The sequence below is a fragment of the Channa argus genome, chromosome 6 (genome assembly GCF_033026475.1).
Source record: "Channa argus isolate prfri chromosome 6, Channa argus male v1.0, whole genome shotgun sequence".
NCBI classification, from domain to species: Eukaryota; Metazoa; Chordata; class Actinopteri; order Anabantiformes; family Channidae; genus Channa; species Channa argus.
In genome coordinates this window covers 14,700,072-14,988,429 of record NC_090202.1, presented here as the reverse complement: position 1 = coordinate 14,988,429, position 288,358 = coordinate 14,700,072, and the positions used below count along the sequence as shown (strand labels likewise).

Below are 288,358 nucleotides of genomic sequence, written 5' to 3'. Positions count from 1 at the left end.
AGACTTGGGACTGGCACAAGAAGACACTGGCTTGTGCCCCCTTGCGGTTGCATTCGACTTTCACATTTCTGCTATGACCACATATTACATAACATTTTTTTTCTTTTATACTGTATTCCTGGGTACTTTTATGCCCCTTGACTCTAAATATGTTGTCTGACCTTTTAGCTGTATTGACATGTCTAGTAAGAGCGTTTCCCTAAAGCCACCATATTTATCATAAAATCTCCCCAGCTACAACCTTGTCCATCGGTTAAATATTCTGGGACATGTTGCCGCACAATTTTCAACTGAACAAATTTTGAGTCATCTGTTTTGGTTTGGCTTCTGTTTATATTATACATAAACATTTTATACAAAGCTTCCTATCTACCAGTGCTGCTCCTCCCTAGGGCCTTCCTCTATTCATTCAAATACAGACTTTGCTTCAGAATGATCATGGCCACTATAGCATCTGGTATGACCTGCATCTTTAACACTCCTTCTTTCATTAATATTATGAACCCATATCTTCCTTCTTAATTTAAAATGCACCAAATTTACAGTGTTCCTCTTCCAAATATTGGTGCTTCCTTTACACTAGCACCAATATTTGAGTAAGACCTCTCATTTTAATATACTTCCAATGACATGCCTTAAACTGCACTTTTCTCTCAGGAAAATATGTTCATTTGGTCCTCCAAATTTGGACAATATGCCTAAAAATTGACTGTGTACATGTGTATGTTTGTGCATATGCCTCTGAAAATAAACTGAACTGACTGACTAAATAAAGCCTTGTTGAAACCAAGGAAACATGACTAATCGGTCGTTCTGAGTTTAATCTTCCAGAGAGCTCAAGACCACATAAAATTACGAACAAAATCATCATGGTGGATTGATCATGGACTCTTTTCTTTGAACAATCTGCCATGACCCCTATACACAGACTTACAAAGCAAAAAGACATACACACACACACACACACACACACACACACACACACACACACACACATATATATAGTAGGAAAAATCTCATTAGGTTTGTCTCTAGAATTTTATTTCTTCTCATTTTTTTTACTTTCCATCATGGTTATCTTAATGAACTATGAAAGGCTCAAGTCATAAGCTGAATATAACTCTAGGAAATGATTTAAATCATGTTGTTGAATGGAAAAAAGACGTATAAACTCTCTAAACAAGGTGAATTATGTCTACTTATCTCATTCAGAAATGACAACTGACAACTCACTATTAGCTAATAAGTGTGTAAGGTTTATATATGTGGTGTGATGTATTGATATTGTGTATCAGAATACAGTTCTCCTCTGCTGGAATCATTAAACTTAAATGTATTACATAGCGTCTTCTTTGTGCTTGGAACCAGTTGAAAAGCTTTGGAAAAGCATTTCAGATGATTCTCTGTGAGTACCAGTCCCGTCATGCTTCCCAGCTTTTTGGAGATTGATCGGAATCAGTCACCTGCCTGACAGCTTGACGATTAAATCTGATTTAGCTAACCTGTCAGTCGTAGAATGAGGGAAATGCAACTCAGACAGGCAGAAGGAAAGAAAGGGACACAATAGATTGGATGGTAGAGGAGGTTAAAGACAGAGAAATATAAAATAGAGCGATGAGGCAATTGTGGAAAAACTTTTTTGAGTGACTGACAATGTAAAGCTTCACTCAAGGCATTTAAAAGCCTGACATCACTGTGACATCAAAAGTTATGAATAAGTAAGGTATCGAAGTAAATTGAATCAAAATCGATGTGATACAGGAATAATGACTACAGGGATCCAACTTGCAAATTTTGCAGTGCATGCACAATAACGCATCAAACTGGGGGTAAAAATGTAAATACAACAAGGTAAAGGCAGGTTATACAAAGTGATAGAAGGTGAGTCAAACCATGACTCAGCAGTTCTAATAAGGATGGAGCGAATAATTGGAGTCATGAGAACCTGTGTAGGAGCTGTACAATACAGGGTTTAATGAGTCCTGAAAGGCAGTGTCATTGCAAGCAGAGCTTCAGTACTTTGAAACGGGCTCTGATCTGTGGGCCAGAACAAGAACAAAACAAGAACAGTGCCGTTGTGGTTATGTTGGAGACAGTAATAAAGTCTGATTAAAAGATTTAAATATTACATAACCACATCTGACTTAGACTTAGACCTAAGACTGCTTAGCATTGATATGATGCAAGCTTTGTACTATTTTAAATGTTGTGTGTACACTGTGTGCTAAAAGGTGTGATTTACTTCAGACCTAGGTCATTCAGACCTAAACCACATCACATCAGGAAGTTACAGCTGGAATTTTGCATTTCTTTTCAATTTGTTTTGTTCATACTTTAACAACAAAGTTGCTGATCCAATATTATCTTCTTTTTGTGGAATATTACTTGTTTCATTTTTCTCCTGTCTGCTTCTGTATACCCACATTTCTACATTTCAAGAATAGGCTGGTACTGCTGGATGTGCCCAATAGGCCTCTGTGTAGAGTACTAGCCAGATGGGAGCTTAGTGGCTGTGTGTGTGCACGCTGGCTTTCCTGATGAGTTAATTCATTTACAGCAGCAAAACAACATCCTTGCAAAAAGACCCCTTTGTGAGAATTCAACAAGCTTTCCAAGCTAGTCCCAAGCTGTGGCACTGTACACGGTTGTGTGTGTGTGTGTGCCTTTGCGCCTGTGTGTGTGTGTGTGTGTGTGCCTGTGTGTGTGTGTCATTGCCCTACATCAGCTCAGGTCCCTCTGAATTCTTCATTAGCCTTGTCTGTGTGGTTTAATTTTGTCCTGGCACTCATGACTCACTCAACACACTTGTGCCATCACACAAGCACAAATAGACACTTCTTGCACTTTCAAAGTCGCTGGGCAACAGGCAGCTTGCTGGCCACCTCTCTCAGCAAAGTGGAGGACCCCCACTGGGCCACTAGAGCATGCTGGGAGATTAAGCTGGCTCTACAAGAGTCAGAGCAGAAAATGGCCACCACCCACTTATTGCTATAAGAGGGCAGGTCTACTTTAACTTTCAAAGACTCCAATAACACCAAATATTGTCAGAATTAGTGAACTCAATCACAGCATGCTCTGATTTAACAAGTCTGTTAAAAATGTTGAGGTTGTGTTACAGCATGTTTTTGTGTATGTATGCTTTATTGAGCTGCTTTCCTTTGGGGACTACTACTCTTAAAGTGGTGAGCTCTTACAATTGTTCAATTCAGTTGTGTGTCTTACTCCTAAATGATGGTTTTAATTAAGGGAAGCAACAAAGCATCTAAATATGTTTTTATGTGAATACTAAATGCTTCCAACACAAATACAAACCTAACCCTCCTAATGACAACAGGCTCCAGTATATCAGATAATTAGATTTTTTGTTTTTTTATATACTGAACGCTTGAGTAAATTCTTGTGTACTAGTCAGTTTTACACTCCTGGCTTCATAACAAGGACCACCACATCCACCTAATCTTCCAACCACACACTCGCTCTATCACTTATACACTCACACACACACACGATAATATAGACTTAATCTACCGTTTTACTGCATTTGATACGTGAGAAACTCATTTTGAGGGTGTTTTTATTCACTTTCACAGTTCATTTAAATAACCAAATTAAAACAAATTGGTGAAGTAAATAACAGCTGTATCATTCATTCTGTTACTGCAGTACAGTCTTTCCTGTAATTTCCTGTTCAATGCATAAGCAAAGACCAACCACAACCAAAACTCACTTTTTTCACAAAGAAACTAAACTATTTGTGATCATTTGGTGAGGCCTTGACTTGAATGATTCACTTGTATGAAGCAGTGGAGTTCACTGGTCCATTTCCTAGCCAATAAAACAGGTGTAGCAGAGCAGCAAGCACATCTGCTCTCTTTACAGACACAGTTTGTTACTATAGGAAACTACATTTTATGGTCCCAATAAAATAAAAATTATAAGCAATAAATTGGCTCAACATCCTGTGAAATCCACTGAAAAGGCAGGGATCATTGTTGCACAAGGGCTTGCAAACACAAAAACATATTTTTTATGTTCACATGGGTTCACGAGCATAGCAAGAACCCATGTGTAGTGTTGTACAGTTTTTTTTTTTTCATTTTAGCTTTTTTACAAGTACTCAAACTACATTTCTCATTGTCTCTTCCTTCCAACTCGTTCCCCTGCTTGGACTCACTCCCAGCTTTTCAACTCCTAATGCACAACTTCTACACTTCTGCTAAGCCCTTATATATGTATTATCATGCATCACTAGCCTTTCTTCTGTTATTCAGCCTCTCTGGTTCACCGGATGGCTAATCCTTTCTTTAGCTTTCCACCCTTTCCTCCCTCTTCCCACACCTCATACTACTGTATCTCTGCATCCTCCAACTCCACTTAACTTCACCTCTGTTTCCCTGTAATTCAACTCTTTGGTTGCTGATCATTCTGCTTCACCCACACACTTTTATTTTCTTTTTTATCACCCTAGGCTGTGCCTCTAGGCTTATTGTTTTCTCCGTCTTTTTCTTTTTTAAGTGAGGCTGTGTGCATGTCTGCGTTTAGGTCGGTTCACGTGCACTTGTGTGTACTTTGTCTGCATGTATATTTTCTAATGTTGTACAAGCTGCCCTCTAATTATATGGTGATATTATCCCAAAGGGTAAGATGAGTTATTGAAGTTTTACTATACATCCCAATCTGTTACAGCAATTGATATTATTTTCTTCTCTTTTAGTAAGCCTAAAATAAAGGTTTAATGGGTTCATTTGAGGCAAACTGACAATAATTGTTTAGCAGTGTTTCAATGTTTATTTTATTTTGTTCCATCAGTGGTAGATATCAAATGCTCTTTTGTCAAATTCCGTGAGCCCATTTTTGCATCCATCTGTATTTCTTCTTATGGTGATATCTGCAGGTTAGCTGATACACTGGTGCAGAGACTTAGCTTATATTAATGACAGCTTTCCCTTCCGCTGTGCCACTGCCATCTGGTATTTCTTGAGAGGGAAGGATGACACACATGCACACACTCGTAAACACATGTGTCTGCGGCACTAAAAAATGCACACCTTGCAACATTGGTCTCTGCAGGTTCAAGGCAAGCATGCTGTTCATCAGTGTTCACAATCTGTTTACTGGTTCAGGCCTCCCACCCAACTGTTAGCCAACATTTACCGAACACCCCACTTCACCAAGGTTCACAAAAATGAGTAAATATTCAACCAAATGACATTCATCAAACCATGATATCTGGATATGTGTCAAGACAGAGGGCATACTGTATGATAAGCTCCTTCACATAAAAATATTGTTTTAATTTCTTGTCACAATAAAATAAAGATAAGACCCCCCCACCCCGCCACACACACACACACACACACACACACACACACACACACACACACACACACACGCACACACACGGACAGACAGACAATTTCTCTCTCTCTTTCTCTCTCTCTCTCACTCTCTCTCTCTCTCTCTTTCACTCTCTGATAGATACAATGATGGCTGAAAGTGGCACAGTTTCATAATTGCATGCATACACACATTTATTATAAAGTGACCTTTATAAGAATACAGCCCCATAAATGTCAAGTGAAAGAGTTTTAACATTGGCCACAAGAGGGTGCATATAAGCTCAATGCAGTGGAGCACAGAAGTTAGGGGCCCTCCTCTGGCTGTGAAAAGGCTGCGCTCTACAGGAAGGAAAAAAGATCCAAGATGGATGGTCCAATCTTGATGAGGTTACTTTGGATAGTAATAGTGGGCAATAGCGACACACAGCCCATGCTAGAAAAGCTGTAGGCAGAACATAAACACAAACACCAGCTTTGTAAACTGGCTCAGACATGCAGCAGAGTTTGCGTTTCAGGATAAATATCTAGGCTATGTAGACACCAATATATGTGCACATCAATTACCTAAATGAAACACTAAGCTTTCTGACCTCATACTACCTGCCAACTATATTATGGCCTGAGAACACATTGCTCTGCTACTAAAGAAAGGGATTAGCTGAACTTGTGTGGATGTCAGGCGACAATGAAGATCATAACAACACGTTCTGATCCCACAGCATCTGATATTGTCGCTTTGTACGTCCTTTGGCTTATCATATTGGTGCTACAGTTACCCTTTGGTGTTACTATTGGACGCCTCTTTCGCTCAATGGGAACAACTGCATCTTCTATTTACGCTGCAAGTACACTTTGGTGTCCATATTGGACGCTCCAGGTGCATCACCTTTGGATGGGACAGGAATGACTTTATATGCACAAAAAATTAGTCTCACGGAAAACAACTTCAAGGTAACATGATGCTGAGAAACAACAACAGTGAGGGTGAGGAACAAAAACTTCAGGGTAAGGTTAAGTTAGAAGACAAATTACACATAAACAAAATGCTACAAAATGACATACACATGCTTCCTTAATATAGTAATTATGTGCACCAGGTTGTGAAACAATAATTGCATCAATAAAGTGAACAGCATCTTGCATTAGAATTGAACCCTGGTCTCCTGTGGAAAAGTATTGTATCTTGGTGTACCATCCACCACACCATCCACCTCCCTATGAGACTTTTTCTCTTCTTATTTTATGTCATCAATTATGGTGTCAAATTTTGAAGTGCCTGGGTTTCTGATTAAAGTGAAGTGTCAATCACCGACACAAATGGGCACCTTCAGCGTCAGCATGTTATGCAGAAGGTTTTGACAAAGCTACGCTTTTTAATGCCTTGGAAATGAGAACAGGCTGATAATCAACATAGTTCCAAAGTTGAATTTTTTCATAGGTGGTCAAGTGCTAACTTTCCAGATGTTAAGCCCCTGTTTCTACCCCAATAGGAGGTAGTAGTGAAGGAGACTCAGAAATGTGCCTGTGTTGCATAAGCGTAAATAAATAAATACAGGGATACACTTAAGTCCTTAAGACAAGCTCAGGTGTGTTTGCAATTCAATCCCTGTTACCTCATGGGCTTTTTTAATGAAATAAGCAAGAACATTTATTTATGAGAGGACATGGTGTACATTAACATGGTTGTTCATGGAGTTCTGTCAGCCTTAGTTCATATAATCTAAGTTGAGATCTAATCTCAAGTACCCACATGGGATATTTTTGCATCTTTCCTTAGACAGAGGAGCTCAGTCCTGACTTTTGCTTTAGGCAGGCTAAAGTATAGAAATGTTTTATATAAAGCATTCCTACAATTTGTGTATCTGCAACCAAGGCTGGCCAGTTGGATCAGTGTGTTTCAGGCTTGGATGCAGAATTCTCCAAGATCAAATCCCAGCCCATGCACCAGATGTGTCCTTGAGCAAAACACTTAGCACTAGCTGCACACCTTGGTGCCTGTTTGGAGCCCAAATAAAATGGGAGGAAGAGCATCCAGCGTAACAACACTTGCCAAATCAACGTGCGGAACACGTTTCACTGTGGCGACCCCATAAAAGGGACAAGCTGAAAGGCGTTGATATGGATATTAATGTAGATACAGCTAGTGGGAAACAAGAAAAATGTACCAGATGGTAGAGCTGGGTCTAAATCTAATGATTTACACTCACGGGCTAATTTATTACGTACACCTGTTCAAAAGCAGCAGAAGACCACACCGGGTCTCAGCTAAGAACAGGAAGCTGAGGCTACGAATCACCAGGGTTCATTAAAATTGGACAGTGGAAGACAGGAAAACGTTGCTTGGTCCATTGAGCCTTGATTTCTGCTGCAACATTCATTCACATTAAAGCATGGATCCAAGTATAGTATAGTATAAACAATTAAAGCTGGTGATGGTTCTGGAGTTCTGAAGGGAAAAAGGGATCCTGCAGCCTGGTGATGTACACCCTCACCCTCTCTACCAAGACTAGACTTGATAGAGCTTATAGTTAGTTATAGCTATGCTGCTATAGCCTTAAACTACTGGGGGTCCCACCCCGCTATGCACTAAACTCCTTTCCTCCTCTCTTCCCTCTCTCCTCTCCTCTCACCCTGCATTGTTATGCCACCACTGCATGTCATAAACTTTGTGTGTGTCTCTCCTGTAGTTGTGCTTCTCCCCCTCTGTCTCCCTCTCTCCGTCCCTTTCTGCAGGTGTCCCCGGCTTTGGAGCTGTGCGTTTCCAGTGTGCAGCTACAAACATGCCCGGTGTTTGTTGTTGCTTCTTGTCACTCTTTTCTTTTCTCTCTCCACTTTCCACTCACCCCAACCGGTCAAGACAGATGGCCGCCCTGATCCTGGTTCTGCCGGAGGTTTTTTCTATTCAAGGGAGTTTTTCCTTTCCAATGTTACCTAGGGCTTGCTCAAGGGGGATTTGTTGGGTTTTCTCAACATATCTGTATAGTCTTGACTTTATTATATAAAGTGGCTTGAGATGACTTTCTTGTGAATTGGCGCTAAATAGATAAAGTTGAATTGAATATAATTGGATGTACTGAAAGTAAATACAGTGTTGCTTGCTTATTTGTTGAATATATAAAATACTTGAAATAGATAAATACATTAGTCTATCCATACTAAGTCTGGTTTGTTTTACCATCTTTGTATTGCGAGATAATGTCCTACAGAAAGTGTTGTACAGTGTGCTACTGATATACTGTACATGTAACCTTTTCTTCTCAGCTCAAAACTTGCTTGATAATTCGAAAGCCTATTTTAATTTTTAATGCGTGCTTATAGAACCTTCTCTTGGACACAACTACAGTACCATTGGATGAGTTCACTTAGTGCCTGATCAAACCTTTATGTTGAACATTACAAATCGTGCCCCACTCTGCAAGTACCAACACTAGAGTTACAAAGTGAAAGCATTTTAAGATGAAATTGAAGGAGTGAATATGTAAATGAAGTTGTGAACACCTTTCATGTATGTAAAAATAATTTTAGTCCTCGGACATAAAACCATTTGTGCTCCTCATTAACTACTTCAACAAGGGTCAACAAGCTAGGAAAAAAATTCATATGGCACTGATACTGTAATTACTGTGTTCTTATCATCGTAGAACAGGATGAAGTAGACTTTGCTCCTGTGACATATGACATTAGAAATCTTTTATACAAGCAAGCAAAATCAACAGTAAGGGACATAATATCACTGAATGATGCAGTTGCTTTGTTGTAACATGAGTCCATGAATCAGTGAACTAAAACTACTGTGAACTAAAGCTAACCATGTTATCTTGTACCTAACCTTAACCTCACTGATTTCTTAATATGATGCTTAACCCCAACCAAACTGCTATGTTGGCAAAGCTTTAAATCAGCCTTTTTGACTGTTCAGAACAAAAAAAATGTGTGATAATAGCTGCAATTTTGGGGCCATTGTTTGAGGTGACATCTCCCATTGTGATGTGTGAGGCACGAAAAAGTGATCAGAAAACAGTTTTGTGGGTTGTATAAGGTTGGAAAACTCATAGAGATATGGATTTGCATCGTGTCCTTTATGTATTTCTCTTCAGCATGTGGCTAATCAACAGTGGATTTCCACATTTTTGTGCTGATAATTTTTTCTAAGGTTAAAATATTTTTCAATAGCACTTTTATTAGATGTGGTTTGAAAACAAGGTGGTGTCAGCCTATCAGCAGCATAAAAGAAGCTACAAACCAAATGAAACACAATGTGCTTTTTAATATTATTTGGTCAAATTCAATTTTTATCAAGTTAGAAATGTAGTATCTTTTTGGCCACCTTCAGTAAAATATATCTGTGCACTGGATTCACTATTCAAAATAGCTGTCAGACAAAAACATGGAGGAATGTTCAGGATGATTGGACATAAACATATCACAAAATAAAAATGTGTAAATCAGAATGTTTGACATAATAGTAAGACTTTTGAATCACTGTACAGCTCTTAAGTCAAAATCCACAGAAGCCTCTATAGAAGGACATTAATCACACAAGTGAAACACAGTTTATGGGTAAATACTATAAACTTTATATATATACACAAGCTTTTTCGTGTTGATGTATGCCCCACGTCCTAAGACATGTCCTAAAACAGCAATGAAGTCTCTGCTGTATTTATCACTGTTAAATGCAGAGCTGTGGCTGGTATGACTGTAATGAATAAATGTAAATAAATGTGCCCCTGCTCTGTGTCTCTCTGTGTCCTCATATATATGTGCCTCTTTATTTTAGGCATCATAACAAAAACATTTTTATGCATATGTGTGTCATAGTGTACTGGCTCATGGTATAAGGTGGGTTTATAGCTGTTTGTTTAGTATAATATTTAACGTGCACAATAAGAGGCTGAGTATAATTATGTTGATTTGAGAGTAAGACAATGTTGATGTGAAAACTTGAAATACTTGATACACCATTTATGATAGCAAAGGCATTTAATATCAATGTTGACATAGAAGATGACACTGTTTGTGCTTTGCATTCTGATCAGATGATACACTGAAGGTGAAGTGAGGCATGTTGGCTTTAACTGCATGAAGAATTATTAGGCTTCAGACCTGTTCTAGTCATGTAACACAGTGTAGTGACACTCAGAATAATGGTTATATATTACGTCAAGAAGTCAAGGTGCTGAATGCAAGAACACATGTAGTCACTCGATTTATTTACTACAGTGAATTAAAAGGTTAAAATGATGCCTCTATGTAAAACAATACAAAATTGGTAAACTGTGAATATACAGTTAATATTATTCAAACTTTTGCTAAGTAAATATTTCAAAGTTACATTAAACAGTCTGAATGAACATGGATTTTGAATCACAGTAATTGTTGCTACTTACATAAAGACGAATACAAAATCTCAGAATCTTGTCCTATAGCCATGACCTTAAAAACAAATAGGAAGAAAAAATGAATACATCAACCCGTCATGGTCTTGGCCTTGTTGAGAAAGTGAGACATTCAAACTTACTTTAGTCTGTTGTAGATTTTCTTTCTTACTTTTTTATTACTTATACTCATGATGATTTATTGATATTCAGTACACAAATTGATGTAACTTTAAAATACAAGAATACAGTACTGCAGAGATGTACAACACCCACAAGAACACACTGGTGAGAGTTCTCCCACTGGCATTAACCCTTTGCTGCGTATTGATTAAGTGAATTAACTGACTGAGGTAGTGTAAAATGTAAACACAAATCAGTAGAGCAAAGATTGGAGCATGGAGAGACAAGTAAAGAAAAAAAGGTAGAGGAGCTAGAGGACATGGCAAATTAAGACTTTAATGTCAGGAAAGGGACTACAAAGAATTGACCGATGCTACTTTTTGGCTTACCCCTACAAACACATGTTTTATTTAAGTACATTTAGAGATCACTTGAAGCTCATTTACAGATCCTCTTGTAACTTCACAAACAGAACTATAGTCTTATAAACCAGTTTCTCTGTGAATCAATTATAAATATATAGATATTAGAGCCCTGTGTTTCTCCATGTGTATGCCAATAAACATGTATGCACCATCTGTGTAGTTTTTTCACTTTTTATTTTTTTAGTCTTGCTTTGTGTGTGTGTTTGTGTATGTTTGTACTGCATGAAACATAAAGCAATTTCCAGTCCCACTCATTTGTCCTCTGACCTCAATAGAAAACCACTACAGTCTCCAAGAGTAAAATCAATAAGGTTGATACATTTGTTCATCACATGTTTGCCCTTTGGTCACCATGTTATTATCTCTTCCGGTTATTTATTTTCCCTTTCGTTTTATTTATTTACACACTCTTTGTCCTGCACCTCCTCATCTTCATCCTTATTCAACTACCACCTTCTCCCTTTTCTCTCTCTCTATCGTTCATTGTTTAGTCTCTCCCATCCTTTCATCTTCCTCTGCTTCTTATTTCTGCACAGTTATAGAAATAATTGTGCCTATTGCTGTTGTGATTCTGTAAACAATTTTATTTATTTATTTTGTCTAGTTCTCCTCCACCTTTATCTATAAAAACAGCAGGCTTGTCAATTGGATGTTATTTTCTTGGATATTAAGAAAACAGATAGTAATAGCCCTCAGTTGTGATGGGAAACATCAAACTGAGACTGCACCTATGTAATCTATGCCTTGTGCTGTCTTTACATTTTGACATTGAGTCATCAAGATGACATTCCAGTTTATCAAAATTATTTGAATGCCTAGTAAGTCTGACAAAGGACTTCAAAATGTAAAATTATATCTTCTAAATTATGACAACAGTACTACTTTATTAATGAAATGGCCATATTGTTTATCTACTTTATGTTTTCCTCTTCTTCGTCTTACAATTCTTACTCATACCTGTTTCCTTTCTCATAATCTACACAGTGAAATCAATCCACAGTGGAGGAATTAGACAGTTCTTTTATGTAATGTACCTTGAGTGAGACCACCCATTACCTTTTGAGTATATAAAAGATAGGTTATAAGATTGTTGGTTTACAGTAGAAAAATATGTTTAATTGCCACGTTTTTCAAGTCCTAATCTGTGTACGCCCACAATCTACTCTAACCACCTCCTGACAACTTGCTTTCCATAAGAAGGAAAAATATGTTAATTTGGAACAAAGTGATTCACCTATTACTTTCATTTCAAACGTAATCACACTTGCAATTTAGTTGCATAGTAAAGCCTGGTCTCATGAAATTGTCTCATGAAAATAGCAGAAACACAGTATATAGTATGTTTAATCAATTAACCTACTGCCACTATTATTACTGACCATCTATGAGATGATTGTTGATGACTATTGCTGTGGTAGAATCCAAACAGTATAAGTAATTTAATGATACCAGAAATGTAAAGGCACATCTGAGGAATAATACTCAACACTACTACTTTAGTACAAATGCAAAGGTGCTTCAAAACAGGAGGTGGATAGATCATGTGAATGAGACACATTGGAAATAGCAAGAGAATTACTTTGTACTTCTTCAACATCTGACAGGCTTAAAGACTGAGGTACTGAATAACATGTGGATGAGTTGAAAGACAAAGTCACCAGAAATAAGATAGATAGGCAGACAGATGCAATGATCCACAATCAGACAACTAAAAATGTCAGCCAGACAGGCAAGTAGAAACTCATCATAGAGATGGAGCAAACCGGCCAAACCGAGCACATCATAGTCAGGAAAGCAGCATTTGTTGTCAGTCCATAACTCAGGGTCCCATAAGTTTTCCTCTGAAATGAAAATCGGACATTGTAGTTCCTCCGCTGGGGTGTCAGAGGAGAAAAAAACCCATCCTTCTTCCCGCCTCTGCTCAGATCCCTCTCTAAATCTCATCTGGTTTCATCATAAAAAAACGACAGGCTGTCTTGGTAAAGCACAAGGATTATATCAGCATGAGGTCTGGATGGGACAAAAACAGAGGAAGGACAAACAGAGCCAGCGTGGATCTTTTCCACTGTTACATTTTCTACTGCAGTAAACAGAAACCTCTTACACAGTTGGTTCCTTATAAAGTTACAGGTAAATAGTTGAAGTAGTTCCTTGCCCACGTTTGGATTTGGATGAAAAAACAGGTTATAGAGGTTTCCAACATATTACTAAAGCACATATAATGAAGTCCAAATTCTTGTAATGGATAATGTGTTTATAAGACAACAATATGGGTGTTGACAGTGGATACACAGTAGCTAATCAGAGAGAGCTCCCCTGGCAGTACATGTTTATTCAGTTGACCCAGAGATTGTTTTATGTTTGCTTAGAGTTTTTGTTGTCCTGCCAGGAAATCAGTTTGTTCTTTTGTTCGGACAAGTCAGCTGTTTACTGTTGTTTGAGGTCAACTTTTTTCATGCTGCTCCCCTGTCTTCTCTGCCCCCTGTTCTGTTTACTCATTCATCCCATCGGGCAACTTTAAAAGTTATTATATATTCTTTTTTTTTAAAGATATCTATATGTTATTATTTATAGGTATTTGGTCCCTGATGGAGCAGGCACAGAATACTCAGTGTCACTACTTTCCTGTGTGATTTGCAGGCATCTGGTACAACAATGGATTCCTTACACTGACACCCTTTTTCAAATGTCCAGTTGAATCTGTCAGTAAAGAAATGTGGTTGCATTTTCTAAAAATCACCTACGTACCTAAGAAGCCATAAAGCTAATTGTTTTCATGGTGTAGTCAGCAGTTCTTAGAACCATTTAAGGGTTGTTCATAATTGCACAGCAAACAAGTGCATGATTATTGAGTTTCAAGATAATGTATGTTGTATTAGCAAAGCGGTTTTGTGTATTAGTTTCCCATTTCCCCATCAGTGTTGTGATTTAATACTGTCCACTGAGAAAGATACCCAACTATAATGAGCTTTCATTTATCATGACACATCTCCCACTAATGACGTACCACGATAATCAGGTTTCTACCTTTACTTTTGGCAGACATGAAATATTTGAATCTCTACAGCACTTCCTGCAACACACACACACACACACGCACAAAGTGAAGGTTGAAACAATATGCTGTTGACTCTGTATCACCATCAGGAGTTATTATTACCAGCAGCCTTTAGAGCAGAAGCTATGTTTAAAGCAGTATTTTACAACAAGTGCTTGAGTCTTGATGCCATTTCCAGGCTAATTGTTGTTCCACTATCTTCTGTTACTCAGTTCAATATTTCAGGCATTGTTTCACAGTTATTTTTTGCAAAATGTTCCTTGGGTGCGAGGTCCACATTCTTAGAGAAATCCCTATCTACTTTGTACCACAACAGCTATTATTATTCAGTCCTGCACAATTAAAAAATTATAAAAAGAACAACACCAATACTGGTCATTTGTTCCAGTTGTTAAAACATTCAGTTTAACTGGCAGGAACCCGTGTAAACTGTCAAAGTCATATTTATTCAGCCACGATCAGATAGATAAAAGGGCATACGTTAACATAATGTCACTTTACTTCATTGTAGTAGACATACAGTAACTGGTTGGTTGAAAATGTTTAGGTAATATAATCCAGTGCTTTTTGTGTTTGTTTGCTTTATTTCTACACTACGTATGTTTTACCATCCAATTTCAACTTAAAAAAAACATCACTAATGAAATGTCAAGTGGGCATTGAGTATTGATACAAATAATTAATATCCCATAACCACAAGAAAACATGTAGTGTAAAGAAATGCAGTTTTTTTTTATTTTGTCATTGGCACCTTATTTAATCCAATTAAACATAGTGGATGGTCGCTCATAACTCATTGTCAAGGTCTGGAAACATCTGGAGCGTCGGACAAATAAGCGCATATTGTTTTATTGTCTTTGATGTAGCAGATTAAATTTCAAGCTTTTTTTTGTTTGTTTGTTTATTTTTTGCGGTATGACCATAGTTGCTGGAACTTTAATTATGTACTTCGATAGCAGAAAAGATAAACTATATACTGCGAAACAATTCTATTTTTACTGTACTGTGAAAATTAGCTAAACATTTGCTGGATTACCTTTTACCCTATTGTAAATGCAGTTCACATGCACTGAAGTTCAAACAACAGTAATTCTAAGCACTGTATGAACATATTCAATACGAACAGTCCAAAAGTATTGGGCCTTCAAAACTTGGAACATGGACTAATTCAAATCAGTTCTTGTTACCCAACCAGCTTTTCATTTCCATTTATTTCCTCGGAGATAGGAGGGTCGGGGGGGGGGGGGGAGATGGAGATAGATGGCTCAAAACAGGACAGAGATAGAGCATAAGTGGCTAGTTTGGTGAAGCTCTGCAGTGACCTCTCTACCATCTTTCTTTCACAATTCTCCTAGTGTGCTATTCTCTGCCTTCTCTCTCTCCTTTTTTCCTTCTCTTTCTGCCTTATCTCCCCGGCAACCTTATTGACTTCAGACCGACTGCACATAATGCGTTTTCAAACAGTGGTGATGGCAGTTTGAGACGGACAGCCAGGACTATGGCTTTTAATCTCCTGCTGCTTTGCATTTTAAACCAAGTGCACATAGGGCAAGTGACGGAAAAAAGGCTGAATGTCTGTGGCTATTTGAATGTGTCAGAGAGGGAGAGTGACAGAAAGCTTTCCTTAACCTCTAAGACCAGACATAGAGTACTTACTTGACTTGTTGCCTAGGAAACATGGACAGAGACAGTCCAAATAAGATCCGAACAAATGACAGCTTCAATCAGTGGTTATTTGCTCTCAGTAGTTGCCACACAGATGCTGTACACACACACACACATATGCAGACAAACACAATCATACAAACATTTTGAATCTCAAATAAAAAAAATAAAAATGGAGTGTTTACTCAGCTTGACATATTATGATGTTTAATTGTTTATCATGATGCAGAATATCACTAGAATGTGCTCGAAACAAAACCACAGGCTCAATAACAACACATACACACACACACACACATGCAAACATATATATTATATATATATATATATATATTCATCCTACAAGCTTCTTCTCTCTTATTTGATCTTTGAAGCTCATTTGATCACAGCATTACAAAGGGCAGGAGGTTTCCGTTACAGCGACAGATCCACTGTCCTGATCCATTCCACCATTAAGGTGTACGATCCACAATTTCCTCCTGTCACGTTGATGCTGGTGAAAGGCCATTATTAAATCATCCTTTCTTAGATGGTTTCTGCAGTTAGTGGAGCTGATATTTTACCAATCTATCCCACAGTGGGAGTCTTTTGTGTTTCTATCGGTATTCTGCTGTGAGCCCACTGAAGAGAGTTCACTTACTGTAAGTAAAGCTGGGGACACACCTGAAGAATAGCTAAGATGTTCAAAGGCTGGCCACCTCACATTTAAAGTCAGTTTCTACTAAATGTCAGACATTTCCAATCTTTGACAGTCTGGCTGGGGCAGACACTTTACAGCTGACTACACTATGGAAAATGCACGTAATGGCTGGTAACAAATAGATGCACTGGAGGTCACCAAACCCGCACATCTCACAAGAAAAAAAATTGTTTGTGTGTACTTTTTATAAACAGTGCAATTGCTGCTGAAAAGAAAAAAAAAACAACTAAAGTGAGGAATAAAGGCGACATGAAGAGACACAGACAGCACAGACGGTTAAGGCTGCAGAGGGAAATGAAGTTCAAATCTTTTATTTTTTTTTTGTCCTTTCGTCTTATCCCATGAGTTCAGGGTCGCCACAGTGGACCATTGTCTGCATGTTGATTTGGCACAGTTTTTACGCCCTTCCTGAGGCAACCCTCCCCAATTTCTGCCGGGCTTGGACCGGCACTGCACAGCTGGGGAATTGGCTGTTAGGGGTTCAGTGTCCTGCCCAGAGACACTTTGACATATAGCCAGGACCAAACCACTGACACTGTGGTCCGTGGACGACTGCCTTTACCAACTGAGCTACAGCCGTCACCTTTGGGAAATGGAGTTCGAATAATTTTGTGAAATTAAGCTAACTTCAGCTAAAGTCATAACCTCCCGCATTTGTCATATCATTGTCAATTGCCGTCAATGTCTAGCAAAGACTCAATCCAACTAGGTCGGACCATAGATCCCATTCATTGCTTTGCTATAGATTAAAAGGTCACGGTGACATTTGCAATTCACCATTTAGACAGTTTGACTTTTACCAAGTAACAATCAGATGACACATAAACACATAATATTAAACTAAACCACATATCTATAGGTCAATTAAAGAATAACAATTTATAAAAAGTCATATGCAGTTATACTGCACGCATCCCTATATGTACAAAAAAAAAAATTTCATTTCATTTTTATTTTCATTATTCTTTTTTTTAACAATTTCTTTCAAAAGTGTAAAATGAGTGACGAGTCACAAAATAAAGATTGAAGCAGTGTTATCTATATGGAGAAGTTTTTTTCGCAAACTTTTTTTGAACGGGGCCAAGGATAGATTATGAATGGCGTGGTGAGTTATCTGCCTCTTGTGAAATGGCAAACTGACATTAAAGTTCAGTGCTTTGGACAAGTGTTCATCTTTGACTGGCTTGGGAGACTCAGCACAAACATACACAGGAGAATGTGTTTGTGTGTAAGTGTCTTTGCCTGAATGACACCAGCTCCTGTGGGTCCACACCTGTGTATTTGCAAACTCTTGCTCTGTAAAAAGCTTGTTACACTCACAGATAGAAAAACAGAACACCCCTACGTACATTTACAGGTAATCCAAAACGGTCTGATTGACTATTATTTGACTCTAAATGATACCAAAGCTTTCAATGCACAGTAAATTTACACACACACATACAGCAGACCTCTGTTCATCCTCGCAGTCTCATCCATCTTCCTAGTATTTCTTATTATTTGGTCTGTGGGTCACAGACCCTGCAGATTTCACAGGTCTCTGCTCCTTATCAAGATCAATTCCATTCAACTTCATAGGAGCTGAGGCCTCTTATTACATAATTGAATTTGGGTGGATAATGAGAGCAGAGCAGAGTTTCAGCACCTGTGATCTGTTGAGACAAAGCTTGGACCTCCTGCTGCAGCTGCTAACATTTGACAAACCAGAGGAGAGAGGTGCTCTCAGCAGATGAACTTCAGTCATGCTGAGAAGTGTAAAGTCAGAGCTTTTACATTTAAACTTTAAAACAACTTGTGTTTACAGGTAGTGTGTAGAGAGTTATCTCATTGTATTTTAGTAGAATTACTAATAACTCAATTTTCCTATATTTCCCTGGATATGAAGTTAAAACATGACCCACTGAATGAGTATTTCCCCTTACTGGGACATTTTTTTTTTAGTTGGCGTATTCAAAAGAGGCAAGCTGTGTGCATGCGTGTGTGCACGATAAATAAATGCATTCAAATAGCTATGATACTGTGGATATAATTTGTTCCCAGGGCTGTCTGCAGAAGTAGCATGCAATATTTTATGTGCTTAATATTGCTTAAGAACCATCAGTAGGAGTTCAAGATGACACTGATAGAATTGATGTCATATCAAAACTAACAGTGACTTTATACACTGTACTGCGTGTTTTTTCTTCACCATGTTCTGCCTCCAGATGACACTACCATCGTGCTGCTAATACAGATTAGCGTATTTGCCTGTGTAGTGGAACTCTGTGAACTAATGTGTATTAAAAAAGTAATGAATGAAACTCTGGTAAAATATTTAACTCACACCATTCAACATATAAATTGCACTAGAATTTTAATGCTACAATGCACATGCATTTAAACAAATATTGTATTTTATCATGGTTTTTTTTTCACATTATTTAAGACTCAACCACAAGACAGTAGTGCAGTCATTCCACATGTTCAAAGGAAACTTGAGTAGAATTAGATTTATCTTAAACCTTGGAGGTGATAAAACCACCTCCATGCATTATGAGCCCAAGCCCCTACAAACAGCTCTCAAGATCCTTTGAAATAATTCTGGCCATGCTGTTAAGATGGAATTCTCATGCTTTTGTTTGGTGAACCTCATTTCATCTTAATAACCTTTTAGCTATTTCATCTTGTCATTTTTCTCTTTCACTTATTTACTGGACCTTGACTGTGCACCACCTGTTTGACATTTTGGTGCTTGTACGACAGGTGGCCTGGCTTTCTTCTACCTGAAGTGGGTCAAGATGTTGCTTTGGGCTTATGCGCTTTCAAGAGGAGTGTAACACATCAGAGGTTAGAAAAAGTTCATCCTGCCAGTGACTCCCATGTGGGTGTTTCAAGAACATTTAACGCATGAAAATGCATTTCTCGCTTTTCGTCTTTCTCTGCACTTCTTTTGTTCACATAGTTATCTGCCACCCCCCACCCCACCAACTACACACACATACACATACACACAAACACACATATATATATGTATTCATACCAAATGGATAAAAAACATTCACACAAGTAGACATGCACACTTTGTACTTGTGAGTGAATTGTCCTCAGGAACACACTAAATATTATAAACAATGGCATGACAACAGAGACCTCTATCCATGTAAATTATGCATTTTTTGGCATCTGAGCACTGCATTTGACTTTTCAGTGCATTATTTATTGTATGTGAGAAAGAAGGGTGTATGCATGATTACACTTAGATTTTGTAGTTACATTTTGGAATAGGTCGATCAGTAAGGAGTCACAGGAATGGGAACTAGAGAGAAAAAAACATGGTTGAACCCTGACTCCTCAGATATTTGTCTGCAAATAAACTCCAAATTTAAGTAGTAATTTGTTTGACATTATTAACCACTAAGAAGCAGTGCTGTTCACTGATGGTGAACAGTAAAATGAATTATAAAAAACCTCTCTTCGGGAACTCTATTTTGGCCTAACCATCCCTTACATTCAGCTCCCCAAAATATTTTAGTCAAACATAAGTGCCTTTTCACAGCCATTGAATAACATTCCTCAATAATAATGTGGGACTCCATTATTTCTAACCAGGACAGTGTCAGGTCATGTCAGAGTGCAGGGCCAGAGCTGATCAGTGAATATAAAAGATGGGATGGATGTAATATCTTGCTCAAGAACTTTTCAGGAAAAGTTTTTTTAGTTAAGTTAGTTGTCTTTTAGTTAATCTCTAGTTGCATATTGTTATGGAGCTTTTTTGTATTATAATAACAAAATTTTTTATTTTTGCCAGGAGAAGAGACAGATAACAAAGTGGTGACTTACTGTTCAGTAAAGGTCTATTAAGCGAGCATTGATCTGGGGTAGTTGTAAAGGCACAGATCCTGGATCCTGGTAAGGATAAAAATTTCCTCAGTAGCTCTAACATGATTAGCTTTGATTGCATTATCTAGTTGTGTATATTGTTCGTGTATGAATTATTTGCACTCACTGTGCAACAGTGCAATGCACATTAAAGAGAAATTAGTAACGGCTGGATAAAGAAAGAATAGGACAAACTTACAATATCATCGGGGAATACACGGAAAGAATGAAATGAAGAAAGACATAGAGGAAAGTCTAAAGAGAGAACACATGTCTAAGTAATGTCTACTGCCTTGTGAAGAAACCAAGACATGCTGTTCGGTATGGAAAAAAGTGTGGATACATAATGCAGACCTTCACATTTTCAGTGGTACAACATTGTGAAAATGTCTGCGCCTGTGCCTGTGCAAAAGCGTGTGAGAGTATCTCCAGAAGCAGCTCTCCACGTCTTGGCATATATAAAGCAGTCGAAATCACAGCTTAAGTATGTATGATTCCTCCTGTGGGAGCCCCTGTTTAATTTTGCATGCCTGCAGAGAGTGTCATAACACATTCACATCACACAGCTCAACAAGCTCTCAGGGTCAGGCTAGAGAAGAGATCTGCTTCTGTGTGTCCGTCTGTGTATTTGTGAATCCATGCACAGTAGCTCCATACATATGCATGAGTATGTGGACAGTATATATTTCCATGCATATAACACACAGCTCGTCCATATAACATGGAGGCCTTTTCTATGTTATTCATGTATCAACATGTGTATTTCCTTGTAACATCATTTTTACTGTAGCACTGGGCTAAGGAGACCATCTATCCATTAACTGTTACGGTTTATGCAGTTTAGAGTCTCGGGGGGGGGGGGGGGGGGGGCTGGAGCCTACCCCAGCTGTCATAGGGCAACAAGTCACCAATCTATCTCAGGGCCAACACAGACAGACAGCCATTCACACATGAAGGCAATTAAGAGTCACAAATTAACCTAACATGCATGTTTTTGGACTGCAGGAGGACACTGGGGTTCCCAGAGGAAGCCCATGCAAGCATGGGGAGAACATTCAAACTGCACACAGAGAAGCCCAGGGACACAAACCCACAACCTTCTAGCTTTGAGGTGGCAGTGCTAACCCCTCCACCACTGTGCTGCCCCTGAGGAGACCACTTAACCTTAATTAACAGTTCATCTATACACTGTCTATGACAATAACAAGACCCACAACATTTAAAGGTCCAATCCATAGTTCTAAAGGCCAACCAAAGGCCAAACCTACCAATAGAAGACCAAACATGGAATAGACAAGCCTTTTCTCCCTTTCAATTCTTACAGATCCATTGATATTAGAACATATTAAGCTCCTAAATGTGAAGGTTAATTGATTCATTGTGAAGCTGCTAAAAGTTTGCATAAATTGTAGCATGTGAGTAATTATTGGAGCAAATCAGGTCTTTAGTTTCTTCTTTGTCCCTACAAGCGCTGTGCTCTTTGTGTCATTTAGACATTATGGCAATGTATGAGAAAAATAACTTTTTTTCTCCAATCCACCCCTCTGATTGTCTTGTGTTGGGAATATTGTGTCACATTTTGTTGTCTAGCTTGCTGTAAAGGGTCCACAGGACCCTTCTTGCAGTCTTGTTTGGATTTTCTGCTTCCAGCTCTATTGCCTACTGCTGTTCCCCACTCACACAGAGACAGGGTCAAGACTTGTGTTTGCCTGGCCTCAAAGCCACAGCAATATGCACACATGCAGAAGTGCACTTGGAGCACATGAGGAGAAGTACATGCAAGATACGCATTCACAAAAAGCACACACTTTTAAACGCAGTATGACTGGAGGTTCTTTTCTGGAGGTTCACCCTTAAGGAAAGGACTAATATACTCTTGCAGAGGGTTTAGATGTGACACAGTGCATTTATTTGTGTGTGTGGAGACAGAAAACTATTTAAATAGTATACAAGGTGCTGAGATTATTGACCTTGACATGTCAAAGGTTGTTTGGCGAAGGGCAGTTTACGTTCTCATTTTTCTCTATCTAGTATTTTTACTCTCACTCTTTATTTCCTCATTTGTTTTCCTGTCATCTCTGTTATGCACTTTTTCTTCTTTAGTGATGAGAAAAAAATGCATTTTATAGCACAACGAAAGGGTGATTAGTTTGAACATGGCGATGAACACATAATGACATAATGTGCATACAATGAAGAACCAAAAGTGAATGAAATTAAATAAAATAAATCCACAGTTATTGACCTCTTGATTCCAGACCAGGGAATACAGAAAGAGTATGTTATTCACTTGTCAATAAGATTTAGAGTGAGGGCAACTGGTCTGTTGGAAAGAGCAGCAAGAGTACTACATTTAGGGGCTTGGTTTAAGGTTCTATTGATTTCTTGTGCTGTATGGAAAGGTTGTATGGGAACAGTGCAAAATTAATCTTGAAGTATGACACAGAAACACAGACCAAGCCCCCCTATCTCTGTGATAACTTCTTGAAGATCAAGAGATCTCGAATGCTCAATTGTAAGTTATTTGCAGCTTGACACAGGGTCAATAGCCATTTCGATTAGCCGCTAAATTGATTGTCAAATCATTTCTAAACCCCTCCCCTTTCAGAAAAGTGTGCTTTTCCCATTTTCCAAAGGACTGTGTTTTAATTACAGCTATCTTGTTGTATCAGGTTAGAGGCAACTTTATCGTTGAAAACATGGGTCTGTGTAGACAAAGGGTTTAAATGTAACACCAGAAACAGCTATGGCAGACATTCTTTCAGGAGCCAAATCCATCAAGCAAAGTTCCTATATATAGTAGTTAACAAAAATATTTAAACACTCCAACATTTTAGCACACAGGCAGTAAATGCTCTGCCATTACATATATAGCATCTTTCTACCTTAATGGTACCTAAAATGCTTTACAGTTGCTTCTTAATAAGTTATTCACACACAAACTTACACTTACACACACACGCACGCACACACAGACACACAGACACACACACACCACTGCCAGCACCTTCCATGCTGACCTAGGCACTAGCAGCATCTTGGGTCCTGTGTCACATTCATAGAGTATGACGTGTAACTGTGTTGTGTAGGGCAGGAGAATCAGTGAACGTGGCAACATGGCAGTGCCATGGCAAAGCTGAATTCACTTATTGAAATATCGTGACAAACGTGTTTGTTAAATGAAGGATATGATAATTTTGTTAAAAATGCTGTAGATTTGGTGAAAATTTCAGTAAAATCTGAAAGTTAATTTTTGTATGTTACATTATTAATGTAACATACAAATCTGTACAAACATGGTGTAACGTAGTGCATTATGTGTTAAAAATTGTTAGTGGCTAATGAAAGTGTTGTAGAAGTGATCTTTTGAAAATGTACAAATACTTGCCGAGATTTGTAGAAATAAAGTGTTGCATATTGATATTTATCTGTTTCCTACCTTGTTAAATCATTGTTGATAATTATTGTGAGAAATCATGAACATGATCAGTGTCTTCACATAGCTGAATATCATTAATTTAATTAAATATTAATAAAAAATATATAATTAAAAGTAAATTGAGCAAATTTGTTATTTCAAAAGTGTTTATCAAACTGGTAGCCCTTCGCATTAATCGGTACCCAAGAAGTAACAGGTTTACTTCTAACTTTGCCCTGTATTTGGCTCCATCCATCTTCCCATCAACTCTGACCAGCTTCCCTGTCCCTGCTGAAGAAAAGATGATGCTACCACAACCATATTTCACAGTGGGGATGGTGTGTTCAGTGTAACGTGCAGCGTGAGGTTTTAGCATTTTGCATTTAGGCTAAAAAGTTAAATTTTGGTAAGTGCTTCCTCTTCCTTCCACATGTTTGCTTTGTATGTCCTGCTTTCAACAATGGCTTTCTTCTTGCCACTCTTCAATAAAGCCCAGATTTGTGGAGTGCACGACTAATAGTTGTCCTGTGGACAGATTCCCCCACATGAGCTGTGGATCTCTGCAGCTCCTCCAGAGTTACCATGGGCCTCTTTGCTGCTTCTCTGATTAATGCTCTTCTTGCCCGGCCTGTCAATTGAGCTGGACGGCCATGTCTTGGTAGGGTTGCAGTTGTGTCACACTCTTTCCATTTTTGGAGGATAGATTGTACAGTGCTCCTGCTTTAAACTGCTCCACAACTTTATCCCTGACCTGTCTGGTGTTTTCCTTGGGCTTTATGATGCTGTTTGTTCACTAATGTTCTCTAACAAACCTCTGAGGGTCTCACAGAACAGCTGTATTTATGAGATTAAATTACACACAGGTGGACTCTACTTACTAATTAGGTGATTTCAGTAGGCAATGGTTTAGGGTTAGGGTTAGATGGATTTAGTTAGTTTAGTTTGGTTAGTTGGATTTAAGTTGGTGGTATCACAGTAAAGGGGGTTGAAAACAAATGCACGACACACCTTTTAGAAATTTATTTGTAAAAAACTTTGAAAACCATTTATCATTTTCCTTTCACTTCACAATTATGTGCCACTTTCTGTTGTTCTATCACATAAAATGCCAGTTAAATACATTTATGTTTGGGGTGTAATTTGACAAAATGTGGAATAGTTAAAGGAGTATGAATACTTTTTAAAGGCAGACAAATACATGAAAGCAACACCCCTGTCATTAACAAAAATTTAAAATTAAATAATCCAGTTAAACCACACGTACCAAATTGCTGCAGTTTGTAGTCATCACAGCCTTCGTTATCACACACAGACAGCCATGCATGAAGCAACACATAGATGCTTGTGAAAACATGTGTATTCTAAGCTTTTGCTGCCATTTCACAGGTAAGAGTGGATTATTTAGAATTGCCTGTCGTCATGCATTAAGGTAATAATGTCTTAGCATTAGCTTATTTTCATAAGCACATAAGGTTTGTTCCTTAAAAAACAAACACACGCACAATCAAAAAAAAAAAATGTAAAAAAGGAAACACACAAGATATCTCACAGGCACAAAGGCGTATTATTAAATTAGATGGGGAAACACGCGACCAGTGCCTCAAAGACAAGATTCTTTCTCTTTTCACCTAATTCCAACAAAGGGATGCTTACTCCTTTGTTCTACTCTCCCCCATGTCTCAGTTCGGACAAGGAATGAGGGATCCAGGGAAAGTAGCAGTACTTGCCAAGTCCAGGCGGAGAAGAAAAATATCTCCCTTTCTTTCTTCCTTTGTTTGTTTTTTTGTGGAGTTAATCTCAGCACTGCTGATTAGCAAGTAGTTCAGTGTACAGTTATCTTCTCTGAGAGGAAGGGAACGAAAGGAAAGAAGGGAGAAAAAACCAAAAAACTACTTGCATCTCCAACCACCTCAGGGGAAACAGGTATCCATCATTTCAAACAACAAAGCTTTAATGTTTCTGATCTGTCTTTATGTTTATGGACTTCCATAAGACTTAATCAGCAAAAGCTAGGTTTAAGTTAGAGCACTGCCCCCAAAAGGAGATGCTTTTGAATGTATCACTGGGCTGTAAGTTAATAAAGACTTTAGTTGGATGAGATTTATGACAAAGAGCAACCCAATTAGGGCAAAAGCAGGACAAGAGTGGAAATAGTTAAAGTGAGAGAAGAAATGAGTTGGGAATTTTGAAGAATTAATGAGGACTGGTAATAAACATTGCCAAATACATTGGGGAAAGCAAACTGCCAGAATTAGAGTAAAGAATCCCAGTACTTATGAATATTCATACAGTCACAGAAATGAAGAATTTACTGTAAATAAGACAAGCGGTGGGCCTATCTTTATTTATCTTGTTTACCCTGGCTGTGACCTTGTCATTCAAAGCACTTAGTCAACCAATGATGTTATGCAATGGTTCATGATATTTTTGAGACTTGTGCCCCATTTGTAGCTGAATTTGTGACCAAATTGTATAAAACAAAAGAGGCACATGTCACTACTTTTTAAATAATATTAGCCTGAGCAACAGGAAGTGTTTGTAAGCTGTGTGTTAATTTAGATCATGTAGCTTGTCTGATGTCTTTATCACCCGCCGCTCCTTGATGTCAAGTGTCATAAAATGTTTAATACATGTGAATCATTTAAGCATCATTAGTCACGTTATTCCTGCCAATAGGGCAGTGTTTTAATTTCAAAAGATCAATGACATGATTGAAACGTGTTTCTACCAAAGACCTACATTTTACTATAGGCCTAAGCGATAGTTTAAACACAAGTATATGTAAACGCAGATGCTTCGACTTTATGCAAGGTCGATTTCACACATTATGTTCTTTAGCGTGTCACACAAAAACATTTCCATGGTAGTCACGGTTCAGAGTATTGAGTAGCCCATATCTCCAAATTATGGACAAAGTTCATGACCTCCTCTGAGAGGCTGACTGTGTTTACCAGGGACATGCAGGGTGTTGCTTTTTACATCTTTAAATGCATGAATCATATATGGGGCCATAATGCTTAAAATCTTTTCCAGAACTATTTCAGTAATCCAAAAGGGAACATCCACAGTCCTAGAATCTTTGTGTGGATAGAACAAGCAAAACATAACAATTAACTATGATAGCAGTTAGCAGTTTTTCTAAGTTAAGCTCAAACACTGGCCCTTGGCCATTGTCACTGCAAATACAAGAAAATTATCCAATTAAATGTTTTGAGACTCAGGTCTGACTCAGGTCTAACCTAAGGTTAGGTGCTGTTCAGCTATAAATTACTTCTGCCCATTTGTTTCTGTAACTGGGACTTACTAGATTTTGTCTTTCCCCTTCGTAATAAAACCCAACATAGCAACATGTACAGGACTGGAGATCATGGGAATTGCAGAATTGTAGCCTTAAATAAAAGAAGATAAAGTTACTCAAGTGGCAAAATACAATTTTTATCCATTTCCTATCTCCCTGTTAGGAGCATGTGTGTGTGTGTGTGTGTGTGTGTGTGTGTGTGTGTGTGTGTGTGTGTGTGTGTGTGTGTGTGTGTTGGTGGGAGGGTGTTGAATGTGACCAATTACAGTACAGTCCAACATTCCACCAGGGGTTACAGCAACACAGTCCTCTTTACTCTCTGATAGGATCGAGCCCCTCAGGGAGCCAACATGTCTTTTTCTGATTGGTTACTGGCTCTAGAGGGCCCTGCTCAGGAGAAAACTACCTCATCCCATCCCTGGCAAGAGGGTATCTAGAGGATCAAGAGTTTCAAGTGAGCTCTCTTCTAGTCCGCACTTGTCCTTTCTTTATCTGTCAAGCAGACATCTGACTAGGGAGGTGACGTCAGAGTGGTAAAATAAAAGCCTTGGGAGCTACAAACTCAGGGAATGTCTAAACAGATCAAGGGCAATTCACAGCCGTAATAGTTTCTCTCACCTTTGATTTGTGCTCTTCACTCAAAGGCTTTGGCTTAAATATTGCAGGTTATACCTGTCTTCTTTTAAAATGGTAAAGGTGTTTAATTTTGTTTTGTATAGAATAAAAATAAACGAGGTTCTCTGAGTGGTGAGACTCTCCACCCTTCAAATATTCTATTCGTATGGCAGCTGAAAATGAGTTCAGTTTATGACACTTACTTTATTTTATGACAGCAGCCACTCACTGAATGGATACACAGTGTCTATAGTGGCACCATGTGCATGTGATGCTTTTCCCTTTTAAAAAGTCAGACATGTGTATCCATTTATGTGTGGGGGTTAAAAAATGTAGGTTTAACTTTAATGCACTCTGTGTCAGTCAAGATGCTTTGCTCAGTAATGTCTGATTTAAGGTTATTACACTATGTCCTTTCATGGGCTGGGGTTAAATCTGCATCACAATATCAAGGCTGTGTGGCATGTCGCAGTGCTACTAGGTAGGTCACCGCATCAATGGCTCCAGGTGAATGGTATTTGTAAAATAGGCACCAATCAGCTGCAACATTAAAACAACTAGTTTAATATTGTCTACATTAACATCTTCAACACTGTGTCATGTCCCCTAAATGATTCCAGAAAAGATTTGCTCTGTGACAGAGCACATAATTCCCCTGCTGAGACCAATTCAATCAGGGACTGCTAGGTGTACTTGTTATCATTGAAATTGCCCAGAGTGTCATACTGACTCCACTGGCTTGTCTTCTTTCCAAACTGAATCCTTGTGCCATGCCATGATGTAAAGGAAAATGTGATTCATTAGACTAAGCCACACCTCTATTGCTCCGTGGTCCAGTCTTGACACTTGTGTTTATTTTAGATGCTTTTGATGGAGGACAGGGACGGTGACTGCATTTACATGCACTTAAGTAATTCGGATACTCTGAGAAATAATTATATTTTCTGTCTGACTTTAGGCGGATCTTAAAAATTATCTCTCCTTTCATTGAGTCTTTCACTCACTTTGTGTTCCCATCTGCAGCATTTAGTAACACGCAGTTGTACAGTTTAGTTTCACCTTTGCCCATTAGAAACCTGGCTACGTGTATACATGGCAAAGAAACCGCTTTCCACTTAAGGCCAGTCCATGGCCTTAAGTCCATGTGAATTCAGTGTGGATATCGTGAGCAGCAAGTTGTGTCCTGACTATAATAACTATAATGTTTAGTAATGTGTGCTACAGTAGCTCTGTCTGGAACCATTTGATCCCCACATGCTTAGTGAGCCTTGTGCTTCCATGTCCTCGCTGTTTCAGGGAATTTCCTTCCTTGGGCCACTGTATACCATAAACACCTCTCAAGACCTGCTAAATTTGGAGCTTTTAATGATTTTATTCACCTCCTGTCAGCAGGTTCAATGTTGTGGCAGATTGATGTAAGTTACACTTGTAACATATTCAAGCGTCTGCTAAATGACTAAATGTTATATCTCAATATATGACAATTTTCTAATTCAAATATCCAATGGCAATGTTATGACTACTTTGTCAGTGACTCAGATAAAATTATTGCATAAATAGAAAATGCAGATAGCATTGTTACAACCAAGAATCAACTCCTGGTGTTTATTATAAATTTTTTTATTTATTTTTTTGTCCTTTCAGCTTATCCTGTAAGTTCAGGGTCGCCACAGCAGATCATTGTTCGCATGTTGATTTTTACGCTGGATGCCCTTCCTGACACAACACTCCCCATTTTCTACCGGGCTTGGATCAGCACTGCTGGGAATGGGATGCCCAGGGACACTTTGACATGTAGATGGGACCGGGGACCGATCTACTGACCCTGTGGTCCGTGGACGACTGCCTTTACCAACTGAGCTACAGCCGCCCCCTTAGTATTTACTATTAATCAAGAACAAATTCAAGCTGTGCTTTTCTGCCAGGTAGAATGGAATCAGCTGACACATCTTTTGATCTCCTTTGTTTTTCACCCATAGGTGAAAAACACCACCACACACACAGACGCACACACCTACACACTATTAGACGCATTTGGAGATGAAGACACTGGTTCCGACAAAAGCTATTCACACACAAACACACACACAGAGCAGAGTGTGAAGGCCTGCAGTCAGTTACACTTCAAAGGCCCAGTGCTTGATTGGGCCACCTGAGGTTTGGGGGTAAAGACAGGACAAAGTTGTTCCACTGAGAGATCTGCTCACTTTCCTGTTTCACTCATTACATGCACCATGTTAACTAGATTTTAGAGCTTTAGCGAATAAAGTCACAAAAATCACAATTATTTAAAAAGGGCATTAGTTTAAACACGATAGAGTCATTAAAGTGAACTCAGTCTGCACTTCCAACGGATTGCATCAACTGAGTATGTTAATTTTTCATTCATGATAAAATATGCATCGTGTAGTTATGAAATCTTTGCAAACAGTGAACAACAGAGTAAATCTCCTTCTAAGCCACTGGCAGCACCTGAACATTCATTAAAGCACCGGTAATGGAGGTTACAATCTTGTTCAGAAGTAATTTTGCCAGTTTTTATCACAGCAATCCTAGCTCTGTTTCTGTACAGCTAAACTGCAAAGGCAAGTAAGTGGTTGTCTGCAAAAGAGGCAGATCAGATTAGATTTTCAATTCACCAATTGATGATATGTTAATAATTGTGTCCCTAATACATTTTTTCGTTCGCTATTTTGACTCACTCTACCACTGAGCAGTGTAATTCACCATTGTCCTAAACAACAGTTAAAGCTGTTACTGAACTGAAAAAAGGGTTGAACTTCAACTGACATGGCAGAGTAATATCACAAATATTTTTTTTACAAAGAAATGCCTTTAAAATTTGCATATTAACGCTTGTGCCCAGTGTACCTCTAGAAAATTGTGTGTGCATGTCCTGAATATGTGTGTGAAGACATCTTTGTACATATCCTTTATAACTCTGCCCCTGGACTTGACTATTTTACTTTATGTCCTTTGAGGTGAACATTCGGCCAAAGAAATGTGAATGAGCAAAACATAACTTGAGTCACTTTTATCTTGGACCTCATTAAAAGAGTGACTAATTGGTGACAACAGCCTGGCCCCTCAAGTCATCCGAACTTTGTGTCATGCTCTACAAATGTCAGCCACATTTAATGAAATGTTTTTGTTTTGGTTTTGGTTTTTTGCTTGTGTGTATGCTTATGTATGCATGGTTACACAAGTCTGCTTGCTTTACTTTGTATTTTGTTGCACACTGTACCACCATTTTTTTATCTTTCAGTCGTCATACTGATTTTGCAATATTGAGTTTTACCTTTTTTTCATTTTAGGCAGTAAGAATTGGAACACTGCCAATATTTTGGGTTCCTACAAATTATCTTAATGTGTTATTGATTTGCTTTCAGTGACAGATTTAGGTACCAAATGTGGATTACAAAGAGGAATCCAATCAAAAACACTTTTGTGGCACCTTTAATATGAATGTTCAGTTAGAAAATCCACAAAGTCATGAATACCCTCAGAAATCAGCCATTCAGTCTCTTTGTGCTTTGTTCATCTTGGTCCCAAATTTAGAATTTTACTTTTTTTCTAAAATATTCTTTGATTTTCATGGTTTCAGTCTTGTTTTGTTGTATAAAAACAAATATTTTTACCTGGAGATTCAACTCAAATGTGGAGATTTTGAGAGAAAAAGCTCTCTGGATAATAACAACCACAAGATCAGAGATAATGGGAGCACAGACCAGAATTATTCCCTGTAAAAAACAGTGTTTTCAAAATAGGATGCTTTTAATATATACTTTCAAAGCCACAATATTTTACCCTAACAGAGGGGCTTTTCTTGCCTGAATCTAACCACAAATGGAACAGCCCTGTACCCACCCACACCATCTTTTGACAAGTCGCTAACTGTTAGTAAATGTAGCACTTTGTTTGTTCAAAGAATATGTTGAATTGGAATGTAACTGTTAACTCATTTTGTTACCTCCAAAAATGTGATCCTGTTTGTCTTTGCATTTCTTTTAGAAGACAGGCTTTCCAAACAGAAGAGACCCAACCAAACTTTGAAGGGGCTTTGTGGTATCCAATACGTTACCACATTGGTATCTGATTCCCCACCGTGCTGCCATATAAATGCAGAGGTTGTTACTGTAACTTTTGTTTTTGTTTTCGGTGGTGTTTCATAGGTGTCATGCATTTAAACTCAGAGATTTATTCATTTTTTTATTTGTCCTTTCAGCTTATCCCGTGAGTTCAGGGTCGCCACCGGGGATCATTGTCCGCATGTTGATTTGGCACAGTTTTTACGAGGATGCCCTTCGTGACACAACCCTCCCCAATCATAGATATTTATCTCAGATTGAGTTAAGGAAACTGGGGGCTTGAACTGAATTGCCAGTATTTTCTAATTTAATTTTTGCAAACAAAATTGTTTGGTGGATGGAGAGTTTAAATCTTCCTAATTCACTGGTATTGGTTTTGTATATCATCATTTGATGATGAAGTAATTAATTAACAAAACTCTCAACTAGTACTAAACAGTTTGACAGTATTTTTATTTCAGCACTTTAGGTGGGCAATATAATTTAGACAAGATAAAAGATACAGTAAGACAGCGGGTTGTCCAAGAACCATAAATATAGGTGATTAGGTGAGTGGCCAGTTCTGTGCATTAGAGAGCGCCAAGGGTATTAGGGGCAAAATTAAGTTGTAAATAAAGAAACGAAAGAGCTACAAGGGAGATTAAAGTTGTCTTTTAAGTGCTGAAACATTCTGAGTCTGTGATAGATAACGTCAGCAAGATGGGGGAATTAGACAGGCTGTTCTGATAACATAAAGGGAAGACTGGCAATGAGCAGTAAATTAATGGTACTGAATTTTCTGGGAAACGTTCGGTGGACATTATTTTTACTGTAAGGCTGTAACAATAAAACACAACATTGGGCTGTATTTAGTTAAGATATGTGTGGTTTTATTACTACATTAAGAAAGAAAGCTCCTGGTTTAATTAATGGGTTACATTTTGGTTTATCTTACTTCAAAAGTCATGACAACAGAAGTTTGAGTAGTTTGAGTGTCTAGTGTCTAGTCTGCATCATTGATATAAACTGAAAGTAAAGCTTCAGCAGAAACAACTATACATTTTCTTCAAAAAAATTATTAATTTACTTATTTTCAGACTTCAGTTACGTAATGTTAATTTGAAAAACGAAAGGTTCTGCAAAGGCCAATCATTTGTAAATAGTTCTCAAAAACAGGCAAAAGTGAAATAATAAACTAAAATAAAAAGGTGCCTCTAATGGTTTTCTAAAAAACTCAAAAATAGAATACTGTAAATAAATATGTGTATTGTAAAAGTCATATAAGTTCCAGTGTGCTTTTATTGCAGCTGTATTGACTGTTATGGGTCATAGGTCACGATGCAGCTCACCTGATAATGATGATCAAAGCAGCTGTACATCGAGTTAACTTTAGATTAATGCAATTTGTCATCTTAATAGAACACTTTGATTTACTAATTCGTTCACTCCTCCTATTGTTCCACCCCTTCACCTTTTCCCTAATCTTTTTCTGGCACTTTGTTTCATATGTCTCAGTTAAAATAAAGAAACAAATACATACTATTCTGGACTTTATGTGTGCATACACTGTAGGAACATGAAAAACTCTCAAACACAATTTCTTAAAGAAAGCTTGAAGCACAAACACATTCCTGTGTTAGGGAACAAATAATTCAATGGGAAATTACAGAAAATTACAGTGAGTGTTCGATAATCAATTTATGTTTGAGGCCAAATGGTAAGAAATGTATACAGAATCAACACAATCTAAACAAAAGTGGAGATACAATGAGAAGCTGCTGGAGAAAACATATTTTAGACAGAAAAATAATTAGAGTTGGAGGAATATAATGGCTGGTGAAATGTTGTTCATCAAACACCCTGCTGCACACCAAGAGCTCCTCTATTGTGTGCTTACAGCAGAGTCATCCAAGCTTACTCATACTGAGCCCATACACACACACACACACACATACACACACACAGTTTTTTTGTTCTTGTGGAACAAGATTATTCATTAATTAACTGATTCATTTATTCCATTCAACATAAAAAATATCTGGCACAGGGTTGCTTGTGCTATATATGTAAATCTCATACAAAACCCGATCTAATAATCATCATAGAGCATCATTGTGCTACACAATATATGTTTTTTCATTGTTTTGCCTGAGACATTTTTTCTGTCTATGTACAATTGCTTCCAAAACTGATAATAAAGTGTCCACCTTACCACTCAACACTGCTGCTGGTCTACTTCCAGTTTATTAATACAATTTTCTATGTATTGTGTGCTCATGGAGTTTATCCTCTGAGACAAATGACTGCATGAAATATTAAATCATTACAGCCATTTTTTTTTTCAATTACAACCCCAATTAAAAAAGGTTGGGACAATGTGTAAAATATAAATAAAAAACTGAATGCAATAATTTCCAAATCTCATCAACCCATATTGTATTCACAATAGATCATATACAACATATCAGATGTTTAAACTGAGACATTTTACCATTTCATGGAAAATATTAGTTCCTTTTGAATTTGATGGCAGCAACACATCTCAAACAAGTTGAAACAGGGCCATTGTGTAGCATCCCCTCTTCTTTTAACAACTGTCTGTAAACGTCTTGGAAGTGAGGAGACCAGTTGCTGGAGTTTTAGGAGAGGAATATTGTCCCATTCTTGTAATATGCAAGATTCTAGCTGCTCACCAGTCCTGGGCCTTTGTTGCCGTATTTTTTGTTTTATAATGTGCCGAATGTTTTCTGTTCATGAAAGGTCTGGACAGCAGGCAGGACAGTTCAGCACCCGGACTATTCTCCTGCGAAGCCATGCTGGTGTGAGGGATGCAGTATGTGGTTGATGAACTTTTTAAAATTGTTCCACAGTTTTTAGATGCACATTTTTAGACATTGTTAGATGTCGCAAATTGGTGAACCTCTGACCATCTTTACATTTAAGATGTTCTGCTTTTGTATCTAGTCATGTTACTGACCTGTTATCTCCTCCCTTCATTTTTGATTTGTGGTTATTACTATTCCTGCCTTTTTTGCCCCTTTTCCAACTTTTTGGAGATGTTTGGAAATATAGGTTAATGATTTGCAAATCATTGTATTCTGTTATCATTTACATTTTACACATCTTCCAAATTTATTTTGAATTGGGGTTCTATGTAAAAGCTGATATATCGTAAATGACTGCATTTTAATCAGTTTTCAGTTTTAGATGCATACATTTAGTATATGTGCAAGTGTGTCTTTGTGGGACTGTGTCTGCCTGTCTATGTGGTTGTCAAGTAGGCCTATTTAATGTGTCCAAAATCTCATTGCATGTTTAGAAAAGTTGGTAAATTTAAAGTGCAATATAAACTGGATTCTGGGATTCATATACTTTTATTTCTCTGCCGAAAGAACAAAGAAGAGATTTTACTTTGTTTTCACAGTCCATGTTTCAGCTTGTTTTCGGCAAAAATAGACATCAAGTTCTCTATGCCAAAGCAAAAAGACCATCCAGATTTTTCAATAGTGTGAACGAAGCTTTATACTGGGATTTTAGGGAAACATATGCTGCCATTATGACAACATCTTTTCCTGAGAAGTCAGTGAATATTACAGCAGGACAATGCCAGGCCTCATTCTGCATGTGCTGCAACAGCATGGCATTTTAGACACAGACTGTGTGTGTTGTCATAATGACAAGAATCACACAATAACAGAATTGAGCTGCTGAAGTGTTGTGTCCAGCAAATAGTCTACCTGTAAAATTGTTGCAATTAATTTCATCAATTCCCAAACAAAATGTCATTAAAAGGAAAGGTGAAGACACACAGTGGTAAACGTGCCTCTGGTGCAGGCATCAAACTCTACATTTGCTTATATTTAAAACACACGTTTAAGTAGGTCATTGGAAATACTGTAAAATATGTTATGTGTTTCATAAGATAAAAGTTCAAGAGATTTAACAAATAACATATTTTCAGTTTTCACTGCATTTTAGAAAAATTTCCAACTTTTCTGGAAATAGGTTTTGTATAAGCAATGGTAAGAAAATAATTTATGCAAAGCCACTCCTACGCTTTCAGTTTTGGCCATGTTTGTTTTACTCTTTATTTCTGGTTTCAATTTTTAAGTAAAAAAACAAATGCTGAGACAAAAGCAAACAATTGCAATTCAGTTAAAGCAGATGCAAACTATTTCTCACTTTTTCTTTCTTTTTTTATAGTAGTTGCTTCTCTTCTCTCTTCTACAATCAGTCAGTTCAATTTACACTGCGATAGTCTGCAGCATTGAAGCAGCCAAGCTGTCACAATAAATTTGTGTTCCCCTAAACAAGATTAACTACTGCTATTTGTATCCCCATATCTCTGAAAGGGTAATCAACGCAGGTAGTTTGGCTTGCTAATTTCCACCATGGTAACCACTTACAAAAGACCATCACAGCAAATAGCTTGGCTTCAACAGCATGTTTTCTGTATGAATGTTGTGTGTTTTTCCCTTACCTCTGACACCAATTTGAGGTTATTTTGAGTGATTTACCTCTGATTTCTCAGAACCCTCAGAGTTTAGCATTGAATTTATTCAGTTTTGAGGCACAGTAATGTTTAACCCTCTAAATTCCTACCAGACATTATTAGAGCTATAGGTGTAGCCCTGGTTAGCTTCACAGTGTGACCACTGTAAAATCGATGTTGAGCATGGCTTCAGCTGCACAGAAACAGAAGAGTTGTAACATCTCTGTGTGCTGTGTGTGAGAGAATACTAGATGGTGTGTAGCTCCCTCTACAAGACTTAATATCATATAGTGTTATTCTCTAGATGCAACCTAATTTTGGTTCACTGAGAATATTTAAATCCTGCTATATGGGTCTAACTTTACTAAAGGTATATCTCTGAGGAATTCAAATTATGCCTAAATACTTGCAGACTGCACTTTTTAGCCATATACAACACTAGACAGTTTGACCTCAGGTGCAGTAACAGGTTGGTGTTTTATGCATCACCTTATGTCAGGCCCCATACCTGACAAGCAGAAGAAAAAGGCATCCAACATCTAAATGTATGGAGAAATAATTAAAATTATAGATAGCTATTTCTCAACTGTAATACTTACGTATAGTAAGAAGAAGCATATAAGAGCATAAAGTCCCAGCACGTACATGGCTTAACCTGCTGATCCCAACCACTGAAGCTGTGGCATCAAAATTTCAGGATACAACTGAAATGAGCTTGAGGCAATGTTGAGTCTTAACAAAAAAACTCTCTCCCAGGTAAAAATACATGTGCTCACAATAATCTTTCAGCTTACCTTAAAGTAAGTATTTGCAACAGTGTTTCTCTTGATGCTTTCAAGGTACAACCAAGTAGCAAGGTACTCTACATATTCAAAGCAGAGCTTCTGAAAGTGCTAGAAGTACCATGCTGGCAGGCTTAATCTTAGCTGACAAGAGCGAAAGTTCTTTCTCGGAGAGACGGGCTTGTTTAACATGCATTGAGCAGTCAACTGACCATATCTAGAGTTGAGCAGGAATTTACAGCAAGGAGAGGAAACAACTCATGAAAGGCCAGGCTGAGATGGAGTCCAAAGACAAGCATACGGGCAAGCAACAGTTCATAAATGTTCACAACAGTTCCTGCAGATTTGCTAACTGCACATCCATTATATGGTTACTGTGGATGCCATTTATATATAGTGAAGTCATTGTCAAACCAGTTTGAGATGATTTACCTCTGTGACATGGTCTGCAACAAATTTCTTGACTGTGGTATTTAAACAATGTCCATTTGGTACTAAGGGGATCCAACTTCGCCAAGAAAATATCCCCTACGCCATTACAAGACCAGCAGCACCCTAAACCATTCATCTAAGGCACATCAGAACCATGCTTTCATTTTCTTTATGATCATTTCTGCCCCTGCCAAATTGAAACTCATTAGGCCAAGCAATATTTCTCCAATCTCCAATCAGCATCAGTCTGGGATACAGCAGTCTTCAGGTTCAAATCCCATCCCACACACCAGGTGTGTCCTTGAGTCCATTCCCAGTAGAAAATCCCAGTAGATTCACAGTTTCTCAGTACTCAGAGCAGGCTGTCTGGAACCAACATCCGTGACTTGTTCAAAGTCACTTAAAGCAAATTTCTTCTGCTCGGATGCTCAGTTTGAACTTCAGCAGATCTCGTTGACCATGTCTATTAGAATAAATGTATTGAAGTGCTGGCATGTGATTAGTTGAGTATATGGGTCAATGTCAAAGTTAACCAAAGGACGCTATAGCTCCAAAAATATAGCTTAAAACTAATAGAGGCATCAGTGTGAGAACTCTGACTCCTCGCACTTAGGAGCTTTTTTGTTATGTTTTTCTCTTTTGGATGTCTCTTTCCTGTTTAGCGTCTTCCACTGAGACATTTAACCGTGTCTATTTAATTCTACAGTATGCCAATGCAGGATTTGTGTGTCTTTTGTTTACCTATTTTGTGTCTATTCTTTACCAACGCCACAAGTGTTCAAGCTACTTGCCCCAGTTTTGTATTTGTTCTTAGCAAACATTAGTGCAAAATAATAATAATAAAAATAAAATACAATTGTTTCATTAACAATTGTGAATATTTTCATGAATAGTGGTTGTAACCTGTTATAAAGGGTAGAAGGAGGATGATTCATTCACATATACAAACCATGACAGCTTTGAGGTTTACTTTGCTTGGTAGCAGCTACTTGTTTTGGCTTGTAACTAAGCTGAGGAACAAGACAATATAAGTTGTTGCTACACAGCTAATGTGAACCCTGTCCTGGTTTTGCCCTGTCACACTCCAAATCACAAAGAGTCATCAGGATATGTACAATTGGTGCTTTCTAATCCATTAGACTGCTGCCATTGTGTTTTGATAACACACTTAATTTACATCAAATATCAAATGAAGAATTTAATTTTCCTTGCACATCAGCCAAATCTGGGCTAAAGAAAGGTCATTTCGGAAGAGTTAGTGAGCAGTGAGTCATCACAAGTATTTTGGCATCATTTTTCAGTCACAAGGACAGAGTAGAAGTTGCTTTGACTTGTGCTTACCAGAAGCCTTTGTATTTTTAGCTCTTTCTCTCCAACTGTGATTTTCCATCTGCATCTCTTCTTACATATCTGGTTTTATTTTCATTCAGCAGGATGTTGGATATATGACAATGCAGAAAATAGAGCAAATCAAAACAGAAGCAAAGAAATGTCAGGGGCGTACACAGCAGCGAAGGTAAAAAAAGCTATACAGTACCTTTGTTTTCCTCTTCTTCTTTGAGACTGTCACTCTGTTGAACTGCTCACTGCCACAGCTTTGATAAGAGTGAGAGATACAGAGGTAGAGAGAGTGAGATAGAAAGATGAGGCAAAGTGAGGCTCCCTTAAGCATTACACTTTTTAAGGCTTGTTACAGAAATCCACCCATTGACATCCAGCCATTTTTTTCTTTCTGTAGACTGATTACCTGATGAGAGACCGAGAACGAGGAAAAAGCGATCCAATTACAAAGACCGAAGTGCTGCTAAAAAGTCGACTCAGTTCCACACCCAGTCGACTTTCAGAAGTCGCATGGCTTTCATGCTGGTGCTTGTTTTTTTATGAAATGTTCAGACTGAATTAAGACACAGATTTTGTGTGATTAAAAATACCCTTTATAACAGGTATTAGTTCAGGTAATTATACTGCAACTCACACCCCTGTCTAATGCTTGGTCTCTGTACTATTGTGCTATGTATAGAAAAATACCACAGATTTCCAACTTGGCTCTTTTCTTTAAAGTTTGGAAAGACATTAAAAAGAATTGGTACAGAATTATATAATATAATATAACCTCAGTGTATTTTTATGTATTTATTAAATATTACTTAAATTAACATAATGGTGCTGTGAAGAAAAAAAACTCCACTGTGTCTCTGGTCATTCATTAATAACACCCACATTTGTGCACTATACAGTAGGTTATATCTTCCTGCATTTTGGTGTGACTAAGTATAGTTCATTTTGACTTACAATTCGTAGCCAAAGTACAGTTTAGACCTGTTCATGTTCACTTTGGAAAAGATCAGGACATAAGGTTAATGAGAATAAGTGTCCTTATTTCAACAGTTTAGTTGACCAAGATCTCTAACCTTGACTAAATTCTACCAACCAACTACCAACCATTTAATTCTGTATTCGTGTTGATTTGCTTTTTTATTCCCCACTCTGGTTAAACCTTGTCACGAGTGGCCACAACATAAATGCAGTCCTTCATTTGTTACTTCTTTTATTGTTGAGGACCTTAGTGAGGGTATAGTGGATAAGGAAAGGACTTGAGTAACAGCAGGGGACTGGAGAAGTGTAACAAGCTAACTGAGTAAAACATAGAGATACCCAAACTCCAATCCCAGCAGGACATACAAAAAAGAAGATACGTGAGGAACGTGAGCATGAGGAACAGGGAAAGACAATAAGAGACCCAAGGGTAAGAACAATGGTGCAAAAGAGCTTCGGGGAGGGGGATGCTAAGCAAACTTAATACCCACTTGATCTGCATCAGTATTTTGATTAGTACCTATTAGATATCTGCAACTGCCCCAGTTGCATTTCTGCATTTCTGAAACATAATTTTGATTTGTATCAACCATATAACATAAGTACTATTCACATTTTTCTCAGTTGTCTTGGCCCATTTGGTAAAAGTTTTAATTTAAAAACTTTTTTTTAGAACAAAACAAACAAACAAACCAAAAAAAAAAAAGAAAAACTGCATGCCTTTTTGATATTTGCATTTACATATACATTTAGTCATTTAGGAGACGCTTTTATCTAAAGTGACTTACAAGTCAGTTAAAAGGCAAACAAAAATCTAAATCAAGGAGAAAACATCAAGCAAAGTCCTATCAGAAAAGTGTTTACATTTCATGAGATGCAAGTGCAAGAAAGAGCAGAAAGGAAGTTTTATATATATATAGGAAACACTGTGGTTATGTTTAGGGAAGCAACAACACCTTGGTTAAAGTAAGAGAGAGATTGTGTTTTTTTAAAAAGTAAAAAAAAATTTAAAACAATCTCAAAATTGTAAGTATTTTATACAAATGAAGATCTCTTGCTTTTCCCGGAATTTCAACAGTGTGTCAATCTTCATGAGTTTGGGACTCTGCATAGGTTCATTTAGCAAGTGGTCACATGAATACATTTAAGTACTTGCTTGTACTTTAACAGTAGCTTCCTCTGCATCCTATGTTCTGTACACCATTTACAAATCTAGTATTGCAGAAGGGAGGAAGGTCCAGCACTCGGGGGTACACAGATAAGTAGCACTCAGTCTCAATTTTCAGGGAGGAATAGGGAGGGAGTGGGCCACATGTGACAGACAGGATAATGTGATTACCCAACTCAAGGGCCATGACAAAAACGGGAAAAGGACACAAAGATTATCCTCAACAATAATGTTTATTACAATACACGTAAATCAAATGATGGGATGTGTTAGTCTGTCATGTCAGTGGCGTACGTGTGGATGTCTGTAAACATGGTGTGGCTGCAAGGGTTGAAATGTAAAAGCCAGAACCAAACAATGGTAACCAGTAGAGAGAGAGAGAAAGTATAGTGATGACCAGCTCCTTTATGGTCTTCAGAGCTCTAATTCTAGGTGATGTAAATCTGGCAGGCCTCCAATCAGCAGTCACCCTACAAGGAGAGAACACCCACTCCCCAGCCACACCACACCAGACAGGGGCCGTCACAATAAAAACAAACTAAATCAAACAGTGGTGAAGCAGCAGTGCCTGAAGTTACAGATCATGATTAACCACTATTTCTTTAGAAAATAAATCTCATCCATGAAGCCATCCAAGAATGGCCCCTTAACAAGATGTCAAAATAAACCTGTGTCAGCACTGAAATAATTTCAACTTCTGGAAACTTTACAAAGAGTCCCACATTTAAGTAATATATCTGCCATTGAGACAAAAGGGATATTTCAGGTCCAAAACTGAGAAGTCAATAGTCCCTTACACACTGCCCATTTAAGGCTGATTTTATGCTGTATCAAATGTACCAAGAGGGTCTCAGACTGCCATTGTGTACATGACCTAAGCTGTCGTCAGAGGTTGGGAAAGAGGGATGTTAAGATCTGATGACTTATTTTTGTGAGTCTAGCTACTGGGTTTTTTTCCTGTGACACTCTCCCCCCACACTAGAAGGCAAACAGCATTTGTCACGTGATTTAGACTCAAACGACACTGCAGTAGATTGTGTACAGTATATTAATGAGTACAGTTAGATTCTGATTTTTTTGAGTAACGTGCTTGAGCAATGAGACTGTTTCCTGCAGTTTCTCATCACATGCACATGCAAAACTACCTAAAGTGCATCATAATTTAACCACCATTACTGTTTTAAAGGCAATGTACTCAAACTGGTCACTTCATTAGGTACACCTGTACAATATCATACAAAACAATGGTGATATTTCTTCTAGCGGTTTATTATTGGGGTCATAGCAGTTGGTGGAGCACATTATCTTAAGAGAACGTTGTAATGTTTTGGCCACCCTATTTAAAATGGATCATGGGGCCAATGGGACATTGTTTTTTGAATCAGTGTAAGTTGACACAAGCATCTTTTTAAAAAAAAAAGCAGCAGAACACAAATACAGCGGGGTACTCTGCATGAGAAGGGCTACCGATTTTTATGGTGTGTTCCCTAGTTGGTGAAAAAAACAAGGATGAAAGTGAGGTTGGATAGCACAAGCACCGCTATCTGAATCTTTCCCTCTTTGCTTCTGTCTCTTTTCTACTTTCCTATGATCCAAGGACATCCTGGAGTTGAGAAGCGAGTGGTAAATAAAGCTGAGATAGTTATGTGATTAGTCTTCAATGCCAGAGAGAGTTTAAGTTTGACTAAAGCCACTCTTCTTCCTTTCTGTTCTGCTCTCCATCTCTCTCTCGCCATATTTCCTAACAACTTGGCTGTCCCCTAGCTGAACCACTTCTGTTTAATATGAGCGCATGTGTGTGTGTGTGTGTGTGTGCGTGTGCGTGTGAGAGAGTAGTGTGTGCGTACATGGTAAGCCATCAATCAATTCTCCAAGTGCAGCTGAGGCTACTGCTTTAACTCAGCAGCCTTACAAAGTTGCCTTACTTCAAACACCATGCAGTGTGCTGACTGGGAAATACCAGGAACTACACTTTTGTTTATTTTCTGTGGAAGGAGAAGAGACAGTTTATTGCAAGGTGTCTAAAAAGATCATGACATCAGTGTAGATTGCCAAAAACTACATAATTCATATACTCCCTATTGTATTTATAGTTAAATGTGCAAATGTACAGTATATTTTGTAGAAGTATAGAAGAACACAAACAAATTAGCAAACACACACACACACATTCCAAGTGAACAGAGTGGACATTTCTAAAGAAATTAGAACAACTGTAAAAACACGTCAATCATTGCTCTACTTTACAGATTACAGATCATTCTACTAAAATCACTGGTCATCATTCATTAACCACATTAAATGTCAGTGCATATTCCCTAGTGTGTTTTTCCCCATGATAGGGTTCACACTTTATTTCATGTTACCTTCACACTGACATAACCCTAACAAAAAAATGACCAAATACAAAAACATTCATCAATTCAAATGTCCTCTAAATGGCAAAAACCAAACATTCTTCTTGAAAAATGTGTCGTGTGTCACTAATGCTAAACGGGTTTTGTATATTAGATCTAACTAAAGCTTTGTTTTTACCAGATCTCCACTACAGTTTGAGCACCACAGGGCCTGCATTTGTGAGTAAAAATTACAGCGCACAAATGTAAAAATTATAATTTGGGCACACTGGTGAAGGTGATTCCTGAATTACAGAGGTCTGTTCTGATGTAGGATTTTTTTTTTATACTTCAGAGAATGAGATTAGTGATTCGGAAAATAGAGTTTTGCACTTAATGGTGCAGATCTCTGTGGTAACCTCTCTGGAATTTTAAAGATTTTGGAAGTTATCACAGATGTTACAGATGCCCTGCTGACTATCATTGGGCAAATGGCAGAGTTTACCTTTGACATGTCACCAGTGCATCTCAGGGCTTATACAGAGAGACATAAGGAGGGTGACAACCATTTAAACTCACATTCACGCCTATTTTAGATTCACTAATTAATGTAAAATACCTCCATATCTTTGGACTCTGAGGAAAAACCCATGCAAGCACAGGGAGAACATGCAAACTCCACACAGTAAGGCCTGTGGGGGACCCACTAGACCCTCCACCACTGTGCTGCCCTAGACCAAATATACTAAAGCATTACTGCATATGCAACTGTATATGTAATTAGTTTTACTCATTTTTCTCAACTTGTATTGTATATGTATTGTTTGAAGCATTTTAAAGGTTCTCTGGCTAAATAAATGTCACCATGATCAGTAAACTCATCTTGATTTAAGGCTGAATATTTAAGATGTGTGAAATAAAAAATATGAAATGAGTCAGGTGTCTAACTAAGGAGGTCACATACAGCATAAACAGTGAGTTATGAAATATTAGGTATTGCATCTGAGGACAGGCTGTATTGTTAGGAGACACATGTTTGAGGATCATCATCACATTAAAGAGTTAACAGCAAAAACTGAAATGATTTGTTCAGTAGGAAATATCTTCATTTAGATGTGATTAAGTTTAATCATATTTACATCCTGGGTCTACTGTTGCCAAGTGCAACATTTCTTTTTGTAAATATTGTAGTTAAGTCACTGTACCCACTTATCTATAAATTATTTAAAAAAAATCTATAAATAAATAAAATAAGACTGTTTTAATAATCTTCTTTTTCTTATTAAAATGAGATTAAAGTTAAGATTAGAACAGCCAGTTACTTATAAGGGCTTTATAATTAATGCTTATCATAAACAACCCTAATCTCCGTATAAATAAATGAAATGAAACAAAAACTCTCAGCTGAAACTAATACTGGTAAACCTATTTTTATTTAATTTTTAATGTGTTTTTTCTCCTGCTTTCAATGAGTCTTGATCTCTTTCTTTGTTGTTCACCAACTGTAAACAGTTCTCTGATCTGTGAACAATCAAAATCCCAGTCATCCAAAAAAGCACACACTTAACTTTTCTTCACACACTTTACGTCACACTTGATTCTGGTGAAGCAATGCTCATAATGATCATCACAGATGATTGGTCCACTAGTCCTACACTGTCTTACAGCTACACTGTCTTTTAGCAAACATTTTCAGTGTGATGTAATCAAAATCAATGCTTCCACACACTGCAAGATCAATTTATTTTTATTAGGGATAAAAGACTTTGCTATGTGCTATATGGTTTGTGCCAAAACCATATAGTGCAATACAGAATGCAAGGTACTGTAGCATCCTGTCAATACGCAAATATGTGTTGTTCCATTCCATTGAATACAATTTATTACATTTTTAGAAACATGAAATATTGATAACCCCATGCCCCCAGGGGGTTTCCATACGTTTAGTGGACCAATTTGTCATTATTTCAGGCAAAATTATGTTTTCTTTGCAGTCATGTATCTTTTTTATAAATTTACTATATGTTTTAATATTTCAGTACTCAATGCTATATTTCTTATGCCCCAAAGAATATAAAAAACAGTTTCCCCAGGTTCATCATAGGTTGCATCCAGAAACAGCAGCAACATATGATACATATGCACATATGATACATTTTTATAATAAAAGTAAGATGAGTTCTTCCTTAACTACCATATGTCCAAAACAATAAAACAATGGAGCTAGACTGTGCATTTGTGTGAAATGTTAAGTAAGACAAGGCCCACTAGAAGAATATTTACTGCCAATCATCAAACAGACAATCCTTAAGCAGAACACATAGTTTTAAATAATATAGACATGCTAAAAAAAATTAGTGGTTTCTCTATCCTGAGAAAACAAGGGATCATCTTCATTGCTTCATATTGATATTTTATGTGTGAAGACTGGATCTTGCGTGTGTTATTGTGGTGGTAGCCATAGCAACCTTTGTGGTTGGATACCTCACAAGGTACACTTTTTAAACACAGTCCATCACGATTAACTTTTACTTTGATTAAACGTCTCTCTTTAGGATAGAATTAAAACCAGTTTATCAAGTCTGATGTTGTCATTGTGTCCATTCTTTATTAACTTCCTGTAAGAGCAACAGCAGGAATTCTGGCCTCTGCTAGGGATTGGGAGCTGATGGTGGGCTTTGAAAGGCAACTCAACGTCCTGCAACACATTGTGACATTATCTTAAGACCTCAAATGGTGCTGGTGTCCAATTCTACAAAGCATGTTGGCCTCCTGGAGTTGACAATAGTGTGGGAGGAACCTCACCAAGTATGGTGTTCTGGTCAGAGAACAAGTAATCTACAATAGTCCTTGTGTGGCAAGGAGAACATCATGGTGGACTAAGAGAACCAAGGGGGTAGAATAGAGTATTTGTCATCTGGACGCAGCCATGCGTCCAATCAAGATCCGCTGGGTCACCTTCAGGTGGTGATGTGATGTATTGTGAAACTCAATGACTCAATGGCATACCTGAAAAATGTGTCCAGATGTGTCAGCAACTAGATGCAGCTAAGAATTCCTATGAGAAAAATTCTTTTCACAGTCTTTAGCAGTACATTTTTATTATTCTATTTGTTTTAGCATTGAATTGAAATGAAATGGTTTGCATCTCAGATCTTGTGCGTTCAGCTACACCCGTAACCTGTTAAACTGCAGGCACTGGCTGAATTGTTGAAGGTTTTTAAAGTTCTTTAACTTTAACACCTAATGTGATAAGAAACCATGTTTGTATTCAACTCTGTCATCTCTGGGTCTATCAAACACATCTGGTGACAGTGATGGATTGTGTTTGTTTCAGAATCTGACTTCCATATTCACAAAGATAGCGTTGTTTGTTTAGAACTAAAATCAGTCTTTCTTTGAACCCAGTGGAGTTGATTCGATAAAATAACCCTACTAGAGTTTTCCTGTTTGTAGGTTTATTGTAAACACTGGCACATTTGAAATCTCAAACCAACACAGAAAATGTTTTAGTCAAATTATTGTAAGTACAATTTTTTCTGACAGAGGAATTATAGCATTCCTCTGTAGTTACAGTGTTTAGAAGTATATAATTATGAAATGATTTGTTTACAGGTCTACAACATCTGACATACATAATCTGATATTTAATCTTTTAAAGTTTTACCAACATGACATCACAGTCTCATTTGTCATTTCATTTTATAAAAATATAAATAGAAAATGGCAAGTAAAAAATAACTTCCCAAGTAAAATAGAATGTCTTGGCTTCTGCCCAAGAATGGCAAGAGAATTAAGAACCATGTTGTGCAGAAATACAGCATTGTGTGTTATGAATGGAACGTTTAAGTGAAATGTATCAGACTGTAACCAATTAAACTGTGTATCTACCTGCAAACAGATATGCACACATACACTCATCTAAACGCACACACATGCACTTAGGAAGGAAGTGTTTCCTCTTAAATTATCTCTGGTTAAATAACTTTTGTGCACACTGCCAGATGGGTTTTTAGGTCATTGCTGGGCCTGGAGCAGAGCAAAGACAATGACGTAATCTTAACCTGTTGCGATGTTGTCTCCCGGCATTCCTGAAAACCTGTTGACTGACCTTTACCAAGAATGTCCACTGAACAGTGAAATTCACTCTGCTTATTCATTTGAAGGAGAGCTGAGGCTTCGCACAACATGTTTATTTTATTCTTATTTGACTGACATCAGCACCAGCAGGGCAAAAAGTAAAGAGCTGTGCTAGTGAAGGATTATTTAACTGTAATGTTTCAAATCATTGGTTCAAATTGATAGAAAGGTCAGTGTGAACAGTAGGTGTCTACATTCGCTGTTCACTTTATTTGGTTCACCTGGAATGTCCAATACTGTCCAATGCAGCAGCTCTGCCATACTGCTGCACATAATAAATTGGTCAGTGAGTGTTTGTCAAGGCTGGTCCAGAATTTTATCAGAAGTCAATAAGCTATAATAGCACAACCTCTAGACCTATATAAAAGGTTAAGTGAAAAATACTTTGCTGCCAGTTCGTCAAGTCTCACTTGAAGATAAACTCATCTGCCACCTTATGAGATACAGCACACCTGTTAAACTGCTGGCTCAAGCAAATTCCTAATCAGCCTATCACATGGCAGCAACTCATTTGGGGTTGTAGACATAATTAAGAAGATCTGCTGAAGTTCAAACCTTGATGCAGATGGGCTATAGCAGCAGATGAGGCTGCAATTCACAAGGGCTCACCACAATTGGACAATAGAACATTGGAACATATTGCCTGATCTGATGAGTCTTGTTTTCCACTTTCTGACATCTGTGGAGTTGAGTCGGACTTTGGTGTGAGCAACATGAAAACATGGCTCTATTCTGCCTTGTGCTAACAGATCAGGCTGCTGCTGGTGGTGTAAAGGTGTGGAGAATGTTTAAGCCCCATACTACCTACATTGGCATTGTTTAAATGCCATGTCCATCCTGTCAAATGAGATCACTGGCCTCAAATGGCCTCCACAGTCACCAGGTGTCAAACACCTCTGGGGTGTAGTGGAATGGGAGATTTACATCATGGATGTGTATCAACTGTGTGATGCTCTCATGTCAATGCAGATCAAAACAAAATGTCTTGGAATGTTTCCAGTACATTGTTTAATTTATGTCACAAAAAAAATAAGGCAGACAAAAGGGGGTCGTTTGTGTTAAAATAAGTTAATACATTTAATGGATGTTTTTAAAAATTAATGCCAATTTTTGCAAAAAGACCAACCTTGGCACTGAGCTTTCCATTGAATTTTCTGAAGCAGAAGCTCCACCTCTGGGGTCCAGAGGTAATGCAGCTCCAGTAACAGCTTTCCTGAGAATACGAACTGTTTAAACTGTTAACTTTGTCTTCCTGGCTGACATGTATTACCTCTTAAGTTACCATCTCAAGTTGGCATGGTTACAGAACAGAGATTCTTTGGTAAAGCCTTGTACGTTTCTAATTTGTTTTTTCAAGGATCCATCATTAATTGTGTTTGAAAAACTTAGAGCAAACGCAGCATTTGTAAGTGTGTGATTAAAGCAGACTTCAAACACATACAATATTAATTGAGGAAAAGCAGCTTCTCTTCCTTTTTTGGTGCATTTGAATTCTGCACCTCTTTCTATGATTTAATACCACAAATAAATTACGTTTATTAATACCTGTCCTACAGTTGACGAGGGACTATTAGAGCTGAGTTGTTACCCTAATCTTAACAGGCTAATCTGGGTGTGAACTAACCTGATTCACATTATTGAGGGAGTTGCACCTTCTGAGAGATTGCGAGGAAGCGTTCAGATACTGACCTTTGCCCTTTTATTGATTTCATCATATGTCACCTGCAGTTGATTAAAAAAATGCTAACTGTTAGAAACTAGAAATCAAGGATAAGTGTTTGGTAAACACAATGTGGCAAGAGGATAATCATTGTTTCTCAGTATCTGAGAAAAGACAAAGCTTCTGAAAGTAAATAAAGAAATGAAACACACAATTCAAGTAGGGATAGCATTTTAAAAACCTAGTCTCAGTTTATACCTCCCTAAAAATTCATGTTACATTAAAGAATACTCAGCAACAAATCTTTGATAATCGGTGCATCAAACTTTCTACTTTTTCCAAAATTAAACAAAATTCTATAGTTGTTAAAATTATTTAAGATTTCAGCACATAGCAATCTATTCTCCAGCACACAGCCTGACTGCAGGCAAGTGCTCGCTCTCACAAAGAGATCCAAGGACGCATACACTATAAATCATGTGCTGAAATAGAAACATGAACGCCCCACAAGCACCTACATTCACACACACACTGACATACATCACATACACAAACCACCCACACAAGTTTCCCCAGAGTTTAATTTTGGTGGGAGGCTTTGTGGACGTTTGTGAAGGGATGTGTGTTGTAGGTGGCACTGAATACAGAAGAAAGAGAGAAGAAAGAGATGGATTCAGATGGAAAGACGGAGGTGCAAAAAATAAAGGTGGCTGTATAAAGGAAAAGGGAGAATGAGAGAATGAATAAGGCCTGAATGGGGCAGCAGCACAGGAGTGAGGAAGATGTGAGGAGAGATGGAGCAAGTAAGAGAGTAGGGAAAGATCTGGAGATGGAAAAGAGGTTGAGGTGATTTTTGCAGCCTCTGCATTGCAGGGCCAAGGTTGGAAATAAATAATGAAGTAAGCGAACAAAAGGGAAAAAGAGAATGAATGAACTGATAAATGGTGGGATACAGGAAGGTTAAGCTGAACTGCAGAATCTGTCTTATTCTCTTATAATAATTCCCACTCACACTGTATGTAAATGAGCAGTGCTGCAGGATTTTTTTCATAAACCCAATCTGCATCACATTTTTGTGCCTCTGATGGGACTGACCACATGTTTAGTCATTTCTGTTCTATGAGATTTCTTTTGTATAATGTCGTTAACATGTCATCCAAGCTATGCCGTGATGGCCCTTATGCCTTGCTTTGGTGCTATGTGTGTATGTCCATTCTCTCTGGTTGCAGGATTCTGTAGGGTGGATCTGAGAGGTGGCTGAGCTGTAACTGGAAGCACCTGGCCACTGTTCTCTAGTCCACTGAGCTCCACAAGCTCATGGGTTCAGTCATGTTTCTGTCCCACCATTCACCAAACTATGTTCATTTGATTACAAAAACTTGTTATTTTTGTGCTATTTTACCAACACACACCTCTAACATAAACATAAACTGACAGTGACTTTGTCATCGTATGCCTTTTTTAAATTATATTAATAAAAAAATTCCATTCATTATTGTAAAAGTACAGAAATTTGCAGAAAGATCATTTTTCCTATTATTTTAATTTTAAAAAATCTATTAGAAATAATTTATTAGTTATTAACTTTCCATGTTTTCTATCATTTTCTACAGTTGTTCTCACACACACGCACACACAAACACACAAACATTATCATATAACATATTTATTTAGTGTAGTGCACTTTGAAAGCAATTTACATTTCATTGTAATTTGTGCACTATGATGACCAAGTGATGATAATACTATTAATATTAGCCAACTTCTATGCATCATATTCTATATTCTTTTTAGGTGAATGAAAGTGCTGCTGAAAAATATTTAAACCCGAATGAAGCAGCACAAACTTTGGAAGCAAAGCACGGTAAGATAAATTGGAAGGATAACTGAAGGCAAAAAGCACTCTACAGCAGACCCCGACTTCAGAATACATGTATGAATGCAGAAAACAAGGTTCTTGGCAAAGCCTTTTATAGTGTTTACTACATTCTCAAAAACAAAGAAATGTGTCAAGATCCCAAACAACTCTGCAGGAGGAATTCAATCAGCCTATTGTAATGTCACCACCAATATATTATTTTGCAAATGCACAATCTGTTTGTATATTACTGTTTATTCTGTGTAATTAGCAAATCTGAGCTGCTTGTGTTTATTCTGAAATGGATGCATGCAGGGCAGCAAGTTGGTGGAGTCGTCACAGCTAGAAGGTCCTCAGTTTGTATTTGTACGTTGAAGCCTTTTATATGTGGAGTTTGCATGTTCACCCAGGTACTGTGGTTACCTTCTACATTCCGAAGACATGCATGTTGGTAGGTGTGAGTGTGAATGGCTGTTTTTCTGTGCACGTCTTTCTATTTAGGCCCTGAGATAGATTGGAGATCTGTCAAGAATGTAACCTGCCTCTTGCCCTATGACAGCGGGGATAGGATCCAGCCCCCCATCAACCAAGGACAGGATAAGCGGTTACAGATGTTTGTGTGTTGTATTGTTATGTAGTTAGGGCTAAAAAAGTAATTTTCTAACCAAAAAATGCCAACCATTCCATCAAGTCTAACAAGCAAACACAGACAGCTGGAAACTTACCTTTCAACAGTTTTTAAAACGTGGATTGCATTTCAGTTTGAAAACCTGTCTACTCAGGAAAGACGCAATCTAGACGAAGATTGTAACCTAAAGTATAACAAATTGAACTGGCCATCTTTAAAACCTTTATTCAGTCATTTATTAAGTCATTGGTATTATGGTGGCAGTTATCTGTATATACATTTTTCCTGGGTAGAGCAAGCAAACATTCTTCCTAATTCTGCATCCCCCACATATTTAAGATCACTTTTTTAATAGCATAGCACCAGTGCCACCTTCTGTTTCCCTTCTACATTCCCTTTTTGGCATTTGTTTCATACTGTCTGAAAGAGACTTCATGCACACATGTGCAGATAAAAATGTATCACCCATTTTTTCTCTCTGTGTTTTCTCCAAGCTGAGTATAAAGACAAACTTCATGCCTCCCCATCGAGCCCTTTTCTACAGATGTGACAATAATGGGTTTGAGTGGAAAATACGTTTTTTGTTTAATAAACCTTATTTAGAATGTCTGGCACAATACTACATTATATTGTATGGATTATCAATTTCTGTCTTTTCTTAAACTCCTTTCAATGCAATGTGATTTTTTTCACATAGATACAAACACAATGAGGAAGAAAAATATACAAAATGAATACTGAATGCCCAAATTGCTGTGTTAATATATATCACATCTGCTTTTTTTTAATTTTTTTTTAATTTTCCACATAAAAACTAAAGAAAGCAAGTTGCAAAAGTAATAATAGGTAATGGTTTGTAACAAAAAGAATGGGTTGACAGAAAAACACAGAAAATAGGCATGGGAGGTATGGAGAGGTCAAATCTTTAGACAGTAGCAGTATATTTAATGAAGAAAATTATAAAATAAAATCAAAAAGACAGGAGAAAGAATAGAGTTATGTTGAGCCTCTGGGGTGTAGGGGGTATCTTCATTGTATAATGAATGTGTCCATGTGAGAACAAACACACATACAGTACACACACACACGCACACACAGAAGACTCTGCAGATAGAAAACTCTATTAAAAAGCTTTATTAAACCTTCAAAAGTCAGATCCCGCTTACAATCATCTGCCACTTAATGGAGTAAATTAATTCATCATATTTAAAGCTAGAAAGAAACGTATGTGGTCAGGTGGCTTTATCTGGCTTAGATAGGTAGGGGTGTGAAGGTGTAGCAAAATGGGAAGAGAAGGGATAGGGGAGGGTGGAAAAGAAAGGGAGGGAGAGAAAGAATTGGATTTTTAGAGAGATGGCAGCTAAATGAAGCCATAGAGTGTGGTACAGATGGAGAATGGCTTCAGACACAAGGTAATTATTTCCTGGCTGGTGGAATGGAAGGAGCAAGGGCGCCTTCATTAACTGGCTGTTCATTACTGATGGATCGAGGGATGGACACATACACATAGGCACATGCAAGCATGCACACTTACAAGTGCACACACATACTTAGGCAGATGTGTATGCATCCACAACTATTAAATAAGCCTCATTTATTTTTTTTCTAAACTGACCAGTAAGTCTGGAATGCTGACTAAGTGCCACAGACATGAGAAAAATTAAGAATATGAAATTTCTTCCTCTTACTGATGAAGATGGATATCTTTTTTTAGAAGGGTGTTATTAAAACCAATTTCATTTGGGTCAAGGTTCACGATACACACTGTTAAGGCAACATGTTTCGAGTTTGTAACGATAAATGTGAAGAAACGTTACAGCACAGACATTGGCAGCTCTGGCAGCTCTAGCCTGGCACAAAGGCTGGATACAGTGTGAACGTACTACAATGACTCTTTCAAACGGTATTCAACTAATGGCACATCTAATGCAGATTTATTATTAAAAATGAAAAATAAAAACTAATGGTTTTACAAGGAGTTTTGAGCTGTTTCTTGATGGAGACCAGTTTTCAAAAAAAATAATAGTTATAAAATAACTCTCTATACAACACTGATGTGCTAACTTTGCCCTCGGTTTCTCTATGAATTAAAGAAACAAGATACAACATGCTGATGGGAGGATATTTTTAAAAGGCTGTTGCCCACATTAGTGGGACTGTCTTCATGCTGCTAAGTGAAGTTAACAAACTGCTGGTAAAAGTTTCATAATTTGGTGGAGACGTGAATGGTTTCAATCTTCTTTTACAATCCTCAAAAAGGTAAATAAGTGTGTGTCCTCCAAGAAAGTTAAACCTTTTTGCCACCTTCTGACTTTAAGTGAAGCCAGGCAATTATTAATGTGTACTGTAGAACCACAAACTCGGTTACCCCCTACTTTTAGCTCTGACAGCCCACAGTTGTAATGCAGTGGTATCAGAATTCAAGATCATCAAGTACTCAGCCACAACATTGTTTAAACGTCCACATAGAATCACTTTGACTTTAGTTTTCAGAACGATAACGCCTACACACAAGGTGAAAGTGTAATCGGAGGGATCTGAAGTATGAGTCGCACAGATAAGTGGGCACTCAGAGCATAGTAGCATTAGGTTCATCAGTTTAAAAGGAGATTTGAAGCTTTAAATTGAAAGGATGGCGAGAGAGTTGGGAACGGGCTAAAGCAGCCTTGTTTATGCCTCTCATAAAGGACTTGTCAACTCTGTCAGCCCAGAGGAGAGAAACCAATTTACCAGCTGACACCTTGTGACGTTTGTGTGTGTGCGCGTATGTGCATAACAAACCCACAACCCACAACTTTTCACCTGTTATCACATCCCAAACCATATACCACAGGTACATGCTCATACATGTATACCTCACAACCACACAAACACGGGTTACATACTTATATATAGGTAGTATATAGTTAAACATGAACAGTGCTGGCAGGACTATAGGTTACACACACACTCACATGCACAGGCGAGCACACACTTGGACAAACAAGTTATGAATTTGAATGCAGATGAGCATCTGGATGAAGGTTGCCGCAGGCTGTCCATTTAGGAGAGTCATCACCTCGTTTCCATCTATGACACCTAGAGACACCACAGTCACTTTTCATCTATCTCAGACACCTGAAGACAAAAAAAAGAGACACAGAAAGAGAGAGACACAGACAGCGAAAATGAAAAGAGAATGGAATGAAAATAACCAGCTCCATGCTGTAATGCTCAAAACATTTGCACATGCAAGTACAGTTTGTGGCTGCATGTGTGTGTTTCATTCTGCTGCTGCTTTACAACAGCACTGCCTGTTTTATTGTATATACATGCCAAGAGGAAAAGCTTTTCTCATTATCAGCATATTTAATGCCAGTAGTGAAATATCTTTTTCCATGTGCCAGAGAAGGAACAAGCGAGACAACAGAAATGAGAACAATTAATTGTTTTGAGCTTTAAATTTCGAAACATTGCTCATTTTTGGCACCGGTTACATACTATGTTTGACACAGAAGTATTTTGGTCTCTGATATCTGTGCGTATTGAATATACATTTATACACACAGAAACAGCAGTCACTTAATATCCATTGGCTATCACAGCTACAACTTTCTAAGAAAGAAAGTTTTAATGGGATTTATTACAGTGTGACGACGGGTACAGAATCAAACTGTATGGCGTAGACTGTAGGCTGTGATTCATGGTTCCAAGATACATTACAACTGCACCATTATGACTTTTTTAGGTTCATAAAGCTTAAGAACTGGATGGACACAGCCACTGAGAGCCTGATGAGAGCAGAATTTTGAGAGTTTAAAGGTAAACTGTGTAAACTATATTATTTACATGGGAGTTTTTAGAGTAGATGCAGGAAGGCTAGCGACAGCGAAGCTGTAGCAGTCAAGTATTGAAAAGAAAACATCCTGGAATAAGAACTGTGTGAAGACTGTTTGTTAAAGAAGGATGTTTTTTTCTGATGACGTTAGAGGCAATTAGGCATTGTCGTGTTATGGTCACAGAGTCAATCAGAGACTGCTGTGTGAGCATCACAAGATGAATGATGTTAAACTTTAAAACAAGGATTTTGGCAGATTGGATAGGTGTTACATTGTTTCCATGTAGAGGCAGCTGTGCCTTGTCCAGACTGAAGGTCAGGTAGGAAAGACACCCATGTGGAAATGTCATCTAAGCATGCTGAGATCCATTATTTCTGATATTGTGTGCACTGAAGGAGAGCACAGTCAGGTACAGCTGAGTTGGTCAAAGAATTTTGAGTCATAATGAATAAGGCATTGGCCACTGTGAGACAGAACAGAGAAATGATCACTGAGTGAGCATTGACGTGAAACCTGCTGCATACACCTTGTGTCAGCTACATTTGTATTTAAGTCCAAAACATGATACTGTGAGCTCTGAAGACAACTGCAGCTTACTGTAGGTCTAAGATCATGGTTCTCAGTCTAGATGAGGGAGAAACACAATTTAAATATCGTGACGTCTCCCCCGGTGACAAGCAGCACTGTGAAACTGAACACATGCTTCAGCCATTGCTGAAGTAATGCTGGCTTTATATCAGACTGGAGAGATGTAAGGAGAGAGTGGTCCCATGATGCAGCCAGAATTTTCATTCCGCTCTTCAATCTCTCATGGTCACAAATTCCCGTGGGCGTGGCTAGTGAGTGAGCTAGTGAGGGAGGATAGCTTCTTCTTCTTCACTTTAACCCTCTTAGAATTTTCTTATATGACCAAGACAAGTGATGTCAAAAGATCCCTTCAGAGGTCGCCTCAGTGGAGCGGGTTCCACACGTTGATTTGGCACGAGTTTTTATGCTGGATGCTATTCCTGCCACAAACCCTCCTATTTTATCTGGGATGGGACGGGCACCAAGGTGGCCCTTAGTGGCTGGGCGGTGCCACCAAGGCAAGTGACATGAATCCATTAAAAGCTTTCTTCATCTATTATACTATTTCCACTTATTGCCCATTTAGTAGTCCCCATCTGTTCTGATACGAGTAGCTAATTTTTTTATTGCCTCAGCTTGTTGGTGTGATATTGTCTTTTATCAAGACTCAATGAAGCTAATACACCACGTAGAAAAATGGGAATTTTAAAATGAATGCCCACAGTCATGGAAAGGGCACGTTCAGATCAAAGCTCTCTATGAACTGTTATTGTCTCTGTGGATCAAGTAGATTGACAGATAATGCATATCTACAAACAGCCCTTAAGGCATAGCTACACAGATATCATTCTCTTTCTCTCTGCCTCTGTTTCTCTATGTCTCTCAAAGACAAGTGTAGACACATAACTTGCATTTAATTTCCCCTTCCAGCTTCAAAGAGTGTCCTGGAGTGATGATGAGGAATGGTATTAATCTGAGGAAGCATCAGAAAGCTGAAATATCCACCCAGATTACCACTCCTGCATCTCCAGTGCCAAAGGGTTGTGTCTGTGTTCATGTACGAGAGGGTGCACACAGGTTTGCATGTATACTGGTATGTGGATGTTCAATTTCTTTGTTTAAAGCTAAGAAGTACGCTGAATGTTCTAGGATAAAGCTGGGACAGAAACTTAAGATAAACAGGGCAACATAGATGGTGTAAAGTCATAATAAACTTTTTTCAAAATATATATATTTATTGGCAAAGAAAGTTTGTGGCTGTTGGACTTGTTTTAAAAAGCTCATACAGCAAACTTTCAAATCAAGGTGCAGGGAGTTTCAACTGCAGTGACTGAGCATCTGTTTGCTGTGTGAAAGACTGAGAGGAGTGTTATTTAAAAGGAGCCAGTACGAAATATTCAGAATTTCTGAAATCTGGCAAAGATAAAAACAATGCACACGAAAACTAGCACCAGTGAAAAGTTTTTATCAAATACGCGTACAATTTGGTTAAGGTACATTTGGCAGACATTGGAAATTACGTAACAGACGTAATATTTAAACAGTGCAATTTCTGTCAGAATGGCCACTCTGGACAATCAGCCAAATACGATGCTGTACAGAGTGTGCAGAGGTGGTAGAAGTACCCAAACTCAATACTCAAGTGCACGGCCTAAAAAAATCTTTACTACAAGTGCAAAATTATTTTAGTGATACTTACTAATAGTGATGAAAAAATGTACAGCGATTAATAAAAGAAAAGTCACAGGTTTAAAAGAAGCTTCTTTCAGCTTCCTTGGTATTTCTCAAACTTCTCAGTTCCTTCTTCCTTATGCGGTCATCACTTGGGGTTGCTACATCTACCACTACAGCCCTCATTTTCTGTTTTTCAATCACTGCTATGTCCTGTAGGTTACTCATTGCCAGTTTGTTGCTTTGTATCTGGAAGTCCCAAAGGATTTCAGATTTTTGGTGCTGAACCAACTTCAGAGGTGTGTCCCATTTTGACTTTGAGACTGTATGTTGTGTTTCGGTACACTATGCCAGCCACTTGGCTATGGCGTTCCATGGATGCCCTGCCTGCTAACATCTTGAACCCCACTGTTATGCACAGCACCTGGAGTCCCACCTGGTATGGTAGACCCCGGCCTGTATTGATCTTGTACATAAAGTCTGTCCTGTGCTGCCAGGGTTTGTACCTCTGTGCTGCCTTTCAGTTCAGGATTTTTCGACATTTGCCACTTCTTCTATCTTCTGATGGTACATACCGTGCAGAGGTTTCTCTTTCTATGATAGTTTCTGATCTTCTTTCTCTGGCTCCTCTGGTTTCTGCTGCCTGATATATTCACTAAGCGCGTCATCACTTGGGACCATCTGTCTGATCTATTAATAGGACTTAGTTGTTTCATTCTGGATACTGGCTCTGACGCTTACTAGTCCTTTGCCTCCTTCCTTTAGCTTAGTATACAGTCTTCTTCTTCTGCTTCTTTCGGCTGCTCCCTTTTAGGGGTCACCACAGCAGATCATCTGTTTCCATCTTACTCTGTTCTTTGCACCTTCCTCTGGATTTGGGTTAAAACCCTCCATGTATTGTAAGGAGCTTCCATGTGGCCATTTAGCTGCACTTAGCTTGTCAGAATAATTAGGTGTGTGAATCAGTGATATTGTCTTATTCACTCCTGGCATCCAGCTTGATGTCATCCATGTAGAGGAGGTGGCTGATGGTTGCTAAATTGGTATCCACAACCACATTTGATGATGATCTAGCCCAGGGAGTTCAGCCATGTGATGAACAGCAATGGTGACCTTAGGAAAGGGCCTTCATTTTACCTCATCACCGATGAGAGTTGGAAACACAAGAGTCGTAGTGGCTCAAACATCAGGTGCTGGTAAACCAGGGCAACCTGATGAAAAATGGGCTACTAGAACAAGCACAATACTTAGAATATGATTATATTGTCTTTACTCAGTAATTCAGGCACTGTGATTCCACCTCTGCATACACATGCAACCTATCTATGTTGTCTTTGTCCTTTTTGTTTGAGATGATATAATGCACTATGCATTTTTAGATTACAATGATTACATTACATTGACATTTATACAGAAACCTTGTCGTACCATGGTGTCAATTCTGCCCACCAAGGAATGTATAATGAGCAATAAATGTACTGCATGTGTATTCATTTAATCCTAATAATGGATGGAGACAATTAAAAATCCTTGAATGATACAGAGAGAGATCAATGATAGACATGTGAAAGATGATGAGAAAAATGACACAGAACCTAATTAATATGATGAATGATGGGATGGATGGTTTTGACAAATAATGGTAGATAAAGAATGAGGTGAGGGGGAATAGAGAAAAACAGGGTTATGAAAGCATAGGTGCTGGCAGAACGGATGGATGAATGAATATGGTGGTCAAAGATGGATCGAGAGATGGATGGGTTATGTGAATGTTAAAGCTGGCTGGAGGTAAAGAAGGAGAGAAAACATAACATAGATTCAGATACTGTAAACCAAACCAAACAACAAGTTACTGTGATGAACATTTCATTTCCTTGAGCACTAATTGTCGATGTATACACGATGTGTGCGGACAACATTGCTTATCTGTAAAAAAGAAAAAAAAAAAGCATGTATCTCCAAATCTTCCATTTTTGATTATTTCACATGAAGTTTAAAAAAATGAACCACTGTATGTGGCTCAGCAAAACATCTATTTTTTAAGAAAAATAAAGCATTTATAACACCACTTGGCTAATTGAAAATGCACTTTCAAAAGGAGATACATAATATTCTTACAAAACGAACATAAGCAGCTTTATTATGTCCCATAGATGTCTACTTGTTCAGGGACGTCTAGTGGACAACACTAGTGGTTTCAGCAAATGTCAATAAATGACATGTTGGCCTTCAAGGTAGAAATGAAACTGAGAGGTGGTTTAATGACAAGTCCACAAAGGTAAGAGATTGGAGTGAATAGATGAGTCAACAAAACAATTAAGAACTGAAATAGGTTTATAGATATGTGTAAATAATATACATATAACGATACATAACAAGCTAAAATTGCAATATAAACATTTAGGGGTGTCCATATAGTATAATATAAAAACATACAAAAAAAACATAAAACAAATTAAACTTTTTTTTCTTTTCTTCGCATACCAGAGCTCCTATGCACTGTAAGTTAATATTTCATTGTCATGACACTACAGAATGCTACAATAAGTGTGTGTGTGTATGTGTGTGTGTATAGGTTTTGAAAACAGACTATATTTATGTTCTAGCTGAAACTGCAAAAACACTGGAAGACATTTTATTGAACCAATGTGGTCTTCCTTTAAGAACAGAAAGAAGAAAGCCAAGTGGTTCTCAGGGGGTGATCTATTACTAAAGGCAGTTTACTCATCTTTTTTTAAATGTGTAATATTTTATCGATCCATATGAGGTTTTCTTCTCATATAATATACACACTTAACTTGCAATCTGATGACACATGTATACAGCACTATGGTTGTATTACGTTCCAAAATATGGGATTTAATGCATATAATACATGTTGCTTAGGAAAGCACCGGTGGTTGACTGAACCTCATATGTCTGTGTAACGATAAAAAACGCCACCACTGACATGAAAACAGAAACTGGAGTTAAAGCAGCAAGGCCAGCAAAGAGTTGTCTCATATCTCAGCTTCCTGTCCCAAGATGCCTCGTGTCTACTTCGTTCCATTATTTTATTTTTCAGAGGAAGTCATCTTTCTTGGCCTTGTCCATACTTTTTTCTGCTGAACTCATTTTGTGATGAGCACAAAAGCCCTTCACTGTGAATAACAGTGTGTGTATGAGCTGCCTGTATATTCTGTATATCCTGCGTATATTCTGAGTGAACACATGTCTACGCTCCCTCACTGAGGCATGAACAATTCTTCATATTACTGCACCATACGCAAAAGCTCCTCGATCTGTGAACAATCACAGCCGCAAAGCAATCAGTCAGAATAAAGCAGAGTTAGTGAATGCTCCTGTCAACAACTTATCTTTATCCACTTCTTGCTTTAATATTCACAAAAGAAACGTTTCATCCACGTCTCCTTGTTGAATGAATAAGATATGTCTTTGTCTAGTTAGTGCGTAGTTCAGTGATCCATCTATTCAGAATCAAAACAGAATGTGCCATAAAGCTATAGTATGGATATTTCAGTGTTGTGTTCTGTTTTTTTGCCTGTGTTCCCCTAGGTTTTCATAAGGCAACGTTGTCTCGTATCTAGGGAAAAATAATGTAATAATAAGTCGACAGGATGTTTTGACACCAAAAAATAACATAAATGGATTAATGGAAAAAGTCAATGTAGATGATGGCTTTTACTCTCGAGGTTCATCCTGGTTTGACTTTGTATAAACACTTCAGCTTTTTTCTTTCCTCTGCACATTCTCCCTTCTGCTGCTTTCTCTCACTCCCCTCTCTCTTCTATTGCAGTTCTCTCCCTATCTCCCTCCCTAGCCCAAAAGTGTGTCTCTTCCCCTCTGGATAGTGTTCATTAGTATGATAAATCTCTCGGGCTCTCCTAAATATTCCTCTCAGTTTCTAATGAGATACACACACATACAGACACACACACACAGAGACTCCAAAACAAATCTTGCGGCAGTGGTGTAACGATCAAACCTAGTTTAGAACTGGGTAGATAATGCATTCTCTCAAAGTTACCACAAGGCAGGCCTCTCAGATTTTGTACACAAAACTAATAATAATGTCAAAACTGTATGAAAACAAGAACAGCAGAAATCACAACCACACAAATGAAGGTGAAACGCTCACACTACTGTGGAGAACTAAATCAACTACAAAGACTTGCAACATATAGCATTCCCAACTCATCAAGACTTTTCTGTTCTTGAGTTGCACTCCTCCCATCACTGTGAATGGCCGTGGAATCCCTGCAAGCGGCAGAGATGCTTTTCACACAGACTACAGTAACATCTCCCCTGTGTTTCCCTTTAACAGATTAACCAATGTCAGACCATATGTCTCCACAGAAATATTCCCACAGCACCTACATTGCTAAAAGCATAGGCCCAGAGAGTCCTGTAGGTTTTGTCATCCTGTCATAACCAACTGCCCTTGTGATGTACAACATCTACCTTGCCCCCACCGCATTAATGTGAATCCAGCTGTCATGTAAACCATGTGGCACCTAAGGGCCAGGATTGTAGAAGCGCAAAGAAAGCTGCAGATGCAAATAATGGGTAGGGTGGTCAGCGGAGTAGCAAGACAGATGAAGACATACCTACTGTCTTTATGTCAGCTGTCCATTTAAATGACTGCACTACAAATACTTTTAGTTTCTGTTCAGGGTCACCTCCCAATAAAGGACTAAGACAGAATATCTGTTTCTTGCTCTACCCTCCACTTTCCTCCCTCTTGCCACCCACCGTTACTCGGACTGCACAAGGAGTGTGACCCTTACCGGCCACACATGTTCACACAAAATAGTGTACTTTCTCAAACACAGAGAGACAGAGACACACAAACGTGCATATGCACTGCTGTTTCTCCTGACTAACCCAGGGCTGTCCAGGGACAGATTAGCTGTGACACAGTGTTGCCCTGCCACCTCTGACCTTCCAGAAAGTTCTAAGAGAGCAGACCCCTTGCTCACCACAGAAATCCAATTACCCATCCAAGCAGGGAGGCAAAAGAGCAGAGAAGGAGAAGGTGGTAGCAAAGAAAAAAAAATAAGCTCAAATCTTGCTCCATATCAATCCACATTTCTCTTGTCCTTAACTCCTCTTTGTTGCACCGCTGTGTTTCCCTTGCAATCATTTAAATCCCCTACAACACCATGGAGCTATTTTTGTTACAGTATTGGTTACATGATGCCAGCAGTAAAGGACAAGAGACACGAGAGACAAAGATGAAGCGTGGCCGGATGCAATGAGGCAGAAGAGCAAGTTACTCGGCTTTGTATTATTAAATACAAACCACTGAAAGTTTAAAGATAATCTGTGATTGTAAATGCTTTGCAGCAAACATTAAGGTAGAAAACACAATCTTTCCAAGTTTCTATAGGCTTTAAAAACTTTCTGTTAGCATTGCATATTCATGGGTGTTTACTGCTTCCGCAATCTCTAAAATCAGCCTTCTGAAGGTTATACAAATCTTTTATTTATCTTATCTGTGCACATCTGTATCAATCACTGATTCAGAGTTTAGGTAGGTTTTATCAAAGGTGTACGGCAAAACTTTGATATAAGCCTTGATGCTAGAGCCTGTACTTCCCCAAAAGGCTCCAGAAAAGACTGATAATCAGCATTATCAGCAGTAAGATCAGTTCGCATGGGACACAATATCACGTCCTATCTTGTTAATACTAATGAAGGATATACAGGTTCAACTTTTAAAATGCAGCAGCTTAGCAAGAAGAAACTCTGGCAAATGTATGTACCACAGGTTGAATGCACACAAACTTGGAGGTTACAAGAGACACAAACGGAGGGAGGACAAAATCCTTTTTATTAAATTATTAAGCAATCCAACATGAAAATTAATGATTTATCTTCCCAGTGTAGTTAAAGAAAATGGGAACATGTGTCATACACCATCATATGCTATTAACTACTTCCATCTGTGTGTATTTGAAGGTGTGAGATACATATTATTCTAACAATATTTAGACATTTCTTGTTTTGTGAAAAAGAAAAAAAAGAGAGTAGAATTTAACACGATAAAAAAGTCTAATTTCAATAGAAAGTTCACTGAACCTAACGTTTTCTGATGTACTATCCAAGAATAAATGTTAGCTGATAAACAAACCCAGCCTGCATAATGTTTAACAACATTGACAATATCTTTCAACAAAATCATCAATCAAATCAATCAACAATAAACATTGATTATTAGCATACAAATCCACACTACATCTTAACTCGTACAGTATTTATTCAATCATCTGGTTCGAATTCCACTTATTATGTGTTTGATACATAAATCTGTGCGAAACATACATTTAATGCAGTTTTAAGTTCCTGCGACACATTGATTTAATCCATTTTTACCATTTCAGCCAAAGTTTTCAATAAACATTTCATCTGGACATTTTTGTTTTCTAAACAAAATTCTTTTTTTAAACTAATCCATTGTTTGCTACCTGCTTGTCAAGGCTGTCAGTGTTTGCATGTGTGTGCATGGACATGAGCAGATTCAGGTCAGAAAACCCAGACAGCTTTAGTATCCTGAGGATGTAATCTGACTTTAATTCCAATCACATGCACGACTAGCCACGTTGACGTGTTTTCCTTCAGGACACACACACAAGTGCACATTCAATACCCACACATTCATACGTCCTAAAGATCAATTAATACCATTAAGGGCGTGTGTCCCTTTTTCTATTTCCTTTTGTGGGTATGTGTTACATATTACAATCTTCTTTTTTCTGCCTTTTTATATTCCCTATAGCGATTTGCTAATCAATATGAATATTGGAGCCTAAATGTCTCCTAACTGCTTTTGGGCGTTAGCAGAGGTGATAAACAGATAAAGTGGGAATTAATTGGAGAAACCTAGGTTAGGTATAATACAATGCCTTTTGAATATGACTATAGCTCATTCCAAACACCCCAGTTAAACATCAGATACAATCTAAAGGTAAATAATTTAGGCTTTTTTCAGAGACAATGGAAAGGATGAAAGGAGATCAAAAGCAAAATAACGAAGTGTCTCTCTCATAATGTAATCCTGGGAATAAACTATATGGACTAAAACTATTAAGCAGATGAAAAGTATTTGGATTCTGTTTGGCTGTGAAGTTGATTAAGGTATAGAATAACTCCTGAGAATTGGCAAGCCAGTATTAAGAATATTTACAAAAATATCAGCATATACCACAAATTTGAACAGCTTGCATCCAGGACAGTGTTACAAATGAAACTTCTATCATGATCTAAATCATATATTAAAAGGGAAACAAAGTGAGTTGCATTAGCTCGTATGCATAATTAGGGACTTGGGAGACATTCAGGGGAAAAGATCATTCCCTCTCTTTCTCTGTAGAAGTTGAGTGATGCGATTGAGATGTGAGATATGGGATTGCTTGTGACACCTCCTTGAAACAACACCTGCTACCTCGCTAACACGTTTAGCATAAAGTAATCAAACTTTTCTCATTATCTCAGCAATGGCAGCCAATTAGACATGATACATCAACAACTCTGCAATTATCTACAATTACAACTCATTAAGCTCTGATTTACTTATGTTTTAATTAGCTGGCGCTGCACTTTGCGTTCCAGACAACGTCGTCTTGCTTTTGTTGTCGTCACTAATGCAGCTGATGTTGTTTGTTGGATTGTTGCACTTGGTTGAGCCTGGTGTACTCAAGAGGCCATCAGGCTCCTGTTCACTGCCTTGCTGTTGACTCTCAACCTGCAATATTCTCACTCATACATCCACTTGACATTTGAAAGACTGGACAAGTGAACTATCTATTGACCATACTTTGTCTACAGTGTCCAAAATGTATAGAAAATAGTTCTGATAACTGAGGTGACTGATCTCATAGAGTTAAAACATTTGGACTCGAAGAGGCCTATTTTATAATGATCATCTATTTCATATTCTTTGTCATTTATTTCCGAAAATGTTAAATTTTATAAAAGAGAACAATAGCTTATTCTAGTATAAGTGATGTGCCTAATGCAGTAAATGGCGTATGCCGACTTTGGTGGTCAATGTGTCTTTGAAGCATAGCCATTATGTGGTGCCTTTCCCTTTTTGGGGCTTTTAGCATCTTTGCATGAATAAGGAGGTGACAGAAAGAGTTGAAGGCAGAGAGGAAGGGGAAGCAATGGATTTTGAAAAGCTCTGTAATTGTTGGAGTGAGGGAATGGACTGGAGGAAGAGGCAAGAAAAGAGAATAGGATTGACGCCACAGATTACCCATTCGCTGTTCCCCCATCCTGGTCTGTGAACGAGTAATTTAGCTATTTCACTACAGGCTCCTTTCATTTCTCGCCGGCAACGTTTTAACCATTTTTAGTATCAATTGTCTCTTGCCTTCATGTCAGAAACAAACCAAAGCAATTTTCTCCCTCTTGTTTTTAAAGGGGCAATCAACAAAGTGTCCTTGCTTTGATTAGATTCTAAGCTGCTGTCTTCTGTCCCTATTTTTACACACATTATTTCTTATGTTGTTTCTTTCTCCTATAGTGCAATAAGGCTTTTTCTGAAGAGAACATGAAGCCAAGAACAAAAGCTTGACCCACATAAACTAGTCATTCTCTGATACACTGCATTGTCTATTCTCCATCCTGTGTCTCTTTCAGAAATCAAATTAATATCAAGTGACCATCTCTGCTTATGTGTGCATTGCTGGTGGCTCTACTAGTCCTTTGATCGTACAACTTTCTGATGTTGCCCAGTGTGCAACTCACCCATTACCACAAATGCTTTGGCATAAATATTGGGTTAAAAGGAGGATTTTTTTAAGCAGGGTGCTTTGTTAATTACCTTCTATGTATAGATCTGTCTTATGTCTTATGTTGTTTTTTTCATTTTGCTTATTGTTTGCCTTTAAGGCTAACCAGGCAGGAGATGGCGCTATATTCCATCTCAGGTGGTGGCAACATGCTAAAATGCGGGTTCACATACAGTAGATGTGCATGGTATAGGATTTAAAGTTTTATCTGTATCAGTAAGGTTTATTGAGGACTGCACAGTCTTAGCATCAGCTCCTATAATCTGTCTTAAAGGATGCAGCGTGGATAAGAACATTTGCTTTTGCTTTACACACACACACACACACACACACACACACACACATATATATATATATATATATATATAATGTTCAAGCCTCAAGGCTCAACAACTAAAATAAAAATACAAAATGCACTAATGTCTTTTAAAATTGCCTATATTGTTTGGATTACTAGCAAACTCTTATGTTTGTCTGGTCAAACTGTGATTCACCAAAATATCTTCTAGTACAACAACCTGTTTGTCTGACGATAGCAATTTAGGCGCTCACAACACTAATTTTTAAAAAATGGATGACTTCAAATACAGCTTGTTTATTTGCTATAAGACAATACAAAGTTTTTTCTAATACTTTAACCCAAGTGTTTATATGGCCTAAATGTAACCACTCACAAGACATTGGAGTCAAACACAGGTCTGTAGCACACAGATGAATGCCTCTTTCCTCAACCACCTCTTTACATCTTGCTTTATGTTATGCAATATACTGCATAGCACTGAATTATTTCAAAATATATTTGCATTGCATATACTCATCCATTGATTCTGTATGAACAACCTTAGATCATTTTTCAAAAAGCAGTTATATTTTTTTTTACAAAAATGCAAATGATTCAATAATTTATCCTTGTTGTAGGGTACCACATAAGTTATAAGTAATTATCACTTTTTAAGTAATAGTTAATAATGAATTACCAGAGCAATTTAATAATTCAGTCACACATCAAACCTAATGAAGTCTGACATAATTTATCTGTCTTGCATTGCCAAAAGTAAAAAGAACACATGCTGAATATATATGAAAATATTAAGTATTTATTGATCTAATACATAATAACTAATTGAATTGAGGTGGATAGTGGTTCAAATAATAAACAGTTCAAATAGACAATTATGAAATACATAAAAGGTCAACACCTTTTGGCTTGTCCCTTCAGGGGTTGCCACGACGGAACATGTTCCCTACGAACGATTTGGCATGAGTTTTTAACATCAGATGCCCTTTTGTCCGGGCTCAGGAGCAGCACCAACTCTATAAGAATGAAGAGATCTGTCTTACTATTTGGTGACACCTTGCAGTAGTGTTGAATGTGATAACACAATATGCTATTTAGGCCTTTAAAGTGTGTCACTACCACACAGGACTTTCACACAGGATACCGAATGTAAACATTTCCCTTTTGGGTTCAATAATGTATCTATGTGTCTATCTATTGAATATTGTTACCTTTTAGTGGTGCTGTTTGTCCAGCACGTTTACCAAACTTCTAAGATAAAATAATGTCTGGGATTTTTCAGTAGCTTGTGACCAGACCAATATAAAAAATAGTGAAATCATGCAAACATATTATTTTGATTTTATGAAACCTATTACTTTATTGATACAGATATTAAATATATTCAGATGTAGGCATTAAGAGTGTTGTATGTTTGCAGTATGCATAGTTGTGGCATTTCATGAGGAAATCCGACCTGCAGTTCTTCTTTCAGCCACACACACACACACACACACACATATGTGTGTGTGTGTGTGTGTGTGTGTGTGTGTGTGTGTCTAAAGAAAACAGCTTTCTTTTATCTGGATAAGGTTGAAGTGTTCAAGAGCCATGGCCCTGGAAAAGGAGGGCATCCTTTTATCAATCTTGTTGGAGAAAGGTCAAAGGTTAGTTTGTTACCTTGGGATATTCAGGAATCTTTCTTTGCAACATTGTGTGTGCTACAAACTATTGAAAAGGTTTTCCTCAAAGTCATTTCTTTAGTTATCAGTCACAAGTGTCAATAGGATTTTGTCTATTCAGGACCTGGAATTCCCAGTTTCACTTAGACTCTGTATAGTGAATAAGTGAATGCACATATGTATGTGTGCTGGAGAAGAACAGCGTTTTCTGTATCTCTGTGCGTCTCAAAGTTAATCTCATTAACTGTCATGGGATCAGGGCAGAGATTGCAGAGAATCATTAAGCAAAACTATGAAGAGAACTTGATTGGAGAGAATGTGAGTGTCTGTGTGTGTGTGTGTGTGTGTGTGTGTGTGTGTGTGTGTGCGCGTGCATGAATGCGTGTGTGTGTGTGCGTGTGTGTGTGCAAGAGAGAGAGAGAGAGAGAGAGAGAGAGAGAGAGAGAGCATGACTGTTTAATTACCGCATCAACATTATTGTATTATTGTCCTACTCTTATCTGCCTCACCTTGGTCCTTTTTTCTGTTCTCCTCCTCCTTTTATTTCCTCTTCTTTCCTTCATCTCTACAAATGAGACAGAACTGAGTTAGAATGATGAGAGGGACAGGGGAAAAAGGATGAACCAAGGCTAAATGTAAACTACAAAGCTAGAGTTGACAGGGAGATGCACAGCAACTTCCAATGAAGGATACCAACAGAAAGAGAATACAAAAGAAGCTTGCAATAGTTAATGAGGCACCAAAGACAGTAACATGGAGGCCAAGAGAGTTGATTATCTAAATTAATTGGCAGCTGTACCCCTGAGGAAATACTAAAATGCATTCTTACACAGGCTAGAGTGTTAAAGTGTTAACCACCTCATATATGCAGTGGGGGAGCGGTGAAGGACACAATTAAAGAAAATCTTATTGATACTTAATATAGCAGAGTGGATCTGAAAATGGCAGTAAAGGACCCTGGACTTTCCTTGTTTCAATAATTAGTCAAACACTCTCACACTAGAGAGATATACTCACAGGTACACTCTGTGAAAGCTCTTGAGTGAGTCTGTGCAGTATTTTCAGTTTAATAATAATCTAATAATTTCTTTACATGCATGAGGCAAAATGTCTGACAGCTGGGTGTAGCTTCACTACATGTGCAGTCTGGGTTTATCCATGTGTTTAAAGCAGATGTGTTTGGTCTGTTTTCATTTTTTGTGCATGTGTCTTTGTGTGTGCCACCACAAAACAAATCTGAAATTGGCAGCAGAATATGCTGTACAAATTAATTAGGCGTGGAAGCGCAAGCATCCTAAAGTGAATAATCAGTAGGGAGGATGAATGAAGGAGACAAACAGGCCTGACGAGCGGGTACAGACAACGATCCACAGCAGTGAGAGCGAAGACTCGTTGGACCTACGTTTGATGGATTTAATTCCCACTGATGAACTCTTCAGAAAATTGTTCAATTTAGAAATCTGCATAATGCCGTCAAACTGCCTATGCTAGACTTACTGTGTCTGTTTGTGTTTAAAAGTGTGTTATTTTTTTGAGGGGATATGTTCGCTTCAATGTCAGACTTGTTTGGATTTCTTTTGCCCCTTATGAATAAGTAATTGTCTCTCTTTTTCCTTCTGTAGATGTTTTTTTATTCCAGCATGAAAGAAAAACTCTAACAGGTGAGTACTCCAAGGTGCTATACTTTCCAGAGGCATGTAGTGTGTAAGTGGAGTCCCCAGATATTGTGGATATATTTTGTTCTCTAATGGTCATATATATGGCCAACATCACAGTTCTTGAGCTGAAACAGAATTACTAACAGCAGTGCAGCATTAAAGGCTGTGGCTAATGATGAATGTCCTGTCAGGTTGAATTAGAGCCATAGACAGCACCACATACAGTCTCCCTGGAAGACTGCCCAGTGTGCGAGTGAGGCGATGGAGAAGGAGAGAAATGGTGGAGACACTGAGGAAGATAAGATGATGGGGGACAACATAGTGAGCAAAACATTACAAATCAGGGATGGTTAAAAAACAGAACAAGAAATTAGGTGAGAAGGGATATGGTATGACAAAACAACCAGGAACGTGGCAGGATGGGCATCCAAGTTAAAAAATTAAATATCAATAAAACAGTGCATGATTCCCCAATTCACTGGGTGTAATAAAATAATGAATAGGTACAGATCTTTAAAAAAAAGCTGAACCAGAACTAATTATGTCTAAAAATCAGATGATTAAAACAATAAAGTAATGGATCATCCTAAAATTACACAGTAGACAGCAGGGATGTAGATGCATAAAAAATCTTTTGTTTTTTAATACTAGGTAGCACTTTGTTTTAAACCAATATAATGTGGATTTAAGTCGATATACTTACTGCATTTTTATTGCAATGCTGTATGTGACTTATAGAATTTAAACTAATTTGGCTATTTGACAGTCACTCCAAAGGAGTTTGAGGGGAAGGGCTAAAGATGACAGAAGAAGTGTAAACAAACAACCAGAAAGACAAAGAACCAAAGTGAGAAATATGGAAATATGAGAAGGAAAAAACAGAATACACAATCTGTTGTTTTATCCTGTTTCTATTCTCCTCACTACAAACTGTACTGTCACTCAAACAGTTACTATGACAACGGGGATGAGTTTCCCAGATTGTGACACATTTATAACTCCATCTGTGACTGCGTGGCTGTTAACATCTCAGCAGGTCATACAAATACACAAAACTTTTATAGGGCTGTCAAATTTGAAAAGATAGGCGAGCGTTTACGCAAATTCCTTTTAACTCAGGTTCTGTGAAAATGACCAATTTCTTACCAGTACAATTCTTAGCAGTGTAAGGCATGCCCTCATGAATGTAACCTAAATTTAGAGCATGTGAATATTCAGGAATGATTCTCAGCATTTTAATTGCACGGGAAGGATGTACTAAGTGAGATTCACGGAAGTGAAGTTATAGTTGTGGTGTTTCTGATGCAGTTTTTCTGCTGTCTGCCTAAGTTTGCTGTGTCTAACCCCGGACAAGGCTCAACTCCTCCACGCAACCTGTAAAGCAGGAGGGAGAAAAAGGAAGACACTCTGAAAACGTCTATGTTAGTTGTATAAGCAATAAAACAACGGTCAAGGAAGCATTAACAAACAGAAAAGTGTGAGCTCCACCCACGATCTCCGATTCCACATCTGTACCAGTGCTAACCATAATGATTTTCTGGGCTATTTGTTATGAATGCAACCAGCTGTACCTGCCAGCAGTGAATCAAAGTAGGAATATAGAGAGGAGGACAGGGGAGTAATAGTGACTGATTTCTACACTCTTTATTCTTTTTTAAAATTCAGCACTAGAGAAATATGAGGACTGTTATTTACTTTGTGTAGAGGTCACATTTATTGAGGGGAGTCTATATGACTTTTCTGTTGTAGAAATTAGTTTGTTAGGTTTACAAAGTCAGTTCTATCGATATCACATGTCTACTTCCATGTTGATGAGAGTGCATGTGGTTGTGTGTGTCACTAGAACTTTACCACTTAGAATCAATCCCATATATTTGATTGCAGTTTGGAAGCCACAAAGTTGCAAAGCCTATAAATGTCCAGAGCGGTGACAAAACAGCAGAAAAGATGTAGGACACAGACAAGACTCCAAAACAGAACATAAACCCATGCCCATTGTGCGGCTGTTTGTGTATTGGAGTGTGTGCATGTAAGACAGAGTCAAAGTGATTTAACACTGACTCTAATAAAGAAGAAAAAAGGACAAGCGGATATACAATGTTTATGACTTTTTAAGCTACGGTATTTAAATTTTAGAAATTTAATAGTGATATTTGTATGCTTCCATCATTTTTCAGGTTATCCTTGTAAACATGAGAGCCAAACTTTGACAGCCCTAATGATGGTTGATTTAAAAATACTACAGCAGTACTTTATACAGATTGATTCTAAGGATTTATTTAAATATAAAAAGACTTTCATGATAGCTTTACTACGTTTATAGTACATTCATTATTCATCCTGCAGCTTTGCTCTAATAACACACTTTGTCTGTTTCCTATTGTGAAACATCAAAACTAATTCTCTACATTAACTTGATTGACTCTGAAAGTACCACTTTGGGGAATTATAAGAAGTATTATAGCTTAGTTCAACGGCGTGTGCAATTTAAAATAGCAGGTCAGTCTTTACACTTTATTCTTCAAGCTCATTATCCATAACTGCATTGAACACTGAATTATTGTGCAGCACAAAATAAGCTGTTCAGAGAATGTCTGAGAGAGAGAGAGACAATAATCAGAAATTCAATACATCAAATTTGACTGATTGCTGTTTCACCTGCATGTTGACTGTCAGCCCAGATTTGTGCATCATTTTCAAACTTTCCAAGTGTGGTTGGTCTCGGAGCTCTTCAAAATGCTGCCAGCATGAAACAGGCGAGTTCCGGAAGTTGAGAGATTATAGCAGCACTGAATTATTTTCTGCCTTTTTAAGGAACAATGGACAGAAAATGTGTAAGCTCAAAATGCATGAATACACACTTTTTAGCACTACTTTCAAAAACCTAAAAGCTTTTTTTCATAAGCTCTTTTTGGCACAGACAAACTTTCTGGATTTAGGAATCAAGACATGGAAGATAGTTTGGTGTGTGTGTGTGTGTGTGTGTGTGTGTGTGTGTGAGTGTGCGTGATGAGCTCAGCAGTTGTTGATGCAGCTAAATGTTTGATCTGAAGAGGTCTTTCTTCAGTTTCAGTCATTAATGAGGCATATACACACACACACACACACACACACACACATATGCAGCATACTCACAGGCCCATGTGATGTGTACAAAAGCTGTGGAATCAAAAGCCAAATTACATCCTGCTTCCTTGCCTGTCAATCAAACCACAGAAATGGTAACACCGTCTTTTATAACACAATCTGACGAGATGACCCTGTTCAGTCATGTACATGCACACAACACACACAACCATCTCCCTGCACTCCCATGAAAGCCTCTTACAGTATAAAACAAAAGGTCAGGACCATCAGAGTTCAACAGGCAGCCCTCTTGTTTCTAACAGGACCTTGTTAGCCTTCTGCCACTTGCCTCACCTTACAGCCAGTGCTTCAGGATAAGTGGTCCACTGTCAGTCACTTTCCAACTTTCTAAGCCTACTCAGCACAATACATAGCAGCAGAAGTAGAAAGCATGAAGCTGAAGCTTCATGATAATGTTTAATACTCTCTGACTAATATGTCTGTCTAGAGTTGTAGTGATCTCAGTACTTTGTAGATATGGTTAATTTTAGAAATACTGCCATTTTTTCATCAATCTAGTTTAGAACTTTTTTGCGTTTTTCTGTTTAAAATTTGATCTTTCCATTCAAATTCATCCAGAAAATTAAATTCTTATTGTGGCAAAGTTGTGGCAGACTGTGCAGACGCCGATACCAGTCATAAATACTAAACATCTTTAAAATAATCTTTGTGAGAATGTCTGGCAGTGATTGGGTCTTGAGAGTAAAGATGAGAATCTTTACACAACACACACTTCATTGTCTCTGCTGACTGTCAGCACTGACTGAGCCCGACTGGCAGTGCCCAGACTCAACTAGGGCCAACCAGTCATCATCAAAAAATGGTCAGCGGCACGAAATAATCAGCTGCACAGTCACCAGGTGCGTGCTCGCATTAATTGATCACTCTAAATTTAACACTTGCCACATGGCAAGTGAGATGTAAAGACAAGACAGGTTTGACATGATTATAGATGTAGGTAATTAGACCTCTTTTTCTTTAAAAAGCCCCAGGTTCTCATCAAGCCCCAATTCATCAGTTTTCCCTACATCCAGGCTGGCCTGCTATGATCCACAGAAGCAACGTACAGGACACGAGACACAATCTATAAAATCATGTAATCTGTAAAATACAATTTTGTAAAGCACACATGTACAAGTGCACAAATACACACTTACATGTTCTGACAAGAATATAATTTTTTATCTAGAAAGAGGCTACACTAATGGCTAACACTAATGTTTCTTACAGCAACATGGGTGGTGTTACATGTTTCAATGTTTCATAGTTGAGAGAAATGAAACTTATTGTCAGAAACTAATTTTCATTGTTTCACACAATTGGACTAGTCACGGATGGGATCAATTACATTTTCAATTTAGTTAGTTTAAAACAGGAACACATTAGGTAGTAATATATTGTGGTGCACGACATCATAAATTTGATTAATAACCTGCTGCTAACAATGGTTTAGATTTCCTTTAGAAAGTAGAAAGAGGGCAAATTGTGAGTTAATAAGAAGATGAAAAGAAGTGCAGCAATTAGTACAAAAAAAGTGTGTCAGCTTGAAAAAGTATGTAATTGAAGATTTTCATTCCACTAAAGATAACCACCATTTATAAAGTGTGACACCTGTTCTAACAATATGATTGCTAAACATAAAAAGTAAAACAAATCACCCATTGTTGGAGGTTATTATCCATAACTACTAAGCATGGATATAATTAGCTATGTGGAGCCTTTTTCTCTTTGAAGAATTTAACTAATCTGTTCTTGACTTGTTGGGCATCATAGAACATTTTATTAATTTGATTTATTTTGAGGTGTAGGTTCCAAAATATTGAGTAAATATTTTGTTTTGTTTTTTTCAGTGATGATGTTAGAGTCTATTAACAATATTAGAGCTTCCAGCAACTGACTGGAATCTACTTGTCCCTACTTATCCCTAACCTGCAAGCAAAAGCACAGGACAACATGCGGATCTATTTACTACAGCTGATTTACAATGTGGATAGTTTTTGTTAATTTGTGGTCTCACAACACAAGTAAACATCTTCATTTCATATTATTGGTAAACAAAAAATCCTAGTTCAAGTGACAAACTAAGTGGGAAACATAAGATCTCAGTCTATCAAAAAGTTGCCTGTGTAGCCTTTATGAAAAGTTGGCTGCACAGTGACCTGCAAACTTGCACAAATTAGCTTCCTCTCACACACATGCACACGTATAAAGGAAATGTATTTGTCACGTGATTTGATTATATTTCATGTCTAATCCACCTTGACTTTGATCTCACCTCACTTGTGCATGTCTGCATTCACATACACTTTTGTCTGGATATCCCTACATAAAATATAATACACAAAAGTAAAAAAGCGAATAAACATAAGAAAAAAACCAACAAACAAAAAGCAAGTAAAGCACCATCTGAGAGATGTGGTCAAATTCAAATGAACCTATCAATAGAGATTTTGCAGGGGACAGGAGACTATTCCAGCATGCAATGTGCGAAAGATAGGTTAAGTGATAGAGCTGTCTGGACAGACAATTCACTCTCGCCTAGATGTAATTTTGAGCTTCATTTTCATCATAACTTTATGTCAAACACAGAAAAAAAAGAACCCTGTCAGTTTTATGGGGTTCAAGCATAAAACTTCCTGCTGTGATGCAATCCACCATGCTATCCAGATTTAAGAACAATGCCACTAGCTATGCCCCATCTTACATACTATGAGGCTGTGCATGAGCTATACTAACTTTTCCAGCCTCTTATTCCTCTACAGAGAGCAGTGTGTGGGTTCCCTTTGTCCTCTGATATGAATATCAGCTCATAAAATTCTGTCAAAGTCATCTCTCCACACACTGCTGTTCATATTCACTCTATAGTCTATATCAAAGAACTAATGGAATTACATAAAGACAGTGGAAAGCCAACACTCCATTTGAGAGTGATTGAAAAGGCAGTGTCTACACAAAGATTATTCATTATTTCTTGTGTGCCATTCATTCCCCCAATCTACCAGAAAAGAATGCTTTCCACTTAAAAAGACAATCCTAGGTCAGAGAACACATAAGTAAATGAGAAACAAGGAGGGATTTGCTGTGCCGTTTTTTGTGACTCTGATGAAACTCGGGGGTGAATAAATGCTATTGTGATTCATATGCTATGATTTTCAAAAAGGATATTTTGCTTACTTCACAACGTCTGTCACCTTAAATGTTATTCTTCTTTATAGTCATACCTCTACATCTTAATTGCTTTTAATTGTTTTATTTCCCACTAATGTTTCTTTCACTCTATGCATACAGACTAGATTTATTATGACATGACAGTGCATAGCTAATCTGACTATACACAAGGCTTGAGTACGGTATGTATATGCATTTGTATTCACCAACATGCTAAAATAAAATGTAATCCAGCCAAGCCTGAGAAAATGTAATCATGCAAACACCTGTTGGGCTGAGATTTGTTTTTTTTTTTTATTGTTTGTTACATGTTATGTATAATATAAAGGTTATTTTGTGCTTATCATTTGTATTTATGGAGCTGCTGTTCTTTGTGTCAGAAGGCATCGTCCATAAATTCTAAAATGTCCTTGTATACTGCAATGAATAATGTGAAAAAAAATTAATAGATATTAATAATAATTAATTAGAAGTCCCTAAAATTCCCCTTGGAGATAGTATATTATCTTATCTTAACCATGTGTTTTGCATGTAACCCTCTACACTAAACTTGCTGGAGGAAGGCTCAGTAAAAGGGTAGGGATCAATGAAGTATATCACATACACAGTAATTATCATCAACATTAGGGAGACATTATCTCGATGTCTTTGCCATCTCCATCCTTTCGATTTTCATTCTCATCAACATAATCAGCTGATATCATCATTATCACCATTGCCAACTGTGTCACCATAGTAACTACTAGTTGCAAAGATGGAAGGATGCAGGGTGTCATGTTTTTTCAATCACCTCATGATGTCTCTTTCACACTTCGTGTACTGCTTCCTCTACCTAACCTCAAAACTCCTTACAGCTCATAAACAGTGTAATGCAGCTAAGTGCTAAGAATAATTCTTAGAATTTGTAAAACATTTGATACTATAGTATCAAGAACATAGTAGTAGTCCTATTGATCATATTGAGGTCATAGTGCGTGGTGGAATCACACTGGTGTGCATTATAAGAAGAGATGGTTTTAATGTTTTGCATCTTTACAAAAAAATAAAGTTTAGAACCACCTCTTCTCAATGCAAGTTAAATTCCTATGATCCTCCAATTTTTGTAAGTAAGATGGAGGAGTGAAATCAAGCATAGTGTCAAAGGCAGGAGCGTTAAGGCGGCCAAACACCAAAACCGGTTCATCTTCAACTTCTGTGGTTACTCAGTTGCCATAGAAATAATGCAATCCAAGAGTATGGAAAGAAGAGGCCAGTGTCTCCATGCTTTATTGTTACAGTGGTATTAATCAGGCTATTTTTTCATGACGGCTAATATTAAATGAATAAAGCAATTAGGTTCATGGAGTAGAGTATAGTTTTTTCCAATGTTCTCTGTGATTGAGGTCAGAATTGAGATCTTATTCATGTGCAGACGTTTAATATTTAATGCGCATGTGTGCTTGTATGTGTTGTAATCTGTATTAGGTGTATTTTCACCTTTGCCTTGAGAATCAAGCAGTAAACTGCTGTTTTGATTGTCAGGGGTGGAAGCAATGAGCTCAAAACTCCTAACAGGAGTTTCAATAGCAGAACAATCAATATGGCTGGTTCCAACAGAGAAAGCAGAAGTATGACAGATATATGTTTGTGTGTACGTGCATGCACACACTGAGACACAGCCGGACTCTGGATTTGTCATAGTTATTGACTCAGTTCACTGCAAGAGAAACAAGAAACCGAGTAGAGAAATCATTATTTTGACAAACACTCACAAATCTGCTTACACAACCACACATAGCACACATAAGCACAAGAAGCACAGAAAAAAAATAATATAAAAAAGTCTTCGCAATAATGTCCCTTATGCATGCTTCACATTCATGGTGATATCACATAAGTTCTTTTTTGTAGCATATCTATACACTCTTAACAATTACAAAGAACAATAGTGCACTCACACAATCAACAGTGTGTGCTGACACACACTCAAGAGGCAAGGGATCCTAACGTGGTCACAGTCTGTTAGAGCAGCACATCGATCAGTGTGCCCCATTAAGACAATGAGGATCGAGAAGAGAATAGAGCAGAGGTGAAAAGGGAGAATAGCAGAGGTTCACAAACAACTATAGAAATGTACTGTATGTCTGACCCACATCACCGACATTGACTGTGGATGTCCTGCAAAGTTTTATCACATCCCATGATACAGTAACTATAAAAAAACAATAAAGAAAATACTAGCTGCAACAGCTAAATTAATGCTTTGAACATCCCAGTTCTGTCTAAGAATAACTTTTGTAATTTAATAACTTTTGTAATTTTGTATGAAGTACTGTAGCACTGGCCTACATTTCACAATAATCCTCTGCCTTCAGGTTATCATTATTTTATGGAGTATTTGATCAAAACTACACAGTGGGTGTCAATGAGAGCATGTGGGTGTGGTGGCAGTGACAAAACAAAGAAGGATGAATAGTGGGGAAAAACATAACTATGTTAGCATGACAAAAGGCTGGTGAGGAAAAAAGGCAGAGCAGAAGATGAAATGGGAAAACTTTAGTGGAAATAGAGCTGTAGTATATAAGAAGAGGGCAAAAGGGAAAATAAACAGAGCGTGAAGGGGAGAACATATGGCCTTTCAAAGTGTAGGTGTAACCAAACCTAAAATTTGGGGACAACTGAGCTGACACCCGATTAAATGGTGTTAAAACACCTGCCAGCTTTCAGAAGGTTGCCAGTTTTCAGACACATAGGGTTCTAAAAGAGCTATTTGTTAAAGTTTTTTGACACAGAAATTGGACCTTAACGTGGCCAGTGGGTATTGAGAAAATGGGAGACAGCACTGAGTTTGTCAAGAAAGGAGCGTTATAAGTAGAGTGAAAATAAAGGAAATGAGAAAGTGAAGTAAGGAAAAGAAATGAAGTGAGTTCACATGGTTCATTTGGCAATGTGTGGCAAAAAGTAAACAGGTGCATGTGGAAAGAGGAGAATGAATCAAGCGTTGAAAGAGAACAGATTGGTCATAAATGCAGAGAAGTAAACCGGATGAAAAAAAGTCAAGATGGGTGCTTTAAAGGAGAATAAGTTATGATAGCACGGAAAACAGGAAATAGAGGCAAATGTGGGGGAAAGCGGTTGAAAATGCTGCATCATAGTTGAGAAAAGGTGAGTGAACGATAGATGAAAAGCAAAGACAAAAGCATGTCCCTGCAGTCACAAATGAATGCATTGTCAAATTAGATTATCATTATCGCACTCATTAAACTGTCATTATTGGCATCACAAGCACAGATGCCACTTTATTTGTCTCCATCCTCTCTTTCTACCACATTGTCTCTCAATCATGTTATTTCTGTGAGCAACCCAATTAAATGACCTCGTAGAAACTAAAACCCTTGAAGCGTTGAAACTATTACTGGTAAATTGTCTATTTGTAGACTTCTCATCAATAACTACAACAACAACTTGTGACAATGTGACAATGACTTTCAGAAGATGAACCCAAAACCTGAAAACAAAGCAAGGGAAGCACGACAAAAAAACGAGTGAAGTAAGAAAGAGACAGATGGGAGGAGTTCAGGAGAATTCTAAGGCAACAGAGGAGATCTGACTAATGTCAGGGCAACACACTATGAAGCCACATCCCCATTAACACATAGCAACCTAGAAACTATTAGAGGTCTGGATAAACCAGACACCCTGGGCAAAGACATGAAGGAACGTGATGCTGGAGATCTATGATCAGGGGAAGAAATATAGAGCTCAGCACAGTAAAATACTCCTCAAGTAGACAACTGAGAGAAATACACTTGGGTGGAAAACTTCACAGTCACAGTCTTGGGTAGAGGTACAGGAAAAAGAGAAGGATTGCGGGATCAAGGGAAGTACTGTAGCTCACTGACAAGAAAATTACCTGACCGAGAGACCATCTGACTTAAGAGGATCCCCAAGGCTGGAGAAATGCCTTGTTGGGATCCCTGATTTTTGCTATGACTAAATGGAATTGGGTGGCTTGGAAGTCAGTTTCCTCACGGAAATTCACAACTGGGTGAATCCGAGCAAGATAGACTAGATCCAGGGTTGCTAGGTTGTATTGTGATTCCATCTTGAAATCTGGAAAAAACTTATATACAAACAAACTCTTATGTGCTTATGTAGACTTACTGTCTACATAATTATAGGGGATAATACAAAATGTAACAAATGCCACTGCTACTGTGTAATTATATAGCTATTTGGTGACTAAAAAGATTTGTGAGGTTGTATTTTGGACTGGATAATATAATATCATAATAATATATTAGATAATAAAGGGGATTTTCACTTCCCTAGATTTGCATAGTGTTGGTATTCAAGGAGTGTTGCAGTATAACCAATACGTTAATTAAGAAGACACGGGAAAGAACAAACCAATCAGGGACCCCATATGCCAGAACAAGCATCTTGCCTACCTTGGTCTCCCACGTCCACTAACTGTCCCCCAACAGTAACAAACATACTAAGTGATTGTCACAGCACTTGTGCCCAGTAGTAATGTTCTATGTTGCTTCGCTGCTTTAACTTTATTGTAGGTGAGCAGTTTGATTTTGTACAAATAAGTCCAGAGGGAGCAGCATAGTAAAATGATGCCTCTCTCCATACCGGCAGCGGTTGATTAGTGCCAACCCCCCGCCTGAGCACTGGGCCCAGGTTTAGCTCAGTCTGCTATTCTGAATCCATTATACTACCTGCTTAATCAGGATCTTATGCAACAACACATAGGTTTCTGTCGCACAATCTTTCTTGCTTTATTCCTTCTCAGTTTACTTTCTCTCAGTGCCTTCAATGTGTCAGTTTCTACATCATTTTGTGTCCCCTCTTCCAGCTCTTCCTCTCCCCCGCCACCTCCCTGACTGTTAAACAGAGGGCCAAGGTGTAGAGGTGTGGTGCTAGTGCCATCTCTTGACTAAACTGGGATTGTGACAGTGCCAGAGTAAGACGAGAGTTTTCTCCATATTTCAAGAGGAGACATAAAGGGTCATCAATCAAATGCTGTATGCGACCTTGTCGTTGTCTTCTTAGAGTTACTAATCTTGAGTAAAACAGTTTAGGCAAACTTTTCACCCTGGTTTCACAAAGATCCACAGTGAATAAATGACTTAAGAAGATGGCTGTCAATCATCTTCTACATTTTTTCTTTTCTCTCTTTTTCTTTTCTTTTCTTCTCTTTTCTCTGCTTCTTTCTTTTTTTCTCCTGGGTTCCTGTTTACGCTGACGTAAAAATCTTGTTTGTTATGACATTGAATTTCTCCTCAGAAGATTCAGTGGTCTGCTCAGCTGCACATCAAGGGAGACAAGATGCGTTTCAAACCATTTCTCCTCACAGCAAATCTCATTGTAATTCAACCTTGATGAAGAAAAGAAACTTTTTAACTATAAGCGCCCACACATAAATGCATGCAAACACATACACAATTGATATATAAACATGCAGAGGAGTAGCAACAGTGGCGATAGTAATAGTAATAATGCATATTCATTCATATTATGCTCACTAGTGCGGGTAATTGAGGTTGTGTTGCAACGTATGAGTTGGAATACAACCACTGTTGTCCCTGTTTAGATCAGTGATCTATATTCACAGAAAATGCTGACATTACACTCATTTGCTTTAATGAATGCATGCTAGCAACCTCAGACGCACACAAACAAACAGACTTAACACTAATTTGTTTAATTTTCCTTGCAAGGCTTTTCCATCCAATTCCAAAACTTAGAGCTAAAGGCTAATTACCATTTTGAAACTGAACCTCTGTAAGTATATGATAACATGTAACATAGTCAAATACAATGTATATTCAACATGTACTGCAGTTTTCTCATATTTAAAATCAAATTGATAAGGAAAAACATATTATATATAGCATATTAATGTAAATCTATTTATTTTGGTCAAGGGTTGATGGGTACCTCTTTAAGCGACCGTTTTATAGCTTGCATATCAATATTGCTGTAATATAGCAATGTTTTGCTGATGTGAATGGGACAAACGTGGACAAAGTTTCTTGTGCAACATTTTCTCCCTTATTTATATTTGCCATTTGTTTCCAGTCTGTTAAAAAACACCTGAAACGGTGACACCAGCTTATTATAATCACAAGAAAACTAGGATTCAAGGATACTTTTTCAGGTACTAAATGAGGATTGGTACACACAAACACACACACACACACACACACACACACACACACAATAGCTGTACACATTCATACCTGCATGGTTTCTCACAGACACTCCTGCAGACCCACACTATGCAGTCTTTTGTAGTCTGTTTTATTGGTGCTCCATAACTCAGATTCATCTTATTGAAAAAAAAAAGGAAGACAGCATCACTACACGGGAAAAGAAAACACTCCGGCGAACTAGCAACTGAATGTGAATTCATTCATATATAGGCATTCAACATCCAGTTATAAACGTCAGATTCTGAAACTGCTTCACCACTGATGTGCTGCTTTAACTTTGCAACCTGTACAGAGATTAAAGCAATGTTAGTGGCTCCGTGAGACTGTAACTTAGCAGGGTAGCGCTTGAGCTAAATGGAAATTTCAGTTTGCTAATAGCCATGGTAATTTCCCTGTGTTCATCAATTTTGGCAGATAAGTCTAGCCAGCTACTTTGAGACCTCTTTACTGACTTGTCAATTGACAGTCATTGTGTGCACATTTGTGCACAGTCCACACGTAGTTTAGGAACTTGATCACTGTTGCTCATGCATTTGGCATTTTTGACTTTTGACTCATATGTGCCTTATAGGATATTAGCAAGAGGGATTATTCATACAAGTCCTGTATCATATGAACACTCATCGCCCAGTGTTGCCTTGAACACTGCGTGCTGCACATGTGCAGAATAAAACAAATGGAATGAATCCACACCACCTTGAGGCAGAGCTGATGCTACATCAATCTAAGAACCATCCATGCCATCGCCCTTTGTCTCCTCCGTGTGATAAAGCCAGCTCTGTAGCCAGTCAGTCAACATGGGGAACAGTTCACTGTCCAGGATATGCCGCATTAATTTACCATGGTCCATTCAATCGAAAGCCTTGGAGCCAGCCAAAAACAGTCACTGCTTCGATTCAGTTTCACCAAGCCAGGTATGGATTGTCCTGTGGTGTCCTGCGGTAAATAAATCTCATGAATGGACATACAGATTTTTACTCTGAGTGAGGACACTGGGAATGACCCTTGTCACTATAAATCTCTTCTGAACTTTTCCAAAACGAGATTATGGTGAAATCAAATGCTATTCACTAACTGAACCAGGATTCACAACTTTTTTTGACTTTTTCCAGTTTCCAGATCTGAGGAGGAGCAAGACATTTATTAGCAGTAATACAAGGACAGCAATGTCCTCTGCATACGCTGCTTGTTCTCTGGTCTATTTGTTTATTGAGCATTCATACTAATCAAACCCTGGTTCACTCACTGTTAAGTCTCATTTTTCCCAAAAGGTGACTTTCGATAATCAAGGCAGCTATTAATAAAGTTTTTTGTGCAGGCAGGGTGTCAATCCAACTAAACTAAGGACACCCTTCAAACGGTTGTTAAATATTTTTACTGTCAGTCCAGCAAGGCAGTAGTCAAACACACACACACACACACACACACACACACACACACACACACACATATATATATATATATATATATATATATATATATATATATATATATATATATATATATATATATATATATGGAGGAGTATATATATATATATATATATATATATATATATATATATATATACTCCTGGTGACAATTGGCTTGATGTAATCAATTATAGCTCAGTAAGATGTCAGAGCTGTAACTGATTAAACTGTTTTCACTTTTGTCGATTGAACGAGAATAGAGAGGTTGAAAAGTTGCATCTCCTGCTATAAACACCAAGGCTAAAATCGTTAGTACATTAGTTCTCCTTCACATGAGTTCTACTATACTATTATCCTTTTGTTTGTGTGTGTGTGTGTGTGTGTGTGTGTGTGTGTGTGTGTGTGTGTGTGTGTGTGTGTGTTGCATCAGTGATAGTCATCATAACTCTATCTGCCTTCACATTGTTATCGTTACCAGTTTTGTTGTCATTACATCACATTTGTTATGTTTTACATAACCACAGTGACTAAGTTTGTGGGTGTGTGTGTGTGGGTCTTCAAACCCTTTTTAAAACTTCTGCCTGCCTTTGCCAGTATTTCATACAGATACAAGTCTGTGATTTACACACGTTCGTGACACGAGGCACAATTCAGACTGAGACTAAATCTGGCAAATGAGAATAAAGGCTGAACTTACATTCTTTTGTCAATCCCTCGTTTTTAAATGAAAGAACTATTTTCAAACCATTGCAGGGAAAAAGAAAAATGTACAAGAATTTGTGTTGTCAAATAGCAACAAGCTAGTTTATGCTGGTTTCACTCAAATTGGAAATTCTGTAGCAACGAACATGAAGTAACACACTGTAGGTGTCTTAGTATCATAGACATATATAAGTCTTTTCATAGCTTTTAAGGTTTTAAATCTAGGCAAAACATGCATTACCAGTGGTCACAGATCACACACGCACATACACACACAATCACACAAGCACAGCCTAGACAAGCAGAGCTGACATAAAAACAGCACTCCAACAACAAAAAGGATTTATTTCATCTGTTTCACCCAGTCATCAGGACAAGCTGGCAAAAAAAAACAGACAACACAGAGGATGTAGACAGTGAGAAGTAACCATAGATTAAGTGTGCCACTTAATTAAGAACAAGAAGAATGCCTCCTCTTTTGGCCTCTTTCTGTTTCTTTGCAGAAACAGATGCTCTGCCATGCTCATTCTCTGCATCTACTTTGTCTTTTTGTATTTACCCCTATTTGTCTGTTTGTCGTTTGCCTCTTTTGACATTTCTTTCCCTCTCTCTCCCTGTTCTGAACACCAAAGCAGAGGCAACGCATTCACGGGCAAGGTCTTCCCAAAACACATCTTTCCTTTCCTAATGCTTTCCTCTCTCAGAGTCATGAACCTTTGGAATGTTTTCTTTGGTGTGATGTGCTTGTGAGAGGCTGCATGCTATATTTCCTACTGGGCTGTCATTTTTCGCCTTTTAGCATAGGTGAAACTGACACAGGTCCAACTCACCATAACTCATATCCCATCTGAGGGGGTTGAGAATGAGCAGTGAAAAGAACAGGAGAGAGGGGATGTTTGAGTCACTAGGATATAAAAAAAAGGTGCATTTATCTCTTTGATTGTTTTGTTTATTAACTTGAATTTTCCAGAGTCTTCTTCATCTAGTGTCTGTCCTGGGGCTCGACAATGAATGATGTGTCCTTCCCACTCTCTCTATCACACACACACACTCACACACTACTGACTGCTCCTGATTCCATTAGTGCTCTTGGACCCCAGTCATTGTCCCTTCACTGTCCACTGAGGCAGCAGCCAAATCCACTGGAGGAAAGCGGCCGCTGCACAACACATTTCAGACAGATTGTTAATCAGGCTGTGGTGCATGATATTCTGCAGCCGTTCCCTCTGTGAATAATCGCCTAACAGTGTTATGCTGCTGTTGCACAGGGTCAGAAAGAAAGAAAGCTGTTTCTGTCTCTGTAAAAGACAGAATGAAACAGAAAGTGACATCGACAGGACACAGTAAATGAGAGGAAAGGAAATGGAGAGACAAATGTGAAAGTAGAAAAATATGTATTTTTTTCCACAAGGTAATGACCATTCCTTATTTAGCCTTATTGTCATTAAATCATATTGCCTTTACTTTACACAGATTTACTCATGTCTGCTTCTTACAAACACACGCACACACACACACACACACACACACACACACACACACACACGCACACACACATCAAAAATTGACATGCTCTGGTGCTTTTAGCGCATCAGAGCTTTAGAGACGAGGCGGCAGCAATTAACACCTCGCTGACATTTGCTTCTCCAGCTGTGGTGGAGGAAATAAGGGAAACGGGAGAAAAAGAAATGAATGAAAGTCATCAGTCAATTCTGTGTATTTATCTCCCTTTTTTGAGTGTATGCGTCTTAATTTCTCTCTGAGCTTTAAATGACCTTTCATATTTTGTCTATGTTACAAAAGTACTTTGCATAGCAGAGGTGATTTAAAGTTCACTGTTTCAAAGCAGATGATAACAATCCATTTTCTCTCGTGCACACACACGTGCATGTTTGTGATTCTAACTTTGCTAGGACACTCAGTGAGATACTCCCAAACCACTTACCCTCACTCTAATCATCACAATCCTTAACCCTACCCCTGAGCTAAATGTAATTCTGTCATAAAACCTAGTGGTTCTCAAAATGTATAACCATACACACACGCACACATGCACGTAAAACTGTGTTAGTTTGGTAAAGTGCAGCTGATAAACCAATCTTCCTGACTACTGTGGCACTGTATTTGGACAGTCAATATGGTGCCTGTTAGTGGGCGAGCTGAGAGGCCAAGCCAGGCTGCCCAGGCATCTGCTACTCTGTCTGTGCTGGAGCCGTGTCTGGAAATGTGTGTCTCAATAACACTTGAGACACACGTTTCCTCAATAAGTCGAACGTAGGTAGATCAGTTACTGTATGTGACAGCTACGTCCACTGTAATTGTCCACTGTCTGTTTTGTACTTCAGTGAGATTCACAGTGTTTTATTGCAAATTCTTGTCATCTTCTTTGGTGTTGCAAAAAGACAAATTAGATTCTATTTATACTGATTTATTTCCAGCAATTGTCTCCAAGGACAAACTGGAGTGCAGCAGTGTCAGCACATTTACATGAAAAACGGTGTTCTTAAAGTACATCTCTTTCAGATGCAAAGTAATATTGGATTTATAATCAGTCACAAGTCAAATATATGTATTAAAAAGATTCATTATTCGATCATTTCCAGCAACAAATTAACTGATGTACTAAGATGATGATGGAAAAGCTGTATGTGAGGAACACTGGGAAAAATAACCCTTCACTGGCACATTTAAAATGGGTCCAGTCAATATGCAAGGTTACATACTTACACAAACATTAATGCAGATATGACCCAAATACAGTCTGAGTTTAAGCAAAAGGAGGAGAAACTTGGGATTAGTTTTTGCAGTCTGCATTGAGAATAATATTGCATTTATAAGAAGATGCTGCTCTGGGCTAATGGACTGATACTTATTCCTCTGAGAGAGAGAAATAAAATATAAGGATAACAGAGAGAAAAAATAGCTACAGCATAAGAATGATATGAGGGGTCTCAGAGAGAGAAATACTGACAGACCATATGAGAGCGATAGAAGGGGAAAGAGAGGTAAGAAGAAGCGATGGTGGTTTACTTTGCTACTACACATCTCACCATGTCACCTCCACTCAATGTCACGGCCTTCTCCCTCTGACGAGATGCTAATGCCCATATCGTGAGGAAGACATTCCCACCTCGATTGTCCACTCTCAGTGCTCCTCTCTGTCATTTCCGTCTGTCTGTTACCATGTCTCCACTCATTCCCTTGCCTTCTTTAGCTGTTTCCAATGCACTTATCTGTCCCTTGTTCTAGTCTAACTCTATCCCTCTGTCACTCACCGTACTTCTAAAGTCTCTTCTTCTCTCTCCCTGTCTACATTCAAGGTGATTAAGTTGAACTCGGATTCAGGCCAACAGGAGTTGTACAGTACATTTCTCCATTTATAAGTCTCACAGATACATAGAGTTTGTAATCTCGTCTACAGTTAAAAAACCAAACAGAAAGGTTAGTATAATTTATGCACCTGTTCAAAACCCTGCGCAGAGGGTCACACAGAGCATTCTCCCACACAAACACAGAATCAGCTCTGCCAATTAGTGTGTGTGTGTGTGTGTGTGTGTGTGTGTGTGTGTGTGTGTGTGTGTGTGTGTGTGTGTCTGGGTGTGTGTGTCTGTGTGCGTGTGTCTGTGTGTGTGTGAGTTACGGGAAGGGAAAACAATGATGATCCACCACAAATTTACATACCAATATCACCAAGGCCAAAGTCAACACTGATTTTTTTTATTATTGGAAGGAGCAAATGTAATAGCATGTAGGGGAAAGCAAGTTCAAATACACAGTTTCTTTAGCAATAAAAGAAAAATTACGTTTGAATTCTGCATCGGCTGCAGAAAAACAGGGACAAGGACAAACCACATGTTTATACTCGAAAAAGACAGACTGGATGGGCATGTAGCATATCAGAATATGTGGACACTGGGTCTTAGAGAAATAAATGTGAAAATGAAACCTGTAAGCTTGCTAAGACGGTCTGTCTGTTACACTCAGAGGAAAAAAGCCATGTTACCACTAGCAGTTGTCCTTAATCTGCCAATGCTAAGCCCATTCTTTTACTGCATGACTGTTACCACAACACTCACCTGAAAGATGACGTTTGTTGCTGCTATTCATTCTTTGGCACCTACTTTCCTTTGAGCACAGTCAGTGGAGAGTAATATAATCACTCTCTACTCTCTGCTGTCCTGCTTGATGCTTCTATCTGGGGAGCAATGAAATCAGAGTCAGGATGGTCAACCTCCAGGCTGTAGATAGTCTCAATTCACATAACAATCCACAAGTTGGGTGACACAACCATGAACAAATATTGTCAAATGAATATATGTAGAGCGTGTTCAAAAATTGAGAAATAAAAAACATGTAGCCTGTAAAAACAGAAGCCATTGGCACACACACACACACACACACACACACAAATGATTAAATTCAAAACTGCACTTAAACACTCTTTTACCAACAAACATTACACTTTCTGTCTTCTCTCTTCGTCTTATTTATATACAGTGCACTTCTCTTTACTCTCTAAGTAGTGACTCAGTTTTCTGAGTAAAGTTACTCCAATATAATAAGGTTTACCTTCTCAATTTTTCATCATGTGGAATATGACCTTCAGTCAGAGAAGCTAGAAGTCTGTGACTGTTGTAGCATTGAGCACTGCACCCGCTGCTTTACACAACTGACCACTGTCATAGTACAACAGGGACCTCTACGGGCCACAGATGGAACAGATTCCCTCAACCAACATGGACATTAGATTAAAAGCTGAATCCTTAAAGGCGTTCCACTCTGTTATTGTGACACTTTCTCACCGTTTGTCAGGCAGCGTCTCACTGTCTTACAGCCTCCTGCAAACATCCATCTAAAGGAACCCATATACACTCTCTGCAATTAGATACAATGGAAACAATTCTCCAAATCTGGATGCATCTTGGCATGTTGAGCCAGACAACAGTGGGCACATTAAATATCAAAGGTCTAACTTTACAGAGCAGGGCAATTATTCGATGACTGTTGTGTTCAGACCTTGTGGTGAGGTTTATTTGTTGCACGCAAGATCAATCAATGACCTGTTAATTTGAAACAGAGCAGACCTACTTCCACAGCAAAGTCAAAATACTTTAAAACCTCCTGCGGTTCACATCACGATCAATAGCACTTATGTCAATAATAGGACACTTATTTTCTCTCACAGCAATGAAATAAGAGAAAAAGAAACATTTGTTTTTGTTTTTTCCTGTCACAAGCTGACGTCTGCATGTGCATTCTGTTCTATAAAGCAGTTGTTTTCAACCTGGGGGTTAGGACACTCCCTGAGGTTACAAGATAAAAATAATAGGTGCTAAAATGATTAATGGGATAGAGAGAAAAAAAGCATTTTTCACCAAATTATTTTTATTTTCCACGCTTTTTACTAGGCAAATTGTCTCTTCAGGCCTTTAAATATTATTCAAATGAAGCAATCTTAGAAGAAAAATTGTTGTTTGGTTGAGCTGTTCACAACCAGCCCGTAACAAGGTGATGCAAGTGACTTTTTCTAAGGTGTCACAAGCAAGAAAGATTAGAAATCCACTGGCATAATGGATGCCGTTAGTATATACTTAAATTCACCTAGCTTTGACAAATTATGGTGAAGATAAAGAGACTATATTTATAGCTTCACGTCAGAGAAAAAAGCCTAAAAGATGGTGCAGTGTCTCCAGACTTTAAACTCAAAAACTGTGATAATCCTTTTTTTTTCTAGTGTCATCAATGTGAATTCTTTCAAGGCACAAACATATTAGTAGTTTGTGGATGTTTGCAGCATTCGCTCTGTATTGTGGAGTGTACTGAATGCCTAATGGTCCACAACAAGAGCTTTCACCATTCTTGCCCCAACTTTAAAGAGGAACAACTTATGAGAGGTGTTTGATTAGACTGTGCTTGAATAAGAGACAGGAAAAAGGGCACGGTTTTGATTATTCCTTTTTTTTATGAAAAGCTCACTTTGATGTTAGAGGCATATGTTGATAACATAATTAGAGCATGATATTTGGATATCTTTGTAGAGTTTATTACACCACATCTCTAGATTGAGTAGATTTTCCTAGACTGCGTGTGACATTTGCCTTCATGGTTGCTTCAGCTGCATTTTGATCCCTTCACCTCATGAAGAGGTATCTTAATTGGAGCTTTTTGTAAACAGACAACACCCACAGTCTGACTTTTACCCTTGGGTTTGTGTTGTGCTTCGGAACATTAGAATATATGAATTACCCGCACAACTCTTTTCCATGTATATACTAGAAGCATGTTCATGTATTTCACTTTTTAGAAAATGTGTTGTTGATGACTTAGACTGTTTTTCAGCACAACCTTATAGTTTTTCAAAATATTAAAGGTCTTAAAGGTCATGTTAAGCTTTGTGTTACTAGCTACACATATGTTCTACTTTTGTAAAATTGTCAGGGGTGAATGTTTATTCACAGTATCACTGACAGCTGCATGTTGTAGTCTGGCAATAGGCCTGCTTCTGAGAATTTATTTTTCTACATGTCATATCACTATGACATAAGGTGATCGTGGAAGTCCATAAATGATCTCTGGTCCACAGCTCTAGGTCCAGCTGGCACAGTGCACGCCCACCTGGTGCAAGCTACAGAGAGAGCAGGCAAGTAAATGCCACAGCTGGCAGACAGTTTTTTCTGTTGTTTCCTACAGTGGAGGGAAGGCAACAGTAGACAGCACTGGCTATTATTTACATTTTTGGGTTGTTTTCCCATCACTTGTATTCTGGATTTTCATCTGGACTTTGCATTTGATGGAGGCGACATAGTCAGTAAAGTAAGATACTTACCTTTAACAAATAACAGGGCCCAGAAGCTGATGTGGATGTGGTTTACTGGCACAGAGGCCAGATAACTTGCTAACATGCTGTTCATCAATTATTACAGGCATCTGTGTAGACAAAGAAGAGGAGTGAATGTTGAGCTCTTCAGGTAACATGATGTGTTTACACACATTGAACTGACAAGGACCACGCAAAGCTGAGTTTTTAGGCATTTCCTTCTGTGATCTTTAAGCTTGATATTTTACTGCAGATTTGGATTTAAATAAATAATTAAAGAGCGTAGGTTTGTGCGTATGTATATATGAGTGTGTGTGTGTGTGTGTGCACATATTACAGGGCCTTGCATCAGTTTTATGCCTTTGCAGTACAACCAAACAGACGACTTAAATATGACTCTCTTATATTTTTTCTGCCTTCATTGTTTTTTTGTTTTGTTTTTTGGCTTTTTAAGTTCCACTGTTCTCTGTCTAAAGCTCTTTCCTTTCTCCTTATCTCCCCCAGTCCCACATCTCTGCTTCAAAACTTGCTTGTTATACTGTTCTTGCCTCACTAGCATCATAAACTGGCTTGAAGCATTACGATGCCTTAGCACAACTGTTAAAACAGGCACAAATATTAAAGAATTTCACTCACAGACATTTTGTTTAAATGGTTATAAAGTTACGTGCACAGCAATGCAGTTCTCTTATTTGACACATTAATAGTAAGGTTAAAAAAAGGTCAAGTCAAAATCCACTTCTCTTTTTCCCTCTCTTTTTGGTCACTGTGTGATTGGAGCTCTTTTCACAAACTATCACAGTTGACTGAATTGCATTTATACTGTCTTAAATATAAAATGCTGATTTATTTTGAATTCTGTTGCACATGTACTAAACCAAGATAACAAGGGAATGATGAAAGACCATTTAGAGTGTTGATCTGAATGTTGCCGAGACAACACGGTGTCTGTGACTGTATGGAGTGTACATGTGTGCATTTGCAAAAATGTGAATTATATGCACGAGCAAAGCTATAACCTCGGCTCTCTATCATCTGTGGTCCAATCACAGCAGCCTATCAATTATTATTACCTATCAATATTTCAAGGAATCAAGTAAAACAGGTAAAGCAACCTTTGCTGCACTATGCAGTACTTTGTAAGTGTTCGGATTTAACTCCATTTAACATGATCAGGTGTCTTCGCAATCAGTGACTGAGGTTGTATATGCAAAACAGGAGGATCAAGGATGGAGCTATCATCATCACTCATTCTGGGGAATACAGTTATGCTCTCATTCTTTCAGTAGCATGCATTATACAGTAGATCAATATGCCATACAGCATAGCCCAATACCCAGTTAGGAAGTGGTGTGCTGCCATTGCTATCATCTGTCAATAGAGTGGCTGTCTGTTGACACAGTATCTATAGTGACAAAATGGTCACATTTGTTCTGATTAGTTCATAGTTGAGTCAAAAAAAAAAACAGCATAAATAATAAATTTGTGTTAAACATTGTTTACAGTGGGGTTTTTTTTTTCAAATAATGCAGACATAATATTTTTTTTAAAGAAATGCAATCTTCAACTGTTTTTTTCATTTGAAATGGTTTACACATCCCAGACACATCATATACATATGACCCTGTTTACCTTGTGACCAGGCATGTGCCTGTATTTATAGAGAGTGGGAAGACACCACCTGTCATGATCTACAAGCTCTTACCGTCTTCCTTGATTGCTATCATGTTGTTTTCAGATGCAGCTCTGATCTTGTTGCTGCCTTCTTTCTTTTTTCAGGCTGCAACAAGCACAGTCATTTATCTTCTTCTGAGCAAAAAGAGTTTCCCATAGGGAGGAGATATTCTTTTATTTATCTTGATTTATCTCCTCCTTCTACCTATGTTTGATGTCAAATTAGTCTTATTTGCATTCTTTGTTCACCAAAGCCTTCTTCAAGTTTGTGACATTTTTTCATCCAATATTCTTGAAACGACTTAATTTCGTTCCCTAGTTTCTTTCGTTGATCGTCAATTTGTTGCTGGGATTCCATTTGTACACTAGGATTGCACTCGTGGTGCTGCTGCGTGGTTGCACCTCTCATTCAAACACAAACTTTTTATAATTTGTATATTTAGCCTACTATACTTACACTTTTAAATCTAAGGTAGCTTTTGACAAAAACACTGACTGGGGTGTTATTACAGTGATTAACTCTACATAATATCTGGTATACAAACCACAAACTGTCACACCATAACAACCCGAAAGCTATAAATTTGTTATAAAAATGATCCCATTAGTGTTTCCTAATAACAGCTGCTGTCTTTCAGCTGTCTGGTGTTTAGAGCTGCTGCCTTCAAAGTAATCTAGTCATGTTCATAGCCAGAAATAAAAGACTAATACTTGTCACTAATTGTAATTGACTCCTATCATTGTTTCTTTTCCAGTGGATTTCTCAGCCAGAGATATATATTAAAATAACTTTTTGAGGCCAGGCTGGAAAGTGAGAAATGCAGAAAGTAAGACAGAGAAATGAGAGCAATCAATACTTTAACCAGAGGCTGAACAGAAGGCTGGCCTGTTCTTCCTCTAAGTGAACAGCACAGCTCATGATGTTACACAAACATCAAACTGTCATGAACATTTTTTAGCTTGTGTGTGTGTGTGCGTGTGTGTCTGCATGTGTGTATTGCACTCTGATGCTTTTGCTGAATGGACCAGGTGGCCATCCAGGTGTGTGGGAGGAAGTAAATCCTGGCAGATACAATATGAAGTTTTCAAAGTTGACATACCAGCACATTAGACCATATCATGAAGGTTACAGAGACTGTCATGCTGTAAAATATAACAGAAAAGGTCATCTGAACTGGTTGTACTACTGCTTGACGACATCTAGCATATCTGGAGGAAGGTTGGGGTGATGGATGGGTTACAAAACACAGGACTTTCACTAAGGAGAAAGGAGAGTGTGACTCCAAAGTTAAACTACTTTTTCTTTTGTTGCAACCAGTCATGTGATGCAAACCATGTAACCTGTGAGAAGTCCTGATTTTTAAGTCATTTCTTTACTAACCCCAACATTTGTATTTTATGTCTATACCCTTGAAATTTCTGTGCCAAAGCTTAAGCAAATTGCTGTTTGCAATGTTTAAATACAAAAAAGTATTGTGAGACTGGCTGACAATTTGGCTCCACTCTAAACAACCATGTCGACCATTTCATTCTGTAACGCCAAAAGGGGTGTACGTAATGTCAACAGACGCCTGCCTCCCAACATGGCAGCACTACTTCTACAAAGGGTTCACTGGGTCATTTGAAAAGGGTAGGCCAACACGTTCAATTCATACTGACACGTTTAAATGTGTATCTATAAAGTGATGTGCCTGCGTGAGAGCGGCTTAACATGACAGAAATACATGATGGAACAGACTTTCAGCATATTTTCACATGTATGTTTCTGTTAAAAAGCAACACCTTTATTATTCAGTGAACAGGCATGATTTGGAGAGTAAAAATAAAGATTTGGCCATTGTCGGTAACACTCACAAACAAATGTATGCATTTTAAGACACTTGTAAACATGTACACACAAACAGTACAGTAGGATCAAACAAATTTCTTAAAGCAAAGAAAGCATACAAAACATTTTCCTGTTTATCTCCAACATGCTTAACGGAAAATATCTGCAGGGCTTCCCTTTCCACTATCAAACAATTGTTTGTTCTCATTATCATAACTCATTAATCCTGAAACCCAATCTTACTATCTTTTCAGATGTCTGTGTTTCTTCTCTCTCTCTCTCTCTCTCTCACACACACACACACACACACACACATACATTTGTTTGTTTCTCTATTCATAATTCATAGGTTTTGATCAGACAGAATGTTTGATAAGGTTTACAGTCTGGGCTTGCTCAGGCAGTGAGGGAGACAACAAAAATAAACAGTCATAAATATATACATGGAAATATCAAGTGGATAATGTAGGAGGCAAAATATTGTAATGGTGCAGTTCAACAGTGAGAATTGAGAATATGTGAGACAACTGGGTCATGGATTGTTCTGTTCAAGGCCTTCAGTGTTGAAGTTTCCCAGTGAGATGGGTTTCCAAAACTTCACAGGGTTTCTAACAAAAAAAAATAAAAACCATATGGATCTGACCCAGTGACACAGACACACACACAAAGACAAACACACTGACGCGCAAATACTGTACAGTGACAAAAAAAAAAGACAAGTAAGGGGTGAGAGGTTTCAATTTAAAGAAAGCCTTCATTGCTAATTATTATTATTATTATTTCTCCAAATAAAATGTGAGAGGAAGAGAGAGAAATGTGCATGAGTGTGACGCAGAGTAATTTGGGGACTGATTGGAAAAGTAAATCCATCCCAAAAATAAGGACTAATATGAACTGAGTCTGATGGATAAGTTGGTAAATTGAGTAAACAAACTCATCCCTCTCTTCATTATGAGGAGCTGGGAAATAACTCGTCATACGAAATGGAATCCAAAACATGTTGGTGTGGTTCAGATGGGGATAATATTGGATAAATATAAGGAGGACAGAAGGGAAAAAAATACAGAATGACAAGAAATGTGCCCATAAAGTATGATCCCAACACAATTTGACAGATCTGTAAACGTGGTGACAAAAGAGCTAGAATATGATATATAGAGAGATGTGAGAAGAAGAAGCCTGAAAGAGGAAAGAACAATACGATGGCCAGTAAGCGAAAAGCGATGGCAGTTTGACTGAAGGCAATTAAACAGAATTCAGTCACCATTTAACTTTTTATTTACACCTGTAGCATTTTAAATGTCTTCTGTGAAACAGACCCATAGTGGATGTTCAGTGGTGCCAAACTAACAAACTACTGTGCTACTGATCTAAAATGAATAACAAAAGATTTTTGACCGGCACTTCTAAGGTTCTGAAATGAAACTAATTTGTCAGGAACTTTGTACAGGAAATAGTTATATAGTTAAATAGTACTTTTCATACAGGTCCTGCCATATTGTAGCTGTGTGCACATGATGCTTAGACTGGTCAGCATTCCAATCCCAGCTTGTATTGGCTGCTGACACTGACGCAAATTTAAGTATAAACTTATTGCTTTAGACCTTACTGTAACTTTACATTTGGGAGGATAATGATGCTAAACATATTTGTCTTTAGGTCCGTCTTCAGCCAAAAGTTGTATAACATGCAGTACTCAAACACTTGGAAAAATATACAGGTGAATGAGGTAAAAAAAAAATAAAAATATGTTACATTCTTTATTACATGTAAAAGAAAGAAACAAAAGACGAAAACAGGGAAGGGGATTGGAATGTGTGATTGTTTTGCCCTTTTCCACTTTTCATAATCTCTTATTAATTTCACTGTTCCAGTTTACAAACACTCCAGCAGAAAAAGTTTAATGTCAAGTAAGGATCGTAATATATGCCATGGATCATCTGGCATATGAAAATCCATTCTTGAAAGCACCCTGTTCTTAGTTTGAAGATGTAAAAATGGTAAAAAAGAATGTTCATTTTTCCTATATATATATTTCTTTATAGACAGATTTTTTTTTCCCAACTCTGCTGGCTTTTGAATAAAGAAACACACAAGCAACAGAAAGTGGAGCAAAAATCTGTTGACTTTTCCCTCATTTACTCTGGGTCCCTTTAAGGCAAAGTTGAAAGTGAAGGGGACATGTGGCTGTTGCAGAAAAGAACAAATGGCATCTGCTCTAGTGGAAAACCTTAATATTGGGTAGAGTATTGGCACACGTCGCCTCACCAGCATTAACATGCTGTCAGAGTTGTTCTGGCAAAACACTAAGTGGAGCACAGTTGCCCACTGTTCCCAAGTGTGTTGCACTGTCTCCCTTTCCACTTGTTATTCATCCTGGACCATGTTATCAGTGTTGTTATAGAAAGGCGAGAATAAAAATACACTGGAGAAGCTGTTTTATCAGATCTCCAGCCAAAGATCCAGTCACAAACACTGGTCTTGTTAACTTGGTGAGATAAAAAAAAGATAAAAAGAAAGCTGAAGAAAATGAAAGGACCAACAGGGATGTACAAGAGAAGTCACAGCAACAGAAGCTGTCACAATATTATGAACATTTTCACAATGTAATATGTCAAGGTAAAACCATTGTATAGATACAGTAGTACTCTATACTGTCTATTTTAATTAGTTACAACAAATAATGTAATTCAATTACTTTCATATTAAAAGTTATGCCTCACATTTAACAGCGGCACGAGAAAACGAGGAGGCTCGGCTTTGTTTGTCACCCACAAAAGAGACTCCGGTCATTTAATTCCAAAACCTTCATGGTGCTCTAATGGCATTTTAATCATATGACCGTTCGTGCCACATCTCACACGTTTATTTATTTTGTGAACGGTAAAACAAGGCAGGAAAAGACATAAGACCAACTATTTGCAGATATTAAAGATGCTTACAGCTCTAAACTTAAAAAAATGATTTGGAAAAAAAGGAGATGGAGAGGAAGCTGAGGAGGGGGCTAATACTAAGACAGTTGAAGTCTCAGAACTGGTTGTTCTAACTGAAACTCTCCAGTCATCTGCAGTAGCAAGCTGTGTTATGCAGCAGAGTGTTGGGGCAGCAGCCTGCGAATAGATGATACCAATAGGATTGCAAATAAATCACTAAGCACACCAGCTCCCTCCAGGGTGTGCAAGTGGACAGTGCTCAAACTCCTGAGCAATGTGGTTAATGATGTTCATTTTGTTTATTGTCTGTCTAAAATCGTTCCTATGTGTACCAAGCAATTGGTAGCACGTTGCAAAACTATCTTAAAATACATAAATAAAATGTATTTTAAATATTGAACTTTTGTGCACATATCTGCAAGTGTGGACACAGCAGAAAGTGGACAAGTAACATGAGCTTATCTGGGACAGACCATGAAAAGCCTAATTTGGTCATGACAAAGACAACACTAAAACTATATAAAAGTCCTTTCATAACAATTATGAGGATATGTTTTATATTATTTTGTGAAAAAATAAACAAACGAAGACCATGCATTAATACAAGGTCACACATTTGCTTTCACAGTCTCACGTGTTTTATTATTGTCATCGGGATTATGCTTCTACCTTTGAAGCTTGTGGTTAAGTGAGAGCAAAACAGTATATTTCATAGCTAAGAATCTAAATATTAAGAGAAAAGTTTGGCCTTTTTAAATAATGTCACTGTATTGCACTTTCTTCTAGCTTGTTGGTATGAAAACTCAGTTCATTAAAATATCTGATATGACACCAAATCTAGTTCTTTTAGCCACTTGGCCTGTTGCACCATCCGTAACTATGGTAACTTTACACAAGATCTCAACAGCTGTTGCTGAAAATTTTCTATTTAATAAAAACATTAAAAGCACAAAATTAAACTGAAACTAAACAGTCAGAGAAAACAAAAACGACTAAACCAGACCATTCTAAAAGTTTTAATAAATATTGAATTAAACTATACTACAACAAACATTTCATGATCACAGCACGTCCGCTTGTTGGTGGTTCCACTCAGCAGTGGTTACTGTACCTCAGCGAGGATGCTCCAAGAGGGGACAAATTTACAAATTGTCCACAGTAAATCTGATCCAAGACAATCCACTTCAGTACTTCTTATTGTCTGTTTTTGTGGAAATTATGATGAATTATTAAGTATGATGAAGGATGATAAGGTGTTCAGAGTCTTAAAAAAGACAAGCTAAGTTTACTCTGCTACTTGTTGACTATGTTTGATTGGCATGTTGCACTTCTCAGGATTGCAGAAAACATCAATCTTGTGACTCAGAGAACAGAGAAATATTTTTGATTTGATCCATGTTAGTTTGTGTGTGTGTGTGTATACATTTTTTGGAAATACTTGTGTGGTTGTGATTATTGCTCTGAGTATCCGTAAACGTGTTTTCTCCCGTGTCCACTTTTGAACATCTGAAAACCTTACCTGTATCTCCAAACAACTTATACTTGACTTCATATTGTATGTAATGCAGTTGCCCAGCCAAAGTAAAATTCATCATTATCCAGATGATTAAACCCCCCAGGTTCATGTTAGGGGAGGGAAGTAACAGAAGAACATCAGAAGAGAAAGCTCATTCCAAGAAGTGGAAAATTGTAACAAATGTAACAAATAATTCTTTGATCATCCTTTGGTGACATAACAATTTATTTTCCAAACCTCCTTTCAAGCCATTAGGTAGTAATTCATACTCAAAGGACACTACATTTTATTTATGGCTCTTTAAGGAAAATAGGATCAATTACAGACTCAATGATAGACAGGTCAAAATGGAGAAGTTAGCAGATAGACTGACATCCAAAAAAGACATAATTCATATTGTCAGAGTATAAAATCCATGGTGATGTCAATATTATTGGCTTCAACTATAAAATGCTTTACCAATTGCTGATGTTGCTTTCCTGTGGACCTTTTAACCCCCTGCAGTGGCTGAATGACACGGGTTCCTGGGAAACAAATTGCATCTCTACTTGTCATTATCATATTAACTCTGCATCAGCTGTCAACAGAAGGCCACAGTATATGCATATTTGCTCACATGCACACACACATCATCTCTAATTTTCTTGCGTGATTTCCAAACTACGCTGGAAACGTTAGCCTCTAAAATCCCTTCGCTTTGAATTTTAAAAAATCGAAGGACGATGCAGGCAAATAAAGAGACGAGAAGACGAGCAGTGGTCAAATCCTGCTGCAACATTTATGATGAAAAGAGAGTTTGGTTCATTTGCAGATCTTTATGCATAGGGTGCAGCTGTTTGTGCAAAAGCTCATTTTTTTGTATATTGTGTATAATGCATCCACACAATAAACATACACACATCAGGCAGGCTGTGCAGAACTGGAGCATACACTGCACACATCTTTGTCAGAGCTAGCTTTTGTTTTTTTCCATTTTTTGCGAGGTCCTCATTATCTTAATGCTGGAGTTCTCATTGTGTAATCTGTCTTGCATCCCTTAAAGAGCCATTAGATCACCTTGATGCTTTACAGAACCACAAATTAGGCTTACTGGAATCCCAACACTAATAAGATTAAATCTCCCTTTCCATTTTTAAAAGTGTAGAAAATGTAAAATTGTACAGTTCTTCTGCTAAACTGACAAGGCTGGGAAGTCCTGTTACTTCTCTCCCTGCATGAGAGAGAAGTAATTAAATCCATGTAATTTGGGGCCAGATTTAAAAGGGCGGAGAAAAAACAGGGTGAGCTGCATATTTGATTATAATCCCTATCCTCGGTTTTGCCCAGCATCAGAGAAGAGAAGAGATTTGATTTTTAAGGTCCCATTATTGGACATTACAACACAACAGCTAATCCATTCAAATCATCACTTTAAAACAAAAATACAGAGAAAAAAAACACCAACACAGTCAACACAACTATTCAGAAGTTTACTATCAACTCGTCATTTTCTCCCACTACAGTACAAAGGACATCCCTTACTGCCCATCTGTAACATAAAGCCGACATTTCGGCTATCATTTGGTGGTAGCTATATTCTACCCTAAGTCTGGCCTTGAGCAGCCCTTTTAGAACTGGCACCAGCTGCACACTACCAGTATCCTGAGTCTGGTTTCTGCATGTCAGCCAGATGGCCAGTTTAGCAGAACCAGACAACCAGTTCAGAAGGATGCGTACAGTCCTTATCCTCACACAATATTTTGGCCCAAATATAAACATGCTCAGAGAGAAGACCTCCCCAAAACACTGAAACCACATCTTTAAAAGGTCAAACATTGCTAAGAGTCTAGGACACACGATAAATATGTGTTCTAGTGTCTCCGTCTTGGAACAGAAGACATACTGATCCGTTCAGCTAGGGTCCAGCCGCGCTCTGTGTTTGTGGCTATTGCCCCATGTACAACCCTCCACTGGAGGTCTGCTGTTTGCTTTTCAATAGGCAGCTTGTACAGGCACCGCCAGGTGCCTTTCAGGGAATCATCTTGGCCCAAAAACCCAGTCCGCCTTGACTCTTTCAGTCCTGTCCAGGAGCGCAAGTTCAAGACTTTTATGCAGATCTGATAGATCACCTTCTTTCCTGCATTCTGGATAGTACTCAGTTGAGGGATCTTGAATGACAGAAGCTGGACCTCTCCTTCCTGCCACTCCCCCACAGCTGGCACGATCAGTAGAGAAGGAAAACTGTACTTGCAGTCATCGTTCCACCGGTCAGGCAAAGCACTGTGTTCCACGAACACTCCCAAGGATTGTGGCAGAGCTGCCAAAACTTCCTCCACCGCCTCCCTCAGAGTGTCCACAGAAGGTCTTAACATCTTGAGAAGGTGTCCCACCTTGGTACAGCCAGCCTCCCGGAAACTGGTTCGAAGGCTAGTGGATTGCAGCGTTTGAGTCCTTACAAAGTTGTTAAAAAATAAGGGTTCCTCAAACACCCACATACCCGGGGTGTCACGCTCAATGTTAAAAACCTCCCTGTAGTACAAAGCAGTAAAAGGATGTCAAGCCAGTACAGTCCACTTCCTCAGCCTGCAGGAAGAAAAAGTGTTTATCATACCCAAATCGCCCCACTCTCCTCAGTAGTAGGCGAGAGGTATCGAGCCAGTGTGATCCACAGCCATAAAAGTAGTTTCTGTGCACTATAAAGTCTGAAAGAGGTGATCTTGGTGTGAATGTCAATTAGGTCTTGACCCCCTTCAACCACAGGCAGGTAGAGACCTGCCGCCCGGACCCAGTTTTTGCCAGACCAGAAAAAGTCCACAATGATTCTCTGGATGATTCTCAGTCCTACCCCCTTTTTTTACCATGCATTCAGCACCATTTTACAACAAATGTAACCATTCTAGGAATCCATCACCAATGCCAAATGCCTTAAGTGCAGAAAACAAATAGAAGTGGTCAACCCTATCGAAAGCTTTCTCCTGATCTGAATAAATTATTCCCACATTAACATTTAAAGTGTTACATAAATCAATCAATTCACGCAGGAAAACATTGTCCATAATGGTCCTATCTGGTACACAATATTTTTGGTCTGGGTTAACAAGTATTCCTAGATAGGGTTTGAGCCTGTTAGAAAAGGCTCTAGACAGCACATTAAAGTCTGTGCAAAGTACAGCAACTGGTCTCCAGTTCTTAAGCAGGGCCAGGTCTCCCTTCTTGGGCAGCAGGGAGAGTACTGCTCACTGACAAGATACAGGAAGAGAACCCTTATCTAGACATAAATACCGTGTGCAAGTCTGGACCAATTGTGTTCCAAAACTGCTTAAAAAAGTAACTGGAGAGACTTTTAATCCCAGGTGCCCGTCCTGTTGCCATTTGTTTAACAGCATCTGTTAACTCTTCAAAAGTCAGTTGGCTGTCTAGGGTGGCGCTCTCTTCCTGGGTAAGCTGAGGAAACCCATCCACAAGCTCGTATGTAATGTAATCATCTGCGGAAAAGAGGTCAGAATAAAAATCCACTGCATGACGTAGCATTTCGCTCAGACTGGAAGTCACCCTGCCTTCTGGAAGTTTGAGACAGGTCATTTGCTTCCTTTGGGCTACCGATTTCTCCAGGTTGAAGAAAAAGGAACTTGGGGCATCCATAGGTTCCAGTTGAGACGAGACCTCACGAGGGCCCCCTTTATTCTCTCGTACAGAAAGGTCAGCTCTAGCCTCTTTTCCTGCAACACACAAACTGTGTCTGGATCCGAGCCTCCATGTAGTTCTTTCTCAATGTTTATTATTTCTGCCTCAAGCTACCTGACTGCTGTCTTAATCTTAGTGGTGGAGTGAGATCTGTACTGCTTTCAATGCACACGTGTTTGGACCTTTCTAACCTCCCACCACTGCCTCAGAGAGCTAAAGTTTGATTTCTGAAGCCTCCAGTGTTACCAGAATCTCCTGAAGAGAAAGTGTTGTCTTGTAGTAGCTTATTATTAAAGTGCCAGTATGACTTAACTTTTTTGGCTTGGGAAATGACTGCGCCCACCCTGCTACTGTTGCCTCTCACCCATGTGTATTGTCTAGTTTGTGGATGTTTAACCCTCCATGCATCTAACAGGTCTAGGTGGTTAATGGTGCAAAGGAGACTCTGGGATGATTGAGGATGAGGTTCCTCACTCATCGCGTCCATAGTAAAGCCTTTGGTAAAGTTGTAATCCCCACCAATGATAAGAGCATCGTGCTGGTAGTTGCTCAGTTCATTTTTTAATTAAAAAAAAAAGAAAAACCTTCTCGCTCTGTGACTTGGTTTGGGGCATATAAATTGACAAGACATAGCACAGAGTTTTATATTTCTACTCTAATAATGAGGAGGCAGCCTTTCACCACCTCCGTGGTGGATAGAACAGCTACATTTGCACATTTCTTAAATAAGACAACTACCTCTAAACTTAAATTGCTACCATGACTTAAAAAACATGAACCCTCCCACCATAAACCCCATTCTGCCTCGTCCACTGGAACAGTGTCTGTCTCTTGCAAGAGAACATCTAGTCTCTTCTGTGAAAAAACCTCAGCCATTAAAGCTCTTTTGTGTCTGTCCCTCCCACCGTTAAAATTTTTTTTAAAAAGTGCCTATTTTCAGGTCCTACATTGCAAAGATGGGAAAGAAGAGACAGACAAGTCAAGGTGACCATTAGACAGAAGAGAGAGGTAAAACACCATGTGATGCACGATCATGCTATCTGGAAAACCTCATCTTTTTGATAATTTTATTTAAAGTTGTTATATGTTTCTTAAGTCAAAACCGCTTCCTCTCATCCAGAACCAGTTTCAGGAGTCTTCCTGCAGACCTAATAAACTTGTCGGTGTCACTGAAATAGTCTTTCACTTTGACCGACTTTCTGTAAGTTTTATCAAGAAAACTATTAATTTCAAAGGGAGTAGAGATCTGCATTTTTAGTAGAACATTCACCGAGAGTCGGTGTCATAATCTATGTCTTCTTCACCAGTCATTTGACTATTGGTTCTGGCGGCTTCAAGGACACTTTCTGTAGTACGCAGCTTTAGAGCCACGTCAGTTGCTCCAAGCTGGCTGCCGCCCTGAGCATTTGTTACCACAGATGTCTCCTGTTGTACTACAGACATGCTCTGTGCATCCCGTTCTACATCACCATTATCACCATAATAATTGAGTACACTCCGCTTTGCCACTGTGTTCCTGGTGATCCGTGTAGAAGGGGCTGAGAGGGGGGATACCTGTACAAACAAGTCCCGGATAACCACGCCACTCTCTATTAGGTCATTAACATTAAGCTCCACTTTCAGGAACACGACCACCGCTTTGTTCATTCTTGATGCAACAAGTAGATTAACATGTCCTACCTGTTCACCGACAGCTTGCAGAACCTCTTCCACTGTGATACTACCATCTGGTGGGGCAATCCTAATTCCCTGCCGGAGGGTTGAGAGTGGCGTCTCGGAGGACGACATCGCTTCCAATACCCGGGCAAAACTAAAAGAAACTATAAAAAAAAATAGCAACAAGGCTTACCTAATAATGCAAGAGAAAACCGATGGAAAGAAAATAGAGAAAACCCCAAATAGAGCTAAGAAAAAGTTCAAAAACCTTGCGCTTCTCCGACTCCCCCCACCCTCAGTCACATTCACACGGAAACCCCCAGCATGCAACGGAGAGAAGTGGAGAGAACAGTCACCGATTTGTTACTGAATCACAAAACTAAATGTGAGTCAGACCATCATATCTTAGCAAGGAAAAATAATTGTATTACAAATAAAATAATGAATGGTTTCAAAATTAAAAAGTGAGGGTATTATGACTGATTATATGATGATTATAAAAGGAGCATTTGCCAAAGGTTCACATGGGTCGTGGCAAATTACTCCACAAACTGACATGTCAATTACTTGATTTTTTTTTTTTTGTCAAATCAGACTCCAAACAAATTAGATCTTTATTATTTATTATTTATTTATTTATTTATTTTTGTCCTTGTAGGTTATCCTCTGTGTTCAGGGTCAAACTTCAGATCATTGTCTGCCTTACCAAATGAGCTACCGGAGCATAACATTCTGGAAAGACTCAGGTACTTTAGAGAAACCTCGTTGCACAAGGGCAGACCCCTCTATGCTGAATGTGACCATTGGCAGCATTGCGTGAGAAACTGTACTGTGATGAATCAAGTGCTCAGAAGTACAGTGAAAAAATCATTGTCACTGAATTGCAACTTGAAGCTCTGTTATTTAAGGAGAAGGTCACAATTTAAAACACCACAGTGTTCTTTGAATTTTGAGTCATATTAAAGTTACAGTACGTAAGTATTTCAAAAAGTGAAAAAAACACACCTATATGCAGAGAGGTGCTGTTGTCGCCTCCTGACCCCAACTCATTGACTATCAATTCCCCAAGGCTGAGATATTTAGTTCTAATTGTTCTTGAGGAGGCCCGCCCTTGAGCTCGGGCAGTTTGTGGGAGAGCGTAGCAGAGCAGGGAGAGGGAGGGCTGGGTGGAGCACACCACAGATTGATTTTCAAACCTCTTGCCAACCCTGCTTAGGTTGTACAGTATATTATAACTTTAACGCCTTTTGAAATAAATTTCTGTGAATGCTGCCATATTAAGTGAGTTCAGATCATCCACTTCTCTGTGAAGTTGAAGTACATACAATTGGCTTAAATCCGGCAGTTGGCCCTCTAGCTTCGGGACCGTTCCATCTTAGATTTCTAATGGGGGAGTAGTAGATCAGAAATTTCAGATTTCCAATATGCATTAAAATGCAGCATTAAGCCAAGGTCACAATAGCCACAGCTATAAAAATAAAAATCCAAATAGGAATGACTGGAACTTTAATTCGATTCAATGGATAGCAGCAACAGCTTCAGATGATATAGCCACCAGGGACTCTTCTTAGATTTGCATCTAGAAAATGAAATGCAAGGCAGAGGGAACTGGATTTCAAACCGGGTTTACAGAGATACATACTGTGTAATGTGTGGGGTCCTATGTGAACAAAGATGTAAGAAACTGCATCCCCAACCCCTATCTGTTTAGTAGGACACCACAGGTGTGTGTGCTCATCACTAGGTTATAGTAATTCAGCTGTATTGCATATTCGTATTGTGCTTGTTTGTCTTGGATTTATAGCTGTGAGTTATGTTATGGTCAGGGGTATGAAGTAGCTGTGTCACTGCAGGCTCTGCACGGGCCGAATAAGTGGCATAAACAGTTCCTTCAAGAGCTATGAATACATTTCTGGTGATGTTTAACTTCACCTAAATGGCCTCTACAACCTCACCAACACAGCGGTGACGGTGTCACTCCAAGCTCAGCAGTTAACCGCAGTTTGAACTCAGCAAGAGACAAAGTCAGTAAATCAACAGCACCATTTTCTGTGAAGGAGACTGGCAGCTGTACTTCTCGTCACCTTGACAAATGAATGACACGTCTCCTTGTTATCCCATTGAACATCTCTACTTTCATTATTTCTCTTCGTCTGTCTTATCCCCTTTACCTCAGTTCTCATTTGTCTTTATTTCTGCTTCGCACTGTGTCTCACTTGTACTCTTTAGCTAGCTCTAATGAATTCTTTCTTTTTGTACTTTCTGTAACTTCTTTCTTCCCAACTGTTGTTTCTTTCGCTAACCCCCCGCCCCCCCCAGCCCCTTCCCATTTCGCTTTCTTCATTGCATCTCTGCTCTGTGGTCTTATTCTAACATCCTTTTGATTTTTAAGGATGTGATATAGAATCATGTCTCAGACCATTGGAGGACTTTTAGAAGTCAACAAGACTGTCATAGCCTCCCGGGTTTCTACAGACACACACGAACACACATTCATTCACAAACACACACCAGTGGTTAAGTTCTTAAATTCCCCTCAAAGAGCTTCACTCCCACAAGGCAAGATGCCACAGAGAGAAAAACAAAGAGCTGGAATGTTCTCTCTCGATCCTCCCCTTTCCTTCTCTTTCTCTCCTCCTCTGACTGTAGTCTTCAGTAGTTCTCTGCAGTGCAGTACAAACATACAGAGTGATCAAAGAGGCGGGGGTGTCAGAAGAGAGGGACAAGACGAACGTGTGTGGAAGACGCGATGAGAACAGAGCTGTAAGTCAAACATTTTAGCACATTCGGTGGAGCTTGTGTCCAAGGGAACAAGCCAGTTGACTTCTGAGCTTACCTGGAAGATTATCAGTGTACTATCATGCCCCCTATTGTTTCTCACTACTGGGCTTATGGTTATGGTTAATTCAGTAATAAAACATTCCAAGAAATAATCAGTAGAAGTATGTAATGTCTGCCAAGCTTTTCTACTAAGAATAAAAATAAAAATGAAATTTAAAGATGAAAATCTGCCTGGAATAAAAAATGTTGGTAATAACTAAATTATGTGATATTTATTAATAATCAGTCATATTTCAATGAATTTCAGCGGCATGTTAAGATGTTATGAATAACATTTGTCATTTTTTCTTTTGAATAAAGGATGATGGGTACAAATATTTCAAAGTAATAATCAACCATGCAGTGTATGCTGAAAGTATATGGAAATCATCAAACAAAAATGTTTTTCCTCTTCTCTAATTTGATAACTTTACAGTGAAGTGAAAAGTACATTCATTAGGCAAAACTACCCCAGACCAAATTTAATTCCACCATTAACTAACTTACTCTGTGAAAACACTTTTAAAGAGCAGTTTATCTTTGGCTTGAATTTCTGATACGAGTGCTTATTAAGCTCAAGAAATCATGCAGAGTAAGTTTGCTCTGAAAGAAGTCGAATGAATAAAGTTCAAATTATGTCAGTTTTCAAAACAGATTCACCACTATCTGTTTGCATGAAGAATGGAGTCAGAGCACCCTCTTCTGGATCCAGAGAAAAAACATTTACAACTGTGCTGTAATGCTATTACTGGATGTGTGGCCTCAACATTCGATTGGACTATTGTTGCACTTTTGGATTGGACTGCGGTGAAAAAGTCTCACTACGGGAAACCTTTATTGCTGACCATGATCGACAGGTGTCGGAACACACCGTGCATCGCTGCTTGCTGACTATTTGTGTCTGCGCAGCCACAGAACAGTCGGAGTTCCCCCGCTGACCCCTGACAGTTAGAAATGGAGTTTGTTGTGAAGTCATAGATGAAAATGCTGCTCTCACCCTGTCTATTTTTAAGACTAGGCTTAAAAGTTAGAACTGGCTCAGGTGACTCTGAACAAGCTCTTAGTTATGCTGCTAAAGACTTGTAGAGTGCTGGGGGATCCCCAGAGCAGATGTTATATGAGTGTGAGTTTTTTTAGTAGTCTAGCAATTAATGACAACATCTTATGCTTTTTAAATTGTATCCTGCAACTATAGATAAAATGTTTTGAGATGATAACTTTAATGGACCTCTTTCTTACTGATTGCATATGATTAACTATAAAATTAACAACAGTGAGTACAGTGTGATCTCTTGTACAACATTCCTGCTGCCTAGCAACAAAGGATCACACTTTGGAGTTACATTTCTTCTCTCTGGAGAAAAATAATGGGGTGGGGGGCATTGTATATTTTTTGTATTGTATTGATCTTCTTTACTAATTGTTGGTTGTAGTTTTATTTCAGGTGTGCTTGTTAGCATTTGCAGCACTGTTAAAAATGTGGGGTTTCACATTTAGCACCAGGGCTACTTGCTCATAACTGGACATGCTTGTGGTGCTTGAAGATATTTCATGCCAGAGGTTCCTTCATATCAAAACTGAGAATATCCACTGACAATTTTGCGTCATCAGGTTGATGTTGTGCAGCACTCAAAAGCAAGGCTTTACAGATTTAGTAGTGAAGTTTAAAGCCACGAAGAGCGATACAGCACTGAGAGACATTCAGCACTATTTTCCAGCCAAAGTAAAAAAAAAAAAAAAAAAGAATAAATAAATACAACAAAACAAAATCGAATATATACATACTGTGAAAACATAGAGTGGCATCAACACATTGAAATTACAACATCCCTGAAATTACGAGATCAGTATGCAGTTTACTGTACAGCTGATTGGAAATCATCTCGTGTATGTTGTTATATTTCTATCTTCATGCATATGAAGGCGCTGCATTGTTTACATTAGTGTGTAACGTACATTGCAGACGTGTTTAAGTTGGACTACAGTTATGACTACCTAATCAAAAGTAGCAACTTCGACTTTGAATGCAGACTTTTCATTGTAGCCAGCAGTGTTATTATGCTATCCACAGGCTGGCAACTAGCCTGCCCTCTCCCTTCACCTCTTGTCCTCCTCTAATGGCTTAATGTCTTCGAACCACTCTCCCAAGCCTTATTACTTTCCATCTCTTCCTGTATTAGCATAATGTCATCACTTTTTCCCATATCCTAGCATTTCCAAGTTTTTGAAAGCTGAGATCATTGCTCTGCTCGGATGAATTAAGTCTGTTCTGTTGCCTCTGTACTGCCCTTTGTCTTCCTGTTTACCCCATATTTTCACTAAGCATGCATTGAGTTGTTAGCACCCACCCAGCTTTCTGTAGGAGATGTAAAGATGTGAAATGTGAAGATGAATGGACAGATGACACCTGTAGCCAACAGTTAGAGTTTACCTGTTTTACCTCCCAGTTTGCTCTTTTCCTGCTCCCACCCAGGAAAAATGGATGCTGTAGAGGAAGGGATTAAAAGAGGCAGGGTGCGATGGACCCTACTTAATTTTTTGTTTGACTGCACGGCAGCCTGGTTGTTCGCAACACAGTTTTTTCTGAACTGGAACTTATCTTGTAGGTGTCCACTTCGTTTAAGGTTTGTTGGCTTTGATAACTACAACACGTTGTCGATACAATTTTTTTCATAGTATCAGCAATATTGAGGAAGTTTGTTTACACATACAAGGAAATTGCCTCTGGTCACTGGTAGCTCTCAAAGCTCTCTCCCACTGACCATTTCATTAGGTATAGCTGTACAAACCCAAGCAATGCAACACAGCAGCTCTGCCATAAATTCTACTTTTAAAAAGTAATCATCCTAACTCTTGATGAATAATGTGTAACCTTGCTCAGTAGCAATATTACAGCTTGGCACAAAAGTTTGCTACCTTATTTAAAGAGTATAACATATATATATATATATATATATATATATATATATATATATATATATATATATATATATATATATATATATGTGTGTGTGTGTGTGTGTGTGTGTGTGTGTGTGTGTGTGTGTGTGTGTGTGTGTGTGTGTATTATATGTATATTTTATATGTATATTTAATCATAATTAATTGTTCATTAAAGGGATTTTTATATTTTTACACTCCTTGACCATTTTGTTGCTGGAAAAACATTTGCACCAGCTAATTGTGCATTGTTAAATATAAGGTTTAGGGTTAAGTTTGTGGTAGTTTAAGGTAGTTTAACTGTGTCTTCCATTTTAGTGCCTCCTCCCACAGCGTACGTACCGACAACCATGAGATCAACCGTAATAAGGCTACAGACACTGCCAGCCATGTTCTGCCTCTAAAACAAAAATACAATTTTTACCATTTTTAACGCACATGCCAAGAGCAGACCTCCTGCTCATTTTCTATGACTTTTTTTTCCCTAGAATTAAAAACGTCTTTTTTGTAAACCAGGGAAGAGGAGACCATGTCTTCCCCCGCGCAGGAGAGGAGATGTGTCGGTCGGATGGTGAGCGCGCTGCTGCTGCTGCTGCTGTCGGGTGAGAAACAAAAACAGCCAAAGCGATCGATGCTGCGATACATTGATACGCGAATCAAGAGTCTAATATAAGGATAAGCCCCCGCACACTGTCCCATTTGTAGGCCTTGTTTTCCCTCTTATATGTGTGTGTGTGTGTGTGTGTGTGTGTGTGTGTGACAGAGAGAGAAAGAGAGAGACAGTGACTAATGGCGCTTAATTTCTATGACAGCATATTCCCAGTTTGACAAGACTGCCTTTTAAAACAAAATCGTCCACCATCAGCTAATATTTTTTCCGATCAGTTTTGTTTGTTTTGATATGGTCTCAACTCCCCTACTTCTCCACCCCCCGCGTCTCTATTTAGCCTCTGGTGACAGCTAAATTAGTGCACTGGTGTACCATCACTATTGGCAAGATTATGATGCCCTAAGTAAAAATAAATATTTGTTTTTCTGCAAACAGAATGATGATGTACAGTAGGTCTGTGTGACCTAGGGGCAGAGATAGAACAACAATACAGTGCTAACAACATGCTATTGACATTAATAGGCCCACTATGCAGTAACAGACTCACAAACCAAGATATGTGTTCATCTGTGGTAGCTGGGTGAACTTATGAATGCGTAAAACTGTGGAGCAGGGCTGAACAATCAATCTAAAGACTGGTTCATAATAATTCGAGGATCAAAGAATGAAAACACACCTCGGCACCACGTGACCTACGTCTTCCCAAAACCACAGCGTCAATACACATATCATCTACTAGGCATAGGCTCTCTAGCAGGGAAGACCGAAGATGAAATTTATGGATGTAGTGAGAGAGGACATGAAGTTATTTGGGGTGAGAAAAGAGGATGCAGAGGTCAGGGTTAGATGGAGACACATGATTCCTTGAAAGGGAAGAGATGAAAAGAAAAGGAGAAGACAAAACTGTTTACTAAGAAAAATCAAAAAACGTTCTAATCTGGTGAGACTAACACCACCGGTAACTCAGCTTAATGAAGAAACAAAAACTATGGTATGAATTTTAAATGTAAGCTTGCTAAACATTAATATGTGCTGTGCCACTCTTTTGGGGACAGTGTGTAGATTTGGGGTCTTGCTTTTCTGCAATGGGCTTTGATATCCAAGCAGAGATGGTTTATATCCTGAGCAAGAAACATCATATTTGGGCGTCATATTGGAGACATGGTTCACTGGTTAAATCATAGTGGATGTTTCCTTTCACCATACAAAATCTGAGATAAATCTGTTAAGCACGTTAAGAAATTTCACTTCCTAACCATAATGGAGGACACTGAAGGACATTTTTTCTTTGAGTGAGACAGTGAAGGGAATGTCAGGCCAGTCCGAAAATATAAGAGCCAAACAATAGTATTAAATGTTGTCTCCAGATTTTTCTTTTTGTTTTCTTGCCTTAGAAATGTTGCAGCTCAGCGGTTTGGAAATGAAACAGGAGAAACGATGCCAATGTATTTTTAAATGGTACCAGCACCCTCTGCTTATTTACCTGTGCCAACTGAAAATAGATACCCAGAAGTTTACTGTTGCTGGGAGGCTTGTTGCATGGCAATGCTCCCAAGCTACAGTTTGTCCCTTCTTTCTCTTTTCACCAGGAAAAGCACACTTTGGTTCCCCCAAGTGAGGGGGGCTAAAGGGCAAAATCAAAGATTGCAGCATTTGTTTTTCCTTCTTTCCTTTACAGAAGTTGCTGAATTGTCCAAATTTCAAAATATTACATAAAACACAGCTGATGTAAGTCTACCACTTGAAAATGCACCTCAGATCAAATCAGATGGCAAACTCATTATATTCTCATTTATCTGAACTTATCACCCAACTGAAACTTATTCGAAGAGAGGAACATATTTGTGTTTGTCTACACTTCAGACATATTAAGATGACTAGAAAATAACAATTAAAAAATTACTAAGTAATAGTCTTCCTTTCTGATATTAATTTCAGATGATAAACACTAGTCTTACTATTACTGCTTTTTGTTGGTTGCGACCTTTCTTTTAAACACTAACTGTAGTCTAGTATACATATCTAGTAGTACAAGTCTAATATTCAAGGAACTTACACTTTTTCTACTGCTATTTCTGTATGATCAATAATATACTAATATTTAGTCTCCAAATAGGTGCCTTAAATTTTTTCATGTCCCCGGCCATCTGCAGCCTTTCTGTGTGGAGTTTCCATGTCCCTCCCGTGCTCGGCTTTCCTCCCACAGTCCAAAGACATGCACGTTAGGTTATTGGTGATTCTAAGTTGCCTGTAGCTGTAAATGTGAGTGTGAATGCTTGTTTGTCTGTGCATGTCTCTCTGTGTTGTCCCTGAGATAGACTGGAGACCTGTCCAGGGTTTACCCCACGTCCTGCCCAATGACAGCTGGGATAGGCTCTGACCCTGAACAAGATAAGTGTTTACAGATGAGGAATGGACTAGTGCACTAGTACAATTACAACACACAAGAGGGCTGCAGCACATTGATTCTAAATGCACTGGCTTGAACTTCAAGCAGGCCATAGTAGACATTTCTGTATATATGAAGACGTGCTAATAGTGCGGTCAGTGTTGGGAAGGTAACTTTTAAATTGCAATATGTTACACATTAGTTACCCTGTTAAAAATGTAAAAAGCAGTGTAAGTCGTTTAAAAACGTAATCAAAGCAATGTTTTCTTCGTAATGCTTTATTCACTTTGGGAATATATCTGAAAGTCCTAAAACATCCATTTAAACCAGTCCTGAACACAGTTTACTGTCAGACCAACTGTAAATGTGTCCCCAGTTTTGAAATTGAGCATTTCAATGTCTACCACTATTTTTACTGCTGGTAGAAAAACAACTTCACATTGTGCAGTAAAGTTAGACCTTTTCTGATTTCATGAGAAAAGTATTGTTCTTATTCATCATCATGGCTACACATGCTCTTGCGTGACGGGGTGGCAGACTTAGGTTGCTTGGATTTGATTTGAGAGGCGTTGAAAAGTCAAATAAGAGAACCAATCAAAAACAATGCTCAGTATCCGTCAGCTGCTGTTTCAGCTGGAACTGATACTTAATTGATCTGTTTTCGATTGATACCGATACTACCATTAGGTTAACTCGGCTGATAATGTTTAAAACCAAAACCATCTGGAGGACTCTGTTCAATGTTCTTTTATGCCATCTGTAGAGATGTCCATCTGTCCTTCTGTCCATCTGCTGTTGCCCAATCAACCCTTTGAAGTAACCTTTGAAAGGTTAAAATGCACTTTATCTTAAAGTAGCTAGACTTTGAGACTCTATTAGCAGAAACATCAATAATGCATAGGAGTACAGACATAAATGCAGAGGAAGACCAAGAACAGAAAGTACCTTTTAGCTCTCAGTCCAGTCAATATTTTCTTTGTTGTCTGGTATTTAGAAGAGATTAAAATCTCTTGTGGATTTATTACACCTACAAGATTGCAGTGAAATAACATCAGTGTACAGGTTGAACATATCACACAGATGGATCCCTACAGTCTAATAAGAGAATTGATTTATTTTATTTTTTTACTCCACATGTTTCCTGCAACTCATTCAACAATGCCTGCCACATTTCGTGTTTTTGTAGTGACCTTTGTCGGTATCTGGTTGCCCTCACTTCTCGCCCCTGAGGGTAGAGTGCTGCAATGTGCAGAACCTAGTGTTACTTTATCCACAGCAGAGGGTGCTAGAGTTAAGCATAGCAATACCGAGCACAAATACATCATATTAAACTGTGAAACTTACTTTAAAGGCAGCATGCTGCAACTAATGAGGGAAGTTTAAAAGCATTAATGTACATTTACACTCCAAACTAAAGCCATAGTCACCCTTTAACTATATTAATAATCTTGTCTAACAAGTCAACCACCAAGTCTCTTTAACAGTCTGTTTTTGTTTTTTTTTTGCTCATTGCAGGGTAGACAAACTCTGTCCCACTGAATGAAAAGCAGAAAATGAATGACTTTTCCACACAAAAAACAAAAAAACAAATGCAAATACAGAGGTTAAACCATATCAGGTGTGGCCTAATTCCTTGATCCATCTTCATTAAAGCTACAATATGCAACTTAAGCTGACTGAAAATCAATCTGTGCTCTACTGTGCTCCTCTACACTCTGCCATGTCTCTACTCAGCTCTTCAGGCAGTTGTTGTCGCTCCAAAATGTACTAATCAGGCAAAAATAATTTACATTCTCGGATTGGTTAGAAAGGCAAGCTCAAAAATGTACAGTGTGTTAGTGGTGACAGTAAGACTCAGAGCACGAGGGATATGAAGAAGACTGGATATCTTGTTTCTCTGCAATTTGTCCATAAATCACAATTATGATTATGCATCATTGTAATTAATGTTAGAAAATTAGAATTTTGCAACTGCTCCGACTAAAATAACACAACTTATCAAGATTTGAATCAGATTAGATTAGCTTATTTGAACCCTACCACTAGCCAGTACTTTCCTTCCTTTCCCTATCATTGCAGCAGGCAGCAAGCTTTACATCTTTAGGTTTGATCAATTCAAACCTTTCCCAATGAGATGAGAAAGTTTGTTAAATCTTGACTAGCAAAAACTAGCAATATTTTTATCAATGTCACCACTGTGAAAAGCAATATGTGCATAAATAAAGCCTCCTGAAAAGATACTAGTCACATACATTTGGATAAGAGGAATGGGGAGGGCACTGGGCTTGTGATGTAACATACCTACCTACGTTTTACCTTTTTCTGCATTGACCTTGTGAGAGAACAGTGGAGGAGAACAGAAGGGAGAGAAAAGCATGGAGTGCAGAAAAGTGAAAATGGGGAGAAACACTGTCATTCTTAGGCAAACTGTGTGGTCAGACAGAACGGGCACCAGGAAAGATGTGTGAGAGGGGGCAGAGGGGGGCCAGGGAGGTGGACATGGAAGAGGACAGAAGGAGGGGCAGAGAGAGTGAGGAGTCACATGAGGCTGGTTTACTGCAGTATTTCATCTGTTAGCAAATCTGTCTCTCTCCATCTCTGCATCTGCCTTTTTCTCACCATTTACAGGACTGCTGAGTCAGCAGGACCCGGTATCGAACTGTTTCTCACACTGTACTGTATATCTATCTGGGCATACATGCAATGTTTAGGTGTGTGTATGTGTGTGTATGTGAATGTGTGGCTGGGACAGTGGCGTCCTAAATGTGTCACTGAAAGCTGTGTGTACAGATAGGTCAGTATGCAAGAATGCTTAGCTCACTGCTGACAGTACATACCTTATAGGAGGTGTGTTAGTGTGTGTGTGTGTGTGTGGTGCAGAGAAGCAAGCCTGTGGAGTGGTGCAGCAGCAGTGGGAAGAAAGCCAGAAACACCCGACTGCAGAGGAGGGATTGGTGCAGAGTCCCATCACACACACACATACACAGACACTCACATACACTGAGAGAGAGGCACAGATTCTGTCTGGGGAGTATAAGACCATGCTGAGAAATATTGGTAGAGGGGAGGAGGAAACTTGAGGAAACTAAATGAAACTTTGATGTAATTTTAGGGGGGGTGTTGCGGGTGGTAATGCTGGGGTATGGGGTGCCGGAGCCGTTGTTACGAGCCATCTGGTCCTTTTACAACCTTAGTGCGAGTTGTGTTTATCTTCTTGGTAAAAAGTCAAACACGTTCTCAGTTGGTGTTGGCCTCAGGGTTGCCCTTTGTCACAGATCCTTTTTGTGATTTTCGTGGACAGGATTTCTAGCAGCAGCCGGGGAAGGGGGAGAGTGTTCAGTTTGGGGACCTCAGTAATCTTCTCTCTGCTTTTTGCAGATGATGTGGTTCTGTTGGCTTCCTCAGGCCATGACCTTCAACGTGCATTGAGATACTTTGCAGCTGAGTTTGAGGTGCCTGGGATCAGCACCTATAAGTCGGAGGCTATGTTTTTTTCCCAAAAAACGATGGATTGCTCCCTTCAGGTTGGGTTATTCACTCCCCCAAGCAAAGGAGTTTAAGTATCTTGGGGTCTTGTTTACGCATGAGGGTAAAATGGATCGTGAGATTGACAGGCGGATTGTGGTTTGGTTCTGGTATCTGGAGTAGAGTCTCTGCTCCTTCGTGTTGAAAGAAGTCAGTTGAGGTAGTTCGGGCTTTTAATAAGAATGCCTCCTGGGTGACTCCCGCTTTCTGGAAAGCCTTGCTAAACCTGCTGCCACCGCAGCCCGAGTCAGGATAAGTAGAAGATAACGAATGAATAAATAAAAATCGCACACACTGTCATTTTGAAATGCAGTACATTTCAGATGTAGCGGAGAACACAACTCATCGAGTTACATAACCCCACTACGTTTTTGCAGAGGAATTATAGTTTTTGACTTCTTTTTGTTTTGTTTTTTGGTTTTGCAGTAAGTTTGATTATCCTATCTTAACCATATCTTGCCTAACCTGTACCTTTAATACAGGTTTGAGAATACATACAGATAATACAAACTGTATGTAATACCAAACCTAAAAACTGAGCTAAAACGTTAAATTTGTTTTAATCCTTAAAGCTCAAACTTTTTTGGGGGGACTATGATAATTACCACTATTGTTTTTTTGTTTATAGGTTGCTCATGCATGGATGTAATTGTGCCCAATAGCATTAATGCAGTGAATGGATCAACTGTCAAAATCCCGTGCACATTTACATCCTGCTATAAGATGGATGTTACCAAGTTTTCCATGAACTGGACATACAAAGAAACAAGCAACGATACAGAGGAGACGGTAAAATGCCTAGTTTTTGTATATGCTTAACAGCCCTAATGCTTTGGATACCGTATTTTTATACTGTATATATATATATATACTGTATTTTTAATTTTTTTTATATTGAGTTTTAAATGCTCTCTCTCTCTCTATATCACTCTCTGCCCACAGTTTATGTCATTCAACAAGAAAAGAGGAATGGTGCCTGCGCGTTTCACCCGGTTCGGAGACAGGGTCACATTTGCTGGGAACTTAGATAAGAATGACGTGTCAATCATCCTATCAGATGTTCAGTTGGATGATGTGGGAATTTACAACTGCAATGTGATAAACCCTCCAGACCGCATCCATGGATATGGTGCTATACAACTCAATGTTGTCACAGAACGTAAGATACTTAGTCTAACTTCTGACAATACAGCGTAGTAATTTTCTGTGGATCCTCACCCTTACCTAAATACAGTGCAGTGACACATTTTGTGATTTTTTTTTTTAAGAGAGCATGGTGCTGTGAAAATCATAATACTGGCTATTTCCATGACTCTAAATCAGGCATCAGGCAGCCATTTTCTTTTTAAGTTTCATTGATCTATCAAATATGGCTAAACACTGTGATTTATGTTGGTACAGTTAATAGTCTATGTAGAGAAAAGCCAGAGTATTTGACTCTAACTTATCAAAATATATGTCAATTTGATAAACAGCAACCACAGAACCCAGAATAGTATCTTAATATCAGTGACTCCAAAATTGTTGCACAAATTCAACCAATCCCTGTGAAATCTGCACAACCTCATAATTTTGTCCAACCACTGCATAATTTCCGCAAATTTGAAAACACTCTGGACTGTACCTGAACACCCCACTTGTTAGGTGTAGGAGCAGGACTAACTGTGTTCCTATTTGTGAAATCCAGGAGGGACTGTATTACAGACTATTCTTCTAAATAGTTTTGTTTTGTTGTAGATTGTCAGTAATCATGTATACCATATTGTGTGTATGTTTCCTTAAGCACGAAGCCCTACAGGTGATGATTCAGCTCTTTACTTATTAATGACCAGCAAGATGTTGAACTTAGTCTCTCAGCATCTCTCTCACACTCATGCACACACAGACACTCGTATTTGACATCGGCTAACTCAGCAGCACCTTCTATCTTTCCACTCAGTTTAATCAGCTCAGTAGAGCTTTTAGGCTGCATTGCACTTGTCTCCATCCTTGTCTACAACATATTTAACCCTCTCCTCTCCTCAGTTCCCCCAATCAGGGATTCCACCATTGCAGTTGTGATTGGGGCATCAGTGGGAGGAGCATTAGCTCTGCTGATCCTCTCAATGGTGGTAGTGAAATGTCTTCGTCGACACCGGACACAGGAACTGATTTCAGAGGAGAAGATGGAGGAGGAAGGGAAACTGGAGGCTGAAGGTGTGGCTGAAGAGGAAACCAAGTAAGATATCTCACCACAACATGATCAGAAACCAGCAGCAGAGCCAAGATCAAAAAGTGGTGCGTCACTCTTGTCTATGCTGATTCTTACCAGCTCGCCTATCAGTATGCCGGTGCTGTTGTAAAATGCCATTTACAGTATATATGTCTTTCCAATTCTGGCAGCTGTCACAAGCATATACTGCCAAATTCTACTGATGATTGAAAATGCCAACAGTGTATGCCAGTTAGAAACAAAGTAATATTAAAAGACTCCAGCTTTTTTATATATGCTTCATTGATCCCCACTTGGAAAGCTGCTGCATTCAAGCCTACTTCTTTGAGCTTCAGTGTCTTGTCCAACCACTCTTTGACATGTCTCACCATGAATCGGACCACCGACCCTGCAGTTCCTGGATGACAGCTCTGCCAACTGAGCCATAGCCCCAGGCCCCCATTTGTAGGTTAAATACATGCCACTCAAACAAGGCATCACTGAGCTCACAGATATCACCTCTTGCAGTAAATAATTAAAAGAAAGAAAGTTGAAATAATTTCGGCAAATATTATTGAAATTACTGTAACATGATGACTGTAAACCTTGTAAACATTTTTGAATGGCTTTATTATTGTAAATAAGTTTACTGGGCCACTAAGCCAGCTGAGTTCTATAGAGCTTGCTAGCTTTGCTGCCATAAAAGTAAGAGTAAGTGTGGCTGAAGTGTCTTTTTTTCTCCAGTGTGTTCTGACAAAAACACTGGCATATGACAGTATAAAATGACACTCTACTGTAAGTACTGGATAAGCAAGTGGACCAGCAACAGCATACTGTACAAGCAGCCATGAGCATAGGAAACAACATATGCCACAAATATAAGAGGTCTACACCAGCAGGAGTAGGAGACAACATTTTTAATGCACCTCTTCTCTTAAATTTATAGACAACCATAGCAGGGTCAACGAATTAAACCAGCAGCATGTCGAGTTCTCACCACCTCAGGTAAATATGTGCTTATTTTATGTCAGTAAATCCAGGCGATTGTTGTCGCATGTAGTTAACACATTGGTCGGTATAGTGTTTAACTTGACGTAAAGTATGAAGAAAAATATGACTATTACAATGTGGCTCGTAGTATGCATTTAGTCACAGTAATTACTAGCTTAGGTCATACTACTGTTCATAATTTTAGCTTTCTGTCTTCTCTTTCAGATGTCAGAGTTCCCTCCTCTTGAAGGTCTATAGTAACCACTGCTTGGCCCATTGTTCACTGATAAACTTCCATCCCTTCTGCATGTGTGTCTGTATGTGTGTGTATGCCAGTGATCTCAAGTGTGTGTGTGTGTGTGTATGTGTGTGTGCGTGTGTGTGTTTTGAATATCTCTATGTATGCATGTGTATTTCTACATGTCTGGGTGAGATTTTTCCTTGAAACAAGCCAGGGAACACTTTACTCCATTTTCACCACTGAACACACTTTACTTTAATCATAGTTACATGGTAATGGGCCCTATTTTCCTGAAGCAAGGCACAGTCCAAACACAAATCTAAATTTCCTCAGTTGAAGGGATTATGGGCATGTTCAGCAATCTTTTTTTTACTTTTGTTACCATCAGAGTTGTTGTATACAGGACAACAACAGGCACATCATATATAGAATATATACGATATCAGAATATATACAGTATGCTGTTTGGAACAAAAACAGGACATTATCCTTTGTCAGATTCTGAAGAATCCTGTGGCTGTGTCAGGAGATATAAATAAGTAATTTATGCGGTTGTGCCAAAATACTGCACAGCCACTCTGTCAAATCAGAGACTGTAGATGAAACACACGTCAGTTCTGTTGCTCTGGGATTAAACAACTAAACAGAACAGGTCCAAGGTTCTACAAGTCGCTGAGAGCAGCTCAGTGTTCACAGAGAACAGCAGTACTGACATTTCTGCAGGATCACAGGATTACAACCAAAACTGTGATATAATTGATGACTTTCTTAGTGTAATTAAAACATGTGTTTTGATGCACATAGTAATTTGCAGTTCATAAAAAAAATAGAGTAACTCAAAAGAGTTTTCACATGAGATAACCGAAAGGTGTTTTCTTACTTTTGGGAGATTTCCGTGTGTGTGCATGCCTCTACCAAGTAATGCCACAAGAATTTCACTACATTTAGATTTCCATAGTGAGGGAGTCAAGTAGGTTTCTTAACAATATTTTGGTTCTAAACATCATCACCTTATCAGAAAATCTGGTCTAAACTAAATCTCTTCTGCCACACTTGTCCAAAGCTGTGTTTGGACTAATGCCAGCGATGTGCCTACAGGAGAATAGAACCCAGGATTAACAGCAATAGAAAAGACAACCATCATAGTTGTTCTATTATCAACTTATAGCAGGTGAGGACTGGGTGGTATGACCTAAAACTGATACCACAATATATTTTGAATATGGAATGGTACCTGTATCACAGTACAAATTATCTAACTTTTGCCCTTACATCTTTTTGAAATGGCACTAAAACTGATGCATTATGGATTGCATTAAATCTGATTAAATTTACATCAGGACTTTGAGAGAAATCCTTTTATAGCATGAAGTTCATTATCAGTTTACTATTAATGCACATAATTGTTGTGGAGACAGAGCTTCATACTTAACAATAGTTAAAAGCCTATCACATTGCAGAGCAGCCATTTGCTCCACTGTCAAACCAAATGCAGTCCAACTTTGGTGACATGTTTAACTTACTGTGAACTCATTGTCTTAAACCCAGTCTCTCAACTGCATTTATACACATCATGTTTTAGCACAGATTCAGAGTTAGTGCACGTGTAATGTCTTTTTCACAGCTGGCTTAGCCCAAATGCTGTTTACATGTCCTAATGTTGTCTACTAGTATCTGAGCTGGAAAGCATTGTCAAACATTCCTTACACCGGAGGAGGTTATTCTCATCTGCATATTGAAAACACTAATTTATATCTTTAAAGTACTATAAACAAATGGGTGTAAAAGGAAAATATCACTACTATTTTATAAACCAAAAAAAAAACAACTAATGGAATATAGTTACAATGTATTTAAACTAACAAATGTGGTTATCCAGCAGTTCTTAAAGCAAGCAAGAATTTTGGTTCCGTACCATGGAGCTGATTTTGAACAGAGGGAATAACAAGTTGACTTTACTAACTATGAAGGTTGTTGCTGTCTCTCTATGGACTAGTGCTTTCTCAATTTATTTTTGATAATTTTTTATTTGCCATTGCGTGTCCCGACAGCATCCAGCAACCTGAGATTTGTCTTTCACTGTTCAGCAACAGCTCCCATGTTTAATATGGGTCAGATATTCTGTTAATGGGTCAAGTCGGATTGATTTCAAAATTATTGTGGGTACCAGGTTGATTCGTGTTGAGCTTTACTGTTCAGCACAGGTAGTTTTTTTTAATATCTTCACTAACCACAGCTAAAAGTGTTTTTAAACATGATAGGAAGGACCAAAGTGAAAAGTAACTTAATCATTTTTGCCTTTAATAAAACTCGTTAAATATTATTGTGAGAAAAGCATTTTACAGTTGAACCTGGAATGAGTTAAACTTTTCCGCTTACTGATATTTAGAAAAACGCAAACCCAGTAATACCAAGAATATTGCTCTACATAAGGATTTGTGATAGTGTGGGTTCTATTGAAAGTGCTGTTTTGGTCTAAAATGTAAACAATTCTGCTTGGTCTCAGGAAAATTACAGAACAGGCTAAAAAAATAGATGTGTGCTAAAATGTGTGGAAAATGGCTATTAATAAAACAGCTTTTGGAACTAACATGTCCTGTGTGTGTAAGCTGATGCAATAGGCTGGCAAAAACTCTCTAATGCTAAAACACAAAAAGTTGTGCCGATAGCATGTCAAGTATATACTGCCAACAATCTAACAATATAATTCTGTTGCACACAATACGTTACAGTCCCACATTTCATCCATCAGTGGTATCGCTAAATGACTGTGGCTTATACGTATCTGAAGTTTGTAAGCACGTGATTCTTTTGTGTGTGTTTCTCTGTCTCTGTGTGTAAAACAGATGTGGTATGCACATGTTTTTACATGACATTAATGGACAACTGGACATTTAAAATGTATTCTATATTAATATAAATGGCATATGCAAATATTTATATTTCTACTGTATTTCATTATCGGTTACACCATCCATCCCTATGATGGACTTTTGTCCATCCTGCTTGAAATTGTATGAAGAAATGACATGTTAGAGTGCCTGAATAGGGAGGCAGAGATTTCACGTCACTCTTGTAGGATTAAATTGAGTCTTAGAATAGTGTTAGACTAGAGAAACGTACAATAATTGTTGCTTCAATACATTGTACAATCATGTGACTAAACTATAAAGGAAAACCTGTGACAGTGTTGAGCTTTCCTCTCAGAATGTTCCCCCATAAACCAAAAGGTGAACCCAGGGGGAGGAGTGCGTGGTTGGACACAAAGTGTAGTCATCTATAGCTGACAAGACTAGTCAAACAATATGACAGTTTAAAGTGGCTATTAAATTACAAGAACCCTACTTGTGGCAACTTTTATTTATTTTCAGGAAATGTTGCTTAATCAGAAATCTACACTCAGACTTACGAGCTAGGTCTGACTAAAGATTGTAATTTAGAAAATAATACCGAATAATCCAAAATAAAAATAAGTTAATGACTGCCATAGAATAACTACCTACAAATGTTTGGTTTTAGTAAATAAATTCAAAGTTTGTTACTAATTACGCTAATTAATCATGAACAATCCACACGTGCCATAAATTTATCGGGGGAAAAATGTTTTTCACACAACCACAGTGTGAATAAGAGAGTTTGATAGGATCCATCTGCCTTCTTTTATCAATAATCAACGTAGCCTGAAATATGTCAATATATCTTAGCAAGATGGTACATATTGTGTTAGTGTGGCTGTTGGAAAAGAAACATGACATTGTTAAATGGGATGTTAGTGTACTTATTTAGTTTGAGAACCTTGAATGTGAAATTATGTGCCGTTTATTCAATTTAAAGATACTTGTTACAGCATGCGAGCTGTGAATGTCCTATGATGTTTTAATTATATTGTGAAAACAGGCCTTCTTTGTTTCAAATGATAAGGTCTCTGATTCATGTAGTGTCTCATGCCGGTTACTTGTGTTCCACTTACTGAAATGTGGTTAGTGCTTCCAAATTGGATGGCTGGGTTCTGGGTTCTGACACTGTACCACTCTGTTTAGACCTACTACTCAATTTCTTTTTTTAGATGGTTTCTATTAGTTGCATTTTTATAATTTAAGTTTCCAACATGATTGATAATGTATTGTGTGATTTCCTAAAATATATATTAAAAAATGCATGTTTCGCTTAAAAACAATATTCATAATTATGTCTTGCTCTGTGATGATCAGTAATGCTAAAGTAAAAAGATACTGATAAATGACCACTTCATTGTTCCTGCTGTTAAGTGGTGATTTAGCAGATATTTAAACTGCCTATAACAGCAAATGTTTAGCATATCATTTATTGGGTGGGAAAGCCCTAATGCTGTCACATTTCCTGGGACAATGCTGTATGTAATCACGCATGTAAAGTGTGTGTGGGTTTGTGCGCTTGATCCATTAGGTGATGACAGGTTAACATTTGGGGCAAATTTAGTGCAGCTTTTACCAAGAAGGGTTTGTAGGCATGTTGTATATAATATATTTCTCAATCATGCACAAACAAATAAAAACGTGAATATCACATACTAGACAGATACACAGTGTCATTGTGCACCACTGTTTCCTATGAATTTGCCCTGAATAGTTGCTCTTGCATCACTATAAATTAGTCAATGCCAAATTAATGCTTTCACTGTGCTGCCTCTCAATAAGCAGCTGTCATTACATTAGTATTTTAAATAAAGATGGTTAGGAAAATATTAGTTTGTGTACTTTGTCTTTGTACTTTTGTATGTTATAAACCCATCTGATGGCTAGACCTGATGATACTGCTCAAAGTTGCCTGGAGCTGGAGCCTCTTCCAGCTTAGACTGGTTGAGAATAAGCAGAACTACTGCAGGCCACCAAGTATTAACTACTGAAAGAGAACCAATTAAAGTCCAGAGAAGACCATTAGAGCCCAGCAGGTAGATGAAAATACTTCTTGACATGAGGTGGCAATGCTAACTACGTCACTGTGCTTAACCTAATACTCAGTATCTACGTTGCTTGAAGCATTTGCTACTTTTTTTAAATAAGACAGCTCAGGTATGTATGTCTGTGAGCAATAACCATATCCAGGTCTATTAAGACTCATTAGGGAGAGTGACCTGGAGCTGCTTTTTTAGCTTTTGTAAGCAAAATTAATTATGGATTCCTTACACCGGACAACTATAGCTCAGACCAAAAACAGCCCTGCCCGACAACAATGCAACAACTGAGCTGGCAGTGGCTTATTTTCTTAATACCGATCAGGCAAGAAAATACAACCCAGAAAGGCCAGTTTCAGCAGTGCAAGGCAATGTTTAAACAGCAATTTATAACGTTAAAAGTTATAGAGGTAACAGGGTTGGTCATTAGGTATTTTAATAGTTGAAACTTTCCAAAGCAACCTGCATGCTTGCACCCATTCAGTTTGCAGTCACGAATTGCAATAACAGCTGAGCATCCCCACTGCGTCAGGCAAGAAGTGACCTCACTGAACTGAATGATGTGCTCTGCTTTTTTTTTTCAAGGAGTGCTGTCTGCACAGCCTAAAAAGTATATGGCACAGTTTTCATCCTACTAAAAACCATAATCAAGAAAAATAGAGGTCATAGTTAAATACTGGTTTGAAATAAAACAATACAAAAGTTACCAATTTTGTTGAAAAGTGTGATTGAATTTTAAGTACTAAAACACAATTTAAAATTTACTGAAACTTTCTTGTTGGTATATGAAGCCAATAAAATAGCAAGTAGTAATTTGATAGACGCAGCAGACATCAAAGAATATGAATATGTGCGCACGCATGCAAACACATACACTTTAATCTTATCAGTTCAACTTTCTTCACACCAACCACACGCCTTGCCAAACTTTTGCCAACATAAAAAAAAAAACAGTTTCAAAGCACTCTCCAATTACAATGTCCATTTACAAATTCAGAGATGATACAGCGTACAGTCAGTCAGCAAAACAACACAGCGAGAAGCAGCACACGTCCAACACCTAATCTTTCACAAGACATGTTAGCACTCAAGTCTGGCACTTAGAACTCTAACTTCCAAAGAAATTGTGACTGTGTGTCTGCAAACCTGCTCTTAACTTGGACAGGACTCACCTTTTGATTGTGCCTGTTCCCTGGACCCCACTGACAGAGGATAGATGTTTTGCCCTTAAAGACCATGAGGACTAAATAGAATAGATTTAAAAAACTGAAAAAATATGAAGGGGGACGTGAAGATAAAAACTAATGACAGAACAGAGTTACAAGCATGCAACAATATTTTTAAAAATCAACAAAAGCAAGGCAAAAGAAAATGGTTATGATAGAAATGAGATTGACCTGCACAGATGATAAAAAGGGAGTACAGATGAAAAGGAGAGCCAGAGAGAGGCCGACCCCACTTGTCCTCCTCCACTCAGGATGCTTTCAGAAATCTGCTCACTCACAAACTGGTGCAAAGAGTGAGAGAGAGAAAGGCAAGAGGAGGGGGTAGAGCAGGTCGAAGTGTAGGGTGAGAAGAAGGTTAATCAGAGTGGAGGTTGGGAGAATATGGAGGTGAGAGAAGAGAGAAGAAAAAGGCTGAGAGCTCAGTGTCTCTAGCTGAGTCCGGACCGGCTCAGCTGTGTGGTCTCACTGCAGCATTTCACTGCCTTGGCCGTCCCAGAAACAGATCCTCCACCCTCCACCCCCCACCCCCATCTCACCTCCCTCCTTTGCCTCCTGTCATCTCTCCTCCCCTAGCTCCTGTTGTCCCTCACCTTCTCTTCCTCTCCCCTGTCCACTCTTCCTTACTTCCCTCCTATACCTATCTCTCATCTTCTTAAACTCTCACCCCCTCTGATCTCTAACATTCTCTTCTCTTGTCCTCCGCTCAGTGCAGTGACTGCTTTTGTTCTACGTTCCTTCTATATACAGCATCCAAGGTCACTCTGTCCAGAGGCAGGTGTGTGTGCATGTGCGCACATGTCACTTCGTACTGCTGTAAATGTGCATGTGCTCCTATCATGTCCTTCTCCTTCTGTTCATACATGTGTGTACGCATGCATTTACCTCTACTATCAATCTTTCACTATAGCTTGCTGCATTAGGATACTCCCTCTATCCCACTATCTCTATCACCGAATTACAAAAGAGGCAAAGAAATGGATCATATGTCAAATGTGGATATGTATCTGTGTGCATATGCAACTGGATAATGGTGAGGAGGAACATAAGTGAGAAATACACCTACTTGTCACTACCATTTACATGTATTTTTTAAAATATTAGATTAGTTAGAAATGTATCATACAGCCAATGTATTTGCATTTTCTTCCAAAAACACACTAAATCTATTAAATGCACAATAAATCAAAAAGGCTAAAAAAATATATATATTACCCTGCTTATTAAGTCCAAAAACTCTGTGCTGTAGATTATGTACTGACACAGAACACAGATCACAGAATAATCTACAACCCACAGTGTTGCAAAACTCGAGAAAGCATGACGTGCTGCCAGCACATGTTGTGGGTCAAGTTGTTTAATTACTCCCAGAAATGTGTTGCATGCTTTTTCACATTAATGTGTCAATTTAAAAAGAAGTGTATGAGTAAATGGTCTGCACTTATATAGGGCTTTTCTACCTATTGGCACTCAAAGTGCTTTACACTGCTTCTTAATCACCCATTTACACTTACAGTGAACTCCAACTAAGCTGGGGTTCAGTGTCTTGCTCAAGGACACTTCAACATGTGACCACAGGAGCTGGGTATTGAACCTACAAATGCAAGATTGGTGGACAACTGCTTGACCTTCCTGCGCCACAGTCACCTCTCAAAAATGCCCCTAATGTGTTTCAAAGACATTTACACTAACACTTCCAGTATGGGCAAATAAGAAACACTCTATAGTCGCTTAGAAAAAGATTCTAGGCTCTAACTACCTGAGTGCCCCTGTGGCCGTTACTATATAGGCCAACCTAAAAGAAGACTGGGGACAGGGTAGCTGAGCACCGCAATGCTAGTCACACAGGGAATACTGCTTACTCTATGGCCAGGCATTATCTAGCAGCTCAACAGAGTAGTGACTCATTTTTATAGAGGCTGAAACTCTGAACATCACAGCTCCCACCTGTGATGTCCAAACAGGGTCATATTGGTTTTGCAGCCTCGAAGCCACAAGTTAAAGTGTCACGCCTAAAGCAAAATGTTTAGCATTCATGATGTCATATGGTTGGCATTTTGTCCATAGTGGCTAAAATATCCAATATTTGAGTACATTATGTTTCACGCTACAGACACATTCATGACCTAATGAACTCTGGACGTGGCCCTGAGCATGTGGCCTGGGATAGTGGTGGCACTTTTACCGTGTTGGTCCATGATGAAGAAGTCATGAATCCCGTAAATGAGGTCAGGTTGCAAATTCACGTTGTGAACTTTTGTGATTGTTCACTGCTAGTGTGCTTTGTTGAAGGCTGTGTTGAGATTGATGATAGGTGTGTTGTGAAGGTGTGAAGGACACCATACTGCCCCTGTGTGCCTTGCAGGCAGTTTGTGCAGCGTGTAAACTGTAGGAGCAGTTTGTGACAACCAGAATAAAAGTCCCAGGTCAATGCCATGGCCTGTGCTTGCTATATCAATACTGTGTAGGATGACGTAGGACAAGCCAATCTTGAGCCGTCTAGCTCACAAACACCGCGCTTCAGAAACAGTAAGACTGTGTGAAAGAGTCTATAATAAAAGTAGAGCATCAGATTGTGCGACATTTTTATTTTAACAACGTTGGTTAAAGCTACAGTTGTTGAGTTTCAGACAATTATCCAATACAAATCCTGTCAACATTTTAAACAATTTAAACAATTTAAAACAGTGCAATATCATTTAAAGATTGAACATTTGCCCACACTGCTGTCTACAATGGACTTACTAAACAACATGAATTACGATTAAATAATCCTAGTTTAAAGATGACACAAGAATTTGTACTACAGACACATTTCAAACTTGACAGTGTATTCTTTAATGAAAAAAGCTCCTCCATAACACACAGAAGCAAAGGGAAAGAGGCAGATAAAACATGACTTAATTGATAGAAAACTTGCCAGTGGACCACATCAAGCACAGTTTCATCAGACATCAGTAGACACGACAAAGGCATTATCCTGAAAACATAGAGGTAACGTACTAGTATCAATGTGGGGCAGGATTAATAGATACAGTGAAGTCAGGAGTAAAGAGCCTGTGTCTGACTTGGAAACCCTCTAGAGTAAGGCTGACTCAGCTGTGCTGGGTGCATATGTGTGTGTGTGGCAGCAGTTATCACCCTCCCTCCCTAGTTCACATTATTCCCTCCTTCACTCCTTCTCCCTCTCTCTTCACCTCTTCCTCTGCAGTACCTCTCTTGCTCATTCCTCCCTGTGCCGGCTGGGGAGACACGCACTTTCTGCTTTTGCTGCCTGGCTGCTGGCTGTAGTCCAGCATCTCTGTGCGCCTCTCGTGTGCTTCCCCCCCCTTTCAGCCTATGTCTCCCCCTCTGGGGTTTGCTGGCCAGCCTGCCTCCCTGGCTGTTGCTGCTGGAGCAGTGGAGCTATTTGACACTACGGAGCAACGCCTCTACAGCTCTGCCTCCCGTCTTCTCTCTGCCTTTTGCCTCACACTCAGCTTTGCTGGATAATTACCACTGGGTCCGCCAGAGACAGCGACAGAGGACAGAAAGGGAGCAAGGCAAGAAGAAAGAAGACTGCTGCATACTTCAGTCTGTCTTGTCCTCTGCTTCCTCTGAAACATCTGGACTGAAGTGAGGGCTGTGAAGAAATCTATCCTCTTTTCTTTGCACTGCCTCCCCCTGTTCATTCTTGGGACAGAGTGCAGAGGAGGAGAGAAGAGGGAGGGACTGAGAGCAGGACTTCAGACTCTGCCTTCAGCTGCACAGCTCAGAGTCCCAGCTTGCTCCAGAGACATATAAGACAAAAAAACACACACATATTTGCATAGATCAGATTTGGCTCAGATTGAGCAGGCTGCCAGAGAAGAGAACAGACTGAAGAAGAAGCAGCTTCTCTACCTAGAGATAGACAGACAAAAACACAGACTGACAGACCAGGGGTGTCATGGCGTCACTGGACAGCACCGGTTCAAGCGTCTCTGGCCGACAGAGATCAGGGGATTTATTTCATGCTGGTCTGGTAGTTGCGCTGCTGCTTGGTGAGTTATACTTCTATACCATCTTACTACCTTTAGCTGCCCTGTCATTCCACACTTTTCCACTAGATCTTTACATTACACCAGAACATTGCCCTCTGCAAAGCACCTTCCCAAACATTTCCTGTCCTTAGTCTCATTTACATGTTCCATACCAGCTTGTGTTTGGGAAAATCTCTCCATCTAGATATCTCTAAACTAGTTTCTATGGCCTCTGCACCCTTCTCTTTTGCTCCTTTTGGTTCTGTGTTTTTTATGCCCGTCTGGGTGGGTGGTTCACTGCTGTCACAATAAATCTATACCTGTTTTATTACTCCATACCAGCATCTGCTGCACTGTGCTTCAGCTCTCATGATTCCGTTTCCACATGTGAAGGCTGAAGCACATGGTGGTGTCACAGGTGATGTTTACTTGTTGCTGAGGGCATCAAGGTCAATAACATCCAACCTTAGGATGATCAGATCTTAAAAATGGTTGATATTAGTTGCTCAGCTAGATGGGTTTTTGAGACTTTGTGCATGTAGTTCCATAGGAACTGAGGTATCATTTCCATAGGGCAAATGAATAGAAATGGATGAATAAACAGTGGAATAAAACATCTGTGTTACTACAGTTGTATACGTTGTAAGTAAGGTACTACTACTGCAACTGGTGTACTGGTGCAGTGATGATCTATGCTTTTGCTCATAGACTTCCTGATTTTGTTGTAATGCCCAATAGTGTCCCCACATCACAATATTTCCTCCTAGCAAATATGAAGTGTAGTTATAGAGATTTTAGAGGCTAGGTATTAACACTGAGAGAAGAAGAACCAAGTTATATCATGAAGTCTTTTTTTCCCACTGCAAAGCATGGAGAATAAGGTATGATAGACGGTGTGGAGATGAGGCACTTTGCTGGTGACACTCAAGTTCAAGAAAACCATGAATGAAAAAATGCTGGGATATTCAATTTTATGCAGCATGTTTATCAGAATATGCATGCCCTTTTCTCTCCTAACAAACCCCTTGGAAAAAGAAAATGAAGCCAAGATAATAACAATAATAATAATAATATAATAATAATAAATTAATATTTTTTTATACTGTCACTCTTCCACCTTGGAGAGGACAACCACCCCACCCCAATTAGAGAAATGGTGTTCTCTGTCAGTTCTCCATGGGTTTACCTGGAAATACATTAACCCGTCAATCTCTGGCTTCCCTGAAAATAAAATAAACACACATCACCTTGAAAGTCTAACAAGGACACACACACTTAGCCACTCTTTATCTAGCATCCTCACATCCATGATTTAGCTATTGATATTCCCCAAATGGGACAAAGGGATATTTGATAGTGGAGCTAAAAATAATAATACATTCACCACTACTTATGCACGCACATACACGCACATTCCCAAATATGTAACCAGACACTTCCAAGCAAGCACGCATAACTAGCATATGTTTTAATACAATGTAGGCATTTGCAAGTGCTGTCAAGACAAACTGTAAAAATACTTTATAAGGGGATTACAGGAGGGTAGAGAGTAAATAAACAGGAAAGTAGAAAACAGAGGGATGTCCAATATCTATTTCAGGGCACAGGGGACAATCCTCCCAGATATGAAAAAGACCCTTCTGCTTCCAGCATGGATAAAGCCACACTGCATACACCGGTTAGATTGGTGAAGCTTTTTTATATTTTGCTTCATCATTGCCTCTGGACCTCGTGGTTACAGCCATGCTCACTATCACAGTGCAATTAAGTATACAGGTTAAAAAAGGCTCTAATTATTGTACATACAGTATAGCACACGTTTAAAGGAAACTGAGCGAGTCAGAAAGTTGTTTCTTTAAGCTGTCATTGAGTCCACCTCTGTGCCACACCCAACACACATGAATATACACAAATCAGCTCCCCAGTCCCCTTGTTGACCCTCTTCTTTTTTAGTTCCAGTGTCACTGAAGAACAAGTTCTAAGAGCAAGTAAGACAGAACCATTAGAGAGAGAATATGCCCAGAGTTGGGAAAAAAATATTAAAGGAGTAGTCAAGAAATTCAAGAAAACCCAACAAGAAATTCAATTCAAACATACTGAGATATCCTTAGAATACAGTATTATGATGTACTTAATGCAATATGCTATGCTTTAAATTGATGTATTTATAGTTGCTAAATGTTTTGGTGAGTATTCTGGCATATTGTATATATTGAAGCCTCATGAAGATCATTAAAAATTAAAGTTACTACTGTAGAAACTATTTTCTAAGGCTGGAGGCAGACTTATATTTGTCTCATACTTCCTACTGTATACCTGAAACACTAATCAGTGATTTAAAAAGTAAAGAGAATTCATGCATAGCACAGCTCCTGGGCTGCATTTGGTCCTCTGCTGACCACCTGTGACCTTTTCCCCATTGATCACCAGTATTCCATACTGAAATACTGAAACATACTGAAATTACAGTAAATTTTGACCAAGTGAGGTTTGACTGTATTGACCTTTGTGTGCAGAATTACTGTCTAACCTGAGATAATAAAGAAAACTCAAAATTATGTTATATTCAGTTCTGCACCACATGGCCTTTTAGGTTCTTTATTATCTGTTTATGGTCATTCCATTTTCCACATCTTTACCCCCTGACTCATCATGACATTTATGTTTATAGTGACATACCAGGCATGAGACATGACCCTGCCTGATTAAACTGTGCCCAGAGCACTTTACACCAAAGAATGTCCAAAATTACATGTGGGGTTCTTGTGTTTTCATAATACTACACAGAACTGCAGAGCAGGTGATGTTAAATTGTCATATATATGTACGTTTTTCACAAACACATACACATAAGCATACATGTGCTCTAACACTATTTGTGCCATGTCCAAGTGCAATGTGATACTGAGCAGATCAGTGAGAAAGAGTGTTTATAAATAGACGCTAAGTGTGTGAGAAACACCAGGGGGCATTTCAGGGAGCAGGTTTAACAAACTGAGGTTAAACCTGAACTGTGGGTTGACAAACCCTCAGAGGGGAAACTTAGAAATAACAGTTTCCATAAAGCTGAGTCAGTTTAGACAACTCTGTGTTTGTTCACTCCGAGCTGAGCATGTGCACAATCACTATAAACCATCATCAATAGAGCTCAGAAACTAGGATTCACCATGGAAACAGTAAATAAGAGCAAAGTCACCATTTCTACTCAGTGTGTGATGCTGGTAAGGACATATGTCCAAATCTGTTTGACAAATTTTCAAATGTGAAAATGGACACAATTTCATTTAATTCTGAGTAAATCTGTCATTTCTGTCTGACTTTTATCTCATATATAAATGAGAAAGGGCTTAAATTTAAAGGTCTAATTATTTAACTTTAATCTGACAAGGACAAAGTCTCTATGACAGCAGACACTTTAATTAATCATGTAATGCACAGACCTGTGACTGTGATATCAGTCTGAATGCATTGGGGTTAAAAGTGAGTGTAAATTTCATATATTTAAAACTCCTGCTAATGTCATTTAATAAATGTCAATAGGCTCAGTAAATTTAAACTGAAATGATCTTAAAACAAGTTCAGTGTTTGTTTAAAACATTACCTTTAAACTATTTTAAATTCTTTAAGCAGTATTTATACCTAAAAACAATCAGCCTCCTAAAATATTCCTATAATCTCCAATATGACATATGTATGATAGTTTCATATTCAACAACTATATTGAAGCAATTGGTGCAAATAATTACAAGAAAATGCTCTTCATAAACATGTCTCATTTATGGACTTTATGGACACTGACAGGTGAACTGAAAGCACATTATCTAGTTACAGCGACATCTGTCATCGGGGAAGATATTTTAGGCGGCAAATATTAGTCGGTTTTGAAGATTGGACAGCATAAGGATCTGAGCGACCTTGACCAAACTGTGATACCTGGACAACTGGTTCTTCAGAACAACTGTTCTTTTGGGGTTCTTGTGGCAGACAAAAGAGGACACCTTTAGGGGTCTTGTGTGAAGCATGGACTTGCATGGCTCATTAGGTTTTAAAGCACATTTAGAGCACAAAACCTGCAACGCATCTGCAGGAATAGATGGAACAGGGCCATGTTTACAACTTCTTCAACTTTCCTGTAAATTACACGCTTTCATATTTTTTTTAAAACATGATCACACTAATTGTTACCGTTTTCAGCTGGAATGTCTGCCCATACTTGTCGTCCGAGTGTTCTCTTTATGATGAGCTGCACATTTTCAATAGGGGACATATCTGGACTCCGGGCAGACCAGTCAAACACATGCACGCTTTGTCTATAAAGCCACGCTGCTGTAGCACATGCAGAATAACGACTGGCATTGTCCTTTTGAAACATCTACTGACTTCCCAGGAAAAGTGCACTTTTGGATTTGGATTCGGATGGATTATTTCTTCTGGTCTGCCAGATCTGTGCCATCATGGGCCTGGACAATTTGGTTCTGGGATGTGACTATACTCATCATGGAAGTTTGACAGTCTCTTGTACAATGCTGCATGAGGGCTTGATACACATTCAGCAAGTTGCTGTCCTTGCATTTATGTGATTTCCCTGGAGTCCCTGAAACTTCTCAAAATACTATGACGTGTAGATAGCGAAAGACAAAGAATTCTTTGCGATCCTGCTCTCAAAAGTATTCTTTTTGAACAGATGACTGACTTCACCTCTTCAATTATGGTTAGCAATCATTTAGAATGATTTTACTGGAATATTTTACAGTATCTTTTGTAATAAACATTTAAACAAATTAACAAATCAATTATTTTACTCTTTTTTTGTAGAAATAAAAACCCAACTGTTCTGGAAATGGTGTTCTTAAAAAACGTTTATAAGCGTGAAAACAAGTCATAATGTACTTGTGATGACTTCAGGTTTGCAGCACCCTGCCAGTGACATCTCACTTGCATTGATTGAAAAATGCGTACAAAATCAGGGTCTATATTCAGGTTTTTGAGGTTACAGAAAAGGCAGGTATTCATGTTTCAGGTATTGAGTGTATATAATTTATAGTTTGTGACTTATGCGTCATGCAATGTAGTTAATATTTCCAAATCACATATTGTATCATGTTTAAAAAGGATTGTCATAAAATTCAGTGGCATTCTATCTCCAGCTACATATTTTTCACATTTCGTCCTTGCTTCACATGTGCTCTACAATCACTGATGGTGTGTAATTACAGAGACTGTGCAAAAAGCTGTGAATAAGTAGGGTGGCAGGAAGTCAGCTCATCTGATGGAACTGTTGTTGGCTCTGAATAAGAACATGGGTTTCCTAGAATAAAACAGTAGGTCATTGTATTTTGAAAGTTATGGCTGTCCAACTAGAAAAAAAAATGATGACATGATCTCTCTAAGTCTAAAGTAAAAAAAAGAACAGACATTTGATTAACTAGTGATGTGAATGGTGCAAAATCATTTGGAAAATTAAATGACATCATGTCTGTATTTACAGTAAGCAAGCCAACACTGCCATACCATTACTCATAACTTGCACTGATGTTTTCCAGCAACCTTAGCTGAACAAAACCCTAAAGTCCCACTTTAAAACCGTTACGTTATGCTTTGTCACTTTCAGACCTACAAATGGTATAAAAGTAAAATAACCCGAACTATAACTGACCCTATGACTTCTGTTTAGAGTGCTGCTTTTGATCTGTCATAATATGTGCTTTTCTATTTAGATTTCATCATCATTTACTTTCTCTTGTGGCTTAGGCATATGGAGTGTTGGTGGACTGGAGGTCTCAACAGGTAAAGTGTCGTCAGTTGAAGCAATGAATGGATCTACAGTTCTGCTCCCATGCACCTACTCCTCATGTATTGGCATCAAAAACCTCTATTTTAACTGGCACTATAATGACAATGGAACCATGCGCAAGGTACAATGTGCACATGAACACACAAATATGCAAGCATTTGGTGTGTCACATTTACAAGATAAACGTTACCATGGAAACTAACTACCTTTCTATGTAGCTACTGTATGTGAATACTGTATGTGTTTGCATAGTTGTGTGATGCAGAGATCCCAATGGAAGGTGTGGAGCCAAAGGTCAATGTGGACCATGAACGTGTGGAGTTTGTTGGCTCCTCGAAGAGCAACAACATCTCCATCCTGCTGTGGAACATCACCTTTGAAGATCAAGGAGAGTACATCTGTTTTGCCAAAAACCCAAAAGAGAAGAATCGCAACCACAGTGCCATCTTTACTCTTATAGTAGTGGACCAAAGTAGGTCACACATGCACACACCTAACAAAAAAATACAGCTTCAAACCTTTTTTCTATTTTTTTCCTCTCCCTCACAACCTTTTTCCCTTTCTCTCCACTTTTGCAGTGAAGGAGGTTGACAATACGTTGACAGTCATCATTGTCTCTGTGCTCGGTGGAGTCATTGGTTTAGTTATCATTGTCATGGTGATAAAGGCCTTGGTTGTTCACTTCCTGCTGAAGGGAGATGAGAAGAAGTAGGTAGATCACTGACTATGGTGAAAAGCACACCTAGGACAAATTAAGAACATAATTAAAGATAGTGATAAGCTTGTTATACATTATTTCCTGCGCTTGCCACTTGGATGTGCTAGTATATTGTACTATGACTTCTTTAATTTTTTTTTTCTGCCCTTTCGGCTTATCCTGTGAGTTCAGAGTCTCCACAGCAGATCATTAGTCTCCATGTTAATTGAGCACACTTTTTACGCTGGATGTCCTTCCTGACACAACCCTCCCTAATGCTCGCAATGGGGATGGGCTGTTGGCAGTTTAGTGTCTTGCACATGTGGTCATGAAGGAGGGGATGTAAACCTTTGGCCCTAATTCAGGGCCCCTTTTATTTCGTGGACTGACATACAGTAATTGAATGTTCTTGTCTGTGTTCCAATGTAAACTGATTTTTAAAAAACTGATGATTTTTGGCTACTTGTAGTTAACAAAATAATCATTTATTGGCACATACATAGGTTGCTCACATGATTCACTCATATTGCCCATTATTTGCTAAGAGCTTGGCCCAATGACTCAAATAGTGCCTTTCAAATTTTGTTACACCACTGATTTCCCATTGAGGTATTCAACCTCTGACTCTTCTTTCACATTGTGACTTGCATATACTTTTTGGCTAATACACATTTGAGTTTTGAGATGTTATTTTATGATAGTGTGAGCCCAAACTCAAGTAATGCAGCATAGTCAAGCTGTGTAATTGCCATAGGCTTTGCAGAGTGCTTTGAAATTTCACAGAACAGAGGCAGAAAATGGCCTTCAATACTGGAGTTTAATAATGTAAATCTAAAAAAGCTGAATTGAATGCCTATGTGTAATTTTTATGTCTATCTGGAGAGAGATAGAGATAGATACATAGTATGGGATTATTATTATTATTTGTATGTTATAAAATGTTGGGGTGGTATCAATTTTCAGGTTTTATGTGAGTTCTCAACCATGTGCTTTAAATTAAAAAAATATTTTTTTTTCTGTCCCCTGCAGTAAAGAGTGCCTGGTGAGCTCCTCAGGGAATGACAATACAGAAAATGGACTTTCAGGAGCCAAAACTGACAACAAAGGGACACCAAAGGCATGAGCCAAATGCAAAGTATGTCTGTATGTTTGTATATATGTTAGACAAATGTACATGCTCAGAGAAAATGCTGTTAGCAGCGGACTGTTTTATCTTACTAGTGGCTAATTAATACAACATGTATATGTCTATTTTAAATCATGCTTGAGTTTTTGGAAAGTGTGAAAACTGCATATGCCTGGATCATTCTCTCACCAACATGGCAGCCCATTTGTTACACAGGTATGCTATACGATCACGTTACTGAATTCTGCTGACATTGTGTTTCACATCTAACTGAACTGAATCTGATCTCTTCAGTTCTGACTCTGTCATCAAATTTTTTCTTTTCATATTCAAGGTATGACTTTTTTTTTAACCCTTTAAATTACTATATCCTACAAATAATACTAACTATTCTGTCACTTTGAAGGAAGTGTTTGCACAAAGCAGATGCTAAATTGTTATTATATCCACAAAATAGTTAAAGTTGGACCCAAAGAACATGACTGAGGGGCGCACACACAAACACACACACAGATGCCACAATCTATTAGCAAAATGTAACTGCAATGGGACCATCTTAAAAACAGCTCAAAACTGCTGAAATTCATCCTGACACAAATGCATTTGAGATGTATTTATATATTTAAGTGAACATACATTAGTCATACTTACTATATGTGTTTGTAGCTTTTGTTCCTTACCTTTTTGTCCTGATCTAACCTTTGACCTTAACGTCAGCTTTCACAATTACAGATTGTCCCAGGTTTGACACATTGTGGTGATTGGTGCACCAATGCTGACAGCAGATCCTGTACTTACAGTACTTACATACTGACATACTAAGACAGACAAGTGGGCTTCCCTGGGTGACTGAAGGATCCAGATCTGCACTGGTTTTATTGTTTTGCTTTAGATGAAACACAGGTGCCTGTTCTGCTTCTGCTCCCTCTGCTGGTGGGAGAATAAAAACACAGAAAATGTATAAAAAACTACAAACCCTAACCCTCATCAAAGACAATCCCCAGACTACCCAGCTCCCTATAGAAAGGAATGAACTTAATCATGCTGCTTATGACTAATTACCAATGCATTTTTAGCATGTGCGCCTTTTATATAACTTCATATAAGTATATGGTGTCTAGCATCACAGTAGAGGAACATTTCTGTGTGTCTCTGTATGGTCCCATTTAACCCTACACATCAACCTCAACTGACTCTGTCAGGCTCTGTCAGTGCTCAATAAGCACCTCTAGACACTGCTACACCTTTTCTTAACCCTTTACCAAGGGCAGGGCGATGAAAAGTGACTTGTAATGGTTTGCAGGTAATTGGAGCAAAGGAAAGGTGAAGGACAGTTTACAGTTTATCCAACTTTAAAGAACTTTTAGAAACTCTAAATTTTAATTGTGGAATAGAAAAACTCTGATAGAGGCAAAAGAGAAATTTGCATTTTGCTTAAGAGGACATCAGCAGAATAGCTTTGAAGAGCAATGTACTGCATGTACAGCATGCAATGCTCTGGATACCAATTCACTTGTACATTTGCACACTTTTATGCTTACTCTGTCTATCTTCCAATACAAATCTCCAATCATAAGAAAACTCTTGAACAATACAGTACACATATTTTCCTTTATAATTGTGCTTAGGCAGTCCAAATAAGTGCATATAGACAGCACAGCACTGAGGCAGATTACTGCTAAAGACTGTAAAGACTGTCAAGGAATGTATGTTAGATATTGCCCAAAGGCATATTTGAAAGATTTACAAAAAATATATTTCATATAAGTGAATATCCCAATAGGTCAATGATTAATTTCTTTCCAAATAATCTTTTTCTGTGTAACAATCAATGCTGTACTTTCAGTGTTTTATTGAGTTCAGACTTTAGATGAACTAGCAAGAACTTGCTGTGACTGTAACTAACAACTTTTGGGAAAAGTTTTAGTTTTTAGTGTCTTAGCACTAGAAAATCTCGTTTAAAGGGTCCTGAGAGTTTTTTGGGAGAAAATTTGTAAAGGGAAAGCAAATACTCAAATAATACAAATTTAAATGGTGGGACATGTTCAATTTAAACAATGTAACATTTAAGTACTAAACACATTTTCCTTAAGAATAAAAAGACCTAGGAATTGTCAACAAAGCCTTTATAGTATCAGTTTTCTATTACATCCCATTAAAGGCAACATGGATGGTAGATGCCCACTGGACACAACAGCTTGCTCTCTCTCCAACTATAAGGTAATTTCTGTGTAGCTTGCAGATGTGCCCTGCCACACCCGCATACATAGCTTAAATAGTTACAACAGCTGAAAGCAGCTCACAAACATAGGCACACACATATATGCATACATATACGCCTAAACATGTGCTCACATACTTACAGCCACTTTGATACTGTACCAGAGTGCAGTACAATACACTGGCATTGCATACAAACAAAACAGCACTTTGACACTGTTCAGGCTGGCTGCATGGTGGGAAAAGATTTTACAGTCACCATTCTATTATAATGTGTTACCAGAAAAAAATCATGTTTGTCATGTTTGACTGAGCATCTCACATTGTGTCAAAACTGGTTTTAGCGTTGTCCAACTACATGTTGTCACTGGAAAAGAGCTTTTTGAGAAGATTGCCTTTTATTTTTCTAATTGTCCACTTCTGTCAGCCTGTTGCTCTCTAATACTGGAGTGCACTTCCCTTCTTGCTTTCAGTGGAAGCAATAAGACAGACATCAGATTATGCAATAACCTGTTTTAAGGCACTTTAAAGATGTGTCTGGACTAGCTGTGATGGCAACTCTGTCTGTCCAAGACACTGTTCATTGTACTGATGTATGTATGTACACTGTACTAATGTATCTCAGTTGGACTAATGTATCTGCATTAGGTTCATATAGTATCTACATTAGACAGATTTATCTGTTCAGATCAATCTGTTTTAGGTCCCATTTACACTTGGCATAAAATTCCCTAAGCAGATGTTAGACGCATAAGAAGAGCAAGAGTTCTGAGGTATATTGTAAAACACCTCTGATCCCTCCATTTTATTGACCAAGAATAAAAATACAAAAGAATTCTAATTATTCCTGTAAACAAGTAAGTTGTTACCCAGACACAAAAATCTGGCAAACTGAAAACATATTAGAGCTGTTCATGAGATATTAATAAAAATAACAGTCCTAATTTTCTTGTGGCTATCTGCATCTAGTTGTTTCATGTAATTTTAATTATGATGCAGTATAATTTGACAATATATTATTTGCATTTAATAGTGTAACATGGGGCCTTTTGGGGAAAAGACCACATGAAAAATCCTGACTAAAATTTGACTTCTATCTGGCATCTACAAAATGCCAGTGCAAACAACCAGGCTCTTGTATTGTTTTAAACCAAGTTGGCTTGGCTTGGCTAAACAAATGCATTACATTTTCTGTGTTTGATGGTTGCAACAAGGGTTGTGGTTAAACACACAGCGGGCATTATTAGTACTTTGAGTATGTCCTGAACACTTGTGATTTGCCATTTTGGTTTTGGAGTAGGTTCTAGCTGGCAACAATATGCAGAATGATGTTATGCAAAGACATGACAGTGGGCTGTAATGAATGACTGAGAGAGATATATGGATTTCCTGGAATATCATCTAGATAAATGTGTCTCAGTCTGCCTCCTAAATTGAGTCATGCAATTAGATTTCATTCAATATACAGACAATGCGGATGCCTCATAAGCATAAAACACCACACTGAGCCATATGCTGGTTTGAAATGTTGCTCTTCAAGCAAGTGTCTTACAGTATTTCAAATGGAATTTTAGCGCTAGGCATAAATGGGACCCAGACTGCTCATGTTCATACTAACGAGGCAGTGACTGATATGTGTCATGTACTATTGTTAGTATTTAGTGAACAATGTCTTAACTGCTGAAATTGTAACTATTCAGTGTTTGAAGTGATACAGTATTTATGTTGTGTTGTAAAACTGTGAGTGTTCTGGATATAAGGAAGCACTACTCATCATCACACACACACACCCTCCTCCAACTAGTCATGCACAGACCCTTCAAAGATCCATATGCACATCCAAAGTCTTCCTGCAGCGAAAAGCAATATTGTGGAAACTGTTGATCAGTCAGTTTGTGTACATTTCTTCTCCCATACCTTTAACCCAGACATAGCATAACAACTAGGTGATCTCATATAGGGATTGCGATGCCACTTTGTGCCCAAAGTGACCATTGTTTAGTCTACTTTTTCTGTAATTCTTAACCTAATTTTAATTGTTTTCTTTAGTCAGCCACATTAATCTTTTTCCCAATTTTTGGAGAGTTTCTTACTTGTGACATGCCCCGCCAGTATAAATGTATTTCCTAGAACTAAACCTACTGACCAAGTGAAATAGCGTCATATCAAAATTCTTCCAGCAAACCAGACACAGACATGTGAGAATGTTTTAAGTGTTCAAAAAAATGCTTCATGAAAGTAGTCTACATCTTGTTGTGAAACACCTGCCTTTTAAACCCTGTGAAATTCTACTTGGCTATGAAATCATCACAAGCAATGGCAGCTGTAAATTTTTCAAAATATGATTTTCTCCATGCTACATTGTGATTTGTCCAACTTTCTCTAAGAAATATTTGAGTCCTGAGGTCATTCAGCTGCACGCAGTGATTGCTGCCCTGTACAGTACAGAATGGTTCGCTATGATGGCACAATACAGCACAGTAAATACAGTATGGAGACTCTACTGGATACTGATGATACACATAACATGCACTTAAAAAAACACTAATGAATTATGAAACAAATTACTTAATTTATGCTCTCAATTTAGTAATTTGAGCTCTATTGGCGAAAATTAGTTAAGTAGGATATTTATACTTTGTCATTTACCATTAAATCCAGACCCATTCCACGATGTGATAAGTAATCACATTAATTATCACATAATCATAAAAATAGTGAAGTTATAGCAGTTGTGTAGCACATGCCTTCCTTTGGAGAATCATTCCCACTGCTGTCTGATGGCTGAAGTGATTTCCCATTAACACTAAATGGACTGTTTATTAACCCTATTAACTTATCATCACCATTGGGAAATATGCTACATACATGGTTTGTAATTTGGGTGAGATTTTTGTCTCTGTATGTGTGTGTGTTTGTGTCTGTGTGTGTGTGTTGTGTCTGTGTGTTGTGTCTGTGTTTGTCTATGTATGTGTGTGCCTCAATGAACTGAAAGCAAATAATGTCAACTTTTACGCACATAACAAATATTTATGGACCAATGTCAAAATGGATTTGGGAAAAAAGCCTGACAGATATCATCCTGTGTGTTAAAGCACCAGTTAACTTACAGTCCACAGCTATGCTCCTGATCAAGTTGTGGCTTTGACCTGCAAAAGACAAAAAGACGGAGCTTGAAAGCAGCTGTCCAATGACAAATAGAGAAGAATATAAATCAATAGCAAGAATTACTAAATTAAGACCATGAATTAAGTAACTTGTTTGCACAGTTACTAATTTCTTTATATTGTGCTACTAATTTAACTACATTGCAGTTGTGCTTATAATTTTAATCTCAATGCTGATTTTATACACATTTAATATGGAAGTTTACACAATTTCGAGATGATATATAAGAGTTTATAAAATAAAAACAAGGATTCTTCAATTCACTCCCACATACAGCTATAGTTAGCTGTAGTTACATATAGTGTCAGTGTTACCATGACATTCACTAGAAAGAAATGTGTCGGGAGCTCTGATTGACCACTATGATTCTTTAAAGTTAGTATTGCTCTTACTGCCAGAGCAGCTGAAACTCATACTGCCAATCCAAGAGTCTCGTGTCTGCGTTTGTTACAATACTACGTATTACTATATATGACATACAACACACCTAAAACATGTCTACCACTGTATTAATGGCATTTTAGTACTAAATAGTATTTGATATTGCTCTATAGGTACTACTTCTGTATTTCTACTGGCTGAAAACTCACACTGCCAAGCCAAGATTTGACGTCTGCGCTCTGCTTCCCACATTCCACACAGATCAAAAGATCAAACCACTTTAATTCTGCAAAAAAAAGTAAACTTTACATTGTAGGGGGGAAGAAGTAAAATGACATCAAATGTGAGCATATGTTCTTATTTTGGCAGAGACAGATGTTTCCATTGTGAACTTTGATAAAATTATTATTGGTGATGGCAAAGTTATGCATATTGTGACATATTGTGTGTCAACTTTACAAACTGCTTCGTGTAGCTCTTGAAACAAATGATCTTATAGTCTATGGCTGGATAAATAGCTCCAGATTTGAATTATAAGCACATGCTGACACTGATCTTTCTGAATTGTCTAATTGCAGTCCTGCATTTGAAAAGAAAAAATGAACAAAACCTTTCACACATTTAGCCAGGAACATAATTTTGTACATATAATTTCTGTAACAAATTGTGAAGAAATTCACATATATCTGCTTTTTATTTTACGCTATTCAAGGCTATTGACACAAATTATAGACTTTTATAGTGCAACAGCAAATTTATGTATGTAATTTATGACCTTTGCTTCCATTCACACCTACACACACACACAACAAATCAGCAACCCCTTGTCTCCTGGATCCAATTCGCTCTGAATGGTGAGCTGTTTGAGTTTGTGAACATGTTGCTCATGCTCTCTTCATGACTATGCACCTCAAACCTGACTTGTTAAAAATACATACTGAAAATAAAATGAAACTACAACCGCTGTTGAGTATCACTGTGTCTTTATTGGAATATGTTGCTCCATTCATCCACTGTAAAATGCAATAATGAGTACAGTCACTTATTAAGGGATATTTTGGATAATTTGTGTTTATTTATAATGTAATGTGCAGGAAAATTATTAAAGTATACTGTATTACAAACAAGCACTGTGATGTCCACTCACATTCTATTCGCTATTATGAGGCTATGTCACACTTTAGACTAGTTAGCTTTAACAATATTAGTAATGTCCTATCAAGTTCCTACATGCACATTTTCAAGTGTTAATATGAGCTCTAGAAAAATAAAATTGTAATTGATTTTCAGATTCATAGCTTTCAAATTATTGTTAGACTGTTCTGTACAGCCATCTTGTGGATATTTTGTAGAAATGCAACCCAATTGCATTCTGAGGTTTTTCCCCATGGAGTGAGGGGGCCTCACGGTGTAAAAACAGAATGGTAATGGTCTTGACTGATCCAAGGCAAATAAAAACCCACCTAATTTATTTTGCTGCAACAAGGGGTACTGTATAATATTTAATAAAAGAAAAAAGTCCACTAATATCTGATGTCCACTAATATCAGAGTGAAAAAAGTCTGAAAATGCAATGTTATGTTATTCTTGTGACTGAGGGATTTTAGTTTTGAATCAATTACTGACTTTGTCTTCCCATATGAGCTTTCGTATTAAAAGTTAAAAATAACTATAGCGTTCACTGTTTCATGTCTAATTTTTTTTGATTGAGAAAGCAGAAATACTAGTTATATGCAGTATAAATATTGATCACAGGTTATGATAAAAAAAAAATAAGATGAACAACAGAAATAACATTTTATTTAAATGTCACTGTGAAATTAATACAACGTGTGTAGTCTGTATTAATGGGATTGGTGTATTTGTAATGTTTTAGCACATCTTCCTATTTTGTTTGTCATTTTTAACTACCCACATGATGGGAGAGTGATGGGCTTGTGAAGATAGAAGATAAGTGGGGGGGTGGGGATGGGAAATAATATATTTAAATATAATTTAGTACTTTTTGTTGAGTTTATTTCTACTCTTACGTAAACAGAGGGGCCTGGAGGTTTAGTTGTAGAGCATTGGATTAGGATGCAGAAGGCTGCAGGTTTGAATCCCTCCCCAAACAGGTATGGCCATACCCAGCCGTCAAGGACGACCTCGGTGCCGGTCCCGTGCCCGGATTAAAATGGGAGGGTTGCGGCAGGAAGGGAATCCGGCGTAAAAACTGACGTCACGTCAACGTGTGGAACACGCTCTGCTGTGGTGACCCCTGAAGGGATGAGCCTAAAGCCGCTGATCTATTCTTTCATAAAAAAAAAAGGTCAAATAAACACCCAGATTATTTAGACTTTGGGTTTATGGTTTAAGCAACACTTTTAACTGGCCACTTGTACATATTACCTTACAAACACAATACAGTATATAGTGCCCCCCCCCCCAAAAAAAAAAGTTTGGGTCAGTTAAATTCCTCCAAGGCTCTCGCGCAGTAAGTTAATGTTTCCATTGTTTTAACTAATGACTGTTAATGTTTACTAAAACTGGTTATCGCCATTAGCGTGATACTCCAGCCATATTGCAATCTAGCTAGCTACTCAACACATTTGGAACATTTCTTACTTTGTATGTTAGCCAATATGTTAATAACTGCTTTGCCAGTTTATATTATGTCTGTAGTCACAGAAATATCAAAGTACAATATGAAAAGTTATTTAAGAACGGTGCATCTTAAACACGGACTCGAGTTTTTAAGCTCAGTAGAAACTAGGACTAGCTTCTTCGCGTAATGCTAACATTAGCTTCGTAGCGGATCATGTTTTGTCAAACAGACAAAATCAGGAGTGGAGGCAAAGAAATAAGAAGGAAGAAAAAACAGACAGCAAGTGTGTGCAGACGATGGAGACTATAGACAGTTTAAGTTGTGGAGGGATTTGCAGGCTCAGTGAAGCCATTTAAAGTTGTCCCAGATATACGATAATTATCGTATTTATACTATAGTTTTAGGTCTTAAACGACAAATATTTATTTTTTAATATACGGTAGTTTTGGCATGTCCGTGCACCCCCCAAAAATGCGTTTTGATTTACGTGAAACTCACACATCAGCAGGAAGTGATGGCTCCTCCTCACCGCCAATCACACCAGCACCGCTCCGTTTATGTTTGCTGCCAGCTGCACAGGCACCACAACAAAGTTTTTTAAAAAAGGAGTTTGGACTCGGAGGGGGAAAAAGGAACCTTTAAAACAAAAAAATAAATAAACAAACAAAGACACTGACACTGGTAAGAAAACAAAGCAGCTTTATCGCCCTGCCTGGGAGTTAGACACCGCGTTCAAGGGACGAACCAGGCTAAAACCTTTTGCCGCCTCTGCTGCATCCCAGCGTGTGATTTTTCGAGTTGTTTTAGCTCGTAGGATAGTTTGGGTCAAAATGCGATCATTTTAAAGCGACAGCACGATATGTCTACATTTCCCATCTGGCAACATTACCATTCCAGATAGCGTTAGTTATCAGCTAGACAACACAGTAGATTTAACTAAATAAGAAACCTCTTATCTGCATACTGCTGACTACAAATCATATCTGTGTTGTTAGGAAATTCGTTCTGTGGTAAAGAAACCAAACTCCACCATCCCGGTATTGGTAAGTATGCTCTTAATGTCATGTATGTGTGTTACTGTGTTAAGTACAGTACAACATCTGTAGGCTAGCTTAAATTCATGTTTGATCCTCCATAGTGTTAAATCATATCTTCGCTGTTGACCCATAGCAAAATCACAATTGTGCTACACACACTTTAAAAGATAAGGCGTGAGTTGTGATCTATGGAAGGCAAGACAGCCAATTGGAGTTTGGCAAATGATCTTGTTATCGCGACAAAGTGAGTTTTGTAGTATACTGCATTAGTTTTATGTAGGTGTCCCAAATAAATGGGAAGTATGACACTGTGGCTATACATTCACACATTGCTCCACAGTAGCTCTAGTGTTACTCGTTTTCCTTTTCAAAAGTAGAAAATGAAGAGGTCACTTCCCTTGATGCCCCGTTATGTCTTAAGGAAGACTCTTTTCTCCCTTATTTCTCCTAGTGAATTTGAGGATAAACTAAACATATATTCAGGGCGGCTGTAGCTCAGTTGGTATGGCATCATCTGTGGACCACAGGGTCAGTGGTTCGCGCAAGACACTGAGCCCCAAGCTGCTCCCAGTGGGAGCTACCGCCATCAGTGTGTGAGTGTGAATGAGAAGCAACGCTGTAAAGCGGCCATTTACCATTTACATATCAGCATTTTATTCGTGTTGAGGTCTGGACTTTGACTGGGCCATTCCAAAACCTAGATTCTTTTCTTTTTCAACCATTCTGATATAGATTTACTGGTCTGCTTCGGTCTGCTTAATTGTCTTGTTTCATTACCTAACTAACACTAAGCTTTAGCTGTCGTACAGATGGCCTCACAGTTGCCTCTAGAATACTTGAAGAGGCATAGAGAGAAGTTCACGGGTGACTCAATAACTGCATGTACTCAGATCCTGCAAAACAAGCCTAAATATTCACCCATCCACTGCCATGCTTGATAGGGGGTATAAGGGGTCCTGCTTAAATGCTGTTCTTGGTTTTTACCAAACAACTCAGTTTAGTCTCATTTGTCCATAGAACGTTGTTCCAGAAGACCTCTAGTTTGTTCAGGTGTAGTCTTGTGAACCGCAGTCATGCTTTTACTGTATGTTCTTTTTTGACATTGTGTTAACACACAACTACATGTTCCAGACCAGGAAACTGTCAAAAGTTCTGTATTATAGAGGTCTGCAGACCTGCTGATGATAAAATTCTTAAGGGCTGATGATTAGCAACACCTTGCTGCAACTTCCCTTCTTAAATTCCATGGAAGAATTAAGGGGGTACTTATTATTGCCCAGATGTTTATTTTTTTTTTGGCTTTATTTTTATTAAATAAGTAATGGCATGGTGAAAAAAAGTTTACTTTTTTTAACTGAACTGAACTTTCATCACATCGCCATATGATACACCTCAGATCAAATTTCATCATATTTATTAAAATCTCAATTAGCAATACTATTATAATGTATAATAACAATAGGCTCTCCTTTATTAAAGATTAAGGGCTTCTCCTCTAGCCAGGGCAGTGTGACAGTGCACCAGCATGTACAGTAGCAGGACACTGATACTGAAGACCTCAGTGGAAGCTTCCACCAAAGCTTTTTTTTTTTTTAAGACAGAGAAATGTGGTGCAGCAATAATTTTCCAAGGGTTTTAGTGCCAGAGATTTTTTTACATCTGAAACCACCTCTAAAATGATCATACAATCCTATGTTTATTGTGACTGTTTTAAGTTCCATGCTTTGTAAGAACTCAATTGTGGGCAGTTAACTGAAGGTACCAGTCAACTGGTTATTGACTGGTGTCGTAAGCATCTGATCTATATGTATGTTTCTTTAATTGCCTGGCAACCGGGAACCTGACAAGGTTCCCACTGTCTGCTGTTACTGGAAACTGAGATAAATAAACTTGATGGAACGTCTTATTGATTACCTGTCAGTTCTCTCTGTTGATGGACCCAGTGCACGGAAAATATCAGTTAAAATTGATGGGGTTGAGTTTGTATCTTGTGCCTGTGTGTAAATGTATCTGTGTGCAAGTAAGACCTGCTCATCAAGCAGTCCTCAGAGATAAATTAATTGGTGGTCAACACTAGAACTATCAATATTACGTACACGAATTGTCTCAGGAGCGCATTGTAGTCCACGAGCAGGTTGTTAAAATGCACTTTAGACTCCAGTTCAATCTGTTCCCTGTTGCTGTCTGCTTTTGAGTTGAAGAAGTCAACAATCCATTATTTTACTGGTACAGCCATTGCAAAAGAATTTTCAATGTGGCAGCTAAATATTTATTTTGATATGAGCTATAGGACAGACATGTAAGTCCTGAATTTCTACAGGCTTATTAAACACACAATCATCTCTCGTTCATCTGCATCAAACTTAGCGATATGGTGTCCACCAGAGGGCGGTACAGTATAAAGTATTTTCAATAACCAGTTCTGAAGTTTTTTCAGAACGATTCATGTAGTAGGAACAAGCTTTACTACGTAATCATATCGCATTTTGCAGTTTTAGCGATTCATGTTTAGAGATATTTCCATTTTTTTAAAGCCTGCATAAAAGTAAATAACATAAACTTACAAAAGTATTAAAATGTTAATTTTAGAAATTTAGACAAATGCTTACTATTATTAAACCACCCACAAATGCGCTACAAGAAAATATATATCATCTTAGTGGGTTCCGCAAAGCCAGTATTATTTTTATATATAAAAATATAATTTTCATATATATATAGTTACATAGTTCAGCTAAACAAATGCATTTACACCTCTGACAGTATTATTGCATATTGTCTTCCTTATAAATATGAGTAATATACCTTATGAGACAATATAGAAATATACACCAACGTAGCATTGTTTTTATAGTATAGGTATAATATAGGATGACACCACATAGAAATATACATAAATATCACAGGCTATCACATCTTCAATCTTCGGCCTATATTGCATCAGACTCTTTGCATATAGTTTTTTTATGTAATCTGCAGGTTTTGTTGCACCAACACTTTTTTCGATTGGCTTTTTTATGAGTATTTCACCTTTAAAGTCACTGGGCGTTTTAAAGTACGATTTAATCCATTCGCCTCTCTTCTTGGAGTCACCCCAATTTTCCATTCATCTGCTGTCAAAAATAGAACAGGAATATTAAAAGTTAAATGGTTGTTGAATAAATAGGCTGTCAGAAATGCCTCTTTTATCTGTGTAGTTTCTTATTCTTCAAAACGGAGAATAATAACTGTTGATGGGGGGGGAAAAAATTAAACTTCACTTGATAGACTATGATTTTATTGCATTAGCTGTTCATTGGAAGCTACTGGGATTGATTGAGTCAATAATTCTCCACACAGGGGCAGCATGCACTGGGTCAAATTGTTGCAGATTTTCACACGGCTTTAACAAAAAGAAAAAGCAAGAAATCACTGCAGTATTATTTACCAGATAGGCTGTACGTGATGAGGATAGATGAAATCAATAGTAAAAATTAAACCCTGACTGAAACATGATCCTAACATTTTTCTGCACCAAAACAAAAATATGGGCCTACACTGTTGTTACTTCTTGTTTTTGCATTACTGTTCTTTTTCTTTTCTTTTTGCAGTTCTTTTATGTTCGTAACTTTTTATTACCTTGAACATGTAAGCCTACCGCTTATTATTACTGTTATTATTTTTATATTTGTTATTATGTAACACATAATCAATAACTAAATTAAATATACCAAATTTAGGGTCTACACAAAGTTAACACTGACAAATATCAATGTCCTTATCTTACATCTTTTATGTTGTTTCTAGAAACATGTTTGGTTGGACAAAGCAATGATAAATATCCCCGCTGATCACTTGATTGATTACCTTGCTCAAAGGTCACGCGGGCGCTGGTAATTTCCTTGCGCCGGAGGCTCCCGTTTCACTTTTAGTCTGCCTCCACAGCCTCTCACACACATCATGTTAGTTTTTAACCCTTTATCGGCTTAATACGCTACTGCTGCTGCTCCTTTACAGTAAAAACGATGCCGACGCAGTTTTGTTTGAATTGGGATTTATTTGCTTTAAACATTCTTGAAATGGACTCCTTTGATAACTGGCCTGTGAGGCGGGTCTTTTAGTTTATATTTGCTACTGTAAGGGTCTCGAACCCAATTAATTTTTAATAACTACAACCCACGGGGCTGTGTGAATCTCCGCGCCGCTTCGCCTTGCCATCAGGTTCACCATATCATAATAAAATACAATATGTATTGAAAAAATCGCCTCAGAGGGGGCGAAGAGACGAGGGAATAGTGAGTTAATGCGCTGAATGAAAACTGTTTCCATTTAGGCTAATTGAGCGCGCAGCCTGAAGCCTGCTCTCTCGCTCGCTCTCTCTCTCTCTCTCTCTCTCTCTCTCTCTCGCTCCCCATCGCTCTCTCTCTCTCTCTCCCCGCGCACCACCTTGCCTGGTGTAAAGGCACAGCCCACATAATAGCGCCATTTATGTCATTACAGTAAAGGTAGAGTGAGGTACAACCACAATAAAGTATTAGTATTAACTTCTCTTTACTCGGCCGTTTCATAGACAAATCAACGATGCCCAAATATAGTTTAGTTTCGGACTGAGAATAATTTGTTTAAAACAAATAAATATAACGGGGCCTAAGTATGTGTAAATATTAAAGTTGTGAGGCTACATATAATTTACCCACAGCACGTCTATGTTTTCTTTACCACGACTGAAATACAAGCCTGTTTTTTTTTTCTCCAAGTTGCTTGAAATTATACAACAATAGCCGACACTGGAGATAAGTGTGGTCGCTATGGTTTCCTAATTGCTCTCGGTTCACAGAGAGTTTATCTGCGTTGAAAGTGGCCTAACCATATCAGCATATGTCTTGGTTTTGTTGGTCAGTGTTTCTTCCATGACATGACATGATGTCACGGCTACAGTCAGTTTCAACACACTTTGAAATCGATGGCTCGACTTCTCCACCCATTAAAGAGTTCATCTGCAAGGTCAGCATGATGTCATGCGGGTCTAATTAATTGGCAGTTACTTTAATTATACGCTGTCTGTATTAAGGAATAAATAAGCATCTTTATGATGAGTAATGCGTAGACTCAAAGGATAAACAATGTTTCTTCAAAGGATAAACAACGTTTCTTATTTGTCAAGTTATAGTTATCAAATAAATAAACGGCAACATGATTTTTATGTTTGGCTGGTTCTCTATTTTGCTGATGTATAACTTAGTACCTTAATGTACCTCAATAAAATGGTTATGTGATACCAGCAGACGTGCAGAGATTTTATTGACTTTCAATGCTTGCATGAGATACATTAATGAGCATGGCCCTTTTCTTCAAATCCCGAGCGGAGAAGTTCTATGTTAGAATGTTTAGGCAAAAGTCTTTTTCTTTTCAGTCTATATAAAGCCGTTCTCCTTTAAAAAAAAAAAAAAAAAGCAAAAACATAATTTTCGAGCCTTCTGCACCCGAAAAATGATGAAGTCTACGCACTGCAACAGAAAACGTCTCAATAAGGCATTAATACTGAGCACTTAACATATTAATAATTGTCAGCACAAAAAAAGAGAAAGGGGGGGGGAACTGGCACTGGCATATTAAAGCTGTCAGTTGAGTGCCCAAGCGGGAGAGGGAGGGGGGAAGGTTTCATTCATTTTCCAGTGTTTGGTATAATGGTCAAGATATAATTAAAATATATAAAATCATTAATGACTTTATTCAGCACTGGTAATTTACATAACCAGTGATTAATGTGACTTCATTTGAAGAAAAAAGGTGCGCAGTGAGGACTGAGAATCACGATTGTTATAATTAATGTCCTCGGCACTGAACAGATCCGGGGTGCTGAGTGCACTGCAAAAAATATCCATCTTGCCAAAGTATTTCATTCAGTGCTCAGCCTCAAAAACGTTTCGATTACCTTTTAGAAACGGGACAAATTCTCCTATTTACGGGGAAGTATAGATTAACTTGACTTGTAAGAAGCGCTTCTTCAGTCGGACTTATTTTTGTCTCTGTCTCAAGATCAGTCCTGCAGCAAGTCAGAAGTGCACTGGGGGCATCTCAATTACAAAGTTTTCTCACGTGTTAAACAAGAATACACGGCTGAATCTGCCGATGCAGCGACGTTGGACATTTCTTCCAGTGTATACATCGCTTTCATAGTCAGTGGTCGTTTGAAAAAGTGACACGAAAGGAGATGTCCACGATTCACCTCTCGTGACCACATCAGGTTAATATCAAAGTGATAAATCGTCCCAAACTTTTTCTGGCACTTGCTGCCGGCAGATTTCGGACTGTGCGCATGTGCGAAGGTGTCCAGGACTGACAATGCTGGAGAGATAGCGCGTTTGGATTGAGAAACCCAGAGAAAAGGACAGAGAAAAAACAAAAAGGAGGGAAAAAAAGATCCAAGAAAAAATCCAAACAAACCCACGCCGAGAGACTGGCACCATGAGGTCCAAAGGCAGGGCACGGAAACTGGCCACGAGTAGGTGCAACATCCCTTTCTTTTTTCCTTTAGAAACATGCCATCTTATGTGGCTACCTATATCTGTCGCTGTTATCGCTGCGCCTGCTAATCGTTTCTGTGACGATTTAATTTCCAGCAGAAAAGCATAATCTTCGCTTTCACTTGTTAGGAGTAACAAAACAGCGATATTGTCGCAAAGAGGAAAAAAAAAACGCTGTCACAAGTGGTGTGTAAACTTCGAAGTTTTGAGGGAGCTATGGAGGAACTTTCTGCAGGGCGTCCGTACCAGTGCTATTGGAATCGCTCGTTGCATGTAGTGGGCGCTGTAGTGTAGTGTATCGTGGGTTCAAATCCCATGTCCTGTGCATCGGCACTTGTGTTGTAATCGCTGCGCACCGCTGCTGGGTTCGTGGGGAGCAACTTACATAAAAAAATAAAAAAACAAAACAGAATGATGGAGAGAAATAAGGAGAAAGCGAGCAGTTAGACAGGCATGGTAAATGTTCCAGCCAACGGGATCTTGTATTTAATTCCGTTCGTGTATGTGAGTCATGCAGGTCATTCCGAGTTACTATTAATGTTTGTTGAATGGCAAATGATAACGCACTATAGGGAGAAACTCAGAGTTTTGTGTTTTTAATTACTGAGTTGTAAGAGTGTTAAAGTTGACAGAGTTGAGATTCCATGTAGCCTAATTTAATCATCGCGGGACACAGGATACTTGCTGCTTCAACAATTTTCATATAAAGTAACATGAAAATATTCAGCGTGTTTCATTACATTAGATATGTAATCGAAACTCCTGTCATTCAATCGATTTAATTACTTCGCGCAATCAGCTATAATGATTTATTCAAGGAGATGATTGATATGACTACTCGTGCATTGATTTGCTACAATAAATTATGAAGAATTACATTCTTCTTTCTCAAGCACTTTCAGTCCAGTTTCTGTCTGCAAGTTTACATCAGTGTTTTCCATCAAATGCATAATTTTTTGTCTTTTTTCAATCAAAGTCTTGACTTGAGTGCTGACTTTAATTCACAAGTTTCTAACTGTGAAATAACCAATAATTTAGAATTGTGTGGCATTTATTTCCACCTTTTTGAAAGGATTGGCAGTGAAGTTAAAGCCAGAAAGGGAACAGTGTAACCAGTGTAACCCTGGCCTGTACTATTTTAGTATTTGCAGAAACCAGGATTATGCCATTTCATGAGCTTGTAGTTAGTTTTATTCAGTTCAGTAATAAATATTTCTAACATTTTCTTTTTTTAAATTTTGTCTTTTGTCTTTTTGCGAAAAATAAAATGAAATAAAGCAAAATGAAATAAAACACCCAGGTGTGATAGCTGCAACATATCTAAATGTATTTATACAGATGATGTTAATTGGCAGCAGCTTTTTTATGCAATCAGTTTAGACATCCTGATGTTTAATCTGAAATGAATGTAAAGATGATTTATTGAGTCTGCCAAATGTTTAGAGCGAATTGTGACAATAGGAAAATGGTTGCACTATTATTACCATCATCATAACAAGCAATGAAAACACCTTTTCTTTCTTTGTAGCAGCTCTTTAGGTCTATTTACAACGAAACACTGTATGTATATTTTCTTTTTCTCTTTTTAATTTTTTGCATAGTTGTTAAAAGACTTATTGCACACCAAGAAGAACAACTGCATCACTGTAGGAAGTTTTTGACATATTTGTAAACCATAAAAGTCATTTTGGGGATATAAGAGGCATAATTCCTCGTGCGTTTAAAGGTTATTATTTTCGAGATGTAGAGAAAGATTTCTACCTTTTTAAGTCAGAACAGGGGGAGGTTGTGGGTCCCCGGAGATACAGGCCCACTCTGGCCTCCAGCCAGGTCTGCACAGTGTCAACAGTGAATATTTAAATTCCCAGACCCCTCATAAGGGCTCTGCTGGTAAATGCGTTCAGTGTGTGCCTCCCGCTTGTGCAGAGAAGTCGTGTTAAAACGGGCATGCAGGGGCCTCCGTCGTGCAGTCGTGTGATAAAAAAGGGGGTGGATGTAATAGAAGAGGTGATGGAGAGCTGGTAAACGTAAGAGTGATTGATGGAGGCTGACTGATTAGTCCGCACGTCCAGATGTAATGCGGTGCGCCACAAAAACTCGATTTTGCATCTCAACTAAGTGTAGCCAAGGCGTCCAGGCCGCACCCCATGGTGAATTGTGGGGTACATAAAGATGGAGAAGGGGGTCTTTGATGATCTAAACTATAGCTTGGTTTAGTTCCAATTAAATGTCCGTATAGCATGTTTGTGTCTCAATAAAAACCCTTTCATTAAGATGTATTCACGGATCATAGATAATTTGTCACGAATAATTAAAATGAGGATTAATCTCACTCAAACATACAGAGTAAAATTATGATGAACAAACCTTTTACACTTACTTTTTTAATTCTGGATAAAATAAGGAAGGTAAAGGAATAAAAACCTCCATGAAAATTATTTGGAAGTTGAACAAGTGCCAATGGAGCGTTCAAATCCAGTTAGTGTCTCAAACCACACACTTGTGCATTTCATATTCATTTTCACACTTACCGCTTTACTTTGTTTGTCGTCACTCACAGAGCTACGTTTTCTCCAGAAATGTGGAGTCATATCACTTTTTAGATGCATCATCTTGCAAAGTGATGCTCCTCTTTGGCACACGCGTCTCTCTGTCTCTCAGCGCCTCTCCCCTCTCGAGCTGAGAATTGCGTCGTTCTCCTCACATTGTGCAATGGGCCGTGCACCTCGCGTTTGTCTGGCGGAGCTCATTAAACTGGTTAATAGATCGGCCCATTTAAAAGGTGAGAGGGAACGGGCTTGCTCGAGCAAAGTGAAATAGAGACCCCATTAAACAACCCTTGTTGTCCCAGAGAGGCGCTCTTTGCCTGTGCTCCGCTTGGTGCCAAAGCTCCGTATACAAATGTCCCGTATCTCCTTCAGTAATGGACTTGGTCAAAAATGACTGGGGCCCAGGGCAGAGGTTGCTCTGCGCTTACGTTAATCGTTGCTTTGAACTTGTTTCTCTGATGCTAAAGATCGAAAAATGCCTAATATATCAGTTATTTTTTTCCTGCATTATGTAACAGACCCAACATGGCACCACAGCTTCAAGCTCATCTTTAAAAAAAAGTGGTTTGGTATGGATTTAAAATAAATTCAATAACTTTTTTTCCTTGTCATTTTAAATTCATTTTTAAGTCCTGAAAGTGAGAATCAGTAACTTATTGCTGACTTTTTGTTTTACAGTTTGTATTTGCTTTAGATAAAACATGCGTGTATATGAAAAGGCAATTGACACTGAAGAAACACATCACTTCTAAATACTTGCTGTGCTAATTAGTCCAAAACGGTAACGGTCAATATTTTTTTACCTAAATGTGTAACAATTATTTGATCAGGTTCTTGAAGTTGGGGATGTGTTCTTAAAAGTAATAATCACAGTACATACTCTCAATGTACGTAAGGTGCAGCACTTCTGCTTGGTAAGGCTTCTGATTGCTTGCCAATTCAGGTGTACAGCATATCAGACATCCTTACAGGTATACATACATTCATAGTATATTAGTAATGTTCTCAGGTTCAAGTATGTGTATGCCTGTCTGTGTGTTGGTAGGTATAAGGTGGGTGGAGTGTGGGGGGATGGGGGGGTGTGGCAGCTTGACTGTGACCCAGTCTCCCTCATCTATCAATACCCCCATCTGTTTGACATGTCGTCCACTTCCCTCCTCTATGATAGGAGCAGGGGTTTCTTTCTCCTCATCCCTCTCCTTCTCTCAGAAAATTGTCTTTTTGTTTGAGGATCGTGGATGTTAATGAGTCATCCAGAACTCAGTCTCAGGGCTGTAAACAGAGAGCTGACGAGGTTAGTGGTTTGTTTATGCACAGTTGTCACCCGCTTGAAAGATGGCCCCAGTCCCAATCAACTAGGGAGCTTCCAGGCCTTGCCATGGTTCCTCTCTCAGGCCCTCACATAGTGGCTCTGCCCCAGGGGGTTCTGTCCTGTTTCTACTCCCCCTTTTCCAACTGCACTCCCTGTTGTCCTTCATCTCAGTCCATCATGTATGTCAGGAATTTCATATTGTGCGTGAGCACACAGACAAGCAATAGTTTTTGAATTCTGCCATACTGGCAGATGAAAAAGTGCATGTGTGGTTGTGCTGTCATTGCATGTTTCATGTCTGGCTGAAGCAAGTGCTTGTATGTTGATGGTGGTGTACGTGTGTGATGTTGTTTTGTTTGTGTGTGTGTGTGTGTCTGTGTGTGTGGGGGGGGGGGGGGGTAGTATGGTGCAGCAGCCCAGACAGGGCAGTGTGGGAACACCAAGAGATGGAGCAAGGGAGGGTGGGAGGGGTTGTGCAGCAACATGTCAAGCCTGGGAACCGCTGTGTGTTTACCACAGGGAAACCGTACCAACACAGAACAATGAGTGAGCCTTACCCCTTCTAAATAAAAAAGGCATTTTTGCTTTCTTCTCCCTACTAAAGGTCATGGAGTTAGAGATAGGGAGTCCACACAAAAGCCTCCTGTCTGTCGACAGTCTGGTCTGGCCCAGTGCGGTGCCAAGGCTGAGGTCATTATCAACACAGCAGTCCCAAGCTAAGCATATTTTTATAGATTGTGCCTCTGTGTGTTTGCAAGACAGGGAGGCGAGCGTGTATGTATGGGCTTATTTGGGCAGGGTGAGCATGTAGATGCAAGGTTTAGTGCTCATGCACAAAACAAAGGCACAGTGCAGAATATACAAAGTACAGTATTTTTTAAATGTGTGACATTCCTCCCTTTTCATATCACAAATTGTTGTGAGATAAATGGCATTTTGCTGAGCTGAAATGTTTACCCTAACATCAAATTGATTTGTGTGTAGTTATGATGTCTGAGGAATCGTAATGTCAACAAATTGCTGATGGTGCGGTGTGCCGAGGCTATTAACGAGGCAGTGTGAAGGTAGCACTCCTTGGCATGCTTTGAGAAGAGTTGTCTGTTAGCTAATTAAAGAAACTCAATCATTTTATTCTCCAATCAATTACCTGGAGCAGGTGGTGGAACCAGAGACCGACATTCTGGTCTCATGTCTCACATCAGCTAACTACCCTAAGTCACTTTACTGCGCTGTTGAGTGCTTTAATGGGGGAGGAAGACTAAACAACAGAGTTGATGCTGCTAATCTATTCTAATGTGTGCTGCAATTTGCTCTAAACTACAGACATGATGTTATTTTAATACTTTATCTTTTTTAAAAATCTTCCCAGCAGCCCCTCAAAGATTCTGGAAAGTGATTTAAAAATTTCCCAGTTTCCCATATTTCAGTGTCCATTTTTTTCAATTTGGATATCAATAACTGTCTTGTGAATTTATTATGAATATCTTTTTAACAAGCGGTATGCTAAAGTGATATGTGTTTGCTTGTGGACATTGCTTTTTGATCACTGTCCTGGAGTGTTGACAGAGAGAACAGTGCTTTTTTTGCTCTTACACTGTGAAGGGAGCACTTAGCTATAAACAGGAATTACCCAACAATTGCTTTGTGAATGTGTGATAACAGTGTGTTCCAGCACTGCTCGGGGATCTCCCTGGGTGGAGTAAACTGGCCCAAGGGATGGAAGGAGTGAGGAAGGGAGGCATAGTCATTTCTGATTAATGGGGGCAAAACAAGGCATAAGGTCATGCCCACATGTAGCTGAGAGAACAGATATTGTCAGGTGTATGTTTATGTGTTTGTGTGCTTTGTGTATGTGATTCCTTTACACCTTTCATCTCCGTCACAACAATTCCCCCCACGCTCCACTATGAAGCTCATTAAGTGGTGACCTCTCACCCCACCAGGATGGGAGAGAGAGAGGGGAGGAGACATGATCAAAGCTAGGGTCTTCCTGATGAAGTTTGTGGTGAACCACATTCACCTGACTGGGTCTGCTGCTCTCTTGACTGTGTTGCAGTGCTGAAACAGTGTCTGTCCAGAGTGGCTTAGAAAACTGCTTTTATGCTGAAAATCTTTTTGTTTTGTTTTTTCTACACAGCCATGCAACATTTGATTAAGACAGTTTTTTTTTCACACATTGCTTTTGTGTGTTTGGCAAAAGTTTGTTTAACATTTTTCTGGGCGGGCTGATACATTGTAAAGCAGCTTTGAGTGGCACAGGCCGCTTTTAGGAGGAGGAACAAATATTAGTGATGCATGAACCAACAATGTTCACCCTAGTGTTTCTAACAAGCAGTGTCTGAGAAAAGGAAACACCACATCCCTGTCCTCAGAGATCTGTCTTGATGACTTCCTTTCTGTGGATGTGTGTGTCTTTTATAAAGCTGTGCACCTTATGTGTGTGCGCGTGGGTTGTTCGTCAGCCAGGGTCGCAGCAGGGGAAATTATGTGGTCGTGGAAAGGAATGCTGGGCTGATTAGCGCTGCTTACCTGTAAGTGAACTGGACGTGCCGGCTTGTGATGAGACTGAGGAAACAAGGGAACAATAGGACAGTAGAGATTCCTTTCCACGCCACATTCCAGCGATCTTGCAGCCAGGGCCTCCTGCTCGGAGCTTTGATGAACCTTTCTCATGGCTTCCTGGGATTGTCGCTCCTCCACAAACACAAAAACATAAAGCGGTCGGTGAGCAGAGCCAGGGAAGAGAGAGCGCGGCCCTCCTCAGGATGTCCTGTTTTGATTAGCGTTAGCATCCTAAAAGCTCCATAGAAATATTATTCTAACACGGAGAAGAGCTTAGTGGTGACACATCCACCTCTTTCCACTCTGTGACCTCCAGGGTCAGATAGACTACAATGAGCCAGGAATCAAAGAGGTGCTCCTCACCCAGTGATCTGTCAGAGGAAATCATGTGAGGAAAACAAGACGATGAAAAGACAGGGAGGTGTTTCGGGGACTGTCAACAGGTGGGAGTTTGTCAGGCCAGTGCTTTTAGAAATTGTTTTTAAGAAATACCTGTCAATTCTGGATTTTTGTAATATCTTTTTTTACTAACCTGTCAGTGCTAGAATGTGATATTTCTCCTTAAATTAGTATAATGCATCAAATTTGTCAAGAAATTTAAGAGAAACAACAGTGTGGGTTAATATTATGAGTCAAACTTCTTACAATGAAGTTACAGCTTCTAGTAACTTTTAACCTAAGCTTTTACGCACAAGTCATTAATTTATAAGACATGGGGTCAGACAACTAAAATTTGAAAGGCAAACAGAAATGACTAGAACTGCTTTTATTCTTATAAACTGAGTTTCTTTCAGTTGACTGAAATTCTTAATTAACTGGTGATATTTCCTTTTAAGTGAGTAGTGTAGTTCTGTAGTTTGAGCACCAGCTCTTACACACAGTGTCACCTTTCAGGAGCTCATACTGCATCTCTTCTGTCTCCTGTGGAATCAGGGAGCAGTGAAGCATTGCAGCTTGGTTTGTTGTTCTGCTGTTGCTTGAGGGCTTTAGTTTGACAGGAGGGCACCATTTTGTTCACCTCAGTGTCCAGAAGGGACCCCTAGGGGCCTCTGGGCCTGGATGTCTCTGTCAGGGCTGTGGCAGGACTGGGGCAATGGGGGGCCCCACTGCTCACTGGGTCAGTGGGCAAGCTAATCGATTTCATCTCCGTTTCACACGCCACGCCAAACCCCTACTGGCCTGATATTCACATGTTCACTGTTCAGATGATTACACTACTTCCATCTTCCATCTACGTCTTTCTTTTTCCTCTTTCACTTTCTTTTTTTCTTCTGATTCTCATTTCTCTTTCTTCTACTGTATTATGTCTACAATTTTTCTTGCACTCTGTCTGTCCCCCTCTTTTTCTTTCTGTTTCTCATTTTATCAAATTTTCTCCCCCTTTCTAAGTATTTTTATTTTAGCCTCTATGCCTATCTCTGTGTTGGTAAGGGCTGGTGCGCAGGCAGAGGAGTCCTTGTTTTCTCTGCCATTCCTCTGGATGAAGCGTTGGAACAAGGGAATGAAAGCTTTGGGAAAGGGCTGGAAACTTCCCATTCATCAGTGTAAGGAGATACTGCGCTGACAGTTAGCAGACGGCCAGCCAAATACAACACGGGACAGCCTCGTGGGCCTCCAGCGCTTGGCTCAACAGACAGACAGAGCGAGAGCAGACCAAACACCCCACTCATCTCCGTCCGAGGAAATAACACATGTTAGCATTTTAGGTACTTATTCTGATTCTCTTGTGAAGAGAAACTTAAGTGCAAACAGTAGAATAAGTGAATGATTACAGGTGCAATCATAACTAATATAATAAAGCTCAGAGGGCAGAAAATATAACACTATAGACAAATAATGATAACATGCTCTAATTTAAAAAGAGGAGCAAACTGAGTTCAGATCTGGCAAAAAAATAAACTTTCTCTAATTGTCAAAAACTGTAAAAATGCATTTTGAGTTTCGGGTTAGCCTTTATTACTTGTATTTCTCTTATCTTTTAAGACATTTCTTACACTATAACAAGACACTTCTCATCAGCTACTCCAGTAAAGTAGAATGCAAACACACTCTTAGGACAGTCATTAAAAAAAAAAAGCAAAGAATGGTATGCACCCTAAATACAAGATTACTAAAAATACTGACACAATGTACACATACATGGACACGTACCTGTGCTCAACCAGGATGGGACATAGTTTTGGCAAGGCTGTGCAGGGTGGGACATTGCAGGTGTGAGTCTGTGTCTCTCTGCCCAGCCATTAATCGCTGCCATCTGACAGTTCAATCTACGAGGGGCCGAGCAGAACAGCCGGCTGGTTACCAGGGCAGGTCATTACTGAGCATGGAGGCAGCCAATCGCATCAGCAATCAATGACAAAGGTTGTAGAAAGGTAAAGAGCTAAAAGTGAGAAAGAAGTGGAGCAAAACAGGATTGCGAAAGATAGACGGTGAGAGAGGCAATGGACATGGGGAGGAAGGGAGAGAAGAGGTATAGCGGGATAAAGGCAGTTATGCTGTTGAAGGTCATATCTTAGTTGTGGAGTAGATGACAAACAGGCTGTCAGCTGCCAAGAAATAGAAATATTCATCCGATGCTGCACAACTGAAAATATGGCCCCTTGCATGTGCACATACATAAATGTGCACGGAAACAGTCACTGCTTTAGCAGCTTGATTGAGAATACAGCAGGGGAATTCAGTGCGAGCCATTATTTTATGAATTCTGTATACAAGGTGTTTGCAGTGTGTGCCACCCTTTTTTGTGGTAAGTTCGGGCTGTGCTGTAGTAAAAGTAATGACTGGCTGTGAATAAAACAAAGAAAAAATCAGTTCATGAAAACACCACAACTCCCCTGAGGCCCCGCCTTTGCTGCCCATTGTCTTAACACGTGAATGGCTGCAGTGGTCCAGCAGTGTTTACCCAGCCCCTGTAAGTAAAACATAGTCTCCTTGTAGCGGTAATTTCTGTTAACAAAGACTCACAAAGAGTCAATAGTACATAAGGTTTTACTAAACAAATGCAGCGTGGTACTTTTCTTTGACAGTCTCCCTAACAGAAAGAATTCCACACACATTTCATATCCCAGTGAATGTCATTTTCACCTTCTCACCCATGTTTTTTCTCATACTTTCTTTAAAAAACGTTGATGAGGGGATGAATTGACATTGTGGGTGACAGTATTTGGCCAGGGCTCTGATAAAACAACAAGGAGATTTCTCTTTTCTCCCCAGAGGCCTAGAATAGCAGAACTGGTCATTTATCCTGCACTATCTCTCAGCAGATCCAATGGACTTCACTCCCAGACACAGATTCACACACACACACACAGACCATCCCAGCGTGGACACCACTGAGTGATGATGAGTCATTATAGAGAGGGTGCCCTCTGACCTCCTCCAGTGTTTATGGATCACTCTCTGGCAGAATCATATTCCCCAATGCCAAGTTCTTGTCCATCTGCCTGCCTGTCTATCAGACATTCAAGGCCTTCAGCCTCTTTCTTGCTCTCTCTCCTTCTCTCCCATACTCTCTCACTTTCTCTCTCTCTCTCCCCTGAGTTTCACAGACCAGTTCATCCCAAACATCTCTGTCTTTGTTTATTTTAATAACAAACAGGAAAAATATCCCTTTTCCCATTGCCAAATACCCGAATTTGATCGTTTCCATGTAGTCCATAGTGAGAAAAATGGATGTGTCGATTTGCTGTAACATCACAGAAGCCTCAAAAGTTGTCCACTGTCTAAGGATGTGGTAGTTTAGAAGATGAAGGATAGTTATTCATCCTAACCTAGCATGTACAGCAGTGTTGAAGTTGGCATGCAACTTCAGTTGAATTCACAGTTAATTCAATACATCTCTTAGCGTGTAAGTGTATTCCCCCATCTATTTCCTCACTTGTGTGCAATTGTTTTTCCTCAGTGCACAGAGGAGCAGAGCAGCAAGGGAAAGCAGAAGAAAGGCGTCAGTTTGGATTTCTACAGATCGTCTTCTCTTTTTCAGTGTTACTTTGTTAATCCAATACTACCTCTATGCCAGGGGTATTCTGAGTGGATCAGGCTGCTAATATATTTGTTGTGGGTGCTAGCATTTGATCCTTCTTTCAACAAATGCAATTTGTTTGGCCTGATTTGATCAGTTGCAGCAGCATATTTCTGTTCAGGCAAGAGCATGTAAACCTTTCACACAAAAAGAGTTAAGATGTTTTTGCGTCTGTGAGAGGGGAAACTCTATTACGGGTGTCTTGGACCACAGGACCCTGCTGGCTCTGATGAAATTCTCTTTGGGTGTTAATGCAATTCTGATTTTGTTTAGCCTGGAGACTAGCAGCCTCTGGGGTTTTAAAACTGACTATGAAAGAGAGACAACAAAGCCTGGACCGAAACCATACAATTACATTGGTGGAAACTTTGAAGGGTACTTCCTGATGTAACACTGTAATCTCCCTTCGGGCACCAGAATATGATGCTATATAATTTTGGGGATGTTTTCTGTGGAATAAGCATTGTTGTATGTGTCTATAGTGAATGGAAGTTGAAGAGTGGTGCTGCTGAACACAAGCAATGACATATGCTTTTAAAATTCACAGTGTAACTCCAGAGTAAGCAGTCAGGGATGCATATGTAGGGCCTACAGGATTTGGGTCTTTGTCACAACACCACTGACACAGATTCGCCAACCAGCTCAACATCCACCCCTGAAAAGGATAGGCATTTATTCCAGAGCCTTCATTAGAAGGTTGTATCTTTGCTTCTAAGTCTTCATAAACAGCCACTGTAAAGTCATAACTGTGACTGACAATGAGTGTGACAACCAGTATGTCAGTTTGTGCTTATTAAATTTGATTTAATTTTTCTGGCCCTTGTTCACTGGTGGTCAGAATTGTTGTAGCCAATATGTACCCAAGTCATGTTGTCAATATGATTTTGTTTAAATTGCTCCAACCTTCCTGCTTTCCGCATTCATTAGGACCCATTTCAGCCCCTTGAGGGTTCAAAGATATAGGGTGCATGCTAGCTGTCACACCGTCGGCTAGCCCAGGGCCCCACAGATCAAATACAGGTATGATTTATGTCCGCTGTCTTAGCCCTCACACTGCATGTTCTTCTGCATTGAAGTTGTTGGTCAAACCCAACTGCAGTAGTAATTTGTCTCCTTACATGTGTAGGAGGTGAGGGGTAAAGGTCAGTGAAATGAAAATGAGCAGACCTGACTTAATTGTTGTATCTATTTGTGTTTCGAGACAGGATGTCTGTCTGAATGTCTATCTGTCTATTTGTCTGTCTGTCTCTCTTTTCTTTTGGCGCCATGTTTTGTGTCAATGGGCCGAGATCATCTGGCTGCAGTCACTTATTGTGGGCAATGATCTTCTCCAGCAGGAGTAAAAAGTTAAGTGGGGAGATCTCTTTGAGTTAGATAGCATCATTATAATAACACATCCTGATGGAAATTTTTTCTCTAGGTTTCTCTGGCTCTTTAATTGTGTTTCTTCTTTCCCATAACTTTCCCATACAAGAAAGTCTCATTAAAAATAATCAGAACGTTGATTGGTTTTGTGGTGAACTATTATCAATTTATGTGCATCCAAAATTTACATGTGTGCATATAGATGTAAATCCTGTGAAGTGTACCAAATATACTCTTTTTTTGTTTTTTGTTTTTTTAAGACATTTCAACACCATTTGGCCTCCAATTTCCTCACCAGCTTGCATATTTGACAAGGTTAAGCCAGTAAATTGTGAAGAGAAAATGCTTCCTGTGTGTGTGATTACATTTATCACGTATAATTAGTAAGTTCTGCTCTGTCTGCACATGATGACCCTTGACCTTGAGTGTGACAGTTGTTGGTTGGTGTTGCCAGACACCCAAATGTGCTGTCTAGGCCATGTTAGTCTACAAATCTGGCTACCATTGCAGAATCAAATAGCTTTGGTTTTCCTCCTAAGCCTTTGAATTTGAGAAAGCTCACTGCAATTCTGTTTTCTCTGCTTACTTCTCTGAAAGCTGTTCATTTGCCCCTTTTTTTTTTACTTGACAGTTAAAGAAATCCATAATTTTCTTGAAGGTCCATATGTTACACAATATTGGATATTTAAACCATATTTGACAATTTGTCATGTTATGCATAAATATAAAAATCTGTCTGCTAAAGAGTGTATTTGCTTTATATAAATAAATACAATTTTGTTATAGAGTATCTTTACAACATCGGTTGGTACTGTACAGACATATATATATATATATATATATATATATATATATATATATATATATATATATATATATATATATATATATATATATATATATATATATATATATATATATATATATATATATATATATATATATATATATATATATATATATATATATATATATATATACACTTTATGTACATAATTGCTAAGGTGTCTCTACAACTGTTGCTTTGCTACAGTAACTTTAAATCATGCTTCAGCCGAAATTTGACCGGGCTTCGTCATTAAGGAAAGCTGTATCCACAGTATAAACAATGCTATTCAACAGTTCTCCATCTGTTTATTTGTTCATTTGGGAATTTGGGGACACTACACTGTTCAAGAATTTTACACCCTTTTAATAGTCTGTCTTTATTTGGTTCCCCTGTTTATCTTCCTTACCTCCTGTCCACTTCTCTGTCATATGTTCTTCCTTTTCCTTTGCACTAATGCTCTTTCTGTGTAATAATTCCAACCTATTATTTTTGTCCAGAGCACTCATTAGTCATGTTGTTGTCAGCCACCAGCTGCAGACCCCCCCCCCACAATCACCACCACCATACACACACACACGTACAGAAACACAACCACATGTATTGTTGCAAAAGTATGGAAGTCATCAAGGCGAGGTCAAAGGTCTACCTCATTACCAAGCTCTAGTGAAAACTTTTGGTGTATTTTATGCACTGGTATGACAATGCAAGAGGAGGGGTGTAGAATGAGTATAAATATACTCTGAGCATGAAGACGACAGATAAGACGCCACTGATAGAAAGAAATCTCTCAATCAGTGGTAACTGCTCGCTCTGCCAGAGATGTGGTGGACCAGTGTACCTATTTGAAAGATGGGGAACTGTAGCTTCATGGAAGTTTTTTTTTAAGCTGTGAGGATCAGGGTCCACTAGTCTCACACTACATTCACCACAGATGTTGCATAAATGCCTCGTGTTTCCTGACATTAAACAAAGCATCTTTAAATAAAGTCATTAGGAGCAGGTCAACAGGAGCCCATTCACTCACATTTAGTACTGAGTCTTTGAGCGTACGTGGGAAATGATAGGCTGACATGTGACAGAAAACAAAGCAGAAGTGTGTGCATGTTCAAGTTCAGCCTGGGCGGTCAGAGAGATGTGTGTGTGCGTGTTCGTGTGTGCGCCAGTGTGCGTGTGTCCGGGGCGTCAGCTGGGAGCAGTCAGGGGGACACTGGTGATGCAGACTGACGGGGGACATAAACACTCAGTAGTATGCTGAAGGAGCCCTTTGTCTCATTCACTGCCATTTGAGGCGGTGTGTGTAATGGAACGACCTGTCTCTAACTGTTTGTCTAATTGTCCAATCTGTGTCTGGCTTCTGATATGTCTATCTCACAGCTCGCCTTTGTGTACTTTTCCATCTTCCACTTTGCATCTTTTATATTAGGTTTTATGAATTGAGCAGATCTCAAAGTCCCAAGTGTCTGATAGACAGTTTGCCGATTGCTGGATGGCTGTGTCTGTTTATTGTAGGTGTGTGCTGTTAACATGTGTTTTTCTGTATCGTCTTGTCAAGTCAGGTTATGCTAGTATGTAGGATGCACAGTCACAACATGCATCTCACCATAGAGTGCCTTACAATAAAAGCGGATTATGTATGTGTATACAATGAATATTTAATTGAGGAAAACTGCCAAACCACAAAACTTTTGATTAACACAAGTCACATAGTGGCAGGTGGGGTTGTTAACAAGTCCACTGAAACAGAACATGCAATGGAGTTATTGGTTGTGTTGATTCAGAGCTGTGGCTGCAGTCTGAAAGGTGTGTGGAGCATATGAGATCTTGTGCTGGGACTGTGATGAGGTGTGTGAGATTAATGGGAGTGAAGTTGTAAGTGGGGTGGGGTCCATGCAAGGGTGAGGTGCTGAGGACATGCTGAATGCTGGGATTTGTGTCTGTGAATTTCTGCACGTGCGTGCACTGTCATGCACAGCTCACTGCATATTGTGAGACAACCATAATTCAAAATGTTCTCACCTCAATTCAGACTTAATGTCTTCAGCCTGCTATCCTTTAATATGACCTCGCTATGACAGAGACACCCTTTCTATTGGTGTAGAATATACACACCTTTTAAAGTTTTTACCACTGGTCCGTCCTGGCAGAGTAAGATCCTATGGAGGAACAATGGGTGCGACCCAAAGCAGCTTGCTCACACCAAGCTCCTGCCTTGCATCCTGCTAGCCAGTCACTGGAAAACAAGCTGGATGACCTCAGGGCCAGGGTCAAGTTCTGGGGAGACATTTGGGACTGTAATCTCCTCTGCTTAACTGAGACATGGCTGAATCCAGTGGTACCGGCCATGCCATCTAGCCGGCCGATTTTTATTTATTTTTATTTATTTTTGCTGACGACAGTGTAGTAGCAGGCATGATCACCCACAACAAGGAGAAGGACTACCTGGAGGAGATTAAGAAACTGGAGTACTGGTGCCATGAAAACAACCTCTTCCTGAATATCAGCAAACTCAAGGAGTTAATTATGGACTTCAGCAAGAAGCAGGAAAGAAATCACCCCTTCCAGATCAACAGGGCCCCACTGGAGAGAGGGGACTGTTATAGATACCTAGGTGAAAAGATCACGCAAGACCTGATCTGGACCAAATCACATAAACACGGTGATTAAGAAGACATATCAGCGTCTTTTCTATCTTAGATGCCTGAAAGACTTGAAATTGCCCTTGAAAGTGCTCGTTACATTTTAAACATGAAACACTCACAGCTTGGTTTGGAAAAAGTACCAGCAGGACTGGCAGTCTCTCCAGAGGGTAGTGTGATCAGCTCAGCTTATCATCTGACCTGAGGTCCCTGACCTAGAGTCTATCTACAGAAACCGGTTCTGGACCAGGGCCAGGAAGATAGAGATGGACCTCACCAATCCAGATAATGATCTCTTCTCCTCTGTTGTTGTCAAGGAAGTGCTTCCACTCGCTGAAGTCCAACACAGAGAGAGAGAAGAATAGCTTTTTCCCACAGGCCATCCAGGCCCTCAACATGGTCTGATCACCTGCACATGTCACATGTTTATTGGACTGGACTGTAGTTTTGCACATCATGTACTCTCCACACACCTTGTAACACTGCTTCTTATATTATTTTATTATTATTTTTTTTATTTTTTACATTGTGTATATATACGAGTGTATATATTACATTATATACTATTTTATGTTATAGTTTAATATTGTTTGCATTATACTCTAAATATTGTATTATAAATATATTATGTATATGAATATATCGTGTATATGCTATATCATATAGACTATATTTTATTGTATTATTGTATTTATACTGTACTTTATTTTACACTAATAGGAAAACTGAGTGACAAATTCAAAACAAAGCTGTTTTATTTGTTTTATTCAACAACAGAAAATTGTATCCAAGAGACATACATAAAATATTATGTCAGAATTTACATTATGAGTTCAAGTGTATGGAATATGAAGTACAAGTGTGGAGGTGTTTAGGGAAGACCAATGTTCACTCATGTCTGCACTTTTGTTCTTTTGCCATGGGTCGAATTCTTCTATAAATTCAAACTAAGCACACTTTTTTAAAACCTAATATTTAAAGCATATAGGGCATTTATAATTTACATGTTTACAAGATAAACTAGTTTAGAAAGTGACAACCACATCTCCTAAAACATGATACATTGGCTATTTCAGCAGCTCATACATTTTTACTAAGGTTCATTTTTCCTCTTTTCTTTTATTTTCTTTCTTCAAAAGGTTACCAGCTAGAGTTACTGGCACTGCCATGTTTAGAAGTGGAGAGTCATGCAGAAGGCTAAACTGTAGTAATAATCCAATTAGAGTGATAAGTAGCCCAGTGATTGACACTTCAGTCAAACACTGAAGAGGTTTTATGGCCATGTCTTTGGAGAACATGTTTCCGTATGTTGGCCTCCTGTTCTATTCCTCTCGCACTCTTCCTCCCTTACACACACACACGCACACACATGTGCACACACACCCAGGTTTACATCAGTCTAGCTTCTTTCTCTCTGTGGTATGTAATGTCTGTTTATTGCAGATGAGGTGTGGATGTTTATACTTTCTACTGAGTAAAACAAACCAATCTGAAGGGTGAGGTGATTCAAAAATAACCCACCTAGCCATTTTGCACATTGAAACCATGTCACCTACTTGTGGTATTTGTTCATTCTAGATCTGTGAATTTACTTACTCATTCATTTCCCTGGGGAAATATTAAATATAAATAGCCAGAAAACTCAACACATATGTGGATCCCTAACCTTTGTCCCATGAATTTTTTCTTTCGTTTTTTTTCTTCTCTATGTCTTGCTTTCTTAGAAATTGCAAATGAATAGGTCCATATTGCTGGTTTAATACACATAAGTTGTTAATAATAAAAACATGATTAAAAATAAATATATTTTAATACAAGTTGTCACATAATAGCAGTTGACAAAACAAATCTAAGCAATCAGCAATCATTTATATTTAACTACATTAGAAATCCAAATAAATCGTTTACAATTTCATAAAGGTCAATGTTGATTATATAATGCTTCCTATCATCACAGCACATTAGCATCCAGAAGGTCTCAACCTGGAGGTTAGATTGGATCATGAAATCAAAACAAATGATTTTGTTTGTATATCTTTTCACATTGTCTAGCTTCTTTTTCCTAGTTGCATGTTCAGTATCGTTTGTATAAATACATTGTAGAACCACAGACAATGGCCGAAGAGGGATGAATGTCAGTGGTCAGGGCAGATAAGAATGACAAAGCTCTACACTAAGCCACGTCACCACCAGGCTTCTCACCTGCCTGTCTGTCACAAAGAGGCACTCAACCATCACGCAGTGATTGTTTGTGCCCATGGATATGTGTGTGTGTGTGTGATTGATGCACTTTGCCTTCCGTCAATTTAACCCCCCCTCCCACTTGTCCCACCTCAGTCTGGACTGTCAAGGAAACATGAGGCCTTGGGAGATAGCAGCGTGCTCTCCCTGCCGGCCCTCGGCCCACTCTGTCTCTTTTTCTCTTCCTTGTGCCAGTCACCTACTGCTGTGGGAAAAGCAGAGGAGATGAGGCCTTAAAAAACAGATCATTGTCCGCCTCCTAGATTAAAGCCAGAGAATGTGAGCATTGTCCACTGAATAGCTAAACCTTCCTGCTGTCACTCAAACGCTGCTCTGAGCGCTACTTCATGTCTAAGAGGCTTATCTGCACTGAAAGGCCCCTAGCTGCTCTGGGGAGAGAGGACGTAATGAAGCGTGTTTTTTTTCTCCCTCTGTTGGGAGAAACCTGCTGCTGGGGTGGTGGTGGTGGGTGGTTACGGGATTCAGGGGGTGGATGTGGCCAGTGGGACAGCTGCAGCACAAGCCCCCCTACTCCCAAACCTCACCCTTATTGCTTCCACTCTCTAACTGCTTCTTTCAAAAGAATTGTCATTTATCTAGTCTCACATGAGAGGGAGCGTCATATACATGGAATACAGGCCTGTACCAAGTGCAAGCAGGATGGTGGGGGATATAGGCACATTATGTGGGGACATGCTCAGGGACCTGCCTCTTGTCTGCGCTCAGCCGTCTGTGGGGATGATCAGCAGGCCACTGATGTGGTCCTCTCTTTGTGCTCTGATGTTTGAAAAGGGGAAAGTTTAAGTGTTGCTTGCATTCAGGTTTGAGGGCCGACCAGGCTGGGAGGGTTAGCTAAGTCCTAAGACCTCTGTGTGTGTGTATGTGTGTATGTGTGTGTGTGTGTGTGTGTGTGTGTGTGTGTGTGTGTGCGCGCTTACAATTTCTGATGCCATACAAGAAAAAAATTATAGGTTCCTTTATCAGCATCATGTGTAATCAGTCCTGATTATTGATACGTGCTAAGTTAAATTTAAATTTTAATATTTTAGGTGATGTTATAATTTGTGTGACACTCTTAATTGTTCTAAATAATTAGCTTATGTTTAACTTGTTATTTCCACAAAAATTTACTTATATGTTTTTACCCAACACTTTTTTCTGGTGGATTATAATTTCTGCTCTTAGTGCTCTACGACAAAACACTACATTGCTAAGTGGCTTTTTTGTTTGAATAGCATGTGTGACTTTTCCCTCCCAGTGGGTCACTGTATTAGTTACTGGATGATTTACAGAAGTCCTGGGAGAGACCTGGGGAAGAGGTCTGGGGCTCTCGTCTGTATCTTTGTCATGACCAACACACCTGCATCCACAGACATCTCCTCTAACCCATCCTCTCTGCAGTAGTGCATGTCATATAGCATATGAGGATTTACCTGTGCATAAGGTGCATAATGTGATTCTGTTGTTCTGATTCATTGTTCTGTTCTTCACACCGTATTCATATGTCATTTTCATCTCAACCTATGTTTTCACATAGCTTTTTCTTATAATTAGTTTTTTACCCTTTTTGCTTAGTGCTGTCTCAGTTAGTAAAGGGATGTTCAATACATTCACAGCGATGATGTTTGCTCTCTCTCATCAACATCAGACCACAAGCATGCCTGCATTTCTCAATGCAACCTTTGACCTATACATCTTGTGGGGTTAGTGCTGCTTGCCCTGTGCTGTGTTAGGAGGTCGAGTGGGTTAGAAAGCCTTGAAGTGGACCAGAGGGGTTGTTGGTTGAAGTTGGAAGAGGGATAGGAAAGGGGTGTTAAGTGGTGTGGTCCAACTGTGATGGGTGTCCCAGCAGTCCATTTAGAGCTCCAGTCCCACGCTGAGAGATGATACATCTCAAGAAGCTGAGGGAGCTCTATCGTAGCAGAGTGGTCTTGGCTCTGTCAAAATATGAATGTCAAATTGTAGGAACATCACTTGTGCAACATGTTCAAATGGGAGACTCCAGGTGTCCTGTGGTGCTCCATAAGTTGTCTGTGACTTAAGGAGCTTCAGAATAAAGCAAAGGCAGAACAACTGAACAGCTACGGTTTAGACTTAGACAAGTTGTTTCATTTTTAGTGCTGATAGGCCCTAGTATTTTAGTGCAATCTGTTCTGTGACAGAGTAACAGTATTCAAATGATGGTCTTTACCTTGCAAAATGTTTTTGTCTATCTCAAGAGGATGAAATCGGATTCTTAAGAATTTGAATGTTAAATAGAAAATGATTCATGGGAATGATCGCTACATATCAATGATTCACATAATACAATGTGTCCATGCACCCAAGAGTGATAGGTGCCACATTGTGCAGGAGATGGAGAGTGGATTTGAAGGTTCTTTTTCAGTAAACATTTAAAAGAGTGGAGAAGTGAACAAAAGCGTTAAGAAGGAGCTGTTTTGTTACTCCTTTTTTAACCTAAATAGGCGGTCTGTCCGACCGAGGCCTTGGCTTCAAAGTATTATCCCACACATGCAATTACCATTTCTATCAACTGGGGAGAAAGATTATGCTTTTTGGGTGTTCTTCTGAGTTTCTTCCAGTGGATTCACTTGGTGAATGTGACACGTTTTGTGTCTCCCACCCCCTATTGAATTAAAAACTTCTCTATTCTCCGAGTGAGCTGAGGAGAGTCCTACACGCGGGCTGAATAGACACTAAATCTTTCAGGGTTAGGACTTAACCTTCTCCCACTCTAATTCATCTTCAAACTTTAGTCTGAAACCAATCAATATCAGATGATTGGTAAACAATGTGCAGTGTCTGATAGGCAGGTACCAAGGGCCCTCAATGGGATTGCAAATGCTTTGTGCGTCCCAAGTCGCTTTTGCTCTAAAGCACTGTCACAAAAAGTGAAATTACCATTCGCTTGGAATGATGCCATTCATCTTTGTCAGAGCGCCAAGCTCAGCACGCAAGCCGCTCCCCTCGAATTAATTCCTTGTTTTGCATCAGCTGAATTTGCCCAAATCCAGGAGGATGGCTCCAGCTACACCCTGCCTGGATTCTTTAATATGGCAATTCCAGCTGATTTCACTGTGCAGAAGGCCGTGTGGTTTTATTTACAGCCTAATTCACAATGAAAGGGAAATAGATATGAAAGTTGGCAAAATGAGATAAATCTGGTTCTGAAATTTCAGAGGTCCTGTATGCTCCAAAACAGGAGAGTTGGACAAGCCTAATACACATAGGCAGCTCTTGAGATGTGGTGTGATTCTATTGTTGATTTCTCATTTTATGTTGCAGGAGCTCCTGTACGAAAGTAATGTCTTCCCAGAGGCTCTTGCCTATTTGATATAAAGGGGAACTATTATAGAATGAATGTCTGAGGGATTCATTTCTTATCCTGTATGAGACATTCCACAATATGTTGGGGGAGTTAAAGTATAATTTAGAGAGAAAACACTGTAAACAAAACAGAGTTGTTTCAGTTCTTTTCTTATTAGCTTGTTGAAGTGCAAGTCACAAGTAAAAATTCATCACTGAAAATCACTATAAATTTTGTCAAACTAACTAAACTAAACCGTCCCTACTAATGCATTTAACTTTAAATAGTAGAAATAAATTTTGCGCAAGAAAGTAAACTTCCCGAATCCTTTCCACTAGGGGGCTGTGACTTCTTTCTTTCCCTTTCCTCTGTGCTTCATTCCTGCCTGCTGGGTAACCCAGCCCTGCCATCATAGACCAAACAGCATTTTCGTGGTCTTTGTTGTTTTCTCTCTACAGCACATGTAGATGTTATCCCAGTGTCGCTTTGTGGTGTAGAGAGCACAGTGACAGCAATGATGAGATTTTAAAGAGTGGGTTGTCCCTCTGCTTCCACTCTACTCTCGCTGACAAACTTTAATGCTAAAAATGGTTCCGAGGCTAATTTATGGTTGTGGTGACTGTGACCACTGATTTGTGTTCCCTTATGTTTGTGTTTATGGAACTCGGCTTATTTTTTTTCATCTTATCTGCCGGCAGATGGACAACATGGTTTGACAGGGTTTATTTAGATGTTTGCTTTTTCCAGCAGAAATTATCATGGAGTGCAATTACCAGGAAGGCTGAGTGAAGCTCTGGGGTCAAAGGCCTTTTCCTGTCTCCCTCCCTCGCAAGAGTAGACCAAGGTTTCTGTGACCAATTCCATGTATAGGTTAGACAGATAGCTGCAGCATTTATAAGCATAACAAGGTGTGGTTTATGCCCACATTTTAAGAATCTGAAAAAGGTCTTGTTTGGAGAAAAGTGATCAGGAGAGAAGAGAAGGGAAGAGCTGCTGGAGATAAGTGGGTCAGGCCTGAGAGACTGCTCCTCACCTCAGACACCTGCACCTCTTCATAGATGCCTCATTAAGGACTCACTTTGTCCCCGGGCTTCAGCATTGTCTGCTGAAGGGCCCTCTAGAGTTTGCTCTGAATACCTCACTGTGCTACTCCAAGAGGATTCAGCCCAGCTCTCCCCGAGAGACAGACAAAACAGCGGATTCCAAAGCGCCGGCCCCTTTGCATTCCCCTGCTTTAAGGAGATAAAGAGGGAAACTTCGGCCTGATTCACTCCTCCAATCTTCATCCCTCTCCACAGTCCCCCAAAAAACCAAGAGATGAGGAGGAGGAGTAGTAGAGACTTGCAATGTGTAGCAGAGGGGTGGTCTCAGGGTCACAGAATGATTAGTGAGCAGCACAGTGGTCCTCCTTTCCCCCTTTGGTCTTCCTCCTCTGTGGTCACTGAGAAATGACTTCCACTGGGCTAACTGGGGAGTGAGGGTGGAGAGGGAAGTGGAGGAATTATTCCCTTCTGTCTGTCTGTCTGTCTGGACTATATTTAACCTGCTTGACAAGATGAATGTTTCCAAGGGAATATCTCCCCTCAGCATAAATGAAGCTATTATACTCTCCTCTCTTGTACTCTTCTTTGCTTTTGCTTCGAGTTTATGATGAAATGTCAGGAGGACATTCAAAGTCAGGTTGAAATACAGCCAGAGCATAAACGCAGACATGCTGGGCCACCACAGGCTCTGGTATGAATGTTTATATTAATAATGTTAATTTTACTGCTCATTTTACAGGAGATCAGTATAGCTACACAAAGGCATATAATATATTTGGCCCAGGTAGGCTTTTCATATAGCATAACAAATACACACACTCTCTGAAAAGCTTGCACATGTACATCTAGGCTCAGACACCAACTGTAGTTCTGGTGTGGCCAGCAGGTATTGGCCGTACACAGGACTGGTGTGGAGGAGTTGGAAGTGATTAGGGAGAAATATGCCTCTCTCCCTGTAATGTCAGTAATAGGCAGCAGCACATCAAAGTACAAGCCTGTCAGAATGATCTGGATCAAACAAGCCCCCATCTGGAAACCATAACTGACTTTTCACTCATTTAAACACTTTTAAAACACACTGAACAGACATGGAGCTCCTGTCTGTGATCACCACTCACCACTAGTCATATCAGCAACCTCTGCCCTCTGTGCATGCGTGTGTGAGTGTGTGTGTGTTTGTGTTCATACTCTCCCAGGCGCTGCATTGTGTTCACCTCTGTATGCATTTTCACCTTTAATGCTAACTTCATATGTTTTACATTTGTTTATTAGCCTGCTAATTTCTGATGATTAATGTATTCAGACACACTTTTAGTCTAATTTTTTATAGTCTGTTTTTTTTTTAGAATTTTAGAGAAAATACAGCTGTGTTTTCCGATGCACAGATGAATACAGCATTTTAAAACAGCATAAGCATCTGCTCAACCATGAAATCAAACATAATATTATTCCTTCTGGAGGAAAGAGAAGATATGTATCTCATCAGTGTGATAATGATTGTGCATTCTGACACAATGAGTGAAGATTGCTGCCTTCTTGACTTCCTTCTCACATCGTGTTGACTGGACTCCTGGACATATATTATCTTTCCAAACACAAGTCGGACACACTAAGTGTAAGTCTAAGTGTATTTTAATTGGCTTTGAGCCGCTTTCCTAAAGCAAACAGCTGGTGCTGCGGTGTGCTTGGTGACTGACGGGTGGCCCGCAGTTAGGGTGGGGTGGAGTCCAATTGCTGTCTGTCTACTCAACCAACAATCAGTCCAATACAAGAATCCATTGTGTTTGCGTGTGTGTGTGCGCGTGTGTAGAAGTGTTTGTTTAATCTGACTGCATGTCTGTGTACATACACACATATCAGTCTCTGCATGCAATGGGTGACGCTTACAGTGAATATCTTTGTGTCACTAGGGTGTTTCACATTTGAGCAGTGCACACTTGCTACTGTAAAAGATCTTAACGCCTGGCAGATAACATCTTGAGTTAAAGTGCAAGTGATTTAATACTAACAATTAAAGTAGGCATGTCAGCGGGCAGCCCAGCCCCTGCTGCGGCCGAACAGGGAGTGGGCCCTGTCTCATATCTCCACCAGACAGTGAGACAGGGGGCCTCTGGCTCCACAAACCGCTGATGCTGCTAATGCACTCTACTTTTTATTCCCTACATTTAGAGAAAGCCTTTTTTGACAAAATGTTTTTTGTAAAAACGGATCAGTAGTCCAGTTTACCACCAACAAATAATAAAATGACTTTCATTGAAGAATGGCCTAGATGGCTGAGAATCTTGACAGACAACATTTATTTCTTTATTTATTGGTACATGCATTTCACTGACAGGGGTAAACAGTTTTTAGCCACTGCAGTAATGTCAGTTATGTCTGTTGTTAGTGTTGGCTGTAGGGTCAACAACAAGACTTCTGTTGAATTCATGAACCGGAGGCCAATTGAAAATGCAGCAAAGTCTGAGCTCAGCATATGGAGTTTAGCCCTAAAAACAATTCATTTACTAGAACCAAGGCTCTCACTCCTAACATGGCCAATTCCATTCTCATAAAATCTATAGAAACAATATAAAACACCCAGGCACTTATGAGTTTCTTTGCCCAAACCCAGCAACAGGGCCATCTGCCTCCAAATCCCCTCTGGAAGTGTTTGAAAAACAAAGCGAGGCTTCACTTCAACCTCATTAACTGGTTATAATAAACAAAACAATGTGTTTTTAATGGATGGTGAGCCCTGTCTCCCCCTTCCCCTCCCAGCTCTGGCCCAGAGCAACTGGCCAGTGGTGGGGTTTCCATGACTGCAGCTTGTGGTGTCATGATGATGGATGGGCAAGGTTGGTGGGGGCTGCCTCTTGCCCTTCTCCTTTGGGGTGTCCCATGAACTGACAGGCATATTGGGGCGTTCGACCCATGCTGACGTACTGCTCCGCCTGCTGGCACAGCCACAGAGAGCCCTGGAAAATGCCCACTTTCCAATTGAGCACATTTTACCTCACTCACAGATGCAGAGACGGAAGCAAATTGAAACGTGCACAAACTCAGTAACTTTTAATATTTTACAGCAAGCATTTGAAGGTTGTCAAATGTCAGACCAGTGCCATGTTAAACTATTTTAGCTAATGATGCAGAAAATTATTACGAAGCATCATAAATGATTGATTTGAAAGATTGTGATTCATTTTTAAGATATTGTTCCTTAGTTCAGTGAACTTCTTTGGATTAATTTTAGTCTGTCCTTCAGAGCGTCCATCTGTGCTGGACCTCAGCACAGGGGACATTAGCTTTCCGATTAATACCAACACAATGTCACCAGCTACAACACACTCCTGTTGCTTTTACACAAACTTAGGTCTCTCTCTCTCTCTCTCTCTCTCTCTCTGTCTCTGTCTGTCTCTCTGTCTCTGTCTCTGTCTCTGTCTCTGTCTCTCTCTCTCTCTTTCTCACTGTCTCTCTCTCTGTCTCAGTCTCTCTCTCTGTCTATCTCTCTCTGTCTGTCTCTGTCTCTTTCTGTCTCTTTCTCTCTCTCTCTCTCTCTCTCTCTCTCTCTCTCTCTATATATATATATATATATATATATATATATATATATATATATATATATCTCTGACTCAATCACCCTCCACAACACACACAGCGCCTCTGGAATAAAATTCTCCCAGCCAGTGTAAAACAATCGAATAACAGCCAGCACCTCTGAAAATAAAACAAAAGCTCAGCTCATGCTGGTGTTGTAAAACAGCTCAGCCTATTAAATCCATGTATCTGTAACTATACTGCAAATTTGCCCTTTGGGTAACAGCAAATTATTCCTTCATTTGGTGATTTTAAGATTAGAATATTGTCTGTGAGTGGGTGTGTTGCATTCCTATATTGTGTTTTATGCACATATGTATTTGCAGTTGTTGAATGAGATACATCCTTGTGTTGTGTTTATATTTTTCCCAGAGGTAGTTATATGAATGCCTCATTAGGTCAAAGGTCATTTGAATTAAAGGATAACATATAAGACTCACTCAGACAGTGTGAGACACTGTGAGCGACCATGACCCCTGCAACACTGCTCAATGTGTTTGTAAACAGGACGTCATTAACACTGGGAACCAGCCAGGCACACAATAACTTTTGTCTCCTTCAGTATGTGTGTTTCTAGAGAGAGGGGTGGAGTGACGGAGGAAGCTGGAAAGAGAAAAAGAGACGCAGAGACTGTGAGGTTGATAACATTTCAAATAAAAGACTTACTTAAACTGATAAATCAGCACCCTCACAGTTTTCTCAGAACTGCCCTTGTACGTCTGTGTCTAAACAACATCCAGGTTAACTTTGTCACATCAGATAAGCACAGGCTAATGTGATGAAATTTATTGCTTGGCGTGGTTGCAGTACTAATACAACAGTGGATTGTGTGAAGCTGTACTAAGTGCACTCAACTGTCAGCTCTTATTGTGGTGTCAGTCCTTCCTTCTAATTAGTGTCCTCAGCAGGCAGGAAGTGGGCCTGGGCTGGACTAATCTGTCAGTGAGGCCAGACCATCCTCGCCCCAGCGACTGTTTCCTTAGATAAACCCAGAGCCCTTTATCTGAAAGAGTTGCAACACTCAAGGGGTTTGGGAAGCCCCTAGTGATTCTGTTATTATATCTTGAATCTATGATTACGTGTTTATTAAAAAGCTTGATACAAAAAATGACCTTTATTTAGTTGGCTTCTAACCATTAATTATCTAACAAAGAATAATTAGGGGGTTTCTGTGAGTTAATCAGCCGCTGATGTGCAATTGTCTCTTCAGGCAGTGCCTGTACATCTTCATTCTGGTCGCCTTAGTGACAGGTGTTGATTGAACAGGGGAGGAAGCGAAGGACACTTCCTGGCAGACAGTTTTACCAGTACAGGAGCACAGGGGTCAGAGAAAGGGTGAATGAGGTTATCACAGTCATGTACTGTATGTGACTGGTGCACCAAGGCTTTTGAAGACCTGGCACCAGCTCCAGAGTTGCTGACCAAGGCAACTGTCTGTTTTATATAAACACTGTGTGAGTTATGGCCACATGTTGGGACTATCAAGAACAGAAATGTTTTCTTGTACCTAGTTTATACTGCGCTGCTATAATTTCAATAAGTCATGGAATAGGTGAAAGTGCTTTCTCTGGTATGTCCAAAAGGACCTGGGGTTGTTTGTGTATTGTCTAGGGGCATTGACACATCCTGGAGAGATAGCGCATGCTCATAGAGATTACCAGGCTGTCTTTCAATGACTAATGTGTGAAAGAACCTGCCATTTTGCAAGGAGGACATATTCTTTAAAGCCTGTTGTTGCTGATTGTCACATTATTCAGAAATAAAATCAAATAACAGGCTGCAGCGGGAAAAGAGAGAAAAGGGAGAGGAGAGGAAAGGGAGAGTGATGGGGGATGCTTTTCCTTTCCAACTACCTCATTGCACCCTCATCCTTTTTATCCTCCTCTCTACTTTCCTCCCTTCCTTTTCCCACTACCAGCAGGGTCCAATTCCTCCACTTGAACGCTCAGGGCCAGCAGCAGGCTGATTAGACCCACACCCCCAGCCGTGCTTCGCCGAGCACTCTGCAGCGGGACGACTTCAAATGCACCTTGCTCCTGCCACCCCAAATAAAACCTGACTGGTCCTAATGGACACGTTTTAATCTCCCTGGGTTATTTGAAGATTTCTCCAGCCGGCTGCTGGCCACAGCAGAAACAAATTCCTTTCGCTTTGTTGATTAAACCACTGCCTCTCCACCGTTGCTTATCGTCCAGCAACGAACCGCTCTTTTTTAATTAAAAGTGAGACACCACAAGTGTGCAATTAACAGCTGGTAATTATAGAACTCTTCAGAAGTGCAACACTCCACCTTCATTTCAATTATATAATGGACAAGTGGCTTTTTGATCTCCAAATTAGTGAACTCTTGTAATATTTGTTTTGTGGCAGATTTGGACGGTTAATAGTGGCCTATAGTGGCCTCCCTCTTCAGTGATTGATGTAAGAGCAGAAAGAAGGATATTAAAAACTGGAACAGTCCATCAGGAAATGCAAATCACACCTTCATGTTAATGAGCAGGCAATGGGCCGGGCTGGCCAGCCGTAGCGTTTCATGTGGGAAAAACAAGCACCCACTCTGCTGCAAACTGATTAGTACATTTGAATTTGAAAGTTTAATTAAGAGCTTCTAATATGGAACATTTTGGAGAGTGACACATCACATTAAATTGTTTGATACTTAATTTTGTGCCTTTTGATTGCAAAGCAAGCATGGGTAAATTCACCATGGAAGTGTGGAAGAATTGAGTGCTATCCCAAAGGAGAAAGAAGCCGTTGACTTCATTTTAACGTTTTGCTGATACCTGATGAAAATGTATTTAATGACCAATGCGCTCTTTGAGTGTTTAAAGCGGAACACTTGTTCATTTTTAATTACAATTGATTTTCATCTATGTACAAATCCTGTGGCATTGTTAGTTTTGAGTTGGCGTTCTTTCACTCTATGCAGTCCATCAGTAGGGGAAAAAATGGACCCTGATTGATTTTTGGCTGCATGAGTGCATGCAGCAGGTTAAAATGAGGCGATTATTAATTGGCTGCAACACTTTAATTTCTTTGGGGGATGCTTCCCATTCTGGCTGTTTTTAGTGCATCGTCAATGTATCGAGAGTTTTAAAAAAAGTTTAGTCTTGTGCTGCTGTGATTTGTAATTGCTTTATTCCCTTAGTCAATGTACAGCTCTCTTAAAATGTTTTGCTTTTACTTTACAGGTGTAGATGTAATTTTTTTATGTTTTCATTGAGTTCTTCCTGCATTTTTAAACATGGCAATTCATGCATTTCTTTGAGTAAAACTGATAAGACACAGGACATACTTCAATACCAACAGCAAAAAGACAATGGATATCAGTCAATTATATTTGCACAGTGGTAGAGCATTGGGTTGGGATGCAGAATGCTGCAGGTTCGAATGCCACCCCACCAGGTGTGGCCCATTTTATCCGGGTCCTGAGCCCAGATAAAATTGTAGAGTTGAGGCAGGAAGGGCATCCGGAGTTGCCAAATCAATGTGGGGAGCATGTTCCACTGTGGCTTGTCCCCTGAAGGGACAAGCTGAAAGCCAATGATTTGTTTAATGAACCTGACTAATACAGTTTCAAACATATAAGCACCATATATAGGTGAAATTTAGGATTTAAAATGACTTGTTAAAATACTGTAATACTCTATCAAATGCATTAGTGTAAGAGATCTCCTGATAATCTCTTTTATTTCATGTTTGTGGTTCGGCAATCTGTCATTAATTCTACAGTCATGCCACTCCAAATATGTACAAAACAGGAAAACCAAAGAGAGAGAAAAAGCATGAAGTCAACAGTCTCCAAGTCACTCAAGCACTTTGGAATTTTGCATTGGTGAAAATTGGCAGCTCATTGCGATATAAACACCAAGTATTTAAATTCAAACCAGGTCATTATGGATGGTTCTTAAACAAAACGTCAGTCATTAAGGGAGGCCATGTGGCTCTGCTTAGAGTCCCTGTTTGTTTGAATTAGGAAGAAGAAACAGGGGATTTCTGTGATCCTTCTCATCTGTCCGAATGACACACTGAGCACTCGCACCGAACCGCATTTCCCATCTACCTCCCCCTGAGCGTGGAGTAGTATCGGTGATGTGCTTTGAATTGTGTGTACATGTGTATGCTCATGTGATCTCAGTCTAATCTGAACTGCTGTTACTGTCATGTTCCTCTCCTTCTCTCACTGTCCTTTTGCATTCCTACCTCAATCTCGCTGTCATTGGGCAGCTGTCACTCTCCATTTATGTCTACCCCCTACCTTTGTCCACCCCCCTCCACCCCACCCTCCCACACACACACACACACACACACACACACAGACTCACTACACTTGGAACCTTTCATTCTCTTACAGATAAAAATACAAGTAAGAACTGAGCAGCTTTTACGTGCTTCCTATTTCATAATATGAATGTGATTAGTGTAAAATTACCATTTGTCATCCAAACAGGTGATGGAATTAAGTGACCAGTTCAGTGACCAATACTTTTATTGTTGTTCAGTAATTTAAGGATATGCATCGTAACACATATATCCAAGAAGTGGCAGTAAAGAAAATGTTTACAATATAATTATTACAATATTTAAATGAAATCAAAGCATAGTGTGGTGTTGAATCCCTAGGTCTTAAAATTTAAATGTTAAAATACAAGTTTGAAGTGGCAGGTTTTTCCATAGTCAAGCTGAATGCCCCTCTCAGCCTTGACAATGGCCCACACTGTTTATGTCCAAACTCCCATGCAGAGCTGTGTCGTGTATTACACAGGGAGACAACAATCCTCATACAAGAGCGCGGTCCCACTGTATTGTCCAGTTAAATCACCTCCTAAATAGAGGGAAATTGACATCCATAACAAATAACATAAACAGCTTCAGTGCTCTGAGGGGGATTTTGTTGCTTGGGGCACAGGGCTGAATGTTAACCTTCCAACAATCATTAAACAAACATCCTCTCCAGGACCTTTCCATTCCCGGGCCCATTCCACATGTCGCACTGTGGTTTGGACAGTCTCTTTAGCTGCGGACATTATTGTATGTAACAAGTTCTGTAACAAAGTTAAGGTGGAATTGGCCTGCTGCTGGGGTAGTGCTAGAGGCAAGCAGACCCTGAGAGTGGAAACGCAACCTCAGACAAAGCCTATTTATATCCAAAAATATTAAATGGAGGATGTCAGGTTGGTAGTAGGTGGTCAGCTTGTCAAATTAAAAATACCTCTGCTTCCCAAAACTTTTTTCTTCTTTAACATACACAGGCCTCGTTTCTGAGAACCCCTGCTGGAGAGGCCATTTTTTACAGGCTCAATAAATGTACTAGGGTTGTTTTCTGAATTCATGTGAACCATTGTGCATGTTAAACAATGACTGCATTGATAACCTCTGACCTGCCTCTGTAGTGCCACAGCAGCATTATTAAGGGCTCTTTTCAGCAGTTTTACAGGGAAAAGAGACATTAAGTGCAGCTGAGCAAAAAGAATATCAAGGCTCCTCCACAAAAAGTTGGTAATGATACATTCACATGTATGCTATAAATACATACATTTGTCAAAATTAGAGAATCAATATAGGAATGTGGACATTTCTCTTTAAATTATGTTCTTGACTTTCTGTGTGTGCTTTTGTTGTGTCTTTGTGCTGTTTGTTGCCAATGTGTTCGAGGTGTCCAACTGATGTGTTTGAGTTTGTCAGATGCCTCAGCCCCAAGTTGAGGACCATTTGTCATTGGTGGATTCATTATACATGTCCCTAACCCCCCACAGCTGGGCAGTGTGATCACTACTGACCCCCTGTGACAACTGCAGCACCTTCATTATGTCACTGCAGCCACCCTGTCACAACAGCAACTCTCTAACTGTCTGGGTGACACCCCTGGCTGGGACTCCAATCTCTCATCTGGAGGCTTGCCTGTCTCTGAGCTTGTCACTGTGGTGTGTGTGTGTGTGTGTGTGTGTGTGTGTGTGTGTGTACGTGTCTTCAGGAGATTCTGTTTTTTTTTTATTTAGTTTATTTTTTTCTCCTCAATAAGTCAATGTGTATTTCAAACACGATAGTTTAACTTATTGGTTAGTTCAATTTAGTTTCGTGTGACAGATTGGTTGGCTGAATAATCTAAATATGTTCACCCATCTGGTTCCTCAAACAGGTACAAACAACAAATTTCTACCCTGATTTTGCACCATCTCATCTATTATCCATTAAAATAATCCACAGCAACATGAACTGCCCCCTTAAATAAATTAAATCATTTCCCAGTATGTGTTAGGTGTTGTAGATTTATGTTTTTTGTTATGGAGTCCTGTGCCTTATTATCATATTCTTCTCCCCAATGGGATCATTTCAGATAACACACTGGACACTGTTATACTATTACCTCTCCCACTATTTTTTAATCAGCAATTATTCAATTATGTCCTATTAGTTGGAGGGCGTTGCCAACGTCTTCGCCCCAGGCGTTTAGCCCCTGCTCTCTGTCAGGGGGAGAACCCGAGGGCCCTGAAGAATGCCTGTGATTAGTGTTGCGTCTGCAGAGAGGTGACAGAATCTCTCTTCAAATATTTTGTCTTCATTTTACGGCTCTGAGATGCAATTATGGAGCAGCAGTTCATTACGGCAGCACGCGGTGCTTCATGTTTTATGCATGCTGCCTCATTTAGGGCCTTTATTAACGAGTCAGTTCTGACCAGGCTGCTGGAGACTGCGGGCTGTGCTATGGCCACCAGTGCTTGTGTTTGTGTAGGTGTGTGTATGTGTGCTTGCAATATAAGTAAGTGAGAAAGAATGAAGACTAGATGGAAAAAACAAAAGAAGAAAAAAAAAAGAGAAGTGTGATTGAGTGAAAAGTAAATGAAGCAGTTTAGTGTGTGTGGTCAGGGTAGTGGTCACTTCACTGCTGTGCCCTCTTTATCCCACAAACTGGCCCCATAACATGGCTCCATAGTGTTTACACCGGTGCAGGCTGCCTTGGCTTTAAGGCAGTAGATTGAGGAGGTGGGGGCAGCAGGGGTGACTAACTGCACCTCCCTCAGCAGAAGAAACTCCATCTGCATCCAACATTGAGACAGATGAGGCCAATTTGGCTCCTTAAATTTCTGGGCTGTGATGGATGTGGGGTGGCTGAACACACTGAGAGGTGTGGAGAAGGGTGTGAAGGGAACGAGGGAGAGAGGAGACAGGTGAGAAAAGGGAGAATGGGGGTGAAGGAGGCTCACCTCTATATTGGTGTTGCTGTTTTACCTTTTAATATACAAAGCAAATACAGAAATTTGAGAACATCATCATGATATGGATGTAAATTCTAGAGCTGAATGTTAATACAACATGAGATTTAAGTGCAGTGGACACATATGAATACAGTATCCTTTAATCTGATCCCCTGAACAGATGAATCAGGCTACAGAGCTAACAACAAACAGTACTATGTGTTTTTGCATGATGCCAGAACACAGTATGCGTTGACACTGGTTTTACAGGTTTCAACTGAGGCAAATCTAAAACTAATGTGAAATTTGTCTAGCCCAGATTTTTCTTCAGTAGAAATTTTTCATTTGGGATAGCAGCCAACGGCACTATGCACTCAGGGCCCGCCAGACTTTTCCTTTCTTTTGCCCTAAGTATTTGTATATTACACAATACAATTGTGGAGACATGGGTATTGAATCACTGATTTACAGTACAACTTCTTACATTTGATCTCATTCGGGTGAACCTGATTACTCATGTCAAACACTTGAATATATTCGTGCTTGGTTGCATAACTTAGATTTTTTTTTTTTTTTTTTTTACTTAGAAGTGCACATTTCAAGTAGTCAGGTTTTGTTTGCCTACAATTTTGTTCAACTTTAACTGAATAACAACCTTCTCCCTAAAGACCAGAGCTCCCATCTGCACTGCAGATCTGCCCTCTTTGATAAGAACCACTATCCTCAGGCCTACATTAATATTTTATCAAGTATAATGGAAATTGTCAAATCAATCTGATTGTGTAATGCATTATGAAGACATCAAACTTAAACAAAGCACATATGCTATCATTTCTTTTAACAACTGGGCCAGCCTGTGCAGGGTTGGGCTGGCGGTTTAGTACCCAGGGGGCTTCCACAAGGTTTCCGGGAGGGGGGGGAGCTAGCACAAACCGCTCTGGATATACGTCCCTCTCTGCACGGCCTAGACCTGCCTCACTCACATTTCATCAAAGGAATCAATTTTTCAAATGTGCACAACTGTGAGCCATAATTATATTAGGACCCAATGGCAGTTAGCCATGACATGAGAGAAATAAAGACAGAGAGAGAGAAGATTGGGGGTTGGGATGCTTATCTATGCATGTTCACATTTACATGTATCGTATGTTACTAATAAACATTTGGTTTTACTTTAGGAATAAGTAGTAAATGTGTCTTTGCACACGGTGTCCTTTGGAAATAATGTGAAAACTATGCAAGTGCCGGGATGTTATTCTATTTACTTTACATTTGACAGGCCTGAGTTAACGCCCAACTGGGATCCTATCTCATTAGGCCAAATGTGGACCTGAAAGAATCATAAATATTGTATGGCAACTGGCGTTAGAAACACCTGTCAACATACAAGCAGAAGATGAACTCCACAAATCAGAGTTAGGACAGAGTGTGAATAAGGGAGATTGAGGTGGAGGGAGGAGTGTGGTAAAGAAATGCCCTTATGGTCCATGTTGTTTGAGACTTAATGATATGAAATGGTGAGGCTGATGTGGAGGTTTCCTCATTGATGATATTGATTGTGGTTTTAGGATGTAAAGTGTGTGTGTGTGTGTGTGTGTGTGTGTGTGTGTGTGTGTGTGCTGAGCATCTATCTCTGTGTGCATTTCATTAAAAATAAATGTAGTTTGTTAATCCTTCTTATTGATTATTCCTAACAACCAGAGAAGTAGAAGCAAAGCTATTTTTCTTTTTAATACAAATGTATTAAGTAACGCCTGAATCGTGTGTGTGTGTACTGTATGTTTGTCACTCAATAGCTATAGTGTCGGTTCATTCTCACATACTTTTTCTTTTATGCAAACAATTTCTCACTCCCTGCTCACTCTCTCTCTTTGACTAGCACACACCTCTTGCTTTTCCTCCGCTGTATCTTCCCCACCTCGCCCTGTCCAAACATACGTCTTTATCAAGCAGCAGTTGTCAGACAACATTAGATAATTAATAGGCCATTTGTCAGGCCTGTGAGAAACAAGTTAAAATCCCAGAGCAGCTCCCCAGATAAATCCTACCGTGCACACAGACGCCTTTGTTGTGTCAGCCTGCCATCAGAGCTGCAGATTTACCATTAAAGGACCCTCATTATTAATCACAACTAATGCTAATTAATTAGGTGTGTATGTGTGTGTGCACATAGACCAGCTATAAGTTTCAGGTTGTTGTGCATTGTTAATTGGTAAGTCGGCTCAGAACCCTTAATGGACTGTTTTCCCTTTTGAATGGGGAGTAGTTGACTAACACAGGCTTTAAAAAACATAGACAGACAGTGATCCCATTAATTAGGACTGTGTAAAGAGCTTTGCTTCTCTTTGCTCTGAGATTTGTGTGTGTGTGTGTGTGAGCGCGCTAGTTCCATGTCGAGATTTGTAAACTGCATGCATAGGAATTTATTAGCACATACAGTACCTGAACTACAGCCTGTTCGAACATTTTAGGTGATGTGATACGGTTTCCATTAAATCACATTAAAGGACAAAGTGTAAGATTTTCCAAGGTTTAATTAGCAGCCGGGAAATAATTTAGTGTAAGTACATTCAAACCTCTTTCCACTGTGTTTTATCTTTTACATAATTTTAAGCAAAGACCATTCCTCCATGACTTTTGCTTTTCTTTAACAGACAAATAAAATGAGGATAAATGTATGTTTTACAATTTGACAAAGACAAAAACAATCCAGATTTAATTTAAAATTTTTACTTGTTTTTTTTTTTTGGGTTAAAGACCACAATGGTGAAATAGATGGCCATATATATATAGAGAGAGAGAGGAAGAGAGAGTGAGAGAGGGGGGAGAGAGAGGGACCTAAACTCATGGATGTTTGTGGTTTGTATCAGTCAGTTCCACAGTCACCCCAATGGACCTGCAGACCAAAAGACTCCCTTAAAAGCAGAGCTAGGGCCTCCATTAAGCACAAAGACAGAGTTAATTAGGAAGCTTATTGCCTCTCCTGGGGGCATGGGGCTCCAAACACTCTTCTATACACCCTGCTGAGGGAATCTATGCACAAACTAGTACACTGTAATTAACAGCACTTAGCAAATCAACATCAACCATTTTGTGATTGGCAGTAGCTGTGAAAATTAACCAAATTAAAGATGCTTTTTTCCTGTTTCAAATTCAGTCACAATTAAGTGTTTCTTCCAGATGTCTACACCTACCTCTCCCTGAGGGTATCTTCATTTTTCAGGCAAATGACTGAATGTACAATAATAGCAATCAAGATCTGGCTTCTTCAGTCCCACAGTCTGACTTTTCCAAAGAGTTCCAAAGTTGGTTTAACAGCAGTTCAGTAAGTACAATAAAAATATACTTCTGTGGTTGTTCCAAGTCATGATTTGTTTATTGATATGAATAGAAAGCAGAGGAATGATAAAGAGTGCAGTTTTAGAATTTGGATGATGACTAATGGAGGGGATCATGTGGGATTATGTTTGACCCAAAGTACAAGGGGAAGCTGGGTCCCTTTCGTCTGTTATCACAGGTAACAAATGATGTCTACAGATAGGCATGAGGGCCAGTCCTCATAAGGTTTCATGATCTAAGACCCCATCAGTCAACTGGTAGACCTCTCAATCTAGCTAGATGAAGTGCAGATGAATAATGTTCTCACCTTACATCACACGTTTTATACTGTGTTTAGCATTATACATCATATACAATTGCAGTGTTGGAGAAAAAAAATACAAAAATTCAAAAATACAAGATTCTGCTGGTCACATTTATTGCCTGTCAAATAATTTAGTTTCACTTGAATGTAATATCAGATTACAGATTTCGTGAAAATATTGCCAATCATGTGGTGTAAAAGATTTGAGAATATTACACTTCCAAATTAATATCAATTGAAATAACTGCATAGAAAATATAATTAAAGCTACTGTGTGCAACTAAGCTACCTACTGGCCCTTGAAACTCAAAATGAGTCTACTCTGCCCACCTCTGCTTTGCTACACTCTGATAGAATCTGCTATGGTTTGCCTATGAAATTACAATAAATGACAGTCGCCCAGAACTTTATATTTAAGAAGAAATACTTTACATCCTCTGATTATTTAGAAGTGAGTCTCACTCAAAAATGTTTGGAAGCAAATATCTCTGCAATGCTGCTAGTGCTGGTCAATAAGTCTGACTTCACAAGAGGCTTCAACAGTACCTCTCCACATTAAGATAAAGTTAAGATAAAGGGGAGCATATTTTTACAAAAATATATTTTAAAAAGTTACATGCCATAGCTTTAATGACAGACAATAGTTAGAATTGACAGAAATAGAGTAAGAGCAAGAAAGATAGTAGTGTAGAAAAAAAATAAGAGGGGGTGTTGACTATGTCCACAGGTAGGTTATTTCTCTCTGTAAACATATGTATCCATTTGTCCCGTGGGTGCGTCCCCTTGGCATCCCGTCAGCAGTGGCTGGGTCACACCTCCATTAGGGGCTTTGTCACAGTGATTAATAGCTCTTTCTATCATCTTTAATTCACTCCCTGATGATGGCGGCCCTGCTCACTGCTCGGGGTAATTGTGTGATGTATGATTCCACCCAACACCTCGTGGCAGAGGTGAAAATCATTCCACCCATGCAGATACCAGGCGCAGGAATAAATGTTTTCCCTCTTAATAAAAATTAATGAATTTGGCGTGAGCATTTTCACATATGGGATATAAACCTGTGTGTGCATGTCTGTGTTTATGCACAGTGTCATGCTGTTTTTCCTATGCTATTGGTCGATCTTAAAGCAGAGATGATATCATTTTCCTTATTATGGCATTCTAAAGCTTATCTGTTGTCTTTTGGTTACATGGATTTTGTATTTATTTACTTACCCTATGTTGCTATCATGATGTGCCATCTATGTCAATGCAGCCAAGATGCTGTTTCAAACTGGAGTTCCCCTTCTCTACCCAGAATTCTCCTGCTTTGATGAAGGGCGTCAGCTTACAGTGATGAAGTAATCTACATTACTGAACAAACAAACAAACAAGACAATTTGCTTCAAGTAGGCAAAGATACACAGAAATAGACATACACACATCCATACCGATTTGGTCATCTGTGTAAAGTGTCCCTGTACTGCCCCACATGTCAGAGCAGAGCTGTAGTCTTTTACTTATCAGTCATCTGCACACAAGACCAGAATTTCTAAAACTCTGAACATAGCATATTTGCTTTCGGCCAAAGTTTACCTTACAGAAACATATATGTTTATGAGCTCAAATGCTCTCGTTGAGTCCGGTGGAACAGGGGAATTTCTGGTCTAAATCAAATATAAACTTGGAGGCCAGCATGAAGGGGGGAAATGTCAGAGGAGAAACAGCAATGGAGGGATACAGTTACCTTTAAAAGCTCTTGTCCCTCCACCATATGGCAAGCCTCACATCCAGGACTATAACCACGTTACACAGTCTCACAGTGCTGAAAATCATTACATTGACTCCCAGAGTCACATTGGGTTTCATGCCCGACCCAACTCAGCAGAGTCTTTAAAAGACTTTCTCCTCAAACACGCTGGGCCCACACAGTGTGTGTGTCAAACACAATAGTTTTTCAGACACTGTGATAGGGTATTGCTGCACACAATGACTGAGAAATACTTAAGTTGTCGACCTGGTTCAACAAATACACGTACAATACATAAGTACTATATAACACAAAAACAAGACAAAACGAGACAGCTGATTCAGCAAAATATGTTTGTGCATTTTTTTTTTCGCCCACAGCAAACACACATTCTGACAGAAATTATGATTCTCAACTGGCAGAGAAAAATAGCTCAAAATAGTTTAACTACATGTGAAGTAGTTTTTTCATTCCCTTTCTTCAGAAAATGTGTTTCGATCTTGCTATAGTGGAAGTTACACGTATTTTAAAGATATTTGTATACAATCTGCTTCACTTATCTATTGCTTTAAATAATGTTTAGAAAGAGTAGAATGTGTAGCAGCGTAAAGGAGGGCTAAAAAAAACGTTAAATGATTGTCTGTGTCTTGAGTTAATCTCTGAGGTTAGTTTATGACCACCTGTGGCCAGTGACCCCATCAGTCCCACAGAATCATGGTTACTTAATGGCCAGTGAGCAAGAAGCTCGTGTGTGTGTGTGTATGTTTGTGGATCAAAGCCTTCATAGCTGACAGCGCAGCGGTACAGTGTCACACAGGCAGCAATTTAGGAATGTTCCTCAGCACAGGGATGGGTTGTGGAGCCTCATTAGTGGAGCCCTCTCTTCCCGTGGTCTGTCAACCTGCGTTAGGCATAGCCCACCACAGATGCACACTGGGGGAGCAGTGGCTTCCTGTGGATCATTTCCGGCTTGTGGTGTCCGTCTCTCTCACCGTGTGACACCTGGCTAGCAGTTTGTCACGCTAGCTGGTATCTTTATTTGTCTGCATACTTATCTGATTGCTTGACCTTTCTAATTTTGGGGAACTTGTCTTCAATGCCTGTATGCTTTTGCATGTAAATGCATCTATGTTTCTGGTTTCTGCACTTTATTTTAGCTTGCTGAATTTTAAGACAAATATGTTTGAATTTTTAAGACCCCAGAGCATTGATACTTGGTCCATCTGCATGCTATGTCAACCCTGTGAATGATTCAATAACTCTTTCATTATCAAGCCCTGCCAGCCACCTGTGCCACTCTGAAGAAGCCCAGTGTGGGTTCAAGGGTTGTACTTCTATGTCCTGTTTCACTCTATTCACAATTAACCTCCATGTGCTTCCCTCTGTTTGCACTGTACAGCAGTGAAAGAGCTCAGGAAAAGGAAATATAAAACAGTCAGAGCTGTACAATGCAGAGTAGACCCTGCTTAGCCACCCTGGCATCAGCTCAACAAAATGGCAGACCGTACCATGTTGTTGTAGAGCTTGTTTTTAACTCCAAAAGAGTTAAAGTCTTTTGACACGTTCTGTATTTAATATAAATTAGATCTGCATGTGTGTGTGCGTGTATGTGTGTGAGAAACAGGTGTGTTCAAGTTATAGTCTCTTGCCATTGAGCACAATCCAAACAGAATCAAGACCTTTTGTTTAAAACCTCGAAACAAAAAAAAATTGAGAAACAATCCTTTGTTTTCAAAACCATGTAATGCTTTAATAAGCATTATAAAACCATTTAAAAATGGTACAGTACATTACACTTAGTATTTTTCGCTCATTCATCCTCCACAGTTACAATAAAATTAAGACAGAAAGTTTCTTTAGAGCCATTGTCATTGTAGGCAGTTTCCTTGTTTTTATATTCCAAGAGTTACAAATATGTCACTTTTCATCAACCGTACACAGAGACTCAGACACAGAGTCTGTTTCTTTTGCAGGTGAAGGTGATGATGACTTTACCCTTTATCCGTCTGACATCTTAGATGATGTGTGTGGCTCTGACGGTGATCCTACAGCCAGTTCCACCCTAGCAGAGGACCCAGCATCACCTCAACTCTCTGATGATGCAGCTTCACCCCAGAACCCCTTGTCATTCCCACACCAGAGCATCTTTTTACCCCAAGATTTATCCATTCCCCTGGAGTTTGAACTGCGAGAGTCAACAGTTCCGGATGGGGGCCTGGGCATCTGGAGCTGTAGGAAAGTAAATGTTGGGGAGCGCTTTGGACCATATGAAGGAGAACACAGGCCTCATCTCCAAGATCCCACTCAAGGCTGGGAGGTAGGAACCAAACATAATATACATAACAGAAGAGTTCATTGTCATATTCTTAAGACCTTCACACACATAGACGATTGAGAGATGTTAATGTTTCATTGAGTGCTCTGAACCAGTTGAATAACAAGGATTCAGAAACATTTTCTGTGGTTTAGAGATTGCAGAGAGAGTAAAAGACATTTTCTCTCCTTGCAGCACAGCAGCTTGCACTTTGGCTTCAGGTGTATATAAATATTGCAGTTTCTCTGTACACCTTTTGACAGGCAGGGGTTCCTCGGCCAGTATACGCTTCAGCATTCACAAGAGTCTTTTTTAATTTTTTTCCCATGTCGTCATAGTCACATTTAGCCTAGTGACCACAAGGCTGTTGTTGCCGTTTGTTGCCCAGTGATGTAATGCTAGTGCAGTGCCAATGAAAAAAAAATGGGAGCTGAGGTTGTGCTCTTAACTCAATTAAAATGAAAAGCCATAAATCCCCTCTTCATCCCAGTTAGGGACCCAGTGTGGCTATTGGCAAATCACATATTGGTCAGCTGGCACAAAATAATCGAATGCAGGGTCACAGGACAAGGTCAAAGGTTAGTTGTGGTCTCTGTCAGTGTCAGGCTAGTTCAGTTTTATGGAGCAGGACAAACGGCCAGCAGAGTATCAGTTTCATTTAGTCGCCCAAAATAGAGCCTCTATAATTTGAATGTGAGAATTTAGTCCTTATTTTTTGGCCTTTGTCCCTTCTTAGGACAGAACCAAGAACTCATTAAGAATCACTGACCATGCAGTTAATTAAGTGAAAAATCACAATTCAATAAAGCATTCTTTCTCTTACAAGAGTTTCCCGAACTTCCAAAGCCATTTTATTGTTGCACTTTAAGAATGAGAATGTGTTGGTAAGTATCAACATTGGGCCCATATAAATAGTTTTGGATTTGGACTGCTGCTCGTTTGGTTTGCATTATAGCGCGCAACTCTAGCCCATCGGCTCTGACTCAGTGGTTTTGGCTTGAATGAAGCTAAAATAAATTTCTTTTCTTTTTTTTTTTTCTTTTTTTTCTGGACCACATTTCCCCAGAAACAACTTCTCCCTCATTATCAAGTGCTGGGTAAGGCTCAGTATATAAATTTCTCTTATATTAAAGTGAGAGAAAAACTCTTAATTTTGCCCATTTTCATGACACAGAATCCTAATAAAGTCTCTGTCCCTCCTGAAGAGATTTACAGCCAGTTGAACAAGCTCTCTGGGTTATTCTTTTTCCCAAGGATGGAAATAAAGGAAAAAGAGGTTTCATGAATTTTAATCTGGTTGTAATTTATGGGAGCTTGAATAATAATATGTATTTAAAAAACTGAGGAGCTGGGATGTGAGTGTGCATATGTGTGTGTCTATAGGGGCAGGCGTGTGGCGGGTGGGGCTGAGGGGAAAGATGGGATCCTAGCGAGGCAGCACTGTATCACAATGTTTAATTACCTTCATGACAGCAAGCCATAACTCTTTCCATTAAGTAAATAAGTTGTAAAGAATTTATGATGAAATACCACATTATTCAGAATGGATATTCAGTGATGACATCCCTCTGCATTAAATATGGTAAACGGCACTAAGCCCTCCTGACCAACCCCCCCCCTTTTCCTTTTCCATGCCCACCCGCTTACCATCCCTCACCCACTACTCACCCTCCCTCCCGCCTGTAAACCGTCAATATGCCAATAAGCCTGCTGAGGGTCTGTAAAAATAAAATTGATTTGGTAAATGTGAGTTAAGATAGATATGTTTGCTTTCATCATCAATTCCGTGTGCTGCAGCGAGGTGATGTCACCAGCCGGGGAGCGATAAAGTGGCGCTCCCATCTGGAGCGTTTGATGGAAGGCCCTGAGCGGCTCAGGCCAGTGGTGACAGAATGGGAGAAGTTTGTCACCACGGAGGCCACTACTCCTCAGCGCCATCACCATAAATTTGGGGGCTTTATTCATAAAGGTGAAGAGTGAGTTATAGCATCCATGATGCTTTATGAATACAGGAATGGTGACTTATGGGAAAAATAGCTTCAGTAAATAAGAGGTAGAGATGGCAGCAGTGAGGGGACTGTCAGGCTGAGACACTCACTTCGACTGGTGTATGCAGAACTCTAGTTGTGACTGTGCGAGCAATCATATGCCTCATATGCCCACTGTTTGTTTGTGTGCGTATGTGCATGTTTATGAGCCCAGATAAATTTATCAATTTATCAGTGACCACTTTTATCACACACACACGTCATTTTTTTGCAAATCAGTGCTGTAATTTCTACTGAATAACAGAGATTTTTTTTTATTAATCTAACTCAATAATCCACTCACTTTGTAAAACAGGGATTTACCTTTATATAAAAATAAAATAAAAAAATATTAAAAAAGAAAATGACATTAGATTGAATTTTACAATAAATAATTAATTTTATTTATCAATTATTACCTAATATGAAAGTCTTTCACCAGGATAAAGTGAATTACCCATTTTCTGAAGATTTAGTCAAGTTTAGCACTTACTCACAGGTTGTAATTTTAACTATTTAGTTTAATTATTGAATTTGTTATCCCAGATAATTTGACCTAAATATAAAACACAAACTAAATGAAATAAAAGCTTGAACTGAAAAATATTGCACTCTGTCTTTCATGTGATGAATCATGTGTGAATCGGGATATAGTGCGCTGCACATGGACAGAGCATTTGCATGAATTTCTCCATGGTTTGCTTGAAAATACCCTTAACGCCTGGATGCCCACCAGTCCATATTCTGCTGTCTCTCTCTCTGAGTCGTTAGGCACATTGAAATTCAAACTCCATTTATGTCTGTCCTCTTCTCAACAGCAGCAACAATAAAACAGAGTCCGGGAGAGAGTTATCCAGCACTCAATGAGGGCTCACCCAAACTCACAACCCCACGGGATTATGGATCCTGGGCTTAGAAAGCTGGGTGCCTCCTGCTGTAGGAGCGATGGGCGGAGCAGGTTAGGGGTGCAAGAAGGGGGTGGGGTGGTGAGTGGGGCGGGACAGAGGCGCTTAGGGCCTTTGTGAACTACTTGAGTGAGAGGCGGAGGTGAAGGTGGAGGCAATAGTGGCAGAGGTGGGGAGGTGGGAAGGGAGATTAGCAGTGCCGGTGAATGGGAGTAGGGGATTAGGTGGCCAGCCAGGGTCTTTCCTGACTCTGCCTGTCTCCTGAACCTTCTGGTTATGAAAGGATGGGAGGATGGAAGGAGAAGAGGCAGATGCCTTCTCTCGGAGACCCATCCTTAACTGATGTCTACTTAGATTTCTTTTGATCTTTTGAGAAAAATAAATAAGATAGTGTTTATGATGTTAATTATAAAATTTTGTAATTAAAAAATAAATAACATTTTAGATTCTAAAACACTTTTGGCCTGAACAGCCATACTTACCATCACCCCAAACACCAAAAAAAGTTTTCAAGCAGTATTGCATCTGTGGTGTGTTCCTTTCTACTTTTGCTGTTTGCCATGCAGAATGAACTCAAACAAAGGTCAATCCTGGAGTCAAAGTTTTGTATCTCTCTATGCTCCATGTGTGTCCAGAGATGATCTTGTGTGTACATGCATATGTGTGTAAGACAGAGTGTGAGAGTGTGGATGGAGAGCATTTTAGAGGGCGTGTCTTTTGTGCACGGATAAGCCGCTGTCCTGAATGAATGCAGATGTCTCTGGCTGGCTGTCTGCCTGTCCCCTGTGTGCTGACGGCCTGTCACCCTTCCCTGTCACAGCAAGAAAGAGCCACTCTCAGTCCTGGTTAAAAGCTCCTTAATCCCCGAGCCCCTGCCACATACCATCCACTGTCAGCAGAGATGGCCCTGCCCACAGCAGAGCTTAGAAAGGCAGGCACTAGGGATGAACTTCTCTGTCATTCAGGCACCTCTCAATGGACACACATCTTCACATTTTCACACACATATCGTTTTTAGCAATTCAAAGTGAAAAAAAATCCTGCATCTGCAAAGGCAATGTGAATGCCGGTTGTCAATGTATTGTGCTGCATGAACCACAGCGGCTGCACTGACATCATTGTGGGACCTGTTTTCTCTCATGAGAAGAGCACTAACTGGCTACTGGGACACTGTGTAATAATAAAGGAGCAGTTCACAACACACACTTGGGTCTCATTGGCACTTAATGAATTGCAAAGAAGACAATAAAGACTATTAAAATCTGCTGTGTGAGACCGGATAGTCTGAGGAGGGAAATGTGTCACCATGTACACAGTGTTCTAGATAAGAGACTGTTTAACTGTTCTTTGTCTTAAGCAAGAGCTTTGCTGCTGAGAAAACACTCATTCTTTATTTATATCATCTTTAATTGCACTTACACTTAGGCCGCAGTGTTTGGCCGCTTTGTTTGTGCAGCACTGACCATGGGAGGTTCTGGCAGAAGCATGTGACATGTGACGCAATCGGTCAAGAGTATCCATTCACCAACTGCACATTACTGTTGGATTACTTTATAAAATTTTCCTCAAGATTAACTAGACCAAAAATAAAACAGTTGCCATTGGGATCTCTTTCCAGAGTTAAACAATTCAGTCTGTATTACAAACCACCCGACTGCGTTTTTGTATATCACAATAGTATATGAAACTACTCACCACCACCAATGCCTGATCTGTATATGTCGCAAACTATTTCTTGGGACAAGTACCTGGATGGATCTGAGGATAAGCTAACCAATGAAAGTGGGTAAAGTGGTAAATATGATGTTGGAGGGAATTGTTTTGCTGAATTTGAGCCTAATGTAGTAATTTAATTTGGAGAAAAGACTGAAGGTGGCTAACGTTTCTACTTCCTTTAAACCTAGTTTTATCCAAACTCTGCTCTACATTCCATGCATGTGGAGAAAGTGTTGTAAATGAGAGTGTCAAAGTTAAGTAATTTTCTCAGCTGTGTGTGTCTGTAAGTACTTTTTACATTTAGTTAAGTAGCCAGGTTACAGTCGTCTTCCTCAGGAGAGCTGATTTCTTAACTGTCGTGCAAGAAGGAAAGCTGGTTTCCGAAATGAGGGTAGGGGATTAGGGAAACTTGGTTTCTCAAGGTAGACTTCTGTTGGAGAAACCAATAACCAGGTTTCTTAAGTGCATGTAAACACCGTTCACCAATTACCAGAGAAAAATTATTTCACCAAGTACCCTGGTTACATGTAAACGGAGTCTGTGTGTTTGCTTTTGTGCCTCTTTGTGTCTAAGGAGATGATGAGTTTCTCAACCAGTGTAACTGGAGCTTGATTGTCTTGAGGCAGAGTGATGCCCATTGAAAACCCCGAAGACAAAACCAGCTGAGGGTCCATCTCCCTGCCTCTCAGTTGATCAGTAATCCCTTCCTTTGGGTTAATCTGTTGTTTGTCGGTGCTCATGTGTGTCAGTTTTTGTGTGTGTTTTGGTGGACGAGGTGGTGGGGTGACAATCTAATTTCATATGAGAGGAGCTACATGGACATGGCATAAAAGTAAAGAGAGTGTGAGCTAGGATGTGTGAGAGGATTTTCCTTCAAGAGTGTGGGGTAGGTCAAATCCCCCACTTTATCTTGATGCTACTTCCAGTCTAAAAGAATGGGGGGGGAAGCTATACAAATTTCTGATTTCTACCTCATTCTTCAGCACTGGACCCCCTCCTTCTTCATCTCCTCGTTCTCCCCCTTTCCCTGTCTGAGTTCCCGGCAGGGAGGGGAAGCTAGGTTAACTAACTGAACAAAGTCAGAGTGAATTGCAGAAGGACAAAGGCGGGTGTGAGTGGGGGCTCTGCCAGTCTGAAGGTGTAGCCTGCAGCACAATACCAGGTGAAGGAGGCTCTCGTCAGGGGTCCATCCAAGCAGGCCAAAGGTCAGGGGCCTTATTAGATCTGAAGTGAATAGAAGGACTTGTTTGATTAAAGAAGGGGGTCAGGAAGGAAAACTGTTTAAAAAGCTCAGAGGGTGACATGTTCTCCCCCCATTATATCTGACCAGTTACAATGCAGACCAAATTCTAACTAGCTGGTAGCTCATGGCTCACACACATAACACACTCCGAGCTGAAAACAAGAAGCTGATCTGATCACAAACACATGCAGGGCAAACTCAGTAACACAATGACAACCGTCTAGACAGCCACAGATATAAGAAGATTTATTTGCAGGTGCAGTGGCCCAGAGATATAAATGCCACTACCTGTAATACACATTTACATTTATATCATCTATTCTGTGCTGTTATGGCAATCTAAACACCAGATATAAACTACAGGACTTGTTGAAGTAGGGAAGCTTCAAGGCCACTGTCAGAGCCATTATTTCATGATGTTTCTATGTTTTTAGATGATATACAGAAGAGAGTAAAATCAGAATGGCATGTAGCAAAGTTCCCAAGATTGAGCTAAATGCACTACTAAGAATTTGACATTTATGCGACCTACCAGAGAGCCTTTAAGCTATTTTTAAGTAATTTTGAGTGAACCTTTGACTAAAAATGTTACACTGGCTGCTAACTATTTACAACTCTATATGCAGTATATGCGGTAAGAGTACTGAAATAACATTAGGGAAGAGGAGAAGGGAACCTGTAAGAGCTTATGACTCCACCCAGGTTAAGAGCATATAAATCAAACATAGCCCATCAAGCTACTAAATATTAAAATGTGCCATTATTCACATTCACATTCACATACACAGATCAGCAACTCTTTTTGTTTATGTGCAAATACCCACCAATATATACCAACATACAGGTACACACACACACACACAAACACACACACACACACACAAAATGTGCCCCCTGCACTCTGCACAGATAAGAGTGAAAATGAGGGGACCCCTAAACAGCATACAGGAAACAGAGGTGATGAATTCCTTGTGTGGGGCCACAGAGTCAGGCTCATAGATACCTTATCTAGGGGGATTGATAGTTGAAGGGCCTTCCCTTAAAACACATTACTGATTGTTTCCAAATGTCTGTCGAATAGGGAGAATTACAGAGAAAGGGAGACGGAAACTCAGGGGCAGAGCTTGCAAGCTTTTTATTGGTCCTGTTCAGGGAAACAGAGAGGGAACAGCAACTCTGGCCTTGCTTTCGTGCCCCAAGTTGCTGCTAGTGCTTAACTATCAATCAGATCACATTACTAAAGCAGTAAATCTAAGTACCGGTTAACGCAAATAATCAAGAGCTAATACTCCTCTACGAAACCACTTTGTCTGTCTGTGGTTGTAGCTGTGCAAACAGGCAAAAGCCAAAGCCCCCATCCTCTTAGCCTCTGCCAGAGTCGGCCTCACTCTCACAGCTAATAACCTACACACAGTCACAAATTCCATGTACTTATATACTGTTCCCATGTATACCTTATAGAATGTGTACATCAGTGTGTATTATGTATGTGTTCGTTCACATGTTTAAATCTCTTTTCTGTCTCTGCACTGCAGTTCAAAGAATAATGGGACAGCGTGGTCTGGTTTGAGAGCCTATTACTTGGCTAAGTGCTAAAAAACGCAAGCCGGGCCACGTTCAGCACAGTTACACTGTACCACTGTTACAATTACTCCATATTGCTGCCCCAATTACAGTGGAGGAGGTCCAAAACCAGAACTGAGAACTGCCAGTTTGAGAGAGAGAAAGCAGAGGCCCCGTGTGGCAGTAATGAGGTCTTAACCCCGACTTTGCTCTATTATGTCATAATGCTTTAATTCGTGCCATATGATAGGCTGCTGTGCACTCCTATGTTATTGGAAAGTCAATATTTGTGAGCTGATGCCGTCTGTTCCTCTTAAATGTGACTTTGGAGTAACAGCAAATAGGCATAGATTTCTGATGTGCACATGATTGACAGAAGGGATAACCACCAAGGTTGGAGGATATTGAAGTAACTGCTTGCTTACATAAATTTTTAAATGATAAGATAAATAAAAGTGTCACATCGACCTTTGCTGATGGATACTTTAGTCTTTGTCACAGATGCAGTACTTGTCAATCAAATAGTAGGATCCATTTAGTACTACCGTTATTGACACGTATATATGTGTCAATAACACCACCTTCTTGTTGACTGAATCCACCTGATCCAAATAATCAATGTTGGGTGGTGTAGTGTTAGCTGGAAAGCAAACAGAGCTGGGGATGAGTGCCCCTGCCTTAATGTATTACTAATCATAATAAATGAATACATTACAGTGTATAAAGCTACAATGTTATAAAAAGGAGAAAATTACATTGTTGGTGCTTTATATTTAACTTTTAGTTAAATGATCTGATGTCTTTTTCCATCATTGCCGAATTTACCTGAGACCAGCTGCTCCTGATGGCATCACTTTGCAATCAAAAACATTTTTCTGGCCTGCTGTTACATCAAGCACCAATTAACCAGCAGCATATTATTTATTATGTTGTACAGTGTTTGAAGGTCACATTTTAAATTAGTTTGGCTCTCATATTTAATGGGGTTAATTACAACAGTAATAACCCAGTATCACATCCTGGTCAATAATTGTTTTGTAATTGCTTTCAGGTTGCATAATGACGATACAGTCCATCAGTTCTTGTCATTACATAATTACAATAGAGGATTTTTTATTGTGTTTTCTTATAAATAATACTGACTAAGTGGATACTATCTTTTGAAATAAGGGAAGAATTAGTATGTAAAACTAAAGAGTAATAAGAATAATAACTAAGAATAATGCAAATACAGGGACTGAGAAGTGGCTACAAACATAAAAGCTGTTTCTGTTAGTACTGGTACACTACTTCTCCAGTAGTCTTTTGAAAGTGTACTTGCAAAAGTATTTTTCAATACTGATAGGCTACATATGCTGCAAATCAGACCTAATTCGTGCTCTGCAGAGTAACATTTTTTGCTTATGCTAAGAGTAATTTATGCTTATGCTACGAGAGTTTACATAGGAATCATTTAATTATTCTTAGTTGCACCAGGTTTTGCAGTCCATCTTTCATACTGAGCATTGTTCATTGTTAGAAGATGTAAATTGAGCCATAGAAGAGGAATGCCTATTGGATATACTGGACTAGACATCCACCAAACTGTATGCTCATATGTTTTTTATTATAGGTTTCTGACTGGGGCTCTGGATTGAGCCCTGCGCATGTCAGTCAACCCTAAATCCCCAGATGATTGCAGATCAAGCCCCTGAAGACAGTGGGGAACAGATACTGTTTCCCATCCTGGGAGAGACTGGAGGGGTATGATTGATTGGCAAAGAAAAAAAAGAGTTAAAACATGCTAATGCATATAGACCAAGGGGGTAGACTTTGAGAAGACAAGATAGGCAAGACCAGACATTTAGACCGGATGAAAACAAGTTTGACAGATGAGGCAGAAAAGAAACAAAGACAGATAATAAAGAGACAGGAGTACAAGTGAGAGAAAATCAGTCAGAGTGAATGAGAAAAGCCAGAATATGCCAAGGAGGTGGAGAAAGAACTCCATGTCCTGTCTCTGGTATGTGCCAAGGGAGACCGATATCCTGGTGGAGTGTTCCCAAGTGTCCCCCTCCAGTCTGTAATAGGATTTTCCAAGCTACAGCAGGTAGTCTGTGAGGGAACATTTTTGGAAGACGCTAACAGATAAGGGTTAATGTAGCCCAAAGGTTCCTTCACTAAACAGGTCGCTCTGGGAGTCTGTTGCTCCCTCCTTGTCAGCCTGTGTTGTCAGCACCAATAAATCACAAAGGATTTCTTCATGCAAAACTCAGTGGCCATTTCTGACATCTCCAACAAACTAATTGTTGTCTCCAGTGCTGGCAGGCACTGTGAAGTCCTAACGAGTTAGCGTCTTCTGCGCAGATGAGAAATAGTTCTGCAAAATCAATTCCTCAACCAAATTATGCTTTGTCATCAGCCCAGGAGAGGAGAAGAGTAAAGAGGCTTTGTCTTTTGAAGTCCCTTTATTAGACCGTTGCATAGAGAAACCAGACTGCTGTCAAACTGTCACTACAGAACAAATTGTCCTGTCAGGCACACATTACATGTGATCTGTTTTTACAATTATTCCCAGAAAGTCATTAGGTCTGCCAGATAAGGCTCCTTATAATTTGTAAAGAAAAGGGCCACTGGCCGCCAGTTTTCCAGTAAGGCCAAGTCTCCTTCTTTGTGCAGCAAGGAAAGTCCTTTTTTTGTTTGTTTGTTTGTTTTTATATGCCATCTGGTTGATAGTGAGTTTAAGCTCCTCCAACGTTACAGTCCAAGGTGAGCACTTGCACAAATTCTTTTTGACACACCATGTAGCACCACAGAAGGCAGCACAGAAATCCTTTACATGAATTCCCATGTCACCTGGGTTAGTCTGCCTCCTGCAAACCATCCAGTGCCACTGTGTCATGGGCTTTTTCAGAATGAAAAAGAAAACGTTTGGGGCATCCCTGTTCTCTAACTGGAGGACGTGAGATGTACTGTAACAAAAGCTCTTTTCTCTCAATTTAACCAGGTCTCCTTTTCTGTAGCAAAGGGTCTGTAATGGAATCTGAGTAATCTTTCTTCAAATTTACCTATGTTAGCTTCACACTCTGGAACTGCTGTCCTAGTCTTGGCAGCAGAGTGGGAGGTATATTGCTGACAAAAACCCCAAATCTGCACCCTGCCAACCTTCCACCACTGCTTCAGAGAGTTTAAGTCTTTTTTTAAAATGTCCATTATGCCCAGAAACTATCAAATCTCTGACAGAAGCTCTTGCAAGAGTTTGTTGTTGAATTTGTAATAGGACTTTTCACATGCTGAAATGTTCCGATCTGTACTGACACTATAGTCAGTGACTGCTTTTACATCTAACTGGGGTAGTAGGAAAATCCACCTTCTCAGGTAATCAGGAAACATTGTTTACATGCACTTAAGAAACCCCGTGACTGGAAATCTCTGTATAGTTGCAGAGTAACGTGATTGTTCCTCCACCTCTGGCTTATATTGAAAGCCTATAGCTACATTCTGACTTTGTGTGTGTGTGTGTGTGTGTGTGTGTGTGTTCATTTCACCGCAGAGTGACAGTGCAGGGAGATGGAAAGGAAAAAAAAAGGTGAGACACAGGCAGTTCATCCACCACAGGAACTTAAAAAAACCTGCAAGGGGAAAGTGGCTTATTTAAACAAGTTTGTAATGAGGTTTGACTTAGTTACATAGGTCAGGTGGGCATGGTTTTAAAAACGAGGCAGCTTTATCTAGCAAATAGTAAAAGTTAGAAAACATTTTATAATGCATGAACAATGTTACTCATGTAATCTGTATTTGTAAGTATCCCAAATACGATAAATATGTGTCCTAAAGTAATTCTTCATTCTGATGTATGTTTTTTTCATAACATCATTTATTTCATTTAAAGAATAGAGATCCGTGTTGATTAGTATCTGGATCAGAGTCATAGTCCATGCTCTCTGCTTTATCTCACATCTGGCTATTTGGCACACACATTCTCTGTCCTTCGTTTGTCATCAGTGTGATCCCTGTCTACTCAACTGACAGAAATTTCTTCGTCAAAACTTTCTCCAGACTGTGGTTGTGACATTCCTTGAGTGCCCTCTGACTGAGGACTGCTCAGATTCTGTCACCAGAAAAACCTGCCTGTCTACGTTTAGGTAAAAATGTGACACTACTGCTCTGAGTGCTTATCTGAAGTGCAAGCTGTCAGAGCCACATCAGCTGCCTGACTCGCCACGGCCTCAGATACAGCACCAACTACTGGGCCCTCAGGTCTGGCCACCACCTGCTCTTTATATTAACACGCAAAGCACTTTTGTTCGGGATCCCCAAACTTAAAACGTTTAATTTATTGTGAACTAGTGTTACCATGCCTCACTCTGGAGGATACTAAAAGTGTTTCTATAGGTGAGTTCCAGAATATGGAAAATCTTCCACTTCAAATTCTACACAAGCTTTAGTTCGAAACTGTACGTTCTAAACTCACAGTTTTAAATCCACCGGCAACTTTTTCAGTGCTACAGAGGTTATTCTTTAATACTTTGTGAGGAATAACAGACAGGAAATACACGACAAACCCCATAGAGGGAATAAATAATAGTGCCACTCTCTATCAGATCAGGAACATAAAGCTCCACTTTTATTAACATAATTACCACTTTGTTCATTCTAGATACATCAGTAGCTTATCATGTCCTATCTGCTTGCTGGCAGCCAGCAGCCAGAGACAATTCATTTTCCCTGCTGGATAGACAGAGGTGGCATCTCAGAGGACACCATTCTTCCTAAATACCAGACATAACCCCTGGATTATTATTACAATCTACTGAAAAGACTTGTCTCTTTATAGACATCCAAAACAATATGGAAAAGAACATAGGTGAACCTATTTAGGGACAGAAAATAATCCAGAACATTGTGCCTTTCACACATCCATATCACATTCATCATGAGAGGAGAGGAGAATACATTGTCTCCAAGAGACTTATCTGTTATCTGTATTCTCCCCTCCAACTGTTCTCTTTCCCCAGGCTGCTTTATGGCTGCCTCCCATCCCTCCAAGATACTTTATGAGAGGTTTTTTAATGTCTTTAGAGTTCTGGGCAGCCTCTGATCAGGCTATACAGTGCCCATCTCTGGCCTTGAGTGACAGTGGGACCCGGTCCAACAGCCACCCAGGACACAGAGCCATAAATCATCCTTCTGGCACCAGGCTCCACTTCCTGAACAGCTACCAGTTCCTGGAGGGGACAAAAAGGCCTTTGTGGGCTCTCGGCAGTTAGAACTTCTTCTCTCTTTGAGGATTCTGAGGTTTATGAACGATGCTCAGAAAGATTTTGGAGGAAGTACAATTTACACACATGCTCTTTGTTATCTATTATTAATTTGGTTTAATAAGGCTATGACTAAACTTTGCCTAATAGCTACTGAATGTGAAACCTGTTAAACAGCATGCCCTGATCAGATCAGCCGCTGTTTGTTTACATACATTGCCATGGAAACTTTCCGTGGACATTACTTCTTTAAGATAAAGTCATCAGCTTTCATTTTCTGCCAGAGTCCAACTTGGCAGTTTCATTTCTGTTAATGTGAAGAATCAGACTGCTGCAGCAAACTTCGCCAAAGGTGGCCTCCCTCCCTCCTTTACATTCCTCATTTCCACCAGTCTCCATCCTCCCTGTGTGTTTGGATGGCTCCACCTCACTGTCAGGCTGTGAGGGACGGCTGTTTTCCTTGCAGGCCAGATCAAGACAGGAGATTGGCCCCAGGGGGCCCAAGGATGTGAAGCTTTTGACACGTCCCGTAAATCTTGAGTGTCCCATCACCACTGCTCAATCTGTGAACAGCAATGAGCAGCAATGAGAACACCAATGAGGCGTAAGGATGAACATTCCTCAGGCTCTTCTCACGCACAAACCCTTGGGTTTTGCTTGGAAAAAAATGCTTCTCTTTTGCTTTTCTGACTGAAATTGCTGTCCACCTCACCAAAAAGTCTTTCCAGCCCTGGTTAAAAATATCGCCAAACCTTACCATTTTAGCCATAAACATTTTCACAAGAAGGCTGATTCATTGAGTTGTGCAGAACATTAATATTTGCATAAAATTGTGAATATAAAATGGTGTTTCCTTACTGTCTATAAGAAGTCGCTACAAGTTGTCTGTGTTCTCAACCCAACAGCATGGTGCTGCCTATTAACGTAGCCTTACATACCCTTCCAATAATCTAGACAATATATTATTATGTGTTGAGCTTTGTGTAGTATGTATTTTATGTACCTTTTTAATATATTATTATTATATATCAGTTTTGAAATTTATCCTAATGTTTTCTGGGACCACTTCTCTATAAATGTACTATCAATAAGACTTATTCCTAATACTTAAAAACATCTGTATGACTCTTTTTCATTATCATTGTATTTGTTTCCTCTTTATAAACATTTACACTATACTTTTGTGTGGATCTGACAGTTTGCAGAACACCAACAGACACGCAGTCCTCTTAAGAAAAAAAGGAAGTTGAAGAGAAACTACAGATAAAAGAGGTAGACAAGTTCACAGACCAAACAACAAATAAACAGTAGACAGACTGGGCCCTAACCCAGCCCATGTGGCCTCTTTTCTCCTCATCCAGCCAGCCACGTTAGCCAGATTTTTCACCCAAATGGAAATGCAGGCTGTCACTTCAACGCAGCCTCCAACTGCTCTGTCTGTCCAATCCGTCACAGCACGCCGGCGGCCGCGCAAATAGGCCTGCCACTCTCACTGTCATCTGAGTAACGGATGTCCCATCGTTACCACAGGGTGGGACCAGGCGGCACTCAGGTCCACTTTCGCTCCTCTCACTCCTACTCATTTTTCCTCCGTCCTCTTTCCACTTCTTCCTCTACACCATCTCATCCCAGACATGGGTTTTGTGAACCTCTCTAAGAGTTTAGGTGTATGTGTGACTGTATGTGATTTCTTAAAGCAGACACTTGTGTATTTCTTTCTATGTGCTATGAATAACCCCCCCACACACACACACACACTCTCCCTTCCACCCTATGCCTCATTCTTCCATCAAGACTCAAAAGCAGTAGTATAATAGGAGCAGGGGTGGTATGAAATAAATTGTGTCCTAGACTGGTAACCTAACAGCCATCATAAATAATGTAGACCTATTTGAAAGGGAAGATGGGGCATTAGAAGCTATTTACACTGCAGGAGTCACGCTATTGATCAGTGTAGGACATCCCATAGATAAGAATGGGATGATGTCATGGTTATTTATGGTGATTCCTGATGGTAAGGCTACAAAAGGGATTTCAAGGCGACAGCATCATCAGTTTTGCGGGATATGGGGAGTTTCATGCATTTTGTCATCAATGGAACAATCAGCAGGATGGTTGTGGGTGGTGTGGTATAGCTGGTGTGTTCTTCTGTCATATTCAACCATGGACTACACATACAGACTTACATGGACATACAATATTCAACTGTACACACACACACACACACCAGACATGCATATAGACATCCACACAATTCAAAGACAAATGTTACTGGTGTGATTAGGGTCTGTAAAGACTGGGGAGAGTAGATAGCTCAGGGGAGATACAGTACATCTCTGTCTCTCTGCTCCACATACACCAGCACACACATACAGAGACTGCAATAAAACACTGATTTTCCCATGATGTGCTGTGAAGTGAGCCAAAGGCCATATTCAATATATGTCTGAGACAGAATTATCATCCAGGGATCACTGGTTAGGTCACATACTTTATGTACGTGAGCCTCAGTTGTGTTACATGAGTATTGTCTGTATGGAGACTGGTTAACATTGGGTTCCATATTTGAATTGATGTCCGCCATGCTGTAAAAAGAAAAAATAACAGAGAAATACTGGTAAAAATTTTTAGGCCGTTGCAGATGGACCTGCTGGTCACCTATCACAGTTTTGGTAGTCAGCTGTGTTGTATGTTCATCTATCCATCCATTATCTTAACTGCTTATCCTGTTCAGGGTCTCTGGGGCAGGACCCTATACTAGCTGTCATTGGGCAAGAGGCAGGGTACACCCTGGACAGGTTGCCAGTCGATCTCAGGTCCAACAAAGGTAGACATGCACAGGCAGACAAACATAAACAGGCAGACAAACATTCACACCTACGGACAATTTAGAGTAACCAATTAACCTAACGTGTATGTCTTTGGTCTGTGGGAGGAAAACCTGGAGGTACTCGGAGGAAATCCACACAAGCACTGGGAGAACATGCAAACTTCACATAAAAGGGCCAGGAATTTGAATCAGGGACCTTCTTGTTGTCAGAAAGCAACGCTTACCACTCTGGCACTGTGCTGCCAGTGCTATGTGTAAATGCCAAAAATATGAGACAGCACCTCTGACACATAATCTCAGCTCAAATTGCTGGTTTATCAAATTTAAAACATTGCAATTATTCAATTTGACCAAACAAACTCTAATGCTAAGCACATGCTATGCTAAGCACAAACATCAGTGAAGAAGTACAGTGGCCAAATTTAGAGAAACATAAGTATGGGCAGTAATCTGTATATTTACACTGAAGCTTTTCCATTTTGTTTTTCTTTTTTGTGACTTTATAAATTTACAGTATGTAGTAAAATATTATTTTGAAAAGTCTCTTTATTAATGACAAAAACCTTACTGTTCGCAATTATCACACACAAACATAAATACTTCAGGTGGCGCCAGTATCAGGATGCAGCACATGTTCAGTACATGCTTCACTCTGCCATAAGCTGTAAAATGAAAAAAGAGAGACTACCAGAACTGAGGGAGGTGTGGTGGGGAAGTGGAAAGTGGAGATCAGGAGGGGAGCAAAAGTTGGCACAACTCCACAGTGTTTTCTGTCGCTAGACCCTCAGAGCACGAACATTATTGTGAATATTAGTTCAGAACTTCTGGCACCCATCCAGACACTGGCCTCTGCCTATGCACGGGGAGCTAGCAGCAGGGTTCGAGCCCCATCATACACGCACACCACTGCTGCCATTAACCACCACCCCCCCATCTCCTCAGCACACTTAAGACTAGAAAGGCTACACAAAAACAAGATGTGTGGAGTAGCAAGTCCTGCCCAACCCTGATAACAAACCCCAGCTTTTTAAAAATAAGCAAACACATGTGGCTGTTTGATGTCCCCCTTATCTATGCTAACTTTAAATTCTTAGAGAGTTTCTCCAGCGAGATCAAATTCAGCAATTAATCTGCTAGCTTTACTATGAATTATTATTTTGCAAAACTTTTCCTTAAACTTGAAAGCTTACCGCTGTGTCTGTGCACCAGTGGTGTTTTCGGCAGGCTACTTTCATGCTGCTAATGAGAAAGTGGCAGGGAAGAGTGGAAAAGTCCGCTAAACTCCAAAAGGACTTGTTTTGCTCATAAACATTCAAGCAGTGTGGTTGTTCTTGGATGCACAGTGAGGTACTGTATATGGTGATTTATGTGAATGTTTGCTCCTGTTATTCACAACTGTCCTTTAGCTTCTTGGCATTATCTTTCTGAGAAAAAAACAATTGCACATCATTGTCAAATTGAACTCCTTTGTTTATGTTTTTGTTTCATCAAAGGGTAGATGAAAGTAAATTTAATGATGAGAGGGAAGGAAAATGAAAGAGACACAAAAAGACAAAGCCCAAGACTAAGAGACATAATTATAATCAGACTAGTGCTTTAGAAGTCAGTGGACTAAAAGCCATGATACCACTAAATGTGCAGATACCAGCTTGGAAGGGAGGCACAAAGACACCAAAGTAGGAGTTGGAAAGTGGAAAGGGCACCTCCATTCCAGTAGGAGGAGGAGGAGGAGGAGGAGGAGGGTGCAGAGTCTATTCACTAGGAACAAGGAGACACAATACAACAGGGTCAATGCTGGGTCAGCAAAGTCCATGAACTGCTAGTTACACCGTGGCAGGCAAGAGACTGCAGAAGACTGACTGGTGAACTTTTAGCATTAGCATTAGCATTTTTAATGCCAGAGGAATATAATGCAAAAATGTTCTCAGTTAAGTCCACCAACGTATAGGCCCATCTGTGCCAATACGCAGAGCAATAACTGGTTTTAACAATATAAATACACTGTAGTTCTCAATAGGTGTGTGCATCTAGTGTTTCTGTGTATCTGAGTGTTATGTTGAAGTAAAGTCATCCAGTGGCTTTGTTAAGGGCTTTCTGACAAAGCCATCACAGAATTTGTGTATCTATAAATATCTCTTTGGCCTTTAACCTATGACCCCTCAGCCAGAAAACACAACAAAGAGCTTGGAGATGTGTTACTATGGCAACAACATCAATGGGTTAGCAAGGGGACAGATGGACTATATATTAGTCTCTCCAGGATTTTGTAGCCCTTAATGTGATTGTTGCAGCCTAAAATCCCTGATATTGCAAAAGTCTTATTGGAAGTAGAAACAAGTTTTTATGATGTTTTAAATGACAAGGTCACGCAGAATTCATGACGAATTGATTGATTTAACTGTTGATCACAACACTTGAAATTCCTGGAAGGACTATTTGTGCATCCATGCATAGTATATTTAGACCTAAATATACTCCTGCAAGTGCAAGCAAACAATTGCATTCATATCTTGTAATTTTTACAAAGTATAAGAAAGTATAGTCTATTTGTGATCCTCAGTGGTGAACTTTTAACTAGTCCCCACTGCACTTTTAACTAGTAAAAGAATAAAACCACAACTGGCCCCCCCTCACCAAACAATCCCAGTGAAGATGAGTCGTTGGGCTCTAACCCAGCCTGCCTTACGGGAGGACGGGGTTTTGTCTCTCGCCCCCCTGATGTTAGAATACCTCCCCATAATAAATCTGAATCTGGTAAATAGCCCATGAATAAAGGAAGATTTTATTCTCGGTGGCACAGAGAAGATTTAGTGGGCACAGGCAGTGTCGCCTCTCTTCTGAACAACTACAAAGTGGTCACTCAGCGATCCTTAAGAAGCATAAAAAGCCTGCGGTAGTTCATTAAATCTTCAGCATGAAGATGGGACTGCTGTGGCGGTGATTTACGGCAGTCAGGTGCATATATCTGCGATGGCACTCAGCCCCACCTCTCATTCTCTCTCTGTCCCTATGAGGAAATAACTAAGCATGCTGCGCTATTTATTGGCTGCGTAGTTAGGACGACTCACACAGAGGTGCAGTGAGAGTGGGGGGGCGGGGGGGTCAATTGGTTAGTGTTAAAGAAGGGGAAGCAAACACTTTTTACTTGTCATAGGAGCAGAAGAATTCCACCTGTGTCTTTTACATTGGTGATGAGCTCTCTGTTGTGCATATATTTGGCCTCAATAAGATGTGAAGTGACAAGAAAAGTCAGAGGTCTGTTAATGAGAGTTGAGCTGGTGACTCTTAACTGGCTGTTGGGCAGAGACATGGAAAAACATGATTCTGGTTATTTTTGCCACTTTTATAGTCAGGAATGAATGACTTGTAGTCACTGATTTCAAAGATGTCTGGTAATAAAATACATTACCATTAGGGCTATTTTATGTCAAAGGAAGTCAAAGCATCAATGCCACATTATTGCTGGTAAACTAACTGTGAATCTGGTTCGTGGTTCAAATGAAGTTGGCACTTAATAGCTCATTCTTGGAAACCTTTTTGTTCTTAGCTTATCTACTATGTATATTATCCCAACACTTTAAAATACAAATCTCCATCACTAACTTTTCTCTGACCTTGCTGTAATCACTTCACTATATTATTTACCAGATTAAATAGCAAGCCACTTTCTCTCACCTTGAGGCATTTGCTGCTAAGCCACTTAAGATGAGGAACATTAAATATTTGCCACCAGATTTTTTAAGGACCTTCACTTGCTCAGCTTTGTGTTTGTCCTGTTCAAACATTCACACTCTTCAGTATCTCCAGACTTCAGTATGTGTCATCATAATCTCAGTAACAAAGGATTTTGATAATGTTGTCATATGAATGAGTTACATTTTGATTGGTGCCACAAAGTGACTAAATGATTACCAGCAAGTAAATGTGTTTTAGCCATACAGCTTTGTTTGACAGACTTTTTCCACTAATCAACAATGTATTTTTACTCACTACATTTCTTATTGTTTGTAGCATTCCATGTTAAGAGTAAATTGCACTTTTTTGTCTTTAACGCTCAAAAAAGTATTGAAGGACATCTTTACTGATTTTGAATTCTCTTCATTTGCTTCTAGTTGGGTATAATGTATATCAAAATATATCTTTACTTCTATCTTAAAAATGCCTCCAGATGACATCACTTGGAAGAACATTCAGTTCAGATCATGTCATCTTGATGCTCATACTATGAAGGTGTAATTATGGCCAACCTGTTTTGTCAGAGCTTCTCTAAATGACCTCATCTAAACTCCAAATAATGAAAAACTCCTTCAGAGTTTTTCAGCTAGAAGCAGAGATATATTTGAATATAGTGATGTCAGGGAAGTTTAAAAGCAATAATGTACATTTCCACCCTAAACTAAAGCCCTAGACAGCAAGTTGAAAATTAGTGAAGTCGCCCTTTAACAATGTTTCTTCCTTACATTTACTCTGATTGGACAGGCATTGGACAGCACAGTAAAATCCCCCCTTACCTGAATGAAACGTTTTTCTGACAGCATGTTTATTTCTATATAAATTACTTTCCAAAGTTACCCAGCAATTTTTTATTGTGTACACTCTCGTCCTTCTCTCATTCCTGCCTCTGAATCAGGAGGTCACGTTCCTGTGAACAATCTGCAAAGCAAATCTGCTAATCTCCTCACTGAAGGACAGCATAAGGGCAGATAAATGCCATTTACTATGGGAGTACCACAGTTTGACTCCCCAAATAGGATGATTTAGACTTGTATTAATCAATTTCAGAAATGTCAAGTTTCCCTCTGCTTTATAGAGTCCCTCTCGTTCTCCTTGTTTCTCTCTTCTTCCATCTCCCATTCCTCTTCTCCTCTCCCCCTCTCTTTACCCTTCATCCACCTCTTTTTCTCTCTCAGATGTCAGTATAAAGATGTAGGGCCTGATCAGTGGAAGCTGATGTCCTAATAGAGAAGTAATGAGAATGGATCTGCTGGCTGCCTGGCCGTCTGTGTGTCCCGGTGTGCCACTGTGTTCAACCACTTATGAAAGACACGAGGGGGAGAGCATGGTGTGCTTTGGCCCTTAGCACAAAGATAATATTCACTATTTTATCCACCTCTGCCTGACAAATGACTGTCATTAATCAGCAGCCAGAAAGTCTACACAGGGTGCGTGTGAGTGTGTCTAAGTGGTTAAAAAAAAAGAGGAGAATAGGGAGCATATGGCTTTCTTGGTATTGAAAGGAAGAAATGCTAACATGTACATGTAAACACTCATAACTTAGGGGTCTTGCTACAGGAGAGATAGATGAATATAAAAAACATTTACTTTTTGGTTGATAGTTGAGTGTAAGAAAAGTCTGGGCCGGCTTCAATCTGTAAGAATATGCGTAATCTAACAGAACCAGAAGAAGAATTCAGAGAAAAGAAGAAAAATCAAGCATTTAGAAACAGGGATCTTGAAATAGGCCTCTAAAGAAAGCGAAAGAGGGACAAGTGGGAGGGTAAATTATTGTGGAGGTTAACAGGCACAAAGGGCCGGTGTGAGGGCCAGTCGTTGGCTTTCTCAGTAGATGAGGTGGCAGAGAGAGAGGGCCAGAGGAAAGCCTTTGTGTGAATGAATGTGTCTCACCCTCCAGTTTTATCATGATGGGGAGTCATTAATCACAACACTGACAAAATACACAGTGACCAGGAATCACACACTTGGCAGCGAGGCACACATGCACACACACACTTTCTTTTCAAGCTCTACCTCAAAATGTGTATGCTATATGTTTGTTTCCGTGTTTGCATTACTCTCTGATTCACCTGCCCTGCTTACAGTCATACTTTACATCTCCTGTGGACCAATGGTTGCCAAATTAAAAAAATAAAATTGTATAATCACAACGCAGAATATAAAGCTGCTGGAAAGGGGCCAAACTGTAGCTTGAAACAAATGTGCTCATTCAGATTCATTTTGCATTTGTTTTCATCACAATGTTGGACCAAACAGCACAAAGTACCAACGTATATATAATGATATATATCATTTTTTAGTAAATCAAATTTCTGTAAGGGAGCTCTAAGTAGCTCTCTGTGATAGGACTTGGCAGCTAAGAGCTGAGAGCTCTTGGCCTACACCGCTGGTATCCTGCATAGAGGCTCCACTCTCTGCGTTGGCCCTTGGCCCTGGTCCTTCCCTTTGGCCTCAATCTGGCCTCAGTCTGGACCTGCTTGTCCCCAACCCTGCCAAACCTCCACCGCATCCCCTAGGAGCATCATTGCATCTGTGATCTGCACCACTCTGCTGTGCTTTGCCAAGTGCACACTCCAGATGCCCAACCAAATCCAGGCATGACCTGACACAGGCACACAGCCTTGACTGTAAGCAGAGCCACCTTTATTTATCTGTATCTGTTGCTGTTTCTGTCCAAGCATTTCACACAGGAACACACACATTCACAATTAATTTGAAGTCATTTGACACTGGCAGCTCTCTCATGTGCACTGATGCCAATAACAGAACAAATGACTTTATGTTGTGCTGCATGTTGTCATAGTGAGCTCTTACACTTTTCATTTACAGCTCTTTCTCCCTTTTTTTAGTGTCCCAGTGAGTGAAGAGAGCTCTTTCATTTGCTTGTCTTGCAGCTGAAGCAAAGGTCCATCCTTTCCCATATTTAGTTTCCCTTTTTTCCTCTCACTAGAAAAAAAAAAACTCTGAAAAATGTCTAAAAGAATCGTGCCAAACACTTGTTTTTGTCCCTCTTTTAATTATCAGTTCCTGTTGCTCCTACATTTTTATCCTTTTGGTAAAATTGTTCTGCAAAAAATATTTTCGGTGAAGAATGCCTAAATTAAGTATTCTTAAGTTCTCATATGACACAGCCTCAAATGTGGACACGTCTTATAGTCCCTAATTTTTTTCAGCTAATTGTAACTTGTTCTGTGTCTGTGTCTAGCTTAGGTCTGGTGTACAGATCACTGTCTCATTCTGATGATTTCTTTCCACTGTGGCATAACTGTGCATTGGGGGCAGTCATAACTGTCTCTTTTCCATGTTGGTTTGACTGGTCAGAAATCTAAGGTAGGTTTAGTCCAGTTTAAAGTGCCTCCGTTTACATCTTTCTTTCTCACTCTTTCTTCTCTCCCTGTGAGATCACAGAGCCATCAGTAAGCCTGGAGTGGGTAAGCCCCAATTGGGACATGCCCACCAGGGAGCAGCCTGCTGCTGAAGCAGAGCTCTAGTAGCAACAGTGTTTGGTGTTAGGAGACCACTAAGTTTCTGTGGTCACTCACAGGAGGACCCCCGTCCCAGCTCACAGTTAAGCAGCAAATAGAGGAAGCCTTTCAAAAACAGTTACGGAAAGAAAACATAAGACAGACCTGGAAGCTGAAATGTTTAGAGGAATGCAGCTCTATATAACAGCAGATTACTGTTGTTTATAAGCAAGGAGAACTTGTGGATAAACCAGTTAATCCTACTACCAATTCTCATTTCTGATGTGACCATTCACTGTGTTTTCCAGTGACTCTTTGTGTAGTTTCACCCTCTATTTGCCTGTCTCTCACCTCTGTGCATGAGCCCATCTCGGTGTCCATTTGTCAGCCAGTGTCCTGAGAAGAATATGCGGCCTGCACATATGAAAGCATTTAACAAGGCTGTAGCTGTTGTGTTTAATAGTTTGGTGATGATAATTATGGGCTGGGTGATGGCTTGCTCGTTAAAGCCACTGCAGTAAGAGTGGATTTCAGGACTGTAATTACAGCTTGTTAGGATAATGCCAATCAGAAGCTTTGGCCCAGCTTAACGCCCTTGGGTATTCACTTTGGCCTTCATGCTCTGTAGCGGAAAAGCAACCTTTATTAACCAAAACCATACAGTAGACACATTTCATGCACCATGATGCTTTCATTTTATTCTGCCATGTGGACTTCATAAGAAACATTTTTTGATGTTTTTGTTTTATAGTAAAATTTCCATTTCCCACTTGTGAGGGGATTTTCAGAATGTTGCTTCATTGACCTATTTAGCAAAATATATCAATTTCAATTCACTCTTAATCAGTCAAAGAGGTGATTTATTACATTTATTTAATTTTGTGGCCATTTGCTTCGCTTAACAGGTGCAACCAAATAAAAAGCACACATTTGTTTTACAGTGGGACCAACTGCGGTAAAATCTCATACATTGATAGATTTAAAAAGGTCAGTTCTAGAAATTGATGAAAAGTGCCTCATCCTTTATTTTCAAAATAAAATTTGCATTTGGGCTTGCATTGTTTAACCCAGTGTGTCAAGTTTTAGGGTCACAGCCAGATTTAGCCAGGCCTAGAAGTGGAGGCTCTGATGTGGCCTTCGACCATGTGTGCGGGGTGCACACAGCCACACATGACCAGTGTATAATTTAGGATTTCTGGTGAGCTAAATAGCACTCTAGCTCAATAGCCGTCAATATGCCTGCTTGTAAAATGTGTCTGGGGCCACTTGGAGGCTGGCTGGCTTGTTAGGTGATGGGAATATTTGAGGCAGGTGGTAGAGGGCCAAGGCCATGGTCCATATGGATCTGATCACAGAACAGTAGTGGCAGCTTATGGGGATCTGTTGCTTTATTCAAGCACATGGTGTCTCTCTAGTTCCTTCAGTCAGTGGCTCCATTTCTATGCATGTCTGGATATGCCTTTTTCCCTGTCCTTCTGTTAGGTACAGTACATGCATATCTCTATTCTTGTTTATCCCCTCCCCCTCTCCATGTCAGCATGTTACAATTATAGGCTTTGTTTTTAGTTAATATCACAGCTCTTCTTTCCATTTACCATCTTTATCAAACTGTCATTTTGTCACTTTTCATTTTTGTTACACAACTTTAATAAGTTGTTTGCAGACTTGTGTTTAATGTTTAGGAGTCCATCTGCAGCCTTGTGGAGAAGTATCTAAAGTAAAGAATGAAACCGTCATGCTTTCCAGACCGCCGACTTTTAATCACAATGTCATGTTTTCAAATGAGCTAAATGAATCCCTTCTCCCCTCTTTGTCTCTAACCTCAAATATTTACTGTTGGCGGCAGCTGAAGTAGCAGGCTGGTGGAGGGTTGGAGGAGCTCAGAACGCTGCAGTGTGACTTGGCCAGAGAGACAGAATACGGGCCCAGCTCAACTCAGCCCTGAGGCCCCGAGTGTGTAGTCGAGCTGCTTAATTGAGATCTCAACATGACATTGAGCGCTTGTAAATTACAATGTGCTGGCCAGACAAACTGGAGAGGCCTTCATCTCAGCAGCAGCCTACAAACATGAGTGTTTGAGTCTGTGAGCATCTTTCCTCCTGTCTGTGTAGGTTATGGATCTTATTTTTGTAATTTCTATTTGCTGATATGGATGTAAAACATATGTGTTATGGATATGGATGTACAATATATGTTGCAGCCTGAGTTTTTGGAAGCATCTAAGCCCGATGACCAATACAGTGAATTTCAATAAAGCTTTCCCATGCTGGGCCACCCCTATTCTGATAACACCCGCTAGATGATTTTAAAATACAGCATGGCTTTGTACCCCTATTATTAACTAGACACGTTTATATTATATATACGAAGCACATAAGAGTCTTACTTCCAAACTTGTGGGGATCATTAGTTGCACAGTGACACCCTGTTAACAGCTTCAACAATATAACATAAACAGAGTCATTATTCGAGTCATCAATTGAAGAAAGTAAAAAAATACACACAGTGAATAAAAAAATAAAACAGTCTTTAGGTTACAGTGTTTTTTCATATGTATGTTCGCACTGGCATGGAGCGCACACATTAACTGGGTCACAGAAAAACCTCACACACACATACAGGAACACATGTATGTATACAGACTTGTCAGTTAACCAGTGTGAGTGTTTATATTTAGAAGTTGTAATGAGTGTGATGTCATTTCTCCACACTCCTGAAAACAATCTGGCAATCTGGATACTGTCAATCACTGTGTGCCTGCAGGCATTTGCAGACCGAGGTTGGTCATTGTGCATGTGTGTGTCTAAGAGAGCAGGGGGCTAGGTTTGGCATATGTGTGTGCATGCATTCTGTTAGCTCAGTTTAGAGGTACTAAAGAGCATCTCTCTAACAACCACCCAACATATGAGCTGCACATGGTGCTGTATTTGAGGAATGGGTTTCATCATTCTCACCTCATCACCGTAGTGACTGCGCTCCTGCACACACCCACCCTCTCCTAAACGCACACCCTCTAAATTCACGTTTCCCAAATGTCCACCGTATCATTCATACACACGCCCTTTCCTGTCGTGGCCACTGGAAATTTGTTTACTTTTTACACTTTTCCAATGCTGGAACACTGTAACGAACAGAAAACAAGCAAAGGATTTTTATTAAACGCTAATGTCACTGACCCGCTTTATGTGCAGAATGGGTTACTTTTTGTTTGAAAATTATTTTGTATCTTATTGTGGAAAAGAAAAATGTTACTTCACTTTGTGTACATCTGTTATGTGAAACACACTCAACGATCTTGTCTACTAAAGATTTCACGCAAGTCACAAATGCATTGTTACTGAACTCAGCAATAGATTGTACCCAAACAGCAGATTTTTTTTTTACTAAAATAACCAACATCTAGTGTATTTTTGTGCCTGATTATTTAATGTTGCAGTACTCTTGCAGTAAGTTAAACTCCACTTTATCTTGTATTTAGAGCTGCTGCCTCCCAGGCTCAAAGCCACCTGCTAGCTTCGGCCTGTTCTCTCCGTGCTTCAGTGGGTTTCCTCTAGGTACACAGATTTACTCCAACAGTCCAGCGACATGCATGTTACAGTAGGGTAATTGGCGACTCTAAATGTCTGTAGGTGTGAATATAAGTGTGAATGGTGGTGAATGTGGTGAGCTGTCCAGGGATTACCCTGCCTCTCACCCAATGGGAGCTGGGATAGGCTCCAGCCCATCGTGACTTTAAATAGAACACGCCGTTATCATAATAAATAGCTATATTTTGGTGCCCACAGCAATAGGTAATGTAAGAGAAACAGTGGTCTTACTTGATAGAAAAAATGTAACAGTCACACTACACATTTATAAAACTTTCAACAAAACCAAAATTAACCAGACATGGAGTTGAACATGGATCCTGTGAAATGACAGCACTGCACTTTGCACAACTATACCCTCGATCAACTCACTTTCCTTTAATGAATATCGCCTTTCATTCATTAATAATATGATTCATAATATGATTAAATTTGCTATAAAAATGCATTTGTGTTTTCGGGTTAGATGCATGGTAACTTAATTTTTAGGGTTGCTCTTAAGTTATAGTTTCTAATGAAGTTCAAGCATCAACTCAGGCAAAGCGACCAAACGACCGCCACTGTGTCTGTGTCCTTGCTCTTTTTGTCAAGTGCATTTTAATGTATTAATGAAATGCAGAAGCGGAGGGGTGGGGCATCCATATAAACGACTAATTAAAATAATGAGGAAGGAAAAAGCATGTAGTGCAGTGTCACTATTGATTAATTCATTCATAAAGAACGAGCAGACACAGCGGGCATAGCCCCCAAAAGCCCCTCCACTTTAAAGGGTTCCCAGAACTGCTCAAAGAAAGAGACGCTGTCGTATAGTACTCCACTGTCAATACAGTGTTTTATCCACCTAGTGAGGCCAAGACACTTACAACAGCTTGTGGACCTAATAGGTCAAGGATACAGCAGGAATATTGTATACTGTAGTTATCCAGGTAGGATGTCTATGATTTAACATATACAGTAAGCATCAACAACAGAACTATTGGATGGACCTCAAATACAAATTAATGTTAATTTTATACACAACTCTTACAGAATATCTGGATCAAAATCTTAAATTGTCTTTTTTATTGGCCCTTACAAGTAACCTCCCTGTTTTTAATCCATTTTAAACTTGTGGCTGGTTTGTACATGTATGTAGTGTGAGCCACAGTTATTTAACATGTAAGCTTTTCCATTACAGCCCCTCGCTTAAGGTGACTTTGAACATTAAATGTCTGTCTGAGTGTATTTATCAGGTAATTTGTGAATATTTGTGCTCTTTGAGGTCACTGGCAGACAGATTAGATTCTGATTGCTCTCTCTTAGTGTTACGCTCCCCATGTCACGTCTCTACCTTACTCCCTTGTTTGGTTCTCAAACATGTGAACAGCACAAACGTTTGCTGCCCATATCAGTTCACATTATTGTCATTTAATGCCTTTTCTCATGCATCTCAAATGTCACTCTGTGAATATGTTACATGGTTGTGCAATGCACAAATACAATGTTTAAAAATCTGAAAATGTCATTCTGAAAGTTCGTAAAGAAGGAACAAACTGTTCTGGAGTCAGAATTTATATTCTTGTGGAATCAGCTCTACTTTTGTAAGTTTCCTGCTTAAGTCTGAAATATGTCTGAAATGTTTAATATTTTCATTTCTTCCTCTGTATGTCTCACTCCCTGAATCTTTCTTTGCGTGTCGGTCTGCAGGCAGCAGCAGGGCAGCTTGAGAGCAGACAGACGTTCGCTGCTCCCTGCAGAATCAAGGCCCATCAATCATGTTAACATGTTAATTAGTGGGATTTATTTTATTCAGCAGAAATAACAGTGAGGATCCCATTACAGAGACGGGCCTGAGGGCAAAGTGTGTGTGTGTGCATGTGTGTGTGTGTGTCTGTGTAAATGTATGCGCTGGATGGAGGTCCTCTGGGGAAGACCCCCTTCTCTTCTTGTGTAACACCCAATCTCTCTCAAGGGTGCACTGTGAGAAATAACTATAAAGCTGTAATCAATCAAAAAATTAACTCAATCAATTTTATAAAAAATCAAACATCATGTATTGTGATTTGTGTGGTCATTACACAACATAGTACATCACATTTTCAATATGTCAAGCTCAATTCACAAAAGCTAACAGAAATGCAAATCACCACTTCCATTTTATTGAGTGAAGTTAGTGTGTTAGCAGCCACATTCCTATGTGTGAAGTGGAGGCCTGTCCCGATGCAACTAAAGATTTACACTCCACTGCTCACTTTCATAGTGTAAATAAGATTAGCAAATAATACCTGGTGTTCAGGTTACCCCACCTGACAGTCTATGACAGGTTTTGTGTTGCGTGAATAACAGAGGCATGGACTGTATTACAGCCTGGGTGAGATGTATGAACTAGCTTTACATTTGCTAATGCCTATTCTATACAGGGGTGAGGGTGATGCTAATAAATGTCATATTATGTTGATATAGGGATAAGTACCTGTAATCATAGTGATGTGATCTGTGAGTCTGCATGTGTTTTGTGGTCATAGTAAGTAATGTCAGAGAACTGATCATCTTTGCTTGCATGAGCTCCTTTTGTTTCCAATGACTGGACAAAATATTTGACAGACTGAATTAATTTATTTTGATGCTTTTGCCCCTCAGTAGGGTGGGAAATGTTGATACAATGAAGGAAGAGTTACAGAAGTATTTTTAAGTGGAAGGGAATTGAGAAGTGTATTAGATAAAAGGAGCTGCAACAGAAAGATGTCCCAATCTATTTTATAGCTTAGAAAACAGTTTGTATGTCTTTCTCTTCCTCTGACAGCCTTTGGATATGTGAAATACAGATACATGTTTCAGATATGATACTAAACAATGTAATTTTGCCTGTAAATGCCATTTATTAATTTTCTAGGTTTATAAGTTACACATTATGTATATTGTCTCATTACATTATTTATATTGTCTTATTGGCTGACAGTGAGTTTTAATGTATTTCTTTATGTTACCTGTTCTCTCATTATGCAGAGGTAAGTTACTTCAATCATATCTGCTCAAGTAGATATCAAAAACTCATAAACAGGGGACCTGACAAAAAATAGACATGTCATACCATGTTAAAATAGCTTTTTAACACCAACCATATTTCCAGAAAAGTTAGTACAGTGTGCAAAATGTAAATAAAAGGAGAATGTAAAGATTTAATGTTCAACTTTTTCTTGTAAATACATTATATACTACATCAAACAACATATAGGAAACATTCCGCTTTAAAAACACGGCCTCTAGATGTGTTAGCAAACACATGTTTGTGTTGTTAAAAGAAGAGGTGATGCAACACACATGCCCCTGTCTCAGCTTTTTTAAGATGTGTAAAGGCATCAAATTCAAAAACAACTTTTTAAAAAAATAGGTTTTAAAGGTTTTAAATATTTCTACTTTCTTTTTTTATTTACCATTTGGGTTTGTGCATCACATGACCCGTTCTGAACCTTTTTTTTCCGATTAGATATATGACTATGTGCTTTTTTTCAATCAGTGCTCCATCACCGAGGCAGGGCGTGTGCCGCTGACACATAAAAAGGAAGCAGAAAAGCAGGAGAGGGAAACGGGAGCTGGAAATCTGATCCACCTTGTCTTTATCTAGCCCAGTAAAACAACACCATGCTCCATAGCAATTCATCCGGCTGTGGACATGCACGTGTGTGCTCCTGTGTGTTCCCTTTAGTGAGTGTGTGTGCATGTGTTTCCCCATATGTATGTTACCAGCCTGTGTGCATTTATGGGCATGAAAGTGTGGCTGTGTAAACATTTCTGCTTGTTGCCATTCTTGTTTTTGTGCCAAGTATTTTTCTGTGCGCGTGTCTGTGTGTGGAGTTGTGCATCTGTGTTTGCGTGTGATATAAGCGTGAGGTTGTCTGATTGTTTCACCACCTGTGCCCTCCATGTCCGCAGATTAGTGTCTTCCACCCTGACACTCTAATCAAACATAGCTCAAGTTTCTCAGCTGTCTTTTGTGTCGAGTGTGTTAAGCGATTTTTAAAGTGGTCCTATCCGGTTACTGCGCCGAAGTGAGGGGACAAAATCTCACTCCCTTTCTCTATCGCAAATTGTCTCCCTGATTTCTCCCAGTTCAGTCAATTCCAGCTTCTGTCCTTCCTGTTTGTTAAAAAATTTGATGAATTCAAATTATGAAACACTGAAAAGAAAAATAGAAACTAATTAAAATTAACAGTGTGTCTATATTTGAGAATCATTTGCAAATGAAAGTTGCGTCGTTTAGAGCCCCAAAGGGATGCTTTTTCCTCTCTGTGATCTCTCTGATCCATTCCACAGATGAAGGGAAAGCTCATATCTGTGGTGGCTAACGAAGTGGCCTGGAGAGTGCTTGGATGGATACTTGCCAAACAACCCCCTCTTTGCAACCACCGCTTACTCCCAGTGACCACCACCCCCCACCCATAGCACAATGATGAGTGTACCCACTCTAAAAGCTCACAAATTCTGCTCCCTGTGACAATGGTTAGGTCAGCCTAGATAAAGCACGTCCATTAGAGGCAATCAAGCCAGGGGACAGGGAGACAGCTAGACAGACAGGAGGGCAGAAAACAGAGGGAAGGAGTGGGAGGGCTTTGACAAATACCAAAGGTGGTCATAACTCTGCTTGTCTTCCTGGGAAATTTTAGCATTTTTCTTCTCAGAGCCCTATAAGTGTCTTTGAATGAGATGGTTTTTAATTAGCAGTTCTTAAGTGGTGGCAATCATTAAGAAGCTCATTAGCATATTGCCCTTGTGTTTGGCCGTTTGGATGGAGATGATGGTGCTGCTCTCTGGGGTTCACTCTGTCTTTTTTTACCATGGCAGTTTTGTGGGTGTGTGTGTGTGTGTGTGTGTAGAAGGTGGCAGGAGAGAAAATGAAAGAGGGATAGAATAAAATAGTGAATTAAACAATAATATATGGAGTAAAAGAATCAAGAGGAACTATTGAGACACTTCTTCAAAAATGTTGCACTCATTTTTCCCTTTTAGTCCTGTCCTTTAAATCTCTTCTGTTACATTCCTTAATAGCTTTTTCTTCTATCGCTCATGTCCCTTCTTCTTTTTCCCCATTTTCCCACTCGCCCTCACTTTCAGTGGTTAACTTGTGGTTATGTGGTGATGGAAGTTGATGGCTGGCGTTTGGTGGCTGTTGTGTAGGGGCTTTGGAGGAATCCATCTGTAACCAAGTGCTTGTGGTTTGGTCAGACAGTGCAGACCGGTTGCTGTGGTGGCGTTACAGAGTTATACTCGAGATGGAAGGGGGAGACATGGTCATCATAAGATGTCAGCCCAGTTTCTAATGGCTACTGTGACTCCACTGTAACTCCCATCTGGAGCAGAATTTGTCTGTACATTATGTGTGTTCAATTACGAGTGACGGTTAGAAAGATGATAGTCATGTCAAATGCTTAAAAAATGATATTTAGTTGGCATAAAAAGGAAGAATGGAGTTCAAAAGATATTACAAGCAGCTGAACAGCATCACAGTTTAGTGCAAAAAGTAAAAAGGTTAATTTTTTAAAAAGATCAGTATTTTCTTAAGGTTGGATGGCCTTTGTTATCATGGCTACAATAATTAAGTTGTGAAATAATCATAAAAGAAACAGTATTAACATTTGTTTGGTGGAACACAAAGTCCTCCGTGTCAAAGTTGTGTGTTTCATCAATGTCCTATCATAATTATACAGGCACTAGAGGTTATATAACAATAAAAAGTATAGTAACTAGTGATAAAAGCTGCTTGCACAAATGACTTTGGGGGATGTGTTTTTTTTTTTTTTTTTGCAATACAGAATTAATTTTTGTTCTATTGCATGCCATTTGTGTCCTTGTATTGGACATTTCTGTGGGCCCCTAGTGGTCATGTTATTCATTTCATTGAGCTGTAAGGTCAGTGACCTGTCCTTGCCGAAAGCTTTGACCTTATTCTCAGACTCATGGCCAGTAGTATTGGCAGATATATTGGCACATTTCAATATTAGAAACATTACAGTTTGGACATAAATACACTCTGAGAAGAGACTTGATGTACCACATTCAAGTGTGTGCACACAACACACACACACACACTATGAACATCATTTAAGGCATGCAAGAACAGCTACACCTGCCCGCTTTCTGTACACACATACATACCAGTTCATACACACACAGAGGCACACACTCTGGGTAAGATAAAGGAATATATTTGTTGTCATTTGAATTGCGTATGTGAGTAGTCTGAGAGATCAATAGCTCTATATGGAATGGTGGTAGATGTCAATGCCATAGCGACGGGGACTGAGTAATGACCAGGGGGTCTAATGGCAAAGAAAGAGTGGGGGCAGAGTGAGCTCCCCTCCATATCACCTATGCCTCATTCCATACTTCCTTCTTTTCTCTTTTGAATGTCACTCTCAGTTTTGTTTTGTTTCTTCTAGCTCACCTTCCCTGCCTTCAGTCTTTCCTTTTCTCCATGCTTCCTTTTCCAACCCTTTTTCTATTCCTCCTTTCATACTGACATCACTTGCCGCCCTGTGTGGTAATGTGTAATGTTGTAAAGTTGGCCCAGTCCATGGCAGACTGCTGCCGATACAGACTGATTAGCTATAAATCTGGCTGCAGTGACCAGTTACCTCATAGGGGTCACACAGACATAAAGACAGACATGAGAAGAGGCTGAGTGAGTGTATTTGTGTTGTATGTGGATATCTCAGAGATAGAACTGTCTGACTTACCAAGCCTTATTAATACAGAAATGACTGATAACACTCACTTTCAATCTATCTAGCTCCCAGTTTAAATATTAAGCCAGGGCATTGACCCACACTTTTCCAAGGATCTGCTCTCAAGCCTGTTTGAATGGGAAACACTTGATGAAATGCTCATAGTCTTGTGTCTAATCCCACAGGAATGCGTGTGTGTGTTCTTTCTTCTTTATCACCTGCTCTCCCAGAATCAGATCTCTCAACATCATTAACTCAAGCATATTGTTTTTTAGTCCACACCAATGTTAACATACTAATCAGGAAGAATCTACAAATCAGTTAAGTGAATATTAAACTTTGACAAATACCCAATTTTTCTCACAAACGAAATTCGGTCTTTTGTAGCTCAGACAACTAAATTCATAGCTGCTACTTAATTATGAGTATAGTTAGCTTAGATGGATGTAGAGTCACAGTGCAACAGTACAACCCAATGATATTGCAAGATACTTTTCACTAAATGGTTTCAGAACATGTTTGCCTAACTAAAGCTGTACTGATGTTCTGAGAATAAAACAGTAAAACTGACACAACATATTTCAGCAATGGTAGATATTCATTTCTTTTCTATTGACAGAAGGGAGGTGAGCGATGACAAGCATGAACAGACAGTTTGACCCTGTCACTCTGACTCTGCTTTGCTCTGGTGATCCCAGAGAATTGCCGGAACCTGTGGTAGATTGTCCAGGAATCTGCACTAATCTGGGCTTTATAAGAGTTCCCTTTTATATTAAACAATTCAGCTAATTATCCTGCTAATATTTGATGTGGACATTTTTTCAGTGCCTCTTCCTTTACTTCCTGCAAAGACTTAAAGAGTTGATGCCAGGAGTGTGCATGCATCAAGAGGAAGAGGGCATTGTGTTCTTTGACTTGAGCCTCAAGCCATGCTAAAGTCATCCAATTTCCCATTAATGTCCACACACACGCAAGGATTAATGGCTGTTGATTATTTGTCTGAAAATGTTCATGAACAAACAAAATCTCTGCTCTGGCTTGTTGTAAATTTACTGCTCTTGATTAAAAGTTACCCTTTTCAATGTAAGTTTTAAAAAGCGATGAGCTCTTTTTTTACTACATGGTAAAGCAATACGACTGTATTACCAGACCTATGCAAAGTCATCCCCCCTTTTATAACATCTTGAAACCTTGTTGTAAAGTGACAAGACTGCCTGTCTCAGGGGATGCAGTCTTGCACGAGACCTGTGGGTTGGAAGCATGTCTTAACTGTGAACACATGCTGTTCCACTCAGCACAGACGATCCCCTCTTCACCCAGTGTGTCTCCATGTCTGTTTTTTTTTTTCAAATTGCATTAATATTAACACATGATAATGAAGGTCCAGACACAGACAGAGAGGCCTTTTCTCTCTCTGTTACTCACACTCATTCTTTTCCTCTGTGTGTCTCTGTCTCTCTCTTCCTGTGACAATCTAAACCAGATGCCACAGGTCACTGAGTTAAGGTAGATGGTGATGGTGGTAGTGGTTTGTGTGTGTGTGTTTGTGTGTGAGAGAGAGAGAGAGTGTCAATGTCCAGATATGTGTGACTGTGCATGCACAATTTGAAGGGGATCAAAAGTCAGGACAAAAGTGGAAAGGGGTATGAGAGGGTGGGGGATGAAGGGTAAGAACGTGCCAAGCCAGGAGTCAATAGTCAGGGGTTGGGGTTGGAGGGGGAGGGCACGGGTCATTAATTTGCTGTCCTTTGTTTTGTCAGTTTGTTTTCATGAGGCCCTGGTTGGACCGAAAGTAAAAGCAGTCAGCCTGAAAATTGTCTGCCTGCTCTGCAGCATGTTCTCCCCTCAGGGCAGACCAAGCCACCACGATGAAGGGGGTGCTAAGACAAGGGAGAAGGTGGAGAGCGGAGGGCTGGATGGGGATGGGGGCACAGGGGTTGACCCCACTTCCCTCTCGTACGAGTCACTTCGACCGAGATTGATCACAGATTACAGAGAGCAATCCTGGCTACTCCAGTGACTCGTCTGGATCTCACTCTGTCACTTGTGACTCTGCTTCCCTTTGCCTTCAGACAGGCCATCAGAGATAAGACGTCACCCCGCCAATTAATATCAGGAAATGAGTCCAAGCAGTAAAGTACTAATCAATGCACAGTCATGGACTCACAAAGTTACTATTTTGCTCGTTCAGCCAAGGAAACTGGGGTTGTACCACACACCATCTTGATCAGTGTTTTAGGTCTTGTGAAATGCATGTTGTTTTCAATGACATGATGCATTTGGTGTAGCAATTTCTACACCATGTATCAGTCAAACCTGATTTATCATCTCACCAATTGCATGATTTCTGATGGCTCCCACACAGTGAAACAATTTTCTAATTGTATTTATTTCTAACTGCTATGAACAGACAGGGCGAAAGATCAGACTGGCAGCGTGGTACCTGAGCTGCTACAGTACATATACCGCAACATGGAAGGCATTTTAAACAAAACATAATGACTAGTCCACATGCGATTTATAAGGACAGAGAATAAAGAAGGAAATGTCACTGTTGCTAAGCTTCTACATGCAAATTTAGTTTTTGGCAAATCCACAGTATTGAAGCATTTAATTTATGGATCTGTAAATTAAACTGAAGTGTGGGAGCGTGTGTGCAGAATAGGATGTGTGTCAGTGTGAGTGACTAGCCCACAGTACGCTAAACCAATAAAACTGAAAATCTGTGGAGTAAAACACTTTCCTTCTCTGGTTACACTCTCCACAGTTTTCTGCTGCATGCTGGAATTCTCTGCACCCCTAGGTCCATCAAATATCCCACAATCGCACATCGTCTGGGGAGCAGAATCCCCTGACACCCTGTCAATAGTAAAAGAGAGAGAAGGTAAAAGGAGAAAGGAGAGTGGAAAATATGTCAGGGTTAAAAGACGGCGTAAAGGAGGTGAGACAGAAGCAGAGAAGATGAGACCAAGGTGAGAGAGATTTAGGAGGTCTTGTCAAAGCTCACGTTCTGCCCAAGGCAGGTACACTGAATGCACCAATAAGTATGTGGGTGATGAGGATGGAGGCAGAGCAGGTCCCTGAAAGTCTGGGCAAATGTCACCTTTCCAACCACTAAGCCAACACATTCTCACAATTTCAATCTTTTACCCCGCATTCGCCTGTGAGTTGATGCCTACAGAACTATGAAGTGTTGTTGTGTAAAAGAGCAGCGAGTGCACATAAGTGTAAAGTGTGTGTGTGTGTTAGAAATGCCTTAAGGCTCAGAGTTGTAGGCTTTGTTGAATGCAGCCACATGGCTACAGAAGCTTTGTGTGTGTGTGTGTGTGTGTGTGTGTGCATGCGTGCGTGCGTGCATGTGTTTGTAAAAGTGGGAGTTTAGCAGATTGTGGTTGGAGGATATTAAGAGAAAGCGGGGAGGGTGCAGAGGGGCATATTTCACAGAGGCACCCCTGCTGAGTGCTGTGTACCCACATTGTTATGAGTGCACAGATCTTTAGGCCTGTAAAAATACCAGTGCTCACTCAGCAGCAGCATACAAAGGAGAGTCTTTGCACTTTGTTGTTCTCTTTAAAAGTGATATCATCCTCCCTTCCTTCCATGTCGCTCACTCACTCCTTAGTTTCCACCTCCCTATACTTCTCCCCTTCCCCTTCTCTCACTTTGTCTGTTTTAAAGTGTGCGAAATAGAGTTGTAATTTTTCCGTCTGTCTGTGCTCCAGGAGGCCCAGTTCAGCCAGATGAGTGTGAGCGACTAAAGTTTCACAACATGTAATTAGGGCCTAAGTAGCAGGGTCAGTGCTGCGTGGCCCCACGACCGCTCCTATCACCCCTCCTGCCCTGTCCTGCAGCTATCTCTCTCTCAATCTTTCTTTTCCATTCACTTTTTAATTGCCTGTTTTTTTTCTCCTTCTTCTCTTTCCATGCCTCTTTCTGTCGGATCTTTTTCTTCTTTCTCATTTTCCGTCGTTCATTCTTCCCCTGCCTCAAATGAGGCACAACCACTCCAGCTGTTTCACATATCCACACCATCTCATTTAGATAAAGCTTGCCATCCTACAAAAAAGAATGAAAATGATGTGACAGCCTCTTTATAGAAACTTTTAATTTAATTGTAGTTTCTTCTCTTATAAATGGTTAATTGAAATGCCGGAGGGTAGCCTGGCTTGAAAGTCAATAAAACGTCCCCAGAATAGCAGTTTATAGGGATTGTCTATGTACATAATTAAACCCTTCAGGCTCTTAAGAAAAAAAAATCTGTAAAATAAATGGTTATGCAAGACCAGCCTGCTGAGAGTGGGAATTGAGAGAGACAGATAAAGAGAGAACAACAGACAGAGGCCTATAACACACAAATCAGTGGCCAGCACCTCAGGGATGCCTTCACGGTGGCTGACAAGAGCAATACTCCACGGCGCTCTGCCTCCCAGAAAAACATGGGAGGAAGGAGAAAGCACCCATTGACAATTTTAAGCAAAGGGTGAAAAATACATTTTGAAGACCTTTTCTTAAGATGTCGCTTTTTAAATTCTGGTTACAGTTGTTGGTTTGTTGACAGTATCCAGAAAGTGTAAAAAAAAGAAAGAAAGAAAGAAACGAAAAAGACTTCTTGCTGTGGTGCTATATTGAGTAATGTGTGTCAAACCTGACAAGGGAGTGTGGACATTTCTGTATCTCTAAGGTTAATTGGTTATGCTGTAGGCAGCATGTTGCTGGGGCTGGTCTAGAGTTACACATACATATCCAAAAACACAACTTTTAATTTTATGGCTAGAGCATACTTCAGGAAACAAGGGAACCCATAAAGATGCTGCTAGAGACAGGGAGGTCCTGACAGTTTGTTTGCATGTGCTCAGGAGCCTATATTTCACTCCACATAGATTTTATGACTTTGTGTGTCTCTATAATGACATGCATTCATCCAACATGTGTATTTTATACTCACATCAGTTTTTTTTATGCTACTGTAGACCAAGTATATGCAAGTAGACACACATCACTTTCTAGATGTGCATGTGTGCATGAGGAGTTAATTGTTACACAGTTGTAGGTGTGTTCTCCTTACACATCTGTTTGTGTGTGTTACTATTTTTGTGTCGACTGCATCAGCCAAAAAGGTGGCCCTGCTTCTCCTGATGGATGATAAATGACAGCGCCAGGAGCAGATAACCCTCCAGGAGTTTTTGCTCTGGAGAACAGCAGTGGAGAACATTCTGAAACTCCCCGCTGACCTGACACACACTGCTGCCTCTGTCCTGTTTGTTTTTTCTGCCTGGCTCTCTCCCTCCCTCTCCTTCTCTCTTTTTAACATCTCCGCAATTGCTCCCTCTCCCCCCACTCTCGTTCTCTCTCTCTGCTCTGGTCAGTGATAGAGGAAGGGCCCAAAGCGACCTGCTCACTGTGGGCAGCATGTCTTGGCGCCAGCCAGTCGCAGGAGCCCCTCTCACTTGAGCTTTAGGAGGGGGTGCTTCTGCTGCTTCTCTTTCGCCAGTGTCTTGTATAGAGGGGAGAAGAAAAACCTAAAAAGGGGGGCAGAGCTTTTATCAGGTAGCTATGTTGTGGGTCGGCCAGATGTACATTGAGGTCTTTGTAAAAAGATGTGCCATTAAGGTGCATGTATGGTTACATTACATGGGTGTTTTCTGTTAATGATGCAAGTGAGCCAATTGATGCATGCACAGTAGCTTGAAGCCTGGAAGCAAAAAAGATCCCACTGCTTATTTAATGAAATGTTTAAACACATCTTTGGGGAAGGAAAATCTGCATTCCAGGTTATCAACATGATTAAGAAGAAGAAAAAGATGAGGAGGGGAGGTGGGCCAGTTTTTACAGCCGGGCAGCTGCAGCAGGCTCTGTTTAATATGAAGTAAAGAACAGATCCAACTGCGTCATTAACTCTCAATTACATCCATGAGGCTAGCAGACCAGTCTGAGCTGAGCTGGGCACTGTGTGTGTGTGTGTGTGTGTGTGTGTGTGTGTTTGTTTGCGTGTGTGTGTGTGTAGTATGTTTAGGGACAGTTAGAACACATTTAAAATACAAGAAAAAATGGTGATGGTGATTGGTGTTCCAACAAATCTGAAAACACCGACTCGCGTTTTAAATTCGGACTGACAGTTTTTACGCACAGTAAATATGTGTCCTGGTTTTGAGTGTACATGGATCAGTTTATTCAAAATGAATAAAAAAAATATGATGCCATGTTTATCAACATTGCTTTGATATTAAAATTGTGCTTGTTTATGCAAGGTACACAATTAAAGAAGAAATTAAGTTAATGTTTCAGAATTTAAAATTTGCTCTTAAGCTGTGCAACAGTCAGACAGGCTACTGTCAGAGGACAGAAGTCATAGGAAGTGCTGAATACATGAGGAGACAATTGTAAAATCTATAAATCTTAGACAGGCTGGATAAAGTGGAAATTGATTTCCCACATGCAATAAAGGCAAATGCAAGAGGGGGAAACACAGCTGTAACCTGTTATGATCATTTTGCTTAATTAAATGTTTCTGTTAAGGCAACTAGCACATTGTTTCCTCACATGCTGTTATTTGAAAATCTGAAGCAAAAACTGTTGAATGAGCAACACATTTACTTCTCTTTATTTCCATGTCTTAATGTCTCTGTGTCTCTTTCTTTCCTCTGCCTTTCTTATAGATGAGTAAATGTCTTAAAACTCTTTGCTACAGATGAGGCCCATTGCCCACATGGGACAGAGATAAATGTGTGTGGGTTTTATATAGAGACTTTTCCACATTGCAATAAACTCAATGACAGCGCGTCCTGATCTACAGACACACACACAGCCACAGCCACAGTTACTTTCTCATGTATTAGGGGAGCACTGAAGGGCCTCAGTTTAGCTTCTGATTAAATGATTTTACAGTGCAGTGTTGTTACTGCTGCATACAGATACACAAATGCAGGTTGGACAAGTAGATGCATAAATAGACAGAAGGACATGGAAAGCATTTACAGTACAGATAAACAAGATAAATATAGAGCAAATTTGTTGGGGTTTCAAAACAGTTTGTCAGTGGTATTTTTCGATTATCTTTGCATGACATTTAAACCATCTAATTCAGTTAAGGATAGATGTATACATTACAAAGTAGAATTTTAAAAGTAATTCCTGAGCTGTCTGGTCTTCAGGATGCCACAATGACAGTCTTGTTTTATTGGTTTTCTTTGAGGACATTCACATTCGGACTGGCTCCCTGTCAGTGTTTTGGGTTACACAGAGTTCTTCTTGGCACCCAAAAGAGAGGTTGGACCTGACTCGCATTATGCTCTCCTTTGGCCTGCCAGGAACGGTTACAACGCGGGCAGTTTTTGGCTTGGCAGAACACAGCTTGGCTTGGCACTGCTCAGATTGGCGTTTCCATCAGTACTGAATTTTAATGAATGGTAGCTGCATGAGCATCGCTCATCAGTGGCTACAGTGATGATGATCTTTGAATAGATGAAACAGTCCACAGAAAAAGCTGTCCATGGTCGGATACTTATTCAGAGATGAAGATTAAAAACAACATAAGATAATGGGATTCATCAAAGTCCAATAACACTGTATCACTCAAACCCATTGAACTCAAGTACAGCAGCTGCCGTGAACATTATCAGTTAGTGACAACGGACGCTCTCTTAGTACAATAACCGAAGTATTCAGAGTCTCGTGTTTTCTCACTTTCACACTGTCCTATTGTAGTGTTTCCCTGTCCCATCCTCTCATCCTCCCACTGTGTTTGTGTGAAGAAGCTTGTTCCCCTACTGTGCCAGAGTACAGGGATACTAGGCTGCAAGACGCCAGGGGAGAACGCTTTTTGAACCCCTCTTGTCCTCCTGGTTTGATGCAGTGCATCTCTCTGTTGTTGGGTTTCTTTGTCAGGCACTCCAGGAGGTCCATTACTTCAGACCCCTCCAATGACAATCTTTGAGCCTCCTACCCTTCTTAATCCCATCATCCTCTGAGTGCTTCTATCCTGTCCTCTGGCACTCAAAGTCCAAAAGAATCTTGAGTTTGTGATCAGAGACAACTTCAATGCATCCTTATATTCAGCTATATCAGAGCAGACACCAGGAGAGGGAGAATTAATGATGGTTGAGGGATTCTCTCCACTTTTATAGTTTTACATTCAGTCACCAAACTAGAGCAGTCTCTTGTTCCAAAGGATTGAGTCACAAAAGTAGGAATATAAGGATTTTTACTAACAATTACATTTGTTTTTTTCTTAAATGAATTTAGTGAATATGAAATTAAAAGGAGCTCAGATCCCTTTTCAGCTGTTTTATGGGGTTCAGGCAGGTACATAGACAGAGGGCATTGCTTTGTAACACTTCAGTACAAAGTGTGTGGATTGATCACACATCTTCTAGACAGGGCAGCTACTCGAGCAGTTTGTTTCCCAAGGCCATATGTGTGTGGAGGTTTCAGAGGGGCAGTGTACACCTGGGAACTGAGGCAGCAATAGGGTGGTGTGCGGTGCAGGGCTTCTCCCTGGGTATTTACTGGGGGATTTGACTGCTTGGACTGGTGATTTAGGATGTTCTCTGGGTTAGAGTGCACAATTATACACTGAGGCCGGGGTCAGCCATGGATCCTTTCTGCCAGGTCTTCTCAGTTTACAGATGACGCCAGGCCCCCACCTTTACCCTCTCAGTCACACCACCCACACCAGGAACCCGCAATACCACTGGCCATTCAGATGATCTGATCATAGTATTGTTCATATCTTGAAAATTTCTGGAGCGTCACATTTTGTTTTTTCTTTTCTTTGTTTGTTTATTTTTGTTTTTTGTTTTCTATTATTGTTTTAAGATTATGAACTTTTGTATTTTGAAGAATTGGACATTTCCATCGAGTAAGAAACACCACATATGCTATATGTGGTGTTTCTTACTCGATGGGATTTTGCTTTACAATTTACATACTTGCTGACTGATCAGAGCCCATGAGTATCACTTGACAGTTTTATGATTACCTGCTCTAAATTATCTTTCAAAATTAATGTCATTTTTACATTTTCTTGGCAAACAATACGTGAACATATATTTTGACATGAGCTATGCATTATGATGACATTTTTTTCGTGAACAATCTATCCTTAATGCAAGATAAATGCAAGATAAATTAATACATCAAAAACATTTTAGTTTATGTTTGTTTCGGTTTTATAAATTCACTTCCTGATTGCGTATTATGGAAGTTGTCACGGTATCACAATAAAAAAGACCTAAAGCGAAATGTTCCCGTCCATCTGCTTCTAAATTGCATGCACCATGTCTTCTTTTTCTTGCCATTTCTCATGAGTTGTGGGTCTTCCCCTGCTTGACCGCTGACGGGCCTTTACGGTAAAAAACAAGCTGAAAGGCCGTATGTGTGCGAGAACACCCTGATTTCCCAGCTCTCCCCGTATGAATACATTAATTCATTTACCACTTCGAGGTCGCCAAACCCAAATATTTGCCTCTGCACATATTTAATATTTATGATGACGAAAGCAAATATTGCCTGGTGGATTGAGTGACATGGAGAGGTCAAGCTCTGGGCTTGGCCGGAGGGGGAAGGCGGGAATGTTATTGGTGTGTGTGGGTGTGAATGTGCATGTGTGCTCTCCTGAGAGAGTCAGTCCACATCATAGGAGCTGTGCACACTGCTCTGTTTGCACTGAAACACACATGCAAATATGACACGGTTCAGCAAACAATTTACATGAATTTGTGTATTATGGATTCATGAGCTTAAATCCAACTTGTCTTCTAAGAAGGACAGCTGTATTGATGAAAGGGTGCGCTTGTGGTTTCAGACGAAGGGGGAGCATGTTGGCCTTTGGTATTTGTTCATAGGTAGGTTTCCGTGTGTTGGCATACATCTGTATGAGTGTGACGCTACATCTTTCCATGCATGTACATGCTGTGTGACTCTGTGTGTTCCAATGAGGTTATCCATTAAGGGGGACAGTTTTATGAGCTGGTCTCAGACCTGGATCAGCTTAGATGAGATCCTGTTTCCTTTGGACTGATCACCCTCAACACTGATTCCGGCTCAAGAGCTGCATGACTAAATGGTGCATACCTAATCTCTTTTGAACTGCAACCCAATAGAAGCAGCCTTAAATTGTAATATCAAGTTTGCTGACAAGCTCTACTTTCAGATTAAGTTGCATGTAGCTTTTGTAAATGTATAGCCCTTTGCTTTGCAGAGAATCTGTGAGTTGAACAAGATGGGATAAAAGGACATCAGGTGGCTCACAGACATTTTTGTGTGTACACTCTAATTTATTAAATATGAGGACACAAGTGTGTTTATATGTGAACATTTTGTGATGACAATTTGACAATTCACACGCCAAGTTGTTGACATCTGCATCCCACCCAGGCAACCTCACCATGACCTCAGAGACTGAGAGGGTTTGAGGAAGCAAACTCAGTAGATCTCATATACACATAGACCACCTCTTCACCTCCCTGCCCGTATCTCCTCACATTTCTGCCTTTTATCCTCTCTTTCATATAAGCTATCTTTCTTTTTGCCCTTCCTCCTTTCACCTCTGATAAGTTATTGTGCAAGTTGGTGGAATGTACACAGGCCAAGGATCTCGATGAAGTGTCATTGTTCTGTTTGCTGAAAGGCACTCTGCCCTCTTTCTTCTTCTCCTTCGGATATGATTGAGGGAAGAAAAGGCCTTCATGGCAGAGTGATAAAGAGTCTTTCAGTGAAGGAGACACAAAAAGATGAGAAAAGAAAGGGAGAAAATCCTGAGACAATATTTGAAACTGATTCACCTGCAGTTGACACCACCACAGGAGCGATATGGACTTAGTGACCTTGTCAAGCAGAAAGCAGCTGTGTTTGCAAAAAATATGTTTGTGCATGTGAATATGTGTGTTAGAAAAAGACAGAGAGAGCTTGTGTAGTTCTTATTTATTTAGTCACTTAGTGAGAATTGCAAAACACTTATCTTAGTTGTTTGCAATTTGAGCAAAATGCAACAAGCATATGTAACAAAAGCAGCGGAAAAACACTGACACAGGCCATTGACAGCAAGTTATTCGCAAGGGGTAAAATATTCCCAACAGGCCAAATAATGTCTCTCTGAAGCCAATGCTACAACTAGTTAAGAGCAAAGAGTGATGGAGAAAGAGACTGCCAATGACCTGCCACAACTTTAAGGACTTAATATATTAAAGCTTCCTTCATGTTGGGATGGATGAATGGATCAGATAAAAAGGCAAGTAGAAAGCAAGGTGGAGTGTGGAGGGTCAGTTCTACACTTACAGTATCACGGTGCACCGTGCTGCAAAACTAAGAAAATAAGCTGCAGCTTTTGTGGTATTAACTGAATTAGGATGGTTGCAACCGCAGTTGCAACTGCTTTTGAGGTTTAGGTGGTTTGAAAGGCTATTCTGCTATCAAAAGCATGAGTTTACCACTTGTGTGGTGGATATGGTCTATAGGTTGATTGAGATTAAAAAGGATATGACCTAGTGACAGGCTCTCTGGTATGGCTTTTTGATTTAGGATTTGTTATTGTTTAAAAAGTCAAAATACTGGTTATTATGGTGGACTGCCAGTTTTGGTGAGAACAGAAGATGATCAGTATACATACACTTAAAAAGCATCAAACCATTTGGTCCTTTACAGGATGGAGGCAAATGAAATGCGGCTCTATGCATGTGTCTAGTGGGCAATTGTAAAAAAGAGAAGTGGAGGTACTTTGTGTAAATTAGTTGAAAAAAGTTATTGTTGTGAAGGGAATGGGGGTCAAGGCCATGTTCATGGTAGTGTGGTGAAAGCAAAGAGCCTGTGTGGGAATGACCTCGGTGGGGCAGCTGGCAGCACTCCCTCTCTTCTTTTGTCGACTCTAAGCCATTTGATGTCATTGAAACAGACCAAGGCAGAGCGATTGAGAGAGCAGAGGTGAGTGCTAGTGTGAAGGTGCAGAGCAGCGTGATGCAATGTGAGATAGCAGCTGAGTGAGCGCTCTGTGTGTGTGTGAGTGTGTGTGTATGCAGTGTAGGGAGACATTTCCTGTAATCGCACCATTCTGTCACTTACAACTCTCGCTCTCCATTATTATCTCTGTCATTCCTCAGCCTCCTCCTTCTCATCATCCATCCATCATTCAAGCCCAATCTTTCATTTTGCTAGAAAGCAGAGTAGGAGGAGGAGAGAGCACTGGTGGTGGTGGCATGGGGCGGGGTGCCAGATGATGTTTTAAAGGCTTTGAGAGTTCCACACCTGTGAGTGTAAGGACAGTTTGTAACCTTATCTCTTTTGCTTTGTGTGTATCCCTTTTCTTTGGTGAACAAATTGAGCATTGTGTTTAGGCAGGAGCCAAGAAGATCTCACAGGAAGGAAGCCAGAGAGTCCAGGCTCTGCACAGCAGTAGCCTGAGAAGGGAGATCAGGAGTGATTCCATGTGTAAGATTCTTTCCTTCTCACGGACAGTGCTAACGAAGTGTGTGCACTCTTTGTTAGACAGGCTCCTCACACAGGGGATACCGCTCTTACAGACACTGCAGACATAAGTATATTGTCACAAAAATCTTTGCACTGTATGTTGTGTATGTTGTGGGTTACAGCAAACAGTTGTTGCATTGAAAGTGTGCCAGAAAGTTTCAGCTTGTTGAAATATGTGATTTAGAGATGAACCACAGTGCAGGCTGTAAATTACAATTGAGGAGTGTGCTGGTGGATTTTACAGCCAAAAACATAAACTTTTCCGAACGGCGTGTTATTCTGGAATAGGTTAATCTACAGAGGAGCATGTCTACACATACCAGAGTGTATGTGCTGTTGTGCTCTCGTGTCTCCTCTCTGTTGTATGCAGATGAGGGGGGAAATTAGCTAGTGTGGGAAAATCAGAACAGACAGATACTCGTGTCCCTATTCATCCTAATAGAAGGACTCCTGTTTCCAATTATAGCCGGCCATCAGTATGTGAGCAGCATTATAATAGGACAGCTGCATGTCTACAAAGTCCCTTTCTAGTGTCCGTGAGGGAGAGACGAGAAATAACACAGGAGAGGTGTTTAGCAAAAGAGGGAAGGAGGAGGCAAGATGATGGCCAGAGATGAACTGGAGGAAGACTGTAAACGGGAAGGAACTTTGTGGGTATTTTTAGGTTCGTCTTGGATGTTCATGCACTCTTGTTATGTCATATTATATGAGAAGATGCATGGGCTCAAACCCATACTAAAATAAACACATGGATCCAAATGACAGCTTAAAATATTTATAATTTACTGTTCCTATATCTTGCTGGACAGATCGTGTCGATAAATCAAGCACTCCAGCTGTTGCTTTGTGTTTTCTTATTTCAATTGTGCTCTGTTAACCTCTACTTCTATTATTGCCACTGCCAAAGTATTCATCGTGGTGCTCCTTGGGGCTAGAAAAGCTACGAAGAAATGTCCAGGACCTCAACTTTTGCTCGCTTAACCTATTTTATTCCCACTCCACACTCTTTCTGTCCTGCTCACCCTAGCATGACCCAAACATGCGGCCAGTAAATCCAATGTGTTTTCTATGGACATTAAGGGAAGGTATGGAGGCTCCAAACCAAACCTCAGCCATGCCAGGCCTATGAGGGAAGGAGAGGCCCCTTTTTTAAGGAAGTCGTCACAGACTCCAAATAACAGGGCCATCCCCGCCTGGGGCCCGCTGTCAGGCCAGTGATCGATGGTCTCAGTCTTAGATGCCTGCCCCAACTGGCCAGTGGTGAACAAAGAGGTGCAAATATAGAGACAGAAGGGGTCATCCCTGCCACGAAGGGAATGACGGTCAAGGATGGAGGGAGGTAGTGTAAACCCCAACATGTTGATTACTGGTCTCTTCTTTGAATCAAAAAACGGATATGTCGTGCTGTTTTATTTCATTTGTAACATGTCCAGAAATTGTGGGCATTGAGACAGCGCTACATTTTAGTGATTGCAGCTCCCACAGCTGTGGCCACAGGAATTCAGGCTGGCTTCCTTGCCTCCTTCCTCTCCTATCCGCGTTGTCGTCTATCTCCCATTCAAGTTTTCTATCGGTTCCTCACCTTTGTGCCTGCTCGTGGATTTCTCGCTCTTGCTCCCCTGAGGCAATGACACTAGTTCTTCTGGGAAATCTCTTCCCCGCTTCCTCTTTTATACTTTTTGTAGCATTCTGCGCACTCCTGAGGTTTAGCAAACACTAGTCAGACCTTTTAGCTGGGGCTCTGCCTGGCTCAAGAGAAAGACCCTGTGTTGTAAATGTAAATGGATAGTGATGACACACAACATCCATCTTCAATTGTCTTTTACTTAACAAATCTATATCAATCAGAAGTTATGTTGATGCCAGGAGAAAGCTCGGAGCTTCTTTTCCTGTTCCTGATCCCATTTTTTTCCATATTAAAAAATATTTTCGTTCACATACTGTAAATTATCCTTACATTGAGTTTTAACTCAAGGTTTTTAGCTGAGCTTTGTCAATGTTTGTTATAAGCAAACACATTTAAAATATCCCAATAATAATACTTAAAAAAAATAGTCACCAATAAGCAGCAAAGCTAACTGGAAATAGACACCTTTTTTCAAAATAACTTATTTCCCACTGGTGGTGAGTAGGGCAAAAGTAGGGCAAAAGATACAGATGTTTATAACGGGAAATAGACAGTGTTAGTTGGCATGTTTAATCCTTTGAATGCACATAAATTTTTCCTGTAGCAGACAAATCATGAAGAGCAACAGTGAAATTCAGTTTTGGGAAAAACTGCAGTGATGTCAGTAAGTGAGCTCAAGCAGCCATTGTTTGGTCCTGGAGTGGAAAGGAGGCCATTGTGAAAGCAGAAAAGCCGTGCTGCCTTTAAAGCTCTCTCCATATAAGTCAAACTAAGCTGACTGAATGTACTTGACCCTTCACCCATTCCTTCTTCTCCTCTCACACTCCTCCACTCTTCCTCTTCTCCTCTTCTCCACTGCGTGTGGTCTCACTTTAACCACCTGTCTCCATTACTGTTGTACTGCACCCCAAGTTGCAAGACTTAATGCTATTATTTAGGCCTGTGAGTTGATTTCCCAAGTTTTCTTGTTACATCCTATCTGATTATGAGTTCAGCGTCCTCATTACCACCTTGTCTGGGACTTTAATCTGCTTTACTGGCCCACACTACTCAGCTTAAAAGAGATCTGGGTACAAGTGAGAACTAATTAGATAACTAATTCAAACTGGCTGATCTGAGGAACCAGATGCTGACAATATAAATAAAAAATATACATGTAGCTTCACAGTGGCTGGTTGATAGGAGTCTAAACTACTTAGTATCCTTTAGACAAGATACACCTTGTCTTGTTTAAAAGCTAAAACATTTGTACTTAATATCCTTATTTCAATTATTCCACCTGAATGTACATTTAGTCATTTGGAAGGTGGTTTTCGATGTTAAATAGTTGAGGGTGTACTCACTCGCACCAAGAGCTGCCCTGCAAAGTGTTCATCTGACCCATCAGTATGGTGTCATTAAAAGCCAGGATAGCAACTGCCAAAACTTGGGATTGAACCAGAGACTTTTAGATCTTCACTATAATTCTTTCCCAGCTGAGCTATTTCACCAATGAGTGATTTTCATTAATTAATTCAAATCTACCCAAATATAATTACTTACTTAATGTTGTCATGTGAATTCAGCCAAACTTAGCTCAATGCATTTTTAGTTTTGCCAGCATAGATTAAAAACAAATTAACATGATATTAAAACATCTACTCAAGCAGCCAAGCACTAAGAAAACAGCATTTAATAAGCCCAAAGGGGGTTCAACTGAAAAAACAAATCACTCATCACTGTAAAGTAAATAATGATGAATTAATCAACCACTTCTTCTTTTACTCTTTGGCTGAGACTTTAAATTGGCACCTTAAAGACATTAATTGTTCAGTGGATGGGTGATCAGGGCAGCCAATAATAGCAGCAGCATGCCTCACCATGTCCTTGAAAAAGAGTTCAATCAGCAGTGTGTTGCTCATGCCAGTAACCACACAAAACATTTTTACATGCAGTACGTTGCCAAGCCAGGTTGCACTATCCATTAACTACAACACAGATTCAGTTAAACTTGAATAAAACAAATTTTGCCATATTGATTTGACCGTTATGTTTCCTACTTCTGCTTTTACAACACTGTTGCCATATTTTATGTAGCCATTTAAATGAGTGAGATGCTCTGTGTTCTGGGCAAGTGTGGGAGCATAATTACATTCAGACCTGTCATGGTGTCTAAATGTGAAGTATGACTGTTACGTAGTGGGTCATCTTCTTTCTCCGAGGGCCAGACGGAGCTAATTAGCAGGGAGGAAATGAGTAAGTCTCTGCTTTGGTGAGGATGATGTTTAGAGGAAATGACCAGGGATGACCCACTGAAGCAGAGGGATGACTTATTCGGTGAATGTGTGTATGTAGGTGTTTGTGATCCATGTATGGCAAAATCGAAACTTTTGAGTGTTGTCTTTTGCCCCAGAAATTTTTCAAGTAACACTGTTTTCAAAAACAAGTCCAAAGTAAGTGAGAGAAATATGTGACCAACAGGACGACTGAGAAAAATGCGATCTGTGGCTGCAATGGATGATAGACCATACCTGCACTTTGAGTACGTCTCTACTGAGACTGTACATTTTCTTAGGACAAGACAGTTCCTTAATATATAATATAATATAATATAATATAATATAATATAATATAATATAATATAATATAATATAATATAATATAATATAATATATAATATTTGATGTTATAATCCAACATGGTTCTTTGCAATGTTATGCTGACCAATTGCAGGGTGCACTTTATACGGTACAAGTAGTTCTGTACTTAGTGAAAATATATTGTGTGTCATGTTCAAAATGCAATAGTCGGTTACTTTTATTTGTGTTGTTTTCTTAGTTGTAGAACATGTTTTCTAATGGCATAATCAGTCACTTTAGTCCAAGATAGCATTTCTTTTCCCTGAAAGAGCTGAATTCACTTCCACTTCAGGGTACAGAGGTTTTGTTCCCCATTGTCTCCTGTCCTCTCCCATGCCAACTTACATTGTGTTCACCAGCAGCTATGCAGGTGGGCAGCAATAGAGCAATGAAAGAGGGAATGCTGATTAGATGAGATATGGTGGTGGTTCCGTGCATACATCAATGTGTAAGTGCGTGTGTGTGCGTTTGTGTTAATCCTGGTGTAATGCCAATCATTTAGTTGGCTGCTTTAAAATAAAAGGGCTCTAGTCCAGTTTACTCCCAGGGGGGGAGGCTACCTTTGGCCAAGGGAGAGAAAGAGAATGAAACAACCTAGTTTGTTGGGCTCTCCAACACTCACTCCTCCACACTATATGGGAGGGTCAAGGTAGTTAACTGGTGGCAGGCGTTCAGATGGGTTCTGCTCTGACTTCAAACAGGGAACATTATGGCCATGCGCGCTCACAGGATATTGCGCTGTAAGGCCACTGAACACGACTAGGTTAGAGAGAGGAGGCTTTGTATTGAGCCCATTAGAGCCCTAACCCGATACTAATGAAGCTGTTTCCTGTACAAACGGAGCGGCTCAAGGGAAACTGGCTCTAGCTTTTAATAAGGCCATCCCTCTTCAATCCCAGTTAAGATGCTGGAATTTGTTATCTGGGTACTGAGTGGGTTACTCCTGGTTTCAAGCAGAACCTCCCTCTAGAAAAGTTAATTACGCATGATTAATGGAGCGTTTTCCTTCCAATGATATCTGTGACAGCACAAAGCTGTCGTAAGGATTGTCAGGCCCAATTCGAGCTGAATAAGTATTTATGTGATCGCATGTGATGGGCCTCCTCTCACCAGCACCAGCCCTCATCAATCAAGCCCTGCTGCTCGCAGTAGTGGGAAATTGGTCTATCAGCACGGCTGCCTCCCTCCCCACTGCCACCACCGCTGCTGCCACCTCCCTCCCTCCCCATTCAATCAGGCCTGGGGCTACAATGCTTCTTTAGCTCTTACTTCTGACCAACGCAGGGGTCATGGGGGGGAAAGTGGGAGCCAGAGCTGAGCCCATCCATTACAGCTCTTGTTTCTCTCAGTGGCAGCCGGACGACGGGATTCTATTAAGAGCTCCGTCTATTCAGCACTGAGATTACACCAGGGCCCTCTCTCCAAGCACACCTCACCACCAACCCCCGAGCCCTCACCAAAACCCTATACCCACCCTGAGGGCCTTATAGCCCCCCAATGCTGCCACCAACTCACTGTAGCTCGGCCATGCATCCCTCGCCCCCACCCCCCACCCCCCCCCCCTTTTTTTTTTTACACTTCCCAGTAGTAGTGTTGTTTTTTCAGTAGGGGAAAACGAAAATGAGACAGAATGACAAGACAACAAGCTTGGAGAAAAATGAAAGCAGACACTTTAACCTGAACCTGTGCCTGGTTTGGATGTGGACACACACACTGTCTGGTTTCCTGAACTGCATTTGACTTGTAAGCACTACCACACATACACACATGTTTGCACACACACACACACACACACACACACCAAGACCATAAGCACACTCCTCCTCTCAAGCAGAAGACATAGAGCTTCAGCACCTGGCTAAGAGACCAGAGCCATCTCCACCACAGTATAAACACACTTAGATGGGTAACATCACAAACACGACTCTGCTGCAGTCACGTCGTAAACACCCGCCGACACGAGATCAAAACGCCACTCCCCAGATGTTTAAGAAGCTCGTTTGTCTCCTGCCGGCCTGAAGAGACGCTTCATTTACTTAATATGTGTTAGCACTTGAGAGAGAGAAAGAGAGGGGAGTGCTGCTAAGGTCGCACCCCCTGCTTAAATGGATGGGGGTCTTCACGTCAAGGAGAAGAGAGGAGACAGCACTCCTGTCAAACAAACAGAAATTTAATACGTTGCCTTCTATCAGGATGTCCACTGTGTGTACATACTCTCCTGGTCTTGATTATGAATAACCCCCTCTGTCTTATAAACAAGCGCAGTGAGGACATTCATCAGGGATAGAGAGGTAAGGGTGTGAAGAAGGTGGAATGTTCCTCCAACAAGAGCCTGCTGTTGTGTCTTGGTGCTGAGGGGATGATGGAGAAGAGGAGCGAAAAAAACGGAACATATATTTAGACAAATTAGAAGAAACATACAATTTGGATGGAGAAGAAAGAAGAGAATGGTTAAAAGGAAAAAAAGGGAAGACACAAAAGAGGAAATGAAAGGGTAAGAGGTTTGTCCTGGGCAGGGAGAGGGCACTCAGGGTGCGGCTGTGTGAGGTTTACTCTCCCAGTGCTTTGCTGCATGGTTTGGAGTTGGCAGCCAGCGTGCGGGTTAACAGGATCGGAATGCTTCTTCAGGGGCAGCGTAATCAGCACCAACTTCCTCTGATTCAGAAACCGTAGGCCTCGCTCTCCGCCTCTTTTGTTTCTGTCGGGTTCCGCTGACAGCACTGAGGAAGCAGCCGTCTGACAGGCAGGGGAGATGTTGGTTGTGTATAAACAGCCTATCCAGGGAGGGAGAGAGAGGGAGAGAAAACAAAATGTGTCTGCGTGCTGATGGGTGCGCATAGATGAACACTCTTGTTTGTGTGTCTTGGCAGTGTTTTTCACCCACATCGCTGGCCTCTCCCAGTGGAAAACATGCAAGACGTGAGTGAAAGAGATTGTGTTAGGGATACTCCACACACTAGCTCCATGCGCTGTCAGGCCAGTCATCTCCAGCTGCCTGCCTGAGAATTTTGTCTTTGTTAAATGTTGTGTGACAATGAGATTTTCCAAAGTGCCATCTAGATAAAGAAGTGGATTGAGAGAGAGGGAGGAGGAGGGGAGACTCCGATAACAGCTGAGATGGTCTGGTCATAGTCCAGCAGCCCTTCATCACTTCTCCAGCCCCAGATATATCTCCTCTCTGTCTATGAAGCACTCACATGCACACCTTCATCACTTTGTCTCTCTCTTGCAGTTTAAAAAACTAATACACACCCAACAGCTGCACCCTGTCTCAGTACACACAAGCTAACACACCTCTATTCCATCACGGCAGCTCTAGATCCTCAATCGATCCTCAAAGCACCCCAGCCCCCAGCAGACACCTGCAGTGATTGATCCCCAAATCAGTTCCTCACAACCCCAGTGCTGTAAAAACCATAACAACCCATCATAAAAGCTGATTTATCTTCACCAAGCCCAGGGCCCCACAGTTAGAATATTAACCCAAAAGTGTATGACACCACAGTGATTGGTTTGGAATGAATAAACCTGGGGAGTATTGACGCACATGTCTGATGGTTCATATCAAGGCTGACTGCTGAAATGTGCCATGTGAGATTGTATTATCTCAGGAATAGGGCCTAGTGCAGACATGCAGAAGGAGAACTTTTGTTGGGGTGTTTGCCTCTTCTTTTATTCACCATCTTCTATGCATAAAACTGTTTGTCAGCTTTTAGAAGAAGCAAAATGATATAAAATTGTGGTGAAATAACAATTAATAAAATACCAGCTTGTATTAAAAAATAAATAAATAGTTGCTTGATTATAGTTTTACACACGGGGATTTGACTTTACTATTGTCAAGACCATTGAGCAGAAAGTGTATTGTTTTGAATGTCTTTATTACTTGCTTTTGTGTTAAACTGTATGCCAAATGTATGTCATTTAATACAGAAATTCACATATATTGAGATACAATATAGACAAATGTTGGATTGAATATGATGATTTAGAAATAAATTGAAATATATTCCGTTACACATATTATAAGGGGTAAAAATTTAAAAACTATATAATTTGTAATTCTTTGTTAAGTGCTTGTGTGTTTTCATGTGTGTCCATGCATTACTCCATGTGTGTGTTCCTGTAGGAAATAGTGCCCAAGCTGCATTTTAATAGGAGCATTGGTCTGGATGCCAGAAGCATGGTGTACTGGCAGCAGCATCAGCATGTGCCCTGTACTCAGCAGTGCAACAAGCTCCTGGGTTAAATATAATCCCAGCCTAACTCAGGGGCCTCTTTGATGCTACTGAAAGCCAGTGAAGCCTTTAATGGGAGCCACTCTGTGTCTCTGTGTTATGTTTGAGCTGCTCAGCTTTCCTTCATTTTATGGTTGTTGCAGCTGATTTGTTGTTTTCCAAGTTAATTTTGACTTTAATCATGCCCACATACTCTGAGCTGACCTGCACTGCCTAACAATTTCCAGTGTCTTTTGTGGGTGTAGTGGGGGTTTGCGTGTGTAACAGTCTTACTGAACACACTTTCACAATCTGCTTGTGCTTACTCAAGAACATTTTCACGCTTTCTCACGTTGCAGTTTTGACTACTGGTAAATTGTGGACAAGAATTACCCATAAGCCCCACTTGTCATGTTTCTCTGTTTTTCTCCTTACTACAATAATACAGCTTTTTTCTTTCTGCTGCAAAGGAGAAAAAAAAACAGCAAATAAAAGTAACTTCAAAAAGGGTCAATGTATCTGTGAGGCATGAACTGGTGAGGGTCCTTTTCTCCACCTGTCTCACCATCAGGACAATGGTCTTTTTGACTAATTGTATTATTATGTGTAAAAAACTTTTTTAATTGCATCTTCTTCAAGATTCAAGGACAAATAGCACCTATGTACAGCAAGGTAACTGTATGAAAATTGGCTTTTATAAAATTTTCATTGGTTTTCATCCTTTATTATATGATATCACAGCTTTTTCTGTGAGATTCTGTTTTATTTATACTGTGGCTGTTCAGGCATAAGAACAGGGAGCCTTTTCTCCTGTCACATTGCACAGGTATAATAACATCCCTGTCTGATATCTGCCAGCATTAAAATATTAGCCTACCAATTATACTCGGTATATAAAAAGCAGATTGTTGTAGTATTACAGAAGAGCCCTGACTTTAAACGTGAGAAGAGAGCTCAATAAATGTAATGAATGTGTGACACTTGAACATCTAAAGTGCCGTGTTCAGTTCTATACCTTATTACCTTTTGCACATAAAAGGCCTTTTAAAGATGATATCTATGAGCGTTTTAGAGCCAATTTGTTCACCCTGCAGCGACCGGCAACATGCTCTAATTACCACATCCCACCACCCCACCACCCCCATCAGCACTAGGCTGGATTTGGTTGTTTAAGTTTCCAGTCTGTCCCATGCGTATAGAAACTGTGTGCCTGCTGAATTTATGCTTGAAAAACGTGACCTTTGACTCGTGTGGAGCTTTATCGCACCCCGTAGCCCACATACAGTGTGGCCCTGTATGCCGAGGCTCTGCGGAGGAAGTGTCTGTGATTACCACAGCATGTACCACTTTCTTTCTGTGCATCGCTGCCACCTCCTCCTGCACCCTCTCGAAGCCCCCCAATTTGCTGCAGCCACATTCCAGCCACTGCTTCTCTAAACAACCCACCAGGTGACTTAAAAATAATTATTTTTAAATTAACTCTTAAACGTTACATAATACCCATCTGGTAGGTTGCCCTTATAATGCAATGAATTTGTCCTGTTACAGTGCCTGGTCACATCATGGTATTCCTGCTGTAAGTCAACACACACATTTCCTTTACACTTACAAAAGCATTTTCCTAGATCAAAGAGATATCATAATTTGTCCCTTCTTAATATCCATCTTTTAATGTGGCACTTCTGCTTCTGCAGCACAAGTCACAGCTCAGATTAGTTCTTTTGTTTGTGGAGATGCTGTTATAAAACGTTGCAGCTTAGATTAATAAAGCATAGTAATAATGAAACAGTACAATGATACACCCTCCTTCCTTGAGCTAGTAAATAAGATGAGATCATTTATATCTTTCCATAAAACTTCTCAGTCGCGCATCATGTCTGCCTTGTTCCAATATTTACACGTGTCTCTATAATACTGATGGAAGCACATCTTTTCTCAGCAGTATAAGGGGAATTTTTCACCTCACTGTAGGAACTTCCTCCCATTCTGAAAGGAAAATACATATACATTAAAAAGGAATTCTTTTTTATACACATGCACGCCACCATCTGAAGACCTGTCTCTGCAACAGGCTGTCAAAGAAAACAAGAGACCGTGCCAAAACAAAGTGATCTGGTGCTAATTCATCAAACACGCCGCGCCTGTTCCCTACAGGCCACAGAATTTGTCAAAAAATCATCCCTCTTTGCTTCTCTCCCTGTCGGAATGCGGGGCTGACCCCCGGCAAATGAAAATAATCCACAGTAATTAGAAATGAGCTGGTCTGGTCCTGAGAGCCCCCGGGCGGCCGGGTAAACATGGCGGAGGGGCCAGTAGAAGGGGGAGGAGGAGGTGGAGGGGGCGCTGACCTTGTCCACATAAAGCAGTGATTTATGAAGTGCAGGGCACAGCAGCAGGGCTTCTGTCTTCTCCCTAGAACCAAATTACTAAGGTGGAGATTAACACGCCTCTCACAACGGGCCAACTTCCAGCCCCAAGGAAATTTTTTATTTACATTTTCCTCTTTCATTTCCTCTTTTCTGTTTTAATGGTAATTGGGCTGTATGGACACCAGGTTTATGCTTTAATAAAGGGACTCAAAGCCGCTCACGTATTGTATTGTGCACTAATCTTGGCTGACGGACGTGTTCATTAAAGAAAATGTTGCAGAGTGTTGTGCAAACGGAAGGCTAACCGTCCGTTTGAGCTTTAAATGAGTTTTACCACTTGATTGCATCGGCCCACATTTAAGCAAAATAAAATGCGCAGGGGGCCGGGGCCATACAGAGTCATGATGGAGAGTTAATGCAGCTTTTCGTCGGTGTCAATGGGAGGTCTCGATGTGAATGGTGGAACTATTTCATGTGGATTTGGCTGCGATATTTTCTTTCTCTCCTCTCTTTCTATTTTTTCCGCTCTCCTGGAGGATGTGCTGGAATGCACCACACGGGCCTACACAGTGTTTCCATGTGGCCCCTCGTCTGCAGCGGTAGGCTTTGCAGCTCGCTGGCTGGAGTCAGTTTGCAACCCACACGGGAATCCCCCTCTTCTACAGTCTGCCCCATCTGACTTCACACGGCTCTAGCAGCAAAACCCCAAATCACCTTTTTTACCCCAGATTCAGATCGCGGGACCAACCGAACAGGGAAAAGGAAGAGCGGGCGGTGAAACTGAACTTAGTATCAAGTAAAATATAAAGATGTGTGATCATAAGAAAATCATGTATGAATTGTTTTTTCTTTCTTTTTTTTTTTTCTTTTTTTTTGCGGAACTGAACCCTTAAAACAAACAAGAAAGCCGCAAGCAATATAAACATGAGCTCATTTAAGCAACTAAACCTCCTTTTAAGAATTTCATGGCACTTTAAAGCCTCGGCACTCAACATTATCTAGATGCTGTACGTTTTAAGAGGCCCTTCAATAAGTATGAAATGCTGCGTGCTACGATATAGTCAGAACTAACATACCCTGAAGCCTGCGTGTGTTTGGTTTGTAATTTGTTGATAAACAGCTTTTCCACACCGCTACTCACTATGTCAAAATCATTATGACAAAGGCATGGCATAATTCAGATAAAACGGAGCCATTTAATCTCAGCACATCAGAATAGTGTTTATGGTAGATTGCTCAAATAAATATAAATTTGAGCTCTGCCTTGCAAATCACTTTCGTAGTTTATTAACAAATGAACAAGTGTATAAATTCACCCCCATCGGTCTTTCATTCAGGAGCTTTATAGCCGCTCGTTCAGGTGATTATGTATTCAAGCCCTTACATCTTTCATCCCCCCTATAGCAGTCTGACGAATTAATGCAGATGTTTTGTGGTGCAGCTCACCCGGACGACAATGAAATGACCCCCATCATATAATAAGTCAAAAACATAACTAATATCGCAGACCGTCACAAATTGAGGTATGAGCGGCACTACTTTTAAAAGTAAAATTCATTACCTTCAGTTACCATAAAAAGGAAGGACACGTGATATTCTTTTTCTTTTTTTCAGATTTAAGCTTCTTAACGCTGTGCCCGAATATTTGACTCTGTAACTGTGGATTTCTGACCAATGTAATAAATACACATAAATGTTGGTCACCAAATTATTCAGACCTGCGCAGATGTTGTTCTGAATGTGACTATTTTGTGCAGTACATTTGATTATTAAAAAAAGGGTGACTTCACAGCAACCACAACTGCAATCCCATAATTATGTGAAGTATCTTATTGCCATCTGAAATGTCCCACTCTTTACTCGGAGTTATTTTTTTTCCCCCACTTCAGCTGAGCACGCCATCTCCTGACAGGGGAAAGAAGTACAGCATTTCAGCGTGTGGCCAGACTTAGGGGGTCCCGCCACTGTTACCCCATTTTACCCTCGATATAGACGAATTTTAACATTTTTCTCCCCGACATTTCCTCCTTTTTCAGAAAGGAGCTGAGACTCCTCTCTCTATCAGAATCCTCGATCAGACCCGGAGAGGCCGTGCAGCAATCACTTTCCCAGATTACTTGTATTTAATACACAATGCATCATAAAACAAATCCCTCATCCTGACAGGAAGAAAATAGAACAGCTCATTCGACTTGAGCTTTCCCAATTTATGGCTAAATTAAAAAGGGTTCCAACAATGGACAAGTCGAGGAGAAGCAGGAAATCAATGACCGGGCGGACCAGGGTCTCTCCTCGGTTCTCAAGGAGCGCTAGACGATGGGAATCGGTGGCGGGGTCCTGCCTTATTTACACATGATTTTTCCTGTCCTTCCTGCACATTTGCTTCGCGATTTCGTAAAACAATGGGTATTATCTGGGTTGGAAGGTCAATGTCACCGTGTGAAACGTTATCCATCATCATCTGCTCTCATCAGCCAAAGTCCTGTCCTCCCTGGTTTTATGAGCTGCCTAATAAAGTCCACTTATTGACAGCGAGGACGTTTCTTTATTATCCCTTAAACCTTATCCGTTTATTCCGTGTATCACGTTTATGTTCAGGCGAAGAAATTAGAATGAAGCACAGAAATAAAACGAATACACTCCTTTCCCATCCTTTGGACTAGTTGAAAAGCAGGTGCATGCATGAATTTTTTTTTAATAAATTGCTGACAGATTCAAAAACTTGAGCTTTTGTTCGATCTAATAACAGGTTTCAATGAAAAGATGTTATGTTCATTTAAACATAATCCACAATTTGCCTGTTTTAAAAGTCTTACCGTACCGGTAATGGGGGTGAGAGGGTGGGAGGAGAACGCACAAGAATTTTTGGTCAAGCAGAGAAAAAGCAGGCGATTGGGTCAGTGTTTCCCAAAACGTGGCACGGGGACTTTCAGTGGCCCATATGGAGTCTCCTGGAGGAACACTTAATGGCTGTACATTATTGTACTTCCCCAGCTAAAGCACAATTAAAGGCTTAGAGGATGATTTTTATTATAACCCAGTTCTCCCGTTTCCTATTCTTTCCTTTTTTAATACAAATGTGCCTTTAAAGGTAACTCATTACCTAAAGGTAAAGAAGAAGATGGTGAAATTTTTTTTTTTCCCAATTCAGTTCTTGAGATTAAAAATGCTATTAAATTGTCCATAAACTGGCGCTGCACGTTAGGGGACGTTTGGAAACACGTGGATAATAGCTGTTGCGCCGCTTTGATGCCTGCGTTGGTTCATTCAAGTGCGCTGCCCGTGTGTGTCTGTGTGTGTGTGTACTTCATCCCTTCAGAAGCCCCATCCCGACCTCTCCGTGACCCCGCTCACCCGCTCCAACCCCGGGCCCCTGTCACTTTAAAATTTACTGCGGAGACGAGCCGCTGCCGACCGGGGACAGGGGCAAAGACAGTCCCGTGGCTTCAATTGCCCCTTTTCGAGCTTTATGGACGCACTGGATCCCTTATGAGACAATGCGAGAAGGAGAAACATCACACAAAGTGTCCTAGACCAACAAATCAGTGCACGATGCTGGAGATCACCCCCCCCCCCCCCCCCCCCCCTTGATTCTTCTCGCTATCATATAGACGACACATCCCGACTGGCTGGGGAGGGGGGGGAGGAAGAGAAAAATGAAAAGTTGAATGGCTACTAGAGGACACCTGGGTGCGTCAGGACAGGAGGGGTGACAAGAGAGGAGCGGACGAGCCCAGCGAGGCGCACACACTGAAAAGTTGAGTGCAAGTTGATGCACCAGAGGGGATTTAGTTCCACACACGGTGTCTGTAGGACAGTGAGAGGAGATTTACCGGCTCAGTGGTGTCTGTGAGACACTGAAGCAGGAGAGGATTTTCTCTTGACTCCCCGCGCGGTGTCTGAGGGACAGTGAAGGAAGCGCAAAGCGGCGAGGAGTCGAGTACCGTGTAGCTTGGAAACCTGCAGACCCGGAGACACCGACACCGAAAAATCCGCAACAGACTGGTGCGTCTCCCTTTGCCAAAATCTGGACAAATAATAGTTTTATTGTTTATTTAACAGACCTTTGGACTTTCTTCGTTTTTAAACTGAGTTTTTGCAAGTCCGTTTTAACAACGCGGTTATTATCCCATGAGGTTTTAAATGTCGTACGCCAGTGCGAACGAGTTTCTACGGTAAGAGGAAACAGCTTGTATGGATTTTTTTGGTAGTTTTATTAAGTCGTTTAGATGAAGAGCAAAAAGGTTAAAAGAAAGTTGTTACTTTAGTTGTAAACAACATTTGACCGATAAATTAATAAAACGGATGTGTTTTTACAGGGTAAATGGGAAGATCATGTTAGGGCAGACAAAGGGCCTAATAAGCAACCTAAATATTTATTCAGTGGCAGGTTATACAAAGGCAGAAAGATTTGTGACCCTGAGAGCGATTCGCTCGCTAACAATCGGCAGTGTCTCCATAATTCTTCTCACTCGCAGTTTCCTGTAATTGATTTGTTTCCTAGTAAAGTTTACAGCTGTTGTATAATAAATTTTAAGATATTAAAACAGCGTCATACCGTTTAGAGTTCGTCGAGAGAAACGCTGTATAAATATTTTGTAAACGACAGAGTTCATGGTTTGTCATAATAACTCACTTCATTGTTATTTTCTTCTTTAGATGTTTAAAGTGTGTTGATGCTGCGAATGACAGCAATACAGTAGCTTTTGTTTTATATTATTAGTATTATTATGATTAATTTGAATTTTAAATGTTTTCGTTGACATTTTATTTTACGAAACGAATTCAAATGTCAGCTCAAAATTCAAAGTAATTTTAAAACTTTAAATACATTTTAGGCAAAAGGGTTTAATCAGACACAATTGATCGTAATTTAATACGTCATTTTTATTAGGTTTGGTACTAATTTATTATTGTCACATAGAATCATGAAATGTGCTATTAATATAATTTACAGTTTCTTATTACTGCTGTAGAAATGGCCAAATTCGAGCTTCTTCATGAGAAAAATTATAAATGCCACAGATAATTAATAAATTTTTTATGTACTGTTGAATTGTTATTGTTTTGTGTTTTTTGATATTTCCTGTACTGAACCCAAACAGTGAATGTGTGTGAGTGCGTGTGTGTGTGTGTGTGTGTGTGTGTGTGTGTGTGCGCGCGTGTGTGTGTGTGTGTGTGTGTGTGTGTGTGTGTGCCCCTGCTCCAGCTTTTAACATTTAAGTCTTATTTCTCTGTGGGAGGTATGCGGTTAGTCAGTGTTTGGACACAGTAACCTGGACTGATAAGTATCAAAGTCTGATCTCTCTGTCTCCATCTCTCTCTCTTTCTATCTCTCTCGCTCTCTCTCACTCTCTCATTGCAGATCTTGGATGGGTCAGGCCATGTAAAATTTTGCGTGGATGCCAGCAAACCAAATATCGGGTGTTGGCTGAAGCACATCCAGTTTGCCCCTGCGGCCAAGCACCATAACCTGACAGCGTGCCAGATAGATGATCAGGTATGTGGACAGACTCACAGCCTGCCTGGTGGAACAATCTCAATGAAAGTTGAATATAATCTCGAGAAAAAAGGAGAGAGGAAGAGAGAGAAAAGACGCATAGATGACTTGATTATGAACTCCCAAATAGTGATGCATCCTCTTCTAAATCTTACTTTTTGGCAAAAAGTATCAAGTGCATCCGTGAGTCATTCAGAAACTAAAGTTTGCTTTTTAAAACATAGCTGTGATGCCAGAAGGCTTCCCTGTATTTTCCGTATAACTGTCCTGTCAGTGGGCCATTGTGTTAAAAGGTGTTATTGTGATCTAACTCAGATAGTCCCATGAGCGGCTGGCCCCCCGGCCTTCACTTCACACACATACCTATACACACATTACACCACTGAGACTCTTTGCTATCTGTGTGTGTTTTCTATCCGTAATTGTTCACTGGCTTCTGCCGTGCAAGGACCACAGGGCAGGATCACAGGCGGCCCGCTGAGATGATAGATCCACACACTTCCCAGTCACGCTTGCGATACAAACTCTTAGATATGTCAGGAATGTCACAGTTCTTTTGCTGCTCACCTGGCTGTGCAGAGGGGTGCGTGCTGAACACATGGGGGCCCGTTCACCTCAGTAATCCCATGGCCAGGCGCTCCTCCTACGCAGAAAAAGTGGGGCTGGGAGAAGCCAAACTTTATTTGACGTGTGTGGCATGTAGCTTAACTCAAATGAAAAACATAATGCAGCTTTCTTGTTTGTCATCACTTCTCAGTGGTGGCAATTTGAACAGAAGTACAGCTCAATAGAGTATGTATTAATGCAAATACCAAGGTACTTCATATACAACTGCTGCTTTTTGTGAAACTTTTAGTCAACAATTCAGAGCTTCCACGGAACAGTTTTACTGCTCTCTCTTTGTGCATCTTCATTTTTCTTGTTCCCGGCAAAGAAGGAAAAAGTCGAGAGCACAGATAGTTCCCAGACTTTTCATCATGTGAGTGGAAAAGAAGAAGAGAAGCTTTCCAAAAGCACTTACCCACTTTTTTTAAAGAGACAGACAGACAAACAAGCAGAGAGAGAGCCTTCCTGAGCTGCTCTCTCCTCGAGGTGTGACTCGCTGTCAACACTGTGGTTCTGCGCGAGTGCTTGTGTAAGGCTCCGACAGGTCACGGACATGGCTATGATGAGGTGATTGTTAAGTATTACACAGTGTCACAGCACAGCACAATGTGCTGTCTTTAAGCCTTCCGGCCAACATTGGTGTTTTTGAAAACACACTGTGGCGTTTCACAATGGCTGTCTGTATGTGTAAAATGAATAGACCAAATGAGGTGGTCTTGTAAATCCGCTGTCAGTTTTTGGTCTTTGTGTGTGTGTGCTTATGAGGGCTTTTTTTTTTCTCCATGTGTGGACAGATGTTTATGTGCATTGACTTGTTGTGAAGTTGTGTGAAGTGTTTCTTTGTGTATCTGGAGTGTGTGCACACACCTGCCTGTGTTTCCACATGTATGCATATGTAAGCATTGGTGTGTGTGACTGTGTACATTCTGTAGGACTGTGAATTGTTCATTGCGGTTCAGATGACTCCCCACACTCCTCATTCTGAGCTGGAAATCTTAAAACACCCAGTACCTGATTCCAGCAGGTTTTTACTGCCACAGAGAAGTGCTGAGTCTAAGCCCAGTCTGAAACCACACATTACACACTCACCACACAACTCGTACCATCACCAGCTTTTGAAAGAAGGGCCTGGCCAGGCCACTCAAGGTTTATATAATACATGCTCTGCTAAATCCTGCTTCAGAACCAATTTTACATCTTCTCATATCGTGTTATATGATTTATTTGAGGACAGTTGTCATACGACAACTACACTCTTTGTAGTTGTGGTGGTCATTATTTGGTCCTGGTTCTTTAGCACTGCCAGCCTGAGAGGAAAAGTGGCCTCTGTCCTCTTGTTTCTGAACCAGTTTTGTTTATCATAAAACTTTATGACCAATCTCAGGAGGGCGAGGGAGTGTGAGAAGAATGAATGAGTAAGGAAAAGGAGGAAGAAAGTGTTTTGTCTTGAACGAACTGTAGGGGAGACCACTTCTCCTCTCGCACAACTTTTTTTTTCTAGTCCGCTCTTTTTGTTGGCACAAAAGATCTACGTTGTGAAAGCGTGTGCAGAGAACTTAATTATTAGCATTCAGAATCGATTCATTGCAGTCATTTCAGCTAATTTTTACATGCTTTAAAATAATAGAGGACATCAGAAGAGATGTGCATCAATCTGGGGATTTTTAAAAACAAACTTTTACTTGTTCTTAGAAATAAAAAGTCTTGTTTAAACACGAGTCAAAATTATACATTATTTGTATATCTTTATTATTCACATTAGCTACAAATTTGGTATTTTTAACAGTAATTTAATTTCAGAATTTATTTTTTATACCTTCTCTGTTTTATTGCTTCATATATTTGACAAGGAACAGGAAAGCCTGGAGGAAGGAAGAGGGCAGGTGTTGCAGTTTGACACGGTGAAATCTGTAATTATTTCACTGTGCTATAACTTATATGTTTAAATGCAGCTGTTTAGAAATAAAAACGGCACTCTGATGACAACTGAATGTTGTAAAATTACTTTTCATATGGTTTCCAAATAAAAACATGCACAGAATTTGTAGAGTACTTAGACATGATAATTAATAACAAACAATCTTGGCATGCAGTCTGTTGTTTGTGTTTAGCCATTGCCTTTTATCAAAGATGCCACAATGCTCAAGCTCTCCTGATATTCCCATTCACACTGGAAGAACGCAGCCTGAGCACTTGTACAGATCCTTTCCGTGATCAGCATGTTTTGTTGTTAACATAATTGGGGGCAATTAGTGCTTAAAAACCCTCCACTGTGCTTCTCACTCTACTGGTTCAATTGAAAGGAAAATGGATTAAAAGTGTAATTAACATCATCCGACGAGGCCCCGAACAGCCTTTCATAAGACAGTGCAATGGGATATGAGCCGTAATCGCATTCACTCTATTGATTCTCACTTAGTATTGAGTGGGATAAGTGGCTGAGGGGAAGATTAGCAAAACACTGTCATTTACTGTGTAAATACACTAGAGGTGAAACCATGAAGTGATTGCATTTCCAAGAAATAACAGCTTGAATTGTGTTCACTTTTTAAAAATGCACTAAAAAAAACATCAGATCTGTCTGAAAAACAACATTTTCCTCTTCTCCCTTTTACAGTGAATGCTACCTTATTGAGACTTTAGATGACTAAACCAGAGGTGCAATGTTTATACTTCATTCATGGGATACTAAAAAGTTCTCACTTCTTCATGAGGTCATTTTCTTGCAGCTGACTCATCCGGTTATGAACAGAGCCATATTGGCTTCCTTGCATGTTCATCCAATTTGCAGGAGCCATCTGCACATCGTGCGCCCATACTTTTTATTGCTATCTAAGTCATGAAATAGGTTTGTTTACAGGCCAAATGATGGCGTCTGCCAAACGTACTGTATGACCCGATAGCTACACATGTGGGAGGCCGCAACACATGTGGACATCCACTGTTTCTGTTGTGCTGCTGCTGAGCAAGCACAAGTACACACTGTAATTCTTCTTAAATTTGGTAACACGTTCTGATTCCTTGAGATAGAAACAAAGCGTATTAGAAGTTTTGTATAATATATTTTAATATTTGTTGATAAGCATGGCAGTGCCATTGGCCTTCTCCTTTTCCACTGCTTTTACTTGTTAATGTGTCCTGTGATTTATTTAATTATTTATTTATTTATTTTTACGTTTCTGCACTGAAAGCAGCACACTGCAGTTCACTGTGCCAGGGCAGCATCAGTGAATGGTTTACCTGTCGAATGAGCTCTGTGCGAGCAACGAGTCGGCCAACAGGGTGTGACTCGGGGAAAATGTGACTGTGTTTACTCTGCTAATGACTAATGGTGTCAGGGTAACAAAGTAGTCAGATTACAGCCTTTGGTCCTCTCAGGGTTAAAACCTTTGACATGGAGTATGTGAGAAAGAGAAAAAGATAAGAAGTGACTCAATCAATAACCAAACACATGGAGAAATGATTCTGCATCATTTTTGTTTGAAGTAAGTGTAAGAAGTAGGCGTGATGCTGCTTGACTTCACAGTATCAATTCAGACAACCTGGTGGTGGTTTCTGTTGAATAACTTGTTATTATACTATTACTATGTTATTTTTATTTTGTTAACGGTCGGACTACTGGAAGTCTGTGTGTGTGTGTGTGTGTGTGTCTCTGTGTGTTTGTGTGTCTGTATTACCGTGACATGAGAGGGATGGACCCTAGAATCAAATGCTGTATCCTTCTGTCCTGGAGTGAGCCGCTGACTGTTTGTATGTGTGTGCTTTCCCTGTTTATTTGTGGTGACCCTCAGGGGAGCGGGTGGAGCTAATGGGGGAATTCCCCCCCATATTTGTAGTCACCCTCCTGTGCCTTCTTGTGTGTGCTTGCGCTACCCAACAACACATCATCTAGTGTTGACAGAACAGAAAAGCAGGGCTAAAGATGTTTATTGATCTCTCAAAGAGGGATGTCAAAGGTCAGACTCAGCCAGAAGGGTCTGTGTTGTTGGTTTGAAAGACTCACAAAGCTAAGTCTTTCTCACTATAAGCTACTATTTAAAAAATTAAACACCAAAGTCAAGGACTTATAGTTGCATTTTACCATAAAGTGTGTCCACGCCTTGTTAGCTTTCTAACGAGGCTCGCCACAATCTCAGTATCAGTGTCGCAGAGGATAATCCCAGCAGACTTACATGTCTGTTTGATGTGTCCAACGGTTTCTAAATCACAATATTTTCGTGGCTTGCAGAGGTGACAGACACAGGAAAGAAGGTTTCTGTTAATGTTGCACGCACAAATGCTCTATGAACCGTCCATCCATGTTTGTGTGTGTAGACACAGGTTAAAGTTGGGTATGTCAGTGATCACAGCTCCTCCTGAGATCCAGACAGTTTAGTTTCTGTCATGTTTTTTTTTAAAGTGGACGTGCAACACTGCTGTTGCTAACCAGGTGCTTTCTCTTCAATCAGATGACAAAAGAGCAACAAGTTTGCAGACTTTTTTTTAGTTATAGCTCTGTAAAGGGAGTCAGATTTGCAGTTGTCACCTTCCCACTGACTGTCTTGGCAGCTTACATGTTTTAATGCATAAACTCAAATAATACATTTATACTACCACAAAACTACATCAGTAACTCTGCACCGGTCAGAGTTATTAACACAAAAGCTCTGCATTGGTCACCCTGCTTTCCCTTTACCCCAGTGACTATCTATGTACTTCCTGTGCTTTAGTGAATCACAAAAAAATCATTAGTGTCACATTTAATCTTATGTCATCTGCCAGAAGTAAGAACAATGACACGAACAATTATAGAATAGTTGACAGAATACCTCATGGGCTTTATTGTCACCGAGATATTTATCAAAAGCCTCAGTGGAGCCAGTGTGGCTCTAGTGCCCTAATGGTTCTAGTCAGGAATTCCCTTTGAGTGCTGTACCTGTGACCCCCACCTTCCCAGTAGCCTCTGGCACCGGTCCCTATTGCCTTTCTAATAAATTCCCCCATCATTATTGTCACGTTGACGCAACAGAGGAAGTTTAATATGTTAAACCTCCAAAGGATTCCAAAAATAAAGCCACGTCTGATTGTTTCACAGAGAAAGGCTATTGTGTGTTCATGGGAAGCACCACAGTCCCCATGTTTTTCAGATGATTCTTTAAAATCACTGACCCTTTCCAAATACGCACTTTTTATTTTGGGGACATGCATGTATTGTAGACTAAAGAGATGCAACAAACCCTTTACCTGCTTGTGAATATATGCTAGGAGTATGTGAATCTAGGTTGAGTTGTGCTGTTTTCAAAGCGCTGTGTGTGTGTGTGTACACTTAAAAATACATGTATACAGTATGTATAGAGTACAGTGGGACAGTGTATTTATTCTGCAGTGTGGCTGGTTGTCATTTACTGTTGTTTTCATAAATGTGGATGTCTTTGGATGATTATTTAATTGTTAAGGTGTGTGTTTTTATTCCTTCTCTGTGTGGTGCAAGTTTGACAATCATGTACACAACTGTATTGCCTATTTGCTTGTGTGCATGTGTGTTTATACAGTATCATGAGTTACCCAAGTGACCTCTGCTGGTTTAAAAAGTTTTTAACATTTTAAGCTTTCCAAAGCAGCACATTGCAGTGCAGTTGTGGACAATGTGAGAAAAATGCAGTCTAAACAGCTGCAGCATCTTTACAGGACACCAAAAATGGCAAATTCAATGCTGCAAAATATGCGGATCCATTTCAGTTTTGTTTGACATCTGTAATTGAACAAAGATATAAAAACACAGTCTAAATCACAATCTCCCTCTCTGTGTTACAGATCTTCTACAAAGCCACCAGAGAGATTTTCCCCGGTGAAGAGCTGCTACTTTTCATGAAGGCTGAAGAGTATTCATGTGACACCATGGCTCCTGATATTCATGGTCTGTACAACACACATACGTACACACACATACATACAAACAAACATTTTTATCCAGACCTCATGAGCACCTCACTTAAATGCACAGCGTGACATTTTTTTTCCTCCCACCATACAGAGGAGAGACAGTACCGTTGTGAGGACTGTGATCAGCACTTTGAGTCCCGCAACCAACTGCTGGACCACCAGAAGCAGCCATGTGGGATGCCCCCTTCCTCTTTCCTTAACTCAGGTTTGACACTTCTTTTTAAATAACTCTGCTTTTTTCCATGACATTGTGAACACTGTGTGGTGAAGAGTGACAAAAAACATGTGTAGCCAAACTGACAGCATATAGCACAAATCATGTAAAGACTTTGTTTCTCACTGGAACCAATGAAACAATTTTTTGACCTGTGCCCACTGATCCATAACCATCACCCCTGCAAAAACATTTGTTCAACACCTCTGTTGAGCCTATATGTTGTCATATGTATTAGCAAGGTGATTTGTATGACATTTGCAGCCACTGACCGTGGCTTGCAAACCATTATAATTTGCTATAAGATTTATGTAATGTCTCATGTATCTAGGAGCAGACAGTGACTTAAAGGCCCAGGAACCTCAAGACCTGCGACCCCTACTTATGTCCCATGGACTCCAAAAGTGTAAAGAGTGTGACCAGGTTTTTGCTGATGTCCAGAGGTAAGTGAATTTCTCACACACTGGATCACAGGATATATTTAGGGAGATTTTTTTCGCTATGAACTCACAAATGCTCATTGTTTTCTTATCTTATGTTTCCTGCAGTCTGGAGGCTCACATTCTGTCCCACTCTGAGGAGAGGGAATATAAGTGTGACCAGTGTCCCAAGGCCTTCAACTGGAAATCAAACCTGATTCGACATCAGATGTCTCATGACAGTGGCAAGCACTACGAATGTGAAAACTGCTCAAAGGTAAAGTGATGACCTTTTATGACACTTTCAGTGTCATTCGGTGTATGCTAGTAAGTGTTTTTGTTTTTTTTGTGCATTGTTTATTACCCCTATGTTCGATGAAGCAGATCGTAACTCCCCGTGTGTATCTGTGTGGTTCCTTCCCCCAGCAGGTGTTCACAGACCCCAGTAACCTGCAGAGGCACATCCGCTCACAGCACGTTGGGGCGAGGGCCCATGCCTGCTCTGACTGTGGCAAGACGTTTGCTACGTCTTCAGGCCTCAAGCAGCATAAGCACATCCACAGCAGTGTCAAGCCCTTCATGTGTAAGTCACTAAGACCCTACCTATGTAAGTCTCCTCAGTACATTGTTATAATAATAATAATAATCATAATAATAGTAATTTTAACAACAACATGCTTGTGACTTGCCTTTCATAGAAATACTGTGATGTTAAAACAATACATGTTCATCCTTCCTCAGCTCCTCCTCGAGAATCAAACGTAATGTTCTGCATGTAGAATATGTTGGATTATATATTTATATTATATAGTTATAGATTCATTAAAGCAGCATCAATGCTGTGAAACACTGTGCTGATGTGGTCTCGAGAGCATTTCAAATAAAATGCAATTTAACTCAGTCCCATTTGGTCTAACCCATACTGTTACCTTTCACAGTGACCCAGCCTGACCTACTGTTGATGCTACAGCTAACAGATGTTTTCCTCCTCACTTGCTTTTTCTCACACACATACGCACTTTAGTAAACGCTAAATGCAGCACTTTGACCTTTCCCACTTTCACCACCTAACACCACAGATCTCATCTCCTTCCCCTAAAGCATTATGATCTTCACCCTTTGCCCCTTCTCTCTTTGCTTAGCCCTGCTCAACAACACACACACTGGCCCACCAGAAACCTGTACACACACCAAATAGACACACACACGTACATATTTATACACAGGCCAAAGTAGCTGCATCTCCAGTGCAGACCTTTGACTCCCCTCTCTCTCCTCACTCCCTCCACCACATCCACCATTCCTCACAAATAGCAACCACATGTACAGACCTCTCTCCTGTGCTCCTCTGAATAAGAGTTCATTTGCTGTAATCAGCAGAAAATATTCAGGTTTTAAAACAACTAATGGCTGTACAAGAAAGACAGAGCAACCTCAAACATGACGGCTGCCTGGGAGAGACCATGTGTGTGTCCGAAGTATGCATTTTTGCATTTAGTGTTGAAGAGCATGTACATGTTTTGGACAGCGTTGCATTGTATACACATGATTCTGTTAATGCACGCAATATGTCAAGGAAGTGTGTGTATGTGTCTCAGACCCTCTCTTTGAAAGTGAAGGTCTCAGGCCTGTTGATTTAATAATTCTGACAATCTACTCGCCACCACCGAGCCACCACTATCCTCTCATGATTGTGTTTATAATATTTTGCTTCAGTTTATTAAGAGCTAATATGATGAAAATGCACGTGTAGTGAATCAGGTTTCACACTCATGCATGTGTGTCATGCATGTGTGTTGTTAGTTTGTAAATGTCACAACTATATGATTTATGGTGATTTGTTTTCTTGTAGTTTGCTCAGGCCATGTGGTCATGCCTGTAAAAACATACAAAGACACAGCAATAGAAGCAGATACAGCCCCTATACACACATTGACAGAATTTGTTAACTATAATATTTAAACATTATTAATTTATTTTATCAATAATATTTTTTTTTTATTTTACACCTGCCTGACTGTCAACATGTACAAGCTGAGCTCTGTTAGATTAATTTTGATCAACTGAAAGGTATTCAGATGCAGTATCCAAATGTATTCATCTGTGTTGCAAGACACATGCAAACTTTTAAGCGAGGAACCATTGCATACAAAATCAAACAGATGTCTTCATTTTTGTTCCAAATGTTTTTAAATGTTTTCAACTACTGTTCAGTCGTGATTTTTTCTGCCAAAGCCAAGCCATGAATGCAACCCATTTATATTTAGTTTTTTAGGGTCTCATTCCTTAAATGTATTTTTTTTTTTTTAGCCTACATTCACTCGTGGCTCAGAAATTTTCATATGGGTTTCGTCTAGAGTGTTTATTTAAATCTGTTTCCACAATACTTTTTCCTGTTCTTCCTTTCCATCTCCTTAAATTGCCTCTTTGTGCACCTTGAGGCTGGAAGGCATCCAAAGTATGCAGAAGTCTAATCACAGTGTGAGCCTAAACACTTCCTTATCCTGGTTTTGAAGCTCTAGTAACAATATGAGTAAAATCAATCATCCAGCTTGTACCTTTTTATAAAATATTAAAATGATCAAAGTCTTAGTAAAGTAAAAAAGCTGTAGTGTAGCTAATTATAGAATATCCTATAGTGTGGGATAGTGGCACTGAGGAGGGACATCTTCTATCCTTGACTTTTAATAGAAGTGGGAAAACAATAAGTACTTTCCCCTTTTGTACATCCTAACAAATCAGCCTTTAGTCATACTGTTTACAGATTATAAAGGCAATAAAAAGGCAGAGGTTTTGTTTTAGGCCTGGGTGTTGTAACCGTACAGTATGCCAGACTCCGAGTGACAGACATAGGTTGACTGTGGGAAGGTCGCTTAGCACAGGACCAGAGGGACCAAGCGATGGGGACTAGGTGACAGGGCCGAGGGGGTGACAACAGAGGCACAGAGGGGGAAGAGGGGCAGTAGAGGACGTGAGACCTGTCCCTGGGAACCGGACTGCAGGATAGGATTCATTCATCTCCGCTTCCTTCACAAACTTAAAATAGAGCCATTGTACTACATGCAACTGAGAATGTGTGTGTGTGTGTGTCTGTGTGTGTGATTCAGTTTCACTGTGTTATGTGAATATTTGTAAATGTGCCTGCATGTCTATGTCTGAGTGTCTGTGTGTGATTGTTTATGGACTCCCTGGGAGCGTCCCTGGGAGGACAATGGGCCTCGAGATTCCTGGGAATTTGGTTTGATGTGCAGGTGATGAGTGGCAGCAACTGACTCACGCCATCAACCAAAAAGATTCCGTTACAATGCCAGGATCTGGACACACCTCTCTTCCTTATTTTGCTGGAAAACTATTGTCAGAGCATTAATGGGAACACAGGCATATCATTCATATTCTGTTTCCTCTACCTTAGCTTCTTCCAGCCTGACGTATGTTACCTAGAGAATTATGTTCCCATGATATTGTGTGTTTGTGTGTGTGTCTGTGGGTCAGTGTATGTTGCATACTAACACATCATGTATCTGTCTCCATTACGCTGCAGGTGAGGTATGCCACAAGTCCTACACTCAGTTCTCTAACCTGTGTCGTCACAAGCGCATGCACGCTGACTGCCGCACACAGATCAAGTGCAAAGATTGTGGGCAGATGTTCAGCACCACATCCTCCCTCAACAAGCACCGGCGCTTCTGTGAAGGAAAGAACCATTTCACAGCTGGGGGATTGTTTGCCCAGGGTGTGCCCCTCCCAGGCGCCCCTGGCTTAGACAAATCAGCTCTGGCAATGGGCCACAGCAGTGCCGGACTGGCTGATTACTTTGGGGCCAGTCGCCACCATGGCGGGTTAACCTTCCCTGCTGCTCCAGCATTTCCCTTCAGCTTCCCTGGTCTCTTCCCTTCAGGACTCTACCACCGGCCACCACTCATTCCTGCCACCTCATCTCCTGTCAGACAACCAACTCAGGCACCTGTCACCAGGCCTGGTTCTGACCTGAGTAAGAGTCCACTGCTGCCACTGAGCCCTGGCACCCAGGAGTCCCGAGAGCTTTTGAAAGCTCTCTGTAAAGATGGTGGGTCACCTGGCAATCAAATCCCAGGCTCAGAACTCCACAACCAGAGCTCCTCATCCTCTACAAAGCCGCGAAACAAGCAGAGTGACCACTCAGAGAGCAGCGACCTGGACGATGTCAGCACACCCAGCGGAAGTGATCTGGAGAGCACATCAGGCTCTGAGCTTGAGAGTGACATGGACAGTGAAAGAGAAAGGGGAGCTGCTCGAGAAAATGGCAAAGGCCCCAAGAGGAAGGCTAGTGAGGGAGGCCCACAGAGCCCTAGCCTGACAGGCAGCAGTGCTGCCAAAGACTTTCCTGGCCCTTCCCTCATTCCGTCGTCGCTGGATGAGCACACAGCTGTGACAGGAGCTGTGAATGACTCTATCAAGGCCATTGCCTCCATTGCTGAAAAGTACTTTGGCTCCACGGGGCTGGGTGGCCTGCAAGACAAGAAGGTCGGATCTCTGCCTTATCCATCCATGTTCCCCCTGCCTTTCTTCCCAGCTTTCTCTCCTCCAGTTTACCCATTCCCAGACAGGGACCTCAGATCTCAAGGCCTAAAAGGGGAGCCCCAGTCACCAGCAGATAACTGTAAGAAGACCCAGGTTAAGTCTGCATCTGAGTCACCGTTTGACCTCACTACCAAGCGAAAGGAGGAAAAGTCAGCCCCATTTACTCCCTTCAAACCAGACGCGTCTCACTCTGCGGGTCAGGACCAGCCACTAGACCTGAGCCTGGGGAGCAGGGGCCGTGGACGCAATCAGAGAGAGGAGGAAATGAAGAAGAACCTGGGTTATGATGAGGAGAAAGGAGTGGTAGATATCCCAAAAGCAGATACCTCCTTACAACATGCGAGACCCACCCCTTTCTTCATGGACCCCATCTACAGGTATTGTTATTCCCAGTAGCTTACCTAGCCTTAACTAACTTAACTACATCACTACTGCAATTTTTTGTATTATGTAAACAGTATGTCATACTTGAACTCATGGGTTATTTGGAATGCTAAGCATATGTATGTAAATATTTACTGCTGTGCATGAGTTTAGAACTGATAGAAATCTACTATTAGCAGGGTTGAGAAGAGGAGAATGAGTGACCCGTTTGAGACTCTGAAAGACAAGTATATGCGGCAGGCCCCAGGCTTCCTCTTCCATCCCCAGGTGAGCTCTGATTGTGGTGTCTGCGGGAACTGGGATAACTTGCGTCATTTGGTGGTTTCACACAAGGGACTAATCACATACTCTCACATCTGAACTGTTCATTTTAACCTCTCTGTTACTTTAGATTGTTGACATTTAACATTGCTGTCACAAGTTTGATTTATTTTCCAGTATTTTCCAGTACTGTGTTTACTGTACACATGTGACAGAAACGTGCTATTAAACACGTGATGGTATTATGATTCTTTCTACAAAGAAGTCAGAATGGTTGTCTCAGGCTCACCAAACTGGATTAATGAGGAATAGTAGGTCCAAGCCAGCACTATCCAAGCTACTGCCTGTAAAAGCCCATAGTTGCTGAAACAGATGTGGCAACAAGAAAGGGCACACTGTGACACATCTTCCTCTAACGTGTCTTTGATTACAATATAAAAAATAATATGCTCTTGAAGCAATTATTTTTGCCCCTGGGTTTCCTGTGCCAGACATTTCAGCATGGGAATTTGTGTATGTGCATGTGTGTGTGTGTCTATAGGTGTTGCATTGACATTCATTTGTTCAATCTTCCCCTGCGGGTGAGAACGGTCCAAAGGAAAGTGAAAACACCACTTTCTCAAGCATAAGATTTTTTTTGTTCTTTCTGGCTGTTTCAGGTCTGGTTTTTACAGGCTGTTTCATTTGTCTGATTTATGTCCCCTGTCCAGACTGTTGCATGGACCCAGCCTGCAGCAGCCACATGGCTGTCCCACACACCCTAATGAGGTGTCCTATCAGTAGAAACACTAACAGAGTGCTTAGGCCATCTTTATGACTTTGTAATGTCTGGACACACAAATCACTCGCAGAAACACCAGACCGGGATAGGTTCAGCCCAGAAAAGGCAAGGGGCCCTTCTGTATACATTTGAGGGGTTAGTTTTCAGTCACCCGACTCACTCTTGAGCCATGTACTGTATCAAGTGGTCGCAAAGCTGAGGGGATTGGAAAAATTTTCAACCTTTTGTGATTCAGCTTTTTATTTCCTGGCAGGAAATTTTACTGCGTAGCAATACTGACTTAGATTACATACTGGAATTGTATTTGAAGCCTGTTATAATGAGCTTATTGAGCACCAGGAAGTGTTGGGACCTATTAGAGCCTCCTGTAATTCCAGCATCTTAACTGTGCAGATAGCAGTTCATTGCTCATTCAAACTTAATCACACTAGACCCATCATCCCTTCTGCAGCCATATGTGTCCAATCAAAAGCTGTTGATTCATGCAACACTTCCTGGTTCTGACTGCTTTCTCTTTTCCTTCTGTTCCGCCCCTCAGTTTTGTTTGCCAGATCAGAGAACTTGGGTAAGTTTCTCTTTAAACTACAGTACTGTGTGTCTGTACCTCTACCAAACAGACCCCATCCCCTATTTAATGCATGGGCTGCATAACAAATTACAACTGACATCACCCAGGATTCGCATGGCTTTAGCCCATCACCATCACACACTGACAGGACATGTGTCCATTTCTGTAATTTTTAAGAATTTCAGCTGAATGTTTATATTAATAATCATATTTTAGTATGCTGTAGTGATTTGCCTTGACTATTTGAGCCTTGCTTTATGATTTGTTTACATCTTTACATTTAGATGTTTTCTCAGTTCTGAATCACATGAAAGGGTTTAAATGAGGGTTTCCAGCCAAGCTAAACCCTGTCCGTCCAACAGCTCTGAATATATGTTTGCTTATTTGGAGCATAAACTATCGCTTTTGCAATGGGCATGGGGGGGCAGTGGAAGGTGGGGTGAAGAGTGATGTTTAGGACTGCTTTACATCAGAGCAAGGGTAACAGTCTCTTTGGGACATTGGCAGAGGGAATGGGGGAGTTAGTTCCTCCCTCCAAACATCTGGTTCCCGATAAAGATCAACAATTGAGAATGCATCTCACTAATTAGGCCCTCACAGCATCACAGACATCTGAAGATAGCCAATCAACTGCTGATCCCAGAGCGACACTACAGCAACAAGCAAGTTCACAGATGCTCACACACTGCCCAGGGGGAACGACAAGGGGTTTTGGGGAGGTTTGTGTGTGTGTGTTTGTGTGTGTGCACATGCACGTGTGTGTGTTTGGATGTACATGAGTGTGTGGATGGGTTTTGGGGGGTTCTTATACAAAAGTGTAAAGGGGTTATAAAACCTTTTGAAAAAACAGTTTATAGCCAAATGTGGAGCCATTTATCCCTTCTTCTTTAGGCTGAACATTTCACACACATGGCACTGTCAAACAGTGGCCTAATGAACGTGACTCAACATCCATAAATAGAGCAGAATGGCTGAAGGTTTAAGAAGTGTAATGTGTGGGAGACTATTGGTTTGAATAATTCATATCTAATTCCCTTGATTAGATATGTTAATTTAGACATTAGATATGTAATGAGACCTTTAGCTGCTTTTAGCTTTTGAAAATGTTCATATTGAAATATGCATTGTATCCAGTTAAAAATTAATTCCATGACACACAGCCAGACAAATAACTTTTAGTATCCAATTTTATATCAATTTCATGACTCTTTCATTTGATGGATAGAGAGGTTAACCACCAGTGAGATTAAACTCTTAATAAAGTCCAGTAGTACATGTGGATTGAGGTTGCTTCAGAATTTTCCAATAGATGGAGCCAGTATAGAGTAGTTTCAGCTTTAAAAAGTGTCTTATCGGACAGGCTCAATACTGCCGACAGCTTAAGGGGGCCCTAATGTTCCCAAGAGTTATGAGTTCTCATTGGGCAAGGCAGACAAACTGAACGTTCACTTCAAGTGTGTGAAAAGGGCCCAGTGAAATACACCATGCACATTCAAAAAAGAATTTCCTTCCCTTCTTCTACACGCTTGCTTATCTTTCAATTCATTCCCCTCCTACTTTCTCTCACTCTGTCCTCCCCCTCTCTGTCTCTCTCTTGCCTTTGATTCATGGCATGCAGCATTGGCATATTCATAATCAAACGGACCTGACACACCACATCCTCCCTCAGTGGGAACGTCGACGGCTGCGGCAGGAACTTTACACTCGGCCGTCACTCCTAATCAGCCGCTCCTGCACTGCCATCCATCAGCCCTTCTCTCTGGACTCCTCGTTCTTTCTTTCTTTTTCTTTCTTTCTTTCTTTCTTCCTCTTTCTTCTCACTCGTCTCCCCAATCGTCTAGTCCTTCATCATGCTTCTTCTCCAATTCTCGACCTCTTTTTCTTTGTCTTCAGTCTGCTCCGTCTTGGCGTAAGGCCTAACAGTGACAGGGGGTGAAAACAGGAGATGGAATGTCAGAGTGGGAGCAGGCCTCTGGTGAAGGACCCGAATCACCATTGATTTGTTGCTTTATTGAAATAAGAATAAGAAACAGGCTGCAGATTCAATACACGCAAAATAATGCAAATTTGTGTAGCCCCTTTAAAAAAAATACTCCTGTCTCTGTGTGAGATGGGCTGACAGGCCCTGCGGCCTTCTGGGACCCCCTCACCCCAGCCCCTCCTTCTTCTCCTCCCCCTAGTTCTCCCTTCACTACCTCTCAAACCCTGCTCCTCCCCCATCCCACCCCTTTCAGCACAGCGATATCATTATTACCCGTGTCTGGCCCTTGATCAGTAATGTCAACATCTTTCATATTGACGAATGTGCTGTCTGCCTGCATTGTGCACAGAATGGTTTACAGCCCAGCAGTGGACATGAATCACTCCTCTGCCACACACACGCACACACACACACACACACACACACATACGCACACACACACGGACATGTAACTGACAATGCACAGATATAGACTAAACATGTGGGATCACACATGCATACAATGCACATGCTTTTAGGTACACACACATACAAATGTGTTACAAATACATTGTTCTCCCTCAAACACACACACATTTTCTTTTTCATGAACATCGATGTCAATTAATCAACAAAGGCCACCATGCAACACAGCACAGTTTCCCATTCATTCACACACAAACACACATGCGCGCACACACACACACACACACACACACTTAGACAAACTGACAAGTACACATATCTCCTCTGAGAGTATCTGATGAAAGTAAACATTCAGCTTCATTAGTAGATTGCCTGCAGGCCTTAATCCTATGTGTGTTTGTGTGTTTATGAATCTACTGTACATGTGTATATATGAGAGAGCAAAAGTTGGATGTAATACACATAAAAAGTTTCACACCTTCTCTCCAGTGGCAATGGATGGAGCATATTGTTTTTATTTTAGAACAAAGATGTGAACAACTATCACATGTACTTGTCATATACCTTTACAACAGATTTGACCTTGTGATGCATGAATCATTGATGAACATCATAATACGAATTTGCCCTATACCTGTTTCACTTCATTTCACCTGGTGTGATGCCAGAAAAACAAGGCTCATCAATCAAACAAATCTAAGAAGAAAGTATTAATATCTTCAATAATTAGCATTTCACAGTAAATCAGAATCAAATTTATAAATATTTGGTATTTGAACTTAATGTAAAGACATACATTACAGTAAATCTAAAAGCGTATTGCTGCTCTGTTCTTTCAGTGTTTAGAACATGTGCCTCTTCCAATTTATTAGAATTAATATTGCATGATGCAATCAGAAAGCCAAACAATGTGTTCAGCAGCCTCCTTTAGTATGCTGTAGCTGTATGGACTATCTGCAGTAGCCAGACTGTGAAATGACATGATCATGTGATGCAGCTTTCAGTGATAAAGCACTAATGAATCAATAATTTCTTGGTTTGGCATGTCAGACATTGCAATTCTAAATTAGCTTTCACATTTCTTTGTTTTCCAAACACAACACTCACATCTCGCTCTTCCTTGCTCTCTTCTGTCTCCTCAGATGTCAGCCATTGAGAACATGGCAGAGAAGCTGGAGACATTTGGCTCTTTGAAGCCAGAGTCTGGTGACCTGCTGCGTGCCGTCCCCTCCATGTTTGACTTCAGAGCCCCACCCTCCGCACTTCCAGATACGCTGCTGCGCAAGGGAAAGGAGCGCTACACCTGCAGGTACCTATTTCATGTATTAGTTTTATCCTTACCTTTTGTGTTGGTGATACTGAGGAATGTTGGATGTTTTGTGGTTATTTTTACTTTATCTGTGGCCTTGGCATTCTTGTTCCGGTGCTTTTGACCTTTAGATAATACATGTTTGGGAACTGCCTCAAAGAAGCCATACTTCATTTTTATTCTTTTACAGATATTGTGGGAAAATATTCCCACGCTCTGCCAACCTGACACGCCACCTCAGGACCCATACAGGAGAGCAACCATATAGGTAAGACCCTACGAGCCACATTAGGACTTTGTTTTAGGTATTTACTGTAGTCGTAATTGTTAAGGTTAGAGTAATGAGTCAATGATTGTCCTCACATCTATACAAAAACCCATGTGTGTGCATGTTAAATTTGTGTGTGTGTGTGTGTGTGTGTGTGTGTGTGTGTGTAGGTGTGTGTGTTTAGTTTGTCTCACTGAGCTTTATAAGAGAGTATTCAGTCCAACAGCAACATGTTGGTTGAGTATCATCCTCCTCTTTCTCCTCCAGCCATCTTCACTCCATCTGACTCCATCTGTGTCCCCCACTCCCGAGAATACACACTATAAACACACACACATCTTGTCAAGAATCAGGTTTGCACAATAGCACATTTAACACCCCAGGAAGACTTATTTATGGGTTAAATCCGCAAACATACTTTCACACAGTGTGTTCTCAAGCAAACAGTAAGACAGAGAGAGATAGCTCATCTGTTAACAGCTTATGATGTTTTCCCAGCCAGTTCCTGTCTACAGTTAGAACAGAGTTTATGTATGTTTTCTTATGCCGTAAAAGCCTGGAATAATTATCCTACTGCTAAATATTTTGCCTGATGAATAATGGTGTCCGTCGCCTGGGTGACAGGAAGGGGGAAGGGGTGGGGAAGTTGAACCTGGGCTTGTTAAGAAAGCAAAGTGGAAGGGAGGAAGTCTGTTGAAAAATTGGGGTGATGAGGAACGCGGGCAGATGTCCAGGCCCTGCAGCTGTGGTCATTTCTTTTGTGCGTACAAGTCGAGCGATCTGCAAAGCTACACGCTCCTCGCCGCGTCAAGTGAGGCTTTGTTGGCAGTTAAAGGTTATTACAAGATTACTTCTTTAATTTTGGGAATAATAATAATAATAATGTTATTGTTTTTATTATTATTATATAGCAAACTTTGCCATTTTTTTATGATTGGTAACCATTACCAAAGTTTCCCTCTTCAACCTTTATGTCAACACTGCTCACAGTTTTTCTGTTCCTGCTGTGGTAGAAGCCAGGCAGCAACAGTCCAGTACTAATGTAAAAATGAATTTTGAAATACATTTGGATAATGTGTAAGCCCTGGTTAGCACTGCTCGGCTTTGTAGTAACTAAGGTAGAGGAATGTTGGCCCAAAGCTTGGCGGAGGCCACAGGGGAGAGAGAGAGAGACAGACGCAGGCCTTTGCTGCCCCATTCTGATAGCCTGCACTCCACACGCTGGCATACCATTAAAGATCACTGCTGTTTATTGTAATTTTTTGTGCAGATAACCGAGGGTTCCTGAGGGACAGCCAATGGAGCAAGCTAATTCCACTAGAACAAAAGATGTAATCTTCTCGTATAATTTTGCATGAAGAAACTTGGCAAGAGGCTTTAATTTTGCAGGCTAGAACCAAATCTGTTGCGTGCTTATTTTGTGAGAGAAGAATGCAATTTTATTGCACTGGCTGGAGATAAGAGAGAGCTGTTTCACCTTAAATAAGCTGCTCCATCATGTCTGGGACTGTAGGATGGCTGGGACTGTCCATATGTGTGTGTGTGTGCGTGTGTGTGTCCTATACAGTTTATCTCATTATGTTTCCCACAGAACAGACCACAGGTTCCTGTTTCATTATGCAGTACGTTTGCACTTATGACCAGCAGTTTTGCCATTTTAGTGAAAATGCCTCTCCTTTTCCCGCAGATGTAAATACTGTGATCGCTCCTTCAGCATCTCTTCCAACCTTCAGCGTCACATTCGTAACATCCACAACAAGGAGAAACCCTTCAAGTGCCATCTGTGCGACCGTTGCTTCGGTCAGCAGACCAACCTGGACCGTCACCTCAAGAAGCACGAAAATGGCAACCTGTCAGGTGAGAAGCATAGAATGAACACATTTTCAACCCTTTACATATGTTATCACAGAAAAAAAGTTGGTGTGCTAATTTGCGAGATTTATAGGTCCTTCGGCAGAATCAAGTGAATTACCATTTACTCATGTTTGAAAACAATTTTAGAATCTGAGAAATTAAATAATATAAATCTGTCATATATTGCTGCAACAGCACAAACATTGCTTATATCAGCAGCAAAGCTTATGGGTTTGATTGGTTGCATCGCATTGACTCTGAATCAGCAGAACGAGCAGTGACACCTGGCCAGCAGCCGACAGCAATAGCCCACAGTAGGGGTTTCCACTTAAGCAGACATGATGTTCATCAAATCCAAAATAATGTATCTGCCAAGGTTTCACTTTGCAGCTTAAAACAATGTCCCTTCATCCATCAGCACGTTCTGGCTATATATTGAATCTTTGTAGATGTAAATGCACATGCCGTATTTTGTGATGAAGAACAATATTAATATTAAGAAAATATTAACGATATAGCCTAACATAATTTATATTATTTAAGCAATGTAACCAGCAGATACAGCACAGGATGAAGATAACTAATAAACAATGGCTTTCATTTCGGAGATAAGGGTTTAAAGGGATTTGTGGCTTTCACACTTCATTTTCAACAATAAAGAGTTGCACACAAAGCCATTTTCTCGGGTTTCATAGTGAAATGTCAAAACAATCAATCAAAACAACAATCTTTGGAAACAAAAGATTATTTTTGTTTCTTTTCTACAGGCACCGCAATGTCGTCCCCACAGTCTGAACTGGACAGTGGCAGCGCTATATTGGATGACAAAGAAGACGCTTATTTCAACGAAATAAGAAATTTTATTGGCAACACAGGCCAGAACCATACATCCCCGAACCCATCTGAGGAAGGGTAAGCATTGGTTTGCGTGTTCACTTCTGAGGTCCTGTCTTTTATTTCCCTATGATCAGACTTACATCTACAAAGCTAAACAAGAAGATTTTTACAGACAAATAGTTGTCATGGCTTCTAACCCACCACATTTCCAAGCAGGCACGAATGAGAGCCAAGGCCTCCTCAAAGAAAAGTCAGATACAGGATAATTTTTATTTATCTGAAACTATAATTACAGTCTGCTAAGCACTTGCAGTAATTGTGGCTTTATTAGCATTGTTGGACTTTAAAAGGACTCTAAGGCCTGTAAATAATGGGTCAGCTGCTTTCACCCCATTTTGGACTCGCATTTTCTTACCACCCAGCCAGCCTTCGCTAATAATCACATCAGGTTCAGGGGTTGGGACTAAAGAATAATCATGTGTGATGACTTTTAAAACAATCACAGGATTTGGAAACATGCAAGAGCTCTTTATATCAGTTGCCTTTTGGCCAGACTTATGAACAGATATCTGTGTGCATGCAGCTTCATCTGAGCATTATGCAAATAAATTCTTGATGCAGTGATCATGTTGGATAGCAGTTGCGAGGCCTGCTCAGGTCTCAGAAGTTTGTTTTTATGCGCCTCACGTTGTTGTGATCACAGTGCAGATTGTAAAGCCAGATAGAGATCTCACAGACTGGTGTATGATTGTGCAGAAGGCTTGTGAGAGCAGAGCCGGGCGGGAGAGTGTCAGAGGCACGGAGGGAGCGCTTGTACAGCAACATCTGGAGCCAACATGTCTGCCTACAGGAAGAGGGTAGAGGGGGTGGGGTCAAAGGGTCGCCCCGTGTTTCCTTTCAAAATGCTGTGCTCCTGACTACTTCTGATAGATACTTTATCCTAAGCAAATTACCACATTTGAAAGCGTAATAAGCGAGTCTGTTGTCTTAATCACAGACCTCTCGCTCTCTCTTTTGAAGCCAGTTCCCCTGCTCAGGCCTGCAAGCTCGACATGGCACCTTGTCAGTGTCAAAAGCACAATGCTATTAGCTGGTGATTAAAAAAAAAAGATGCAGTAAATCATGTATGTGGTAAAATATTCAGTAAAGATTTTCAGTATTTCCCTCTCCTGGAGTCACTGCACGCGCAAACTCATCCCTTTTAAATCCAGTGAAGGTATCCAGTTTATAAGTGTCTTATAATTATGTGGTGATGGGCTCGATGTGTTTTGTTTCCTATCTGTCTACTCAATCCTCATCTGAATCCTTTGTGTGAGAAATGGCATTTTTCGGAGCTGACGAAAGACGTCCCAGAGTGCAATTAGTGAATCAGTCTTAATGTGGTTCCAGATGATTTACCAAATGGTGGTTTCCTGTGGCGCTGAGACAGAGGGACAGATTAAGAGTCAAGCAGTTTGGATAGCTGGCCCAGTCTCCCTCCTCCAGAATGGAAGAATGAGCTGGTTGGCAATGCTCTCATAACTCTCCCCCCAAATGGGGCTGTCAGATAAATATTTTGCCTATTAGATGAATACGAGATAGTAGAGAAAATAAACAAGGAGCGAGGCAGAGCACTCCATTTAAGTGCTGCAATGATCAACCCAGTGCTGCTGTGCCCAGAGGGGCCTCAGAGCCTCGATGACAAACGGGATTCCTGCTCTGCTCTATCCCGGCCACCATGTCTTGCTTCAGATTCAATTCTTTGTGCTCTTTAGACCATACGTTCCATTGTGTTTCCATTGTTTTTGCATGTATAGACGATCCAGCACACCGCGCTGTGCTACATCAATGTGTAGTTTTCACTAAGGTGTTTTATTCCTGATTTTACTCATTCAAGAAAATAACCAGACAGTTCTTTCTGAATTCCATGATTATTTTTTTAGGATAAGGATGCATTTTTAAAATGCACAACAAATATGGCAAATCAGCCTAATTTTCTGACTTTTAAAAGACTCAGTTCCTTCATTAGGCTGTTTTGATCTAATAAATGTCGCCCGTCTGCAGGTTAAATGGCGGTCCGTTTGAAGAAGAGAAGCCGCTTATGGCCAGCCATGGGTCACGTATCCTGGAAGATGAGGAAGCAGAGGAGCTTGGTGCTGATGAAGAAGAAGGGGAAGAGCCTAGCAGCACCTCTGGGAAACCGGAAGGCGAGGAGCTTCCTAGCAACCTGAGTGATGACATCATACAAGATGAAATGGATTTCAATGGGTCAAACGACTTGAACCTCAACTGCAAAACCTCTCCTAGGAGGTAAATCCAATACAGATGCACACAACCTAAATATAATTTTACACTGTGAAAATGATGATCTGCTCTGAAAGGTATCTCAAAAATGTCTCATTTTAATTTTCTGCTTGGCCTTCAGATATAAGGATGAGGAGGAGCAGAGCAGCTTCTCTGCTTTGGATCACATTCGCCACTTTTCAGACATGCGCAAGCTTGAAGAGAGCGAGTTGAGTGACGGAGATGGAGACGAGGACGACGGCTCATTTGGCTCCCCCTCTATGACTGAGGCAGTCAAACAGCCACTCTTTAGGAAATCTAAGTCCCAGGTAAGAAAAGTGTTCCTGTGGCGCAGGAAGGTAGAGCGGTTGTCCACCAATTTCGCAGTTGTTGCTTCAATCCCCGGCTTCTCCGGTCACATGTAGAAGTGTCCTTGAACAGGACCCTGAACCCCAACTTAGTTGCTCCCGGTGAGGGTTGGCCAGCTGCATAGCAGCTCCCCCATCGGTGTATCAGTGTGAGTGCAAATGGGTGAATGAGAAGCAGTGTAAAGTGCTTTGAGTGCCAATAGGTAGAAAAGTTCTATTATATAAGTGCAGATCACACACCTGCACATCTATTCACCTACACAACGTTGATATTATCTATATTTAAGCTCATAAGGTAAATGTAAGTAATTTCTCTGTCCCTCAGGCATATGCCATGATGCTGTCTCTGGCTGAAAAGGACTCTCTTCACCCAGCCACCCACACTCCTACCACCATATGGCACAGTCTGGCACGGGCTGCTGCTGAATCCAGTGCCATCCAGTCCCTCAGCCATGTATGATGATGCCCATTTACTCTTTCCCTTTCACCTCTTATCCCCCAACCTTGACCTATGGCACTGGGATCCCACTGTAGGGACTATCTGCAGGGCCCCGGATCGTCCACAGAGTGACTGCTGAGTGGAACCACGTCCCATCTGACTGCTGAGCGGAGCGCCTTACACATGAAGCAGGGTTACTGTCCATGCGGTACCCAGCCCAGCCCCAGCCCAAGAAAACTTCCAACAGATAGCAACAAAATGTCCCTCTGAGACCCTAAAATTGATTGACATATACACCAACCAGGATGGTGAAAATAATAATGCTAAAATAATAATAACTGTATTTATTCTGCTGAATTTCTTTGTTTTGCACAGCAAAGGAGGCTGGTGGACATGAAAGATGGGTGTGTTGATGTATCATTGCTAGACTGCATTTATTGCCTAGCATATTAAAAAAAGCAAGGAGAACATGTTAAGCTGAGAGTGTGAGTTAGTTTGTGTCTCTAAGACAGCTGGATTCAGCCTAGTCCGCTTCACTGTGCATAAAGCAAAAGAGCCCTCTCCTCTGACAAAAAAGTATCTTTTAAATGTATTCCAAGAATTCCCTTTAATCCCCTGAGATCCACAGGTGTTTCTCATAAATACATGTACTTGATGATAAAAATGAAGGGTGGAGTTAGCAACCTGGGATCAAATGAAAACCACACCATGTAAGGACAGCAATTGCAGCTCTTTAATATCACTGAAGTCACTGAAGAACAAATAAAAAAGTAATTGTAACACTGAAATCAGGCCAGTTCCCATCTGCGTTTTCATAGTTGCGTGTGTCTGCACAATCACAGCACTGTACACAACTGTCTACCAACTGTTCTCCACTGCACTCCATCCTCCCCTCCTGCGCTATCTGTGAAAGGATATAAATAGATTGTCTTTTTAGTGGAAGAGAAGAAAACATTTTTTTTACTGAGATAAGTAGCCAGTGCTGAAGTTAATTGTTGTTCTGTAAAGGGCATATGTCTTTTTCAATCCCTTGAATCCATCCTAGTCAGCCAACAATACCACTAAATAGCCTGATTGCTAGTCGTTAGCTACTCCATGCTTGTGTGTCTTTCATTTTTAGACAATCATGATTTTGTTTTGTTTTTGTTTTTTTGTTGGTGTTGTTGTTGTTATTTGCTGTTGTATGTTGAGAATTGTATTTATTTCTTGGCAAACTGTAGTTTGTTTACTGAATAGCACTGCTCTTAGCCCGAGTGATGGGGAGATTCCTCACTGGGCCTATCCCAGAGTTTAATGGGGTGTGTAGATTACATTTGAGTGCCAGATAGTATTAAACATACAACTCACTCCTTATTCTTCTAATGAAACCGATCGATGAATAGATATTACTTAGGTTTTTTTTTCTATGACAATTTAATGATCCAATTGTAAAAAATGGGGAAAAAACATAAGAAAGAATAAATAATAAAAAAGCCAGGTATAATTTCTTCATAAGCGCATGATTGGTCTGATAAGATCTGTATCTGACGTTTTCTACGGTTGTCTGCAAGCTTGTGTGACGTTCGGTTCATGTTAATCCCTTGTGCCAAACTTATGATAAATAACAGATTACTTTCATTTATTCTCCCATTTTTAAGGGACCAGATTTTGTTTGTTTTTTGTCGTTGTTTTGTTTATAATCGATTTTAAAAAGTAATCAGCAAGTTGAGGTACTTTGTTTTAATGCTTTCTACAATGTAACTGTTATGCATTTCAATTCAATACTGTGGGAGGAACAATTAGGAAATAAAGGACTACAATGTGGTTTGACATGTCTTCCTTTCTGTTGTGATTTTACCTTAAACATTTTACACAACCTTTGTCTCCCATCTCCTTCACACCTCCCCACTCTTTAGAGTCCTTCTTGTTGCCCATCATTTTGGCACAAATAGAGATTTACACTAAGAGACATTAGTCAAAAAAAAACACGTACCACTTCCCTCTGGCGCTCCCATGGCCTCCAGGAGAGCGGGAGAGCCTGAACTCTGGTCCTCCTGTTTTTTTCTCGGGGTTTTGGCTCGCATAGAGACAGGGAAACAGAGAAAAGCCTGGAAAGGGCTTGAATGTGGTAGTGGGAGAGGAGGCAGGAATGTGTCTTCTTTATTTGTGTCCGTTTGTGAGGCATGATGGATGAGGTGGGTAGATGTGATGACCTGGCTCATCGCTCAAATCCTCAATAAGAGTCCCATCCTGCAGCAGGCCTCCCCATCCGGCACCCCCCCTCTGTCACTGCTGCCAGCCGACGTGGGCGGACATTGTGGCTGGGAAGACCGGAGGTTCAGCAACTTCATTGTCCAGCTAGTAGCTCGGGTGGGGGTTCGGAGAATTGGGCATGACAGTGAAGATGGCTGGCGCTGACACTCCACATTTACAGTGCTCTTGACACCCTAATGGATGGGGTGTTTTCTTAGGGCCTGTTGTCAGCCCTGAGGGCTCCATGGGGTGTCCAGCTTTGATGAGGTCACCAGGGGTCACACAGTCTTGATGAGGTCAGCATGGGTTGTCCAGCTTTGATGAGGTCAGCTGCAGTAAAGGTAGTGCTGGTGCAGGCCTGGGCCTTAATGGAGTGGAAATGATAATGGTCCTAAGAATGAGTTTGGCCACCTGTCCTATTGTGGACTAATCTGAGACTTTATGATTATGTGAACTTGTCAGTAGTTGTGCAACAGCCTCACTTTTCCCCAAGACTTGTGTTTAATCCGCTAATGATAGTATGTTCCTAAACCACTTGGCCACTTGTGGTGTGTAGAACTTGTTAGCAGAAACCAATCCCTTCAGGAATTTATAAATGTTGTGATCGCAACAATTAATTTAACCGATACTCTGTAAATTTGTGTGACCTGGAAAATAAAACATCATACAAGCATGCATCACATTTTTGTTTTGGAATAACTGGTTCAAAAAAACAAAAAGTCCAAAAAATCCTGAAGATATGGAACACTTGTATTTTTAGTTTATTTATAGTTTATTTCACTATATTTAATCACTCTGTGTTTGGTCTCCACTAATCCTCATTGAAATAATTGCAAAGCCTACCACCATGCTCACCAGTTACATGTATTTGCTTACAGTGCCCGTTTGGTGTTTGGTGTTCAGCAGGTAATGTACAGTGGGTTTTTAAAGCTGTTTTATTGAAAACAGCTGCCTGTTACATCAAAAATGAAAAATGTGCCTTGAGAGCAGTGAAAGTGGACCCAAACAGTAAAGTTGCAGGCCACAAAATGAGTCTATAGACACTATAAAACTCCATAGAACCAAAGGGAGCAGCAGACTTGCTGCAAATTCTCTGTGGTTTTGTCACTACAACTTATTATTTCACACTGCACAGAGTGAGTTGCAAAATATTTATTAATGCAGCTTTAACTACTACTGCTATAGTGTACGTCCCGTCATTATATTGATGTCATGCGGAATTATACTAAATGTGTTTTGAAACGCAGAGAATAATCTCTTCACCCTACATTTGTAGGGTACCTTCAAATAGAAGCACTGCACCCTTCTGCAGGTGCAATAAAACAGTCTAAAGCAACTGTTTAACCACACTTGAAAAAAACTGGAATTATACCATAACTACATCTGGGGACTAACTTGGCAGCAGGTCTTTGCCACCACCCCTCAGTGACCACGCCCACTGCAATTTAAATTGTAATGTAATTACATCACCTACATAAAGAACTTCTCCCAGACAAAGGTCCAAAGACAGGAAAGAACACCAAAATATGATGAATAGACAGGTATGTGTGTAATGGTGAGATGACGGAACCCAGGTGAGTTAGGCAGCTTATCATGTAACTGGTGTGCTTGCACTGGTTTGATGGGTGTTGATTAGCACATGCCAGTGTCACCCATTGAACATTTTATGAACACGTTGGGATGAGTTATTGCCATCATTAACCCACATCTTCTCATAAAAGGCTCAGTGTTTATTGAAATGTGTCTGGCATGGCTTGGGATGAGTGAGGGTCTGGACGTGTGTTTATAGAGCCAAGGAGACAGAAGACTGTGCATTGTCAATGCAGTCTGTTGTAGTTAAATGTAATGTAAACTGTGTATTTGTATATGTTTCAAAGGGGCTGGATCCCCAAGCTGCCGTGTCCCTAAAGTGTGTGTATGTGGTCGGGTGGGCATTCTGTGGGCAGTGCTTAGTGGGGATTGGAGCCACTCAGCTAATGGGGCAGCTGGCACAGCCTCAGAATCCATCAGGCCTCATTACAGCTGCTGTTTAGCCACAATCCTTTTTTCCCTCCCCTTCTTCTTCCTCTCCTCACTTTAACCCTCCCTTTCCACACATCATACCCTGTGTGGCATATACCTGCCCTGCTCTCCTTGCAGGAACATATCAAGCCCCCAGAGAGAGTGGCTCTCAGGCTGATTGACTTGGCACCCATTGTGATACAGTTATCAGGGGAAACATTTTCACTACGAAAAGCATGGATGGGTGTTTGGAGTGTAGCATTTGAGGGGGTTGGTATGGAGTGCTACTTGCTAATAGTTGGCACTGGTCGGTAGTGTGTGTGTGTGTGTGTGTGTGTGTGTGTGTGTGTGTGTGTGTGTGTGTGTGTGTGTGTGTGTATTTGGGTGGGGAGACTAAAAGATCCAAAAATCATGTTAGTTGTGTAACACCTCATCTTATAATGTCCTATTGTCCATAACGTCTGATATTGTCCTATGTGTGTGTGTTTGTGTGTGTGTGTGTGTTTTCAGAGTGAATAATTGCAAGCCCTTCAGACTCTCCTCTTCCCCCTTTCTTCTTCTTTGCTGATCTGCTTGTCTTTCCTCCATCCCTGTCCAGAGCTTACGGTTGTGGAGTCATTACGCTGTTTGTTTTTCTCCCTGCAGGCTACGGGTCATTAGTGTTATTGATGGACACTCAGCACAGTACTGTGGAACAGACCAGGACAGAGCAGAACAGTTGTGCACATGGTTATAATATGACAAGTTTAATCAGGACAGGCGTAGTGGCAGAACCACATGCAGCCTGCTATTGAAATCATTTCATTCTTTACTCATGAAGTAGATTAGAAAGTAGCTCATTGGGCCATCAGCTCCATGTTTGAAAGAGTGGGAGTAGCAATTTAGGACTCTGGTACTGCTAGAGTAACTTATAAATATATTCACCAGTATCATACAATTTAAATGTACTTATTCTAATTACATTTAACCATAAGCTGGTTGGTCATTCACAAATAATTATTTCACTAGAACCAGAGTTGTGCTCAGAGGTTTTATGCTTTTTCACACTGAGTGCCATCCAGTGGAGGAAATAGCAACATACACCTACAGTACCTACAGCCACATAGTGTTCAGCACTTTACCAAATTAAATAAGCAAAATCCAAAATTACAATTTCTAGTTGAACAAACAGAGATAGTACTATCACACAAGAGTAGCTCTTAGCTTACAAGTAGTCAAACCAAAAGATACACTGCAGATTCCAGAGTGTGGGAGAGTTTATTGATGTGCATGTATTTGCATCCTCGACATTTACCATTTATTTTCCCAGGCAACAACCAAACAAACAGCGCATGATATGTTGAAGTGATTTTGCCCTCATTCTTGTATCTGAGCTGACAGCTTTGTCAGCTGGAGTTCAAAACCCCATGGCCCTCTGGGAGATCCGGTTCAACGAAGAGGGGCAGAAATTATCTCTGGGATGTGAAGCTATTGCAGCAAAGTGATAGAATCTCTTTTCCAAAGAGTGCCGCACGCTTAATTACAGTGAAAAAGTACCCACGATGCAATCTTACCTTTTACGGGCTATTTCATCGCCAGTTTTTCTACACCCCTTCTCTCTCTCCTTTGCTCCAGATAAGCCAGCAGGCGTACAACGGTAGGTCATTTTTTTCCCTCCTGAACCATTTTAGCACAAAGAGCATGTTTGTTCTCGTTCTTGTAATAAAACAAAATTGGCTTTGAAAGTGCTGAGATTGTTTTAAGTAAACAAAAATTATGTCTAAATCAGCTCCTTTTTCTATAAACAAAACAGAAAACCCCTGCAACAAACTTTCTTTGTGTAGTGTTTTTACTGCAAGACTGAAGCAGCTGTGCAGTGGTGTGCAAGGCTTACAGAAGCTTTGGTGATGTGTTGTTCTTGCCATTCAGATATCCTTTGTGCCACTGTGGCACTCCTCTCTGTTGTGGCATGTAGCATAATATGCAGATGGCTGATCCAGCAGCGTAGTGGCCACCCAGAGCTCATTGGATGGTTGGCCTCATGGATGGATGGCCTCTTTGGGTCTGTTTGACTGAAAACAGGTGTGTGTCATCTGAAAATGAAGGCCCAGCTGATAAACATTATTGGAGAACATCTGCTGCTTGTCACAACACAAGGTGGGTTGGAGCTTCTCCCTTCATCCATCAGCTTCGTCTGCAAGTGGGGGGGCGGCTCCATCCTTCACTGGTGGCCCCATTCACCCATCACACACCCCGAAGATGCTGGATGCAGAATGCTTGTTTGGTCCAGGCACCTGCCTGCCACTGCTGGATCACAGTGGCCTTCAGTTGATAGAAGAAAAAAATGCCCGAGTGCACTTGATAAATACCTCAGAGATAGCATTCTCTCCCGCTTTCACAGTTCCACCTACACAGAAACAGGCACTCACTCACACACATACACACACAAACACACCATCTACCACCAGTGTTCGCTGCTCAGGTGCCTCCTAGACCCCCACGCTCTCGGTGTTATAGTTTGACCCTTCGCTGGCTGATGAAAGATGTCTGTTAGTAGCCCAGCACAAAAACACACTGCAGAACATCTCTGTCCTGTTTTCTATCTCCATGCTGAACCTGCCCACCACACTCAGGGATCGTAGAAATCATTCAATGTGATGCTACATTCAGTGCTGACTGAAGTTAAAAATAATCAGTTAAAATCAAGTGTCTACAAATGTTTTTGTGATTTATTTGATTCATGGCTCATTTGGCTTCATTTCTGTCAAAAAACAACCACAGACCATAGACATATCAGGGAGGAACAAAATGCCAATGGGAATATACAGTACCAACTGAATATATCAAGTCTATGCATAGAAAATGTAACAAAAGAACCACTGATATAGATATGCAATCATGCAATGAATCCAGTAGATTATGACGAAGGCCTGACCTGAGGGTAATGAAATATAATGCAAATACAGTTTTTGTTGGGAGAATTCGAATCTAAAATAACTTACGGACAGACAATATCATCATAGACATTTGTTGTAGCCAGGTTTTCAGAAAATAAAAGAGCTAAGCTGAATTTAGCCTTTCCATGAATTTAAACCTACAAACCAATTATCTGAGCTTTCTCTTATGAAATTATGCAGCTTTGCAAAAAGTAAAAGGCAAATTTGTGCAAATCAAAACACACAATTGCATCAACAACTAAAAACAAAGGCAAATAATATACATAAGAATTATGTAACTAATGGAATGGGATCTTTGTGGGTCGTTATGATGGATGCAAATGGTAAATGGCCACTTTTATAGCGCTTTTATCCAAAGCGCTTTAAAATGTTGATTCCCATTCACCCCATTGACACTCACACCGATGGCGGTGGCTGCCACGCAAGGTGCTCACTTGACCCACCGGGGGCAACTTGGGGTTCAGGGTCTTGCCCAAGGACCCTGCGACACGTAGCCGGGACCGGGTATCGAACCACTGACCCTGTGGTCCGTGGAAGACTGCCTTACAAACTGAGCTCATAAGTGTGACACGGAAATCTGAAGCCTCCATGAACACAATCCAGCAGCGTAACCTTCAAAGTAAGTTTCTGGAGTAGAGTGAAGCATAAACTTGTATTTTTTAACGAAATAACTGAATTTTGTGGTGGAAGACATGAAATATTATGAAATTATCATTCAAAGCAGCGTATTTTTAAATATCTTAAACTTTTTATTGTAAAACATTCCGCTTTACCATTCATTTTCCATTGGACCATATTTTTGGAGCTCAGCAATATCTATATCTGTAGATCTTAGCGTTTTATTTTTAAGAACAAGTATATAAGTCCCCCATATATTTCTAAATCTGTTTCAGAAGCATTTAATTTTCACCAGAAGATTGCTTGGAATTTGGCTACGGTAGCCATCCCATTTTTTGTGGACACACAAAGAATAAAAAGACAAAATGCTGGCTGTAAAGTCTCACAAACAGCAAAATAGTCTCATATTCAATCACACATCTTGTCCAAATGCCCGTAAGAAAGAAACTGAACCCATTACAACCTATTAAATGTCAAACCTGGAAAGCAAATTAACCGCTGTCATTCAGCAGTTGTAACAAATGTGATGCAGCTATTTGTGTGTATTGCTAAGACGTCTGTGAAACCCTGGACTCGAAATCCGTCTGGGGCTGGTTTAGAGTTCACGGTCCTTTGAGGGCCCCTCACATGCCAGGTCCACTTGCTGATTATCTGAAGCTCCAGGCTCAGTGAAGGAGTGTCAGTTTTTGACAGCTGAGCACCAGTTTCACAAAA

At 39.9% G+C, this 288,358-nt stretch overlaps 4 protein-coding genes and 1 long non-coding RNA gene across 26 annotated transcripts in view; 3 read left to right on the top strand and 2 right to left on the bottom strand.

Moving 5' to 3' along the window:
* Positions 1-52,874: 52,874 nt before the first annotated feature.
* On the bottom strand, positions 52,875-127,283 carry LOC137129495 (uncharacterized). Of its 3 annotated transcripts, none has more exons than XR_010914720.1 (5): positions 126,734-127,283; positions 91,662-91,762; positions 88,912-89,030; positions 69,076-69,131; positions 52,875-54,873 (listed from the first exon to the last, which is right to left on the bottom strand). It is a non-coding gene; the product is annotated as an uncharacterized lncRNA (long non-coding RNA). The 3 variants fall into 3 exon arrangements; XR_010914719.1 differs by lacking the exon at positions 52,875-54,873 and adding an exon at positions 63,695-67,921; XR_010914721.1 differs by lacking the exons at positions 52,875-54,873; positions 91,662-91,762 and adding an exon at positions 63,695-67,921.
* scn2b (sodium channel, voltage-gated, type II, beta) lies at positions 107,603-125,354 on the top strand. 3 transcript variants are annotated; one of them, XM_067507865.1, is made up of 6 exons: positions 107,603-107,685; positions 117,835-117,995; positions 118,149-118,365; positions 119,232-119,424; positions 120,344-120,402; positions 120,613-125,354. In XM_067507865.1, the coding sequence occupies exons 2-5, from the start codon at positions 117,846-117,848 to the stop codon at positions 120,351-120,353; spliced, it is 570 nt and encodes a 189-aa protein (XP_067363966.1). In that variant the 5' UTR covers positions 107,603-107,685; positions 117,835-117,845; the 3' UTR covers positions 120,354-120,402; positions 120,613-125,354. The 3 variants fall into 3 exon arrangements, 2 of the variants coding, with proteins under 2 accessions (XP_067363966.1, XP_067363965.1); XR_010914674.1 differs by lacking the exon at positions 107,603-107,685 and adding an exon at positions 111,026-111,284 and having other exon boundaries at positions 119,232-119,483; XM_067507864.1 differs by lacking the exon at positions 107,603-107,685 and adding an exon at positions 111,027-111,284.
* Positions 127,284-129,933: 2,650 nt separating the features above from the next.
* LOC137128582 (sodium channel subunit beta-4-like) lies at positions 129,934-145,136 on the top strand. Its single transcript, XM_067506836.1, has 5 exons — positions 129,934-130,806; positions 136,537-136,700; positions 136,832-137,051; positions 137,158-137,287; positions 138,306-145,136. The coding sequence occupies exons 1-5, from the start codon at positions 130,713-130,715 to the stop codon at positions 138,397-138,399; spliced, it is 702 nt and encodes a 233-aa protein (XP_067362937.1). The 5' UTR covers positions 129,934-130,712; the 3' UTR covers positions 138,400-145,136.
* Positions 145,137-153,796: 8,660 nt separating this feature from the next.
* On the top strand, positions 153,797-281,661 carry mecom (MDS1 and EVI1 complex locus). 16 transcript variants are annotated; one of them, XM_067506822.1, is made up of 18 exons: positions 153,797-154,276; positions 194,278-194,621; positions 256,285-256,419; positions 262,819-262,921; positions 263,039-263,152; positions 263,493-263,604; positions 263,710-263,857; positions 264,010-264,187; positions 267,122-268,517; positions 268,701-268,791; positions 270,105-270,131; positions 273,663-273,829; positions 274,020-274,097; positions 275,785-275,954; positions 276,719-276,863; positions 278,832-279,077; positions 279,193-279,379; positions 279,744-281,661. In XM_067506822.1, exons 1-18 carry the CDS (start codon positions 154,240-154,242, stop codon positions 279,876-279,878), a joined length of 3,813 nt encoding a protein of 1,270 aa, XP_067362923.1. In that variant the 5' UTR covers positions 153,797-154,239; the 3' UTR covers positions 279,879-281,661. The 16 variants fall into 16 exon arrangements, with proteins under 16 accessions (XP_067362923.1, XP_067362929.1, XP_067362927.1 ...); XM_067506828.1 differs by having other exon boundaries at positions 153,798-154,276; positions 264,010-264,163; positions 268,704-268,791; XM_067506826.1 differs by having other exon boundaries at positions 153,798-154,276; positions 264,010-264,163.
* A 5,107-nt stretch (positions 281,662-286,768) lies between these two features.
* Positions 286,769-288,358, bottom strand: part of egfem1 (EGF-like and EMI domain containing 1) — a 47,605-nt gene continuing 46,015 nt past the window's right edge. For all 3 annotated transcript variants that reach the window (XM_067508454.1, XM_067508451.1, XM_067508452.1), the window contains one exon: positions 286,769-288,358. This exon is cut by the window's right edge and continues 187 nt beyond it. The gene's annotated coding sequence lies outside the window, so the exon portion shown is untranslated.

Bases quoted from the DNA above. Each gene is read 5' to 3' on its own strand.
- scn2b (XM_067507864.1), top strand. From the start codon at position 111,212: ATGTCTTCCCCCGCGCAGGAGAGGAGATGTGTCGGTCGGATGGTGAGC. The intron at 111,285-117,834 runs GTGAGAAACAAA...TTTTGTTTATAG, and splicing joins GCTGCTGCTGCTGCTGTCGG to GTTGCTCATGCATGGATGTA. The intron at 118,366-119,231 runs GTAAGATACTTA...TCCTCTCCTCAG, and splicing joins ACTCAATGTTGTCACAGAAC to TTCCCCCAATCAGGGATTCC.
- LOC137128582 (XM_067506836.1), top strand. From the start codon at position 130,713: ATGGCGTCACTGGACAGCACCGGTTCAAGCGTCTCTGGCCGACAGAGA. The intron at 136,701-136,831 runs GTACAATGTGCA...GTGTTTGCATAG, and splicing joins ACAATGGAACCATGCGCAAG to TTGTGTGATGCAGAGATCCC. The intron at 137,288-138,305 runs GTAGGTAGATCA...TGTCCCCTGCAG, and splicing joins CTGAAGGGAGATGAGAAGAA to TAAAGAGTGCCTGGTGAGCT.
- mecom (XM_067506820.1), top strand. From the start codon at position 154,240: ATGAGGTCCAAAGGCAGGGCACGGAAACTGGCCACGA. The intron at 275,955-276,718 runs GTGAGAAGCATA...TCTTTTCTACAG, and splicing joins CGAAAATGGCAACCTGTCAG to GCACCGCAATGTCGTCCCCA. The intron at 276,864-278,831 runs GTAAGCATTGGT...GCCCGTCTGCAG, and splicing joins CCGAACCCATCTGAGGAAGG to GTTAAATGGCGGTCCGTTTG.